Genomic DNA, 248,917 nt, shown 5'->3' with positions numbered 1-248,917 from the left:
AATCTCCTGCTTAGAAGACAAAGCGTGTGGGGGGGGGCAGCAGTGCAGCGGGTTAAGTGCACATGGCGCAGCTTTGAGCCCCGGCTCCTCACCTGAAGGGGGGTGGGTCGCTTCACAAGTGGTGAAGCAGGTCTGCAGGTGTCTATCTTCCTCTCCCCTCTCTATCTTCCCCTTCCCTCTCAAGTTTTCTCTGTCCTATCCAACAACAACGACAGCATTAACAACAAGAAACATCAAGGGCAACAAAAGGAAAAAGTAGTCTCTAGGAGCAGTGGCTTTGTAGTGCAGGCAATGAGCCCCAGCAATAACCCTGGAGACAAAAAAAAAAAAAAAGTAGTATCTGCTAGAACCTTCACACACGTCTGATGTCCCCTTCTCCCCACCTGTCTTTGTGCAGCTACGACGCGCTTACTGAGAATGTATACTTTGCAAATAGTTGAATCTGATCTATTTTTCTTGCTCCCCTTCGAGGGGACAGTGACCTGGCTTCTAAATGGCCTGAAAGTTAAACTGGAGACCAAAAGCAACATGGTTATTTTTAGAGTTCTACAGGCATAAAAATACAGCACTACACTGTGACCCGCAGCTACGCGCAGCCAGCCTCACATCATGCGACAGCCTTTGCCTTCACAGGGAGGGCGCCCGAGTCTCCAGAGGACTTGCTCGACACTCCACCCCAGAGACGTGTCTCAGTGCATGTCAAACGGAATCCGTAGCTGCTGGCATTTTCAAACAGACTGAGCTACAGTCAAGAGGTGGATCATTACATAATTTGTGAAGATTAAAGAGAAAGGTTATTCTCATCATTCCTTCAAGCTTACTTATGCGGTGAATCAATGATGTCCTGATGAAGACATCACAACCTCATTCCTAACACGGAAAGTTCTTTCTTTCAAGCACGGCTTCAGTGGGCAGAGGCGACAGCACGCTCCTTTGCGGGAGACACAGCCAGAGAACCTGACCCAGCAGCGTAGAGTACGACTTCCCTGCTAGCCGGCCCCAGACAGGTAAGGTAAACCTTTTCTGTACGAAACCAAGTCAAGCTGTGTTTCCACTGGCACTTTCCTATACATGGATGCGTTAAAAGCCTCGGAAGAACTTGTATAGCAAGTGTGAAGCTATTTTCAGAAACTGCTCACTGTTAGGTTATCTCTCACTCTGTGTATTTCTGCTTCGTGATACAGGAGTATTTTCAAAACCTGGTTCTGGGCATTGACCTAGATAGAAATTGTAAGACTTTAATCCGCATTTTAATCTTCCTTTGACCTATAGAGCTAACCAGCAAAAAATTCAGCCACTGTTTCTGGCAAACTGATTGTAAGGAAAGAAATATTTGTTCATAATAACTGTAACATTTTATGCAAATCAGCAAGTGAGACTATTTCCATAGGCTAAAAATGCCACTTTTTAGCTGGGTGAGATGGCCAAGATACGACGCCTACAAACCCAGCCGCTCCCCTGGCTCAGATGTGGTGACAAAGACTCTGCTTCGGGAGCTGAAATGGCATCTGAAGGAGCGAGAGAGATTGATACAAGAGATCGAGAATGAACAGAAAGTGAGGAAAACCGGTGTGGATTACAACTGGCTGAGAAACTACCAGAACCCCCACACGACCATCCCGGCTACGGAGCAAAGACAACTGGAAGCTCTTTGCTCACAAGTTCAGCCCTGCCAAACCGGAACCATCCTGAGCAGGTAAGACAGCAGTGCGGTGTTGCGCTCCTCCATGAAGTCTGTGGCCTGCAAATCCTGCTCCCTACTGTCATGCATGCCCTGCCCCTTTGCACCCAGCCCCGGCCCCCAGTCCCCAGCCCACAGCCCCACAGACAGGCAGCGCACACAGCTGCGCTCCCCTGGTACACCTGCAATCTGGGTACTAGCAACAAAGCTTTAAGGCAATGCACAATCTTCACAAAGTGGGCACTGCCCCGCAAGCACGGAATCCCAGCTGTGTCACGGGGAGAACAGGGCGTCCATCACAAGACAAGCTCTCTGAACTGAATGCTCACTGCTGTGAACTGAATGCTTACTGCTGCTTTTCCCTTAGGTTTCGAGAGGTCCTGGCGGAAAATGACGTGCTACCTTGGGAAATTGTCTACATCTTCAAGCAAGTTCTGAAGGACTTCCTGAGCAGCGCCGACAGGAGCAGCCAGACAGACACCTGCCCTGCCCTCCGTGGAGCCCCAAGGGAAGGTCCCCCAGGCCCCAGCAAAGATGAAATCCCCACCATTTCCAGCTATGTGGACCAGAATGCCAAAGGCAGGTTCCCTGTGTTCTCACACAGAATATGGAACCTCCCACACTACTACCCATCCAGCTAAGTTTCTTAGCACCAGAGAAGTTTTTATGACCGTCTTAGCAGTTAAATTATGAATCTTAATAGTAAGAAAAAGTGTGTAACCTCACGTTTCTCTTTGTTGCAAGGTCAGAAGTTTAAACTCCTGTAGATTTACTTAATCCATGTTTTAAACAGCGTTCCTTTTCAAACCACTACAAAAATTGAACATATGCTTTTAACTAAATGTCTCCTAAATATTTTGAAAAAAAGTCTGAAGTATTTTCTTTTTTTTTAATTTTTTAAATGTTATTTATTTTCCCTTTTGTTGTCCTTGTTGTCTTTTTATTGTTGTGGTGGTTATTGTTGTTATCCATGTCGTCGTTGTTAGATAGGACAGAGATATGGAGAGAGGAGGGGAAGATAGAGAGGGGGAAAGAAAGACAGACACCTGCAGACCTGCTTCACCGCCTGTGAAGCGACTCCCCTGCAGGTGGGTTACGCAGAAAGGCTGGGACGCAAGGTGCCAGGAGCAACAGGATGGTACCTGGTGCAGCACTGCGCCTTTCTCTGTTTTAGGGGCACCCCTCTGCTCCATCCCATCTCCCATGTGGACGCTGGGTTAGTGGAAAGGGCCACTGGGCCCTGTGTGCATGTCTGCAGCGTGCCAGTAGATGTCCTTCCGCCAGGGGAGGTGAGACCCACTGCCCAGGTGTGCAGCTGACTGGATAAAGACCCCAACATTCTGAGAGGTGATCTGACCTCCTCAAAAGCCACCACTTCAACACCTTCACAGAAATGTTGAGAACGTGTGACCAAGCGTGTGTGCATCACAGCCCAATCCAGTGGACGCACGCAAGCTGCTGTCACATGTGCTGCCAAGCTCTGTCTGACTCCCCACTACTGCCCCAGGTCCCTTCAAACCTGCTGCACGCAACCGGGACAGTTCTGCAGTCAGAAGCCGAACCACAGCACGGCTCAAACCCTCCAAAGGGCCCACCGACAGTCCTCTGGCAGGTGGGGACAAGGGACAGCACTAAGATTTAGGGGAGACCTCTAATGTTCACGTTCTGAAAGTTCATGTGTTTTAGAACTGTAAAAGCTGACTGGCAGAAGCTAGCAGACATTTAAATCTGTACACTGTCCCCACCTGCAGGGGGGTCTCTTCACAGGTGGTGAAGCAGGTCTGCAGGTGTCTTTCTCTCCCCCTCTCTGTCTTCCCCTCCTCTCTTGATTTCTCTGTCCTATCCAAGAACAATGACAGCAATAACAACAACAACAATAATAACAATGATGATAAACAACAAGGGCAACAAAAGGGAAAAAATTTTTTTTTAATTTTTTAAAATATGTACACTGAGCTTCTGACAAAGCTAACCATTCTCCTCTAATATCACAAGATGTTTAAAGCAATGCTGTCCTGCTTACTCAGTGAAGGGAGAACAGCAGGAAGCACAGGGGCTCAGGATGGTCCAGTATACCCACCCCACAGAGTGCACTAACAAGTGTGCAAATGCAGCAAAAAACCCTCTGAGCTACACCAGGCGCCAGGCCAGAGCACAGCTGTGTATGTACCAGACTCGCATCTTGAGGCTTGAAGACTCCAGGGGCAACCAGATACCACCATCAGCCAGAGCCAAGCCGGACTCTGGTCAAAACGAAATAAAAAAAAAAACAAAGCTTCACAAGGGTCTCTGTCCCTTCCCTGTCTCCATGAGACAAAGATCCAGAAATTGCATTTGGCCCTACAAGCACTCCAAACCACCCACAAAAGCCAGTGGTAGCTGTCTGAGCCCATCCACCGGAGCAGAAGCTGAAGCAGCTTACAGAAGCCAGACAGAAAAACTAGCCTGACTGGAGAGAGCATCAGGTGGTAGGGTGAGAAGTAGTGATGCAGACACTCCAAGTCAGGGGCAATGCCAAAGCAGGAAAGAGGTGTGTTTGCTCTTCTTGTCTTTTTTATTGTCACCAGGGTTATCGCTGGGGCTCGATGCTAGCACTGAGATTCACTGCTCCCAGTGGCCTTCTTTTTCTTTCGGTTTAATGTTTGTTTGTTTTGCCACCAGGATTATCACTGGGGCTGTGTCTGCACAACTCCACCACCATTCCCAGTGGCCATAAAGACTTTTTCTCCTTTTTTTTCTATATTAAATATTTTCTTTATATACTTTAGATAGAAACAGAAGTTGAAAGAAGGGAAGACAGAGGTGGAGAAAGGGAGACAGAGCTGTAGTCTTGTTTCATTGCTCATGATGCCCCCCCACAGCCCCAAAGGTGGGGACAGGGGTTTGAGCCCAGGCCCCTGCATATGGTAGTATGTACCCTGTACTGGGGAGGCCACCGCCTAGCCCCAGAGGCCGGTGTTTCTAGACAGCAGATCTAGGTAACCTAAAATCTGAGGCTATCTACCGGCCTTTTCCTTTAGTTCTTAAAGTAGAGCACTGCTCAGCTCTGGCTTGTGGTGGTACAGGGAATTGAACCAGGGACCTTGGAACTTCTGGCATGCAACTATTCTGCATCACCACCATACAAGCTCCCAAGTCTTCTACTTGCCTTTTAATTCTCATCAAACCCATGGAGCCTAAGAAGTGACCGCAGCCTTCGGCCAGGGGCTAGTGGAGAATACGTGTTAGTGAAACCGAGCTGAGACTCAGCCCCTGCGCGCCTTGGCATCTACCCCAAAAGCTGAAGGCACAAGCACAAACGTTTACACCAGCTTTATAACAACTGCCAGGGCTTGGGAGCCACCAAGGCATCTGGCCCTGGAGAGATGGCAGACTGCGGCCTAGCAAGACGACAGGACAGTATGAAGCCCTAAGGAGGAGACGTCCTCTCAGCTCATGGGACCGAGCCCACCTGGGGCCATTGTGGGGACAGGACAGAAGCAGCACGGGCAGCAGGTCCTGGGGCGGAGACCTTCCTCCGCAGGAGGCGACACATCAGGTGCACCAGGTGTGGAGGACGGTGGGAGGGAAATGAGCAGAATTTCTGTCCGGAAGCGGTGGGGAGGGGACCGCCACTCAAGCTCTCTGCAAACCTGAGCTGCACTGAAAAATCACTGGCAGAGCCTGGGCAGCTGGCCACAGCCGAGGGCCAGGCCCTGACCCCTGACCTCTGAACCCCGGCACCCAGACCCCAGTACCTGACCCCCAGGCCCCAGCCAACCGCCCCCGGCTCCCGGCCGGCCGGCAGAGACAGCAGGTCCAGGCCCACGGGTGCAGCCCTTGCTCAGTTCTGGGGTCTGTGCTCCCCGCCGCTGCCTGGGCCGTCCCACCCTGACCCCTGCCTCGCCCACCTCCGGAAGGCCGGCGGCGCCGGGGCCTGGACCGGGCCCGGGGCGGAGGCCGGAGCGGGGGCGGAGGCTGCATCCCTGCGCGGCGCCTCGCGCCTGGCGGCGCTGGCCGGGAAGGCGGGCGGCGCGCCCAGCAGCTCCACATCGGTCACGGTCTTGCCGATGGTGAACCAGTCGTTGATCTGGTCGAGCGTGAGCTTGCGCAGCATGCCGGCAGCGCTTCAACCGCCCGTCGCCGGCCGAGCGGAGATGCCAAGCAGAGGCCAAGCAGGACGTCGAGGAAGGGCGACGACGCGGAAACTTGACTCAGGTGGGCGTGCCACTCCAGCCCCCAACCACCAATCAGAGCGCTCCACTCAGCCCGATCCGCCAATCCAAACGAGCCAAACCCCAGCGGCCTGCTCACGCCCCTCCCCCCTCCCCGCAAAGGCTGCCGGGAGGGCCGCGTGCCGCTTTCTGGAGGCGTGGGAGCCGCCCTTGTGGCCTGGCGGGCTGCTTCCCCGAGCGTGTCTCTCGGTGCTCTCCGCTCGGCCCTTCCTCCAGGCCCGGTGCTTTGGGCCAACAAGGGGCACGACGGGTCTGCCTCTGGCCCATGCAGCTCCGGCTGCTGCGAGGACCCCGCCTGGGCACCAGGCGAGGGACCCGCCTGGTTGGGGCAGAGCAGCCAGAAGGCCAGGGCGGGCTTCTTGGAGAACACGGCCTGTCGGTGGCCATGGCGGGGCCCCGGGGGCAGGTGGCCAGGGGTGGCGCCCAGACCGCCTGGAAGAGCGTCTGTGGGGCCAGGGCACCGAGAATTCACCGGCTTCCTCCTAAACCTGCGCGTCTGAGCAGGGCCCTTCCCACAGTCGTACAGTGTCACCTGGACACAAACACAGATTTCAGGAAAGGCTTTTTTTTTTTTTTTTGTGGTTTTTGGTTTGTTTGTTTTATTTTTTTTTTAGAATCCAACTGAGGAGATAACTGAGAAACTGCTCCAAGTGTGTCTCCTGGTGTTGCTATTTTAAACATTGTGTGAATAAAAAGGAGGTTACCACTTGTGACTAGTGAGTTCAAGAACATGATAACAATTACATATGTGGGGGGAGTAGAAATACATAGAGAAAACCCAGCTCTGGCTGATCAGCGGTGCTGAGGGTTGAACCTGGGACCTCAGAGCCTCATGCAGGAAAGTCTTTTGCAGAACCATTTCATGCTCGCTCTGCAGCCTCAATTATGTCATTTAACCCTGTTATCTGTGCATTCGGGCAAGCAAACAGGGTCATCTTACTTTCTTTTCCTCTGCCTCTATCCCGGAAGCTGGCATCTGGCTGACCGCAGCTCCTCCGTCACTGTGTTAGAGGTGTCCGTGTCCTGTTTCCCCTTCACAAAGAGCAGGGAGGGTCCGAATGTGACCTCTTAGCAGGACCAGGCTGGTACTGCAGCTTGTTTATTTAGATTTAGTGATCAGGTGGCTCAAGATCCATTTATGACAAATCAGTTCATGACAATGTTCCTTTGTAATCGACCTTTGCTACAAGAGGTGATGGGGGGTAACAGCCAGTGTGGTTTTGGCTGAGGAGTCCCAGGTTCAGACCTCACACCAAGAACAGACGTAAAAAGTCTCGATTTCATATTCTGATGTCACTTTTGGCAACCTCCAAAGGGTGCCTGTCATAGATTGCGGGGTGGAGAGAGTTTGTTTATTTGTCTGTTTCGTCTTCTGGGTTTCTTAGCTCCTTCTCCACTGCAGTTCGAGGACACTGCCTTGGTGTTTGTTTGCTTTGGAAATTTGCTCTTTTAATTGCCATTTCCTTCATATAGTCTGACTGGCTCTGTCCTCACAGACAGGAGGGCTTTGAGCCCCCTTCATGGCTTCATTTTAATGCATGTTCACTGCGTGCAACTCATCTCTCCACAGTTCAGCATTCAAGGAGACAGCTCTACAGTGCTTTGCTGTTGCTTTGTTATGTTTTTAATGTTTCTTTTCTTGCTTTTTGTGCCTCTGGGGTCTTACATGTGCACAGTTTCACTGTTCCCAAGCCAGTGATTTCTTCCAAAAGAAAAAGCCACAGCATTGGAGCCTCCCCAGGTGCTGTAGGATCCCCATGTGATGCTATGGCTCAAACCTGGGCCTCACACAATAAATAGCAAGGCATGTGCCCTGCTTGTGAGGGACCACCCCAGTTCCTGCAGATTGACTGACTGATAATGAAAGCATCACGGAGGCATCTGAAATTCCAGGAATCAAACTTGGGGCTTCATGCACGCCACTCCTGTGCTGTGCTCTGCCCCCTGAGAGCCTCTGGCTGCCTGACTGCCCTTAAGAAGTTTCTCTGCATCTCAGCCAGAGCACTTAGGAGACTCGGAAGGTCTCCTGGGCCTTGGTGAAGGCTATTTTCTGGTTCACAGAGTTGCCTGAGCTGCAGACCAAAGGGAAACAGAGCAGTCCTCAACTCTACTGGCAGTGGCCAGCAGCCAGAAAGCCCACGGCAGCTTCCTGTCTTGGCCACAAAGTGGGTCCTGCCCTTTGAACACATTTACAAAAGTGAGGGTGGCCCTCACTTTTGGTCCTATGTTGTCGGCATTGTTTCTCTGAAGAGTTTTTTTCCTTAAGATACACTGGATTTTCAGCTGAAGACTCTACTAGCGCAAATGCTGCTGATATTAGTCCCAGTCAGAAGTTTGAAATCTTTGTCTGGGAACCTTCACAACGATGCCCTAAAGGTCCCCCAAATGCTTGTGGCCATCATTACTTTGCTATCTCTTTCTCGTCTAAAGCTTTCTTCTTCTGAGACAGTGCTTCTCACTCACACCCTCTCCTGGTTTCAGGGCCCCGTTGCACTCATCAAAGTCACTGAAGACAGCAGAACTCTGGCCGTGCAGTCATGCCTGTCTGAAACACAGCTGAAGTTGAGTCACAACTGGAAAATGTTTGACTTGTTAATTTATTTTGGCTTTTAATCTTTATTGGATAGAGACAGCCAGAAGTGGAGAGTGAAGGGGGAGATAGAGAGGGAGACACCTGTAGCCCTGTTTCACCACTTGAAAAGCTTTCCCCCTGCAGGTGGGGACTGGGGGCTCCAACCAGGGGCTTTGCACATTGTAACATGTGCATTCAACCAGGTAAGCCACCACCCAGCCCCTAATATTTTTTAATGAAAGAGAGATACAAGGAGAAAGACCAGAGTCCTGCTCAGCTCTGGCTTATGACGGTGGTAGGGATTGAATGAACCTGGCACCTCAGAGCCTCAAGCATGAAAGTCTTATAGATGGCTGTTACTCTGTTCCCACAGCCCTTTCTTTTCTTTTCTTTTTTTAATTTTTTTAATATTTTCCCTTTTGTTGCCCTTGTTGTTTTTCATTGTTGTTGTAGTTATTGTTATTGATGTCTTCATTGTATAGGACAGAGAAATGGGGAGAGAAGGGGAAGACAGAGAGGAGGAGAGAAAGACAGACACCTGCAGACCTGCTTCACCGCCTGTGAAGAGACTCCCCTGCGGGTAGGGGAGCCGGGGACTCGAACCGGGATCCTTATGCCGGCCCTTGTGCTTTGCGCCACCTGCGCTTAACCTGCTGCGCTACAGCCGGACTCCCCTTTTCTTTTCTTTTTAATATTTATTTATTTATTCCTTTTTGTTGCCCTTGTTGTTTTATTGTTGTTATAGATGTCGTTGTTAGATAGGACAGAGAAATGGAGAGAGGAGGGGAAGACAGAGAGGGGGAGAGAAAGATAGACACCTGCAGACCTGCTTCACCGCCTGTGAAGTGACCCCCCCCCCCCCGCAGGTTGGGAGCTGGGGGCTCGAACCGGGATCCTTACCACGGTCCTTGTGCTTTGTGCCACGTGCACTTAACCGCTGCGCTACCACCCCAGCCCTTTATTTTCAAACAACACTCGTTGTGTAGCCTGGGAAGCGGCTCTGTGCCTAGAGCATAGGACTTGCATGCGTAAAGTCCCAAATCCAGCCCCAAACACCACATATGCAAGACTTCTGTGCTTGTCCTTTCTTTCTCGGTTTCAATCAATATTTTCCAAAATACTTAAAAAAACAAAGGGGCCTGGCAGTGGCGGCACGCCCATTGAGCACACACACTGCCATTATCAAATACCCAGGTTCAAGACCCCAAGGCACCACTGTCAGGGAAGACGCATCCTGTTGGGTAGTATGCCACCTCCCCCTGGCTTCTGCTTAACCATATGCCTATATAGGGATTTACTGATCCAAAGCTTTGGTCTATTTACATAAATCACTTTTACATTTACATAAAGCACTCCCTCCAGGGCATTGGTGGTTCAGTGATAGGATTCTCGCCTGTTCCGCCCCCTCCTTGTCACACTCTGATTTTCACCAGTCACTTTTCTCTCCACCCTCTCTATATCACATCCTGTTTCCACCCTACTTGGGAGAGTATAAAAACAGCTGCTCTTCTGATTAAAGACACTTGGAAATTGCTTTCCGGCTCTGAGAGTTCCAGAGTGTATCTCCTGCAGAAGTTAGTGCGGCACGAGTTCCTGATCCCTCTCCCACGCAGCAGCCTAGATCGGCTCCAGTTGAGTTCTCTCCAAGCCAGAGCACGAGCTCGGGAAGAAGCCCCCTCAGGCCCTCCCAGCAGCGTCCCTGCTGGTGTAGCAGTGCTGCGAGACTTCTTTCTCTCTCCCTATTTTCCCCTTTATCTCTCAATTTCTCTGTCCTGTCAAATAAGTGAATTAATACATAAATAAGCCTTTAAACATAACGGTAATGAATCCATTTGATGTTAAAAGTTTTTTTTAATGAAAGCTCACTATATTTGCCAATCAAATTGTGTATGAAGTTAACACTTTCCATTTTCCTGTCCGCGTGCATCAAAGGCAGCTGTTTCTGTGTTCAATCTCTCTCTTTTTTAAAGATTTTATTATTTATTTATGTATGAGAAATGATAGGAGAGAGAGAAAGAACCAGACAGCACTTGTACAAAGTGGTACAAAGGGTCTGAACTCGGGACCTCATGCTTGAGAGTTCAATGCCTTACCCACTGCGCCACCTCCCTGACCACTCTATGTTCAATCTCTTGTGACATCATAGGTCAGGTAACCTCTGGAAACTCCACTGTACACTTATGAGAGAATTGTAGTGACTTGGATAGCTTACAATTATGATGCGAGACAATAGTTTGTCCCCTGCAGACCTTGGAAACCCCAAAATCACACTTGGAGAACTACTACCCTAAAAATGTAAACCTTTCAAGCTATACAGACTGACTTGATGTAAACATTTCCCTTCGAAGCAGGGCTAGCAGGGCTCCTGCCTCGCCGCCTTTCCATCTCAGCTCACTCGGCTGAAGAGCAAATTTGACTCTTACTGTGGCTCGGCTCCATCTTTGTTTGCCTGCGATTCATATACCTGTCTTTACTGAGTGTTGGTGTCCTATGCAAAGAAGTCAAGATAGGTGATTGCAGGGTGGGCGAGGGACAGGTGGTTTACGGAATCGAGTGCACATGTCAACAAGGCTGGAGGTTCACAGGTGGTGGAGCAGTACTGCAGAGTCTCCCCCTCCATCTAGAAGAAAGGAAAAAAACAACCACTGGAAGCTGTGGAGTTGTGCAGGCACCAAATCGAAGTGATAACCCTGATGGGGAAAAAGTAGACTTGGGGTGGGGGTGGGAGATGGCCTGGATTGTGGGTCTGCTCCATGTACACCACTTAGGTTCAGACCCAGCCCCCACGCCACACTGGGAGAAACTTCAATACTCTCCCTTTCTATTTCTTTTTTCTCTTTATTTTTTTTTCCTCGAGGGTTATTGTTGGGGTTTGGTGCCTGCACTATGAATCCACTGCTCCTCCTAAAGGCTGTTTTTTCGCTTTTGTTGTCCTTGTTGTTGTGCTCCCTTTTTGATTCTGTGTCTTTTCTTTTTAATATTTATTTATTCCCTTTTGTTTTATTGTTGTAGTTGTTGCTGTTATTGATGTCGTCATTGTTGGATAGGACAGAGAAATGGAGAGGGGAGGGGAAGACAGAGAGGAGGAGAGAAAGATAGACACCTGCAGGCCTGCTTCACCACTTGTGAAGAGACCCCACACACACACTGAGATGGGGAGCGGGGGCTCAAACCGGGATCCTTACACCAGTCCTTGTGCTTTGTGACACGTGCACTTCACCCACTGTGCTACCGCCTGACTCTCTATCTGTGTCTTTTTCTATGGAAAATAGCTTGGAATGGTAGAACATGATAGCAACAACAATAGAAAAGTTTTTTTTCCCCCCTAGGGTTATCGCTGGGGCTGTGTCTGCATTCTGAATCCACTGCTCCTGATGGCTATCTCTTTCCCATTGCTGTTGCTGTTGTTGTTGGATAGGACAGAGAGAAACTGAGAGAATAGAGGAATAGACAGAGGGGGAAAGGTAGACACCTACATACCTGCTTCACCTCCCACAAAGCGACCCCCCCCCCATCTGCAGTTGGGGAGCTGGTTGCTCGAATTGGGATCCTTGTGCTGATCCTAGCGCTTCACACTATGTGCACTTAACCCAGTGCACGACTGCCTGATCTCCCCAAAACTTTTTTTTTTTAGGATTTTTAAAAATATTTCATTGTCTGTGTTTTGTTATGCGATTTCAAGGAGTTGTTTTATTTTCCTTTTACTAGCCCACCTGTTTTCTACTAATATAAGACTTTTTGAAACTTTGGAATGATTTCCTTTTCATCATTTTTGGAGAATTCTCAGCCAGCCATCACCCCTTCCCTGTTTGTGCATCCTCCCTCTCAGTTCTTTATAAGATCAGTCGCTGGCTGTGGCCTTCCAATTTTTTCTTTTCTCATTTCCCATCAGAACAGCTGCTTCAGGGAGTCGGGCCATAGTGCAGCGGATTAAGCGCATGTGGCCCAAAGCGCAAGGACCAGCATAAGGATCCGGTGCAAGCCCCAGGCTCCCCACCTGCAGGGGAATTGTTTCACAAACGGTGAAGCAGGTCTGCAGGTGTCTATCTTTCTCTCCCCCTCTCTGTCTTCCCCTCCTCTCTCCATTTCTCTCTGTCCTATCCAACAACAACGACATCAGTAACAATTACAACAATAAAACAAGGGCAACAAAAGGGAATAAACAATAAAAATAAATATTAAAAAAAATAGGGTGTGGGTAGATAGCATAATGGTTATGCAAAGAGACTCTCATGCCTGAGACTCCGAAGTCCCCGGTTCAATCTCCCGCACCACAATAAGACAGAGCTGTGCAGTGCTCTGGTATTTGCCTCTGTATCTTTCTGTCTGCATCTATCTCAAAAATAAAGTAAATAACATTAAAACAAAACAAAACACAGCTGCTTCTAGCCTGCCTTCCACGTTGGTCATTCTTCAGCTGCGTGGCCTGCTGCTACACCCATCCACTCTTTTTTTTTTTTCTTTAAGATTTTATTTATTTATTAAGGAGAAACATAGGAGGAGAGAGAAAGCGCCAGACACCACTCTGGTACATGTGTAGCGGGGATTGAACTTAAGACTTCATGCTTGAGAGTCCATTGCTTTATCCACTGCACCACCTCCCAGACCACACTACTTTCTTTTTCTTTCTTTTATTTTTTAAAAATATTTTATTTGTTTATTAATGAGAATGATAGGCGGAGAAAGAGAAAGAACCAGACATCACTCTGGTACATATGCTGCCGGGGATTACCTCGTGCTTGGGAGTCCAATGTTTTATCCACGGTGCCACCTCCCATCCCGGACCACTCTACTTTCTATATATAAGACAAATTGAGAGGGAAGGAGGAGATCGGAGATCGGGAGGAAGAGAAAGACACCTGCAGCTCTGCTTCATCACTCCTGAAGCTTCCCTCCTGCCCGGTGGAGCGTGGGGGTTCGAACCCGGGGCCTTGCACACTGCAATGTGCGCGCTCTGCCAGGTGCGCCACCACCCGGCCCTTGCACGCATCCACTTTGCACACGAATCTACAAACTGGCCAAGTCCGCACTTCGGTTTCTTTTCTGGCGGTTTCCAGCTCCCTCCGCTGCCCGCAGTGCGCCCGCCCGCGCTGTCCGTCTGGCAGCGGGTTAGGACGCACAGACGGCCGCGTGCAACATACGTGGCGAGAGACCCCGCTGCAGAGGGGAGCGGCGCGCACGCTACGGGTAGGAGCCTCGGACGGGCTCGTCGTTCAGGCCGCGCCTCTGGCCGCGGTGCTCGAACCCCACTGCCACCGCCGCCGCCACCGCCACCGCCACCGCCGCGGTCCCCCGCGCGTCCAGGCGTCGCCGTCCTGCAGCCTCCGGGGCGGCCGCGGGGGGGCGCTGTGGTGCGCAGGCGCGGCCAGGCAGACGCTCTAGCTGCCGCGCCGCCTCTCCTTCCGCCCTCCCGGCGACTCCCGCGCGACGCGTGCGCACTCGGTGACCTTTCCGAGTCGTCGGCTGTGCGGCAACGGCGGCCTGAGCCCGGGTCCGGCGTCGAGGTGAGCGGCGGGCACGACTCGGGCGGCGGGGCGGCTCCTGGTCCCCGGCCGTGAGGGGCGGCCCGGGGTCTGGGCGGCGGGGCGGGGGCGCCATGACCGCTGTCCTTGACCCCGAGAGGCGCCCCGAGCCGGGTCCCCTCCAGGCTCCCCGTCCAGACCCGGGACCCCGCGGGCCGCAGCCTCGGGATGGTGCCCGCCCTCGGACCCCAAGCCAGGCGGAGCGCCGCCTCGCTCACAGCGCCGAGGAACTGGGGTACAGTGTCACTCCTGTGCGCAGGACGCTCCCCTCCAGCTCCGTCCACTTTGTCCCGAAAGCCAGCGGGCGCCCTTCCGCCCGTGGGGTCCCGCCACCCGCCTCGCAGGAGCGGGTCTGGGGCGCCGGCGCTGCGGTCTCCCCTGCAGCCGGGCCGAGGGGGGCGGCAGGCGGGCCCGGGAGGTCCTGCCAGACCCTGCTCAGCCCCGCAGGCCTCCCCTGCGCTCGCCCGGTCTGACCCCTCCGCACCCGGCGCTCCTCTCCGTCCCCGTCGCCTGCAGGCGTGCGGCCATTCCCCCCCCCCCCCCCCCCGCACCCGCGGCGCCCTGCTTCTCTGCTAGGCGCACCTCCGACATCCCGGTAGTGGGGTGCGAGTGCCGTCGGCCCGGTGAGGGGCTGGGGCTTGAGTGCAGGACTTCAGTCATATGAGACTTGGACCCTGCCGCTGAGCATCTTCCAGGCTGATGCCGTGGTTCCTTTTATTTTGCCCCCAGGGTTATCGCTGGGCCTCGGTGCCTGCACCTACTACGGATCCACGGCTCCTGGAGGCTATTTTTTTTTTTTCTCTCTTGTTGCCCCTGTTGTTTTGTCAGTATTATTGTTGTCATTGTGTCGTCGTGGTTGGCTAGGGCAGAGAGAAACGGAGAGAGGAGGGGAAGACGGGGAGAGAAGGACAGACACCTGCAGATCTGTTTCACCGCAGCGACTCCCCTACAGCTGGGGGGCTTGAACCCAGGTCCTTACTCCCGTCCTTGTGCTTCATGCCATATGCACTTAACCGGGTGCACTACCGCCTGACTCCTATCTTCTTGTTTTTAATTGATATGAGAGAGAAAGAGAGCAAAGCAGAGCATCACTCTGCTGCATGCGATGCTGGGAACCAAACTCGGGAACTCATGCTTCCAAGCCCTAGGTGAGCTATCTCACTAGCCTAGGCTTATTCTTTACATCTCGGGAGAGAGCACGAGCCACATGGGGCCAGGAGCTGGAGCACCAGGCAGGTGCACACTACCAGACCCGGGCTGGAGCACCGTCATGTGCTGCGGCGTGTCTCCTATCTCCTGTCCTAAATCTGCAAAGATGAAGAATCCACCAAAGCACTGGAATCAAGAACACACATACAACACAGACCATGTCATCATGTTAATATCTGCCGTGACTCATTTTCAGATGCTGCAAAGCTTTATGAAAAATGTTTGGACCCCCCTGCGGCCCTACTACACCCAGGTTTACCAGGAGATCTGGATAGGAATGGGCTTGATGGGCTTCATTGTTTATAAGATCAGGAGTGCAGGTAAGTGCCTCTGCTTAAAGGTTTGAAAGAGCATGATCCATATGGTGAAGAAACTGGTGTTTGGGGGGGGGGGGGACCTGGGTAAGACCTGACACGGGATTGGTCCATTTTTGTGGGTGTGGCAACGGTGTTGTGAGCGCATGCAACATTCTCATACAAAGAGATGCCAGCCTGGACCTAACTGTTTTAGTGTACCTTTCCCCCTGTTCTAAATGTTTAAGGTTTTTTTTTATTATTATTTATTATTGGATAGAGACAGAAATTGAGAAGGGAGGGGGTATAGTGGGGGAAAGAGACAGAGTAGCACTACTTCTCCACTCGTGATGCTTTCCCCCACAGGTGGGGACCAGGGGCTTGAACCAGTGTCCTTGCACACTGTAATATGTTTGCTTAACCAGGTGTGCCACTGCCTGCCGCCCCCTTTTTTTTTTTTTAAGTTTTATATTTTCCCTTTTTTGCCCTTGGTTCGTTTTTATTGTTGTTGTTATTGATGTCGTCATTGTTAGATAGGACAGAGAGAAATGGAGAGAGGAAGGGAAGACAGAGGGGGGAGAGAAAGATAGACACCTGCAGACCTGCTTCGCTACTTGTGAAACGACTCCCCTGCAGGTGGGGAGCCGGGGTCTCAAACTGGGATCCTTATGCAGGTCCTTGCGCTTTGCACCACCTCCACTTAACCCGCCGCGCTACCCTTTTTTTTTTTTTTTTTTTTTTTTTTTGCCACCGGGATTGTTATTGGAATTTCATGCCTGCGTGACAAATTCACTAATCCTAGCGGCCATTTTTCCCTATTACTTATATCATTATTATTTGACAGGACAAAAGGGAGAGGAGAGAGAGACGCTGTTCATGAAGCTTCTCTCCTGGAGCTAGAGAGTGGGTGCTTGAATCCCAGTCCTTGCACATGGGAACTAGTGCACTCAGGTGCACCACTGCACAGACCCCTCAAAAATCTGTCTCCTCTCCCTCTCCATTTTGTCCTATCAAATTATAATAATGATATAATAAAACCAAAGTTACTGGTTCTCAGTAGAACAGAGATGAGACCCAGTGGAGCATGAATGAACCGCTGACTTAAGAGTTTACTGTAGTTCATTTGCTGTTCCTCTGGGAGCAGCATATCCTTCCAGTGGCTTTAATGTCATTGTTGGTTTCAGCAGTGAGTTGACAAAAAGCGTTTTTGTGAGCCATTGATATAACCAATCTTTTCTTCTTTATTTTAGATAAGAAAAGTAAAGCTTTGAAAGGTAAGTTTTTTCTTGTGTTTTCCTCTTCAAAATGCATGGGGAGTGAAAAGCACTAGCTCTTCAGGACAGGAGGTGACATTCTGGTCAGGCCCCCGGGTCTCAGATTCAGTCCTTGGCACCACCACCATCAGCCAGAGCTGAGCAGTGCTTTGGCAGAAAGGCTAGGGCTTGGGGCTGGGAAGATAGCATAATGGTTATGCAAAAGACTCTCGTGCCTGAGGCATGAAAAGTCCCAAGTTCAATCCCCAGCACCACCATAAACCAGAGCTAAGCCTTGCTCTGATTTCTGTCTCTTTTATTAGAATAAAGTATTTTTGTGGGTTTTTTTTTTTTTTTCCATGCTTGATTCCATATTCATTTATTTTTGCTACCAAGGTTTTTGCTGAGTTTCAGTGCTATAGCTATTTCACTGCTCCTGGCAGATGTTTGTTTGTTCCTCCTCCTTTTCCTCCTCCTCTTCCTTATTTAGTAGGGCAGAGAAATTGAGAGGGAGGGGAAGAACGAGAGCAAGAGAAAGACACCTGCAGACCTGTGTCATGGCTCGCGAAGTATCTCCTATGCAGATGATTAAAAGAACTTTTTAAACGATGGACAGATGGCAGTAGCACAGCTGGTTAAGCGCATGTGGCACAAAGCTCAAGGACCATAAGGATCCCAGTTCAAGCCCCCGGCTCCCTATCTGCAGGGCAGTCACTTTACAGTGAAGCAGGTCTGCAGGTGTCTGTCTTTCTCTCCCCCTCTCTGTGTTCCCCTCCTCTCTCGATTTCTCTTTGTTCTATCTAACAACGACGACATCAATAAAAAACAAGGGCAACAAAAGGGAAAATAAATTTTAAAAAAGGAAGGACAGGGCAGTTCCTGTTGGACTTGACTTCAGTAGCTGTGTAAGCTGCAGTGGGAATCCTCCAGGACATGCCAAAAGATAGTTCTGAAGTTCTGCTGCTTGTAATCACAATGTTGTGATCCACCTTGCTCAACGCTTGGGCTGAGGAAACCTAGGAGTGACAGCGAGTGGGCTGATGAGAGAAACGGTTAGCACTCAAGCAGAAAACCCTAGTGACGGGCTCTGAACCTGCTTGGGACAGAAGCACCTAGTAATGTGTGCCTGGTGCCGGGTGCTGCTTCACTTGGCTACCCAAGTGACAGAGCGCTGCCCAACTGGGGCTGGCTCTGACCTGTGGGCAGTGGGCACCCTGCCCCACCTGATGCACCTTCATATCAGAACACCCTTGACTGCTGCATAGTGCTGGGCACTGTCAGCTTGACTCTGTGCATTGATGGCTAACTAGCCAGAGTCTGCCGGCTCGGGCTTATCTCTGACTGTCCTGCTCCTCTCTCCACAGCCTCTAAGCAGACTACGGGCCATGGCCATCACTAGCAGCTGCCCCGGGAGTGTGTGCAGATGGTGGGACGTCCGCCTGGCCGTGCCCTGCGGCACGCCGCGTTAGACGGGGGCCTGGGTATTGTACAAGAGTGAATAAAGGTTGTTGTGAGTCGCCCTTCCTGCTCGGGTCCTACTTTGAACAGCCTTCCTCCCATCCCCTCCGTGCGTAGACGGCCGTGGTAACAGCGGGTCCAGGTCTTCCTGAGCGTCCTAAGGATGCTGGGCTTCAGCCCCAGGCACTAACTTCTGAGGGTCGGTGAGCAGGTGCTGTCAGATGAGTCTGTTTTCTCGTCGGGAAACAGAATGACACCGACCTTCTAACTTAGCTGCTGCAAAGAGGCGGCGTTGCGAGGCAGTATGTATTTGGTCTCGGGTTTAGAGCTAAACCTTAATCGTGTGGCAGGTGACCTCAAGCTCCAGGTTTTATCAGGGTGTCACCTGTGGGGCAAGTAAGTGATTTCTTCTAATTAGGCTAATGGCAGGCGGGTGCCGCCTGTGCTTTCCTTCCTTTAAAGACCGTTGCCGCAGACCCTCTAGAGCAGTGGGCGTGGGAAGGCGGTCCAGTCTGAGTCAGGTGTTTCTCAGTGGGGGCTGGGGCAGCTGCAGCCCTGGGAGAGACCCCCCTGTGTTCAGGTCAGGCTTGGGGTCAGTTCTGTGGGTTCCCTGAGCCCCAGCTTAGGGATGAGTCGGCATGTGGTTCTGAAAGATCCAGTAATAACCATTGTTTCTCTGGGCCACCAGTTCTCAGATGTGACATGTCACAGTGCTGTTATCATGCTGGGCGTGGGGGAGTTTGAAAACTGCTATTTCAGACAGAGACTGGAACCCATCAGAACCCCCCCACACACACACCCCTGCATCAACCCAGCACATTCCCCTGGGTGGCCGGTAGCATGAGCTCACTTAGCACTTCAAGTCTAGGAACCAAATGGTGGAGCTAAAACCCATTTTACAGAAGAGGAAACTGAGTCTGCCTAGCCCACGCTAGGGCAGGACTTGGACTTAGGGCTCAGAGCAGTTGGAAGATCTGGTAAGCCCAGAGCGTTTCAGGGGGCTGAGTAGTTCCTCCTTTGTCTGGGGGTGGCACCCCTGGGGTTTGATTTGTGTAGAGATCACCCTGCTGATCCCCTGGAAGGTGGGACTATGGTTAGCTCAGAATGTGTCAAAGATAGGCCCCGCCCCACAGAGGTCCAGCCTGGTCTTGGGAAGTGGGGTGGGGCCAGAGAGATAGCTCAGCATCTGAGCACAGGACTTGCAACCACCAGAGACCAGAGCTGCACAGTGCTCTAGTTTCAAGTCTTCCACTACAACTACTAGTTTCTTCTCCTTGGAATTGAAGCAGAAATGAGTTTCCCCGCAGGAACAGATCAGCCTTTGTTGCTGGCCCCGAATCCACCTCTGAGTAACGGGCCTTTGGGACAGAGCAGGCCGTGTCCTGAGCTGACTGTGGGTGCCAGAGCAAGCTGCTCCACAGTTGTCACACACAGCTATGGCTTGGTGGGGGGCACAGGGGTGTGTGATGCCGAAGGGGCGGCTGTAGCTGGTCTCAGACCCTTGGGAGGAGACCGTATCTTCCTGTCACCAGCTGGCTCCTCCCCCTCTCCCTCAGGCTGTCTCTACAGCTGACAGGTCCTTAGTGTGCAGGAGCCACACCCCTCAGCTCCCCTGAGCCGTGCTCCCACCTCACCTCACCAGGGAGACAGGTTAGCTTGCATTTGGAGGGTCCCGTGACCTTCAGTTAACTGGTGTGGTCAAGTTGCAGAGTGTGCTTACTGAGTGCTCTGAGGGCAGGTGCCACATAAGCATAAGGAACCCAGCACAGGTACGCCAGTCACTTCTGCAGAAAAGTTGTGTGGTGGGGGCTGGGTGGTGGCACAGGGGGTTAAGTGCACATAGTACAAAGCGAAAGCAACTGTGCGGGGTCCCAGTTCGATCCCCTGGCTCCCCACCTGCAGGGGGTACCTCACAAATGGTGAAGCAGGTCTGCAGGTGTCTGCCTTTCTCCTTCTATCTCCCCCTTCTCTCTCAATTTCTCTCTGTCCTATCTCAAAAATGGCCACCAGGAGCAGTGGATTCATAGTGCAGACACTGAGCCCCGGCGATAACCCTGGAGACAAAAAAAAAAAAAGAGAGAGAGAGAAGGTAGGTGATTGTTTAACTGTGGGGGTTGTTGAAACTCTCACATGCATGAGCTCTCGGGGTCGGTCCCCTGCACCACCCTCAGCCAGAGCCGAGAATTCATCGGCTTTCCACACCGAAACTTCCTCCTGTTGAGTGGATGTGGTTTCATATCAACTGTTGAATTTAAAACAGTTCACTTGGGGCCAGGTGGTGGTGCACCTGGTTGAGTGCAAGTGTTACAATGTGCAAGGACCGGGGTTTGAGCCCCCTGTCTCCATCTGTAGGGGCAGTGCTGGAAGTGGTGAAGCAGTGTTGCAGGTGTTTTTCTGTCTCTCCCTCTCATCGCCCTCTTCCCTCTAGATTTCTGACTGTCTCTATCCAAGAAAGATAATTAAACAGTTCAGTTGGGGTTGACTTGAGAGCACAGTGCACTTGGAACATATCAGAAGGGTCTATAGCTGTCACATGAAATGGGGTTCTAAATCCATATTGTCTAGGAGATCCCCCCCATGCCAGGAGTCCCCCACAGGATGGGGTGGGGGGCTGTAGGGGTTGTGTCTTCTGTTGGAGATACTGGAAGGGCATGTTAGGCCACGGACAACCCCAAGTGTCCCTAATGTGTGGAACTTGCAGGCCCTGCTTTCCTGGCCAAGTCCTTTCATTTCTGGCCCAGGATGCCCCAGCTCCCCCTGAGCTCCCACCCTTGTCCCACAGCCCTGCCTCAGTGTCCCCTTATCAGGAAGAAGTTCACACACCCTTCTCTGACCCTGTGTGGGCCCCCCCAGGTTAGATCCCTGGCACCATGGGCAATGCCCAAGGAGCTCCTCGGACTGGGTGTTCACATACCATGTCCTTCCCAGCTGGGAGGACGCAGGGGGTGGTTCAGGTCACAGTGTTCTCATGACCCTTGGGAGGGACCCCCCCTCCCAACCCCTCAAACTTCCAAGGATGGCCAAGAACAGAGCCAGGAAAACTCAAGAGTTTATGTGCCCACCTGGACTTGGGAGCACCTAGTCGACTGAGCAGTGTCCAGGGAACTGGCCCCAACAATGGGACTCAGGGCCCATCTCTTCTGAAAGGGAATGGGGACAAACCTGCAGTGGCTGCCTCTCTGACGAGGCCAGCCCATCCCTTCCCCCAGTGACTCTGGGGGTGTCACCTTGTGTCTTTGAGCTGCCAGCCAGGGAGCCCTGCCAGCTGTTAGGCAGGGTCTTGGCCCCAGGCTCCTCATCCCTGCAGAGACCCCCTGACCACTGAAGAATCGAGGTGACCAAACTCCTTCCCTCTGGTAGGACAGAGGTGGCCCCTTGTGCCAGACCAAAGCTGAAAACATAACAGAAGTTAAAGTTTGGTCCCCACCTACCATCTGAGTACCAAGAGGCGGTGTTTTCTCTTATCTCCTCTCTCAGGAAAAAAATTGGCCTGGAGAGGCCACTCAGCACTAGTATCGCCTGCGCTCTGGACCAGGTCCACTCCCTGACACCACAGTCTTTATCCTTGAACTGTTGAGAAGTGTGAAAGGTTCACCCATCCTGGTCTACCCCTAAGGACCCTGCCCCAGACGCTGGATTCCAGGCCTCCCCTGGTGCTGGTGGCCTGGCCCTGAGCGTCTGCCCAGCATTGCAGGAACTTGTGCAAGGGAGGGGCAGAATGGACAGTGCCCAGGAGTGAACCTGCCCTCTCAGGAGGGCCAGGCTGCAGGTCTGCCATGGGTGCCTGGGGCTCTCGAGCGCGGTGCCAGTCAAGCCAGCTTGCCTTCTCCCTGTGGGGACGCGTTCCCTCTGGACTTGGTTCAGGACAGCTTGGTGACCAGATCAGGTGTCCCGTTAGAGAGTAACTGACACCCACATTACATCTGAGCCCAGGAGCTAGGATCCGGGGAAAGTGTGTATTTCACGGGGAACAAGGCTGCCTTTGTGGGGCCTCTGCGGTGCCTGCTCTTCATGGGGAAAGGCCGGCTGGGCCCCCTGGGAATGTGTGGCCTGGAGTGTCAGTAGCCACACTGAGGGGCGGAGGGGGGGGAGGGGCTCTGTATCTCTGTACTCGCAGGGTAAAGGATGAGGGGGGTTCTCACCCCTTGCTGTGGGCCTCTGCTCCCAGCCACCCAGAGGGTGTGGGTGGCATTTCCACTATTTATGGGTTCCCTCCCATCTGTACCCTGGCGGTGGGCTGTGAGGTGAACAGTCTGTGCCACTCTCTGGGGATCCCCCGTCCTCCTCACACATTGGGAATCTCCCTGCAGCCCCTCTGAGTCTACTCAGACAAGGTATGAAGGAGCAGGCAGTAGTGCACCCAGTTGAATGCATACAATGCCATGCACAAGGACCCAGGTTTGAGCCCCTGGTCCCCACATACCTGCAGAGGGAAAGCCTTATAAGTGGTGAAGCAGGGCTGTAGGTGTCTGTCCCCATCCCCTGTCAATTTCTCTCTACCCCACCGAAGAAAAAAGAGGGGCTGCTAGGAGTGCCGTGCACCAAGCCCCAGCAATAGCCCTGGTGGCAAAAAAATAAAAAACCTTTTTGAAAATGCTCCCCAGCCAGTCCCACTCTGCCAAATTGAGAAATCCAGGCAGGATGGGATGGGGGGGGGAGGGAGCTCAAACACGGAGTGGCCCAGAATGCACCCCAGTGACCAGCCACAGCCATGCTGCTCTGTCCTTATGAAGATGGGGTCACCAGGGCTGGGGGGCAGGCAGTGAGAACACCAGGGTCCTGGCTGCTTGGAACTGCAGACCTCAAGCCCAGGTATGCTGGAAGGTGGTCTGGGAGATGGCACAATGGATAAAGCACTAAACTCTCAAACACGAGGTCCTGAGTTCAGTCCAGGGGAGCACATGTACCAGAGTGATGTCTGGTTCTTTCCTATCTTAATTATTAATAACTAAAAAAAAATCTTAATGAAAAGAAATCAGGTGGTCCAGGAGGTGGCACAGTGGCTAAGGCACTAGACTGTCAAGCATGAAGTCCTGAGTTCAGTCCCCAGCAGCACATGGACCAGAGTGATGTCTGGTTCTTTCTCTCTCCTATCTTTCACATTAATAAATAAAATCTTTTTAAAAAATAGAAAGAGAGAGAGAGAGAGAAAGAAAGAAAGAAAGAAAAGAAAGAAAGAAAGAAAGAAAGAAATCAGGCATGCTGAGAGAACACCCCACCTGGGGCCCCTGCGTGAGCACTCCTGCTGACCAGAGGCAGAACATGGTGGCAGAGGGCACAGTGGCCTCCCAGGGCTTGGCCTCCCTCTCACTATGACCAGGAGGGGGCCCCTGAGCTCAGGCCAGGCCTGCCAGGATGGGGGAGGGGGCAGAGGGGACTTCCGGGTAGGAGGGCCAGGGTGAGTCAAGAAGAAGCAGAGGACAGAGTGGTCACTACCCTAGCTCAGAGCTGCCCTGACGAACAGGTCACACCCAACCATCCAAGTAGCCTTCCGGTCACCCCGTCCCCGACATTCCTGGGGCCTATTCACAGCTGGATATGGCGCTATCCCTGGGGGAGGCTAGGGGTGCCTGGACCTGGCCACGTGGTGCCCATGGAATAACAGTGTTACCGGATTCAGCCGGGCTCTACACACACCACCCTCAGGGCTGAGCCCCCTCACAGAGGTCCCCCAAGATGGCCACGAGAGAGATCTCTCCTCCCGGCACTGCTGGGTCTCTGCAGTTTCATCTGCTCCAGAGAAGCGATTCACAGGCCTCTCTCCATAGCATGGTGGCTGGAGCACCCCCATGCTTGAGTGTGGGAAGAGTGGGGGTGAAATCCTTCGAAACCTGCACCAGAGAGCGTGCTGGCCAGGTTGAGTTACTCAACCTGCAAGCCGAGCTTTGATTTTTCCCAAGGAGGTGCGTTTACAAATGACTGCTTCCTAAGTAGCACCCTTCTGCAGGTGTGGGGGCCCACCCTGACTCCCCACAACTCCCACGCCCTCCAAGCTGCCTATTCATTCAGCAAGCATGCCGCTGCCTCCCCAGCTGGCCCCAGTAGGCCATGGGGCCAGAAGCAGCCAGGCTAACCCAGAGAGTTACCATCACCTCATCCTGGGGAACAGCTCCCACAAGGGTCCCTTAAGGGCCTGGAGGCACTGAGAGTGTGAGTTCATGCCCTGCCTCCTGCCTGTTTGTCACTGGTTGGGGGGTGGGGGTGGAGAAGTACCAGCCCTGAAGGACAGGACACAGACTGAGCCTGCACCTCAGGGACCCCTCCAGGGCTGGGAGGCTCCCTGTAAGGATGGCACCAAGCCTGGGGAGAGGTGTGTGTGTGTTAGGCCCAGAGGAATGCAGTCCCCAGGAGGGCACCTGGATAAACCAGCTCCAGGGGCCTCCTCCCTGCTGACACCCCATGACCTCAGCCGTGGTGCATCCTGGGTAGCCTCACTCCCCCAGGCAGACAGCCTCCTGAGGCCATAGGCCTCTTGGAACCCCAGAGGCCTAACTCAGCTTTGCCATAGGGTCCTAGGCCCAGGAGGTGGTGCAGTGGGCACAGCACACACTGTCCGAGTGTGAGGCCCCTGGCACCCTAGACGCACCAAGGACAGCATTGGTGGAGTGCCACGGATGGTAGACCCTGGCGGTGGTGTCTCCTCTTTCCCTCTTTCTAAAACAATAAGCATGAGAGACACAGTGGGTAGAGTGCTGGATTTGTAGACATGAGGCCTGAATTCTGTCCCTGGCACCGCATGGCCAGAATGATGCTCTGCTTCTCTCTCTCTGAAAAAAAGTTCAAAATATTTTTTAAAGAAATATAAAGAAATACAGAATGGAAAATTGGGACAGTGGTATGTAGCCGGTACCACAGGAAAACTGTAAACATACCTGTGTTCCTACAGATGGGCCAGGGAAGGGGCCCAGGTGTGTTGCACATGTGTGAGACCTGGCTTCATCTCTAGCACAGCTGTAAAAAAAACAAGTGGGAAGTGGCGCACCCAGTAGAGGCTATACACATCACCGTGCTCAAGGCCCTGGGTTCAAGTCCCTGTCCGCACCACAGAAGGGAAGTAGTGGGACAGTGCTGCAGGTATTTTTCCTCCATCTCTCTCTCTCTCTCTCTCTCTCTCTCTCTCTCCCTTTTATCCTCAAAGAAATGAATATTATTTAATTTATTATTATTATAGGACTAGTTGGTGGCACACCTGGCTGAGTGCACATATTACAATGCACAAGGACCTGGGTTCAAATCCCTGGTCCCCACCTGTGCAGGGAGAAAGCTTTTCGAGTGGTGAAGCAGTGTTGCAGGCGTGTCTATGTCTCTCTTCCTCTCTATATTACACCCTCCCCTCTCAATTTCTGGCTGTCTCTGTCCAATAAATAAAGATAATAAAATTATTATTTTTTATTCCTTTTTGTTGCCCTTGTTTTATTGTTGTAGTTATTATTGCTGCTGCTATTGATGTCGTCATTGTTGGATAGGACAGAGAGAAATGGAGAGAGGAGGGGAAGACAGAGGGGGAGAGAAAGACACCTGTAGACCTGCTTCACCGCCTGTGAAGCGACTCCCCTGTAGGTGGAGAGCCAGGACTCGAACCGGGATCGAATGCCCAACCTCCTATTTATTTATTTTTAAAGATTTTGTTGGGAGTCCAGCGGTAGTGCAACAGGTTAAGGTCACATGGTGTGAAGCACAAGGACAGGCGTAAGGATCCCGGTTCGAATCCTGGCTACCCACCTGCAGGGGAGTCCCTTCATAGGCGGTGAAGCAAGTCTACAGGTGTCTTTCTCTCCGCCCCCTTCCCATCCTCTCTCCATTTCTTTCTGTCCTATCCAACAACAATGACAGCAAAAACAAAAACAATAATAACTACAACAACAAAAAAACAAGGGCAACAAAAGGGAAAATAAAATAAATTAAAATTTTTTTTTGTTTATTTATTAATGGGAAAGATAGGAAGAGAGAGAGAACCAGACATCTCATTCTGATACATGTGCTGCCAGGGATCGAACTCAGGACCTCATGGTTGAGAATCCAATACTTTATCCACTGTGCCACCTCCCAGACCACATGATAATAAAATTTTTTAAAGTTATTGTTATTATTATTTACCAGAACACTGCTCAGCTCTGGATTATGGTGGTGCTGGGAACTGAAACTAGGATGTCAGAACCTCAAGCACTAGTTTTTGTATCATTACTATGCATACAAAATAGTAATGATACTAAGCATAGTATCATTACTATGATACTAAGGAAGGAAGGAGGGGAGGAGAGAGGAAGGGAAGGGAGGAGAGATAAAAGGCGAGCATAGTCCCTGCAAGAGTTGGGGGGGGACACAGGTGACCCTCTGGTCACCTCTGTCCTCCCAGCCACTGGCCCCTGCCCACCTGTGCTGTGGCCTTCAAGGCAGTACTACTCCTGGAGCCCTGCTGCTGAACCAGTGTGACTGAGCTGAACTCCCACTGGCCTCCTGTCCTTGCCAACAGAAGGGCCGTGACACCCACTTCAGGGTGGGACTGTGGGTGACCCGAGTGTGGGCCCAGGGCCATCAGAACAGGTGGGAGTGGTGAACCCGAAGCTCAGGGCCATATGGTCACAGTGGGACTCCCACCACAGTGCTCCCCACCGAGCCTCTCTGAGCCCAGGCCTTTCAGAGTCTTCCCTGAAGGACCACCCCCTCCCCAGGAAGCACCAGGCATCAGTCCAGCCTTGTGCCCCCCACCCTCACTACACTCCCCCACCCCCAGAGACCGAGAGGAAGCAGCTGGAGAGGCCAGATAGGCAGTGAGCCAAGCCAGCCCTTCCTCACGGAACTCCTCCAGTGCTAGAGGGGCTGCCTGGTGGTGACTAAATCCTACTTGTCCTGCACTGACAGTGACAGACAGCAGGGAGGGTGTGTCATCCAGCTAATCCAGGCCCAAGAGTCTCCACTTGCTGGTGCATAAAGCCCCCCCACCCTTCCCACAAACGAGCACACGCACACGCACACGCACACACACACACACACTCACACGCATACACGTGCACCTAGCCTTCCACACTGGAGTGAGGAAGTGAGCCTGCAGGCTGCTGTGGGTGGGAGTCTATTTTTACGTGCAGACTTCCTGCTTACCCTCCTGCTGCAGGGTGGCCAGGCCCTCAAGTCGACCCTCCTCCTCCTCTGCCAGGAACACAGGGGCAGGGAGGGGAACACTGACCTGTGGGGGTGAAGGAAATGCCTCAGGCCACAACGTGGACGCAGTCCTTCTGAAGCCGGCACAGTTACAAATGGAATTTTATTATTTTTATATTTTATTATCTTTTAGTTTGTTTTTACCAGAGTACTGCTCAGCACTGATTGATGGTGGTACTGGGGAGTGAACCTGGAACTTCACAGCCTCAGGCAGCAAAACTTTTTGTATAATCACTATGCTTATCACCCTGACCCTATAAAAGGTCATTTTAAAGGTTTATTTATGTCTTTATTTGAGAGAAAAAGAGACAGAGACTGGAGTACTGCTCAGCTCTGGCATGAGGTGGTGCCAACATTCAACGTGGGACCTCTGGGGCCTTGGACATGCAAAGCCTGTGCTTTCCTGCTAAGCAGCTTCCCAGCTGCATTTATTTGTTTTTAAATAGTTTTATTTATTTTAACACATATATTTCTCTCTGCATATGTATGTATATATTCAGCAGGCTTTCATGCTTGAGGCTCTGAAGTCCCAGGTTCAATCTCCAGTGCCACAATAGTCAGAGCTGAGCAGCGCTCTGGTATAAATAGTTACTCATAGACGGTGACAGATAGTTATAGAATCAGCCCATATATGTGCTGCTGGGAGAACTACTGCAGTTTCCAGTGGGTGGACTGAGGACACAAAACTATGGCAGTGGGAACTATAACCTTATTATCTTACCATTTTTTAATTAATTTGAAAACAGTAATAAAAATAAATAAAATTTAAAAAATAAAATAAAGTGTTACTGAGATGATAACAGTTCCCAGACGGCAAGATAGCTCACTTGGATAGTGTGCCTGTTTAGTTATGGGCATGATGCAGGTTCAAGCCCAGGACCCACTGCACTGAGGGGAACTTCAGTGCCGTGTGTGTGTGTGTGTGTGTGTGTGCGTGTGTGTGCGTGTGTGCGCGCGCGCGTCTGCCTTGGTCTTTTTTTTTTATTTCTTTATTGGGGAATTAATGTTTTACATTCAATAGTTAATACAATAGTTTGTACATGCATAACTTTCCCCGGTTTCCCATATAACAATACAACCCCCACTAGGTCCTCTGTCATCTTTCTTGGACCTGTATTCTCCTCACCCACCCACCCCCCACCCCAGAGTCTTTTACTTTGGTGCGATACGCCAATTCCATTTCAGGTTCTACTTGTGTTGCCTTGGTCTTTATGTTTGAAAAAGTCAAGCTGTATCAGTGAAGCCCCAGTGACAAAGATCTAATTAATTAATTAGTTAATTAATTAATTTTAAAAATTTAATTCTCCAGGGAGCTGGCTGGTGGCCCACCTGGTAGAGAGGACCCAGATTTGAGCCTTGGGTTACCATAAGGGAGTGCCTGTGGTAGGGATGGGGCAGGCTTCCCAGGTAGTGAAGAGACAGAGAGGAGTCTTTATTATTATTATTATTTATTTATTTATTGGGGTGGTTAATGTTTGTACATGGACAGGAGTCTTTTTCTCTCTCTATCTCTTTCTGTCTCTCAACTTCCTTTTTTTTTTTTTTTTTAGGTATTTATTTAGCAATGAGAGAAAGAACCAGAGCATCACTCTGGTACATACAATGCCAGGAATGGAACTTGGAGCCTCACACTAGAGAGTTCACAGTTTACCCACTATGCCACCTTCCAGGCTGCTGCATCTCAGCTTCTGTCAAAAAGAAAGGAGGGTGACCAGGCGGTGGTGCACCTGGTTAAGTGCACACACTACCATGTACAAGGACCAGGGGTTCCAGCCCTTGCTCCCCGCCTGAGGGCAGGAAGCCTCACCAGGGGTATCTATTTCTCTTTCTCCCTGTCTTCCCTTCCCCACCTCAAAGTCTCTCTATTCTATCAAGTAAAAGGGAAATAAGTGGAAAAAATGGCATCAACTCCCACCCCCCGCAATGACCCTAACTGGAACAAAAGTTCTCAGCATCACATGCACCCACCCCTGCCCACCCCTGCCCTAGCCTCTTGGCTTGTGGTGTGGACACCATAGCATGACTCCACCATCCATGGAGCCCCAGAACCTGCCTAGAGAGACTCACGTGTGGAAACCTCTGCAGAGAAGCCTCCAGAGTCAAGTTTAATCTTTGTTCCACTCTTCAAAATTCCTTCTCAGCTCTGGCTTATGATGATGCACAGGTTGGCCTTAGACCTGGGAGCCTCAGGCACTGTGCTGTCTCCCCAGCCCTGCATGTTCATTTCATATGAACTAGAGAGTGACAGCCACTTCAGAACTGAATATCAAACAGGAGTTTCCGGCCTACAAGTCTTGTGCTCTGCCATTTTTATGTAGAGAGTTGAGAAGGAGAGAAAGAGGAAAGGAGGAGAGAAACCACGGCATGGCTCACCATCTGTGGAGCTCCCTGGGGCCATTCATGGCCCTCCCAAGTGGTGCTGGGGTTTGAACCCAGTACCTGCGTGTGGTTAGGCAAGGCTCGCGCTCTAAGGAAGGTCTGTTCCACCTCCTGACCCTGGGTGTGTCCCAGGCTCCTTGTGGGCACCCTGAGGCAGTGCCCTGGTTCTCGTGCCCGGTGTATGGAGGAGGACACGAGGCTGGAGGAACTGAGTCACTTGGCATCATCCACCAGGCTGAAGCAAATTTGTCCCTTATCACATAGCTTATCAAGAGCAGGCCTGTGGGAGCCCGGGCTAGGCGGACTGGCTCCCCACTCCCTGCTTGAAGGAAAGTCCCTCTGCCTGGCCTCCTGGCCCTGAGGCCCCTTGTGCTGGATGCAACTCAGCCCACCCTGTGGCAGGTCCCCAGCAGGGCTCGAGGGATGCTGGAGACCCACTCAGACCCGCCCCCTGCCCTGGGCCCTGCTGCCAGCGGCACCCACACAAGCCCTTGACAGGCAGGCACAGGCTGGGCAGGGTGGGGAATGCAATGTGCCGAGGCCCCGAGCCCCCATCCCCCGCACTGTGAGGGGGGCAAGCATTCACCAACAGCAACAGACAGGAGCCGGCATTGGGACACACAGGACCAGGGCCGGCAGGAGCATGGAGAATGTGTCTGGGGTGGGGGTGGGGGTGGGCGGCGGCAGTACTGGCTCCCTTCCGGGTAAGCACCCTTGCCCAGACCAGCTGTGCCCCACAGGCCCAGAGAGGGAGGGAGGGCTTCAGCGGTACTCCTGTGTTTGCTGCATTCCGGAAAGGCCAAGGTTGGGGGGCACTTCCCAAACCTGCAACCTGGGCCAGCCCTCCCCACACCAAGACTCACCCCCACAGTCCTCTGGGAGGGCCATCTAGAATTGTGGGGGACAGAGTCAGGGATCCCCACGGTGGAGCCTGAGAGCTTTGGGCTGACCTCCCAACTGAGCGGCGGCAGTGTCAGAGGCTTGCCTTCTGCAAGCCGACCACACAGCTGGTGGGCTGCTGGGAGTAGGGTCGGGGGCAGGCCCAGGATCTCCAGGGTCTGCAGCGTCTGGAGAGGAGGGTCAGACTTCATGAGGCAGAAATGGGGGGCAAGAAGGTTCTGGAAGCCCCCCTAGGGAGGGTTGGTAGGTTTCCCTTCTGCCTTTTACCCTGGCTGAGCCATGGGGTCCATATAAACTGAGATGTTAAGGGGGTGATGGGGTCTTAGGAGGCCAGAGAACCTTGACTGAAGCTGGGTGGACAGAGGGTCCTGCTGGAGCTGGGGGAGCACCCTTCCGTCCACAGTGGGCCTCTCCATTAGTACTGTCGTTGTTGCTGCTGTTACTACTACTGCTATTACTACCATTATTATTGTTGGCATACCTGGCACGTTGCACATGGGTGGTGTTACCACTCCCAGGACAGCTGCCTTTTTTTTTTTTTTTTCCAGAACACTGCTCAGCTCTGGTTTAGGGTTGTATAGGGGACTGAACCTGGGACTTTAGAGCCTCAGGTATGATAACAATTATGCTATCTACTCCAACTCAGGTCAGCTTTTTCTTTCTTTCTTCCTTTCTTTTTTTTTTTTTATTATTTTTTATATTTATTTTCCCTTTTTTAAAATTTTATATTTATTTATTTTCTCCCTTTTGTTGTCTTTGTTGTTTTATTGTTTTAGTTATTATTGATGTCATCGTTGTTGGATAGGACAGAGAGAAATGGAGAGAGGAGGGGAAGACAGAGAGGGGGAGAGAAAGACAGACACCTGCAGATCAGCTTCACTGCCTGTGAAGCGACTTCCCTGCAGGTGGGGAGCCGGGGGCTCGAACCAGAATCCTTACACTGGTCCTTGCACTTTACGCCACGTGCGCTTAACCCGCTGAGCTACCGACCGACGACTCCCTTATTTTCTCTTTTGTTGCCCTTGTTGTTTTTCATTGTTGTTGTAGTTATTGTTGTTGTTGTTGTTGATGTCGTCATTGTTAGATAGGACAGAGAGAAATGGAGAGAGGAGGGGGAGAGAAAGACAGACACCTGCAGACCTCCTTCACCACCTGTGAAGCGACTCCCCTGCAGGTGGGGAGCTGGGGGCTCGAACCGGGATCTTTATGTCAGTCCTTGCGCTTTGTGCCACATGTGCTTAACCCGCTGCGCTACAGCCCGACTCCCTCTTTCTTCCTTTCTTCTTCTTTTTTTTAATTTCTTATTAATATGTTACAAGATCATAAGATTACAATGTGTAGGGAGTTGGGCAGCAGCACCCGCAGCAGGTTAAGCGCACATGATGCGAAGTTCAAGGACCGGCATAAGGATCCTGATTCAGCCCCCGGCTCCCCACCTGCAGGGAGTCTCTTCACAGGCGATGAAGCAGGTCTGCAGGTGTCTGTCTTTCTCTCCCCCTCTCTGTCTTCCCCTCCTCTCTCCATTTCTCTGTCCTACCCAACAACAGCAATAACTACAACAATAATAACTACAACAACAATAAAAAACAAGGGAAATAAATAAATATATATTAAAATTAATCATACATTAAAAAATTACCATGTGAGTTCCACACCACACCACCATCAAGTGCTGTCCCCTCCCCTCCCGCCTCCCAAAGAGAACCACTATAGTTCTCAGCAAGTTTTAGAAACAGTTCTCTTGCTTCTGGTTTTGTTGTTTTTTGGCAAGTTCATGTGAATCAGATCTCTCTAGTTTTCATTCATGTCTAGATGAGTGAAACCATCTGGTAGTTGCCTTTTATCTCTTTACTTAGTTCACTAAACATAATCACCTCCAGTTCCATTCATTGCCCCAAAGGACACAAGATCATCTTTTTTATTGCAGAGTAGTATTCCATGGAATATATATATCCCATAACATCTTTAGCCAGTCATCTGTTGATGGGCATTTAGGCTATTCTACTCCTTGGCTGTTGTGAATAATGAAGCTATGAACATTGCAGTGCATATGTCCCTTCTCATTAGTATTGGAGTGTCTGTTAAAGAGTGGTATTGCTAGATCATAAGATACTTCTGTTTTGTGGCCTGGGAGGTGGTGCAGTGAGTAAGGTATTGGACTTCAAGCTGTGAGGTCCTGAGTTCAATCCCTGGCAGCACATGTACCAGAGTGATGTCTGGTTCTCTCTCTCCTCCTGTGTTTCTCATTAATAAATAAATAAATAAAATATTATAAAAAATAGAAAGATACTTCTGGGGGTGGGGGTATAGCATAATGGTTATGCAAAGAGACTTTCATGCCTGAGGCTCTCAAGTCCCAAGTTCAATCCCCCACACCATCATAAGCCAGAGCTGAGCAGTGCTCTGGTTAAAAATAAATAAATAAATAAATAAATAAATAAATAAATAAATAAAATACTTCTGTTTTCATTTGTTTAAGGACTGTCCAAAACAGCTTTTTCATGGGAGGGGGAGGGTACCAGTGCTGTGATCTGTGATACTGCCATAGAGTGCCAGAGCTCAAATCTCCCTGCTAGTTCTTCTGTGGGCATCTCATCAGTACCCCAACCAGTCAGCACCCTCAATGCCTTAGTGGCATAAATGGGGGCCGGGGCATTGGATGGGGCCCTGCACCGGGGAACAGTCCTCAAGGTGGGCAGACGTTCAGGTGGGTGTCAGGCCAGTTCGCTGGAGCTCGGGCCTCTGTGGTGAGTCACAGCAAGCTGGCTCCCTGAGCTGGAGCACACAGAAGCTCACCCCCCAGTAGCCTGTCCCCCAGGGGTGTCCCTCTGTGGTGCCCCCCATACACACACACACACACACACACACACACACACACACACACACACTCTGCCAAAGCCACAAGCACAGGGAGGGGTGCACAGGCTGCAGAGCCAGGCCATATTAAATTTCTGGCTGCTGTTTCATGTCCCCAACTGTCAGGTCCCCTGGTGGCCACGAAGGGGGCCCCACAGGACAGTGCCAGCCCCTTCCCCGCCCTGCTGGCTAATGGCCGCTAAAAAGTGATTTTACACAAAATAATGTGCGGGAGATAATTGCTCCTGGGCACAGCTCCCAGACTCCAACCTGCAGCCAAAGGCTGAACGTGCTGGTTAATGATTAAACCTCGAGGAGAGTGGGCACCCCACCCCTCAGGAACCGGTTTGCCTGCTGGGGGAGGGGCCCCTGCACCAAGGAGGACAGGAGGACGGGAAGCTGGGCTGTCCCCAGCAAACAGGCTTCCTATTGTCCCATTGTCTGTGGCAGTAGGTCATGGTCACGGTCAGGGGCTGCCTGCCTGGAGGGCCTGCAGGGCTCGGGGGCCCAGCCCTGCTGCCACTGCCCTCCTCAGCAGCTTGGGGTCCCACCTTTGGTCTCACTGAGAGCAGAAGGGAGAATAGACAACTGGATGCCCACATGGAGCCATGGCAGGACAGGGACTCACGCCGATGTCCCAGGTGGTCGATTCTGGTTCTACACCCAGAGAGCTGGGGCTCTCTGGTTGCCCCTCTGCTTGTCACAAGATGTCGCTAAGCCTTGGTCTCCCACCTGTAAAATGGGGACATAGTTTCTGCCCATTTTATTATTTTCATTAAAGACTTGGTGTATTTGTGTGTGAGAGAGAGAGAGAGGCTGAGTTTGGTGTCGGGAGTGGAACTCAGGACCTCGTGTGTAAATTCGCGTTGTACCCACCACTGGGTCCCCTCCTGGGTTTAGCTTTACCCTCGGGGCCTGCAAGAGGCTTAAGGCAACAAGCCTTGGCACTTAGGGATGTGCAGCAGGCAACAATGACTCTGGTTGCTTGGGTTTTCTTTGAAGTTCTTTTACTTATTTAATTTTTTCCCCTTTTGTTGCCCTTGTTATCAACATTGTTGTTACTGTTGTTGTTATCACTGTCATTGTTGTTGGATAGGACAGAGAGAAATGGAGAGAGGAGGGGAAGACAGAGAAGGGGGAGAGAAAGACAGACACCTGCGGACCTGCTTCACTGCTTGTGAAGCGACTCCCCTGCAGGTGGGGAGCCGGGGGCTCGAACTGGGATCCTAGTGGTCTCTGCACTTAACCCACTGCGCCACCGCCTGGCTCCCATGACTTTTTTAAAAAATATATTTATTTATTCCCTTTCATTGCCCTTTTTGTTTTATTGTTATAGTTATTATTGTTGTAGTCGTTGTTGGATTGGACAGAGAGAAATGGAGGGACAGAGGGGAGGGGAAGATAGAGAGGGGGAGAGAAAGAGAGACACCTGCAGACCTGCTTCACTGCTTGTGAAGTGACTCCTCTGCAGGTGGGGAGCCGGGGACTCGAACCCGGTTGCTTACGGTGGTCCTTGTGCTTTGCGTCACTTGCGCTTAACCCTTAACCCACTGCGCTATCACCCAGCTCCCGACTCTGTTTTCTTATGCAGTGGGTCAACCCCAGAGCCTGGGGCAGGTGTGATATAGCAAATCCACATTCCTGCCCTATTTATTTAATTATTTTCTTACTTACATATTTACCACCAGGGTTATTGCTGGGACTCAGTGCCTGCAGTGTGACTCCACCAGCCCAGTGGACTTCTTTTTTTTGCCTCCAGGGTTATCACTGGGACAGTATCGATGCTACAAATCCACTTCACCTGGAGACGGTTTTTTCCTTTTTTCCTTTTTTTTTTTAATAGGATAGTTCAGAGATAAATTGAGAGAGGAGGGAAAGATAGAGAGGGGGAGAGAAAAACACCTATAGACCTGCTTCATTGCTTGTGAAGCGACCCCCCCCCTCCGCAGGGGAGTAACTGGGCACTCACACTGGAATCCTTGTGTGAATCCTTGCGCTTCACACTAACCCAGTGCTCTAACACCCAGCTCCCTGGCCTTTTTTTTTCCTTATAGAGATAAAGATAATTAGAGAGGAAGAGGAAGAGAGACCTGTAGGGGTCCAGGTGATTGCACACCTGGTTACACGCACAGGTTGCCTGGGTTCAAGCCCCTACTTCCCACCTGCAAGAAGCTTCACCAGCTTTGAAGCAAATACTGCAGGTGTCTCTGTCTCCAGCCTTCTCTAGTTCCCCCCTCCCTCTCAATTTCTCTCTGTCTTATCAAATAAAGGGGGAAAAAAGAAAAAGGAAAAAATGGTGGTCTGCGTGGTGACACACCTGGTTGAGCGCACAATGCACAAAGACCCACGTTCAAATCCCTGGTTGAGTGCACATGTTGTAATGCACAAGGCCCCAGGTTCAAACTCCCAGTCCCCACCTGCAGGAGGAAAGCTTTGCAAGTGGTGAAGCAGGGCTGCAGGTGTCTCACTGTTTCTCTCTCTCCCTCTTGATTTCTGGCTTTCTCTATCCAATCAATAAAAATAAAAAATAAAAACTTAAGAAGCAACCCAGGTGTCCAACAACAGATGAGTGGCTGAGCAAGTTGTGGTATATATATATACAATGGAATACTACTCAGCTATAAAAAATGGTGACTTCACCGTTTTCAGCCGATCTTGGATGGACCTTGAAAAATTCATGTCAAGTGAAATAAATCAGAAAAAGAAGGATGAGTATGGGATGATCTCACTCTCAGGCAGAAGTTGAAAAACAAGATCAGAAAAGAAAACACGAGTAGAACCTGAACTGGAATTGGCATATCGCACCAAAGTAAAAGACTCTGGGGTGGGTGGGTGAGGAGAATACAGGTCCAAGAAGGATGACAGAGGACCTAGTGGGGATTGTATTGTTATATGGAAAACTGGGGAATGTTATGCTGTTCAAACTATTGTATTTACTGTTGAATGTAAAACATTAATTCCCCAATAAAGAAATTTAAAAAAACACACAGAACCATATAAAAATTATGTTTCCCCCCCAAAAAAAAAAATCAAGAAATGGCTGCAGAAGCAGTGGATTCATAGTGCAGGAACCGAGCCCCCAAGATAACTCTGGAGGCAAAAAAAAAAAATCATATGAGAGAGAGAGAGATGCACCAGAGCAGTACTCTGGCATTCCTGGCGCCAGGAGTTAACCCAGGAGCCTCTGGCAGGCAAGTCCTGTACTCTACCAGCTGAGCTGTTTCCAACCCCTGCATCCTGGGCCCCTCACAGGGATGGAGGCATATCCTGCAAGCACTGCAGCCAGAGGGGTTTCAGGGTGGTCTGTCCATCTGGGCTTTACTTGGGAACACTGTGCCAGGGACAGGAAGCCTGGTGACTGGCGCTGCTGGGGGATCCAGGAACCTAGGGCAGGCAGAGGGGCTCAGCCTGAAGTGCTAGTCTTAGGCACCCTCCCCTTGAGACCTGGGGAAGCCAGGACTATTTTCCCTACCCCCTGGGGTGCGGGCCCAGCCTCCTACAGGCAGACACTGAGCTTCAGGCAGCAGTGCAGGACTCCTGGCTGTGTCCCCAGGAAGCCCAGCCTGTGTCCCAGCCACCCTGCTCACAGGCTGGAAATGGACCAGAGCCACATCCCAGCCAGACTTCCGGAACCCAGATCACTGCACCATCAAGGCCAAGGCCTGGTTCCAGGCCCTCGGGCCCCTGGGGAATGCTCTCCCTGTTCCTTGTGTCCCTGGGCCCGTCTCTTGAAGCACTCCTCCCACCCCGAGGGGAGGAAGAGAGGGCCCTTCTGCCCTGTTACCTCCATGTCTGCCAGGATGCTGGGCTCAGAGGGGAAAGTGGGTATGAAAGGTGGAGAAGGTGACAACAGGGGCAGAAAAGAAAAAGGGGGCATCAGAGTCGCCCCAGCAAGACAGACTAAGCAGAGGAGGGAGGGGTAGGTGCACATCTCTGCCTCAGGAACAGTGGCCAGCACAGCTCCTGCCCATGATTTTGGCAGGTGAAGGGAATTTTAGCAGCAACTGGCAGGGAGTCTGACAGGTGCAAAGCAGTGTGACAAAGGCCAAACTCAATGTCACCTGGTCACACACCTGAGCCTTCAGTCAAGTCTCATCTCCTTTTGTCAAAGTGGCTGCGAGGCGTTCTGTCAGCTCAGTGAGCAGCCAGGAGGCAAGACCTGAATCCCAGTGGGGCAGGACTGCACCCTGGGGCCACCCATGGGAAGGGAGCTTCTCTCTTGGCCTGGCTCTGCAGGTGTCCAGCAGCTGGGGACATACGCCCTGAGGGCAGTGGGGTCTCCAAGTCCACCCCCACACCAGCGGCGGTGATATGGGTGTTTGAAAGATGACTCTGAGTGGTCAGAGTGGTGGGATGTTCCCAGCAAGAGGAGGGGGATGTGAAGCGAGGGCAGGCAGTCTGGGCACCTGCTCTGCCCAGACATCTGGATTTGTTCTCTCAGGGCCTGCGCTGGAAGCCTGAGGTCAGTGCCACCTGTCATCACACAAGTGACAAGGTGTCAGCTGTGTTGGCCCAGCAGATTTTTTTTTAAAAATAATTTATCTCTTTATTGGGGAATTAATGCTTTACATTCAACAGTAAATACAATAGTTTGTACATGCATAACATTCCCCAGATTCCCATTTAATAATACAACCCCCACTATGTCATTCATCATCTTTCATGGCCCAGCAGATTAAGCCCTGGCCTGTCCTTGGGTGACCACCCCTTCCTTCTGTCACTCCAAATGCCTGCTCTGTCACAGCCCTGCCCCTTCTCACCATCTTTTCCTCAGGCCCTTGTGATGGGGTGGGCCTTGGGGCCCAGGGAAGACTCATCATAAACCTGGGTTCAAGCCCCTACCCTCATGCCTGGCACCAGTGAATGGTAGAGCAGTGTTGTGGTGTCTTTCCTCTCTTTGTTTTTAACTGAAAGGGAAGCCCTTGATTTAAGCACACAGGAAGTTCATCAGCCACATCCAGCAACAGCTGCAGGTTCCAGGAGCAGTAGGTTTTTGTCTGCCAGGCTTTTCTTCAGTGGAGATCTCTCTGAGATATTCGGGAAGGGAGGTGGGTAGATAAAGCGAGCTAAAGGTGGGGAGGTCTGGGCAGGAACTCTCAGTTCTGGAATGTGTGAGTGACTTTTGAAGCTGTGTGGCACCTTGGGGCCATCCTTTCATCAAGTGGGAGGAGTCACTGAAGAGAAAAACAAAGAAGAGATAAAGAGATCAAGATTGAAAACAGGCAGTTCAACCTCTGAACCATAGGAACTCCACAAAGAAACCTGGGTGGAGAGACACCACAGACCTGCTCCACCATCATGGAGCTTCCCCCAGTGGTGTCCATGGTGCTCCCATGTGGCGCTGGGGCTCAGACCCAGGGCAAAGTGTGTTCTCTACTGGGTGAATTCTTGTTATTGTTAGAATGTTGACCCCAAAACTTCAAAATACAGATCCTCAGGAATGAGAGCCTTTTGCAGGCCACTATGCTGTCTCCCCACCCTTGAAACTGTCTCTGGCTGCCATTCTCTGAAAGCCAGGAGAGGGACAGACAGGCTGAGCACAGCCACACAGCAGTGAGCTTCAATCTTGATCTTCCTCCAGCCACAAATGCAGCCTGGTGACTGGACTGTAAGAAGCAACAGGAAGTGTGGAAGGGCCAAGTGGCATCACGAGGTTCTCAGCAGCCAGGAGCTGGTGCAGCCGGGAGGCACATGGCTGGCCTCTCTGGGGCCCAGCTTGGATCCCCAGCACCCAGTAGCCCAAGCGGTGCTCTGGCTTCTCTCCCTCTCTCAACTAAGACGTACACACATGCACACGCACACGAATGGATGACACAGAGAGGTAGACAGGCAAAGAGAACATGAAAGAGACCACAGCACTGAGGCTTGCTCCAATACATGGGGGCAAACTCAAACCCAGGTCCAGTATATGGCAAAGCAGTGAGCTATTTCTTGGGCCCTAAACCAAAAAAACAAACCAAAATAATTAAGGTTGTGAAATCTTCATCTGCGCTAGTAGAGAGCCAGTTGATACTGTTCGGAATTGAAAAAAAAAAAAATCAGTGGGGGTAGGTAGCATAGTGGTTATGCAAAGCGACTCTCACGCCTGAGGCTCCAAAGCCCCAGGTTCAATCTCCCACACCACCATCAACTAGAGCTGAGCAGTGCTCTGGTGGGTTAAGCCCATGTGGCGCGAAGTACAAGGACTGGCATAAAGACCCTGGTTCGAGCCCCTGGCTCGTCACCTGCAGGGGTGTCACTTCACAGGCAGTGAAGCAGGTCTGAGGGTGTCTATCTTTTTCTTCCCCCTCTGTCTTCCCCTCCTCTCTCCATTTCTCTCAAATAATGATGACATCAATAACAATAACAACAATAAAAAAACAATGGCAACAAATGGGAAAATAAATATACAAAAGAAAGAAGAAAAAAGAAAAGAAAAAGGAATTGAAAAAAAAATCAAGAAACAGGGGGCCAGGTGGTGGCATACCCAGTTAAGCGCACATATTACTAAGCATAAGGATCTGGGTTCAAGCCCCCCCACTTTCCACCTACAGGAGGGAGTGCTTCATGAATGGCAAAGCAGGTCTGCAGGTGTCTATCATTCCCTCACTTCTTTCTCCCTCTCTCTCTCTTTAAATATTTTATTTATTTACTAGAGAGATAGGAGAGAGAGAAAGAAAGAAAACCAGAGCGTCACTCTGGTACATGTGCTGCCAAGGACTGAACTCAGAACATTATGCTTATAAGTTCAATGTTTTATCCACTGTGCCACCTCCCAAACCACTCTCTATCTCCCCATCTCTCTCAATTTCTCTGTCCTATCAAATAAAAATGGAAAAAAAAAAAAAAAGGCCACCAGATAGGTGGATTTGTAGTGCAGGCACCAAGCCCCAGTGATAATCTTTGTGGCAAAAAAAATAAAGGGGGGGCGGCATGTGGTCATGCATCCCGGTTAAGCACACATGGTATGAAGCACAAGGATCTGGGTTCAAGCCCCCACTCCCCACCTGCAGGGCAACACTTAAAAAGCTGTGAGGCAGATTTCCCTATCTCCCCCTCCTTTCTCAAGTTCTTTCTGTCCTGTCCAATAAAATGGAAAAACTGACTGCTGGAAGCAGTGGATTCTTCATGCACCAATAACCCTGGAGGGAAAAAAAAATCAAGGAACAACGGTGTAAACATACTATTGTGAGATAACACACAAACAGGCCCTGAGGAATTGAAAGAAGCTGTCCGGGGTGGTGACTCACAGAGGAGCCCAGGCTGCAGGTTTTCACAAAGCCACTGCATGTTGTTTGTTTAAAAAGTAGGCCCAGAGGGAATAAATAAATAATTTTTTTTTAAAAGAAAAAGTAGGCCCAGCACTGGAAGGGAGCACAGTAGATACAACAACAGACTCACAAGCAGCTGGGCCTCCTCTCTCTCTCTCTCTCTCTCCCTTTCTCATAAATAAATATTAAAATAAAAATCAGCCTAGTGGCTTAGGAGGTGCTCAGCTGAGTAAAGCACAGGACTTGCTTACTCAAGGTCCCGAGTATTGGGTGGGAAAAACAGCATAATGGTTCTGCGAAAAAGATTTCCAGGCTTAAGACACGAACATTGTGGGTATAACTGATGCCACCACCATATGCCAGAGCTGAGAAGCCTATGGTTAAAAAAAAAAAAAAAAGTTCTAAGTTGATTCCTGCCACTTCCTATGTCAGCATGAACTCTACTGCCTCCCTCTTCCTCTTCCCCTTCCTTCTCCTCCTCCTCCTCCTCTTCTTCTCTCTCCCTCTCCCCCCTCTCTCTGTCTCTCTCTTGAATATATTTTTGAAAACCCCAGTCCTTGAGGGATCTGGAGGTGGTTTAGCAGGCAGAGTGCATGCCTTATTGTGACTGAGGCCCTAGATTCAATCCCTGCCCCCAGGGCAGGGAGTTCATTTTGCTCCTAAGGGCAGGGTTGGCAGGGGTGTTCAGGACAGGAGTGTCACTGCTAGAGAGCACCTGTTCCCCTTCCCTGCAGTCCTGGCGGTGGCAGCTGTGTCCCCATTGTAGCCCCCTTCAAAATAAAATGCTCCTGGAATTCCCCTGTGTCCTGTGGGATGGTGGGGGTGGCAGCTGTTTCCCCTGGCTCTGCTACTAAGAGCGCAGCTGGACACCTACAGGTGGGGAGGTGGGGGGCAGGGCTGGGGAGGTGCTGGGCATAACTGGGGGAAGAGGAGTGTGTGCAGAGATCCTCTGGACATCCCTGCAGGCAGCTGTGAGGATTCCTCAGGGGCAGGGGGGCTGAGGCAATGCAGGAAGGAGACTGGATGTAAATGGTCCTCTGCTTGGGCTCAACCCTGAGCAGTGGGTGGACAGTTCCGGGGTGTTCTGCAGACTCCTGGGAAACCCCTGCGGTGTGGGGGTTTCAGGCCAAGGCTTCCTGACTCAGAGGTTCTCTCTGCACCCTGTGGGCTGAGAGCATGGGGCCCATTTGTAAGAGACAACAGGACATTCTGGAGCCAACTCCCAGCAGCCTCTGCAGCCTGCACCCCTGTTCCCGGCCAGGTGCCAGCTGTGGAAGGACTCTAGGCCCCACTTTGCACCGATGACAAATGGGGATGAGAAGGGAGTCTGGGGGATAACTCAGTTGGCAGAGAGTGTGCTTTGCTATGTGGGAGGTCCTGTGTTCGGTCCTAGCACCATGTAGGAGCACCGTGGACAAACCAGGGGTCTCCATGGGTGGCAGAGTAATGTTGGGGTGTCTCTGCTCTCTCTCTACCTCCACCTTAGTCCTTATTCTCTCTAATAAATGTTAAAACTGGGCAGGGGGGAGTTGGACGGTAGCACAGCTGGTTAAGCACACCTGGCACGAGGCGCAAGGACAGGCTTAAGGATCCCGGTTCAAGCCCACGGCTCCCCACCTTGCAGGAGTGTCCTTCACAAGTGGTGAAACAGGTCTGCAGGTGTCTATCTTTCTCTCCCCCTCTCTGTCTTCCCCTCCTCTCTCCATTTCTCTCTGTCCTATCCAACACCAATAACAACAGTAACAAGGGCAACAAAAGTGTGAAAAGATGGCCTCCAGGAGCAGTGGATTCCTAGTGCAGGCACTGTGCCCCAGTGATAACTATGGAAGGAAAAAAAATCAATGATGACTCCCCTCAAAAGTAAAGAAAAATAAAAGAGATAAAAGAAAAACCTGGGCTGAGGGGGTCACCTAGCAGATCACAGCCCATGTATGAGCTATGGGTTCATTCCCTGGCTCCCCACTGAGACTCTGGGGGGAGGGGGCCCAGGATGGGTGGGTTGAGGTGGTCACACCCCATGAAATAAATATGGAAGTGAATGACAAATACTGGATGGTTTGCCTCACTCATGCATGCAATATAAACAACTAGAACACTGTAAACCATTAACCCCCAATAAAATAACAACCAACACGAATAAACTTTCAAAAATAATAATAACAACAAAATAATAATAACAGACTGGGATAGATAGCATAACAGTTATGCAAAAATACATTCATGCCTAAAGCCCTGAAGTCTCAGGTTCAAGGTTCAATCCCTGTCACTACCTTAAGCTAGAGTTGAGCAGTGCCCTGGTAAAAATAAACAAGTAAATAAAAATAAAAAATATTAATAATTGGGCAGGGGTAGATAGCATAATGGTTATTCAAAGAGACGCTCCTGCTTGAGGCTCCAAAGTCCCAGGTTCAGTCCTCCACATCACCATAACCCAGAGATGAATAGTACTCTGGTAAAAAAAAATTAAAATAACATAACACAAAATAATCATCATCATCACCAAGCCTGGCTCCTTGTGTGTTAATGTGTGCTCTCAACTGTGCTCACAGCCAGGTCCCCCTTTTCTCTCTGTCTCTCTCTCTTTCTACCTCTACTTCTGTCTCTGACTTTCTACCATTCTGTCTCTATCTGAAAAAAAATACATATATGTGTGTATATACTTAAATTAAGTTAAATTAAAATAAAAATAGCCATACAGCATAGTGGGTCATACAAAAGACTTCATGTCTAAGGCTTCAAGGTCCCAGGTTCAACCTCTGGCACAACCAAAAGCCAGAGTTAAACAGTGTTGTGGGAGAAAAATGATTAAAAATTTAAAATTAAGGTCCAAAAGTAATTCACTTGGACAGTGCACTGCTTTTCCATGTGTGTGATCCAGGTTTGAGACTGCCCCTGTGGAATTGGAGGAAGCTTTGGAACTATGGTTTCTCTCTCTCTCTCTCTCTCTCTCTGCCTCTTTTGGGGCAAAAGTCATCCTGGAGGACTGGGGATACAGCATAGTGTTTCTGCAAAAGCCTCTCATGCCTGAAACTCCAAAGTCCCAGGTTTAGTCCTCAGCATCATCATAGGCCAGAGCTGAGCAGCACGCCAGTCTTTCTGTCTTTCTCTCTGTATCTCTCTCATTAAAATAAAATAATTTATAAAAAAGAAAGAAAGAAAGAAAGAAATACATTGGGATATCTAGAGCCTCCAGCACTACCTGTGAAGATCCCTGGACTTCAGGGCATGATGGGGAGACAGTGGGCCTGTGTGTCTGTCTACCTGCTTGGGGGGTGGTGGTAGACTGGGCATGGGTGACGGGGAGACAGTGGGTCTGTCTGTCTGTCTGGGGCGTGGTGGTGGACTAGGTAGGCACGGGGTGGTGGGGAGGCAGAAAGCCTGTGGGCCTTTATGTATCTTGTGGAGGGGGCACTGTAATGGACCAAACACGGAGGTGGCCAGAATTAGCAGGGCCTACCCACTGGAGAGCCTTTGGGCTGGTCTCTGGCCAATGTCCGCCTGGAGGTCAGGTCAGAGAGACCCCTGAGAGACAACAAGTGGCCACTCTATACCCATAGCTCCACAGGCTGAAGGGGTCACCAGGAGCACCATTTGCATGTCAGAGCTGGCAGTCCATGGGAGGTTTTGGAATCTAATTCCTCTCTGGTGACTGGTGGGGAAACTGAGGTCCACAAACAAGTGCAGACTGCCTCTGTCACAGAGAATTGAAGCGGAGCTGGAGTCAAGTCAGGTCTCTGCCAGCCAGGGGTCTCCCAGTGCCTCATGGTCCTCTCCAGCCCTGCCCCTCAAAGTGTGTCTGGTGCCCAGCGTGGAGACTTTCAAACCTTCCTGGGGCTTCCTGCTCAGTAAGCCAGCATGCTGACACCCCTAAATAACCACAGGGAGCAGCCACCTCAGGCCAGAATGCATGAGGGAGCTTGTTCACTCCATGTGGCCTGCAGGCTAAGCTCTCCTAGTACAGGGACCCAGGGACCAGGAGCAAGGGGATGCCTGGGGTCACAGCAGGTGAGGCCAGATGGGACAAGCTGGGAAGTCTGTGCTCAACTCCAGCCCCTGGCCTCTGAGGAGGTGTGGCTCCCCATGGAGGTGAGGGTAGATACACCCTGGCCTCCTTCTTCTGCCCAGAGCCCTTGGCAGCAGACTGGAGTCCTCTGGAGGGGACCAGAGGGACCCACACTGACCCAGACCAGCACCTGCTGCTGCGTGTCACCTGTCCTGGCTGAGGCGTTGGCTCACAGTGGGCTGGGGTGCAGAATACTGGGAGCCTTTCCCCAGGGCCTGCCCTGCGGGCTCCACATGGACACTGGCCTGACCTCTGCCATTCAGTGTCCTCTGCCCTGATGCAGGGCCCTGGGGATGACCTGCCCCTGCGCCTCCTCTGGTGCGGGGCCCTGGGGATGACCTGCCCCTGCGCCTCCTCTGGTGCGGGGCCCTGGGGATGACCTGTCCCTGCGCCTCCTCTGGTGCGGGGCCCTGGGGATGACCTGTCCCTGCGCCTCCTCTGGTGCGGGGCCCTGGGGATGACCTGTCCCTGCGCCTCCTCTGGTGCGGGGCCCTGGGGATGACCTGTCCCTCCGTGTCCCCTGCCCTGGTGTAGGTCACTGGGGATGCACATCTGGCCTGGCCTGGGAGCAGGTGCTTGGGGAAAGATGGGGCCCTGAGACCAGAGCTGGGCATCCCAGTGGTCTGGCACCCTGGGGGCCCTGGGCAGAGTGTTCTTGGGGGAGGAGTCCCCGGAGAAGGGCTCGTGCCAGGCGGTGGGAAGAGGGGATTGGACACCAGCGGTCGAGGGTCATCCTCCCTTGGGGCGGTCACCGGGCAGTGTGGGACTTGCATCGCCGCGCGGGGTCAGGTGGCGGTCACACGCCTCGCCTGCTTCCTCCTAAATCCCTGGCCCCCGCTCGACCCCGAGCCGCCACGGGCGAGGCGTCCACACCGCCCCCTCACGGGGAGCGCGCACGCACGCGCACCGCACGCTCGCACCTGGCCGACGCCCCGCCCCGGGCACGCCCCCGCTGCTACGGACCAATGGGAGTGAGCGGTGGGCGCGTGCGGCGGGGGCGGGGCCTGCGCGGAGGGGAGCGCCCGCTCCCATTGGCCCGGCGCGTTGGGGGCGGAGCCTGCGCTGAAGCGAGCGCCGGCAGGCGGCGGCGGCGGCGGCTGCGCTCGGGCGGAGGCGGGCGGTCGGAGACGGAGTCGGAGACGGAGACGCAGACGCAGCGCCGCGGCCGCCTCAGGCCCGCCGGGGCTCCGCGGGGCGCCGCAGCCCGCCGCAGCCCGCGCCTCGCCGCGGCCCGGCCCCCGAGCGCGCGGCCTGTGCGCGCGGCCTGTGCGGACGGAGGGAGCGGCGGCACCTAGCGTCCTGTCAGGCGGCGGTGCGGCGGACCCACGCCACGATGATGCCGGTGGGTGCGGACGGCCGCGGTGGCGGTGGCGGTGGCGGTGGCGGTCGCGGCCGCGGGCGGGGGCGGCTGTCAGCGCCCGGGCCGCGCTGGGGTGCGGGCTCGGGCCGGGGCGGGAGCGGGCTCTGGGGCGGTGGGCGGGGTCCGCGTCTAGGCCGGGCGGCCGGTGTGGGACCCGGTGCAACGTCGCAGCCTGAGGCCGGAACCGAGCGCCGGGGCCCGGGATCCGGTGGCAGCCAGAAGCCGGAACCGAGCGCCGGGCCGGGTCGGAACCGGAGCGGGCGGGCGGCGGCGCCCGGGTGCGGGTGTCCCGGAGCCCCCGCGGGGTCCCCGCCGCAGCCCGCAGCGCGCCGTCCTGGCGGGGCTTTCCCGGGAGAGCGGGCAGAGCCATCTTGGGGGCCCCGCGTCGCCGCGTCGCCGCGCCCCGGGGCCGCAGGTCGCACGGGCCGCCTTTGTCCGCAGCGGGGCCGCCGGCCACCTGCCGCCGGGGTGCTCCCGGGACCCGCCGGTTTGGGGGCGCCCCCAGCACTCCCCCCCACCCCGGCGGGCAGGATCCTCTCTGGGGTGCCGCGGCGCGAGACGGTGGCGAGCCGAGTCTGACTAAATAAATAAATGAATGAGGTCCCTCCGAAGGGACCTGCCATCTTCCCCGCCCGGGGGTCCTGGCCGCTTCTTCCTGCCGGCCACCTCCTGCCCCTCAGGGGAGCCCCGCGTCGCGGTCGCGGTCCCGGTCCCGCCGTCCCCGCCTGTGTGGCCCGGGGGGAGGTCAGGCCCCCGCTGCGGCTGCTTTTCAGCGCCGTGACCTTGAAGCAGCCGAGGTCCGCGGGGGGTGATCGGGCCCCGTGGCCAGCGGCGCCGCACATGTGACAGAATGCAGCTCCCGGGGCTGCACCCCCGCCGCCAGGCCCCGACCGCGGGGTGTCATTCTCCGCAGCGCACAGGGACGCCGCTTCCGCCCCGTGGTGACAAGGATGCCCTGCTGGAAGGGCTCCGACGTGGTCCACACGGTTCCTTCCTTCCTTCCTTCCTTCCGACGCTTCACGCGCGTCGCAGGGTCGCCGCTCCCGCCCGACTCCGGTGGGTGTCCTCCTGCAGAAGCCAAAGTGATCAGAGACACTGTTCTTTAAAAGACGGGCAGCCCTGTTAAGTGTTTGGAAGCACACTGCCTTTGTCTTGCAATCTGGAAACCGGCGCTGTTGCTCTCACCCTCCGTTCCTGGCCTTTGCGAGTGAATCTCCTCCTGATCGTGAGAGATGCCAGCCAGCGACCAAGCCCTTGCCCGCTTCCCGCCGTTGGAGGTTGGAGTCGGTTGTGAATGCAAGAGGGCTTTCCAGAACACGCCGTTCTCCTGCTTCCCACTGCCCTTGTTATTTTCAGGGAAGCCCCTCGAGCACTTCTCGGCCTTTTCTGGTGTCCTGCGTTTGTGTTTTGCGGTGGGCACGGCTGTGCCAGGGGCCACCTTCCCCAGTCAGTTCTGTCCAGGTGTCACCAAGAGGTAGGCAGGTACTTCACTCAGCTGTGCCGGTCCCCTTCCATGTCTACAGGCAGTGGCCATTGTTTAGCCAAATTCTCTTTTTTCTGCCTTTCTTTGCCACCAGGTGTTTTGCTAGGCTTTCTTGCCTTCACCACTCTTAGTGGGCATTGTTTTTTTAAAGAGAGACCGTGAAGGGGAGAGACATCACAGCAGTGTTCAGCTGCTGGTGGAACTTCCCCCATGCAGGTGCTCCTAGGTGGTGGCTGGAAGTTCAAACCTGGGTCCTGGCGCATAGTAACATGTGCAGTCCGCCAGCTGAGCCATGTCCTGGCTCCCGCTTTTTCTCCTAAGTAAGAGATAGAAGTAAGAGCACTTTATTTTTGGTGTTCATCAGTTGGATGAATCATCAGAGGAAGACTGGATCAGATCCTCTTGCTTTGTATGAAGCAGCACTGTCCAGAGACAGACAGATGGGCCCAGCCTCAGCTCCTGCACGACTCCACTGCAACTGATGGCCTTTTCTTTATTTTTTTATAAAATATTTATTTGTTTATTTATTTATTTATTCCCTTTTTGTTGCCCTTGTTGTTTTATTGTTGTAGTTATTACTATTGTTGTTATTGATGTCATTGTTGTTGGATAGGACAGAGAGAAATGGAGAGAGGAGGGGAAGACAGGGGGAGAGAAGCGACTCCCCTACAGGTGGGGAGCTGGGGGCTCGAACCGGGATCCTTATGCCGGTCCTTGCGCTTTGCACCACCTGCACTTAACCTGCTATGCTACCGCCTGAGTCCCTTTTATTCCTTTTTTAATTATACTTTTTTTTATTTTCAATACCAGAACACCTGGGGCCTTGGAGCCTCAGGCATGGGAGTCTGTTTGCATAACCATTATGCTGTCTCCTCCAAATATATATATATATCTCTATATGTATATATATATATATATATGTATATATATATATATATATTTAATTTATTTGATGAGAGATACAGAGAGGAAAAACAGAGCCCTGCTCAACTCTGGCTTATGATGGTGTTGGAGATTGACTTGGGACTTTTGGTGCCTCAGCATTAAAGTCTTTTGCTTAAGCACTTTGCTATCTCCCCAAACCAATCTTTCTTTTTCTTTCCTCTAGATGGAGGGAGGAAGAGAGGGAGGGGAAGGAAGGAGGAGCAGGAGAGACACTATAGCACCTCAGTTATGTGGATGGTGGTGGCCTGGGTCACACTACAGGGTGAGCCACCTGCTAGTCCATTGCAAGTTAGACTTTTTTGGTAAATATATGACAATACTGTTAACTCAATATCAAATATAATTTTACCAGCAATACGAAAATTGCTGTTTTGTTTTTATTTATTAAGTCTTTGAAGTCTTGTGTGAGTCCAGTGAAATTTTGCATCTGTCTCCACTCCAGTCAAGGCAATCTCACTTCCGGCTGGGGAAGCACCTTGTGTGCATGAGGCGGGCCCCGAGTTTGGCGCCTGGCACCACATGAGAGAGCAAGGAAGCCAAAACAAGGGTTACTTCTTGGAACAGTGCTTTGGTGTTTCCAGTCATAAAAGGAAAAAAGACGGGCACGCTTTCCGTCTCCTGGAGCCTCTTGGGGTTGGTGGCTGCCGGGCTAGACAACACAGGTCTAGGGTCTGTTTTCTTTTCCTGACTTCAGAATTAGCTGCTAGTGGGTAGGGTTCACGGTGACCGGATGGATTGGTGTGCTGTTGAGAATACCTGGGTATCTGAATGTGTTCTCACCTGACAGAATAAAGTCTTTTTTAAAAAATATGTATTTATTCCCTTTTGTTGCCCTTGTTTTACTGTTGTAGTTATTATTGTTGTTATTGATGTTGTTCATTGTTGTTGGATAGGACAGAGCAATGGAGAGTGGAGGGGATACAGAGGGGGAGAGAAAGACAGACACCTGCAGACCTGCTTCACCACTTGTGAAGAGACTCCCCTGCAGGTCGGGAGCCAGGGGCTAGAACCGGGATCCTTATGCTGGTCCTTGTGGTTTGCGCTACCTGCATTTAACCCACTGCACTACCGCCCGACTCCCAGAATAAAGTCTTTTTAAAATTATTTATTTATTTATTATTGAATAGAGACAGAGAGAAATTGAGAGGGGAGGAGATAGTTAGAGAGACAGAGATAACCTGCAGCCCTACTTCACTACTCCTGAAGCTTTTCTCTGCATGTGGGGACCGGGGGCTCGAACCTGGGTCCTTGCGCACTGTAACGTGCGCTCAACCAGGTGCACCACCACCCGACACCCTGCAATTTTTGTTTGTATTTTGCCCAGCTCAGTTATCACTGGGACTTGGTGCTTGCACAACTCCACCATATTCTCTCTCTCTCTTTCTAGTCGAGGGTGAGAGAGATACAGAATAAGAGAGACAGACACCTGCAATACTACTTGACTGTTTGTGAAGCTTCCCTCCTGCAGGTGGGAACCAGGGACTTGAACCCAGGTCCTCTTCCATGGTAGTATGTGTGCTTTATCAGATGAGCCACTTCCTGGGCTGGGCTTTCTGCTTTTTAAATAAAGCTGTATTTTAGATATTGCCTTACTATTAATAAAATTCTCTTGCAGTCTAGTATCTGAATCATTTTTCCCCCCTTGGAGAGGTATCAATAGATAACATTTAAAAACTACTTTCCCAGAAAAGCATGGTTGTCCATTAAGGGTGATTTATTGACTTGTCCCTAACAAGTGGACTTAAGAAATTTAGTTCTCACCTAAACAACTTGAGCCAAAAGAAGAATTAAAAAAAAAGTAAATAGCCTGGCTCAGAGCTTGGAAAGGACGGAACTTCCTGAACATCAATCAGCATGGCTTTGGAAAGACAGTGACCATTTTGAGTCTGGTCGGACTTGCCACCCACACACAGGTGAAATTAAGTGAGCGAAGCAAACACAAGCCTTCCCTCCCCAGAGGAATGCTGACTAGTTTGAGTAAAGGACGTTCTTGGGCTCTGAAGTGTGCTGTTTTCTTAGGGTAGGCACTCTGGTGACAGCATTTGATTATGTGCTCAGTGGACACCGCACACTGTGATTAACCAAGTCCTCTCATTTCTGTCCTCTGAGTCCTTCTAGCATGTTTATTATAGGCCCTGGGTTACATTCAGTTGTGCTCACTACTTAGCTCATTACACAACACTCACTTATCATAGGATCCCCTTCCCAACAATCTGGAAACAGGAACTGGAAGAAACTCTTCGCTGCTTCAACTACCAGCCGGCGTGTAGTTGACAACCAAAGAGCTCCAAGTCGGGAGACTGAGGTTCTTGCCTGTATTTATTAGTAACTGTGACTTCAGACGTGATCTGTTTGGGCCTCTATTTCTCATTTTGAAATGAGTTGGACCTGGTGGCTTCCTAGTATTTATGGTTGGTCCAGTAGCTGATATTAACATATGTGTGTATGTATGTATATGCATGCGGAGAGGAGAAGTATCAGAAGGAGTCATCAGAGTTTGGGACAGATTGTGTGTGTGTGTGTGGGGGGGTGACATCCTGGGAGAAGTGGCCTGATACTTGTTTGGGCAGTCTTTTAGTAAAGTCTGTAAACGCACTACCCAAGTGGCTTTGTGTGATGGAATGGACACGAGAGCTCAGTAGATGTTCATTGTGAAGTAATAGCTAAGTCAATGACAGATTTGAATTTACAGCCTAATTTAGTAAACAAAATGCTAAAGCCCAAGAAGGTGAAAACAAACAACAAAAGCCCTCTAGTTTGCTTCTTTCGTGCAATTCTCTTTCTCTTTCAGTCTTTCTGTTCTATCTAAAGCTAGAGAAAAAGAAGAAAGAAAGAAAAAAAACAGGCCAACAGGAGCAGTGGATTTGTGGTGCAGGCACTGAGCTCCAGCAGTAACCCTGGCAATTAAAAAGTCTGTGTGGGGGCCAGGTGATGGCACACCTGGTTGAGTGCATGTGTTACAGTGCCCTAAGACCCGTGTTCAAGCCCTCAGTCCCCATTTGCAGGGGGAAAGCTTCACGAGTGGTGAAGCAGTATTGCAGGTGTCTCTCTGTCCCCCTCTCTTTCTACTTCCCCCTTCCCCTCAATTTCTGGTTGTCTCTATCCAATAAATAAAGATAAAAAAATATTTTTTAAAGTCTATGACTTTTCTAAAAGTGACAGTATTATGTATAACCATGAAGTCTGGCAGCAGCCATTCAGCTTCTTATGACGCATATGTAGTGAACACTCAGTGACTGAGTGGTGTTTGTCTTTCTGTGCTAAGACAGTGTGTCATGGGTATAGTGGAGGTATCGTTGTTTTTATGGAGAACTGAAGCATAAGAGGTAAAGAAAGCCGGCTAAGGTTCCCCATCTAGTAGGCAGTAAAACATGGTTTGAGAGCAAGCTGATTCAAGAGCCTCTGACCTTAGTGTTTGTGCCAGTCATGCAGGACAGTTAGCTATATGCAGTCAGGGTGTTTTGTTGGAAGCACTGGTAAGTTGAATTTGACTACGTTTTTTCCCCCCTAAAGCTCAGATCAAATGGAGCTCAGTACTTAAAAGAATCCCAGAGTGAGAGTCTTTTGAATAGTGACATTTTTGGAACTGGGTACTCAGTGGCAGGTCATACGCTTTGTATGTGTGAGCCATGTGTCAATCCTCAGCACCCTCCAAAGTGTGACGGTTTTTTCCATATTGAATTTGGAGACATGTCAGTTTTAAATGTAAATTTGTTTAAAAAATATCTTTCCTTTCTCAGTATTCAATTTGAGTCTATGCAGTTCACCTCTTAACCATTACTGAGGATTTCTTCTATTGTTTGTTTGTTTGTTTGTTTTCCTCCAGGGTCATTGCTGGGGCTCAGTGCCTGCACCATGAATTCACTGCTCCTGGAGGCCATTTCCCCCCTTTGTTGCCCTTGTTGTTGTAGCCTTATTGTGGTTATTATTGTTGTTGTTGATGTCGTTCATTGTTGGATAGGACAGAGAGAAATGGAGAGAGGAGGGGAAGACAGAGAGGGAGAGAAAGACAGACACCTGCAGACCTGCTTCACCACCTGTGAAGTGAGTCCCCTGCAGGTGGGGAGCCGAGGGCTTGAACCGGGATCCTTACTCCGGTCCTTGTTCTGTGCCACGTGTGCTCAACCCGCTGCACCGACCCCTCTATTTTTATTTTTACTTATTTATTATTGGATAGAGAGAATTTGAGAGAGAACAAGGGATAGAGAGGGCAAAGAGACAGAGAGACACCTGCAGCCCTGCTTCACCACTTGTGAAGCTTTCCGTCTGCAGGTGGGGACCAGGGGCTTGAACCTGGGTCCTTGTGCACTGTAATGCGTGCGCTTAACCAGTTGTGCCACCACCTGGCCCCCATTACTGAGGATTTCTAGCTTGGGAGCTAAAATCTCACCAGGTAATTACAGAGTTATTTAATTGGTTGTCCGCATGTTTGTGTGTGTGCACCTGCATTTGGTGGCCTACAGTTTCTCAGTGAGAATTTGGGATTTCAGTGCCTGAAATGTTGTTGCTATAGTTACTTCAGGAGCTGTGGTTCTGGGGCAGCGTGGAGGGGCCGAGTGGTGGTGATCAGGTTGTTTTGAGGCCCTGGGCTGGCTTGATTGCTTGGTTTTATTTCACTGCAACGATCCTGTGTCACACTGTTCATACTAATAAGAGCATATGCTGCCATCACTGGGTTATTTACTTATTTTTACCAGAGCCCTGGTACAGGTGGTGCAGGGGTTGAGCCTAGGACCTTTGAGCCTCAGATTTGAGTCTGTTTGCATAGCTATTTTTTAAAAGAGTTTATTTATTTATTCATGAAGATAGAAGGAGAGAGAGAAAGAACCAGACATCACTCTGGTACATGTGCTGCCGGGGATTGAACTCTGGACCTTGTGCTTGAGAATCCAATGCTTTATCCACTGCGCCACCTCCCGGACCACTGTTTGCATAACTATTATGCTATCTCCTTTACCCATTATTTTAAAGATTTTTTTTTTTTTTTAAATCTTTCTAGGGCTACTCCAGGTTGGCTTTTCAAATAGAGACAGAAGCAGAGAGGGATGGGAGAGAAAGAGACCACAGCACCAAAGTGACCTACAGTGTGGTGAGGGCCAGGCTCAAACTTGGTCACATACATGACAAAGCTGTGAGCTATCCAAGTGAGCTATTTTGGCTGACTTGCCACCAGGGTTATTGCTGAGGTTCTGAACCTGTATGACTCTATATCACTCGGACTGTTTTATTCTTATCTTTTTTTTAAAAAAAATTATTTATTCGATAGAGTCAGAAATCAAGAGGACAGAGTACAATAGAGGGGGGAGAGAGAGAGAGAGAACGGAAGAGACCAACCTGCAGCACTGCTTCCCAACTTGTGACCCCCCCCCCCCCGGCAGGTGAACCTGGATCCTTGTGCATTGTAACTTGTGCTTAACCTGGTGCACCAACACCTTGCTCCTTGTTATTCTTACTAAGAGAGAGAGAGAGAGAGAGAGAGAAAAGAATGTCATTCTGGCATATGAGATACCAGGGATTGAATTTAGGACCTCATGCTTCCAAATTCAGCATCATGCTCACTGTTCTACCTTCTGGGTCCTCTCTTTTTCCCTTATTTATTTTGAAGAGGGTGAGAGATAAGGAGAGATACTACAGTACTGCTCCGCCACTCATGAAGCTTCCCATGTGCAGATGCTGCCACATGGTCTCTGGGACTCAAACCCAGGTCTTTGTATGTGGTAAGGTATGTGCATCTCACGGCCCTCAGAGATCAGATATTTTTTCAAGTGTAATGATACACTTAGATTTATATGCTAGGTTACTCTTAGAGCATTGGGTAACTGTATCAAGAGAAAATTGTTTGCCCAATGTTGAGTGGTTTTTAGTGGTTTTTTTTTTTTTTGCTGCTTGAACTTCCATGACACGCCGCTAGAGTCACGCTGTGTCCTTGCTCATTGTGTTGACCCACCCGTGTGAAACCCCTGGGGAGCTTCCTGGGGCACAGCTGGCCCGGGCCTCCTCTTTCTGTGTGTTCCCGTACCCAGCAGAGCTCATGGGCACCTCTTTTACAGCAGCAGGATCCATGGCTCTCAATGGCAGCCCGTGTTCTACTGCTTCTCTGATGGCTTGTTTACATTTCTGTATGAAGGCATCCTTGAAAAATAATACCCAAAAATAACAGTTAAATAATCAAAGTAGAGCCAGAGATTTCTGTGGTAGAATTACATAATGAAAAATGAAGCTTTGTGAAAACGTGAAGAGAGATGAAACATAATTTGACAACTTTAGGATTAATGGGAAAAACAAACAACCACCAATAGGAACAAAGAGTTTCTTGTGACAGGAAATGGAGGTGAAACCACATAGCAGAGCAGTCATCAGCACAGGCTGTGGAGCGGGACTGTTTGTCTCAAACCCTAGCTGAGCCACTTACTCATGTGGTGGCCTTGGACACATTATTCACTTCTTGGTGCCAGACTTTCATCTTTAAAATGGGTTTGGTAACAGTACATTTGTACTGCTTCAGAAGACTGCTGTACGGATTGCCAAGTGTTAGATCATTTTACCAGGACCGAAGAGTGAAAACTTGCTCTTGCATTTTAATCTCAGCACCTGTGATGCTTCACGGTGGGCAGCAGTCAGCCGGAAAAGGCTCATTAAGTGCACTTGATCACACCAGCGAGGAATGCTTCCGTTCTTCATGCTGAGAAACAGGGTGGTGACTTCAAAATCAGTCCAGTTGAAAGAACAGAGAAGGAGTGATTCGCTCTTCAAGAAATTAAAGTTCATCTGCTCTTTTCAGTCCCTTCTGTTAGATCCAGCTGACAGATAGAACTAGTCAGATGGACTCAGTCGATGTGGTCTCTGACTTGAGAAGCTCCCCAGTCTTTCTGGTCTCTACTAGAAGGCACTTTCCAGACTGTGGTATACAAGGCTCCTCCCCTGCACTTGCTGCGTTTTGTTTGTGGAAGCGTCAGGAAAGCAGGCCTAGTTTTCTTTTCCCAGTGCAGTGTCCCCTGTGCCTAGGGCATTGCTCACTCTGGGAGGTACCCAATACATCCTGTTCATTGCTTGAATTCCACCCCATCACTTATGTGTGGGGTGTGTGCCAGGGCTGGGCACAGCTCCTGTTCTCAGTGACCTCACAGTGTGAATCGCAGAAGCAAAATGCCATCCCAAAAGATAAGTGTCGCAGGGCAGAATTGGGAGAAGTCTTCTTGGCCTTTAGGTGTCAGGGGAGTTGTCATACAGGCAGTGGCATTCGGGTGGAGTTTAGAAGGAAGGGGGTGGGGGGCAGAGGTGACAGGGAAGGTCTTCTGGGTGGAGGGTGGAAGTGTGCAGGGCACTGAGATCTGAATCTGCTGGCATGTTGAGGTAGCCAGGAGCTGTGAAGTAAGAGGCAGGCAGGAAAGGCAGGCAGAGGTCAGATTCTGGGGGCAGTGTGATCTGCAGAAGAGCTTAAATGTGGTGGTGGGACACACACACACACACACTCTTTAGTTGTTTCATAGCTTTCTCAGGGTCACACTCAAACTCCCCCCCACCCCCCATGGTGATGTGGAGGATTGAACTTCAGACCTCAGAGCCTCAGGCATGAGAGGCTTTTTGTTTGTTTGCATACCCATTATGCTATATCCCCTGCCCTGACAATTGTGTATGTGTGTGTGTTTTAGAATATACACAATGTGGGAGTCAGGCGGTAGTGCATCGGGTTAAGCACACGTGGCGCAAAGCACAAGGATGGGCATAAGGATCCTGGTTTGAGCCCCCGGCTCCCCACCTGCAGGGGAGTTGCTTCACAGGTGGTGAAGCAGGTCTGCAGGTGTCGATCTTTTTCTCCCCTCTCTCTGTCTTTCCCTCCTCTCTCCATTTTTCTCTGTCCTATCCAACTACAATGACATCAGTAACAACAATAATAATTACAACAATAAAACAACAAGGGCAACAAAAGGGAAAATAAATAAATATAAAAAAAAGAATATACACAATGCAACATTTGCCATTTTAGCCATATTTAAGTTCTGTGATGTTAAGGACATTTGCCTGGCTCAGCAGCTGCCGCCACCACCATCCATCTCCAGAGCCTTTTCATCTTCTCAGACTGAGACTGCTGTTGCAAGCTGAAGAGATACAGGGAGGCGAGGGGGCCAGGTGGTGGTACACCTGGTTGAGCGCACATGTGCAGTGTCCCAGGTTCGAGCTGGGGTGGTGAAGCAGTGCTGCAGGTGTCTCTTTATCTCCCCTTCCCTCTCAGTTTGACTGTCTCTATCCAATAAATAACTAAAGATAACATAAGGAAAAAAATTAAAAAAAAAAAGGCAAGAAAGAGGCTGGACAAGCACTCGGCACATGTGTGGTGGGGTCAGAGCTGTCCAGCCTGCACTGTCTCCCCCAGCTACGTTGCTGCAAGGCTTTAAGCTGCGCTGTCAAGTGTGCCACTATGTGTTAAAGTTGGCGCCGCTTGTCTGGAGTCAGTGAAGGGTCTGTCAGGGTGGTTGAGGTGGTGGCTGAGGTTTCTCAGTGGCCAGCAGAGCCAGATGTGGGTGTCAGGAAGCCCTGCCCAGCCTTCACTCACCCCTGCAGCCTTCACTCTCCCCATTACAGCGCGCTTTATCTTCCCTTCCACCCAACCTCCTTTTTTTTTTTGATTTATTTATTTTGCCTCTAGGGTTTTTTACTCATGTTCTTTTTTTTTTTTTTTTAATACTTTATTTGATAGGACAGAGGGAAATTTAGAGGGAAGAGGGAGACAGGGAAGGAGAAAGACAAACAGGCATCTACAGACCTACTTCACCGCTTGTGAAGCTTTCCCCCTTTAAGTGGGGAGCGGGGGCTTGAACCCGGGTCCTTGCATACTGTAGTGTGTGCGCTTAACCAGGTGCGCCACCACGCAGCCCCAGGTTGTTGTTTTTAAGCCTCATGTTCCATGCGTGCATGATTCTTTCCTCATTCCTTTCTTTTCAGGAAGAGGGTGAGAGACAGAAAGACACTGTAGTGCTTTTCTGCTCAGGTGAAGCTTCCCCAGTGCAGGTGCTCCTGTGTGGTGGCTTGGGGCTTGAACCCAGGTCCTCATGCATGGTAAAACGTGCTGTCCCGGGGGAGCCATCCCAGGGAGCCCATATCCCACAGTTCCAATGGTCCAGGCACCACTTGTGAGGCTGTCGAGGGCTGCAGGCCGGCTGCTGGGAACCAGAGAGCCAGGGCTTCAGCGTGGCCCAAGGCCCTGTGTTCTTGGCGCTGAGGCTCATAATTACAGTCCACAGGTTGGCACAGGGTGGTTGTTAACAGTTCCTCACGAAGACTGAGTCATCGGAAGTGAGGAAATAACACAGACCCGTAGACTGAGACTGGACACATTTGAAGCGCTCCGGCAAGTGGCTGGCTGCTGTGAGGAGCCAGCTAGAAATTTCAGGTAGCCACGTCAGATGTGAAATTCACCTTAATAATGTATCTAACCCACCCTACCCAAAATATTATTTAAACACATAGTTACTATTAGATGTCCTTAATGAGATAATTTAGACTTGTAAAAATTCCATGAAGGCCGGGGAAGTAACTCAGCTGGCAGTGTCCAGGACTTGTACTCCTGAGGCTCCTGGTTCAATCCCCAGGGTCACATGGACCCATGCAATACTTGGGCTTCTCTTTCTCTCATATGAAGCTCCCATAAAATGAATTAAATATTAATCAGACTTTTAAAAAAGTATTTTATTTATATATTTTTTTATTTTTGAGAGCGATGCAGAGAGAAAAAGACACAGAGAGAAACCTCAGAGCACCGCACAGCTCTGGCTTATGGTGGTGCGGGGGATTGAACCTGGGACTTTGGAGCTTCAGGCATGAGTCTCTTTGTATAACCATTATGCTATCTATCCCCACCCTTAATCAGACTTTAAAAAATTTTTTTAAGTATTTTATTTATTTTTTATTTTTGAGTGAGATGAAGAGAGAAAGACACAGAGAGAAACACCAGAGCACTGTTCAGGTGGTGTGGGGGATTGAACCCAGGACTTGAGAGCCTCAAGCCTGAGAGTCTGTTTGCATAACCATTATGCTATTTACCCCCACTCCTTAATCAGATTTTTTTTTTTGTTCCTCCAGGGTTATTGCTGGGCTCGGTGCCTGCACCATGAATCCACCGCTCTTGGAGGCCATTTTTCCCCCTTTTTGTTGCCCTAGTTGTTGCAGTCTCGTTGCGGTTATTATTGCCATTGTTGACGTTGCTTTGTTGTTGGATAGGACAGAGAGAAATGGAGAGAGGAGGGGAAGACAGAGAGAGAGGGGGAGAGAAAAATAGACACCTGCAGACCTGCTTCACCGCCTGTGAAGCGACTCCCCTGCAGGTGGGGAGCCGGGGGCTCGAACCAGGATCCTTACGCCGGTCCCTGCGCTTTGCGCCACGTGCGCTAAACCCACTGCACCACCACCCGACCCCCAATCAGATTTTTTAATATGTTATACTAAGCCTGTCCAGTTCCAGAGCAGCCCATGCATCATGCACACATCCCTGTGGTGGGCCCCGTGGCCCAGTCTCAGTAGCTGGAGTGGCTGTAGATCATGGATGGACAGCAGTGCCAGCCTTTGACTTCTTGAAGTTAAGCCTCCAGAGAGTGCTGTCATTCCTGAGAGAGTCCATCAAGGAGGTTGGCGGATATAGAGGTTTCCACTTACTGTGTTGCTGTGTTTGAAAATCCATTTCGAGGCATTTAACACAGTAGTTTAAGAGCATGGCCTTGGGGACAGACTGTGGGTTTGTACCTCTCTGTACTCTGTCACTTCCCAGCCATGTCTTCTTGGGCGAGTTACTTCATCTCTGTTTCAACTTTCTTATCTGCTCAGGAGGTCACGGTAGGCTCATTGGGCTAAGGGAGCTGGAATAAGCTGTTCTCACAGAGCCAGTGCCTGGCACAGAATAAGCACTGTTTATCATCTCCAAAATGAGAAATGATTTTTTTCAGTCAGCAAACGTGAAGGCATTCTTGTTCTGGGGCTTGCTTGAGCTCAGATAGGCATGCAACAAGTTTTCACAGGCGAAGAGGAAAATGTTAAATTGCAATTTTGTGGGGATACTTTCTAATTGATATCTTTGGGTAACTAATTTTCTTGTTTACTTCAGCAGTGAGGCTGCTTCACAACCACAGAAATAGTGTAATTAATAATTAAAATATTTAGGATTATAATTAAAATTTGGAAAAGTTTGAAAGGGTGATTTTTATCAACACTTAATCACTGGTACTGTTATTAAAACTACTCTCTGTATCTGAGAGACTTTATCTGTTCTACTGTGTCTGGAAAGACCTGGCTCTAACTTTTTGTTGCTGTTGTTGTTGCTGGTATATTCTTTCTTTCTTTCTTTCTTTCTTTCTTTCTTTCTTTCTTTCTTTTTTCCCCTTTTGTTGCCCTTGTTGTTTTATTGTTGTAGTTATTATTGTTGTTGTTGTTGGAGAGGACAGAGAGAAATGGAGAGAGGAGGGGAAGACAAAGAGGGAGAGAGAAAGACAGACACCTGCAGACCTGCTTCACCGCCTGTGAAGCGACTCCCCTGCAGGTGGGGAGCCGGGGGCTCAAACCGGGATCCTTATGCCCATCCTTGTGCTTTGTGCCACATGCACTTAACCCGCTGTGCTCCCACCTGACCCCGTTGGTATATTCTAATACATTGGATGACTTTGGATCGCTTCTCGGCCTTTTGACTAAGATCAAGTGCATTGGATGACTTTGGGGTTTAGAGTTTACTTTTGCTAGTTTTTCTTTCTTATAGAACATTGTTAAGCAATTGGAAGACAATTAAAAGGGAGGTCTTGTCACCTTTTGGAGTAAAATATAACCACCTGGAACCTGCCCAAATGACACTTAAGGTTATTTGTTTGTTTATTTATTTAATATTTATTTATTCCCTTTTGTTGCCCTTGTTGTTTATTGTTTAGTTACTAATGTTGTTATTGATGTCGTCGTTGCTGGATAGGATAGAGAGAAATGGAGAGAGGAGCGGAAGACAGAGAGGGGGAGAGAAAGACAGACACCTGCAGACCTGCTTCACCGCCTGTGAAGTGACTCCCCTGCAGGTGGGGATCCGGGAGCTCGAACCGGGATCCTTACTCCGGTCCTTGTGCTTTGCGCCACGTGCGCTTAACCCGCTGCGCCACCGCCCGACTCCCTTCTTAAGGTTATTTAAATAGGAAATCTTGGTTTTTCACTATGAGCTTCTTGTCCCTGGTTTTTCTTTAACATTTAAAAAATATTTATTTATTATTGGATAGAGACAGAAATTGAGAGGGGAGAGGGAGCTAGAAAAGGGGGAAAACTGGGTCCCTGCTCCCAGAGGGCTAGAGATGGGAAAGCTACTGGGGAGGGGTGGGATATGGAGATTGGGCGGTGGGAATTGTGTGGAGTTGTACCCCTCCTACCCTATGGTTTTGTTAATTAATCCTTTCTTAAATAAAAAAAATAATAAATTTAAAAAAAAAAGAAAAGAAAAGGGGGAAAAAAGAGAGAGACACTTGCAGCCCTGTTTCACCACTTGTAAAGCTTTCCCCCAGCAGGTGGGGACCAGGGGCTTGAACCTGCGTCCTTGCACACTGTAATATGAGTGCTTAATCACGTGGACCACCACCTGGCCCCCAACTGTTGTGCCTGTTATTCTGTAGTGTCTTGCCATAAAACCAACCCACCCACCCTGGAGCTAATTTTAATCTCTTTATGTGGTTATTTGTCTCTAGAATTGAATAAATTCTCAAATGTCTCTTAACAGAAGATACCTAATGGTTCATTAATTTCCTTTTGGAGCGTTGCTAGTAATTAGATACTAAGGCTACACAGGGTAGCTAGGAGGCAAAAATTGATTTTTAAAAAATATATAGTAGCAATCACTATGGTTTTGATGATAAAGTAGGCAAGTTGTGTGGCTAAATGTACTGGAAAATGAACGTTTGTAGGGTTTTTTTTGGTCAGCTTTTTGTTATATGACAGCAAAGTTTCTTAAGCTTCATGACTGATACAATAGAAGAGGCTTTTCCTAGCAGTTTATGGTGTACTGACTTCAGAGCAGTCTGGCACTAGAGATTACTAGGTCACCCTAGATTACCCGAGAGATTGCCCTGGATTGGCCAGGGCCGGGCAGTAAACATGGGCCAGTCAGATTCCTGGAGACTCAAATAGACATTTAAATCTTTGCACAACCTCACTGCTGTCGTGTACTCCTTCCTACCTAGCACTATCTACATTTAAATAGCTTAGACTTTTGTTTAGAACTTTTCAACACTTTTGTGACTTGAAGTCTTACTAGTTTGTCATGAAACTGTGGTCTACAGTCTTTCTGTCACACAAAGAACCCAGACGGATGGGTACTCAGACCCTCTCTAATGAGCTGCTGTGGTGCTGCATGAGACTGAGTAGAGGGGTCACCAGAAGACCCCGTCTTGGGGAAGCTTCTGGAGCACCAGATGGGCTCAGAGCACAAGAATTCTGAGACGAAGGTAGGCCAGTACCCTAGCCTGAGAGTCATTGGCGCTGTGCTGCCACATGCTGCAACTCGCACAGATGTTTGTGCCCACCCTGTCTGCCAGGGCACGGTGAACAGCAGTGAAGATAAAAATCGTGCAGAGAAGTGATACTCAGCAGACATCTGCACAATGAATACTGATGAACTCTTACTGTGTGCTAACAGCTCAGACTTAGCATTACGGACACTGGGGCAGGCGTGCTGGGTCACTGACTGGTGTCACCAAGGCCTGTTTTCATCCCTGGCTCTGCCGTTTACTGCCTCATGACCTTAGGCAATTTACATGATCTGCTGGAGCTTATTTCCTCACCCCAAATGCAAATAGCCATGGTGCAGCTAGAGAAGTAATATATATCCTGAAAAGGAATGAGAGCAAACTGGATCCTCATGGGAAAATGTCGAAAACACAGTGTTGGCTAGAAAATAACATTCAAGAAGCAGGGGCCTTGTGGTATATAGAAACAGATCTGAGAGGCTGCATGCTAGTCGCCACTCGGTGGACTTTCTATCCTGGATTTCCTCTTTTGTTTGCCTCTTTAAACATGGCTCCCCTGATTGAAAGCGACTACAAGGAGAATGCCCGCACGGACTGGCACGCAGTGAGGTCTGCGATGGGTGCCATATCCATGTCTCAGAAGATGGGTGAGATGCAGAGTCCTTGAAGGTCACAGCTAGGTTTTCTTCTGGGAACCAGGGTCTTTGGTGTCTGGGAGCCTTTTCTGACGTTGGTGAAAGAATCGGGGTGAGACCACAGCAGGGCAGGGTGCCAGGAACATTTGAGCACCTTTCTAGCCTTGCCGCTGGCTCCCCCGCTCAACCAAGACGTTACTGTGATTGAACCTGGGACTTTGGAACTTCAGGCATGGAAGTCTTTCTGCATAACCATACTGCTTGCTATCTCTGGAAACCCCCCCCCCCTTTTTTTTGTCTCCAGTGTTTGTTGCTGGGGCTTGGTGCTTGCACTATGAATCCTTGGTGCCTGAACTGCTCCCGGAGGATATTTTCCCCCTTTTGTTGTTGCCCTTGTTGTTGTTGCCATTATTGCTGTCGTTGTTGGATAGGACAGAGAAATCGAGAGAGGAGGGGAAGACAGAGAGGGGGAGAGAAAGATAGACACCTCCAGATACCTGCAGACCTACTTCACTGCTTATGAAGCGATCCCCCTGTAGATAATCCCCGTGCAGGTGGGGAGTCGGGGGCTTGAACCGGGATCCTTACTCCAGTCTGTGTGCTTTGCACCACGTGCACTTAACCCACTGCACTACCGCCTGGCCCCCTCTCCGGAACCCCCTTTTTCATAAATAAAAACATTGTCTGAGGGAGTCGGGCAGGTAGTGCAGCAGGTTAAGCACAAGGACCTGCGTTAATGTTCTTGGTTCGAGCCCCCAGCTCCCCACCTGCAGGGGCAGTCGCTTCACAGGCGGTGAAGCAGGTCTGCAGGTGTCTGTCTTTCTCTCCCATCTCTGTCTTCCCCTCCTCTCTCCATTTCTCTCTGTCCTATCCAACAACTATAACAATAAAACAATAAGGGCAACAAAAGGGAATAAATAAATATTTAAAAAAAAAACAAGGGCAACAAAAGGGAAAATAAATAAATATAATTTAAAAAAAAACTGTCTGAATCACCTTGAATGGAGGGGGAGAGCTGGCTGCCACACTGTGAGGCTTGTCCCAGGAGAGACCTGAAGCCTGGGGGCCAGTGTGGGGAGGAGCTAAGAGGGGGCCCTTGAGCAAAGCTCGCTCTAGTTCTTGCCACAGGCAGGGCTCTTTCCCAGCTCACTTTGGATAAAGGATTAGATTGGCCGGGTGGTGGTGCACCAGTATGCGCACATAGTATGAAGCACAAGGATCCCGGTTCGAGCCCCCAGCTCCCCACCTGCAGGCGGTCTCTTCACAAGCAGTGAAGCAGGTCTGCAGGTGTCTGTCTTTCTCATTACCTTTCTATCTTCCCCTCCTCTCAATTCCTCTCTGTCCTATCAAAAAATATATATATATATATATATATATATAAAATGGCCGCAGGAGCAGTGGATTCGTAGTACAGGCACCAAGCCCCAGTGATAACCCTGGAGGCAATAAAATAAAATAAAATAAAATAAAATAAAATAGATTATACAAAGGCAGTTTATAAGGTTTATCTTTCCTTTTAAAAAATATTGATTCCCTTTTGTTGCCCTTTTTATTGTTATAATTATTGATGTCATCATTGTTGGATAGGACAGAGAGAAATGGAGAGAGGAGAGGAAGACAGAGAGGGGGAGGGAAAGACAGACACCTGAAACAGACCTGTTTCACGGCCTGTGAAGCGACTCACCTGCAGGTGGGGAGCTGGGGACTTGAACTGGGATCCTTACGCTGGTCGAACCGGGATCCTTACACCGGTCCTTGTGCTTTGTACCATGTGCACTTAACCCGCTGCTCTACTGCCTGACTCCCAAGGTTTATCTTTCACTTCCTGGTGAAGTAGGTAGTTGGAATGAATCTTCATGAAAAAGATGCTTTTGCTTTCTTTTAAAACCTACTTTTAAAAACTATGTGTTACTTGTGATATTCCTCTCCTGGGGTGGTTTTGAGGAGATCTTGGTTCTTGCCTTCTATTCTGCTTTCCCATTTGTTACTTAGTGTGTGTGTGTGTGTGTGTGTGTGTGTGTGTGTGTGTGTGTGTGTGTGTGTGTGTGTGTGTGTTATTAATAGTATGTTACAAGATTATAAGATTATGGTTTATAGTTGCATACCACACCCACCAAAAGTTCTGTTGCCTGCCTCTCAAGGATAACCATTATAATTCTCACAAGTTTTAGAAACAATTTGCTTGCTTTTGTTCTTCCCAAGATTCCATATAGGTTTTTTTTTTTTTGCCTCTAGGGTTATAGCTGGGGCTCAGTGCCTACAGTAGGAATCCACTGCTCCTGGAGGCCATCTTTTTCCATTTTGTTGTTATTGTTGCATAGGACAGAGAGAAATCAAGAGAGGAGGGGAAGACAGAGAGGGGGAGAGAAAGACACCTGCAGACCTGCTACTACACCACGTGTGAAGTGACTCCCCGTTGCAGGTGGGGAGCCGGGGACTCTAACCGGGATCCTTGCTTGGGTCCTTGTAATTTGCGCCAGGTGCGCTTAACCCACCACACTACCCCCTGCCCCCATAACTTTTTTAGCCGGTCATCTGTTGATGGCTATTTAGGCTGCCTCCACTCTTTGGCTGTTGTGAATAATGCAGCTGTGAACATAGTGGGGTGCATACGTCCCTTCCAATTAGCTTCTTTTCTCATTTAAAGTGGCCGTATTTTGCCTTTTTTTTTTTTTTTTTAATAGAGACAAATTGAGAAGGAAAGGGTAGGGGAGGTAGGGAGGGAGAAAGCTAGCCTGCAGCACTGTGTCACTGCTTGTGTGAGGTGCTGAGCCTCTGGGTGCTGTGGGGTGGGGATGGGGGTGGTCTTCAGTCTCCATACAGAACACCTTCTCACACCTGGCTCATGCAGCCAGTCTGGAGGCGGAGGACTAGCTGGGCCAAAGAGGCGTGGGGTAGCTGCAGATGCGGCCAGCATGTCTCATTGAATGAGTATGGGAAGACTAAGAAGCAAATGGCCACTTAGTTTAAAATAACTCAGACAACAACAACAACAACAAGTTCATTTTGGTTGCAAGTGGCCGAATGGGTTTTCTCTTTTCTGACATCATAGAAGAGGGGGTTTGCTGGAAGGACACTGGAGGGAGAGCTGGACACAGCCCTCAGGCGGGTCAGGAAATGGTCAGCTCTGGGGACCTTGGTGGCAGGCGTGGGGCTGCTCTCTGGCCTCTTTGTCAGAAGCGCTTCCTTTGAGGTGCTGTGTGCCGGCTTTTAAAACCAGACACGACTTCCTGTGTTTGCACTCACCCTCAGTTTTTCCTCAGCCTAGCAGTCAGAATGAATCTGGAAACCACTGTGGTGAGTCATTGCACTTCTGCACAGTGGCTAGAGCACAGGACTTCATATTCCTGGCACTGCATATTCCTGAGTGTAATTCTGGTGTTTCTGTCTGTCTGTCTCTCTCACAACACACACACACATTGAATAAATAGGTTTTTGTGTGTGTGTGTGTGTGATATTTATTCCCTTTTGTTGCCCTTGTTTTATTGTTGTAGTTGTTGTTATTGATATCGTCATTGTTGGATAGGACAGAGAGAAATGGAGAGAGGAGGGGAAGACAGAGAGGGGGAGAGAAGGACAGACACCTGCAGACCTGCTTCATTGCTTGTGAAGCGACTGCCCTGCAGGTGGGGAGCCGGGGGCTCGAACTGGGATCTTTAAGCCGGTCCTTGTGCTTTGCACCACGTGCGCTTTACCCGCTGCCAGACTCCCAGTAAGTTGTCTTTTAAACCACTTTTTAGTTCAAAACTTCAAAGGGCTTCCAGTCTCCCTCTTAGCCCATACACTAATGTCAAGTTCCTTGGTCCCCCTTGACTTCTCTTCTAGCAGGTCCAGCCTCTGCACTGTTCTCCCTGCCTGAATGCTCTTCCTCTAAGCTGTCTCTCACCTCCTACAGTGAGACCTTTTCTAGCCATCTGATTTAAAACCAAGATTGCCCACTTCCCAGTCTCCTTGCCCTACTTTCTCTCCACCCACTTTACTACAGGCACTACCTACTAATTTAGATTCTTTCCCCAAACTGTAGCACAAACCTACAAAGCCAAGAACCCTGTCTACTTTAGCAGTGTTCAGTCTCCATAGCCTGGAGCTGAGTAGATGCTGAGTAAACCTTGTGGGGTAGAGGACAGTCCTCAACATGGGACTTCCTTAGCTGAATCAGCTTACCTTGCTGACCTCAGGAAACTCACCCAAGTGAGTTCCCAAGATGAGGGGAGAGAATTGTCAGCCGGAAAGCAGCCTAGCTGGGGTCCCTGAGACTGCCAGTAGCTCTAGGTCATTAGGTGTTGAGGAAATGTTTGTTCTGTTTCCATTCTGAAAATGTGTAACTTTCAGATCTATGTTGGAGTCTCCATAATAGACGTGATTATTTGGAAATGTGAGAAGTATGGTCTTGTAATAAGAAATCTCAGATGCAATTTACTTTTTTTAAATCTTTTAAAAAATATTTATTTGTTCCCTTTTGTTGCCCTTGTTGTTTTATTGTTGTAGTTGTTGTTGCCTCCACCTAACTTTTATCTTCATACTTCCAGTGTTTTACCTTTCAAAGGCACATGTCATATGTATGAAGTAAGTTATTCCATTAAAGACAGTTTGACTTTATATTCCTGTCTGATAACTTTGGGTAAAGATTGCTTTATTACAACAAAAAGCTTTAAATTTTGTGATTTAAATTTTTGATTGATTGATTAGGATCATCTGTGGGGCTTCACTGCTCCATGCTGACTTTCCTTTTTCCAAATGGAGACAGAGAAGAAAAGGGAGAGAAACCACAGCACAGGGAGTCGGGCGGCGGCGCGGCGGTTAAGCGCATGTGATGCGATGCGAAGCGCAGGACCGGCGTGACAGTCCGGTTCGAGCCCCCGGCTCCTCACCTGCAGGGGAGTCGCTTCCCAGGCGGTGAAGCAGGTCTGCAGGTGTCTGTCTTTCTCTCCCCCTCTCTGTCTTCCCCTCCTCTCTCCATTTCTCTCTGTCCTATCCAACAACGATGATATCAATAGCAACAGCATTAACTACAACAATAAAACAACAAGGGCAATAAAAGGGAATAAATAAATATTAAAAATGTTAAAAATTAAATGGGGTAGGGGGAGTTTGGGGTCAGCAGAATGAGATGCTTAGACAGTAGGCTGCTGCGCCATGCGCACCATCCAAGTTGAGCCTAGCCCGCCTCTCGCTGAAGGGAATCTTAGTGCTGTGGTTGCTTTCTTTTTTTTTTTTTTTTTTTTTAAATTTTTTATATTTATTTATTTTCACCACCTGTGCTTAACTCACTGCACTACCGCCCGACTCCCAGCCATTTAACTTTTATATTTATTTATTTGAGAGAGTGAGAGAACATAATACCATTTAGCTCTGGCTTATTTAGTGCTCAGCTCGGTCACTGTTTGGTAGCTGAGTAGCCTCCCTGGCCCAGTTGTATTTTTTCCTAAGTGTCCATAAATATTAGCATTGTATTATTCCTGAGACATTTGAGTAGAAGCTTAAATTTTGGAGTCAGACGCTCTTGTGTTAGATTTTTGTGGCTGGTGCATTTTTTTCTTCTTTTTAAAAAATGTTTTATTTCCCTTTTTTGTTGCTCTTGTTGTTTTTATCATTCTTGTGGTTATTATTATTGTTATTATTGATGTTGTTGCCGCCAGATAGGATAGAGAGAAAGGAAAGGAAAACAAAGATGGGGAGAAAAAAGATAGACACCTGCAGACCCACTTCACCACTTGTAAACCGGGGGCTCGAACCGGGATTCTTACGCCGGTCCTCAAGTTTTGCACCGTGTACGCTTAACCTGCTGCACTACAGCCCGACCCCCGGCTGGTGTATTTTCTCAAGTGATCTGTGACAGTCTTTCTTCAGGGAAACCACCGGTTGGTAGGAGAGTTCAGCACTGTGTTTTCCAGCATAGTAAGTACTAAACTAATAGCTATTTTCTAGCTAACTACTAAATTGTGAAAGAGGGCTGTGTGGCAGCACACTCGACTGAGTGCACATGTTGCCAAGCACAAGGACCTGAGTTCAAGCCCCCAGCCCCACCTGTAGGGGAAACTTCACAAGTGGTGAAACAGGGCTGCAGATTTCTCTCTCTCCCCCTTTCTTCCTCTCTCAATTCCTCTCTGTCTTATCAAGTAAGGAGTAGATGTGAAAGTCCTTTAATGTTAAGTATCTGCTTTTAAACTTAATTCTGATTTTACCCACATAAAGAAGGCCGGTCTTAGCAGAATCTAAAAAAACAGTTTTGTTCCCCTATTTCCAGCAAGTGAATAAATCTCTGCGCATAAAATATGAAGGCATTTATTGTGAACTCTCTCAAGTTTGAGTTCTTTAAAGTTGACAAGGTTTTTTTAAAAATTTTTTTTTAATAATGGGTTTTGTGTGGAGATTAGTAAATTAGTGTTTAGTTTTTCTTTTCATAGTAAATTCTAGAACCTGGCTCGTTACTGAACAAAGCTAGCACTGAACTGTCTCTTCTATGGGACTCACCTGATTAGGTGAAACTTGATCCACCACACCACTCTGCTGTAACAATGGTGGTCTGTTTTGTTTCTTTAGTAACTCTTATCATGGCTCTTGTCATTAATGCCTGAATTTAGATTCCACCAGGCCTAAGAGACATCTGTTTAAGTATTTCTCCTTTGTAAATGGCATAGATAATCTTCAGGTACGGGGACTTTCGTCTCCACTTTTGCTTAGCTTGCTTCTAAATATAAATATTCTGAGAATGGTAACTCAGCTTTTTAACAAATTAAAAGTAGCAGGGGATCAGGTGGTAGGTAGTGCACTCAGTTGGGTGCATATGTTACCAAGTGCAGGGATCTGGGTTCAAGCCTTCAGACCCACCTGCAAAGGGAAAGCATCATAAGCAGTGAAGTAATGCTGCAGGTATCGCTCTGTCTCTCACTCTTTCTGTCTCCTCTCAATTTCTTTCTATCCAGTAAATAAGTAAAATAAAAATAAAGCTAGATTCATATGGTTTAATGAATGAATTCTAAGCAAACAATAAGCGAAAACACATCATGTCTTCAAGAGCTGGCTCTAATCTAAATGAGAAAGTGACAGTGTCATTTGTAAAAAGATAGGAGTGCTCTTGGGCAACCTTTTTCTTTGTAAGTTGTATTCTCATTTGACTCTCCAAATAATAGTATTTACTCTGATGTATCTGCGTTACAGTATTCTTCAGAGACACTATTTTGCTAATCGTCTTTGCTTTTTCCCTGCAGACAAAGGATTAGTACTCAACTGTTGGTATTAGCATACATATAAGTGAAGGATTTGCACAACTGTGTTTACTACTGAAAGAAAGGAAAATATATATAAGGAATCAACTTCATTTAAAGTGGGAAATATTTTATCCATTGGAAAAACATTTTACTGATTGTATAGGTTGAATAATTGATATAGCTAGATTAAAAAAAAAAAAGGCTTATCTGGTAGTCTGGAAGTGGCTCAGTGGATAAAGCATTGAGCTTTCAAGCATGAGGTCCTGAGTTCAATCCCCAGCAGCACATGTACCAGAGAAATATCTGGTTCTTTCTCTCTCTCCTCCTATCCCTCTCATTAAATCTTTTAAAAAGATATTTTATTTATTATCTATTTTATATGAAAGACCACCACTGTACTTTCCAAATGGCACTGGAAAAGCCCCAGGCAACCAAGTCCTCCACTCTACCAGCTGATCTAGCACCCTGGCCAAGCTTTTTTTTTTTTTTTTTTTTTTTCTTTTTCTGCCTCCAGGGTTATCACTGGCTCGGGGCTCAGTGCCTACACTGCTAATCCACTGCTCCTGGAGGCCATTTTCTCCGTTTTTGTTACCCTTGTTATTGTTGCTGTTATTGTTGCCATTGTTGGTGTTGGATAGGACAGAGAAAAATCTAGAGGGGGGAGACAGAGATGAGAGAAAGACAGACACCTGCAGACCTGCTTCACCGCTTGTAACGCGACCCCCCTGAAGGTGGAGAATCAGGGGCTTGAACTGGAATCCTTAATGCCTGTCCTTGTGCTTTGTGCCATGTGTGCTTAACCTGGAGCACCACCACCCGTCCCCTCCCAACCCCAGCTGTGTCTTTTTAATTCCAGTTTATTGATAGAAAATGACACACCGGGGTCCGGGCGGTAGCACAGCGGGTTAAGCGCAGGGACCAGTGTGAGGATCCTGGTTCGAGCCCCCAGCTCCCCACCTGCAAGGGGAGTCGCTTCACAAGTGGAGAAGCAGGTCTGCAGGTGTCTGTCTTTGTCTTCCCCTCCTCTCTCCATTTCTCTCTGTCCTGTCCAACAATGACGACATCAACAACAACAACAACAATTACAAAATAAAAAAATCAAGGGCAACAAAAGGTAATAAATATTTATAGAAATATATTCTTAATTTCTTGGGTATGTATACCCAGGTGTTGATGGATGTTTTTTTTTATTTTTTCCATTTTTCTTGGCCTTGTTGTTGTTATTGCTGTTGTTGAATAGGACAGAGAGGAGGGGAGAGAAAGACAGACACCTGCAGACTTGCTTCACCGCCTGTGAAGTGACTTCCCTGCAGGTGAGGAGCCGGGGCCTCGAACAGGGATCCTTAAGCCGGTCCTTGCGCTTTGTGCCATGTGCGCTTACCCCACTGCGCTACCGCCCAGCCCCCCGCCCCCCATGGATGTGTTTTTATGAAATATATAGGGAGAGGTATTTTTCTTGACTGTTAGAGAAAAACATAGGGGAAGCCCTAATCTCAGAATTGCTGGTAAACCTAATTAAAATTTTTGTAAGGTCAAGAAATTTTAATTAAAACATTTATGTAGTTTTAATCAGGTAATTTTCTTTTTATTCTTTTTTATAGAGACAGGGGGTTAAATAGCATATTAGTTATGCAAAGAGACTCTCATGCCTGAGGCTCTGAAGTCTCAGGTTCAATCCCCCGTACCACCATAAACCAGTGCTGATCAGGGCTCTAGTAAAAAAAAAAAAAAAAAAAAGAGACAGAGAGAAATTGAGACAGGACTAGATAGCATAATGGTTATGCAAAGAATCTCATGCCTGGGAGTCGGGCTGTAGCGTAGCGGGTTAAGCGCAGGTGGCGCTAAGCACAAGGACCGGCATAAGGATCCCGGTTCGAACCCCGGCTTCCCACCTGCAGGGGAGTTGCTTCACATGCGGTGAAGCAGGTGTCTATCTTTCTCTCCTCCTCTCTGTCTTCCCCTCCTCTCTCCATTTCTCTCTGTCCTATCCAACAACGACAACAACAATAATAACTACAACAATAAAACAACAAGGGCAACAAAAGGGAATAAATAAATAAATCTTTTTAAAAAAAGAAAAGAAAAGAATCTCATGCCTGAGGCTCCAAAGTCCTAGGTTCAATCCCATGGATCACCATAAACCAGAGCTGCTCAGTGCTCTGGAGAAAGAAAAACAGAAAAACAGAGAAATTAAGAGGTAAGGGAGGGGGTGGAAGTGAGAGAGACACTTGGCAGCACTGCTTCACCACTCATGAACCTTTCCTCCTGCAGGTGTGGGCCAGGGGCTTGAATCCAAGCCCTTGCACATAGTATCATATGTACTCTACCAACCAGGTGCACTGCTGCCCAGCTCCCCCTAAGGTAATTTTTTTTAAAAAAAAAATTTATTTATTAGTGAAAGAGAAACAGACAGAAAACCAGAGCATTACTTTAGCATATGATTTGCTGGGGATTGAACTCAGGACCTCATGCATGAGGGAGAGTCCAACATTTTATCCCCAGGCTAGAGTCAAGACAGTTTTATGGTTGATTAATTAGGGGGGAAATGGCACTAATTAATATTCCATTGTTGGAATGTGCCAGTTTGTGCCATTCACCACTGAAAGACATCTTATAAAAGAGATTGGGGACTGGGAAGTTATTCACGTAGTAGCGCTGTCACCATGTGCAAAGATCCAGGTTCAAACCAGTACGGCAGTCTTCTTCTTCTTCTAGCGTTTGCCAGTACGGCAGTACTGTGGTGTCTCTCTCTCTTGTCTCTTTCTCTTCTGATCTCTATCTTTCTCGCTTTTCTTAAAAAAAAAAAAATCCAGGGCACGGTAAACCAGTGGCTATGCAAAGAGACTCTTATGCCTGAAGGCTCCAAAATCACAAGTTCAATTCTCAGCAACACCATAAGCCAGAGCTGGACAGTGCTCTGGTTAAAAAAAATATTAAAAAAAAGTTGTTGGGTTTGGTGGAATAGTGCAGGTGCAGTCTCAGTGCTAACCCTGGTAGGTAGACATTGCACGCATGCACGCACGCAATGTCTGTTCACTTATTGGTTAAGGGGGAGCAGATGTCCACTCCAGCATAAACAGTGCTGAGGCTAGAACCTGGAGCCTCAGGCATGTAAGTCCTACACTCTACCTGCCAAGCCATCTCCCTAGCTGCTAAAAGAGATGCTAGTGGTTTCCAAGTTTTGACAGTTACGAATAAAGCTACTAAAAACATTTCTGTGTAGGTTTTATGTGGATATGTTTTCAGCTCATTTGGGTAAATGCCAGGGAGGTCGATTGCTGAATCATATGGTAAGAGTATGTTTAGTTTTGTAGGGAACTGCCAGTGTCTTTCAAAGCGGCTGTTTCTTTTTCCATTCCCACCAGTGAAGCCCGTTACTCCATAGCCTCACAGCATTTGCCAGCAGTGTTCTCACTCGGCCCATTCTAGCAGAATTGTAGTGGTAGGTCATTGTTTTTACGTGGGGCCTCTGGAATGACCTAGATGTTGAGCATCTTGTATTTAATTGCCATCTGTACATTTTCTTTGGTGACGTGTCTGTATTTTTCCCCCCACCAATGTTATCACTAGCTCTGTGCCTGCATCGTTCCTTTACTCCTAGGGGATACCCTTCCTCCTCCTACCCTTAAATGTTTTTGAGGGAGACACACACTTAGCATTGCTCCATTGCTTGTGAGGCTTCCTCCATTGTGTGCTCCCATATGGTGTCGGGGGCTCAAACCCAGGTGCTTATGCATGCTAAGATGTGCACTCTACCCCTGGGCCCATCCATTTCTTAATTGGCTTCTTTGTTTTCCTGCTACTGAGTTTTATTTATTTATTTATTTATTTATGGATAGAGGCAGAAATTGAGAGGGGGAGGTAGAGATAGAGAGGGAGAAAGACAGACACCTGCAGTCCTGCTTCACTTCTCATGAAGCTTTCCCCCTGCAAGTGGGGACCAGAGGCTTTAACCCAGGTCCTTGCACACTGTAGTGGGTGCGCTTACAGGTATGGCACCGCCTGGCCCCCCTGCTACTGAGTTTTAAGAATTATGTGTGGGTGGGCGGTAGCGCAGTGGGTTAGGCGCACATGGTGCGAAGCGCAAAGACCAGTGTGAAGATCCCAGTTTGAGCACCCAGCTCCCCACCTGCAGGGTGGTCGCTTCACAAGCACTAAAGTAGGTCTGCAGGTGTCTATCTCCCTCTCCCCCTCCCCTCTCCATTTCTCTCTGTCCTATCCAACAACAATGACATCAACAACAGTAATAATAATGACCACAACAATGATAAAACAACAAGGGCAACCAAAGGGGAAAAAAATGGCCTCCAGGAGAAGTGGATTCGGCACCGAGCCCCAGCAACATCTTCTCCTAATCCATGATTTCTTCCTTCTGTTCACAGCACTAAGTATTGCTCATTCCGTTAAAGAGACACTGGTCCTAAGATGCTAATTGTGAGATGCCTTTCCAGGCAGTGGTCTGTGCAGCCCTGATCCTCACAAGGATGAAGCAGCCGTCATTCCAGGCAGGGGTTTCTCTCATGATCAGTGGGGTGTCAGAGCTGAGACAGCCTTGCAGTTGCTGTTAGTCTGCTGGGGCTTCCCCACTGCAGGTCAGCTTTATCCAGATGGGGAAAGACGGGGGGGGGGGGGGGGGGGCGGGCGGGGATGGTGGTGGTGCTACACTTGCAGGTGGGGCCAGGATGGACCTGGGCCGTATGTATGGCTGGGCAGGCTTCCATCCAGAGGAGCTATATTTCCTTTTTTGCTGTTCCAGGGGATTCTTTAGATTTGAGTGAGCAGCTTAAACTGCTGCATGGTGGAGACACTTCATACACTCTGCATCTCCACAAAGCTTCAGACAGATTCCCTCAGAATGCACAGGCCTGTAGTCCTTTTTTTTTTTTTTTTTTAATATTTATTCCCTTTTGTTGCCCTTGTTTTTTATTGTAGTTATTACTGTTGTTATTGATGTCGTCGTCATTGGATAGGACAGAGAGAAATGGAGAGAGGAGGGGAAGACAGAGAGGGGGAGAGAAAGATAGACACCTGCAGACCTGCTTCACTACCTGTGAAGTGATTCCCCTGCAGGTGGGGAGCTGGGGGCTCGAACCGGGATGCTTACGCCAGTCCTTGCGCTTTGTGCCACCTGCGCTTAACCTGCTGCACTACCACCTGACTCCACCCCTTTTTTAAATGTAAATACATTAATATTTATTTCAAATGATTGAAGATAAGTATTTTTATATTTATTCATTTTTCCTTTTGTTGCCCTTGTTTTTATTGTTGTAGTTATTGTTATTGATGTCGTCGTCGTCATTGGATAGGACAGAGAGAAATGGAGAGAGGAGGGGAAGACAGAGGAGGAGAGAAGGAGACACACCTGCAGACCTGCTTCACCACTTGTGAAGCGACTCCCTTGCAGGTGGGGAGCTGGGGGGCTCGAACTGGGATCCTTCCTCCGGTCCTTGCACTTTGCGCCACCTCAGCTTAATCCACTGCTCTACTGCCAGACTCCCTATATCCTATTGTTAAAGTAAACTTTTTTTTTAAAAAATTATTTTCCCTTTTGTTGCCCTTGTTTTTTATTGTTGTAGTTGTTATTGATGTCGTTGTTGGATAGGACAGAGAAATGGAGAGAGGAGGGGAAGACACAGAGGGGGAGAGAAAGACAGACACCTGCAGACCTGCTTCACCACCTGTGAAGCGACGCCCCTGCAGGTGGGGAGCCGGGGGCTGGAACTGGGATCCTTACACTGGTCCTTGTGCTTTGTGCCACCTGCGCTTAACCCACTGCTCTACAGCCTGACTCCCTAAAGTAAACTTTTTTAAAACACAATCAAATTTATTTTTATTTCGTTATTGGAGAATTAATGTTTTACATTCAACAGTAAATACTATAGTTTGTACATTCATAACATTCCCCAGTTTCCCATATAACAATACAAGCCCCACTAGGTCCTCTGTCATCCTTCTTGGACCTGTATTCTCCCCACAAAGTAAACTTTTTTAATATTTTATTTTATTTTTTTATTTTTCCCTTTTGTTGTTTTTCATTGTTGTAGTTATTATTGTTGTTGTTGTTGTTGGATAGGACAGAGAGAAATGGAGAGAGGAGGGGAAGACAGAGAGGGGGAGAGAAAGATAGACACCTGCAGACCTGCTTCACCGCATGTGAAGCGACTCCCCTGCAGGTGGGGAGCCGGGGTTCGAACCGGGATCCTTATGCCGGTCTTTGTGCTTTGCGCCACCTGCGCTTAGCCCGCTGTAATACAGCCCGACTCCCACAAAGTAAACTTTTAACATTATTTGTTGAGGGAGCAGAGTACTGCTCCTAGCATGTGTGAGCAGGGGGATTGAACTAGGGACTTCAAGATGCAAGTCTTGTACTCCACCAGCTGAACTGCCTCCATAATCGCAGTGTATGAGATCTAACTTAGTGAACTTTAAGTAGATGCTACTCAGGTGTTTAGGGTTTGTTGTTGTTGTTGTTGTTGTTAGCATTGTATAAATTTAGGGCATAGGAGGTGTTGATTTGATACATTTTTACATTGCGGTATAATTAGCTAAAATCTCTATCATCACATAGTTATTACTTTTTTTTTTTGCTCAAAACAGTGTCTCTCAGCAGGTTTATACTACAGTGACTAACTAGTTGGCTCCCCATGGCCCCCATTGAGCTCCTGCCCTGAAACAGCATACCCACCACACTGCTGAGCACCAGCCTAGTCTGTTTCTGTGGCTCAGCTTTTTAAAGATTCCACTTGTGAGTGATGTCACACAATGTTTGTCTTTCGCTAGCTGACTTATCTCACTGAGCATAAAGCCCTTGTGGTCCATTCTGGTTGTCCCAAATGACAGGATTTCCTTTTCTCTTGGCTGAATAAAAGTTCCATTGTGTACACGGAGTCACATGCCCAATGCATTCTGGTCAAGGAGGGGGTACAGTGCAGTGGCGTGTGTTGAACCACCCCAGCCAGGCTGTGTGCCGACACATCCACACAGCAGCCAAGTCACAGTGTGTCCCCATCAGGTGATACACGGGTCAGACTGTACTTCGTCTGTCTCCCCACTGACTGGTACCTCAGTAGTTTCCACCTCTTGACAGTTGTGGAGAAATCACTCTTGGAATGTGTTGTCAAGAGGGTTCAGTCTTATTTATTTATTTTTATTTATTTTTTATTTAAGAAAGGATTAATTAACAAAACCATAGGGTAGGAGGGGTACAACTCCACACAATTCCCACCGCCCAATCTCCATATCCCACCCCCTCCCCCTGATAGCTTTCCCATTCTCTAGCCCTCTGGGAGCATGGACCCAGGGTCGTTGTGGGTTGCAGAAGGTGGAAGGTCTGGCTTCTGTAATTGCTTCCCCGCTGAACATGGGCGTTGACTGGTCGGTCCATACTCCCAGTCTGCCTCTCTCTTTCCCTAGTAGGGTGGGTCTCTGGGGAAGCTGAGCTCCAGGACACATTGGTGGGGTCTTCAATCCAGGGAAGCCTGGCCGGCATCCTGATGACACGTGGAACCTGGTGACTGAAAAGAGAGTTAACATACAAAGCCAAACAAATTGTTGAGCAATCATGGACCCAAAGCTAGGTTCAGTCTTCTTGCTTAGGGGAAAGAACATCACTTTCTAAAGGCTGCCTCTACTTACCTTCCCAATAATGCAAATCCCAGTTGTGGAAAGCAAATTTAATGTGCTCGTCCAAAACTATTCTTTTCTTTGTTGCTAACTCTTCTCCAAAAATGTGTGGAGGGGATGAGAGTCTCTTTGCATAACCATTACGCCATCTACCCCCGCCCAGTTTCTCACTTTCTATATGTCGTGCTCCAGACAAGTTTTCAATTTTAGCTTCTGCTATCCGTTCTTCCTATTCTTTGGTAAACTTTCTCATTGTCTTATCTCTCAGTTATTTTGGTCATCTTGAGCTCCTTTTCCATTAGGAAGTGAGTTGTTTGGGGCAGGAGTAGATACCATAATGTTCTGCAAAAAGATTCTTATGCCTGAGGCTCCAAAGTCCCAGGTTCAATCCCCTCCACCACCACAAGCCAGAAGTGAGCCATGCTCTAGTAAAAAAGAGTGGTTTGCACTTTTTGACTATTACGATTAATGCTGCTGTATTTGTCTGCATTCAAGACTTCGTGTGGAAGCGGCTGGATAATGGCGCAGCTGGTTAAGCTTACACGCTGCAGTGTTCAAAGACTAGGGGTTCAAGTCCACCACCTGCAGGGAAACTTCACAAGCAGTGAAGCAGGGTTGCAGGTCTCTGTCTTCTCCCTCCTTCTCTCCCCTCTCCCTTCCCTCTCAATTTCTATCAAAAATTAAACTATTAAAATAATAATAACAACAACAATAATAATGAAAGACTTCACAGAGGGGACTGAATAGTGGTACACCAGGTTCAGCACACGCGTTACCATGCACGAAGTCCGGGGTTTGAGCCCTTGGTCTCCACCTGCAGTGAGGGAAGCTTCCCAAGCAGTTCATCGGGAACTCGGGCTTTCTCAGGAAATGCTGAGCTTCCCCAGAGCATGGCAGCAGTTAAGTCCTGCGGAAGAAGCCGGCTTCCTGTTTGCTTCCCAGAAGCAGCAATGGGGGAGGCTGCTGGAGGCAGTGCCGAGCCCCACTTAAGGTGGGAATGGCCCCACCTGACTGGCATTTAGAAAGTGATCTGGCGATGGGGGATGGCCAGCAGTGCACCCAGTTAAGCTCACATGGTACTAGGTGCAAGGACCTGTGCTAGGATTTGGGTTCGAGCCACTACTCTCGCCTGCAGGGGGGATGGGACACTTCACAAGCAGTGAAGCAGGTCTGCTGGTGTATACCCCTCCCCCCAATTTCTCTCTGTCTTATCAAATAAAAAAGGAGGGGGAAGGCCACTGGGAGCAGTGGATTAGCAGTGCGTGTACCAAGCCCAGCTGACCCTGGAGGCAAAAAAATAAAAAAAGAAAGTGACCTGGAGCTGAGGCCAGTTGGTGCTGGTGAGCATACAGATTACAATGCTCAAGGGCCTGTGTTCAAGTCCCCGGCCCCCACTTGCAGGGGAAAAGCTTTACAAGTCGTGAAGCAGTGCTGCAGGTGTCTGTCTTTCTCCCTCTCTCCCCCTTCCTCCCAGTTTCTGGTTGTCTATCAAATAAATGAAGATTATAATAATTTTAAAAAACCCTTAAAAAAAGAAGGAAAAGAAAGTGACCTGGGCACGAGGAGGGTGACTGGAGTAGGGAGATGTGTGGCAGTGACTCCCAATTCTGAGCAATTTTCAATTTGGGCTACATAAAGTCGAATGATCAATATAAAAATATTTAATCGGGGCCAGGCGGTAACACACCAGGTTAAGCGTATACAGTGTGAAGCAGAAGGACCGGTGCAAGGATCCTGGTTTGAGCCCCTGGCTCCCCACCTGCAGTGGGAGATGGGGTCAGTTCACAAGCGGCAAAACAGGTCTGCAGGTGTCTTATCTTTCCCTCACTCTGCCCCCCCCCCAATTTCTCTCTGTCCTATCCAACAACAACAATAAAAACAACAATGGTGGTGGTGGGGGAATGGCCTCTAGGAGCAGTGGATTCGTAGTGCAGGCACCAAGCCCCAGCAATAACCCTGGAGGCAAAAATAAATTAACCTCAAAACTTGAGTTTAGAGTACTTTGGGTTTTTTTTTTTAACTATTTATTCATTCATTTTCCCTTTTTGTTGTCCTTATTGTTTTATTGTTGTAGTTATTATTGTTGTCATTGATGTCGCTGCTGTTGGACAAGACAGAGAGAAATGGAGAGAGGAGGGGAAGATGGGGAGAGAAAGACACCTGCAGACGTGCTTCACCGCTTGTGAAGCGAATCTCCTGCAGGTGGGGAGCCGGGGGCTTGAACCAGGATCCTTATGCTAGTCCTTGTGCTTTGTACCACCTGTGCTTAATCACTGCGCTACTGCCAGACTCCTGAGTTTAGAGTACTCTGAAGAAAAGTACTTCACCGGCAGTGAAGCAGGCCCGTGGGGGGTAAAAAAAAAGAAAAAAACAGAAATGCCTGTAACATTGCCCCACTACTCATGAAGCTCTCCCCCTGCAGGTGGGAACCAGGGCATTGAACCTGTGTGACTGCAGGACATGTCACCACACAGCCCCGAAACAGGAAAACTTTAGGATACTCTCTGACTTTGGCTTAAATCGTATTTTAGGCATAATGTGGTTTTTTTTTTGTTTTTTTTTTTTGTTTTTTTGCCTCCAGGGTTATTGCTGGTGCTCGGTGCCAGTCTCTTCAGATATTAAAGTGTTTTTTTTTTTTTTTTTTTTTTTGGCCTCCAGGGTTATTGCTGGGGCTCGGTGCCTGCACCATGGCTCCTGGAGGCCATTTCCCCCCATTTTTGTTGCCCTCGTTGTTATTGTTGTTGTTGGATAGGACAGAAATTGAGAGAGATGGAGAAGACAGAGGGGGAGAGGAAGACACCTGCAGACCTGCTTCACCGCTTGTGAAGTGACTCCCTGCAGGTGGGGAGCCGGGGGCTCAAACCGGGATCTTTATGCTGGTCCTTGCGCTTTGTGTATGTGCACTTAACCCGTTGCATTACCACCCGGCCCCTGCATTTTTTTTTTTTATTTATTCCCTTTTGTTGCCCTTTTTGTTTTTTTTTAACCAAGACATCAACATTCAGCTCTGACTGTTGGTGGTGCTGGGGCTCAAACCTGGGACCCCACAGCCTTCTGATTCTGTGCACACTCATCACATTGTTTTCCCAGCAGGTTTTTACTTTTTAAAGTTAGAAATGGCTTTATACTTCAAGGTTATAAAAGAGAATTTTTAAAACTTAGTAAGGAAATAAAAGTTTATCTAGTTTTATCATACTTTTCTTTTTTGCCTCCAGGGTTATTGCTGGGGCTCAGTGCCTGCACCATGAATCCACTGCTCCTGGAGACCATTCCCCCCCCACTTTTTGTTGTTGCTCTTGTCACTGATGTTGTTGCCGTTGTTGGATAGAACAAAGAAAAATCGAGAAAGGAGGGGAGACGGGGGGGGGAGAAAGATAGACCCCTGCAGACCTGCTTCACTGCTTGTGAGGTGACCCCCCTGCAGCTGGGGAGCCAGGGGCTCAAACCGGGATCCTTACACTGGTCCTTGCGCTTCACGCCATGTGCACTTAACCCATCGCGCTACCGCCTGACCTTCTGTCCTATTACTTTTATAATCTTATGAGTTGTATGTAACTGTCTTGATCTGATGTGAACTTAACATATTGCTTCATGTGTAGTATGAATCCAGTGTATTGTTTTTCCAGATGGGTAACTTTATTGGTCAAATCTTGTCCATTGTGTAGTACTTTCCATCTTGATTTAGAGATGCTACCTTCATCTTTGCACGTTTTCTGTTTTTTGACTTCAGACTTTTTCCCATTGACCTCTTTAGTGCCACTATTGTTTTGAGGCTCCAGAATATCTGGGAGTGTGAGATTTCTCTTCATTTGGAATTTTCCTGACTTACTTTGCATCTTACTTTTTCATTATGTGGTTTACAATCACATCTATTTCTTTTTTTAAAAAAAAAATATTTATTTCCTTTTGTTGCCCTTGCTGTTTTGTTGTTGTAGTTATTATTGTTGTTGCTATTGATGTCATCGTTGTTGGATAGGACAGAGAGAATTGGAGAGAGGAGGGGAAGACAGAGAGGGGGGAGAGAAAGAGAGACACCTGCAGACATGCTTTACTGCCTGTGAAGCGACTCCCCTGCAGGTGGGGATCCGGGGGCTCAAACCAGGATCCTTACACAGGTCCTTGAGCTTTGCGCCACGTGCGCTTAACCTACTGCGCTACCACCCAACTCCCAGTCACTTCTATTTCTTTTTTTTTTAATATTTATTTATTATTTATTCCCTTTTGTTGCCCTTGTTTTTTATTGTTGTAGTTATGATTTATGTCATCATTGATGGATAGGACAGAGAGAACTGGAGAGAGGAGGGGAAGACAGAGGGGAGAGAAAGATAGATACCTGCAGACCTGCTTCACTGCTTGTGAAGCAATTCCCCTGCAAGTGGGGAGCTGGGGGCTCGAACTGGGATCCTTATGCTGGTCCTTATGCTTTGCGCCACATGCACTTAACCCGCTGTGCTACCACCCGACTCCCTATTTCTTTTTTTTTTTTTTTTTCAAAGATTTTATTTATTTATTAATGAGAAACACAGGAAGAGAGAGAAAGAACCAGGCATCACCCCCTGGTACATGTACTGCCCGGGATTGGACTCAGGATCTCATGCTTTATCCACTGCACCACCTCCCCGCCCACAGTCACTTCTATTTCTAAAAACAAGCATTTTGACTGGGTTGGGGTGGAGAGCCAAAAGATCAGTCTGGATTTATAGGCTAACTTCTATCTGGTGATGACTATAAGATGTAACTCTAATCTTTCTTCTTACAGATGATTTTAACCGTGTTCTTGAGCAACAATGAACAGATTTTAACAGAAGTTCCTATAACACCAGAAACAACTTGTCGAGACATTGTAGAATTCTGTAAGGAACCTGGGGAAGGCAGTTGCCATTTAGCTGAAGTGTGGAGGGGAAATGGTAAGTATTAGGATCTACAAGTATTACAAAGTACATTAAATTTATGGTTATTTAATGTAGACTATTGTTTCACCAGTTAATGTAGACTTGTTTCACCAGTAGTAATAAAGAACTGATTGATTAAAATGTATTACACTTGGGGTTGGGTGGGGATCGGATGGTAGCGCAGCAGGTTAAGCGCACAAGGTGTGAAGCATAAGGACCAGTGTAAGGATCCCGGTTGGAGCCCCTGGCTCCCCACCTGCAGGGGGTCGCTTCATAAGCGGTGAAGCAGGTCTACAAGTGTCTATCTTTCTCTCCTCTTCTCTGTCTTTCCCTCCTCTCTCCATTTCTCTCTCTGTCCTATCCAACAACGACAGCAGTAACAACAATAATAATAATCACAACAATGCTAAAACAAGGCCAACAAAAAGGGGGAGGAGGGAAGCCTCCGGGAGCAGTGGATTCCTGTTGCAGGCACTGAGCCCCAGCAATAACCCTGGAGGCAAGAAAAAAAATGTATTACACTGGGGTTAGGGTCTACAAATGTGTTTTGTAAGAAAATGGTAGGTGGGGGTTCGGGCGGTAGCGCAGTGGGTTGAGCGCACATGGTGTGAAGTGCAAGGACCGGCAGGAGGATCCCAGTTCAAGCCCCCAGCTCCCCACCTGCAAGGGGGGCCGCTTCACGGGCGGTGAAGCGGGTCTTCAGGTATCTGTCTTTCTCTCCCCCTCTCGGTCTCCCCTCCTCTCTCGATTTCTCTCTGTCCATCCAACAACAACACCAATGGTAATATAACAACGGTAATGATGACAGCAAGGGCAACAGAGTGGGGAAAACAAAGGTGGCCTCCAGGAGCGGTGGATTCGTCATGCAGGCAGGCACCGAGCCCCAGCAGTAACCCTGGAGGTTAAAAAAAAAAAAGAAAAGAAAAGAAAATGGTAGGTGATCTAACCCTTATGGTAGCCATCTGAAATAAGGAGGTTTTGCTCTGCGCGATCTCTTTCTTACTGTAACTACTAATCAATCAGATGAGAGTTCTTCATCCTCTGAGGCCTTATGGTGTTTGATACTGGTTGAGTTTGATACCTCCTTTTCTTCTCTCTTCTGATAATTTCATGAAGCTTTAGTTTATTCCACCTATAGTCAAAATCCTTTAATAAGTTCTTCATAAATATTAAACTGAAAATAATAAAATACTGATTTTTTTTTTAGTTTTAATTATTAGCATGAGAGGGGAAGGGAGATCACATAATGGTTACATAAAAGGATTTTCATGCCTGAGTCTCCAGAGTCCCAGGCTCAGTCCCCTACACCACCTTAAGCCAGAGCTGAGCAGTACTCTGGCATGAAGGGGGGGAGGGAGGAGGGAACCAACCACAGCATCATGCTGGCATGTGGATTGCTAGAGATTGGCCTTGGGACCTCTTGCTTCCTAGTGCCCTATTCACGCCACCACCTCCTGGGCCTCCTTGTTCTCACATTTTATGACCTTGTCAGATCAGTGTAAGTGATAAAATGACTGATGACTGAAAATTCTGCAAAAGCACTTGAACTCATAACAGAAGCGTTAAAACCATAGGGAGCGGGAGAAACAGTCAAAGGGAGGTAAAGAGAATGTGAACAGTGAGCTCTGAGGACAGCTCAGGGTCTGGTGCTGAGGGACAGAGGGCAGCAGGATGCATGAGAGGGGCTCACCTGCAGAGGAGGGTCCTGGACCCGCCTGCAGGAAGAGCTACCTGGGATGGAGGTGTCTGCTGGAACATGTTGAGCTGAGGTGGCAGTAAAATGGATTTCCAGATGGGAGTGTTTGAAGAGCACTTAGGGATAATTGTTAGTCTTAAAAGATTTTTCTTTAATGAGGAGTAAGCCCAGGGTTTCACACATGTGTAATACCACATTTAAGTGACCCCAGTTTTTAAATTTCCTTTTTGAGAGGGAGAGACACCACTCCTCTATCTATGGTGTTCCCCATAGTGTCATCTCTAGGGCGCTCTTGTGTGATGCCAGGGCTTGAATGTATAGTTAGATAGCCCTCGGGAGACTAAAAATCCAGCAGAGCAGTCCTGGAGGTAGTGCAGCAGATGAAACCATGGACTTTTCAAGCATGAGGTCTTAAGTTCGACCCCCAGCATTGCATGGTCAGAATGAAGCTCTGGTTCCTTCTCCTTCCCCTCACTCCATTTATTAATACAGTCTTAAAAGTCAAATTAAACAGAGGACCTAGTGGGGGTTGTATTGTTATATGGAAAACTGGGAAATGTTATGCATGTGCAAACTATTGTACTTACTGTTGAATGTAAAACATTAATTCCCCAACAAAGAAATTTTTAAAAAGGTCAAATTAATAGAAATTGTAAAAACCTTAAGCACAGGTGGCGCAAAGCGCAAGGACTAGCCTAAAGATCCTGGTTTGAGCCCCGAGCTCCCCACCTGCAGGGGAGTCGCTTCACAGGCAGTGAAGCAGGTCTGCAGGTGTCTGTCTTTCTCTCCCCTCTGTCTTCCCCTCCTCTCTCCATTTCTCTCTGTCCTATCCAACAACAACATCAATAACAACAACAATAAACATAACAAAAGCAACAAAAGGTAAAATAAATTTTTAAAAAATTGTAAAAACCAGTAAAATTCTAAAATATTTAGGACTTAAAGTACTACCTACCAAAATGAAAGTGTTTGCACACAAATGAGAAGCATTATGTGCCTGTCAGGGCCAAGCAAGGGTCAGGCTTGCTGGCTGAAATGAGGTTCAGGGAGCTGAGGGAAGCCCTTAGTACTCGGAGCCAGAATGAGGGGGAGAGAGCCCTCAGGAGCCTTAGACATTTCATCAGTCAGTATCAGGCAGAAAGGTTAACATCATATCAATCAACGAAACACCAGCTTTGAGCTAACGCTATCACGTGCTTTGAGTCAGAGTGTAATGCTGCCCTAACACTGCCCCAGAATGTGGTGCCAGGTGGTAGTGAGCCTTTTTTCTGCCTATAACTACAAATAAAGAGATTAAAATTTAGAGGCCAGGTGGTGGTACACTTGGTGAAGCACACACATTACAGTGTGCAGGGACCCAGGTTCAAACCCTACCCTGGTCCCTACCTGCAGGAGGAAAGTTTCACGCATAGTGAAGTGGTGCTGCCGTTGTCTCTCTCTGTCCTTCTATCTATCTTCCCTCTTCCCTCTTGATTTTTTTGTCTCTAGCCAATAAATAAGTTATTTATTTTAAAACAGAGTCTGTATCTGTTCAAGTCCCAAAGGTTCCCCACCAAGTTGGGTTTACAAGCAAGCCTGAATTTTATAGGCCTTCAAAGAAGAGATAATACCAAGTTTATATAAAAAAAATGTCAGAACAGAGTTGACCACTCAGTTCATTTTGAGGACAACAAGACTTTGATATCCAAACTGAACAAGATTATAAGAAAAGTACTAGACCAGACTCACTTTGAACACAGACGCAGAAATCCCACATAAAATACCAGCAGATCCATTTCTGAGTATATTAAAAAGTCATGAGTAAGTGGGATCCTGGAGCACAGTGCTGGAGGGGCAAGCTCATGCCTATTAACAGGCAGTGTTATGGGGTGAAGAGCAGCACGACCAGTCAGCAGCACCACTGAACACCTTTTCAAGATAGCAGAGAGCTTCCTTCAGTCAGTAAAGCCCTCGGAGCGCTCACGTGGTTTTGAAATTGTGAACGCAAATCCACTAGAGCCAGAAAGGAGAAAAGAAACTCACATACTATGAAGTTCTTTTCAACATTTTGCTTACGGGTTCTAGCCAAATAGTAAAATAAGGATGAGGAAAAGAGATTTGAAAATTGAAGGGCAGTAGTGCACCAGCTTAAGTGCACATAGTACAAAACACAAAGATCCTGGTTCCAGCCCCCATTCCCTACCTATGGGGGGTTTAAGTTGGGGGGGGGAGTCCGGCGGTAGCGCAGCAGGTTAAACGCAGGTGGCGGCGCAAGGACCGGCGTAAGGATCCTGGTTCAAGCTCCCGGCTCTCCACCTGCAAGGGAGTCGCTTCACAAGCGGTGAAGCAGGTCTGCAGGTGTCTTATCTTTTCTCTCTCCCTCTCTGACTCCCTTCTTCTCTCCATTTCTCTGTCCTATCCAACAACAGTGACATCAATAACAACAATAATAACCACAAGAATAAAGCACAAGGGCAACAAAAGGAAACAAATATTTTTTTAAAGTATACTTGAAGTTGATGAATATATTTAGTTCCACAGAGTTTGATTGTTACTAATTTGGAAATTTTTGGCCAGCACTAGTGAACAGTCAGTGATACTGTCTGAATTGCTAACAGGTGTCCTGCTCAGTTGTGGTGGTTCATCTGATCGCTGCCTATGACATTTTAAAGAATAATAAGGCATGACTGGGGAGCCAGTATAATGGTTCTGCAGATGGATTCGTGCCTGAGGCTCTGAGGTTCAGGTTCAGTGCTCAGCACCACCATCAGCCAGAGCTGAGCAGTGCTCTGGTCCCTCGGTGTGTAGATTTCTCTCTTTCATTGAAAAATAATGAAATATTTTTAGAAGAAGAATGCTCATGGATGTGCTTTGAATAATGGGAGGCACACTGTTTCTTGATACATTTCAAAGGGTATGTGTCAATATTGTTTAAATTTCTTAATGTATATAACTCTTGTGTCTGTGTCAGATTTTTCATAGTCACAGGTCTGCTTTTTATTTCATTAGAGCTATAATTCAGTGTGTGTAATCCTCTCTTTCTTCCTGTCTTTTCCAGAGCACTGCTCAGGTCTGTTTTATGGTGATGCAGGGATTGAATCTTGGGCTTCAGAGCCTCAGGCATAGAATTGTTTTGCATACCCATTATGCTGTCTCCTCAGTCTGGCCCTACATTTATTTATTAATATTTTAGAGGTCAGAGATACAGTTTGGTGGCAAAGCACATGCTTCACAAATATGAGGTCCTGGGTCTGATCTCTGGCACCCCCTACCTCCCCCCAAAAATAATGAACAGTTCTTACATTTGATAGCATTCCTCTTGCTTGCTTCTGAGTTAATAAGATGTGGGACTTTTTTTTTTTTTTCAGAGCGTCCTATACCCTTCGAACATATGATGTATGAACACCTTCAGAAGTGGGGGCCACGAAGAGAAGAAGTGAAGTTTTTCCTTCGACATGAAGATTCCCCAGCTGAGAGCAGTGAACAAGGTATACAAGTGCTCGAGTGTTTCCCTGTTTGCTTTTTTGTCATAAAAGGTAATCTAGTGGTCCGGGAGGTGGCACAGTGGATAAAGCAATGGACTCTCAGGCATGAGGACTTGAGTTCAATCCCTGGCAGCACATCTACCAAAGTGATGTCTGGTTCTCCCTCTTCCCTCCCTCCTCCCCCCTCCCCTCCCCTCCCTCTCTCCTTCTACCTCTCTCATTAATAAATAAATAAAATATGTTTTTTAAAAAAGTTAATCTAAGAAACTTTTTCTCTTTTGGGGCTCATTTTCCAGCAATCATCCCCCTCTATTTTGGGGTGGGGGTATGGGGGCTGTACTGGTTCCCAAATTTTTTTCCTACTTTTATTATTTTTCATCTGTGATTAATAGTGGGTTATAAGATTGTGAGATTACAGGGCCTAGTTCCACAGCACCCCCGCCACCAGAGTTCTTTCCCTTCCCTCCCACCCCCGCCAAAGATAACGACCATAGTTCTCACAAGTCTTAGAAACAATTTTTCACTTCCTTTCTTCTTCTTCTTCATTTTTCGAATTCATGTGTATCAATTCTCTAGATTTCACATTCATTAATTTTCATTCATCTCTTTACCTATTTTACTAAGCATTATCACCTCCAGTTCTCTTTTTTTTTTATTTTTTATTTTTTTTCTTTTTTATTTAAGAAAGGATTAATTAACAAAACCATAGGGTAGGAGGGGTACAACCCCACACAATTCCCACCGCCCAATCTCCATATATCCAGTTCTCTTTTGTCCCAAAGAACATATCATCTTTTTGATTGCAGAGTAGTATTCCATGGAGAATATATCCCATTGTGTATCCCATCATGTATCCCATCATGTGTTGATGGGCATTTTGAGTGTTTCTGCTCTTTGGTTATTGTGAAAAATGCAGCTGTGAATGCAGGGTTTGAAAAATGTCTCTTTCAATTAGTGATTTGGTGGTATTGCAGGATCATAAGTTACTTCCATTTTTATTAAAGGATTCTCCTTATAGTCTTCCAAAGGGGCTGTGTCAGTTTACATTCCCGCCAGTAGTGGGGCAGAGTTCCTTTTTCGCTACAACCTCAACACCTGTCCTTTCCTGTTTTGTTGATGTAAGCCATTGTCACAGGTGTGAGATGGAATCTCCATGTAGTTTTAATTTGCATTTCTCTAATGATAAATGAAGTACAGCATTTCTTCATTTATCTGTGGGCCATGTGTAAACTCCTCTTTAAAAAATTGTTTAGGGCGGAGGTAGATAGCATAATGGCTATGCAAACAGACTGTTTTTTTATTTAAGATTTTATTTATTTATTCATGAGAAAGAAAGGAGAGAGAGAGAAAGAACCAGACATCATTCTGGTACGAAAGAACCAGACATCATTCTGGTACATGTGCTGCCAGGGATTGAACTCAGAACCTCATGCTTGAGAGTCCACTGCTTTAGTCACTGCACCACCTCCCAGACCACGCAAACAGACTCTTATGCCGGAGGCTCTAGTGTCTCAAATTCAGTCTCCCGCACCACTATAAAACAGAGCTGAGCAGTGAATGCTCTGGTTAAAACAAAAAAATTACTGTGTTTTAGTTCATTTTTTTCTTTTTTTTTTTTTTCTTTTGTAGAGCTTTACCAATTCTGTATAGATGTTTGATATCAGTCACTTGTTGGATTGTGATGTGCAAATATTTCTTCCCACTTAATGGTTTGCCTGGTTATCCTTGTCTCCCTCCCTCCCTGGGTCCTTGTGCATTGTAGCATGTGCACTCAACCAGGTGCGCCACCACCTGGCCCCAGAAAAAAACCTATTTCTAAGATTCTTGGGAGGAATGAATACCTCAACAAGACTTGTCTGCTGACAGCACAGCTCACTGCAGCCCCAAGATTACAGTGCTCCTTGGATGAAAGACAGAGACATCATATATGCAGGTTAACTCAGGCTGGATTGAAGACTTCATATTACACTTATAATAATAAAACACATGAAAGAAAACATAGGTGAAACATTTCAGTACATTGACATCAAAGATACATTTGGAGACTCAACTCTCCAGGGGAAACTAAAGAAAGAATAAGTGGGGGTCGGGCGGTAGCACAGCGGGTTAAGCGCCATTGGCACGAAGCTAAAGGACCGGCGTAAGGATCCCAATTTGTCCCCGGCTCCCCACCTGCAGGGGGGTCACTTCACAAGCAGTGAAACAGGTCTACAGGTGTCTATCTTTCGCTCCCCCTCTCTGTCTTCCCCTCCTCTCTCCATTTCTCTCTGTCCTATCCAACAACAATGATAAATAACAAGGGCAACAAGAGGGAAACAATGGCCTCCAGGAGCAGTGGATTCGTGCTGGCACCGACCTAAAGATGACATTCAGATGTCCACAGACACAGGAGAAAATGCTCCACATCACTGATCATTAGGGAAATTACAATTAAGACCAGAATGAGATACCGCCCCATACCTGGGAGGTTGGCCTCAGGTGTGACACAAACCAAGGTGTGACAGATATTGAAGATGTGGTCCCCACTTCATTGAAGGTAGCTTCAGTGTTGTGGTCACTTTCTCTCTCCCTCCCTCCTTCCCTACCTCCCTGCCCCCCCCTTTCTGTTTCTGAGAGAAAAAAGGGAATATATGTATTCCTCCAATGGCATACTACTATCAGTCAAAGAAGATGAAGTTGTATCATTTAGAACAAAATGGATAGAACTTAAGGCAATTATGCTGAGTGAAAGAAACAAAGGGGTGAAAAAAAGCTGCTTGATGATTCAGCTCACACGTGGAATGTAGATGACTAAGCAAATGAACTTGGGGGATGAAAAAGATCATCAAACTGTCTCTAGGCCTGTGAGAACCATGATTGTGTGGAGGTGGGGAGGACATGGTGGAAGGTAAGAGTACTTAAACCAAGTGTGTGATTCTACCCGAAAAGTCCTCTTAAGTTGTATTTATTTATTATGGAGACAGATAGGAGAGAGAAGAATCAGGTATCACTCTGGTACATGTGCTGCCAGGGATTGAACTCGAGACCCTTGTCTCTCTCCCTCTCTATCCCTCCTTCCCTCTCAATTTCTCTATCAAATAATAAATAAAAATTTTTTAAAAGAGGGGGGATGGGGAAGATAGAGAAAGAAAGACACCAGCGACATTGCTTCACTACACATGAAGCTTCCCTGCAGATGGGGACCAGGGACTCAGCCCGGGTCCTTTTTCCTGATAATGTGTGTGCTCAACCAGATGCGCCACGACTCAGCCCCCCAAGGGATATTCTTTTGTCTGAAAAAGGCTCATTCCTCAATTGCAGGTCATTCTTCATATTTGTATTTTATATTTAAACGGACTGCAGAACTTGTGCAGTGTTAGGGCATAGGGCTTGCATGCTTGAGAGCTTGGATTTGACTCAGGCTGTGCTCATCTCTCTCTCTCTCTCTCTCACACACACACACACACACACACACACACACACACACATTTTCATTCAACAAGAGAGAAATTGAGAGGGGAGCAGGAGATACAGAGAAAGATAAGACACCTGCAGACCTTTCTCACCATTCGTGAAGTGTTCCCCCTGCAGGTGGGGAGCGGGGACTCTGACCCAAGTCCTTGCGCCTTGTATGTGTGTGCTTAACCGCATTTCCCCCTAGCACACACCTTTGATCCTTCTTGTGAACTTTTAGCCCAGTCCCTTCCTCACTGTGAAACACTCAGCTCAGATCTGATGCCTTCAGCTCATGCCAAGGCCTGTCTCTCTCCCTGTCACAGCCTCTCTTGCCCTAAGTCAGAATTCCATCCCTGCCAGTGTCAAAGTCAGCCCTCTACCTCTTTCCCCTAGGCCTGTGCACACTGCACCTGCTCTCTGAGCTCCCAGAGAGAGAGGGCGCATAAAGCAACCCCCGGGGGCACTGTTTCCTCTGCTGGTGTTCATTAGCCAGAGTTCAGTACCCGAGACTCATGTTTCCTTGGTCCTTTCACAGAGCTGAAGACAAAGCATTTGTCATTGCTTAACATCACTGAAAAGGGAATACAGTTGAGTGTTATGTGTATACCTAAGATAGTATAATAAGTAGTAAAAGAAGCTCCTCACCTAAGAATGAAGTTCTTTCTTGGGACGCGAGAGGAAGGAAAGAGAATTTGTACTCCGGTCTCATTTTTCACTCTGGGAGACAAGGCAGGTCCTGTGCAGAGGGAGCGTGGTGAGAGCCCGGAGCCGTGTACTGGTTGGAGGGAGGGTGCCTGAATTCAGTCCTCTGCTCACTCGGTGTGGGCTTTGGGACAGGGACTTCACCTCCTGTGCCTCAGTTTCTTTCTTTGCACTGAGCTGATGAAGCACTTAGTGCACATGAATAGCTCACTGAAAGCTGGTAGCTCCTTTTAGTCTTACTTTTACTCTGAATATGTTCTGTATTTACCACCAAAGACTAAGTGGCACCTACAGTATAATTCCAGAGTTGTGAGGTTTATAGTATTTATTCTAATGTCTTAGTGGTTTGTTGTTTGGATGAGGTAGCAATTACAGAATATTAAATTAACCTGAATACCTTATCCTTTTTTTAATATTTATTTTTCCCTTTTGTTGCCCTTGTTTTGTTGTTGTAGTTATTATTGTTGTTGTGATTGATGCCATCATTGTTAGATAGGAGAGAAATAGAGAGAGGAGGGGAAGACAGAGAGGTGGGGAGAAAGATAGACATCTGCAGACCTGCTTCACCACCTGTGAAGCAACTCCCCTGCGGGTGGGGAGCCGGGGGCTCGAACCGGGATCCTTACACCAGTCCTTGCGCTTTGCACCATCTTTGCACCACTTAACCCGCTGCGCCACCGCCCGACTCCCCCCGAATACCTTATCCTTAAAAATACCAAGAAAGAAAATACCGAGACTTGCTAAGGTTTTAATGAACTCTGACTGACAGCTGCCATGGCGTGTATGTAATTTCTTTTCAAAGGAGACAGCACAGGGTTTCACGGAGCAGCAGTGGTCGCACCATGGCTGCACTTGCTTTGAAGCTGGTCACCAGTTGTGTTAAAGCAATGCTTCATAATCTTGTTCTTCCTTGTAGTGGTTTTTCTTTGTTTTCAGCAGGGATATCACTGGGTCTTGGTGGCTGCACAACTCTGCTGTTCCCAGTGGCTATTTTTTTTCCCTTTCTGTTAATAGAGGGCAAGAGAGAGGGGGAGAGAGACTTGTAAAGGTTCCCTCCCTACTAGTGTCGGCACGGCAATGAGCCCAGTTCCTTACACCTGGTACTGTGTGCACTCTGCCATCTGCTAACCCCAGCCCAATGGCCATTTTTAAGTGTTAAATAAAATCAGAAGATTCTAAAATTAGAGTAGATATTTTCAAATTTATATGAAAAACAATTTTTAAAATTTTCGTTCTAGGGTGGGGAGAAAACATAGTAGTTTTGCAAAAGTCTTTCATATTTGAGAATCTGAGGTCCCAAGTTTTACCCAGGCATCACCATAAGCCAGAGCTGAATAGTGCTAAGAAATTGAAAAGTAAAAAAATTTATTCATTTGCCTCCAGGGTTATCACTGGGGCTCAGTGAATCTACTGCTCTTGGAGGCCATTTTTCCCATTTTTTTTGCATTTGTTGTTGCCCTTGTTGTTGCCATTGCTGTTGTTAGATAGGAAAGAGAGAAATCAAAAGAGGGGAGGAGAAAGGACCTGCAGACCTGCTTCACCAACCGTGGAGTGACCCCACTGCAGGTGTGGAGCCAGGATCCCTATGCTGGTCCTTGTACTTTGCATCATGTGCGCTTAACCCTGGCCCCCTAAACTTACTTTTAACCAGAGCCCGGTGGCTTATGCTGGCGCTAGGGATTGAACCTGGGAAGTATAAGCCTTGGGCGTGAAAGTCTTTTGCAGAATGATCACGCTGTCTCCCTGGTTCCAGAAATCTTGTTTATACAGAATGAGAGAGAGAAGCCACGAGGCAGTTGCATCTTGCCATGTGTGTGCCCTAGCACATGGGAGTTCCATGGCCCCAAAGATGCTCTAGTGTTAATAATGTGCCTCTCCCCTCTCTGAATAAACAGATAACCTGAAATCATCAATGTGCAGCACCCCAATTCTAAAAAAGAAAAAGAAAAACGGGTCGGGCGGTAGTGCAGCGGATTAAGTGCAGGTGGCACAAGGACCAGCATAAGGATCCCGGTTCGAGCCTCCGGCTCCCAACCTGCAGTGGAGTCGCTTCACAAGCGGTGAAGCAGGTCTGCAGGTGTCTGTCTTTCTCTCCTCCTCTCTGTCTTCCCCATCTCTCTCCATTTCTCTCTGCCCTACCCAACAATGATGATATCAATCACAACAACAGTAATAACTACAACAACAATAAAACAAGGGCAACAAGAGGGGGGAAAAAGCAAAATTAAAAAAAAAAATTAATGAAAAAAAAGGGGCTGAGAGATAATTCACTTGCTAGAGTGTACACTTTGCCACAGATAGTGGCCTGGGTTCAAACCCCAGGATGCCACACGGGAGCAGCTGCATTGGGTGGAGAGGTGCCTCTCTGTCCCTTCATTTTTCTCTGCCTACCTGTCATCCTCTGAATAAAATTTTTTTTTAATATTTATTCATTTTCCCTTTTTGTTGCCCTTGTTTTATTATTGTAGTTATTGTTGTTGTTATTGATATCTTTGTTGTTGGATAGGACAGAGAGAAATGGGGGAGAGGAGGGAGAAAGATGGACACCTGCAGAACTGCTTCACCACCTATGAAGCGACTCCCCTGCAGGTGGGGAGCCAGGGGCTCGAACCGGGATATTTACGCTGGTCCTCAAGCTTTGCGCCACCTATGCTTAACCCGCTGTGCTACCGCCCAACTCCCCCCCAAATTTTTTTTTTAATAAAATCGAGGGGTTCATCCAGAGTAGGAGAATTGTGCAGGTGCAGAATACCAGTGATAACTCAGGTGGCAAAATAAATATGAAAAACTTTATGAACTAAGATTAATCATAAAATGTTGTTCCAGCTGTACTGTTTTGAGTTGTTTATCCTGAAATTTTGTCCCTGTGTTTGATAGGTGTCTGAATAATTATTAAAGATGTGGGGGAATAACGTTTTTCTGGCATGTCTTTTAGTAAGTGCGGTCTTCTTATTTCTTTAGGTGGCCGGCAGACCCAAGATCAAAGAAGTCAGAGAAATGTAGTTAGTGTACCTGGTGAAAAGCACTCTGAGAATGGGGTATGTAATAATGACCTAAGCTGAATTCTTAACATTTCTCTTCATCAGGTATTGAGTTTGGATTACAATCTTTTTTGAAGAATTGTTTTTATTTTTATTTTTTTAAATATTATTTTATTTCCTTTTGTTGCCCTTGTTTTATTGTTGTAGTTGTTATTGATGTCATCGTTATTAGATAGGACAGAGAGAAATGGAGAGAGGAGGGGAAGACAGAGGGGGAGAGAAAGACACCTGCAGACCTGCTTCACCACTTGTGAAGCGTCTCCCCTGCAAGTGGAGTGCCGGGGGCTCAAACCAGGATCCTTAACGCCAGTCCTTGTGCTTTGCGCCACCTGCGCTTAACCTGCTGCGCTACCGCCTGACTCCCTGAAGAATTGTTTTTAGATAGACCTAGTCATTTCTGTTGAATATTTCAAAACTTTCTAAAATGTTCAAGGGGCTATCACTGCGTGATCCTCCCAGTTCACACCGGGGTTCTAGCCTGGTGGTCTTGGGTGGGTAGCGCTATCTGGTGCCTCCCCTGTGCCTCTGTATGTTTGACAGACCATGATGAAGAGGTCAATTTGCTTTGTATCTTCATTGCTGATCTCAGGTTCGGAAAGACTAAAAGGCAGTGGGTCTGCCTCACAGTGCCAGGCTGGGGAAGTGCCAGGCAGCACAGTGGCTCTGCAGAAGACTGTCATGCCTCAGGTTCTGAGGTTCCTTCCAGTTTCAACCCCCCATGCCACCGCAAGTCATAGCTGAGTAGTACTCTGCCATCTCTGTCTCTTTGTGTATATCTCATTAAATAAGTAACATTTATTTATTTATTTATTTAACCAGAGCACTGTTCAGCTCTGGCTTATGGTGGTGCGGGGGCTTGAACCTGGAACTTTAGAGCCTCAGGCAAGAGAGTCTGTTTGCGTAACCATTATGCTATCTACCCCTGCCCATAAGTAAAATATTTTTAAAAGATTTTTATTTATTTATTAATGAGAAAGATAGGAGGAGAGAGAGAAAGAACCAGACATCACTCTGGTACATGTGCTGCCGGGGACTGACTGAGTTTGATCCCTGGTAGCACATGTACCATCCTCCTATATTTCTCATAAATAAAATCTTTTAAAAAAGAGAGAGAGAGAGAATGATTATATCACTTTAAATTTTTTTTTAATTGCGGGGCTGGGTGGTGTGACACCTGGTTAAGCACACATGTTACAGTGCGCAAGGACTTGGGTTCAAGCCCCCAGTCCCCACCTGCAGGAGAGAGCTTCACAAGTGGTGAAGCAGGGCTGCAGGTGTCTCTCTGTCTCTCTCTATCACCCCTTTCCCTCTCAGTTTCTGGCTGTCTCTATCCAATAAATAAAGATAATAATTTTTTTAAATTTAAATTACCTCCAAGAGATTGTATCATTTGGAACAAAATGGTTGGTACTGGAGGTGATCATGCTGAGAGAAGTAAGTGAAGAGCAACTACCAGAAGATTTTGCTCTTACGTAGAATATAGATGACTAAAGCAAATAAACTTGGAAAATGTATACTTAACAGGGCCGGGTGGTGGCACACCTGGTTGAGTAAGTGCACGTTATAGTGTTCAAGGACCTGGGTTCGAGCCCCCGGTTCCCACCTACAGGGGGAAAGCTTTACGAGTGGTGAAGCGGGGCTGTGGTTGTTTGTCTGTTTCCCCCCCTCTCTTTTTCCCTTCCTGATCTCAATTTCTGGCTGCCTCTATCCAATAAATAAGGATAATTAAAAAAAATTAAAGAAAAGAAAAATGTCTACATACATACAAGACTGTCTTTTGGACTTCGTAAGAACTAAATCGCTTGGGGGGAGGGTGGTTGGAGGGGCACAGATGGGTGTTAACTTCCATACATCATATGTGGGGGTGAATAAAAAACTTGCTTTCAGGGCTGGGGAGATAGCATAATGGTTATGCACACTGACTCTTAATCCTGAGGCACTGAAGATCCCAGGTTCAATCCCCAGCACCGCCATAAACCAGAGCTGAGCAGTGCTCTGGCCCCCCCAGAAAAAAGAACTTGCTTTCAGTGGAGAGAGATCATCTCACTGTAGAACAGAGACGGAGAATAGACTGATACTGGTTGGGGTGAGGCACATGGCGAATCAGAATTGGCTCTCTTCTTCTTCTTCCTTCTTTTCTTTCTCTACCAGGGCACTGCTCCGCTCTGGCTTACAGTGGTGCCGGGAATTGAACCTGAGATCTCAGAGCCTCAGGCATTGATAGTCTTTTTTTTCTTTATAACCATTATATTATGTTATCTTCCCAGCCTGGGGCTTTTTTAAATTTTTTATTTTATCTTTTTTATCTTTATTTTTATTTATTAGATAGAGACAGCCAGAAATTGCGAGGGAAGGGGTGATAGAGAGGGAGAGATATAGTCACCTGCAACACTGCTTCACCACTTGTGAAGCCTCTCCCCTGCAGGTGGGGACCAGAGGCTTGAACCCTGGTCCTTGCACACCATAACACATGTGCTTAACTAGGTGTGCAACCACCCGGCCCCTATTTTATCTAAGATTTGTTTACTAAGAGAAAAATTGTGGGGTGGGGGTAGATAGCATTATAGTTATGCAAAGAAACTCTCATGCCTGAGGATCCAAAGTCCTAGATTCAATCCCCTGCACCACCATAAGCCAGAGTTGAGCAGTGCTCTGGGAAAAAGGCAAAAAAGAAAAAATGGAGAAGCAATGCATCATTCTAGCACATGTGCCACAGATTGACCTCAGTCCAGTGCTTTATCTACCTCCCAGGATGCAGCAGAGTTTGTGCAGAAATAAAAAATTAGAATGAGGGAGTCAGGTGGTAGCGCAGCAGGTTAAGCGCAGGTGGCACAAAGTGCAAGAACCGGCTGGCTTAAGGATCCCAGTTTGAGCCCCCAGCTCCCCACCTGCAGGGGAGTCGCTTCACAGGTGGTGAAGCAGGTCTGCAGGTGTCTGTCTTTTTCTCCCCCTCTGTCTCCCCCCCTCCTCTCTCCATTTCTCTCTGTCCTAACAATGATGACATCAGTAACAAGGGCAACAAAAGGGAAAATAAATAAAATATTTTTTAAAAATCAGGAGTCGGGCTGTAGCACAGCAGGTTAAGCGCACGTGGCGCAAAGCACAAGGACTGGCTTAAGGATCCCGGTTCAAGCCCCGGCTCCTCACCTGCAGGGGAGTCACTTCACAAGCAATGAAGCTGGTCTGCAGGTGTCTGTCTTTCTCTCTGTCTTCCCCTCCTCTCTCCATTTCTCTCTGTCCTATCCAGCAACAACGACAACAATAATAACTACAACAATAAAACAACAAGGGCAACAAAAGGGAATAAATAAATATAAAAAAATATATATAAAATCGCCCTGTGACTCGGCTGCCCTGCAGATGTGGAAAGCTGTGGGTTACATGTACAGATGTGTACAGCAGAATTCTGAAGGCCCCTTGCACCTGAGCTTCAGTGAAGGTGAGGTAGACGCACCAAGGAGACTGTGCCCTGTGTGGTGTGGGGAAGGAAAGGGGCCCAGTGGCGGGTTGGGATAGGTCTGTGACCTTGTTAGCCCTGAACGTGAAATCCAACTTTGTGTTTGTAGTGTAATTAGAGGACGGAAGAGCTCAGGTTAAGGGACACCTTTGTGCTGGGAGCGCCATCAGATACCTCTGTGGTTGTGCCTTTTAAGCCTCATGATCTGTGACCTTTGCACAGCACTTTATTGTCCACAAAGCACCTGTGTGCACATTTTTAAAGCTCTCAAGATGTTAAACAGTGTTTTCCGTGTCACCTGGGTGGGAAAAGTTGGCACAGTGCACCTCCTACCTGTGGATCACACCTCCAAGGACAGGTGGAGAGCAGGTAAGGGGAGGCCATACTCTGGAGCGACCCATACCCGCTGACGCTCCTGTGGCTCAGCAAGTCAGGCTGAGATCCAGTGGCAGAACTTGTGCTCAAGCAGCTCGTGTGGGCACGGCAAGTTGCCCACTTGCCCCTGTTCCACAGCTGGTGCGGGGACCTCCAGCTTCATGCATGCACTCTCATGAGCTTGCTTTCTTTCTCTTAATTTTAATTTTTATTTATTATTGGATAGAGACAGAGAAATTGAGAGGGATGGGGAAGATAAGAGAGGAAGGGAACTGGAGAGACACCTGCAGCCCTGTTTACTTGTGAAGCTTTCTCCTTACAGGTGGGGACCAGGGGCTTGAACCTGTGTCCTTGTACACTATAAATGTGTGAGCTTAACTAGGTGTGCTACTGCTTGGCCCCTTCTCACGAGCTCTCCGAATCTACTTGTCCAGTAGAATTCTGAAGATCTGGTTGGACTTTATGTCCTGAAGCCTCATCCTCACTGTATCTGCCTGGGGGAGGGTTGGGGCTCCAACCCCAATAAATGACTGCTCTCCTACTGTCAGGACATAGCGAGGTCTGCAGAGGGCTCGCCCTTCAGAGCCCCTCCCAGTGGGTCACTCAGACAAAGTTCCTCCAGACCAAATGGACAGCCTACGTGGAGCATTTCCCAGGGAAACTTGTGGGAGCCCTGTGGCTTACTGAGAGCTTACTGAGTCTTACTGAGAGGAGCTCCCCCTAGGTGGGTGGCCTTGACTGTCCTGCTGTCAGCTCAGTGGTGCTTTCAGATTTAGGCTTGTATGCTTCATCTTGCCTTTCAGCTGCCTGCTGGGTCGTGCCATTGGTGACACTCAGTGTGTCCGCTTGTCCTAGCTAAGCAAGCTGTTTTGCCAGCCTAGAATTTTGTAACAGTAGAGCATTAAATGTGGGAATAAGAAAGGGGGAGCATTGCTGAAGTGGGAGGAGACCTGGGCTGCTGGCCGGGGAGGGCTAGGTCTCCCCTGTGCTGAGCCTGACTTACTCTTCCTGGCTTTTAACAGCTGCATTTCAGAAAGCATCTGCGCAGCATGCAAGGGCACTGTCAGCTGGCGATGGGACTGAGCCTAGGGACAGGCACCTGGATTTGTCACTCGCTGTGCTTTCCTACAGAGCTATAGTGTTGTGGATCCACATTTTCAAAGAAAATTTTTAAATGCCAAGATCACAGGGCTGGTGAGATAGGTCACCTGGGAAACTGTATACAACCTGAGTTCAAGCTCCTGCCCCCGCCTCACAGAAAGAGCTTTGGTGCTGTGGTGTCTTCTCCCCTCTCCCTCTATCTATCTATCTATCTATCTCTCTCTCTCTCTCTCTCTCTCTCTCTCTCTCAAAGTCAGCCTTGTGGTCCAGGAAGTGGCACAGTGATAAAGCTTTGGACTCTGAAGCAGGAGGTCCTGAGTTCGATTTCTGGCAGCACATTTGCCAGAATGATGTCTGGTTCTTTCTCTCTCCTTCTATCGTTCTCATTAATAAATAAATATAATTTTTTTAAAAAAAGAAAAAAAGCATCTTACCTATTAAAAAAAAAAAAGTCAGCCTCAAGCCCTGAAGCCCCAGTGACATCAACCAAAAAAGGTAAAGATTGTGAATCTATAAATTCAGAAAGCACATCCCGTTTTTTTTATAAGCTACAATTTAGAAGTAATGTCTGGGCAGATGACCCCACCAGTGTGTCCTGGAGCCCCACTTCCCCAGAGCTCTGCCCCACTAGGGAAAGAGAGAGACAGGCTGGGAGTATGGATCAACCTGTCAACACCCATGTTCATCAGGGAAGCAATTACAGAAGCCAGACCTCCCACCTTCTACACCACATAATGACCCTGGGTCCATACTTCCAGAGGGTTAAAGAATAGGAAAGCTATCGGGAGGAGATAGGATCCAAGGTTTGGGTGGTGGGAACTGTGTGGAATTGTGCCCCTCTTATCCTATGGTCATTGTTTCCATTGTATAAATAAACATTTTTAAAAATTAAAATAAAAAAAATTTAAAAAGAAGTAATGTCACTTCTAGAGATAGAATAGCATAATAAAAGAATAAATAGAATAGCATAATAAAGAAAAGTTATTTGGGCTGGGTGGTGGCGCACCTGGTTGAGTGCACATGTCACAGTGCACAAGGACCTGGGTTCAAGCCCCTGGTCCCCCACCTTTGGAGCAGGGGGGAGGGAAGCTTTGCGAGTAGTGAAGCAGGGCTGCAGGTGTCTTTCTGTTTTTCTATGCTCTCTTGGATTTCTGGATTTCTGTCTCTATGTAATAAATAAATAATAAAAATTTGTTTTAAAAAATAAGAAAAGTTATTAATAGCAAGGAATTCCATCTTTAAAGAAGACACAAATATTTTATTTGTATGAGAACAGGAACCTAAGGCTTTGGAGCCTCAGGCATGTACAAAGTATTTTGCATAGGGGCTGGGTGGAGGGGCACCTGGTTGAGCGCACGCACATGTTACAATTCGCAAGGACCCAGGTTTGAACCCTTGGTCCCCATCTGCAGGAGGGAAGCTTTGCGAGTGTTGAAGCAGGTCTGTAAGTGTCTCTCTGTCTCTCTCCCTCTCTCCTCCCCTTCCTCTCGATTTCTGGTGTCTCTACCCAATAAATAATGATAATAAAATATTTTTAAAGTATTTTGCATAAGCATTATGCTACCTCCTCCACCACAAAATATCATTTCATTTTCCCCCCTACCAGAGCACTGCTCAACTCTGGCTTATGGTAGTGCGGGGGATTGAACCTGGGACTGTGGAGTTTCAGGCATGAGAGTCTCTTCTGCAGAACCATTATGCTATCTACCCCTGCCCAAAATCATTTCTTTTAAAGCTATTTTTTAGTGAATTTGGGAATTATACAGTGTGTTTTGGGGTGGAAGAGTTGTTACGTCAAAAGAAAAAGTTGTCAAAAAAGTGGCATCACTTCTCAGTAACTGAAGAGTACTTGACAACTGTTATGCAAAGTGATTTTTACTTTCACAGAATTGCACTTTTGACACAAATTGAAAAGACATAATGGATACATTTTAGCAGAATGTTTCATTAATACCTAGATGGGAGATAGACTGAGTCTTACAAATACTTGGAAAGACTGTCACACAGAAGCAGCATTAGTGACCTTTGATGGGTGGCCTGTGTTTACAGTGCGTCACTGCCTGTCCTGGTTGGTTTTGGGAAACTTGACTGCATATTCTAATACCTAATTGCTGTAACGCCAGTGTCAATGCTTTCTTTAAAACAAACACGACCTGAGGAAGCATAAGATACATTTGATTAAAGCCCTGTTAACATGGCGGTGATCTAAAACTTTCAACTGCAATTATCGAGTAGTTGTTATTTCTTACATCTTCAAAACCTAGTCCTGATGGTTTGTTTTCCAAATGCACTTATTTTTTATAGCTTTACACGTTATGGCTCATGCACGTAATTAGCGCCTGGAAAACAACCCCCTTTGGAGCTTAACTTTTGGCCAGTCATAGAGTAGCTATTTATTGGCAATCTGATCAAAGGGTTTTTGGGCTTAATAGCTTAATTATGGACATTTTTGGTATTCAGTTATTTTTCCTTATTGGGGGAATTAATGGTTTATAGTAGACAAGTATGGACATTTTTATGCTTTTTGTCATACTTATCATAATATCACTTACTTGGATTTTTTTTTTTGCCAAGAGGTTAATATTTTATTTAAAAGAGATAATTAAAATATGAATATTACAGCACTGTGCTGCTAGTGGAGTGTATTGTGGTGCTTCACTCTGAGAAGCAGGCTGGCAGTTTCTGTCAGGCAAGCTTACCATCCAGCCCACTTGGCCCACTTCTAGATGTTGATTACCCCAAAGAGATCAGGCGTTTGCCTACACAAATATCCCTGCATGAATGTTCAAGACAACTGTACCCTATAGCAAACTGAGCACAACTCAAATATTCATCTGCCAGTGAAAACAGAAAAAAATGAGTCACCAACACTGTAGCCACATGGAAGGCTGACCTTCTGTCTACTGTGTAAATGTACCAGGTTCCTTCTGGTCACAGACCTTTGTCTTTGTTGTACCTCCTGCTCCCCCCACCCCAATTCATTTTCCCTCCAGAGCGCTGCTCAACTTAGTGCTAGGGATTGAACCTAGGACCTTAGGAGCATCAGGCATGAAAGCAGTGTGTATAACCATTATGCTGTCTCCCCAGCCCCATGCTTTTCTTCTATATTGTCTACACTGTGGGATTCTGTCTGGCATAGAGAAGTGAATGAATCATGGTGTGTTGATGCAGAGCTCAGGCAACATGCTTGGTGCCTTGCCTTTGCAATAGAGGGAGACCCAGTGCTGGTCTCCTACTGTGACTCCCTCTGGACTCTGCAGCATGTGGGCCAGTTTCTGCTGCTTGTTGCTTTTGGGGAGACAGGAATGAGACTAGGTTAGAAGGGAGGTGATGGGCTAGGGGAAATTGGGGTGAGGGAAGTTTTGGGAGCAATCTGGAACAGCAGAGGAGGTTGGTGACTTCTGTAGGAAGACAGGATAGAGAAGACCGGGCTCAGGTTCGCAGAGACCCCAGATCTGGTCGGGGTGTGACTGAGGCACAGAGAAGACCGGGCTCAGGTTCGCAGAGACCCCAGATCTGGTCGGGGTGTGACTGAGGCGCAGAGAAGACCGGGCTCAGGTTCGCAGAGACCCCAGATCTGGTCGGGGTGTGACTGAGGCGCAGTGGGAGCAGCAGAGAATGGCGAGTCACCCATAGATTGATTCATTCAGCACACCTCGTTGGTGGTGGTTGCTGCCGCGTCCTCCTCCTCTTCCTCCTTCTTCCTTCTTCCTTCCTCCTCCTCCTTTTTCTTCTCAGTGGTGCCTGAGATTGAAGCCAGGACCTCAGCTTTCCACTGCTGAGCTGTACACTCAGTGTTCACACACTGATGCTTTGCTCCATGCTGTGGTCAGGTACTAGGCTGAGGCTCTGGCTGGGCTTGGGCCTTGACTGCTGAAGCCTCAAGTCTCCAAGCCGCCCTCAACCACAGAATCCCTATAAACGTTCTCCAGAAGGCGTTTTGTATATAAAAGTGTATGTGTGGGAGTCTGGCAGTAGCTCAACAGGTTAAGCGCAGGTGAGGCAAAGCACAAGGACCGGCGTAAGGATCCTGGTTCAAACCCCCGGCTCCCTACCTGCAGGGGAGTCACTCCACAAGTGGTGAAGCATGACTGCAGGTGTCTGTCTTTCTCTCCCCCTCTCTGTCTTCCCCTTCTCTCTCCATTTCTCTCTGTCCTATCCAACAACAATAACTATAACAATAAAATAACAAGGGCAACAAGAGGGAATAAGTAAATATTAAAAAAAAACTTTCTCTTTAAACAAAAGGTGTATGTTAGCAGAATCAAGCCTCTGTTCTGACAGACTTATACAGGTTTTGAGAAAGAGGATGGCACGACCAGAGAAGTGATCCTAGAGGCTGGCAGTGACATCTTGCACTTCCTCTTGTGGGGAAATGGAGAGCTAGTTATGACCTGGAGCTTGTGGGCAAGGAGTGGTGTAAGGTGAAGTCCTGGAATGCAAAGCTCTGAGGTTGGAGGAGAGCGGCTGGAGCTTGACTAAGTGTCTGCTTCTCTGGGCTGCTGTTGAAAATTTTCCCGCAGATTTCCCAAGTGCTGAAGTGGCTTGTCCTCTCTGACCTGCAGCTGAGCTTATTGGGCCTCCGTGATCCCAAGGGGACAGGATTTGATTTCCTCTTATAAGATGCAATAAAAGGAAATAAGCAAGGAATTAGGTCATAGGTTTGCTTGAACAAATCTCATATGGAGAACTTAGAATTGTAAATGGAGTTTGTAATATGTGCACTTAACCAGGTGTGCCAACACCTGGCCCCGGTAAATGGAGTTTGATTTACATGGAAAGAGTACAGAGTGATAGATCCTGAGAGGAACCAGTTCACACCAAAAGTTTTTGTTTTCCAAAAAAAGTCTAGAAAGTTGCATATTCACTTGGAATAATTAATTCCCTTAAAATACAACTAATACAGACAATGGTTATGCAAACAGACTCTCATGCCTCAGGCGCCGAAGTCCCAGGTTCAATCCCCCACACCACCATAAGCCAGAGCTGAGCAGTGCTCAGCTGAGCGGTGCTCAGTTCTGTGTCTCTGTCTATATCTCTCTCAAAAATAAAATAAATAAAATATTTTTTAAAAATGAAGTCCATTTGGAATAATTCATTGAGGTGTACACTATTAGTTAGATAATTTTCCATCTGTGAGACCTAACTGCAGTTTTACAAAAGTACAGCACAGTTAGTATTCATTTATTTATTAAGATTTTATTAATTGTGGTCTGGGAGGTGGTGCAGTGGTAAAGCTTTGGACTCTCAAGCATGAGGTCCTGAGTTTGATCCCCGGCAGCACATGTACCAGAGTGATGTCTGGTTCTTTCTCTCTCCTCCTGTCTTTCTCATAAATAAATAAAATCTTTTTTAAAAAAAATTTTTATTTATTTATTAATGAGAAAGGTAATGCTGGTAGTTGAACTCAGGACCTCATGTTTGAGAGTCTAACACTTTATCCACTGCACCACCTCCCAGACCACACGAGTATGCATTTAAATATAATGCCTGAACCACTTTTTTTTAATTTGGGGATTAATGGTTGACAGTAAATACAGCTGTTGATTCATGTGTAAAATTTTCTGCAGAACACTCTCACCCCCGCCTGGTCCTCCCTCACCGTCAGGCACCAGGACCTGAACTTCCTCACACCAGAGTCCTTATACTTTGGTGCAATACACCAGCCCCAGTCCAAGTTCTGCTTTGTGTTCCCCCTTTCTGTTACTATTTTTCAATTTCCGTCTGTGAGTGAGATCATCCCATATTCACCCTTCTCTTTCTGGCTGATCTCACTTCACATGATTCCTTCAAGCTCCATTCAAGATGAGGTGAAGAAGGTAAATTCATCATTTCTTTTAAAATTTATTTGTTCCCTTTTGTTGCCCTTGTTTTTCATTGTTGTATTGTTGTTGTTATTGATGTCATCATTGTTAGATAGGACAGAGAGAAATGGAGAGAGGAGGGGAAGACAGAGAGGGGGAGAGAAAGATAGACACCCACAGACCTGCTTCACTGCCCCTGCAGGTGGGGTTCCGGGGGCTTGAACCGGGATCCTTACGCTAGTCCTTGTGCTTTGCGCCACCTGTGCTTAACCCGCTGTGCTACTGCCTGACTCCTGAATTCATCATTCTTAGCTGAATAATATTCCATTGTGTATATAGACCATAATTTTCTTAGCCACCCACTTGTTGTCAGATACCTGGATTGCTCCCAAGTTTTGTATCCTAAGGAATCACACTCATCCAAAAAGACCTGTGTCTTTCTATGTTCATAGCAGCACTTTTTTTTTAAATATTTTATTCATTAATGAGAAAGTAGGAGGAGAGAAAGAACCAGACTGGTACATGTGCTGTTGGAGACTGAACTCAGGACCTTATGCTTGAGAGTCCAATGCTTTATCCACTGTGCCACCCCCTGGACCACGCACTTTTTTTTTTTAAAGTTCAAACCCTTAGTCCCTACCTGCAGGGCGACAACTTCACAAGCAATGAAGTAGTGCTGTAGGTATCTCTCTATCTCCCCTTCTTTCTTAATTTTTCATTTTCCCTTTTGTTGCTTTTTTTTATTGTTGTTGTAGTTGTTGTTGTTATTGATGTCATCATTGTTGGATAGGACAGAGAGAAATGGAGAGAGGAGGGAAAGACAGACGGGGAGAGAAAGACAGACACCTGCAGACCTGCTTCACCACCTGTGAAGCGACCTCACTGCAGGTGGGGAGCCAGGGGCTCAAACCAAGATCCTTCAGCGGGTCCTTGTGCTTTGTGCGTTTAACCTGCTGCGCTACTGCTCGACTCCCTCAGGAATAAGTCTTTTTGCATAACCATTATGCTATCTACCCTGCCCAATTTCTCTATCCAAAAAGAAAGAAAAAACAAAATAACACTGAAGCAGTGGATGTGGCATGCAGGCACTGAGGCCCAGTGATAGCCCTGCTGGGAAGGGAGTGTGGGGCTGGCGAACATGGGTAGGGGGCTGGTAAAGTAGCTCATTTGGCCAGTATGCTGCTTTGCCACGTGCAGGCCCCTGGTCTGAGCCCAGTCTCCGCCACACTGCAGCCAGAGCATCTGGGAGATGGGACAGTGGTGGAGTGAGGTCCTGAGTTTAATCTTTGCCACTGTTTGTGTCACTGTTTCTCTGGCTTTTCTCTCTCTTGTGAAATAGTGTTTTTTAGAGGCCTTGTACACATTATAGTGTACAAGGACCCGGGTTCAAGCCCATAGTCCCCCCTGTAGGGGGAAAGCTTCACAAGTGAAGCAGGGTTGCAGGTGTCTGTCTCCCCCTCCCCTCTCAATTCTCTGTCTCTATTCAATAATAAATAATATCTTTAAAAAATTTTAAGGAACTGAGAGATGGCTCACACAGTGACATGTATCCCGTCACATATGAGGCCTTGGTTCTGAGCCCAGTACCACAGGGGAGCGACAACTAGTGGGAAAAGCACCTATGAAGAAACAAACATGTTTATACTTCCCTGTTTCTAGAGAGTCTGTAGAATCCTGAGGTGTGCGCATTCTGACACCAGAAGAGAATGGGCGTGCAGGTAAACGCGTTCGAGTGGCCGTATGTGTTGTGTCTGTAGGTTGGGAACCCGCGTGTGGAGCTCACCCTCTCGGAACTTCAAGACATGGCGGCGCGGCAACAGCAGCAAATTGAAAGCCAGCAGCAGATGTTGGTCGCCAAGGTAAGGTCTGAACGCAGAGCTGAGGGAGCATCACAAAGTGTGTTTTGCAGCCAGTACTGAGGTGTAGGGTGATGCGCTTCTGGGTAGCACTTGTATGTCAGGCCACAACACAGAAGTGCTGAGCACAGTGCTCTCCATCTCTCACCTCTCCTGTGGAGGCAGACGCCTGCTTTAGCTTCTTGACATTGTCAGAGTGTCAGAGCGAAAGCATCTGACCACAGGCAAGAGCCCCAGAACAGGAAATGACTGACCCTGCCCAAACCGTAGGTGGCATTTGGGAAGAAAAGACCCTGTTGTGCCCTCTCCGTCTCCTTCTCCCTCTGGTCTCTTCTCGGCCGTTGTTAGTAGCAGGGAGAACGGCCATCCGCAGCACACGCTGCTCTTTGGTGGCTCTGAGAACAGTGGCACTTCAAGGGACTTGTTAGCTTGATTGGAGCAAGTCGCATAGTTAATACTCCTCTGTCCTGAGCTCTACTTTTGTTATTGAAACTCTCTGGCGGGATTTGAAGTTTTTCTGTGTCATGGTGTTGTTAAGAAACCAGACCTATCACCCATGCCTGTTGGGGATGATTCATACTATATGGTCTCCAGCATCGGGAACTGCTTGAAAGATGACCCGCCAACATCCTGCCCCTGATTCTACTGCTTTCTCTACAGGTTTTCAGAAGAACCAGATGTTCAGTCCCATGGTCTTCATCTGTGGAGTGACAGTGTCATTCACTGTACTTTCCACTTTTGTGTAAATAATGGTTTATGTTGGACCTGTTTTAAAATGTCCTATAGAGTCTGTTGGATTACCCACCTGCAGGGGGAAGCTTCATGAGTGGTGAAGCAGTGCTGCAGGTCTCTCTCTCTCTCTCCCCCCATCTCTCTATCCCCTCCCAATTTCTCTCTGTCTTATCAAGATAAAATAATTAAAAAATAAAGTGTTGGATTTATAAGAACACAATAAAGGGTTAAGTAAATATGAAAGCATTTCATTCCATTAATAAGATTTTTAAGATTAAATGTGCATAGAATATGTAATTACAAAATTTTCTAATTCTACTTTTTATTTCCTTTGAAGATGTTGATCTAAGAATATTGCTATTAAAAATACTTAGACAGCTGGGAGCCAATGTAATGGTTATGCAAAAGACTCTCATGCCTAAGGCTCTGAAGTCCAGGTTCATAAGCCAGAACTGAGCAGGGCTGTGGTTTAAAAAAAAGGGGGGAGTCAGGCGGTAGCACAGTGGGTTAAGCACATGTAGCGCAAAGCACAAAGACCTGCGTAAGGATCCCAGTTCGAGCCCCCACCTCCCCACCTGCAGGGGAGTCACTTAATAGGCGGTGAAGCAGGTCTGCAGGTGCCTAGCTTTCTCTCCCCCTCCCTGTCTTCCCCTCCTCTCTCCATTTCTCTCTGTCCTATCTAACAACGACAACAACAATAAGAACAACAATAAAAAGACAAGGGCAACAAAAATGGAAAATAAATAGATTTAAAAAATTAAAAAACTTAAAAAAAAGAATCTTTAGGTATTTTTCAGCAATATTAATTACAAATTATTGCCAGTTTTACAGACTTGAGCACATATTTCCTTAGTTCTGACTGTAGTAAATAATGCCCACGGTTACGCTCAAACCTCTCCTTATTTTTTAAAAAAAAATTTTACATTTGTTTTCCCTTTTGTTGCCTTTGTTTTTGTTGTTGTAGTTATTATTGTTGTTATTGACGTCGTTGTTGTTAGGACAGAGAGAAATGAAGAGAGAAGGGGAAGACAGAGAGGGAGAGAAAGACACCTGCAGACCTGCTTCACCGCCTGTAAAGCGACTCCCCTACAAGGGGGGAGCCGGGGGTGCAAACCGGGATCCTCACGCCGGTCCTTGCACTTTGCACCACGTGCGTTTAACCCGCTGCGCTACCACTCAGCTCCCAAACCTCTCCTTATTATGCATACCAATGGGACTATGTATTGATTCAAAGTAGGTATCCTGTGAAGGGTATTGTCTATTTTTTTACTTAGGATTGTCCTGTTCTTATTTTTAAATTCACTCAATTTTTGGGGGGGGTGCAAAAGTAATTGTGTGCTTCCATTTTTTAACTGGAATATGTCCCTTCTTGTTAGGAACAGCGCTTACATTTTCTGAAGCAACAGGAGCGTCGTCAACAGCAGTCTCTTTCTGAAAATGAAAAGCTCCAGAAGTTGAAAGAACGAGTTGAAGCCCAGGAAAATAAGCTTAAGAAGATCCGTGCCATGAGGGGACAAGTGGACTACAGCAAAATCATGAACGGCAACCTGTGTGCGTGCCTGCCCGCCCCACCCCGCCCCGCCCTCATCAGGCATGGGGGGTGATAGAGGGAGTGACAGTGTCAGTCAGGACCACGGGCCTTGCTCTCAGAAGGGCTCTGAGGCTTTGTTACCTGCACTGAAAGGCGTGGAGGTGGCCTAATTAGCGTTCGTGGTGACTGCGCATGTCAGGTTGCCCTAGCAGTGTTGTAGAAAGACCCTTTCGTTCTTCTGGCAGCAGCAGCCCTTTAGATCTGAGCTAGGATCCTCCAGGACTGACTCATTATTATGAGAGTCCGCTTTAACAGAGCAAAATACAGTGTATCTGTACAATAAAGAGAAACTACATAGGGCCTGAGAGTAAATTACTGGTTATGGGATGTGCCAGTCAGCTTCAAAGCCCAGCACCATGTAGGAGGCGCTGTGCAACAGAGGACGCTCCTATGCTATCATGTCTGTATCTGAAAGAAAGAATGGCCTGGAGCAGTGAAGTTATTGTTTTATTGCTGTCGTTGTTGTTGGATAGGACAGAAATGGAGAGAGGAGGGGAAGACGGAGGCGAGAAAGATAGACACCTGCAGACCTGCTTCATCGCTTGTGAAGCGACTCCCCTGTAGGTGGGGAGTTGGGGGCTCAAACTGGGATCCTTACGCCGGTCCTTGAGCTTTGTGCCACGTGAGCTTAAACCTGGCTGTGCTTCCGCCCGACTCCCCAGTGTTTTAGGTTTTTTTTTGGTAATTTATTTATTTATCTTCCCTTTTGTTGCCCTTGTTGTCTTTTTATTGTTGTTGTAGTTGATGTCGTCGTTGTTGGATAGGACAGAGAGAAATGGAGAGAGGAGGGGAAGACAGAAGACAGAGAGGGGGAGAGAAAGACAGACACCTGCAGATCTGCTTCACCGCCTGAGAAGCGACTCCCCTGCAGGTGGGGAGCCGGGGGCTCGAACTGGGATCCTCATGCCGGTCCTTGTGCTTTGCGCCACCTGTGCTTAACCCGCTGCGCCACCGCCCAGCTCCCTGTTTTAGGTTTTAAATGTCACAATTTCTCTCCCAAGTCCTGGCACTAGTGATGTTGCAATTGAGAAGCAACCACAAAACAAAAACATCAAAAGGCCATGAAACAGATGCTCAACTCACTGATTTTTCTCTGTGTTGCTGGGGAAATGACAGCTGCTGAAATAGAAAGGTTCAGCGCCATGTTCCAGGAGAAGAAGCAGGAGGTGCAGACTGCAATCCTCAGAGTCGACCAGCTCAGCCAGCAGCTGGAAGACTTAAAGAAAGGAAAACTGAATGGTTTCCAGTCGCACAACGGCAAGCTGATGGGGCCGGCCGCCGTGGAACTAAAAAGACTGTACCAGGAGCTGCAGGTGACAGCCTGGGCCTAGGGCACAGTGACGGGAAGTCAGCCCAGTTTGGGGCTTTTTTCTTGGGGAGCCAGAAAGCTTTGCAACTAGAAACAAATAAATGGGTTCTAATTTCATAGTAGACACACATACACATGAGGTAGTACAAAAGGATTCCTTTTTTCTTTTTTACCAGAGCACTGATCAGCTCTGGTTTATGGTGGTTCAGGGAATTGAACCTAGGACTTTGGAGTCTCAGGCTTGACAGCCTGTTTGCATAACCATTATGCTGTCTACCCCTGCCCACAAAAGAATTTTACAGGGGGCCAGGCAGTAGCTCACCAGGTTAAGCATACATGGTGTGAAGTACAGGTACCACATAAGGATCCCAGTTTGAGCCTCTAGCTCCCCACCTGCGGGGGATGAAGCAGGTCTGCAGGTGTCTGTCTTTCTCTTCCCTTCTCTGTTTTCCCCTCCTCTCCTGGTTTCTCGCTCTGTCCTATCCAACAACAGTAGCAGCAGCAACAATAACAGCAACAAGGGGGGGGAATGGCCTCCAGGAGCAGTGGATTCTAGTGCAGGCACCAAGCCCCAGCAATAACCCTGACGGGGGGGGGGTTACATAGATTTTTAATATAATTTATGTACATACAATTTACTGATTTCAAGTGCACAAATAAGTGTTCTTAGTAACTTTATAGAATTCCGCGTGCCACCACCACAATCATTTTAAAATCTTTAAAATTCATCCCTACCAGAAATCCCATATTTATCCCCTTCCTTATCGCTGGGACTTAGTACCTACATGGTAAATCACTCCTCCTCCCCCTCCTTCCTTTCTTTTCTTTTTTTAAATATATTTATTCCCTTTTGTTGCTGCCCTTGTTTTATTGTTGTAGTTATTTTTGTTATTGATGTTGTCGTTGTTGGATAGGATGGAGAGAGGAGGGAAAGACAGAGAGGGGCAGAGAAAGATAGATATATGCAGACCTGCTTCACCACTTGTGAAGCGATGCCCCTGCAGGTGGGGAGCCAGAGGCTCGAACCGGGATCCTTATATTGGTCCTTGAGCTTTGTGCCATGTGTGTTTAACCCGCTGTGCTACCGCCCGACTCCCCTCCTTCCTTTCTTTTGAGAGGAGGGAAATTGAGAGGGGTAGTAGAGACAGATGTGCAGCACTGCTTCACCACTCATGAAGCTTCTCCCTGTAGGTGGAGACCAGGAACTTGAGCCAAGCCAAGCCCTTGCACTTGGTGACATAATACTCAGCCTGCTGCCTCCTGCTTCCAGCCACATACTTAGCTGTCACCTCTTACTCTACAAGAGCTCCCTGGGCCTAACTAAGCAAACTAAGTAAAGTTTGCTTCTGACTCTGCTGATGTAACTATTCTGGAAACGTCTCAAGTGGAACTTTTTTTTTTGGCCTCCAGGGTTGTTGCTGGGGCTCAGTGCCTGCACTATGAGTCCACTGCTCCTGGAGGCCATTTTTTTCCCCTTTTGTTGCCCTTGTTTTATCATTGTTGTTAATATTATTATTGTCGTCGTTGTTGGATAGGACAGAGAGAAATGGAGAGAGGAGGGGAAGACAGAGAGGGGGAGAGAGAGGATAGACACCTGCAGACCTGCTTTCACTGCCTGTGAATCGACTCCCCTGCAGGTGGGGAGCCAGGGGCTTGAACCGGGGTCCTCACGTTGGTCCCTGCGCTTTGTACCATGTGCACTTATCCCACTGCACTACCCCCTCAAGTGGAACATTTAAGATGCGGTTCAGTCGCTGTGTTATTAGCATGTATTCGACCAGAGCTCATTGGCAGTCTGCTGAAGTGGCAGGGAACTCGGCTGTAGATGCTTTTTTTTTTCCTCCAGGGTTATTGCTGGGCTCGGTGCCTGCACCATGAATCCACCGCTACTGGAGGCCATTTCCCCCCCTTTTTGTTGCCCTAGTTGTTGCAGCCTTGTTGCGGTTATTACTGCCATTGTTGACGTTGCTTTGTTGTTGGATAGGACAGAGAGAAATGGAGAGAAGAGGGGAAGACAGAGAGAGAGGGGAGAAAGACAGACACCTGCAGACCTGCCTCACCGCCCGTGAAGCGACTCCCCTGCAGGTGGGGAGCCGGGGTTCGAACCGGGATCCTTATGCCGGTCCTTGTGCTTTGCGCCAGCTGTGCTTAACCCGCTGCGCTACAGCCCGACTCCCGGGAAATAAATTAAAAAAAAAAAAATTAAAGCTGCTTAGATGCTGTGTGGAGGTGAGACTCACCTGTTCTTGATGCTCAGCTTAGCTCAGGCTGCGCTAACGAGACACCCTCAGCCTGGGCAGGCTGAGCAGGAGACACTGATTTCTCATCAATCTGGAGCCTTCAAATTTAGGTGATAGCAGAGTCATGTGGTGAGGGTCTAGCTGCTAGCCTGCAGGCCTCAGGCCTCATGACCCTCTCACAGGTCACCTCTTTGGCTGTCAAGGTGGATATTTGGGGAAGACACGAATATTTACTGTATAGCAACTGAAAAGATCTCCCTACCGCAAAGTTACCATTTGGAGGTAATTTTTCAAGCCAGAAAGGACTTTTATAATTAATAGTTGTTCAAAAAAAAAAAAAAACTAATGTTGTAGTAAAATACTACTTTATGAAATGAGACTAGAGAGAGTAAAATCTGGGCTGGGTGCACCGGGTTAAGCGCACAGTGAAAAATGCAAAGACCCATGCAAGGATCCTGGTTTGAGCCCCCAGCTCCACACCTGCAGGGGATTTTCTTCACAAGCAGGTGAAGCAGGTCTGCAGGTGTCTTACCTTTCTCTCATTCTGTCTTCCCCTTTCCCCCTCCTCTCTAAATTTCTCTGTCCTATCCAAAAAAAAAATGCTCCCCAGGAGCAGTGGATTCCTAGTGTTGACACCAAGTCCCAGCTATAACCCTGGAGGCAAGAAAAATAACATCACTTGCTTCTAAATTTTTAAAAGATAAATGCACAGAAATAACATATTACACTTGATGACTAAGTTTAAAGCAGTTGTTCAAAGTGTAAGATTTTTGGGAGTTGGGCAGTAGTGCAGCAGGTTAAGCGCAGGTGGCTCGAAGTGCAAGGACCAGCGTAAGGATCGCGGTTCGAGCCCCCTGCTTCACCTGCAGGGGAGTCGCTTCACAAGCAGTGAAGCAGGCCTGCAGGTGTCTGTCTTTCTCTCCCCCTCTCTGTCTTCCCCTCCTCTCTCCATTTCTCTCTGTCCTATCCAACAACGATAACAACAGTAATAACTACAACAATAAAAAGGGAATAAATAAGTAAATAAAATCTTTAGGAAAAGTGTAGGGTTTTAAGGATTTTTTTTCTCAGTGGGGTAAGATGATGTATGAGCAGCTCAACATTTCAGGTTTTTGCTGCGATCTGGACTTGTTATGTCGGGTGTTGGAGGGGTGTCTCTGACTGTCACTGAACAGCCTATGTGTGCCATGCGTGCACTTTGGTGTTTTCTTTCTCTCGTAATATTTTATTTATTTTATTTTAACAAGGAGAAGGCTACAGAATGACCAGAGCCCTGCTCAGCTGTTGCTGATAGTGATACTGGGGATTGAACCTGGGACCATGGAGCCTCAGGCAGGAGGATCTTTTACAGAGAACTGTTGAGCTCTACCCCTAGCTCCTTTTTCTTTCTCTTCTCCAGTTTTCTCCTTTCTTTTCTAATCCCCTTCTCCCAGGGCTCTACTATTCCAGGCTGAGTTTTTCAGACAGAAAGAGATACAGGAGAAAGAAAAGAAACCCTAACACTGAAGCTTCTTTCAGTGACCAGGCTAGCTCTGATCTTTCTTTCTTTCTTTCGTGCCTCCAGGGTTCTTGCTGGGGCTGGGTGCCTGCACTAGGAATCCACTGCTCCTGGAGGCCGTTTTTTCCCTTTTGTTGCCATTGTTGTTTATCGTTGTTATTATTGTTGTTGTTATTGCTGTCATGTTGTGGATAGGACAGAGAGAAATGGAGAGAGGAGGGGAAGACAGAGAGGGGGAGAGAAATCCAGACACCTGCAGACCTGCTTCACTGCTTGTGAAGCGACTCCCCTGCAGGTGGGGAGCCGGGGGCTCAAACCGGGATCCTTATGCCGGTCCCTGCGCTTTGTGCCACCTGTGCTTAACCACCGGACTCCCATTTCTTCTTCTTCTTTTTTTTTTTTTTTTAAGAATTCAGTCATGAGGAAGAACCAGACATAACACTGTTTTGTGAGTTGCCAGGGATTGAATTCATAACCTCATTGTTGAGAGTCCAAATCTTTATCTACTGCGCCATCTCCCAGACCTCTGACAGCTCGTTTCTTTTTTATTTATTTATTTATTAATTTTTTTAACCAGAGCCCTGCTTAGCTCTGGCTTATGGTGGTATGGGGGATTGAACCTGGGACTTTGGAGCCTCAGGCAAGAGAGTATGTTTGCATAACCATTATGCTACCTATCCCTGCCTGAAAGCTCTTGTTTACTTTTTTCTTACTCTTCTTAGCAATGAGAATTTAATACACATCATAAAAGTCGAGTTTTCTATTCCACAGATTCGCAACCAGCTTAACCAGGAGCAGAATTCAAAGCTGCAGCAACAGAAGGAGCTCTTGAACAAGCGTAACATGGAGGTGGCCATGATGGACAAGCGGATCAGCGAGCTCCGGGAGCGCCTGTATGGGAAGAAAATCCAGGCACGTGACAAAGGTTTCTGGGGGAAGAGGTCACGCAGCAGGTTGAGTGTGCGTGGCGGGAAGTGCAAGGACAGGCTTAAATACCCCAGTTCGAGCCCCCGGCTCCCCACTTACAGGGGGGTCGCTTCACAAGTGGTGAAGCAGGTTTGCAGGTGTCTTTCTCTGTCTTCCCCTCCTCTCTCAATTTTTCTGTCCTATCCAACAACGACAACAATAACAATCAACAATGATAAACAAGGGCAAAAAGGGGGAAAATAGCCTCCAGGAGCAGTGGGTTTTGGTGTTGGCACCGAGCCCCAGCGCTAACCCTGGAGGCAAAAGAAAGAAAAGGTTTCTGGTAACAAATGGCTGGAACTGGCTCCTCCCCAGGTGGCATCCGATCCCCTACTGGCTAGCTAGTGAAACAGCAATTAGCCACAAATCACAAAAGCGGCGGAAGGTTCTTTTTCTCAAAAGTGCATCTGTTTCCTGTTGTGTAATCAGAACCACTCCTGCCTGTAGCCACGGGCACCCCCTCCGAGTAAGCTGTGCTGCAGGCAAGACCTTATGTGGCCTTGAGTTCTCACAGTGGACTGACAGGCCTGTCTGCTTCGGAACTGTAAGGATTTTTAAAAGAATGCATGCTGAAAGTTTTGTGAACTCTTCATCCTGCTATGTAAGGCATTTTGCTTTTGAAAAGTCAGCTATCACTGAGAACAGTACAGAAACATTTTCTAAGATGTTTTAAAGTAATTAGTGAATGAGGGAGAGAATCATGCAGTGCTGGGGGTTGAACTCAGAACTCTGTGTTAGAGAGTTCAAACGCTTTATTTGCAGCACCACCATCTAGGCCACCAGAAACATTTTCAAAGGAGTTTGTAAAGACCCCTTTATCCCGTTCTCACATTCCGGAAAGGGTAGCTCTGTCTTTGGCACAATATAGGGAATTTTTCTAATTGAAAATGGAATTGCAGGAATTGTCCCTGTCACTGTGGTGCTATACTATCACCATCCATCCCATGTTCCCTTTGTGTGATGCAGGCCAGGCCTGCGGCTCCAGCCAGTAGATGGAGCAGCTGCAGGCAGTTTCCCTGGGAATCAGGGAGGCCCTCGGCCCTGGAGACCTTCAACTGACAGAACCAGGCCCACCTGTATTGCAGAGGGCAATCAGGTTTATTCAGTTACACGCTAATGTGATTATTAACTGGAAAATGCCTTCACAGCATCTTAAGTATGTAGCCAAATGTCTGTTTCATGGATTAGCTAAGCTGATACACAGGAAAAACAATAGTGAGAATTGGATGCTTCAAAACAGGTAGCTAGGGGGTCAGGCAGTAGCGCAGCTGGTTAAGCACACATGGTGGGAAGCACAAGGACCGGCGTAAGGATCCTGGTTCCAGCCCCCAGCTCCCCACCTGCAGGGGGGTCGCTTCACAGTGAAGCAGGTCTGCAGGTGTCTGTCTCTCCCCCTCTGTAATCCCTTCCTCTCTCCATTTCTCTGTCCTGTCCAACAACGACAGCATCAGTAACAACACTAATACCCACAAGGGCAACAGAAGGAGAAAAAAAAAGCCTCCGGGAGCAGTGGATTCGTGGTGCAGGCACTGAGCCCCAGCAATAACCCTGGAGGCAAAAAAGAAAAGAAACCAGCTAGTTAGATGTTAGTAGATGCTAGATGTCACCTTGGAGCTGGTGCTGCTGCTGTCCTCCCCTCCCTCCAGCCCCTGCAGCCTCTGAGCCTGTCGCCTGAGACCCACCGCCCCCTTGAGGTTCTAGATCTGTCTCCTGGAGCCAGCAGAGGACCCTCTGCTTGGCTAGCTGGATAGACCTAGGCTGTGTCCTGGCCTTATGAGGAGTGGGCCTATGGACAGTGAGCAGTCTCTGGTTCTAGGCTTTACAGCATGGGCAGAAGTCCAGAAAGGTCAGGTCACTTGCCCAAGGCCGCACAGTTAAGTGGCAGAGCAAGATTTGAAGCCATGCCCAGGATGGTGCTGGTATGTCCAGCCAGAGTGCTCCCAGGTCAGGGGTCTCAGCAGTTACCCAGGAAGCTGTCCCATTGCTTCACCAACTTCTTGTTTTATTTGCTCAGTGCCCGCTCACACAAAGAGGGCCAAGCTGTCCTAGGCACTGGTCTTGGGGTGCCAGAGCTCCTAGAGCACTGAGTCTGGGCTTGGGGTCCAACCAGAACAGTCTGTACCCTTAGCTGCCTACTGATTGTGCTCCAGGAACCTGACCGTTTCTGCCTCTTCCGTAGCTGAGCCGTGTAAATGGCACATCGTCACCACAGTCACCGTTGAGCACGCCGGGCAGGGTGGCTGCTGTGGGGCCATATATCCAGGTTCCCAGCACTGGCAGCTACCCCATCCCAGGGGACCCTGTAAAGCCCCAGTCCCTCACCATCACCTCAGGTGCTTCCCACGGAAGATCCAAGTCAGGTGAGTGGTGCTGGGGGGGGGGGGGGGCAGCATAGCAGGCAAGAGGCCCCATGCTCAGTTCTGTCCCGCGCAGGGGGGGCACTCAGGAGGAAGCCTAGCTACTGTGCTCTGTGGGTGGAGTGTCTGCTCTCTTCTGTCCCAGGGCAGTAACTGCGCCCACAGGGGTGGCCTTCCTGGCCTGGGAAATGTGTCCTTCTACCACCCCCCAGGAAGACTGAGAGCCCATGTCAAACTTGCAGCAGCCAGTCAGTCACAAATCTTCCCTCCACCTTCTTCTCTGTGGCTGTATTTTTAAAAAATGTTCTATTCCCTTTTGTTGCCCTTGTTTTATTGTTGTAGTTATTACTGTCGTTGTTGGTTAAGACAGAGATTGAGAGAGGAGGAAAGACCTACAGACCTGCTTCACTGCTTGTGAAGTGACTCCCCTTCAAGTGGAGAGCTGGGGGCTCAAACTGGGATCCTTAAGCGGGTCCTTGCACTTTGTGCCACCTCCATTTAACCTGCTGCGCTACCACCCGACTCCCCCTCAACTTCAAATATTTTTCCCCAAGGCAAAGTTCACTAACAGGATAGCTTTTTACCAGTTACTTGAAAAATTAACACAGATGCAGCATTGTAAATTTACTACATCAAAGTCTGCAAGTTTCTATTTTCCTTTTAACTGCTGCATTACTATGTCGACGGCCCGACTCCCAGTGGCTATATTTTTAAGGAGTGTTTGGCAAGTAAGAGCCAACACAAGCTTCTTCATTGGTGTTGCTGTAGTGGACATTCCCCTACTGGAATGGGGGTCCGAGAGTGTGGGCGTTGTGTGGGCAGAGGCTGCTGCAGCTGACTGGTACCAGCCAGGGTGGGCTGTGTGCTGGGAGGTAGGTCCCTCAGAAAGTGGGTTCTGTTGCTGGTAGTTGCTCTTCTTGGCTCAATGTACTTAAACGCTCTTTCCTTCCACGCTGTGTTGTAGTTAGTGACGGGAACTGGCCGACACTGAAGCAGAATCCGAGTTCTGCCGTGAAGCCAGCCCAGCTGGGCAGTGCGGAGTGGAAGGATGCGGGGGTGGACGGGCCTGTCAAGCCGGGGACTGTGTCTAGCCAGCCTGTGCCCCTGTCGGCGCTGGGAGCCTCGGAGAAGCTGGTAGGTGATGAATTCTCCTCCCCCTCCACTGGGAACAGCTTGGACTGTTCTCTGTGCCCTGTGGCCTACACAGAAGCTAAAATCCTCAGAGTGTGACTGTTTCTCTTAACGTCTCAATTTAGGGCCACGAGACGGGCAAAGCACCACCCCCCGTGCCTGGGCTGGGCAAGCCGCCGCCCCCGAGCTACGGCACGTACCCGAGTGCTGCGCCTATGGGCCCAGGGGCCACCAACTCTCTGGAGAGGAGGAAGGAGGGCAGCCTGCCCAGGCCTGGCACAGGGCCCTCTGGTCGGCAGAAACCTGCTCCCCCGCCGCCCGCGCCCCCACCCGGCTCTTCGCAGCAGATCCAGCAGAGGATCTCCGTGCCTCCAAGTCCCACGTATCCGCCAGCCGGGCCGCCGGCCTTCCCAGCTGGGGATGGCAAGCCTGAGCCGCCCCTGACAGTGGCCATCCGGCCCTTCCTGGCTGAGAAGGGGTCCAGGCCGCAGTCCCCCCGGAAAGGGCCCCAGACCGTGAATTCAAGCTCCATCTACTCTGTGTACCTGCAGCAAGCCGCACCGCCCCGCAGCTACCAGCCCCCGGCGCACAGCGCCAAGTCCGTCAAAGCAGGTATGGCGGCGCCAGGAGCCACCCCCCTGAACCCCTGCAGGGGGCAAGGCGAGGGGAGGGATGCCATGAGGAGCAGGAGAGAGGCGCTCGCTCTTGGGCACACGCTGGCTGGGACTCACACCCCAGTCTGCTGCGCCTACAGAGATGGGGTCTGAGTGGGTGGCCCAGGCTCCGGGTGCTGACCCCCCGGCCGGCCTCTGTCCCCCCCAGTGTACGGCAAGCCCGTGCTCCCGTCCGGCTCTGCGTCCCCGTCCCCGCTGCCGTTCCTGCAGGCCGCCGTCTGTGCGCAGCCGCCCCCAGAGGGCTCGGAGAGAGAGCCCGAGCCTGATGGTCCAGCTCTGCCCGGCGAGGGCGGCTCAGGACCCGTGGAGAGCCTGGCGCGGCCGCTCAGCCCCACCAAGCTCACCCCCATGGTGCACTCGCCCCTGCGCTACCAGAGCGATGCTGACCTGGAGGCCCTGCGCCGCAAGCTGGCCAACGCGCCGCGGCCTCTCAAGAAGCGGGGCTCCATCACCGAGCCCGAGGGCCCCGGCGGGCCCCACATCCAGAAGTTGCTGTACCAGCGCTTCAACACACTGGTGGGCGGCATGGAGGGCGCCCCGTTCTACCAGCCCGGCCCCGCTCAGGACCTCATGGGAGCCCTGGCCGACATGGACAATGGCAACCTGGGGGAGGCTGGCCCGAGGCCCCCGGAGCCCGCCCCCGCCTCTGATGCCAACGACAACCAGCTGCCCTCCCCAGCGTCTGCCCCGCCTGGCTGTCCCCCCACTGTGCCCCCCACGGCTGAGCCCGAAGAGGATGACAACAACAACGTGGCCGCCGCTGCCTCCCCTGCCGAGCAGGCACCCAGCCCTGCGGGCGACGCCCCTGCCCCCGCCGAGGACCCACTCCCTCTCGAGGCTCCCCCTGAGACGCCAGCACCCACGGCCTCTACGGTAGGTGTTGTCAGGAGGGGAGCCAGAGTCCTCAGGGAAGGCAGGGCCACCGGCGGGCCTCGCCACACACCTGTCCCCCACAGGGCAAGAGGACCAACCTGAAGAAGCCCAACTCGGAGCGCACGGGGCATGGGCTGCGGGTGCGCTTCAACCCGCTGGCCCTGCTGCTGGACGCCTCTCTGGAGGGCGAGTTCGACCTGGTGCAGAGGATCATCTACGAGGTGAGCGGGTGGGGCGGGGAGCGGAGCTGGGCCGAGGGGCTGCAGGGGCCCTGACCGAGGCCGTGCCCCAGGTGGAAGACCCCAGCAAGCCCAACGACGAGGGCATCACCCCGCTGCACAACGCCGTGTGCGCCGGCCACCACCACATCGTCAAGTTCCTGCTGGACTTCGGGGTCAATGTGAACGCCGCCGACAGTGACGGCTGGTGAGCCGTGAGGGTCTCCCGGGCTCCCCATCCCACTGCCGTGGGGCCGGGGCCGGGACCCTCACTCCCTCCTCCCTTGCAGGACGCCTCTGCACTGCGCCGCCTCCTGCAACAGCGTGCACCTCTGCAAGCAGCTGGTGGAGAGCGGCGCCGCCATCTTCGCCTCCACCATCAGCGACATCGAGACGGCGGCCGACAAGTGTGAGGAGATGGAGGAGGGCTACCTGCAGTGCTCCCAGTTCCTCTACGGTAGGCGGCCCGGCGGCCCACCGCGGGGGAGGCGGGAGCGGTGCGTGCCCCTGTCCCCAGACGGGTGGGAGGGCCTCTCCACCTTGCGTTTTCCTGCCAGGGGTGCAGGAGAAGCTGGGTGTCATGAACAAGGGCCTGGTGTACGCCCTGTGGGCCTACGAGGCCCAGAACAGTGACGAGCTGTCCTTCCACGAGGGTGACGCCCTCACCATCCTGAGGCGCAAGGACGAGAGCGAGACGGAGTGGTGGTGGGCGCGGCTTGGGGAGCGTGAGGGCTACGTGCCCAAGAACCTGCTAGGGGTGAGTGTCTCCCCGCCCACCGCTTCATCCTATCCAGAACCATCGTCCCCGGGACACAGACCATACTGCACTCTGGGGCAGGGTCTCGGGAGGCATCGCGGTTAGTGACACAGGCCCTTGCTCCCCAGCTGTTCCCTCGGATCAAACCCCGCCAGCGCACGCTTGCCTGAGTGGCCCTGAGCTGCGGGACGAGAGCTGGCGGAGCTCCCAGAGGACAGGTCTGGCCAGTTACCGTGACTCAAATAAACACCCAGCTTTCCAAACCAGCGCCCTGGCCTGAATCCCTACGGGTCTCCAGCGCCTCAGCAGAGCTGGTGGGGTGGGGCTGTGATCCCCAGAATCCACCAGCTGCCCGCACGCCCCCATTACCAGAGGATCCCGGGTGGCAACTTCAGGCAGCGGTCCGGGGCCCACGCCCAGGTATGCAAGGGCAGTCGGTCCTGTTCCTCCGGGCCAGAGGGAGGGCAGAGCTGTAGTTTGAAAATAGGTTTAATCGTGAGCTTTATATACAAATTATTGTACAGTTCTCTTAATAAAGTGAAGTTGTGAGTGAGAATACAAAACAGAGCTCCTGTGCCATAAATGCCGAAGCGCCCCACCGTCAGTTCCCGGGGCGCTGGGTCACTGGTCCCGCGATTCGTACAGGAGCTTGGTGGCCTGCAAAGGGGAGGCAGTTAGTGGGGTGGGGGTGTTGGGGGGGACCGCCCCCGGGGGCTAGCCGGTACCTTGTGCATGGCCACCAACCAGGCGGTCGCCTGCCGCCTGTTAGAGCTGCTGTCCTCCCCGGCGGTCAGCTGCAGCCTCGTCCCCTCGGCCCCGCACTGCAGAGTCATGCCTGTGGCCCGCGCATTGCCGCCTGTGGGGGGAGACAGGCCGGCTGTCAACAGAGGACCACCTGGCACCGTGCGGCCCACACTGGCTGACCGGGCAGACCAGACTCGCCACCCCCCCAGCCTGGAGCCCCTTGGCAGCCCTGCACCGCAGAGGCCTCTGGGAGAGCCGTGACCCCACCCCGGGGTGGGGCCACTCACCGCCAGGCGGGAAGCCCTCCGTGAGGACCTGCACGGCGGAGATGTGGGCCACCTCCACCTCATGGTGGCTGTCCCCGTCCAGGAGCAGGAACCTGCGGGCGGGTCTCTGTGAGGCGGGGCCCCGGGCCGGCCGGCAGCACCCACCGCCCTCAGCTCACCGTTGGTTGGGGGAGAGTCGGCAGACCATGGCCTCTGACTTGCCCGAGTCTCCAAAGGTGACCAAGAAGGTGGCTCCTTGGGGGACACAAACCCAGGTGAGCGACGCTCGCTCCACCTCCCAGACAGGCCTCCCAAAGCGCCCGGTGCCGCCCGCCCCGGCTCACCCGCGAGCAGCACGCGGAGCTGCCGGTCGAAGAACTCGGCCTCGCGGAGGGACACCAGCGCGCAGCGGCCGCACTGCCGCACCGGGTCCACGAAGCACATGCGCCGCAGCGCCACCTTCTGGCTGCAGCACTTGTCACAGAAGCACTTCCCGCAGCGGCGACAGTGGTGCTGGGGGCGGAGGGCCGGCGGAGGGCCAGTGAGCCGGCGGGGCGCCCCAGATGTGCCCCGGCGCCCACCCACCCCCGGGCGGGCTCGGCTCACCTTGCGCGTGAGGAAGTCGAACTTGGCGTCGCAGTGCATGCAGCGGGGGCACTAGGAGAGAGGCCACAGTCACCGCCCAGGGCCGGCACCCTGCAAGGCGGAACAGGCTCTGCCGGGGGGTCTGGGCCGCAGCGGGACCCCCAACGGGGCCTCGCACGGCTGCTCCCGGCCGGCCGCGCCCATAAACCGCCCCCCGCCCCCAGCCGAGCTGGGTGGGTGTGTGCTCGGCCCCAGGCCTGGGGGCGCTCTCTGGTGCTGCGGGGCCTGTCTCTGTCTGTCTGTCTGTCTGTCTGTCTCGGTCTCTCTGTCCCGAGTCCGCTGGGAGGGCGAGGCCCCAGAATAATCCCAAACCAGACCCACTCCCGCAACAGGGGGGGCAAATCTGGGTTCAGCTTAGCTGTGTCCTGGCCCCGCTCCCTGCCTCTCGGGAAAATAAACGCAAATTAAAAAAAAAAACAAAAGCAGGAAGACGGCCTAATGGTTCTGCAAAGGATTTTCATGCCTGAGGCTTCAAAGTCCCAGGTTCAATTCCCGGCACCACCACGAGCCAGAGTTGAGCCAGTGCTCTGGCAAAAAATAGGATGAACTAATGTAAAAACATAAAATGGAGTGTCCGGGAGGTGGCGCAGGGGACAGGGCATCGGACTCTCAAGCGTGAGGTCCCGAGGTCAGTCCCCGGCAGCACATGTACCAGAGTGACGACGTCTGGTTCTTTCTCTCTCTCTCCTTCTTTCTCATTAATAAACCTTCCAAAATAAAATAAAATAAAGTGGAATAAAGTCAAAAAGCAAATGCTGATAGCACAGGGCTCTGTCTGCCGGGCTGCGCTTGGGCCGGGCAGGCCTGGGAGTCCGGGCGGGGAGCTGCGGGGGCCGACCGGGGCTGCCAGGCTCCTGGCCGAGGTCTGGGGGGCCTCGCAGTGCCGGGCGCGGGGACCCGGTGCCCCGAAACGCCGGCCGGGGGTGCGCGCCCCAGAACCCCTGCCCCGCCCGGGGGTGGGACGGGGCGCCCCGACGGCGAGCTCCCGTCCCCCAGAACTCGCCCGGGCCCCCGACCCGACCCTCCGCCGGGCGGGGCAGCAGGCGCCCGGGTTCGCCGTCCCTCCGCGTCCAGAGTCCAGGCGGGGCGGGGCGGGGCGGGGCCGGAGCTGGGGAGCCGGGGACGCTGGGGCCCCCGGGGGCTGCCCGTCCCGACTCGGAGGCCGCCCGCTTCCCCGCTTTGCTCCGGGCGGGAGGGGAGCGGGCTCGGAAAGCGGAGACGCCCCGCGAGCGCGACGGGCTCCGGGCTCCGGGCTGAGCGCGCGCACGCCGGCGACCCACCTCCTTGTCGGGGACCCACTGCGGCTCCTCCAGGCCGAACGGGCTGCCGAAGGCGCGGTGCTCGGGCACCATGCGCAGGCCGCTGGGCGAGCGCACCAGCTTCTTGGCGTCCCGACGCGCCGCCACCTCAGAGGCCATGACGCCGCCCCAGCGCCAGCTGCCTCTCGCTCGGCCCAGGCCCCGCCGGAGCCCCGCCCCCTGCGCCGACTGACGGAACTTTCACCCAATCGCCGCGACCGGACTTCGAGCTCGGGCCAATCGGCACCGAGGCTCCGCCCCACAGAGGTCCTGCCCAATCGGAACGCTGGCACCGCCCTGCGTCTGCCTACCAATCGGCGTTAAGGAGCAGCCCGGGTCCGCCCCGCCCCTCTCGGGGACCACGGTGACTTTGGATTGGCCAGCTGTTCCGCTACGTGGCACCACCTCCCCTCTGATTGGCGTAGGCTGCGCAGGACGCCCGGCGTTCACTGGCCGACGAGGTTGCGAGGGGCGGGCCGGAACGCAAAGGCCAGCAGAGCGCGAAGGCCCGGGCTGGGGCGCCCGGAGGTGAGATCGGGGCTTGCGGGACAGGGGGGTGGGAGGGGTGAAGAGGCGGTGGGGAACGGCGAGCCCCGGGGTAGAAATTGGGGGAGGAGGGGTCCCGGAGAAGGGATGGGAAATTGGGAGACCTGAAGCAGGGATAGGGAGTTGGGGGCCCCCGGAGCGGGAGTGGAGTTGGGAGGGGCAGAAAGGGCCCAGAGGCGGCTTGGGAGTTGGGGGCCCTGGGAAGGGCCCACTCCTGTTGCGGCAGTGGGTCTGGTTTGGGATTATTCTGAGAGAGAGAGAGAGAGAGACACCCCGCAGCACCAGAGAGCTTCCCCCAGGCCTGGGGCAGAGCAGGCAGGCAGGCAGGCATCCACCCACCGAGCTCTCTCCCAGGCCAGCTCGGCCCCGGGTGCGGGGAGGCGCGGTTTATGGGCACCAAGGGAGGACGGAGAGTTGCGGGAGGACCGGGCGGCCTCTGGCCGAATGGGTCCCCGGCAGGGGCGGTGGGCAGAGGTCGTGGCCACCCGAGCAGCGGGAAGGAGGCCCTGGGGCCGGTGGCGGTGGCCACAGCAGAGGGGAGCGGGGACGGCCTTGCTCCCAGAACACCCAGGTTCCGGGGAACCGCTGGCTGCGGGCCTGAAGGGGCAGGTCCCCAAGGGGGCGCCCTGAGAGGGGGGCTGCGAGAGGCCGGCCCGTGGGGATGCACACGTGGCAGGCCAGCCTGGGGGTGACACGCTGGCAGAGGGGTCTGCACAAACCTGGACCCACTGGGGGGCGGGGCACTAGCAGCTGACCCTCCCTGTGCGCGGCTGGTGCTCCCCGGCCCTGCCCCGTGCGCCCCTCTGCTGACAGGCGCCTTGCTGAGTTCAGCCTGCAGTTCTGGGGGCCACTGCTGCACCTGACCCGGTGCCAGCAGCACCTGACCCTGTGGCTCGGGGCCTCCTGGTGACAGGTGTCCCCAGAGTGGAGCCTGAGCCTGGCCACTGGGAGGGACTTGGGGTGCACAGCCGGCTGGTGGCTCATGGTGAGCCCGGCCAGGTGCAGGGCAGTCATCTGGGAGGGTGACTCCACTGGGGACAGAGCTGCTTGCAGGTTCCCTGCCCCCCCCCCCCCGGCCTCTCAGGGAGCCTCTGCTGCAGCTGAACAGTAAGCCCAGCTGGGGTGGGGTGGGGTGGGGTGCAGGCAGGGGCTCCCCTGGTGCTTAGAGGCCACTTACGACTCCAGGGGACCCTGTGAGCACTGTCGCTGCTCCCCCTGGGGTCCATTGGTTCTTGTGGGTGACCGGATCAAGAGATGGATTTGGAGCAGCTGGACCTGAACCCCAGAATCATTGCTGCCCTCAAGAAAGGTATGAAGGTGTGTGGGCTCTGGACCTGCCAGAGATCGGCCCCTCCACCCACATCCTTGGGGCCAGGGCTCACCACGGCCACCTCTGCACTTTCTGCCCCGAATCTCTGTTCTCCTCTCAGGCCAGCAGCACCCCTTTTTCCTGTGTGCTGCCCCCCTCCACACACACAGACACACACACGGCTCCTTTCTGAATGTGGACACTCAGGCTCACTTCACCTTTAGCCCCACTCTGAAACTGATGCTTCTCAAGGCCAGGCCTCCCCGCTTCCCTCCCTCCGGGTAGCAAGTGGTCAGACAGCTCGGCCGTCACCCTCCACCTGGCCTGGGGATACCCCCCAAAAGGCTGCCCAGCTGACCTCGCCTGGTTCTCTCCTTCCAGCCCGGCTGATGTCGGTGAGGCAGCTGCTGCATTTCTCCGGCCCCGACCTGCAGAGACTGACCGGCCTCTCGGACCCTGACATCCGGCACCTGCTGAGGGCAGCCGCCTCCCAGCTGCGGGGCAGCAGCGGCTTCACAGGTGGGGCCTTGCTCCGGTCAGTGCTTACGGCTGGGTTGCGGTGCCTGGCCGGGGCTGAGTCCTCCTGCCTCCCCCAGCGCTGCAGCTGTTCCAGCAGAGAGAGCGCTTCCCTGCGCAGCACCGGCGCCTGAGCCTGGGCTGCCCCGTGCTGGACGCCGTCTTGGGCGGTGGGCTGCCCCTCGAGGGTGTCACCGAGCTGGCAGGCATCAGCTCTGCCGGGAAGACCCAGCTGGCGCTGCAGCTCTGCCTGGCCGTGCAGTTCCCACTGCGGCACGGTGGCCTCGAAGCTGGTGAGTGGCCGGGGTGCCATCCTGCCTGTGCCTAGGGGGTGGGGAGCCTGAGAGTTGGGGGTGACTTGCAGCCCAGGGGAACCTTTTGGGGGGACCCTGTTGGGGTCTCTGTAGGTTAAAAGCCCAGTTGTTTCACTGACTGCTGTGCGCTCTGTGTCACAGCTAAGAAGCCACCGTGAGAGCCCAGGTGGGTTGGGCTCTGACACGTGATCCACTTGACCTGTGGACGGCCAGTGCCCTGCATCATCCTTCCGTCCCTGCTCTGCCCTCCTAGCTAGACAGCTAACTGCCATGAGCACCGGGAAGCCCTGGGGGTGCCTGCTGGGTGAGGCCTGCCCCCTGCCCTCAGGCTCCGTCTACATCTGCACGGAGGATGCCTTCCCCAGCCGGCGGCTGCAGCAGCTCATCAGACAGCAACGACAGCTGAGAACAGATGTGCCGGGAGACGTGGTGGACGGGATCAGGTTTGGGGACCAGATCTTTATCGAGCACGTTGCCGACGTGGTGAGTGTCCCCTGTTCAGCCCCAGGCCCTGACGGGCAGGTGGCACACGCAACCCCAGAGGATCACGGGTGCCAGCCAGCAGCACATCAGTTCTAAAAGCTTCTAAAGGACCCTAATGACACCACACTTGTGTGTGTCAGCCTCACCTACAGGGAAAGTGCCCCCCCCACCTGTCACCAGAACCCTGACACCTCGCCCTCCATCCCTTTGAAGCGAGTGCCCCCAAGCTGAGCCTGCAGCCTGTGGTGTCTTTCATGCCTGCTGGTCTCTGGCAGGTGGGCACCACCTGGATAAGGTTCCCTGGACCCAGGCACTCCCCCAGGCAACTGTTCTGAGGGAATTCTGAATAAGACCTCTAAGTGTTTAATTTTTTTTAAGATTTACAATAAAATACATTATCACACAGGCAGGGGGCAGACAGACGAGAAATGGCACGAGGCTTCAAGGCTCAGGTCACACCGCGGGGAGGGGGGACGGGGGGGTGCGGTCCCCAGAATGGCAGACCCAGGAGGCTGCACTACCCCCACTCCTACTTTTGGAGGGACACTCACAATGGTCCGAGTCACGCAGTTAGTGTGGCAGCGTCCCCAGGCCTGGCCGGGGACACTGGAAGGTGAGTTAATGCTCAGCTCCGGGCCCTCCGCCCCTGGCGCCCCGACTGTCCGAGGCCGTCCCCGGCAGCTCCAGCTGGGCAGCAGCGTCACTGTGGAAAAAGGGGGGGTGAGGGGGGAAGTATCCTCTGGGCCCCACCTCCAGTACAGGGGCACTCACGTTCACGCCAGCGTCCTCCAGGCCACTGCTGCTGCTGTCATTGTCGGCGAACAGGGGCTCTGATGCGGACAGCCTGAGATTGAAGCAGAGCGACTCGCCTGGGGCCGAGGGACCAAGCACTTGGCAGCTCTCAGACTCAAGGAGGACGGCCAAGCGTTTGGCCACCAGCCCTGGGGGACCCACCCAGCCTGGCCAGGACCCCGGAGCCAGCTCAGGCTTCTGGGGACGGATGGGGTTGCCTGCCACCCGCCAGCCTGGGGTCCTGGTCAGCTAGGTGGTACGAGGGGTGGGGGGGGGGTTGTCCACTGACTGCTCCTTGGGCCCCCAGGACGCCCTGCTGGCCTGCGTGGGCAGGAAGGTGCCGCTGCTGCTGTCCCGTGGGCTGGCCCGCCTGGTGGTGCTAGACTCAGTGGCCGCCCCTTTCCGCTGTGAGTTTGCCAGCGAGGCTGCGGCGACCCGGGCCCAGCACCTGCGGTCTCTGGGAGCTGCGCTGCGCAGGCTGAGCTGTGCCTTCAGGAGCCCGGTGCTGTGTGTGAATCAGGTGCGTGTCCCTGTCCCCCCGACCCCGGTGCTGGGGGGCCGCGGCAGGGTGCAGCCAGCCAGCTCATCCTACTGGAACCTTCCAGGTCACAGAGGCTGTGGAGGGCCAGGGTGCGATGCCGGGGGCAGCAGGGTGAGTGGGACCTCCTGGGCTGGATGCGGGAGATGTGGGGCTGGCCTCCCCCTACCCCCTTTGACTCTGTTTCCTGCCAGCCCCAGGGACGAGCGGCTCTGCCCAGCCCTAGGGCTCGCCTGGGCGGACCAGCTCCTCATGCGGCTGATGGTGCACCGGCGCCCTGAGGGGGAGGCTGGCCCTGGACCTCCGGGCCGCACCCTGAGGGTGGTCTTCGCCCCCCACCTGCCCCCCTCGTCCTGCTCCTACACCATCAGTGCTGAGGGCGTGCGCGGGACACCGGGGACAGAGGCCCACTGACCCGTGGCCGAAGCCCACCCCCTCCGGTTGGGGGCTGAGAGAAGCTTGGAGGAAATCACATTTCTCTCCGTCCCCAGCACAGACTCCACCAGACCAGGCGGCGTGGCTGTGGCTACCGTGGGCTGCCCACCCGGAGACTATGCCGGCAGCTGGTTTTGAAAGGAAAGGAAGCAAATCCCACATCTGCCCGTCACACGCGCCGCAAGCCTGCCTACGGCCTCTGGCCCCAAGGCCTGTGCTGAGGTGGAGAAACAGGCACAGGGCAGCTGACAGGCCCTGCAAATGCCAAGAAGGTCAGACCTCTGTCACCAGTAACTGATGACATTTTTTGGACTCTGTGACCCCCACATGGATTATTTTTTTTTTAAGATTTTATTTACTCAGTGAGAAAAATAGGAGATGTATAAAGAGTCAGACATCACACTGGTACATGTGCTGCCAGGATAGAACTTGGGACTTTACGCTTGAGAGTCGAATGCTTTATCCACTGTGCCACCTCCTGGACCACCCCCACATGGATTAACAGCACCTGGTGTAAAACTAGAAGATAATTCTTTTAAAGTTTTTATAAAATGTCCTCTCTATGAAAGTGCACATTACAACAGGAAATAAGACATTTTATTCTTGCAATTAAATACCAACTGGTCCAAGTCATTTTCTAGGCAAGTCACACCAACAGTGAGAAAATAAAACCGAGATAGGACGTGTGTTTTAAGGGCTGACTCACCTGCCTGGGGGAGCAAACTTCATGCCACACACCAGCACCCCCAGGTGGTGCTACCCACAGGGGGACCCGTACAGCCCCTTGGGCCGGGGTGCTCCGGAAGTAGAACACCTCCGCTCCTCACCACCCTCGGACCCCAGGAGTCCTGTGCCACTGGACAGAGCATGATCCTCCCGGGACGTGGGGGACTGGCCCTGAGGACACCGGCCTAACCCACGTAAACGTCCCCTCTATGGTCACCCTCTGACAGCTCAGTACAAATTTGAACCTTTTGAAAGTGAGCTTCCTGTCACGTGCCTTCCAGAATACTTTGTACAGATATGACCGAGTTGGTCTAAACTGTCTTAGTTTTTGCTGTTAACACTGAACTACTTACTCGGTAGTGGTAGCAGCTGCCCAAATGGGTGATGGGAAATAACTGAGTCCCTCCGAGAGGGACTCCTGACCTTGCAGCCTAGGAGGCCCAAACACTAACCCTCCGACCCCACGACAGCAGCGGAAGCAGCCAAGGTCACCACAGAGGCAGTGGGTCTGCCTGTCCTGTCCAGATGCATTGCCTGCCACCCTCCCTCCTTCCCTCTAGTGTCTCGTACCCCTAAGCTGCATCGCCAGACTGGGCTGGGGGGGGACGGGGCACCTCTGCAGTCCCCTGCAGGCTCCTGCATGCCTAGGGCCTCGCAGCAGCGCAGCAGCGAGCCCAGGCTGTGCCTGGCTGGGCAGCCTGGCTGAGGTCCGGCAGCTGGAAGCGCACGGCCCCTGCTGAGCAGCCTCAGACGAGGGAGGCCCCGTCAGGGTGGGCGGTGGCCGTGCAGTCTGTGGCTGTCCTGCCCTCACCCGCTGCCGACACCTGCCTGGCTGACACCTCTTCAGACATGACGCCGAGGGGTGGGGGCTGGCTACTAAGTCTACAAAGAGAAGCGGTTTGAAAGTGGAGCGTCTAGGCCTGTAGAGAAAGGCCTCCAGAATGCCGGCTGAGCGAAGTGGGGCACTCCTGAGGAGGGGCCGGGCCGGGGGTCCAGGTCTGACTGCCACGGGCTGTCAGCTGCTCGTCCTAAGCTTCCAGCTCAGCTTCCCAATGAGCAGCCTCAACACAACAGAAGCGTGGAAGGAGACTGGCGTCATGGCAGAAAGCACAGTGTGTGGGCGGGGGGCTGCCTCCCACCCACCACCTCAGTCTCAGGGCAGAGCTGAATGGAACCGGGGAGCCCCTGGGGTTCACTATCTAGGCTGGCAGCCCAGCCCTGCCCCTGCCCGGTGGTGGCCTCAGGCCCGGCTCTGCCCTCAGTGGGCCAGGTCAGAGTGGCTGGCACTCAGAGCGCGAGAGTCTGCGAGACAATGGGCTCGTTCCTGCGAGAGAGAGCACAGGGGAAGGTTACGCTGACGTGGGCAGGTGGCGCCAGCTGCGAGTGTCCTAGGCACATGCAAACAGTGCCGGCGGGGCAGGGCCAGGTCCGCCCGCCGCCTCCATCCCAAGCCACGTACGCGCGCACCTTGCGGCCACCACCAGCACGGGCGGGGCGAGGGTCAGCGTCCACACCCTGTGACTCACTGCCACTCCCCAGCCACTGCTATGACAGAAAGCTCTCGGGGACCCAAAGCACCTGAGGAAGGTTCTGAGGGACCGGGATGGCCACACCCTGACAGTCACGCCAGACAGTTCCAAGAAAGGGGACACATTAAGGCCGCTTTTAGTGGACAAAAAGGAGGCCAACAGTTTGCAACGTGAAGATAAAACAAAACGTGTGATTGGGACAGTTTGACAAAGTGCCAGTGATTCTGGTGTCACAGTGAGTGCATCACTTTAGCTGAACAGTTTTAGAACAGAACAGCAATGTAACTACAGTAAGCAAGTCGTGAACCCCCAAAGGGCTGAAATTGCCCTCAAGGACACTGCCAGCCCCCACTGGCCATGTTCTGTCATCACTTGATCAGGATACTGCACTTAGCTATGAACTGGCCCAGCAAACTGTTCCGAGGCTGTTGACGGTCAGCACGGGAGGCCGCCAGTGATGCGAGCGTCCCCCAGTCCACACTGGGGCCTTAATGCAGGACAGGAGGCATCTGTCCAGGAAGCAGAGAGGCTTGCTGGTCCCTAAGGGGGCTCAGGGGCTCCGGGGGCCTGTGTGGGCGGGCTCCTTACTTGGATGTGGTCTTCTGCTGCCCTGCCAGTCACGTTCAGGACATTCAGAGACCTGGCGCGCTTCATGCTGCAGCCGGGACAGTGACATGCAAGGATAAGCGGGCACACACCGGTCAGCCAGGTCAGCCAGGAGCAGGAGACACTCGTCTCCCTAGAGACCTGTACCCTTGGGGGCTGGCATCCATCTTTCTTGGCCAAGTCTGTTTTTTGTTTGTTTGTTTGTTTTTTTAACCAGAGCACTGCTCAGCTCTGGCTTCTGGTGGTGTGGGGAATTGAACCTGGAACTTTGGAGCCTCAGACATGGGAGTCTCTTTGCATAAACATGCTGTCTACCCTCCACCCAGAGCCCTGCAGCACTACTTCACCACTTGTGAAGCTTTCCTCCTGCAGGTGGGGACTGCAGGCTCGAACGGGTCCTCACACACTGTGTAACGTGTGCTCAACCAGGTGCACCACCACCCAGCCTCCCCAAGTCTGTTTTCAAGGAGAATGTACACAGCAGGTGCGAGGCCGTTTCATTTCCTGAGCCTCAGCAAGCCCAGACACTCTGCCATGTGACCTGGGAGCTGGGGGTAGCGGGGGGTACAGCTCCCTGTGAAGGTGAGACGCATGCCAACCCTCTGAATCCTCGTATCTCTGTATGGAAAGTAGAAAGAAATCCAATGTTTTTTCTCCCCTTGGTAATGGCTGCACCTAACACTTCTCTGCCTAGAAATGTGGATTTCAAACAGATGTGTTGGGCTGGGGAGCCTGTGAGAGCACAGGACTTGCAAGTCTGAGACCCCGGAGGCCACAGGTTCAACGCCCAGCATCAGCTTATGCCAGAGCTGAGTCACGCTCAGGTCTCTCTCCCTCTCGTAATAAATGAATAAATCGGGAGTCGGGCTGTAGCACAGCGGGTTAAGCGCAGGTGGCGCAAAGCACAAGGACCGGCATAAGGATCCCGGTTCGAACCCCGGCTCCCCACCTGCAGGGGAGTCGCTTCACAGGCGGTGAAGCAGGTCTGCAGGTGTCTGTCTTTCTCTCCTCCTCTGTCTTCCCCTCCTCTCTCCGTTTCTCTCTGTCCTATCCAACAACGATAACAACAATAACTACAACAATAAAACAACAAGGGCAACAAAAGGGAATAAATAAATAAAATAAATATTAAAAAAAAGAAAAAAGAAAATTAAAAAAAAATTAAAAAAAAATGAATAAATCTTCACGAGTTTCCCTGGCTGTACATTTAAAGGAATATGCCGATGAATACGTTTACTTTCTCATCCCACCGATGCCTTTCCAATACTCGCTGACGTATCCTTGGTATTTACCACAGATGTCCTCAGTGCAGGAAGCTAAAGAAACCCATCTGACAGACTGACTGAAGGTCTGCCCAGTGAGCCTGTGTGTGTGCCGCCTGCTGCAGGCACGGAGCAGTTATTCTGTGCTGAGGCCGGGGCTGAGGGACACGGGTGTGAGGGTGGCACAGGCAGGCGCATACACAAGGCACACAGAGATGGGTGGGGGTCACGGGGCAAGGCCACCAGCACTGTGAGCACAGCACAAGCCACTGAATCGGCTACTCAGAAACAAACACCTTGGGTTTCATCCCAGCTTGTGACCTAAATGTCCCAAGCAAGACAAGATAGAGCACTCGACGAATGCACACAAGTGTCGTCTAACCAGTTTCCCTCCCATCACTCAAGATGGGCAAAATCGAACCAAGTCAGGAATAGGTTCTATTCTAGCTTGTTACTGATTGAAGTCACTTAAATATTGCCCAAGGAATTTTCTTTAAGAAAGCTACAACAGGGAGTCGGGCGGTGGCGCAGTGGGTTAAGCGCACGTGGCGCAAAGCGCAGGGACCGGCGTAAGGATCCCGGTTCGAGCCCCCGGCTCCCCACCTGCAGGGGAGTCGCTTCACGGGCGGTGAAGCAGGTCTGCAGGTGTCTATCTTTCTCTCCCCTCTCTCACTGTCTTCCCCTCCTCTCTCCATTTCTCTCTGTCCTATCCAACAACAAAACAATGTCAACAATGGCAATAATAACCGCAATGAGGCTGCAACAACTGGGGCAACAAAACGGGGGGAAAATGGCCTCCAGGAGCGGTGGATTCATGGTGCAGGCACCGAGCCCAGCAATAACCCTGGAGGAAAAAAAGAAAAAGAAAGCTACAACACCTTGGCCTCGATTCCCTTTCCTTTCAAGACCAAAGAGCCCGCTGACTCCTGCTGCAGGCGGTGGTCTCCCAGACACTCTGCTGGGCCCAGGACCACAAGCCTTGCTCAGTGGTCCAGGACACGGTCCCCAGCTGCTGTCCCAGCACTGCTGGAACCTGCAAGAAAGACCACTGAAGCTGAGGGGTGTGGCCAGCTGCTGTCCCAGCACTGCTGGAACCTGCAAGAAAGACCACTGAAGCTGAGGGGTGTGGCCAGCAGGCTGGTCTATGCACCCCCAGGAAGTGCTGAGGTCGAGGTCTGAGAAGCCCAGCTCAGTCAGCAAAAATGAGTCTGGCCCAAGAGGGTCACTCAGCTTTAAGCTCTCTGAGCTCAGGAAACCTGTGAGTACTTCCTTCCAAACTGCTCTAGGGCACTTTCTGGTGTGCAGGGCTTCTAGGAGCCTAGAAGGGCATCAGCACTGACACCCCCAGCCATTCACGATGGCCACCAGGGGCCCAGAGTCCCTCTGCTTAGGGCAGGGCCTCAGCCACTGAGGAAACTGAATGAATGCACGTCACCCACTTCCAAAAACATTCAGCTGTGTGGGGTGTGGGGCTGGGGACCTGGGGTGTGAGACAAGAAGAACAAGACCAGGGAGGTTCTCCTCCAGAGCACAGAGTGAACTCCCTCCTAAAATAGTTTTGCTAAGAATAGACCTTTATAAGGTAGATACCATTTAAGAAGCTCAAGAGTTTGTGGTCCGGGAGGTGGTGCAGTGGATAAAGAACTGGACTCTCAAGCATGAGGTCCCGAGTTCAATCCCCGGCAGCACATGGACCAGAGTGATGGCTGGTTCTCTCTCTCTCCTATCTTGCTCATTAATAAATAAAATCTTAAAAAAAAAAAAAAAAGAGCTTGGCAGAATAGTTGGCAAAACAGTGGCAGCTACGAAACACAAGACCACTTACACCAGAAATGACCCAGAAGCCCGAGCAAGTCATTCACACAGTAAGAGACACAAAGGGAAGCCAAGCCCTATGGGGAAGAAGAGAAAGCTTAGGGAAACCTGACTCTTTTTGACAATTCCAGTGTCACTGTTGAAGAAATTCTGAGATGCATAAAAGCCTAAAGTTTCTCTAAATCATTTCAACTGGGGGCCAGATGGCGGGACACCTGGCTGCACACACACATTACAATGTGCAGACTCAGATTTGAGCCCCTGCTCCCCACCTGCAGGAAGGAGGCTTCATGAGTGGTGGAGCAGGGTTGCAGGTGTCTCTGTCTATCTCCCTACATCACTATCTTACCTTTCCCCCTCCCTCTCAATTTCTCTGTCCTAAATGAAAAACAAAAGAGGAAAAGTTAGCTGCTGGGAGCAGTGGGTTTGTTATACAAGCATCAAGCCCCAGTGATAACCCTAACGGGGGGAAAAAAAAACATGTGAACAAAAAAATTTTAATTTCCTGAGGAGTCTGCTTACAGCTGCTAAGGAAGCAACTCAGTGTTATGGCTCACGACTTATGAGCTTTGAGAGCCAAAATTTGACCCCCAGAACTACATATGCCAGAGAGATGATCTAGATACTTTATCTCAATAAATACATCTTTAAAAAAAATGCTTTTGGGAGTCGGGCAGTAGTACAGCAGGTTAAGTGCAGGTGGCGCAAAATGCTAGGACTGACGTAAGGATCCCGGTTCGAGCCCCCCGCTTACAGAGGAGTCACTTTACAAGTAGTGAAGCAGGTCTGCAGGTGTCTGTATCTTTCCCCCTCCGTCTTCCCCTCCTCTCTCTCTCCATTTCTCTCTGTCATATACAACAATATCCATAACAACAACTACCACAATTTTTTTAAAGAGGCAACAAAAGGGAATATTTAAAAACTTTTTAAAAAAGACTTTCTAGTCTCAAAATTGTGAACCTTCTATTTCAAACAACTTTTATCTCAATCTTAATACAGTCACAGCTGGCATTTGATTTTAAAGTATTAAAACTACCTCTGCAGGATTTAAAGTGGTAGTTTTTTTCTTGTTTTTTTTTTTTTTTTTTGCCAGAACGATGATCAGTTCTGGCTTATGGTAGTACGGGAGATTGAACCTGGGACTTCAGAGCCTCAGGAAAGAGTCTGTTTGCATAGATTATGCTATCTACCCCCGCCCATGATGATTTTGAAAAAGAAAAAGACTGGGTTGACAAGATCGCTTGATGGGCTGAAGAGTCTCCACTGCTGTGCTAGCTTTCCCTGACCGCTGTCAATCTCTGTGACTATCTGAACAAGTCGCTGCAGATCAAGAAGATCTGAGAGAGAGAGAGGCCAAGATGAGAGGGAGGAAAGGAAGAAGGAAACAGGTTAATATTCTCAGTATCATAACACTAAAGTCCTCCTTCCCCACAAAGCCTTCTCTAAGCATGGACAGTCAAGGAAGCTCACACGTTTCCTTCAAAGGCCAATGCACCTGCCCTCTCGCCTCCAGAGGGGCAGTTGCTCAAGTCTGTGGACTCCTCTGGGAGGAACCGGTCAAGCTGCCAGGGTTTCTTTCCATGGCTAACACAGGGTCGTTGGCTGGCATGTGCCTTCTGTGGCTGTGTGGGGTGGGAACACTGCTTGGGAGAGAAAGGATGTTAGAGCACGGCAGCAGGACAGGACAGGGTCAGCGGGCTTGGGGATAATTACCCAGGGTTCTTTGGGTCACTGTCCCGTGAACTTCCTCCCTTCAGCTTCCTAACCAGCTTCTCACTGCTGCGTCTAATGGAAGCCCGGAGTTTGCTAAAGGAACCACTGCGTTTTAAAGATCCAGTGCCGTCCTGCAAGAAACGTGAACACATGTGAAGCTGCGCTGGCTCTCCCGCCCAAACCCCAACAGGGTGTCAAAACCAAGAGTCAGCATCGTGCTAGCGTGGGTGTCGGGGCCTGGCTGGTACAAGATTCCTATGGGAACAATCAAGTTGACAGAAATCTGTCTGCTTTATTTTCAATCACGACAGTCCAAGATCATGACAACCTTGAAGAAGACATAAATTCAGTTAAACAAATACGTGACAATAGTCTCCAAAGGAAAGTAACTCCAGTGCTGTTTTGAAACAAAAGATATCACACACCAAAAATCTTGAGAGATTAAGGCAGCTTCTAGGAGCACCACTCAAATCAAACCTCACTTTAATAAAAATGTCAGCACCATCTAGAGCTTCTGGGCAGTTGCTTTCACCATTTCATCTAAATGTTTGCTTGTTTAATTTCTATTTATTTATCTTACCAGAGCACTACTCAGCTCCGGTTTGTGGTGGTACAGGGGACTGAACCTGGGACTTTGGAGCCTCAGGCATGAGAGTCTTTTTACATAACCATTATGCTATCTGCCCCTGCCCTAAATGTCTAGTTTACATGTGCTGTTTCTTCAGTGCCTTCTAAAGAATGGTCATGAAATGTCGGTTCTAAGGACAAGTAGTAAAATGCCGGTTCTGAATAAATAACCAAGACCCCTTGCAGAGTAGTGCCTGGCCTTCATCAGCAACAACTCGACATTAACAAGTCAGAGAGCTGGGTATGAAAATCAACAACACAGAGTGAGGAGGTGTACATGGTGACTTTTATTCTTGGGGTCAATCAGTAAGATTAACAGTGCTGCATTCCAGCTAGAGTGAGGAGCTCTACTCAGCAGACAGACACCAGGACACAGGTCAGTTGGAGTGAGTTTATTAGAAGTTAGAAAGACACAGATACACGAGTCACAGAACACTTAGGGATTAGTAGAGAAGAGCAGGATCGCCAAAATGTCGCAGGACGACTACACAGCAGGTGCTCCTGAGCCGGACTCAGGGCCGGCCGGAGCCGGACTCAGGGCCGGCCGAAGCCGGGCTCCCGGGGGCGTCTGAGCACAGCGGGCAGCATAGGCCGGCTCGGAAGGCCTGCTCCCGGTCCCCGCCACCGTCATGCCACTGCAGCCACACCTGGGGACCTAACTAGCACTTACAGAGTGAGCAGCTACCGCTCCTAGGGGGACTCGCGAGTTACAGTCAGTGGGCTCTACTGGTACAGGCGCATCACTAAGTACATGTCTGGCAAAGCTACGAGTATACAGAGAAAAGGAGGCCCCGAGAGGACAGCAGCACCGAAAGGAATGGCCAGTCCCAGAGGTGGAGCTCTGACGGGAATCCTAGGGGATTGCTAAACACGCAGGCAGCACTGGAGAGAGAGGAAAGCTGAAGAAGGAGCCGCCTCATGCAGGAGACAGTGCGAGAGTCACGGGCAGCTAGGCCTGTCGGACAGAAACGAGAGAAAGCCCAGGTGAAACCATGGCAACGAGCCCCTGCCCCCGCGCGCAGCTTGGCCCGCAGAACTGCCAGGTCGCGAACTCGCAGGGCCACCTCCACCACGTAGCCTAGACGCCAGCCCTGCTCCCAGCAGGCCATGTGGGCAGAGCAGGCGCTAAGGCCTGTGGGTATTGCTCCAGGACGAGCGAGAGGACATGGGTGATGACACGGAGGAGGGCGCGTTCATGTTAGCATTATGGTCTCACTGGGCCTCCTGACACCTCAACTGTAAATGTTCTCCCAGAGCTTAGGGTGGACTTTCCCTTAAAAACACCAACATTTGAGACGTTGTGAAACTTTCCAAAACCACTGATTTTAAAAGTCCACAGCACATGTTAAACATGCAGTTGACAGTCCGAAATCAAAGTGGTCGCAGAAGATGGGTTTCCCGGGCCCTGGCTGGGCACAGCCCAGCGGGGGTGGGGCACGGACCACACACAGTGGGACCGCCGCGCTGACTCACCGAGCGACGCTGAGCAAGTCATTTAACCAGCCCGAGCTTCATCTTTCTCATCTTTAAAATGGAAAAATAAAACTTGTTACCAACTCCCCAGGAATGGTGGGGGTTAAGAAGACCTATATTCTCGCTGGGGTTCAGAAAAAGGATGCTACGTGTCCCCATAATGCCTTGGACCGCACTGCTCCTACAGGCCATTCTGTGTCAGAGCTCGGCAGCAGTAGCCTTCTGTGGGGCTTCCCTCAACTAGAACAGCAGAAGGCACAGGGCACACATACACATACTCAGCTGCACCCCCCACTCATGCTCACTTCCCACCCATGGGTTCCGGGGAAGACCAGCTGTAATCCCACCACAGGCCCAGGGAGCCTTGGGCCAACCAGGGCCTGTGGATTTGGAAGCCTTCACAACCTTCTAATACCTTCAGAAACAGGCTGCTTCCCATCCCCACAAAACAAAACATCATTACCTTAAAATCGGGTTTCTAAACAACTGAAGAGCACACTGTGTGGGCCAGCTGAGACAGACACAGTGGAGAGACTCCAAAGAGATCCGCGGCGAGGAGGCGCGGCGGTCTCTCCCCCACCCCATGCCTAACTTGAGTATATTCTTCCTATAATTTTTCAAATATAAAAATTATTCTGTTTCTAGTTAAGTTTATTCCTTTATCCAGTAATTTGGGGCAGAAGTTCAGTGGATTACAAGCTCTTGGTATTAATCACAGAGGGAATAAATGTGAGGAAAATGGTGTAGTGGTGCAGAGCTACTGCCCACGGACTCAGCAGAGAACTGAGGAGTCGGAAGCAAAAGGAAGCAGAGCTGGAAACTGAGCTCTGACCCCTGGGCTGTGAGGTGTCTCCTCGGGGCCTCAGGAGACCAGTGGGAATGCAGCCAACAGGCACCCTTATGTCCTGTGGACACCAAGGTGCCAAGGACTCACACACGTGGTCTCATAGTGAAGTGACCACAGTCCACATGTGTCTTTAATCCACAACATCTGCCTACAGAAGCAGGGCGAGGGCAGAGAACAAAGACTGAATATGGCAACAAATGGCATCTGCAGAGTTTTGAGTCTTTACAAAAGGCTCAAGAACAAAGCTCCTTTTATGTAAGAATGTGTCCAGATACCTCAGAGGAGCCACCAGAATGTCTAGGAAGCTCATGTTGCTAGGTCACATCTGTCACCACGGAGCTGGCCTTAGCTTTGACAGCACTGCCCTTTGCTCCGAGAGTGACCTCTGAATACCAACAACAGTGAAGTGAAAATCTGTGATAGCGAGTCAACAACTGACCTACCCGCCAGGCCACCATCCCTGCCATAAGTGTGCCTGCCAATCAAGGGACACAAAGCTGGGCCCTCTGCTCAGTGCTCAAACTTACAAACGAAACCCCTTCTCAAAAGACTGAAATGTGGGCAGCCAGGAAGTGGCTTGCCCAGGAGAGCGCAAAGACTCAAGTTCCAGTCTCACCACCACATGGGAGACCTGCGGGTGAGACACTTCACCAGGGCGAAACAGAAACGTGCTCTCTCTCCTCCTTTCTTTCTGTCCCTCTATAAAAAGTAATAAAATAAAAGGCTGCGAAGTGATGGAGTCACATAGATGCTAAGCCCCAGCAGTAAACCCTAGTGGGAAAAAAATGTTTATAAATCCTACAAAATAAAAGACTTGGGAAAAGAAAGAAGAAGAAGAAGAGGAAGAGGAAAAAAAAAAAAAAAAACCTTATGTCTATTGTGTTGTTCCAACTGAATACTTCACTCTGTCATTCATGACTGAGTAACTGACCAGCAAAGGAGAAGGTAACAATCCCACCCTATACCCCCCCACACACAAAAAAAAATCGAATGCAGAATCTCCAAAGTAAAAATCCATATGGCAGGCTGAGGAGATATGACACAGGAACACTTACAGCCTCTCATGTCTGAGGCTCTGAAGCCCAGGACCAATTCCATAAGCCAGAACTGAGCAAAAGCACAATGTACGTACTACCTCACTGCAAATGTGAAACTAGTCCGTCTTAGAAAATGCAGCCAACACCCACCCTCCTCCTGAACTGTGACAATTCTAGTGTCGCCATCCTCTCAGCTCCTGGGAAAGGGGCTGCAGGTGGTGGCCAAGCTCTCTGGGAGCCCACCCCTACTGAGCAGACCTCCCCGGGCAACGCAGCTAGCTCCTTCACGCCACCCAGACTCAGAGAATAGAACGCACACAGCTTTCATCACCTCTTACAGGTCACTGCTGGCACTTTCTCAACACATTGGAGCAGTCACAAGGTCTAGGACAAAAGTGTCCCGAGCCCAACGTGAGTCTCTTAAATGGGGTGACATCCTGATGAGGGAGAGAATGTCAGAGGAAGTGAGAGCAGACGTGGAGCTCACTCAGCACGAGTCTGTCTATTGTAAGAACAAGGAGGGAGCTCTGCGCCGCCAAAGATCCCATCCAGGGACCGAGTAGGAAGTACTGACTCAGAAGCGAGATCCTCCAGAGCTTCAGCCTCTGCAGACTGGACAGCCAGGCCCCCCAGGCATACACTGCACGCAGTGAGTGGGTGGTGAGAGCAGATGCTGCGCTGTGGGGTTTGCGATCGAGAATGGCAGCCCTAGGGAGGGTTGCAACCATCTAAAATTCCCCCAAATCAACAGACACCAAAAGGGGAATTCTAGGAAGGTCCAAAACTACAATTTGGCAAAACAATGCACACTGACAACTCATCAAACTGCACCACTACAACTTCAAAAGGCTGGCCAGGGCACCGGGATGAGTGACAGCTAGTCCAGTGTCCCGACCTCCGTGGGCAGAAGCATAGTGCCAGCTCTCTGTACAATAACACACAGCCTCTCCATTTGCAAACCTACTAGAAAGAAAACGCCAGAAGGTCACATGCTCTGCAAGTACAGGGGGAGGGGAAACTCCAGAGGCAAAGCAGCAAAGGGCAGAGGTTTTCCTGCCAGGAGCTGAGGCACTCCGGCGGACCCGTGCTCCAGCCGAGACCTCTGCAACACTGAAGATCAGGGAATGAGAGGGCCCCCTGCACAGGAAGCAGATTCTGGACTAAGGGGACAAAAGGTGTGGCTGACCTAACCATCTTGCTCTTGACCTGCCCTTTTCCGAAAGCAAATTTCCATTCAAACACTTACTTCACTCTCACAAAACCTACTGCAGCTGGTTCAGTGAAAGCAGGAGCACAGGAGTTAGCGATGAAAACGGGCAGGTTAAAAAAGCAGTTAGTTATCTGCCGACTAATCCTAGAGTCAATGAAACCGTGCCGACGCCATGCTGTTAACAAGCGGGACTCGGGTGCGCTAAGTGCAACCTACACAGGGCAGGTCGCCACTTTGGACAAGCAGCAGGTCTCAGGGCTAGCAGATGACCAAAGCCCTCCGTTTAATCTGAGAGAGGCAGAAGAAAAGGTAGGAAGGCCCCACACGGCCAAGACAGACAGACGGACGGACAGATGACAGAGGAGAGGCGCTGGGCGGGCGGCGCTGGGCACTGTACTTACCCCGTTCCACTCTACGCTCATACTCACTTCCTCCCCTCCGTCTGGGCCGCTCTCGTACTTGACCACGTCCAGGCTCTCCCGGCTTCGCCCCTTCTCCATGTGCTCAGGGTCATTCAGCACTTCCGCCACCCTCTGTTTGTGAACATTGTCAAGACCCTGTGAGCCAAGGGCGGATCTGTTAGCACTGAAGCTGCGGCAGGAGTTTCTCACAAGCTAAGCTGCACTAAAACAAATGGCCCTAATCACTGGCAGGAGACAAGTCAGAACAGAGATTCTCGGCAACACCACGCTTCCGATGGGCACGGCCTGGGAGCGCGAAGGTCATGCAAGAGACTTTCATGCCCAAGGCTCTAGGTGAAGGGGGAAGTGAAAGGCAGAAGGCCCAGGACGTCCCCGCACCACTCTTAGTCCGAGCCAACCAGTGCTCGGGTTTAAAAAAAAAAAAGGGAAGAGGGAGTCGGGCGGTAGCGCGGTGGGCTAAGTGCAGGTGGCACAAAGTTCAAGGACCAGCCTAAGGATCCGGGTTCGAGCCCCGGCTCCCCACCTGCAGGAGCGTCGCTTCACAAGCGGTGAAGCAGGTATGCAGGTGTTTATCTTTCTCTCCCCGTCTTCCCCTCCTCTCTCCATTTCTCTCTGTCCTATCCAACAATGACATCAATAACAACAACAACAATAATAACTGCAACAATAAAACAACAAGGGCAACAAAAGGGAATAAATAAATAAATATTTTTTTAAATGGGAAGGAAGCAAAGATTGGTGTATTCTGAGGGAGGGGTATGGTGGGTAAAGCAGTGGGCATGAGGTCCTGAGTCAGACCCCTGGCATCACAAATGCTAGAGTAACGCCTGGGTTCTCCTCTCTCTAATTAATGAAAGGTGTTTGTTTGTTTTAATTTTAATAGCAGGTATCACGGTGGTGCAACTCCGAGGACAATGATGATGAGCAGCTTTCTCCTTTCACAACTTCTGCATTCCTGTACCTGCCGGGAGTCTCCAGTCTAACCATCCTGAGAGCAGCTGAGGCCCCCTGGGGGCTGAAACACAGAGTCCCACCCACACTCCTGGGACACACCCATACAGTGTTTTGGTCTGGCAACCCGGGCAGTAACCCGGGCTCAGTGCTGACACTGAATCCACCACTCCTGGTGGCTTGGAAGCCTCAGGAATGAAAGTCCATTTACATAACCATTACACTATTTCCCTGCTCCTAACTTCTCCCCCTCTATTTTATTTGATAGGACAGAGGGAAAGTGAGAGAGGACAGGGAGATGGGGAGAGAGACACACCTGCAGACTTGCTTCACCACTCGTGAAGCCTCCCCCCTGCAGGTGGAGATGTCGGGCTTGAATCGGGGTGTTTGTACAGAGAGATGTGCGCTATCAGCTGGTCGCGCCACCCCGCCTCCCCGTAAGGGCTTTTAAGTAACATTCTCGTTGTTTGTACGAACTAGAGTAGCACAGATTTTCCCGCGTCCGTGCTAAGCTTTCAGGAGTCTCACAGAAGAGAACTGTGAAGCAGAAGCGCAGACGGACCTGTTTACGTGACCGCATGGCCGCTTCCTCCAGCGTTTCAGCAGCTTCGAATTTGCCTTGACGCCTGTACAGCGCGCCGAGGTTCTTCAAAGTAGTCGTGACCGTTGGGCTGTGGACACACAGAGCTTTTAAGTCACAGTCTTAGAGCCCGGCACACAGGGCTTTAAGTCACAGTCTTAGAGCCCGGCACACAGGGCTTTAAGTCACAGTCTTAGAGCCCGGCACACAGGGCTTTAAGTCACAGTCTTAGAGCCCGGCACACAGGGCTTTAAGTCACAGTCTTAGAGCCCGGCACACAGGGCTTTAAGTCACAGTCTTAGAGCCCGGCACACAGGGCTTTAAGTCACAGTCTTAGAGCCCGGCACACAGGGCTTTAAGTCACAGTCTTAGAGCCCGGCACACAGGGCTTTAAGTCACAGTCTTAGAGCCCGGCACACAGGGCTTTAAGTCACAGTCTTAGAGCACGGCACACAGGGCTTTAAGTCACAGTCTTAGAGCACGGCACACAGGGCTTTAAGTCACAGTCTTAGAGCACGGCACACAGGGCTTTAAGTCACAGTCTTAGAGCACTCGGCACATAATCGAAAGGACTGGCTAATGCTGGAAAACACAGTATTTGCTACATTTCTCTGTTTTTTTCCATTTTTATTTATTTTATCATTGGATAGACAGAGAGAGAAATTGAGAAGGAAGGGGGAGACAGAGAGGGAGAGAGACAGAGACTCCTGCAGCCCTGCTTCATCACTTGTGAAGCTGTCCCCTTCTCGGTGGGGGACGAGGGGCTGGAACCTGAGTTCCTGTGCACCGCGTGGCCGCTCTGCTACATCTCTGACGTTAAGTTCTATCAGGCTCTTTTATCTCAAGTCTCCTCTGCCCATGCCCACTCATGCTACAGGGAATGCTGCCTGGACCCGGCGTTTCCTGTCACACCTCTGCACGAAGTCCTGGTCGGTGGCACTCATTGTGTTCTTTGCAGAACGAAGGCTCAGGCCCTGGTCCCCCTGCCCGTTGGGGCAGTCTGTCTAGGGGCTATGGGCCCACCTCAGCGGTCGGGCAGACTCTGTGCCAAGCAGGCCACTCTGCTGTGCTCACAGGCAGCACTGACACTTGACCGATCCACAAGAGTGAGCGGTGTGATCCTAAGTTAGGTCATGGGTGATCTGGGGCTTGGGGAGCATGGCACTGCGCAGACACACCAGAGTGCATGTGGACACCTCCAGGCTGCCCTCCAGGGAAACACACCTACCTGTCAACCTTACAGGCCTTGTACCAGCCACCATACTCGCCAAAAGAGGTCCCATCCTTTTGCTTTCCCTAAATTGTGAGGAAGAGTGTCAAATGTATTATCTATAACCATGGAGAAAACCTCTCCAAGGAACACATTCTAACTTCACGTCTTTTTTAAAATATGTTTTGTTATCTTTATTTACTGGATAGAGACAGCCAGAAATTGATAGGGAAGGGGAAAATAGAAAGGGAGAGACGGAGAAACACCTGCAGCCCTGCTTAAACACCTGCAGCCCTGCTTTACCACTCATGAAGCTTCCCCCCTGCAGGTGGGGACCAGGGGCTCAAACCGGGTCCTTGCGCACTGTAACATGCTCAAGCAGGTGCGCCACCATCTGGCTCCCCTGTACTCTTTACTTATTTGGATAGAACAGAAAGAAATTGAAAGGGAAGGGGGTATATGTATACAGAAAGAGAGAGAGACCTGCAGCACTGCTTCACCACTTATGAAGCTTTCCCCTTGCAGGTGGGGACCAGGGGCTTGAACTTGGGTCCTTGCAAATGGTAAAATGTGCACTCAACCCGGTGTGCCAAGCCCAGCCCCTTACTTTGCATTCTTCTCTTTCTTCCGCGTGCATCCAAATGGGTTTATTTTCATCTGTGGAAGAAAAAAATAACATGTGAACTGAAGCAAAAGAGAGCTCTCTGGGTGGAAGCTGTCAGATTGCAGTGATCACCAGCTGTTTGCTGGTTTCCTGTCAATCTCCTCAGAATGACACTTCTTGAAAGCTGGGCAGAGTTCATGAGGGAGCGGCCTCAGAACGAAAGGAAGTAGGGGTCTTCCACGTGTAGGACCCTGAGCAGAAAGGGGCACAACCAGTCGTAACAACACTGGGAAGGCAACAGCCGAGAGCTCTGACAAGTGCCACCGCTCCCGGTATAAGGCCTTTCCAGTGCTCACACTCTCACCCAAGGTCTACTCACTCTGGACTATCTGAGTCTGGGACAAGCCCCAGGGAGCTCCCCCGCCCCGCCCCGATCCCCACCCCAGCCACTGACCTCTGAAGTCCTTTGAGAACCACTGAATTAAGAGAACTACTCTGGAAAGTCTCAAAGTCTCTAGGAGCTAGTGCTATGCTATGTCTGAAACAAGCGTGGACTCTGAAGAAAGCTTTGCGGAAAGACAAGAGGCAGAGTCCATCACCCCTCACCTTTCAGCCCACAGCCCACGGGCTCATCCACAGGCCCAGGTGTCCTCTGTGCTCACGGAGGGAATGAGCCCATTAGTCAGAGGCATGCAGACCGTGCTGCTTTCTCTCTGAGAACTACTTGGAAAACTGTCTCTAAAATGTAAAATTAAGTTCCATGTTGAAAAAAACTGATGATTTGGGTATCATTCAAGTTCAAGCAGTGGTGTTTTTGGTGGTGTTTACTATTTTTACTTATTCATTTATTTTGGATAGGCAGAGAGAGAAATTGAGAGGTAAGTGGAAGACAGGGTAGAGAGAGAGACCTACAGCGTATCTCGTGAAGTTTCCCCCTTACAAGTAGTGACGGGACTTGAACCCACCCCTTGTACACATAGTGCGTGTGTGTTCAACCATGAGCCCCTTGTCTTCTCAAAGATTTATTATTATTTATTTATGAGAGAGAGAGAGAGAGAGAAGAGAACTATAGCATCACTCTGGTCCATGAGATGTCAGGAATTGAACCCAGGACCCCGTACTGAAAAATTCAACACATGGGGGAAAGTGCAGATGGCACGAATGGCAAGGACTGGTGTAAGGATCCCGGTTCAAGCCCCTGGCTCCCCAACTGCAGGCAAGTCACTTCCCAAGCAGTGAAGCAGGTCTACAGGTGTCTATCTTTCTCTTCCCGTCTTCCCGTCTTCCCCTCCTCTCTCAATTTTTCTGTCCTATCCAGTAACAACAGCAATAAAAACAGCAAGGGAACAAAATGGGAAAAATGGCCTCCAGGAGCAGTGGATTTATAGTGCAGGCCCTGAGCCCCAGCAATAAAGCTGGAGGTCAAAAAAAATTTTTTTTCAATACATTATCCACTGTACCACCTCCTGGGCTGTCCTGTGTGGGGTGTTTTCAACATGAACTGTCCACAAACTCGCTGCTAATACAAATATCGTAACACCGATTTCATCGATAGCTCTTCATCTTTAAGCTTTAATAGGCTTATGAAGTAGAAGTGCACGCTGAAGCTGGGTAGTGGCACACCAGTAAAGCACACGTCCCAGTGCCTAAGGATCCGGGCTGAAGATCCCAGTCCCACCTATGGGGGGAAGCGGAGTTGCAGTTGTCTCTCTTCCTCCCTCCCTACTTCTGTCTCTATTAGACAGAAAGGAAAGATTAAAAAATAAGTGTGGGGGCGGAGGGGAGACAGCACGATGGTTCTGCAAACAGACTCTCACGCCTGAGGCTCCAAAGTCCCAGGTTCAATCCCCCGCACCACCATAAGCCAAAGCTGAACAGTGCTCTGGTTAAAAAATAAATAAGTGTGGGGCATAAGTATGGGGCTGGGGGGGTGGGGGGGTACAGCTGCCTTTCCGAACCTCCACCTTCATCTCCTGCAGTGCTGAGGAATGAGCCAGAATCTCCAGCATCAATAATACCGCTACTATTTTTTTTTTTTTAAGATTTATTTTCTTATTTCATGAAAGAAGAAAAGGCCAGATCACTATGGCACATGCTATGGGATACAGCAAACGTGGGACTCCTTGCTTTTGAGCTTCGTACCTGACCCATTGTGCCACCTCCTGAGTCACTCCAGCTTATTTTAAATGGATCTCCTTGAGGAGGAAACAGAAGGAGAAACCGCGAAGCACTGCCCCACTGTACCTGGAGCTGTGCCGCTGCCACCCACAGTGCTGCTCCACGCATGCTAAGGCCTACACTCTACCGGCTACCCTTCCTAGTCTCTGCATATGCAGCTTATCTGCTGAGGAAAAGGGAAGCATGCCTTACCGTCAACAGAACCAAACTCCCTTTCATGCGCACGAGTGAGAATCTCTTTGTATAGTGTCTCAGCTTGCTTGAACTTTCCTTGCTTCAGATAGCAGGATGCCTTCAAAGAACAGAAAGCCTTAAATGGAGAGGGAACACACACTGGGCCGGACCTATGGGTCAGGCCACCAAGCAGGCTGACTGCGGAGAAAGCTGGCCCTTAGCCACATACCAGGTTATTTTTCGTCTTGGCCACATTGGGGTCATCAGGCCCCAGTTTTGTCTGGTAGATCTCCAGGGCTCTCTGATAGTAATATTCCACTTCCTCATACTTGCCCTGGTTCTGGCACAGCAGGGCCAAATTATTTAACTGCTTCGCAACATCAGGGTGATCCTTTCCCAGAACCTAGGAGCAAAAGAAGACAGGAAAAAAAAAAAAAAACATAAACACTATGTGGTGGTCCAGGAGATAGCACAGGGGGGCAGCGTTGGGCCCTCAGGCATGAAATTCTTAAGTGAGACCCCTAGCAACACAAGTGTCAGAGGGTTCTCTCTGTCCTTTTTCATTCTAATAAATACACCTTTAAAAATAGGGTGGGAGAGATAGCATAATGGTTATGCAAAGAGACTCTCTTCCCTGAGGCTCCAAAGTCCCAGGTTCAAACCCCCTGCACACCACATAAGCCAGACCTGAGCAGTGGTGTTTCTCTCCCTCTCTATCTCTCTCAAAAATAAAATAAAATATTTTTAAGAAGTAATAAATAAGAGACAGTGGGTGGTTAATATACACAATGACCTGGGTCAGAGACCCCGCTCCCCCCTTGCAGGGGGCATGCATCACAAGCAATGAAACAAATACTGCTGGTGTCTCTTATCTCCCCCTGGGTCAGAGACCCCGCTCCCCACTTGCAGGGGGCATGCATCACAAGCAATGAAACAAATACTGCTAGTGTCTCTTATCTCCCCCTGGGTCAGAGGCCCCGCTCCCCCCTTGCAGGGGGCATGCATCACAAGCAATGAAACAAATACTGCTGGTGTCTCTTATCTCCCCCATGCTCTCAACTTCTCTGTTTTATCAAAAAGAAAAAAAGTAACTGGTAAGAGCTGGGAAATAGCAAAATGATTAGGGAAAAAAAGGCTTTCATTCTTGAGGGTCTGAAACTACAAGTTCAGTCCGCAGCAGCACTATAATCCAGAGCTGAGCAATGCTCTGATAAAATAAATAAATAAATAAATAAATAAAGGGGCCAGGTGGTAGCGCAGAGGGTTAAGCGCACACGGCTTAAGTGCGAGGACCGGCGCACGGATTCTGGTTCAAGTCCCCGGCTCCCCACCTACAGGTGGGTTGCCTCACAAGCGGTGAAGCAGGTCTACAGGTGTCTATCTTTCTCTCCCCCTCTCTGCCTTCCCCTCTTTCTCTTGATTTCTCTCTGTCCTATCCAACAACAACAGCAATGGCAACAATAACAAGGGAAAAACAACAAAACGGGAAAAACAACAAAGTGGGAAAAAATGGCCTCCAGGAGCAGTGGATTTGTAGTGTAGGCACGGAGCCCCAGCAATAACCCTGGAGGCAAAAAATAAAACAATACACACACACACACACACACACACGTAAAACAAACAAAAAAAAATTAAGGGGCCGGGTATTGACACACCTGGCTGAGCGCACATATTACAATGCGAAAAGACCCGGATTCGAGTCCCCAGCCCCCACCTGCAGGGGGAAAGCTTTGCAAGTGGTGAAACAGTGCAGCAGGTGTCTCTCTGTCTCTCTCCCTCTCTATCTCCCCCCTCCCTCTTGGTTTCTGGCTGTCTCTATCCAATAAATAAATAAAGATAATAAAAAATATTTTCTAGTGGTCTGGGAGGTGGCGCAGTGGTAAAGTTTTGGATTCTCAAGCGTGAGGTCACGAGTTCAATACCCGGCAGCACATGTGCCAAAGTGATGTCTGGTTCTTTCTCTCTCCTCCTATCTTTCTCATAAATAAATAAAATCTTTAAATATATTTTTTTTTCTAAATATTTACTCCGTTTTGTTGCCCTTGTTCTATTGTAGTTATTGTTGTTACTGATGTCGTTATTGTTAGAAAGGACAGAGAGAAATAGAGAGAGGAGGGGAAGAGAAAGATAGACACCTGCAGACCTGCTTCACCGCTTGTGAAGCGACTCCCCTGCAGGTGGGGAGCCGGGGGCTTGAACTGGGATCCTTACGCTGGTCCTTGCGCTTTGTGCCACCTGAATAAAAAAAGTATTTTTAAAAGTAAAATAAAATAAAAATAAATTAAAATAAAAAGAACACAATATTTGCTTCACTGCTATCTACACCAATCTTTCTCGCAGCCCTAGCCAAGCCTCACAGTCCAGGAGGAAGCAATGAAGTACTGAACACTCAGTATGAGGTTAACTGTTTGAGCCCTGACATCACATGCCAGAGTGATGCTCTGTTTCTATCACTAATGAATATTTTATTGTTACTGTTATTTACTTATTTATTTTTACCAGAGCACTGCTCAGCTCTGGTTTATGGTGGTGTGGAGGATTGACCCTGGGACTTCAGAGCCTCGGGCATGAGAGTTTCTTTGCATAACCACTATGCTATCTAACCCCGCTCCTCCTGAATAAATAAATATTTAAAAGAAACAAGAAAGGGAAATAGCATAGTGGTTATGTAAAAGGCTTTCATGTCTGAGGATGTGAAGATGCAGCTTCGCCGCCTCAAATCACCGTAAGCCAGAGCTGAGTGGCACTTTGGTAAAGCAAAAATGAAAGGAAGGAGGGATGGAGAGAGGGGGAAAGATGGACTAGGACTCACTTCCAAGACAGCAGTCTTTAATGCATTCGCCAAGCCCCGGCACCTCATCAAAGAACAGGAATAAATAAAGGATCCTTGTCTTAAGATCACAGGTACCGTCCCAAAGAGGACCTACACAAGACATCCATCCCATGGGCACATGCGCCCAGACGGGAGCCCACGTGTCTGTGACAGCTGTCACACAGTCACACTGGGAGCCGCTACGTGTTTATCTTTCTCCCCGCTCAGCTCTGGCATATGCTGGTGCCAGTATTGAAGCTGGGTCCTCAGGCGTGAAAGTCTGCCGTACTACTAACGGTGCAGCCTCCCCGGCGTAGCTCGTCACCCAGAACCTCAAGACCATGTAGTGCGCCGCAGGGACAGAGACCAGTGACACTGACCTCACCAGCGTCCTCAGCTAGGCCATAGCCCTGGCAGTCATTTGATGTCTTCGGCATGATAACATACTCTTAGAGACAGAAAGGTAAAGAGAAAGAAGCCACACACCAAGGCTTCCTAAAGTGCCATGGGGGCGGGCTTGAACCAGGGTCACACACGTGGCGAAATGCACCAAGACCATAGAAACCCCCTGGTCCCCACAGGCGAGGCCAGACCGGGGGCATCCGTGTCTCCACCTGGTTCTAGTGAGTCAGAAGCAAACTCTGTCCAGCAAACAGCTGACCATAACCCAGTACAGCACACCCGCACCTGTGAGCAGAGGCCCCGGGCCCACCTTTTCTCTGATCTCCAGCGCCCGTTTGCACAGTGGCTCCGCTTCCTTGTACTTCCCTCTCTTGCCGTAAAGCACTGCAAGGTTGTTCAGAGTGGCAGCCACCTGCCAACACAGAGGGAACCGTCAACAGAAAAGGAGGGTGGCAGAGACCTGGACACCAGGCACCAGGCAGGACACCCACAGGGACACAAGTGCTCTGGGTAAGGAGGAGGGTGCGGCTCAGATAAAAGCGAGGAACAATTGACCAGAATAGAGACGGATTGTATGACGCGGCATTGCAGAGAACTGAAATGGAACAAATCAACGCCAACAACGGATCTTGGTTTTCTCAAATTTGAATGGAAGCGGCAAGTCACCGAAACAGAACTGTATGCAAATCCGACCAGATTTCGGTAAAAAGACAACACAAATTGTGAGGAAGCAATTTACAGGAGAACATGCGATTTGATTCTCATCAAATGATGCAGCGTGTGACCCCTTGGGGGCGGGGAGAGGCGCCCAGGGCACGGCGCCGTGCTGACCTGGCCCAGCTCCAGTGTGTGTGTGGCTGCGTGCAGTGCCTACCTGCACCATGAGCAGAAGGCAGCTCTTGGCCTCCCTGTTGAGTGAGTTTAATGTTAAAGTGAGTCGGTAGGATCACATGCGAGGGGCACAGGCAGAAGCAGAGAAAGAGCCGGTCTACGAACCGCAGGGTGGTCCTTGCCCAGTGTCTTCTCGCGGATGGCCAGAGCATCATTCAGCAGATTAGCTGCGTCTTTGTATTTGTTCTGGTCTCTAAATGGAAAACAGTCACTCAGTGTCCCAGCTGCAGCTTACCATGTCGTTTGAAAAATACAGTCCTGGAACTCCAGGAATAAAAAGCCAAGTACCCCTCTATGCAAAGAATGAAGCTCTAAGACTTTTAAAGGCAGTACTGTAGCAACTAGAAACACCCCGAGAACAGAGCTCTGCACCAGGAGCTACAATGAACATGGGGGCAAAGGGACCTGGTTCCGAGCTGCTCAGCGCTTGACCCTGCAACAAGCCTGCAGAGGTGGACCATTACCACATCGAGCGGGAGGACTCGCACTGTGGGCAGGGGCTTCACGTGGAGTCAGACAGAAGAGTCCAGGATCTGAGCTTGGGTCTTAGTGGCTGGATGGTTTGGAGACATAGGCCTCTCCTGGGGCTCCAGCCAGCCGCAAAGCCTGTTTATTCCCCACCCAACAGAGCTGCCACAGAATTAAAGAAGATACTGATACTCTGTCTGGATGCTGAAAAAGCCTTATTAAGAACAAATACAGGACCAGTGCAACAGCTCACTTGGACAGTGCACCACCCAAGCCCTGTTTGAGCTGATATAGCCTCTCACTCTCTGCCACTCGACCTCTGTCCCTATCTGCAAAGACTCAATCTCTCTGTGTGTATGTGTGTGTCTGTCTGTCTGTCTCTCTCAACCCAGAAGGTGGTACGGTAGATGAAATGTTCGACTGGCCGGCCTGAGGTCCCGAGTTCAATCTCTGGCAGCACAGGTACCAAAGTGCTACTCCTTGTCCTTGCTCTAGTTTTTACTATACTCCTTGCCTGGAGGGAAGTGAACGGTGGCTAGCAAGGTGTCTCCAACACACCTCCAAAACGTCTGAAGTAACGGCAGGAGGCTCAGCTCTGGAGCTCACAGAACCTGCAGGGAAGAGCCCAACACTCCAGACGCCACAGTGGTGCACATGGTCAGGTGTGTACTCTATCAGCTGAGCTATCTCCCAACCCTCTAACTAAATCTCGTTAAAGTCGCTGGCTGTCTGAAGAGGAGTGAGAAAGCTGGCCAGGTGGCTGAAGAAGATTTACAACAGCACGTTTTTAGGAGACGGCCTATTAAGAAGCAAGGTAGTCACCAGGCTGAAGTATGAGCCCTCACCTGTACACCAGCGCCAGGATGTTGAGCATGGTGGCCACGTCGGGGTGGTCGTGGCCGGACGTCTTCTCCAGGTCCTCGAGCGCCTGCTTGCAGAGTGGCACGGCCACCTCGTAGCGGCCCTGTGAGGCGTACTGGATGACCAGGTTGTGCAGCGTGCGCAGGCGCGCCGGGATCTCGTAGCCCCCCTGCTGCGCTGCAGCTGCCGCACTGCTCTGCTGCTGCTGGACTGCAGAGAGAGCCCCGTCAGCACACGGGCTCCGGGGACACCACGCAAGTCTGACACTCCCAAGACCAGCTGGGTTTCACCAGTTCCTTGGAAGGGGCAGTGCAAGCTCCCCCAGAGGGCAGAGAGCACGCTGGGACCAGGAACACCGACGAGGAGAAGTGGCCCTGCCCTTTCCGCACCAAGAACATGGATGGCATCTGGACATAGACGGCACACAAGAATGTTCCCTAGGGGCTGCTCCAGCTGTGTGCCAACAAGCCCAACTGTCCGCAATTCTCTGAGGAAGCACCAGGCAATCTGGCCTGGCCTGGGAGGCCGGCTCTGGGGGTAGCCCATCAGGACCCTCCACCCGGGGTACATGCCATGCCCAGGCCCCACAGCCACTTACTTCCTTGGCCAGGGTCGTCATCGTCATTCGGGAAAAGGTCATCCAGAGGCTCTTTGGAAGAATCAGAGTCTTTGTCCTCCTAGAAAAGTGACCCACGACAGTCTCAGGCTCGCCAGTGCTGTGAGTCCTACACCGGCAGCCAGATATGAATTTCACCTTAAATAAAGATCTTCAAAAATGTGCTGTTTTAAAGACTGACTGTAAGACTGTCTACAATCGGATCTTTCCACCATTTTAGCAAATACTAAAAATATGAAAATAAAACAAAGAGAAAAGAAAACTTGCTAGACTATTAACTCTGGGGTCTCGGCATGGAAATCTTGTGTAACAAGCACGCAATCTCCCCCTCGACTAGAATGCAAATGCAGAACTCGGTCAAGGAGACAACCCAGTGACCGTGTATAGGAACTGCATGTGCAAGTCCTGGTACCACATACTCCCAAGCTGAGTCACGCTCTGGTCTCTCTCAATTATGTAAATAGATAAATCTGTTTAAAATTAGAAACGGAAAAGAAATGAACACCAAAAGGGCATCTGTCCACTTGTGTTCTCAGGAAACTGAAGGAGGGTGGCAGAACCTAAAAGTGCTTTGGAAAACAAGTCTGTAGAAACAGACAAAACTAGCAGCTCTGAAAGCATGAAAGTGGAAGGTTAAGTCCCTCTGCCCCAGCCCTGGGTTGGCCGCAGGAGCCCCTAGGGCCAAGAGAAAGCTCCCAGCTCCCAACACCTGTGGCTCCTGTCTCCCCAGGGATGGGGAAGAAGGCAGAACTTGACCAAGAGAAAACAAGCAGCATCGCCCTGGGACAGAGAACTGTCTGCCTCTGGAAGGGACGGTGTGAGCAGCACACGGCCGGCGTCACTGCTACCCATTCCTGTCTGGTGCCTCGTCCAGACACGCCCGTGAGGAAGCCACAGAGACAATGAGCACAGGGGCGCGTGGCCTTCAGGGCTGATGGAGTCCAGGGTGCCCCTAGCCCTGGGTTTCAGAGCAGACCCTCACACTGAGCCCTGTGCCCAGCAGCAGCAGGGAGAGGGACCAGAGCTATGCCCTGACTCTCAAACATGCTTCAGAGGAAACACCCAGCAAGAAGAGGGCACTGTGAACTCACCTGACCCTTACTATAAGTTGGACAAAATGCTTACAACGCTCAAAGTTTGGGGGTGAGTAGCACTGGCAAAGCAGAGGCAGAAGGAGCGGCAGCACAGCACCAGAGGCCCCGGCACCACAGCACCGCCACGTAGCACCAGCTCAAGCCTGGCCACAAGCACGACCATGCAGGCACCCTACCCGGTGAGCTCTCTCTACAGGCCAGCAACACTGATGTCCTGGTCTGGCAGATATGCTGCTGTGGACGACTGAATCACCCTCCTCACCCACCCTCAAAAAGGCCTATGCTAAAGCTCTAAGCACCAGATAAGCCAGCAGTGAGCACTGCTCTCATAAAAACAAAGCAAAGAATATTTTTTAAAATGTTAATGATTCTTAAAAGAAAAGAAAGAAAAAAAAATCAAGATCTTTGAGTCCACTAATATTTGAGGGGCCAGAAGACAAGCTGGGAAGAAGACAAGGAGGAAGGGGCGGTGGCGGCAGCGGCCAGCCAGGGAGGTGGTGGGAGAGCTGAGCTGTGCTGGGCCAGAAGCAGAAGAGGGAGCTTGAGGTTTCTGCACATTACAGTGCACAAGAACCTGGGTTCAAACCCCTGGTCTCCAAAACCCCTGGTCTCCATCTGCAGTGGAAGATTCGTAAGTGGTGAAGCAGTGCTGCAAGTGGCTCTCCCTCCCCCTCTATCTCCCTTGCCCCATAAATTTCTCTGGGTCTCTATCCAAAATAATAATAATAAAAAAAAGGGAGTTGGGTGTTGCACAGCGGGTTAAGCACAGGTGGCGCGAAGCGCAAGGACCTGCGTAAGAATCCCGGTTCGTGCCCCCTGCTCCCCACCTGCAGGGGAGTCACTTCAAAGGCGAAGCAGGTCTGCAGGTGTCTCTCTTTCTCTCCCCGTCTTCCCTTCCTCTCTCCATTTCTCTCTGTCCTATCCAACAACAACAACATCAATAACAACAATAATAACTACAACAATAAAACAACAAGGGCAACAAAAGGGAATACATATTTTAAAAAATAATTTTAAAAAAAGACTGAATTTTTTTTAAAAAAAATAAAAGCGTTAGAAAAAAAAAAAAAAGCTACAGCACTTAGCTTATAGAGCCCGAGCTGCAAGCCAGGATGGCAGCACTGACCCAAAGGAAGACTGCAGTGACAGCAACAGCAAGGCTCGGTGCACAGGAGACCTTCAACTGCACGGCGCCTTAGACTTACTGAGCCCAAGTCCTAACAAGCACAGGTGAAAAGAAAGCGGAAGGCCTGTGACTGGCCCACAGACCTGGGTTCCTGCCCCTCATCCTGGTTTTGGTCTTTCTCAGTGCAGCCACTAGTGGGGAGAGGACAACAGGAAGCAGCCACTGACCAGAGGGCTCTGTCAATGCTGCAGACCCTCGAATGACTTACAGATGGAGAAATGTCGTCGTCATATTTTTTGAGCTGGTTCATGAACTCCAGATGCTTCTTTTCTTCCTCCAGCTGTGCCACTGACTGCTCGCTCTTCTGGAGCTTCTGCTGCGTGTTGGCCAGTTCATCCCGCAGCCACTGGTTCTCCTGGCATAGCCGGCGCACCTGTGCTCGCAGCTTCTGCTTCTCAGACTCCACGGCGTTCAGGTGATTAGACAGAGCCATCATCACCTAGGGAGAGGCAGGCTCAGAGCCCGTGGTGTTCACCCAGTGGGCCCCAGGCCCCAACAGTTTCACACCTACAGCTAAGTTCTCCAGGACACATCAGAACAGGCTGCTGCTTATTCAGAAAGATGCATCTACTTATGAGAGAGAGAGGGAGAGAAAGCCAGAGCACCGCTCTACACAGGTGTGCCAAGAACTGAATGCAGGACCTAGTCTGACACTTCATGTGCCACCCCCAGGCCCTGGATTTCTATTCCACCTGTCAGTCACCAGCTATACGGAGAGTGATAAATCACAGCCAGAAAATACCTACTTTTTCTTTCTGTTTAAGAGCATCTCCAATGGCCTAGGAATGGAAAAACTATATTGCTGACCAGACTGAGCTTGGTACCGGTCTGGACTGCACCCACATTACTTCCCATGTGTAAGGGTTTGTACGCAAGTGTGCGCATGTCCAGAGCACGACGGTAAGGGGCTGGCAGAAGAGCAAGGAAAGGGGAGACAGACAAATGCTCAAGGCCAGGGAGGAAAGAAAGCTGAGGCTAGCACCAAGGGTCAGGACGCAGGGACGCACTGACAGGCCTGTCCACAATGCAGAATTCAGTGGTGCCCACCATCGCTTTCAGGAGCAGGCCTGCCCAGGCCACAGCGCGCTCCTCAAGGTACAGGAGCAGAAAGAGTGTGTGCGTGGGGGTGTGTGTGTGGGGGGGTGGCTTCTGTTAGATCACACAATTAATTTACCCTTTTTTTGTAAAGAATTCATTGGCGGGGAGGGAGACAGCTTACTGGGCAAAGCAAGAAAAGAACCCAGGATCAAATTCTGGCACCACACGAGAAGCGCCACGGCACTGGACACCGCTACCGTAGCATCCCTACCTGTCTCTGTCTCTCCACCTGTATGAAAAAGCCGTCTGGATCAGCAAATCCATGCATGCAGGAAATCCCAGCTCCACAAAAATGTGTCAATAAATCAGACAGCCAGCAAAATAGCTCACTCGAATAGTGTGGGCCTTGCCATATGCATAGTACACAAGGCTTACAAGCAAAGGCTTGGCCCCCGGCACCACAACTGCCAGAGTTGAGCGATGTTCTGATCCAAAAACAAATAAACAGGCCAGAAGAGCTCACCCAGTAGGGCACACACGTTACTGGGTTCAAACCCTGTCACCACAGGGAGCACCTGCCCAGGGCAGCTACAAAAGTGGTGGAGCAGTGCTGTGGTGTCTCCTCTCTCTGCCTCTCTCCCTCTCTCCCTCTCACCTCTCTCTGGGATTAAAATGGAAAAACAAGAGACCATGGAAGCAGCTGAATCATGCAGGTGCAAAGCCCTGTGAAGCCCCAGTGGCAAAGCAAGTAACAGCAGCTGGGGAAATACTACAGCATGTCAGCACAGGCTTGTATTCATGAGACTCTGAGTTCAGTCCCTGCAGTCCCAGGCTTGGTCTCTGGGCTGCATATACTGGAACTGAGCAGTGCTCTGCTAAAAAGCTCACAAATCACTATGAAAAGGAAAGACAGGGGGCCAGGTGGTAGCGCAGCGGGATAAGCGCACGTGGAGCAAAGCTCAAGGACCAGCATAAGGATCCCGGTTCTAGCCCCTGGCTTCCCTTCCCACCTGCAGGGGAGTCACTTCACAGGCGGTGAAGCAGGTCTGCAGGTGTCTTTCTCTCCCCCTGTCTTTCCCTCCTCTCTCGATTTCTCTCTGTCCTATCCAACAATGACATAAATAACAACAATAATAACTACTACAATAAAACAACAAAAGGGAATAAATATATTAAAATGTTTTAAAAATTTTTTTAATAAAATAAAAAGCAGGCCTAGTTCCTACCCACCGTTCCTTTCTCAGTGGTGTATAACCTTTTTTTTTTAAAAAAAAAAAAGATTTTATTTATTTATACATAAAGAATAATAGGCAGAGAGAGAGAGAGAGAGAAGGAACCATCACTCTGGTACATGTGCTGCCGGGGATTGAACTCTGGACCTCACTTTTGAGAGTCCAACATTTTATCCACTGTGCCACCTCCCGGACCACCATAACCTTTTCTTTACTCTTCTATTTTACAGAAAGAGAGTCAGGGAGCCAGGCGGTGGCACACTGGGTGAAGCGAACATAGTACAAAGCACAAGAGCCCACGTGAGGATCCCAGTTCAAGCCCCTGAATCCCTACCTGTAGGGGGGCTGCTTCACAAGCGGTGAAGCAGGTCTGCAGGTGTCTGTCTTTTTGCCTGTTTCCCTCTCTCCTCTCAATTTCTCTGTCCTATCCAATAAAATAGAAAAATGGCCTCCTCCAGGAGCACTAGATTTGTAGTGCTGGCACTGAGTCCCAGTGATAACTCTAGAGGCGAGAGAGAGAGAGAGAGAGAGAGAGAGAGAGAGAGAGCCAAAGTATCACACGCAGTGTCAAAGGTAGAACTCAGCACCTCATGCCTTCAAGTCCAAGATTTATCCACTGTGCCACTTCCAGAACCCAGGGTATGCATACTTCAATTACCTTTCTACTCCAAACCAATTTGGTCCGTTTTTCTCACTGAGTCCATTTCTGCCTAGAATGTACATTTTCTATTAAGGATTTATTTATGAGACAAAGAGGAGGAGGATAGAAGAGGAAGCCAGAGCATCACTCTGGCATAGGCAGCGCCAGGACGGAGCTCAGGGTCTCAAGCCTGACAGTCCAATGCTTTATCCACTCACACGCGACCTCCCAGACCACTGGAATGCGAACCTTTTTGCCTACAAAGCTATCCTTAGGATTCGGTACCTGAACAACTCCACCATTCCTAGCAGTCCTTTAGTTTTCTCTATGATCAAAGGTAAGAGACAGAGGGGAGAAGGGAGTGGGGAGAGAGAAAGGGGGGGGAGAGATGGAGGAGAGACACCTACAGCACTGTTCCAGCACTTGTGAAGTTTCCCTCCTGCAGGTGGGGACCAAGACGAGGCTGAAGCAGGTCCCAAGTGTAACAGCATGCACGCTCTACTAGGTCAGCTGCCACCCGGCCCTTTTTCCTTTCCTTAAAGAAACACATGTTCGACTCTTCCTGAAGCTTGGAGACAGGCTTCTGTCATTTCTCGAGATCAAGCCCACACTTTTTTCCTAATAAAGCTAGTCTTTGCTTGGAGGAAAAGGAAGAAGAAAGAGAAGGAAAAGGAAATTGGCCTATCAACACACACACACACACACACCCGATTTTTTCCCTCCGGGGTTATTGCTGGGGATTGGTGCTGGGACGATGAACACTGTTCCTGGCAGCCATTTTTTTCCATTTTATTGGCTAGGACAGAGAGAAGTTTAGAGGGGAGGGGGAGATAAAGAGGGAGACAGACAGAAACACCTGCAGACCTGCTACACTGCTTGTGAAGCGACCCTCCTGCAGGTGGGGAGCCGGGGTCTCAAACCAGGATCCTTACTTGGGTCCTTGTGCTTTGTACTATGTGCACTTAAGTCAGGGTGCCACCGCCTGAAACTCCCCTCCCCCCATTTTTCTTTAGGAAGCTACTTCTTCCTGCATATAAGGGAAGGAGGCCAGCACCTCGGTGCTCCAGCTACTGCATCTTGGCAGCATGACAAAAACGAGCCTCAGCAAGTGCCCACTGCAGTCTCGTCTGGGCTGGGGCAGAAGCCAGTCTCTCTTCATCCTGAGTCTGAAGTCTGACAGCATTCCCCAGGCTCCGGCACAGCTAGGTGTGGCTACTGTTGTAGGTGATGACAGCTAAGCATTCTGTACAAGCTCAGGAAGTAAAGAGAAGAGGCACACCCTTCCTGTCCTTCCCCATCCTGGAATGGGGTCACATGACTCCAACTGGCGTCCATGAGGCTGGCTGCAGGGTAGGTACAGTGGCAAAGGTGCCAGGGGCCCCTGTCCACCAAACAGCTGTCTGGAACAGCTCCCCTCCACCTGTCACACATGGTCACCATTTTCTGTGTGTATGTTTTTAAGCATTGTTTTTGTTCTCTGCGCTATGCTGCCAAACTAAAGCCTAAATGACAGGTCACTTCCGCTGGCTGTTTTTTGCTAATTCCCCATCACTTCTGTAACACACAGAACCCAAACCTATGCTGAGACCCCAAAGTCTCCGTGACGCCCACGGTCCCTCCTCATACCTGTGCTTCACTCAGGCCAAGTTCCAGCATCTCCAAGGACTTCCGGATCATGTTGGACTTCTCTTCCACCAGATTACTCTCGTCATCTTTCTTCAAGCACTTCAGAGTCTCCAGCAGGCTTTGTAAGATGGAGTTGTGCTCATTCTTCAGGGCTTCCAGGCCCTGAATTACTTGCTTTGTCTTAGAAATAATTTCATCCTGTGTGAGCTTTTCCGACTTCTCTTCCTTTATGTACACCATTGTGGACATGTTGTCATACATTCTGGAGTGGAAAAAGGAGACAGCCTCATTGCATGCACGATTTGTCCCAGCCTCAACAGTGCATGCACACACACAGACTTAACATTCCTAGGCCGATTAGAATAATAAATATGCATGTGTGACTTCTCACCTTGAAACACCCTACTATGTACCGTTTTCTCTTTCAGATCCATTTAATCACTTTTCTGGCTCATAGCAGAATTGTTATTTTATGGAAGAAACGACAGCTATGGAAATTAATGCCAAAAACTGGTTAGTAAACATCCAAATGGCTTTTTTAAAATTCCAAAACACAAAATAAAGCCTTAGTGAACAAAATTTTCTTTTTTTTTTTTACCAGAGCAAGCACTGCTCAGCTCTGGCTTATGGTGGTAAAGGGGATTGAACCTGGGACTTTGGAGCCTCGGGCATGAGAATCTCTTTGCATAACCATTATGCTATCTACCTCCCACCCACAAAATTTTATCTGAATGTTTTTGGGGTTTTCCCCTTAGTGAAATGCAAAAGGAGTGTCAAATTCTCAAACGAGCTCTAAATTCACCAGACAAAGCCTTGAGATGTGGTGACATCTGGAGAAGCCAGAGGCAACTGGGAGCAATGCAAGTACTGGAGCAGGCACCGCAAGCGAGTGGCCACGTGGGCCGGGACACGGGGTGGTAAGCCCGGTAGTGTGCTCTACGAGATGTCCACCACCTGCCCCCATTAGAACTTTTGTTCTGAAATTTCAGAACCAAAAAAGATACATAATATTGCCATTGGCTACTTTCTTTTTTAGACACAAATAAGTATTACCTATTTGGAATTTTTGAAGATGGCTTGAGGTTTTTGTTTGCCAAGAGTCATACTATGAAAAGATTGTAAATTAGCTTCCTGAGGCTCCTTTACAAAGCTGAAACAATGGTCCAAGAGATGGTGCAGTGGATAAAGCATTAGACTCTTAAGCATGAGATCCTGAGTTCAATCCCCAGCAGCACAGGTACCAGAGTGATCTCCAGTTCATTCTGTCTCTCCTCCTATCTCTCATTAATAAATAACTAAGTCCCAGATTCTAATCCCCCGCACCACCATCAGCCAGAACTGGGCAGTGATCTGGTATAATAATAAATAGATCAGGCTCCAAAATATGTGTCTTTATCACTGAACTTTTTCTTATTTATTTATTTATTTTGCAGAGCACTGATCAGCTCTAGCTGATGGTAGTGGGGGGGACTGAACCTGAGACTTCAGAGTCTAAGGCATGAGAGTTTCTCTGCGTAACTATTATGTTATCTACCCCCAATTAGTTTAATTTTTTAAGGGAGTTGCTCCAGAACTTGATGCCTTTTTACTCCACCACTCTGTGGATTCTTTTCCATTTTAAATGTGCGTGGTTTTATGCAGTGTGTGGCTTTGTGTGTCTGTCATTGCTCAGTCAGCACTGTATTATTCATGTGGGCAATGTCTCAGTATTTTGTTGCTTATGACCAAATAATAGTCCATGACAGAGCTGTGTGATGTTTTGTTTATCCTGTCCTCAGATGATAAGCATTTTGGGCTGCTCCCACACTTGGGTTTGATTAATAAAACCAAAACACTGATATTCAAGTGTTGTATTTGTCTAGTGTTCTAATTTTGAGTCATCATATGCAAGTTATCACATAAGTGTTTTCAATTTTCTGATCATGCATCTTGGGATGGAATTACTAGGTCATTCTTTAAATTTTGACACTTATGTGATTGAATTCACACCACACTCTAATTTTGAGTTCCAAGGGGTGGAGGGCAGATAGCATAATGTTTATGCAAATAGACTCTCATGCCTGAGGCTCTAAAGTCCCAGGTTCAAACCCCCCCCATCCCCCATACCACCATAAGCCAGAGCTGAACAGTGCTCTGGTTAAAAATAAAAAACAAACTGAATTCCAAGAAAATTCATCTCTTGTCCTTTGGGCAAGTATGGCTTACAATCAGTAAGAATTTCAATATATTTAACTTAATTAATTTTTACTACAGCATGGCTCACCCCTGGTTTCTGGTGTTGTAAAGGACTGAACCTGCGACCTTGGAGCCTCAGACATGAGAATTTCTTTGCAGAGCCATTATGCTGTCTCCTCACACTGCATGAAGGCCCCATATCAAGAATCTGGTCTCCATCTGCAGGGGAGGAAGCTTCACTTCTCTCCCCCTACCCCATCTCTGTCCCTCACCTCTGTTACAAAAAAGGAAACTATGGCCGCAAGGAGCTGTGGATTAGCCATGTAGGCAGCAAGCCCCAGCAACAGCCCTGGTGAATCCCCTGGAAGATTCTGCTCTGCTCTCTGAGAAAGCCAAGGAAGTACTTGAACTCTACACAAATCAGCTTTAATAACAAATAAAGTGCTCTGATGTAATTCTCTCCCCATGTGATTCTCTCTCATATGTAACAAGTAAAATAACATTTAAAAAAGAAGAGTCTGATATGAAAACATAGGAGAACACATTTTCTCCCGTGCCTGAGTGAGTAAGCCTGTGATGCCAAACCTCTAAGAGTAGCCACCCTTGGCTGAACTAACAGGAAGGGGCAACAGCTTTGTGGACATTGTGACAAGAGAGTACACAGCGGGGTGCTAACAGAAGTCGGAGGTAGGAGGATACACAGACTCTGTTCTATGATAGAAAAGGTATCTTCGGGGGTCGGGCGGTGGCGCAATGGGTTAAGCGCACGTGTGCAACACACGTGGTGCAAAGCGCAAGGACCGGCAGAAAGGTCCCGGTTCCAGCCCCGGCTGCCCACCTGCAGGGCAGTCGCTTCACAAGTAGTGAAGCAGGTCTGCAAGGTGTCTCTCTTTCTCTCCCTGTCTTCCTCTCCTCTCTCCATTTCTCTCCGTCCTATCCAACAACGAAGGAACGACATCAACAATAACAATAATAACCACAAGGCTACAACAACAAAGGCAACAAAAGGGGGGGAATGGCCTCTAGGAGCAGTGGATTCATGATGCAGGCACTGAGCACCAGCAATAACCCTGGAGGCAAAAAAAAAGAAGAAGAAAGAAAGAAAAGGTATCTTCAATTCAGACTGAGCTACAAGGGAGAGTAGTGTATGGGGCAGGATAACAGCACTGCTCTGCTTCCTGGAGAGATGGGTGCTGTCCATGGTGCTCCCCTGTGCGATCTACTCACTGAACCACTTCCTGGCCTTGTGTTCACATCTTTAAATCACTTTAGAGAAAACCAGACAGAAAGATGTAAAAGTGTAAAGGTATGAGTTGCTCCATTTCCCACTTCCCAAGAGAACCGATTTTTTGACCTGTTGCCTTTAGTTGCCTTTGGTTAAGAGAACCATCCCAGGTAGAGCCAGCAAGGCGACTCAGCCAGGAGGGCGCCTGCTTTGCCGCCACGTACACGAGCCAGGTACACACACACACACACACACACACACACACACACACACACACACCCGCACTGGGGAGCTTGGATGAGGCAGTGTCTCCCTCTCCCCCTCTTACTGTACAGTTTTCTCTGAAGTCAGGAGGCATTTTTGCACAAAAAAAAAAACATAGAAAAAAGAAAAATATAGAAAAAGGGGGCCGGGTGGTGGCGCACCTGGTTGAGCACACACATTACAGTGGGCAAGGACGCAGGTTCAAACCTCCAAGCTCCCCACCTGCAGGAGTAAAACTTCAAGCAGGGATGTAGATGTCTGTCTCTCTCTCTCTCTCTCCTTATTTCCCCTTTCCCTCTTGATTTGTTTCTATCCAATAAATAAATAAAACAGAAAAACGTATGACTTTTCCAACAGCCCAATAAATAAATCACACATGACCAGGAAGGTGGTTCAGCCAGTCAAGTTCATGCTATACAAAACATACGACACTCATGGCCCAGGAGGCAAAAACTACACTCTCAAGAGTAAGATCTTGTCAGCATTTCCATTTTATAAATAAATACATTAAATAAAATTTAAAAAAAAAGAATAAGGTCTTGGGGGCAGGGGGAATAGCATAATGGTTACGCCAGGTGATTCATGCTTGAGGCTCCAAAATCATAGGTTCATTCCCACACACCACCGTAAGCCAGAGCTGAGCAGTGCTCTGGTGAAAAATAAATAGGGAGTCGGGTGGTAGCACAGCGGGTTAAGCGCACATGGTGTGAAGCGCAAGGACCAGTGTAAGGATCCCGGTTGGAGCCCCCTTCTACCCACCTGCAGGGGAGTTGCTTCACAAGTGGTGAAACAGGTCTGCAGGTGTCTTTCTCTCGCCCTCTCTGTCTTCCCCTCCTCTCTCCATTTCTCTATTCTATCCAACAACAATGACATTAGTAACAACAGTAATAACTACAACAATAAAAAAACAAGGGCAACAAAAGGGGAAATAAATATTAAAAAAAAAGAAAAAGAAATAAATAATGAGGTCTTCGGCTGGGGAGACAGCATAGTGGTTCTGCAAAGACAGGCACGAAAGATCCCAGTTTCAAGCACCAGCACCACCATATACCAGAGCGCTCTGGTAAAAGAAATTAAAAAAAGAAAAAGAAAGAAATCACAGTGAAAATAGTATGAGGTCCTGAATTCAATCCCTGGTATCGCATATGCCACTGTGATGCTGATTTTCTTTTTCCCATTATTCAGTCAAGCACTAATCAAGGCACCGCTGTACACGGAGTCTACAGAGATGATTAAGGCCCATAAGACAAGGAGATGATCCAGGAGAGCTGGTCTAATCCAGAGTCCTTCAAACCTGGGTCAAGGGGCTGGAGAGACAGCTTACCATGTAGGGAGCCTTGTACTAGCCCCAGCACCACATGGGGGGGCCACTATGGCACCAAGGGGAGCTCTGGTACGTGGACTCTAGCTTTAGAAAAGGCCAGCCTGGGAGTCGGGCTGTAGCGCAGCGGGTTAAGCGCAGGTGGCGCAAAGCACAAGGACCGGCATAAGGATCCCGGTTCGAACCCCGGCTCCCCACCTGCAGGGGAATCGCTTCACAGGCGGTGAAGCAGGTCTGCAGGTGTCTGTCTTTCTCTCCCCCTTTCTGTCTTCCCCTCCTCTCTCCATTTCTCTCTGTCCTATCCAACAACGACAACAACAATAATAACTACAACAATAAAACAACAAGGGCAACAAAAGGAAATAAATAAAATATATTTTTTTTAAATTAAAAAAAAAAAGGCCAGCCTGACACACAGTGAAATCATATGTAAGAGGCCCTGACCCTGAAGTAAAATTATAATAATAACAAAAATAAACCTGGGTCAAAAAGTCAGAGAAAGAGGAAGTCAGACTCAAAGTGTGAGAGAATTTGAGATGGAGGAGGGGGTGACCACGCTTCTCTGGAAGATGGAGGCTGCCCCATGACAAGAAATGCAGGTCCCTGGGGAACTGAGAACAGACCAGGGAGGTCACAGGCCAACGGCACAGAGATGCCACGGAGAAGCAGTGCAGACCAGATGGCGGTGTCGGAGCTCAACACCCGTGTGGCCAGCCCAGCCTAACCTCTCGGCCCCAAGTGTGGCTGGCTCTTGGGCAGGCAGGCAGGTCCAGCTGTGTGGCCGCTGCCACTGGCTTCAGGTCCTGTTCTCCCGCCTGAATCCTTGTCTGCAACTCCAGCGGGTTGCCCCAGACTCCTCGAAACCAGAAGCAGCGTCTAGCTCCTCCTTTCCCAAACTCAGTGGGTGTCACCACCAGTCACTGAGTCACCCAGTCAAAGAGGAAGTCATTCCAGAAACACCCTGCAGTAAGTACTTATGAGTCAAAACACTGACACCACTGAGGAAGGCATCGATCCTGCCCTCAGAGATGGGGGGGGGGAACAGTGTGAGCATAAGCAACTAAGCAAGGAGCTCACACCCAGTTTTGCACACGGTGCTGGGGGTGGGTGTGAGGGCACAGGACACCCCCCCACCCACCCAGATGTGCTGTACCTAGTGGAGCCAGAGAGGAAGAGGACAAGGGGTGCGCCTGGACACGGGCAGACACCAGGCTTCACTGGGGCTGGGGACATGGCCACCTCCTCAGCCCTCTCTGCCCATCTGTCCTGCCCACCCCACCCTAATCTAGCTCCGCCCTCACTTGGCGGGCCAGTGGCTTCTTGGCCAGTGTCACTCTGGTTCACAGCTTCTGCCCTCACGTCCTAGGATCCTGGCAGCCGTCCTTCTCCCCCCACCCCAACCCCCCCCCCCACTACACTCCACCACTCCCTACCTCGCTGGGCCGATTCACACCTTTTCTATTTGTCGTTTCATCTGACAGGACAGAGAGAAATGGGGAAGGGTGGGGGGAGAGAGAAACACCTGTAGCACTGCTTCACCTTTCCTGAAGCTTCCTGCCTGCAGGTGGGGTCCAGGGGGCTTGAACCCAGGTTCTTGCAGATGCTGATGTGTGGTCAACTGGGGGTACCACTGCCCAGCACCCCCCAGCCAGCTCACCTTTCAAGCCTCACCTCTTCAGGATACTCACCACAGGGTTTCACCTCACCTCACCTGTGGAATCTCCCACCCAGTGAGAGCATCTAGCTCAGGTCTCCTATCTCTAGATCCCAACTACTTAGCACCAGCACCCCCCCATCCACTAACCTATAACAAGTACAACTACAATGTTAATTTTTTTTTAATTTTATTTATTTATAAGAAAGATAGGAGAGAGAAAGAACCAGACATCACTCTGGTACATGTGCTGCCAGGGATTGAACTCAGGACCTCATGCTTGAGAGTCCAAAGCTTTATCACTGCGCCACCTCCCGGACCACACAATGTTTAATTTTTTAAAAAATATATTTATTCCTTTTTTGTTGCCTTGTTGTTTGTTATAGTTATTACTGTTGTTGTTATTGATGTTGTCGCTGTTGGATAGGACAGAGAGAAATGGAGAGAGGAGGGGAAGACAGAGAGGGGGAGAGAAAGACAGACACCTGCAGACCTGCTTCACCACCTGTGAAGCGACTCCCCTGCAGGTGGTGAGCCGGGGGCTCGAACCAGGATCTTTACATCCGTCCTTGCACTTAACCCGTTGCGCTACCGCCCAACTCCTAATTTAAAATTTTTTTTTAATTTATTTACTCCCTTTTGTTGCCCTTGTTGTTTTATTGTTGTAGTTACTATTGTTGTTAATGTTGTCGTTGTTGGATAGGACAGAGAGAAATGGAGAGAGGAGGGGAAGACAGAGAGGGGGAGAGAAAGACAGACACCTGTAGACCTGCTTCACTGCTTATGAAGTGACTCCCCTGCAGGTGGGGAGCCGGGGGCTCGAACCGGGATCCTTGAGCCGGTCCTTGCGCTTTGCGCCACCTGTGCTTAACCTGCTGCACTACCACCTGACTCCTGATGTTAACATTTTAATCGTTCATCAGTCTTGGCAGAGCGGGAGACAGTGCTAGACTCACAGGCATGGGGTCCGAGTCGGGTCCCAACACTATGTGTACCAGAAAGATTAGCTGAGCTGCCGGACTCTCCCTCCCTCCTTCTCTCAAATAAATAAATTTTTAAAAAGTTTTTTTTTTGGTGGGGCAGGTAATGGTGCACCCGGTTGAGCGCACATGTTACAGTGAGCAAGGACCGGAGTTTGAGCCCCGGGCCCCCACCTGCAGGGGGAAAGCTTCACAAGTGGTGAAGCAGGGCTGCAGGTGTCTCTCTGTCTCTCTCCCTCTCTATCACCCCCTCCCCTCTCAATTTCTGGCTGTCTCTATCCAAATAATTCAATATAAATAAAAATCTTGTCCGTACTTTTGTCTGGGATATTACTATAGCTCTTCTGCTGAAGTACTGGTTTCTTATCAGACCCCAGTGGTTTCCAGGTATACAAGTTCTAGATTTCATTCAACTTCTGATTTTCCTATTTCTAGTTTTCTTTGTACACAACTATATTTTAAGACTTTATAATCCTGGGGGACCAGGCCAGGTGGTGATACACCTGGTTGAGCACATGTGCTACAATGTGCAAAGATCTGAGTTCAAGCCCCTGGCCCCTGCCTGCAGGGGAAGAAGCTTCATGAGCAGCAGCTGAAACAGTGCTACAGGTGTCTCTCCCTCTCTGCTCTCTATTTCTCTCTGTCTCTATGCAAAATAAATGAGTTTAAAAGAGAGAGAAAAATTTTATAGTCCTGTATGGAAAACTACATACTGATCTATTTTTCAACAGAAAGCATGATGCAGTTTGGAAGAGGGAAAAAAAAAAAAAAAAAAAAAAAAAAAGGTGTTTTTTAAATAGCAGCAGTTGTGGGGCCCAGTGGTGACTCACACCCTAGAGCGCAAGTGGTTGTCACCAAGCACCTGCAGGGAGGGAAGGCTCAGGAGCAGTGGAGCAGGGCTGCAGGTGTCTTTCTCTCTCCCTCTCACTGTGTCTCTGTCTCTCTTATACAAAAAGAGGAGGAGGAGGAGGAGGAGATGGCTACTGGGAGCAGTAGAGTCTTAATGCAGGCATGATTAGCTCCACTGGTCACCCTGGTGACAGTAAATAAATAAATAAATAAATAAATAAATGGCTGTTGCTTCTATTTTCTATGAAATATCTAGACATTGTGCCCGCCCCAGGCCTCTCCTGCTTCTTTCCTGGGGGTCTGCAGGACACTGTCACACACACGGGAGGTTCCCACTGGGGTCCCCCGCACCCCAACATCACAGCACCGCAGGCTGCCAGGCTCCCACGGTGTCTTCCTGCAGAGCCTGAACCCTGCCTGGTGTTGACTATCGCAAACAGAACACGGGGTGAGTCTCTGGCCCCGGTCTAAAGCTAGTCCCCAGTCGCTGCAAGAGGGCCACAGCGAGAGGGATAGACAGACAAGACAGACAGACGGAGGGAGGGACGGAGACAGGGAGAGAGACACTCCTCGCCGCCGCCCTGGCGCAACCCTGGCGGGTCCCGAGCACAGTCACGGCACCGCCACCGGACATCAAAGAACCGGCCACCTGCCTCCCGGCAGCTCGGGCTCTTGCCCCCGGAGACATTTCCGCAGCTGGCGCAGCCCCGACCGTCAGGACCGACCGTGAGCAGCGGCCCTAAGCCCACGGGCCGGCCCACGGGCTTGAGACCAGCCGCCGGCCGGCGGGGCGTCAGGGGCAGCCGGGCGCTCAGCAGGGCGGTGCCCGGCAGAGGGCGGGGCGGGCGGGACGAAGCCGCGGACAAAGCCGGCCGCCGCCTCCCTCCCGCAGCAGCTGCGCCCGGAGCGTGGGCACCGCGGGCCCCGAGGACCCGGCCTGCGGGGGCGCGGGGGCGCGGGGCGCGGGGCGGGCGGCCGGATGAGGGCGCGGGGCCGGCGATGGCCGAGCACCGGGAGCGGGGCCGGATGGAGACTGAGCACTGGGCGCGGACTGAGCACCCACAGAGGCCGGGGTGACAAGCGGGCCCGGGTGAGCACCGAGCACCGGCAGAGACCCGCCAGGAAGGCGGACAGGGAGGAGGACGCGGGGCCGAGCACCGGGAGGGGCCCGGGGACGGGGAGCGGACCCGGACGGAGCCTGAGCACCGGGCGGGACCCGGGGACGGGGACGGGGACGGGGACGGGGACGGGGAGCGGGCACCCGGGGAGCTCCCGGAAGGCGAGGGCGGCGGCGGGGGGCCGGGCCGCGGGCGCCCACTCACCGTGCTGCTGGGCCGCTGTCAGCCGCCGGGCCGGGCCGCGGAGAGGGCCGCCGCCTCAGGGCTCGCGCCGCCTCACGAGCCGGGCGCCCCGCAGCACGCCCGGCCGCCCGCTGTCCCCGCGCTCCGCTCGCAGCCGCCGCCCGTCAGCGCCGCCGCGGAAGATGGCGCTTCGCGTTCCTCCCCCGGCCCACAAGGCCCCGCGCGTGACGTCACCAGGGCGGGGCGGGGCCAGCGGAGGGGCGGGGCCTCCGGCTCGGCTGCTGCGCCGGGGGTCCTGCAGGCGCCGCGTCCAACCAGGGCGGGACGCGGGCTCCCCCGGGCCTGAAACTCTCAGTCCGGATCCGCGCTACCCGGCCCCTGGACGCCAGAATCAGCGCCCCGGGGTTTTCCCGGCGAAGACCTCGCCCCAGCGGCGTCTTGCGGGGACAGTGGGCGGGCCCAGGGGAGAGGTCACCGGACACCCCCTGCAGGGCAGCACCCCGGGGTGGGGGCCCTCCTGCGGCCTGACTCAGCAGCCGGCCCCGAGTCGCTGCTGACTCAGTGCGCAGGGCACGGCTTCCGGGCCGCCGACCAGCCCCCAGGGCCTCACCCCCTCCCGTCCCGACCCGTCCCGACCCGTCCCGTCCCGTCCCGTCCCGTCCCGTCCAGAGCCCTCACGGTGGGCGGCAGCCCCTCTTCCCAGCAGCGACAGGGGGAAAGAGAGACAGATAGGCACCTGCAAACCTGCTTCAACCGCTTGTGAAGCGACCCCCCCCCCCGCAGGTGGGGAGCCGGGGCTCAAACCGGGATCCTTAGGCTGGTCCTTGTGCTTTGTGCCACCTGCACTTAACCCACTGCGCTACCGCCCGACTCCCAATTTTTTTTTTGAGACAGACAATAACTAAAGCTTCTTTCAGTGTGGTGAGGGGCCTGGGTTTTGTGGGTGGCAAAGCAGCAAAGTTTCCAAGTGAGCTATTGTGCTAGCCCCAGAATGTTCTGATTCTCTCTCTCTCTAATGAATACATTATATATATATATATATATATATATATATATATATATATATATATATATATATATATATATATATATATATATATATATATATATGTAGTTGGCCCAGGAGTCGTGGAGTCGTGCGTACTGTCCGGAGGCCTAGACAGGGTGTTGACCTGACACTGGCCCCTGCCGCAGTCCCTGCTGGGCCCTGGCAGTGCTGAGTCTCAGGGTGAGAGCCTTGAGGAAGACTGACTCTACTCACTGCCCTGGTGGTGGTGGATGTGGAGTGAAGGGGAGTGCACCCGAGCATAGGGGTTCACTCTAGAGTGGGGGTGCACTGGAGTAAGTGTGAATCGGGGACTGTGATGCTACAGTGAGAGGGTGCCCGGCAGTGTGTCCAGTAGGAAGGGGGGGGCAGGATGCTGAGATTGGCACCTACTCTCCCCAGAATGCAGACTCATCTCCCCAGAACTCTGCGCGGCTGGCTCCTCCCACCATCTGGGGAGGGAGGGGCTCAGTTCACTCTTTAAATATTTTATTATCTTTTTTTTTTTTAAGATTTTTTATTTATTTATGAGAAAGATAGGAGGAGAGAGAAAGAACCAGACATCACTCTGGCACATGTGCTACCGGGGATCGAACTCAGGACCTCATGCTTGAGAGTCCGAAGCTTTATCACTGAGCCACCTCGCGGACCACAATATTTTATTATCTTTTAAAACTTTTTTTTAATTATATTTATTTATTTATTGAATAGAGAGTCAGAAATCGAGAGGGACGGGAGGGATAGAGAGGGTGAGAGACAGAGACACCTGCAGCACTGCTTCACCACTTGTGAAGCTTTCTCCCTGCAGGTAGGAACTGGGGGCCTGAACCTGGGTCCTTGAGCACTATAATTTGCGCTCAACCAGGTGTGCCACTCTTGCACACGCAGTACTAGGGACATTTTTTTGGCAGGGGGTGGAGCGGACCTCATATACTTTAAGTCAAAAGCTCTAGTCACTGCACCACCTCCTAGATCATGTGACTTTTTCATTCTTTGAAGATAAAAAAAAAAAGGGGGTCTGGGTGGTGGTGCAGTGGATAAAGCATTGGATTATCAAGTGTGAAGTCCTGAGTTCAATCCCCGGCGGCAGCACATGTATCAGAGTGATGTCTGGTTCTTTCTCTTCTTTCTCATGAATAAATAAAATCTAAAAAAAAAAAGGTTTCTACCTTTAAAAAAAAAAAAAGTGGCCTAGAAAGTGGCATAGTGGGGCTGGGCGGTGGCGCACCTGGTTGAGTGCACATGTTACAGTGCACAAGGACCTAGGTTCGACCCCTAGCCTCCACCTGCAGGGGGAAAACTTTGCAAGTGGTGAAGCACTATTGTAGGTGTCTCTCTGTCTTTCACCCTCTCTATCCTCCCCTTCCCTCTCGATTTCTGACTCTATCCAATAAATAAATAATTTTAAAAAATTTAAAAAAAAAAAAAAGTGCCATAGTGACTACAGTCCTAGACTTGCAAGCATGAGGTCCTAGTTCTAGCTCCAGCATCACTTGTGCCTGTGCCGGAGTGACACTCCGGTTCTCTTCCTTCCCTGCCCCTCAATATAGAATAAGGTTTCAGAATAAGGCATCAGGAGGGGGTAGAAAGCATAATGGTTATGCAGAGAGACTCTTATGCCTGAGGCATAAATCCCAGGTTCAACTCTCCCACACCACCATAAAACAGAGCTGAGCAGTGTGCTGGTAAAAAAAAAAAAAAAGGCATCAGAGAGCGCTGTTCTGTCATCCATGAGGCCTCCCACCAGGTGCTACGCTCTTCGTTAAGCTGCCAGCACCCTGGGTCTGTATCGTGGCCTCACCACCTGGGAGGCTCGGCTGGCCACAGGCATAGGAACATCTGCACTGTGGTCCAGGAGGTGGCGCAGTGGCTATGGCACTGGACTCTCAAGTATGGGGTCCTGAGTTCAATCCCCGGCAGCACATGTACTGGAGTGATGTCTGGTTCTTTCTCTCTCTCCTGTCTTTCTCATTAATAAATAAATACAATCTTTAAAATAAAAAGAAAGAAACAGCTGCACCAGCTTGCTGAGTGAGCACCAGAACCCACTCTGAGAAACAGCAAGCCTAAGCAGAAACGGAGAGAACAGCTAGGATTCCAGACAACTACAGCTTAGAGCGGGTCCTGCTCCTCTCTCCCACCCCTGCCCCTGCCCCTGCCCCTGTCGCTTGCGGGGCGGGGGGGGGGGGGAGATGCCATGGAGCTGGGGAGTGGGACTGGCTTCCTTCCAGGGCGGCCTCTGAAAGCTGTGCTATCAATTCCTTCCCAAAGCTGCTGATGCGGCAGACATGAGCCTTACTTAGCCTCCCACGCAGGCTCAGGTTAGCTCCAAGTTAGATCTGATGATGGGGACTCCCAGGGGTCACCCCCAAAAATGGACCCAAGCAGAAACCCTTAGGGGAGGCTGGAAATGGGGGACAGGTGTGGGCAGGGTTGAGCCCTCGCTTGGAAGTGTCACTGCAGTCTGGTCCTCCAGCGTGGCCTGGCCTCCTGCTTGTCACCCTGGAACCTCCCTCTCTGCTAACGGGGTCAGGATCACAGGCAGTTAGGGGCCAGGAAGGGCACAGCCCCTGGAGACCAGCCCACACTTGGTCTTCCCACAGACCTTGGCCACCCGCTGGCCACAGGGGAGGCTGGTCTGCCATCCACGCACCTCAGGGCCCCCTGTGGGCTAAGACCCCCTCCCCGCCCCCCACTTTCAGAGCAGGTATCAGGAATCTCTGGGGGTGGCTGATGCTGCAGTGCTGCGCAGTGGACACTGGCATGAGCTGCAGAAACTTCAAAATGAGGACTCACAGGCCTGTGAGCCACAGGGCACCTTCCCACCCCCCGGGGGGAAACTAAGCCAGGCAGACAGTAACTAGAGGACCCAGCTGGAGAAATCTGAGGTGGATCCTGACTAAACGCGGTCAGAGCAACACAAAATCCCTTCAACAGGGCTCAGGAAGTAGCTGAGCAGCACAGCACTGGACTAGCAGACCTGTGGCCTCGGGCTTATTCCCAGCACTGCTTGTTCCAGAATGCCACACTGCTCTCTCCCCCTCCTAAAAAGAAATTAACTGGGGGTCGGGCGGTGGTGCAGTGGGTTAAGTGCATGTGGTGCAAAGCGCAGAGACTCCTGTAAGGATCCCGGTTCCAGCCCCTGGCTCCTCACCTGCAGGGGAGTCGCTTCACAGGCGGTGAAGCAGGTCTGCAGGTGTCTTTCTCTCCCCTTCTTTTTTTTTTTTAAATATTTATTTTATTTATTTATTCCCTTTTGTTGCCCTTGTTGTTTTATTGTTGTAGTTATTATTGTTGTTGTCGTCGTCGTTGTTGGGTAGGACATAGAGAAATGGAGAGAGGAGGGGAAGACAGAGAGGGGGAGAGAAAGACAGACACCTGCAGACCTGCTTCACCGCCTGTGAAGCGACTCCCCTGCAGGTGGGGAGCCGGGGTTCGAACCGGGATCCTTATGCCAGTCCTTGTGCTTTGCGCCACGTGCACGCAACCTGCTGTGCTACAGCCCGACTCCCTTTCTCTCCCCCTCTGTCTTCCCCTTCTCTCTCCATTTCTCTCTGTCCTATCCAACAACAAACAACATCAACAATGGCAATAATAATAACCACAGTGAGGCTACAACAAGGACAACAAAAAGGGGGGAAAAATGGCCTCCAGGAGCCCTGGATTCATGGTGCAGGCACAGAATCCAGCAATAACCCTGGAGGAAAAAAAAAAGAGAGAGAGAGAGAGAGAGAGATTAACTTTAAATCGGGTGGAGCACAGAGCAGCTGAGACAGGCTGAAGCCTCATGCTCCTGCTCTGCGCGAGGGAGGACAGAGAGTAGCTACCCCACCCGCCCACAGTGCCTGTCACCCACCAGGCTGCTCTGCCTTGGGGGGGGGGCATGGCCGAGGGTCCAGAGGGCTGAGCTGCACAGCGCCACAGGACCATGTCCAGCAGGACCTTTCTCCTCAGGGGACGTGCTTCGCAATCCAGCGGGTTAAGCGCACATGGCGCGAAGCGCAAGGACCGGCATAAGGATCCCGGTTCGAGCCCCCGGCTCCCCACCTGCAGGGGAGTCGCTTCACAGGCAGTGAAGCAGGTCTGCAGGTGTCTTTCTTTCTCTCCCCCTCCTCTCTCCACTTCTCTCTGTCCTATCCAACAACGACATCAGTCATAACTACAACAATAAAACAACAAGGGCAACAAAAGGGAATAAATAATATATATATGGCGGGGGAGTTGGGTGGTAACACAGTGGGTCAAGTGCAGGTGGTGCAAGGACGGGCGGAAGGATCCTAGTTCGAGCCCCCCCAGTCCCCAACTGCAGGGGAATTTCTTCACAGGCAGTAAAGCACAGTCGCTTCACAGGTGGTGAAGCAGGTCTGCAGGTGTCTGTCTTTCTCTCCCCGTCTTCCCCTCCCTCTCTCCATTTTTCTCTATCCTATCCAATAATGACATCGATAACAACAACAATAATAACTACAATAATATTTTTTTAAAAGGGCAAAAAAAGGGAATAAATATTTTTAAATTTTTTAAATATGTAACTAAAATAGTAAAATTAAAAAATAATAATCATTAAAATATAGCAGAGGAAAAGCATCACAAGTGAAGCATCACGAGTGGTGAAGTAGGGCTGCAGGTGTCTGTCACTTTCCCTCTCTATCTCCCCGTCCTTATCCAATAATAAGTTAAATAAAAAGATGTTTAGAAAAAAAAAAAGACTAATCCAGGAGTAAATAGTTTAAAAACCAAATCAGCAGTGGTCCAGGAGGTGGTGCAGTGGCTAAAGCATTGGATTCTCAACCATGAGGTCTTGAGTTCAACCCCTGGCAGCACATGTACCAGGGTGATGTCTGGTTCTTTCTCTCTCTCCACCTGTCTTTCTCATGCATAAATAAATAAATGATTTTTAAAAAATCAAGTCAATAATCAGGTCTTCCCAAGAACAAAGGCCCAGGTTCAGATGTCTTCGCTAATGAATTCTACACTTTCAAAGAAGAAATAACACCCGTCCTGCTCAACTACCCCCAATATGGAAGGAGTCACTCCCAGACATATTCCACAAGACCAGGGTCATTCTGACACCCACCCCCCCAAGAAAAAACAGGAAATGACAATGCAAAAATGGCAATCCCACTCCCTAGCCACATCAGAGTGGCATCTCTGTAGAAATCCTCAAAAAAAAATCGGCAAATAGAACCCAACAACATAAGAACAAATGAGATCATCCTATAGTTGTAGGAATGGTTCAATATAAGCAGATGAGTGCATGTACTATACCACATTAATATAACATATATGCAAATAAGTTCATGTACTATACCACATTAATATAACATATATACAAATAAGTTCATGTACTATACCACATTAATATAACATATATGCAAATAAGTTCATGTACTATACCACATTAATATAACATATATGCAAATAAATTCATGTACTATACATTAATATATACATATTTACTTATTTTTTAATGAGAGGGAGAGATAAAGAACCAGACATCACTGTGGTACAAGTGCTGCTGGGGATCAGACTCAAGACCTGATGCGTAAGAGTCCCAACACTTTATCTCACACTGAGCCACCTCCCGGACCATTATGTTTATATTTTTCATTTTATTATTTTTCTATTTCTTTACCAGAGCACTGTTCAGCTCTGGTTTGTGGTGGTGCAGGGGGTTGAACCCCCTGGGAGAAAGAGGAAGAAACATACCTGCAGACCTGCTTCACTGCTCCTGAAGCCTCCCTCTGCAGATGGGGACCAGGGTCCTTATGCATAGTGGTCTGTGCACTCAGCCAGGGGCATCTCCAGACGAACTCAAACTAGGTTATTGTTTTATTATATTATTTATTTTCCCTTTTGTTGCCCTTGTTTTTATTATTGTTGTAGTTGTTGATGTCGTCGTTAGGACAGAGAAATGGAGAGAGGAGGGGAAGACAGAGAGGGGGAGAGAAAGAGAGACACCTGCAGACCTGCTTCACTACCTGTGAAGTGACTCCCCTGCAGGTGGGGAGCTGGGGACTCGAACTGGAATCTTTAGACCGGTCCTTGTGCTTCATGCCAGGTTCACTTAGCCTGCTTCGCTACCAGGTTATTTATTTATTGTTGTTGATGATGTTGTCATTGTTGGATAGGACAGAGAGAAATGGAGAGAGGAGGGGAAGACGGAGGGGGAGAGAAAGACAAACACCTGCAGACCTGCTTCACCGCCTGTGAAGCGACTCCCCTGCAGGTGGGGAGCCGGGGGCTCAAACCGGGATCCTTACTCTGGTCCTTGCGCTTTGCGCCACGTGCTGTGAACTTAATCTACTGCACTATCGCCCAACTCCCAAATTACGTCATTTTAAAAGAAGCATGTGGGTGGACATGGGTAGATACCATAATGGTTATGCAAAGAGACTCTCATGCTCAAGGCTCCAAAGTCCCAGGTTCAGTCCCCTGCACCGCCACAAACCAGAGCTGAGCAGCGCTCTGGTAATAAGTAAATGAATTAGAACAAAAGGGCCACGGGCTGGAGAGTGATTTCAGCAGCAGAGTCTAGGGCCTGCGTGCCACGTTCGGTCCCTGAGACCATACATGCTGGGGGAAGAGGTACTCTGGTCTCCCTCACAGAGAGATGGAAAGAGGGACATAGCAGGCGGTGAAGCAGGCCTGCAGGTGTCTGTCTTTTTTGCCCCGTCTTCCCCTCCTCTCTCCATTTCTCTCTGTCCTATCTAACAATGACGACATCAATAACAACAATAAAAAGCAAGGGCAACAAAAGGGAAACTAAATGATTTTTAAAAAGACGAACATGATTCACGCACATGATTCACACTGCAGAGGCAAAGGCTGAGAAGTGTGGCTTTATCACCCTGGAGGAGGTTAAGATAATTCTCCACCAGGGCCCTCTGCTTTCAGGAGCTGTGCTGGCCCTCAGTGCATCCAGGCTCGGACCCAGTGCCTCCCACTAAACCCACTCACTGCTCCCGTGAGGCAGTGCAGGCAGCCCCTAGGTCATCCCACCAGTGAGTCCGGGTGTGATTATTTAAGATGTATTTATGAGGGAACCAGAGCCTCACTAGGAATCAAACTCAAGACCTCATGCCTGAAAGCATAGTATTTTATACCCATTGCATCACCTCCCAGGCCGCAAAACTTCATTATTTAAACATTTTATTTTAACCTTCTTTTACATTTTTTTATTATCTTTATTTATTGGATAGAGACAGTCGTAAATCAAGAGGGATGGGGGTGGGAGAGAGAGAGACAGACACCTGCAGCCCTGCTTCACCACTTGCAAAGCTTTCCCCCTGCAGGTGCGGACCAGGGGCTCAAACCTGGGTCCTTGCACATTGTAACATGTGCACTCAACTGGGTGCGCCACCACCCGGCCCCAATATTTTATTTTAATGAGAGAGATACAAAGACCAGAGCACTACTCATCTCTGGCTTCTGATGGTGCTAGGGGCACTGCTCATCTCTGGCTTCTGATGGTGCTGGGGACTGAACCTGGGAGTTTAGAGCCTCAGGCATGAAAGTCTTTTGCAGAACCATTATGCTGTCTCCCCAGCCAAAACCTTCATACTTTATATTGCTTTGTTTCAAGGTGGCGTAATAAATGGAGACACAGTGCTTGGGCCCCTTTCAGTGTCACTCCATGGCCAAGAGCCAGCTTGGAATCTGCTCAGGACAGTCACAGGGCCACTGCACTGACATGCTACCAAGGGCCCCTTGAGGGATGGGTCTCGGGTATCACAGATTTGAGCCCTGGGGCCTGGCCACATTCTGGTCTCGGCACCATGGAAGGGAGGCGGAGAAGACACTCCTAGTTGCCGGTCTTCCTTGGCTTAGGTCGAAGCTTGTTCCATATCCTTTCCAGAGCCACTTTCCCCATGAAGAAGGTGATGGCAAAATTGCGCTTGTACCAGTCTCTGCAGAGGAACAGGACAACATGGGTGACGGTCCCAGCAGCGAGCCAGCCCTCCACCCCCAGGAGCTCCCAGGTCTGCGCCACCTCCTGCTCTCCCCTGCTCTGCTCTCATCACACAAACTATCTGTTAATACCAAGTCCACCCAATAGCCTCCGGCTTTCAGTCGGTACACCCAACCTCACTCCACCCTGTTCCCGGGGCGCTTTTGCAAGCCTTCTCTCATTTTTGCTAGAAAACTTCAAACTTCTGTTAGAAGCCAGAGCCCCCCGAGTCCCATGGCATTCTTGGGGAGACAAGAACTAAGTTGAGCGCTGGGGCGTGAACACTCGGCAAATCGAATCTGGCAGGCTCTGCGGGAACGTGGCTTGCACGGGAAGCACAGGACCGAGGTATCCAGAGAAAGCAGCCCATTCAACACGAGCGCCAAGGCCAGTCTCCACGCCCTGATTTTCTAAGCGAGCTGTGTTTTGTGATCTGCCTCGAGAGATGAGCCCACAACTTCTTGCACAAATTGGGAATGAACTCAGTCACGGGCAAGGAAGGCCGCAACTGCTCTACGGAACACGCCAGGCCCGCAGAGCACGGCTGGCACAGCCGGGACCAATGAGCGAGCGGGTGGCTTCCACATCAAACTGGACTGGGATGAAGGGAGGAGGAGAGCCGAGTGAGAGGGAGACGCTAGGGCTCTGCAGGCTGACAGCCGGCCTCTCCACAGAAGTGAGGCCAACAGAGGGAGCAGTGCCCTCAGTAAACGAGAAAGGCTTCCCGAGGAAGGCAGGGCCAGCGCAGCAGGCTAAGGCCTTACGGTAAGGAAAAGCCAGATCCCACACCACCAACTAGCACCTTGATTTGACCGCCTGTGAGGAGGCAGGTGAGCTAAGCATCTGTTTCGCACAGGGGAAGCAGGTGTGAGGTGTGTGTGTGTGTGGGGGGGGGGTGTTCAGGCGGCACTGCTGATTCCGGGAGTGGCAGACACCAAGGCTGCTCCTGCCCCAGGCTCCTCAGCGGAATGACAGCCACCCATAGTGTCAGTACAGGGCGTGCCAGTTAGGGGCCTGCCCACCCAAAGAACTCAAAGCCCTCAGTGGTAAATGTCTACTGTAGGTATGTATGTATTGGATAGAGACAAAGAGAAATGGAGAGGAAGGGGAGACAGCAAGGGAGAGACAGAGACACACCTGCAGCCCCTGTAGGTGGGACCAAAGGCTTGGCCCAGTTCTTTCTGCATGGTAGCAGGTGTGCGCCACCACCCACCACCCACCACCCACCACCCAACCCCTGAGCTCTCTCAATTTAATTTTTTTAAATGTTTTATTTAGTCCCTTTTGTTGCCCTTGCTGTTTTATTGTTGTAGTTATTATTGATGTCGTTGTTGCTGGACAGGACAGAGAGAAATGGAGAGAGGAGGGGAAGACAGAGAGGGGGAGAGAAAGACAGACACCTGCAGACCTGCTTCACTGCCTGTGAAGCGACTCCCCTGCAGATGTGGAGCTGGGGGCTCGAACCGGGATCCTTAGGCCGGTGTTTGCACTTTGCGCCACCTGCGTTTAACCCGCTGCGCTACCGCCCGACTCCCTCAATTTAATTTTTTAACCAGCGCACTACACAGCTCTGGCTTATGGTGGTGACTGAACCTAGAACTTCAGAACCTCAGACATAAAAATCTTCTACCTTTAGTGTAAACAAGAATGTTGTTAACTTCAGGTAAGAAAATAATACTACCAGGAGTTGGGCAGTAGTGCAGCAGGTTAAGCTCAGGTGGCGCGAAGTGCAAACACCGGCCTAAGGATCCCAGTTCGAGCCCCTGGCTCCCCACCTGCAGGGGAGTCGCTTCACAAGCGGTGAAACAGGTCTGCAGGTGTCTGTCTTTCTCTCCCGTCTTCCCTTCCTCTCCATTTCTCTCTGTCCTATCTAACAACAATGGCATCAATTACCACAACAACAATAAAACGAGGGCAATAAATAAATTAAATAAATAAATAAATAAATAAATAAATAAATAAGAAAATAATACTACCAGGGATTTTAAAATTTTTTATACTTATTTTCTCTTTTGTTGTTCTTGTTTTATTTATTGTAGTTATTACTGTTGTTACTGATGTCATCATTGTTGGATAGGACAGAGAGAAAAGGAGAGAGGGGGAGAGAAAGACAGACACCTGCAGACCTGCTTCACCACTTGTGAAACAACTCCCCTGCAGGTGGGGAGCCGGGGCCTCGAACAAGGATCCTTACGCCGGTCCTTGCGCTTTGCGCCACCTGTGCTTAGCCTGCTGCGCCACCGCCTGACTGCCCTACAAGAAACACCTACCTGTTATAATACATGTGCTTCTGAAAATTTTTACTTAGAAATTCCTTGTAAAAGTCAGCCATTTCGTCCGCACTCAGTGTTGCTTTTTGACCTGAAAATTAATTCCAGTTCAGACATAAAGACTAAAAGGAAGGGATTCACAACCACGAGAGGTGATGTGGGGGTCCTGCGGCTGGGAGACGGCTCAGCTGGCACAGATCATACTTTACCGTGCCAGTGGACCCGGGTTCGAGCCCTGGACACCACATGGGAGCAACACACGAGGGCAGCTTCTCGAGCAGTGAAGCAGTGCTGTGGTGTCCTCTCCCCCAAACCCTGCTATCAGAAGGGGGGGGGGGGCAATGGGAGTGATGGAGTCACGCCAGCAGGACACTTCCCAGTGACTCAGTCCACAGTAGCCACCACTGCCCCTGCTGCCCACCTCAGGGAGACTGAGAAGGCCGGGCTGGGTCAGAGAAACAGCTCGTTGGGCAGGGCGGCTGCACAACCTGTGCTCCACTCCACCCAGCACACGGGGGTCCCGACGCCCTGGGGGCAGCCGTGGCAGCATGACGTGCATCTCTGTCTCTCTCTCTCTGAAGGAGCATCACTCATCCACGGACCAGCGCCTGGTGCCTCATAAATACAGCGATCTAGTTGTTCATTTCAACAGCAGATGTTCCCTGGCTGACGGCTGAGGTTTAAGTCTGATGTGGGCAGCGGCAGAGCTGAAGGCACAGTTTCACTTGCTGCACTTGCAGTCAAATTATTATTATTTTTAATTTTTATTACCTTTATTTATTTATTGGAGACAGTCAGAAATCGAGAGGGAAGGGGGTGATAGGGAGAGACAGAGACACCTGCAACACTGATTCACCACTCACAAAGCTTTCCCCCTGCAGGTGGGGACTGGGGGCTCGAACCTGGATCCTTGCTCACTGTAACATGTGCGCTCAAACAAGTGCACCACCACCTGGCCCCACTTGCAGTCAAATGAAGGCAGCGACTTTTCTTCACTGCTGCAGTGGTCCGTGCACATCGAAGGGCCACTGTGGCTGACTTGGCCTGTGACAAGCTGGGACTGTGGAGGCTCAGAGCTCCCATTCGCTTTGCTATGGGCAGGCCGCAAGGAGACACAGCGACCTCTGCTGTCTCGAAAGAACACTTGAGACACTGTGGCCCTGTCACCTGTGACACCCTCAGCTCGCACATCCGCACATCCGTAGTGCTGAGCTAGTGAGCTCCGGGCCCTGGTGGCCAGTGGCTGTTCCAGCTCACACTGTCAGGTGTGGAGACTCAGCAATCCGCCTCCCAGCTCCACCCTTCATCTGCTCGCCCCGCCCCGTCCCCCACCCCACTGTGCGGAACCAGCTCCAAGGCCTTTGTCTGCAGGGGCCTCTGTGGCTGGCACCGCCCCCACGCGTTTCCGTGGCAGCAGCCAGCTGCGCTCATCACTCAGCACAGCCCACCCTGTCTCTGCCAGAGGAGCAGTGGGCAGAGGGAGTTCAAACAAGAGGAGGACAGGAAGAGTCTCCTCAGGCTCCGGGGGTCCCCCAGGCCAAGTCTGAGCTCTACTCTGACCTGAGCCTCCCATCCCGGCAACTCTTATGTCCTTGATGAGAAGTCAACAGACCCCTTAACAACCTGGGGTCCAGGAACCACTCAGGGGGCCATGCAGTGAAGGCAGCCAGGTGGAGACCTAAGCAGGCCCTGCCCAGGGCCCGGGGTACTCAGCAGGTGGAGGGCACACCTTCCATTCTGTGACCCCAGTGCAGGCTACATCCAGCTCCTTGCTGGGACTGCTGAGCTGTTCTCCCTCAGTAAGAACATCAGAAAATACTTCTTTTGAGGAAACCACAGGGTAGAGTACATGAGCACAGTTCAGGTCTGAACCCCGGCAACACATCGGAAGTGCCACAGCACCGGGGGAAACTCTCAAGTCTGTGGTGTGAGAAATGAACAAATGAGTAAATACAGCCAAGGAGTGGTGGCAGGTCTGAGAAATGCTGAGGGGCGAGCCTGGAGCAGACGCTGGGCCAATGAAAGAGCTCGCCTGGACAGTGCACTGCTTTGCCCTGTGCATGACCCTGGCTTAAGCCTGGCCCCCACTACACGGAAGAAGCTCTGATGCAGTAGCCTCTTTCATTTTATTCTCTCTCTCTCTCTCTGATTCTATCTTAACAACAGCAAGAGCAAAAGTCCCCAGTTCCAGTTCCTGTGAGCAGGTGGGACCAGAGACTAGGGTAGGAACTCCAGGAAGAAGGACAGGGAGAGAAATCGTGGACAACTCTACAATCAGAGAGAGAGAGGGGCAGAAGTGAAAAGGACTGTCCATTAGAAGGACCTCCGATCCTGATGGTGTGAGAAGAGGGTTTCAGTTGCCAGTGCCCAAAGAACTTGTCCTCCTTTACATTGATTTTTTTAAATACTTTATTTATTGTAGTAATTTATTTGTTTTCCCTTTTGTTGCCCTTGTTTTTTACTGTTGTTGTAATTATTGTTGTTGTTATTGATGTTGTTGCTGTTAGATAGGACAGAGAGAAATGAAGAGAGGAGGGGAAGGCAGAGAGGGGGAGAGAAAGACAGACACCTGCAGACCTGCTTCACTGCCTGTGAAGTGACTCCCCTGCAGGTGGGGAGCCGGGGGCTCGAGCCGGGATCCTTAGGCCGGTCCTTGCTCTCTGCGCCACCTGCACTTAACCTGCTGCGCTACTGCCCGACTTCCCTTAGCATCATGTGGGCACGTGGGATTAAACTTGGGACTTCCAAGTGCAGCGCCACACTCATTTAGGCATTTCCCAGGCCCCTGAATAGTGTTTCTTTTCATCTTCAGTGTAGTTACTCACACAAAAATGTCAGTAGAATAAGAACAGACTGACCTGATTCAGCTCTTAGTCCCAGGCCTTTAGCTTTTAGTCTTGAGTGAATAAATTCTTCTTTTTCCTAAAAAGAAGACAACTGTGAGAACCCTCTTCAGGGCCAGGTGGTGGCGCACCTGGTTGACTGCACGTTACAATGCACAAGGACCTGGGTTTGAGGCCCCTGTCCCCACCTGATGGGGGAAAGCTTTTCAAGTGGTGAAGCAGCGTTGCAGGTGTCTTGTCTTACTTCCTCTCTATGATCCCCTTCCCTCTGGGTTTTTGGCTATCTCCATCCAATAAATAAAGATAAAGAAAAAAAAAACAAAAACACTTCCTTCTTGGGGATTTTGACTTATTTGGCCCAAAAGATAAAACACTGTCTATATACCACAACTTGCTCAGCCACTCGTCTGTTGTTGGACACCTGGGTTGCTTCCAGGTTTTGGCTATTACAAATTGTGCTGCCAAGAACATTTGTGTACATAGATCTTCTTGGATGGATATGTTGGGTTCCCTAGGATATATCCCCAGGAGAGGAATTGCAGGGTCATAGGGTAGGTCCATTTCTAGCCTTCTGAGAGTTCTCCAGACTGTTCTCCACAGAGGTTGGACCAATTGACATTCCCACCAGCAGTGCAGGAGGGTTCCTTTGACCCCACACCCTCTCCAGCATTTGCTGCTGTTACTTTTTCTGATGTATGACATTCTCATAGGAGTGAAGTGGTATCTCATTGTTGTCTTTATTTGCATTTCTCTGATAATCAGAGACTTGGAGCATTTTTTCATGTGTTTCTTGGCCTTTTGGATCTCTTCTGTGGTGAATATTCTGTCCATGTCCTCTCCCCATTTTTTTTTTAAATATTTTATTTATTTATTCCCTTTGTTGCCCTTGTTGACCTCTCCCCATTTTTGGATGGGGTTATTTGTTGTCTTGTTGTTGAGTCTGGCAAGCTCTTTATATATGTTGGTTATTAAACTCTTGTCTGATGTATGGCATGTAAAGATCTCCCATTCTGTGAGGGGTCTCTTGGTTTGTGTAGTGGTTTCTTTTGCTGTAAAGAAGCTTTTTAATTTGATGTAGTCCCACAGGTTTATACTTGCCTTAGTCTTCTTTGTAATTGGATTCGTTTCATTGAAGATGTCTTTAAAATTTATATGGAAAAGAGTTCTGCCAATATTTTCTTCTAAGTATCTGATAGTTTATGGTCTAACATCCAAGTCCTTGATCCACTTGGAATTTACTTTTGTATTTGGTGAAATACAGTGGTTCAGTTTCATTCTTCTGCATGTTTCAACCCATTGTTTCCAACACCATTTGTTGAAGAGACTCTGCTTTCCCCATGTAATAGTCTGGGCCCCTTTGTCAAAGATTAGATGTCCGTAGGTGTGGGGCTCAATTGTTGTAGTTATTGTTGTTGTTGTTGGATAGGACAGAGAGAAATGGAGAGAGGAGGGGGAGACAGAAAAGGGGAGAGAAAGACAGACACCTGCAGACCTGCTTCACTGCCTATGAAGCGACTCCCCTGCAGGTGGGGAGCCGGGGATGGAACCGGGATCCTTATGCTGGTCCCTGTGCTTTGCGCCACCTGCGTGTAACATGCTGCGCTACCGCCCAACTCCCCATTTGTTTCTTTTTTTAAAAAATTTTTTGTGTGTTTCTTTTTTATTAATAATTTAACATTGATTTGTAAGACTGTAAGATAATAGAGGTGAACATTTTTTTTAAATATTTATTTATTTTACCAGAGCACTGCTCAGTTCTGGCTTATGGTGGTGCAGGGGATTGAACCTGGGACTTTGGAGCCTCATCAGCCTAAGAGCTGGTGCAATAGAGAAAGTATGGATTCTTAAGCATGAAGTCCTGAGTTTGACCGCCAGCATGACAGGTCCCTGAGTGATCCTCTGGTTCTCTCTCTCTCATCCTCTCTCTCTCTTAAACAAATCTTTAAAAAAAATAATAAAAGAAGAAGACACTGCGTATGGTGTAATTATAGTAGAGGCACCAAGCCCCAGTGGTGAGCCTGGTTGGAACAAAAAAAAGAACAGAACAGAACAGAACAGATGACACATATACACTCCATGTATCTGCACGAGGCAGAGCAGAAACTGAGCACTTAGCACCCTCCAGTGGCCCGCTGTGTTACTGCTCATTCTGAGGGAGAATCTGTCTACTCACCTTACTAAAAGTCAAATTTTGGTTCTCCCAGAACCGTTGGTTCCATTCTTGTGTTTCTTGTCTCAACTGTCTTAGCTTTTGTTCCAGTGGTGACTCATTTTCAGGAATATAAAAGTGAACTGGACGGAGGTTTGAATACTTATCTGGAGGGCCTATCCAGTCATGGCAAGATTTTCTCGGGGGACAGAATCTTGAGACCTTTATAAAGAGATACAGAGGGTTAGCCAGCAATCATACAAATCTCTAAGATTATAAAGTGAACAGTCTAGATTTATTAAAGCCCCTCATTACCTTCCTCACGTTAAGACTGCGTATCAAGGGACATCCAAATTGAAGCAACCACAGTTAAGTGTTAGTAACACTGGTCAGTAGCTGCGAAGCATGTTCAACGGCTGTGGTACAGTGACTGTTTTTACTATGTGTGCTTAACCCAGAGCACCACCAGCCGGTCCCCAATGACTGTTTAAAACCACAGAACTGCTCAGCTCTGGCTTATGGTGGCGTCGGGGACTGGAGCTGGATCGCTGACCCAGAAGTCTACGACAGAACCACTGCACTGTTTCCTCAGCCTGTACTTTAGAATGACTAACACCCTGGCTGGCGAGAAGCACAGAAGAACACAGGGCTGCCTGCCTGCAGTCCCAGGCTTGGTCTCTGGGCTGCATATGCTGGAACTGAGCAGTGCTATGCTAAAAAGCTCACAAATCACTATGAAACGGAAAGACGGGGCCAGGTGGTAGCACAGCGGGATAAGCGCACGTGGAGCAAAGCTCAAGGACCAGCATAAGGATCCCGGTTCGAGCCCCCAGCTCCTCACCTGCAGGGGGCTTGCTTCACGGGCGGTGAAGCAGGTCTGCAGGTGTCTTTCTCTCCCCCTGTCTCCCCTCCTCTCTCCATTTCTCTCTGTCCTATCCAGTAACGACAACAATAACAACAGTAACAACGATAAACAACGAGGGCAACAAAAGGGAAAAAAATAGCCTCCAGGAGCAGTGGATTCGTAGCTTAGGATCCAAGCCCCAGCAATGACCCTGGAGGAGGGAAAAAAAAGGAAAGGCAGGATGTTCAAGCCTGGCTCCAGCCCACCCCCCAGGCTTCCCTAAAATCTCTTCTCAGCTTCTGCATGAGAATCTGCTTCACTGGCCAAAGGTCCAATTGACATGAACTGTCTGGCAAAGGCACAGCTACGTCCAACTAGATATGGTGATCATTTATGAACTACTGTCAAAATGAACATTCAGAAATTCTAGTGGGAGGAGTCGGGCAGTAGCACAGCAGGTTAAACGCACATGGCACAAAGCGCAAGGACCGGCGTAAGGATCCGGGTTCGAGCCCCTGGCTCCCCACCTGCAGGGGAGTCGATTCACAGGCGGTGAAGCAGGTCTGCAGGTGTCTGTCTTTCTCTCCCCGTCTTCCCCTCCTCTCTCCATTTCTTTGTCCTATCCAACAATGACGACATCAACAATAATAACTACAACAGCAATAAAAAAAAAGGACAACAAAAGGGAAAATAAATAAATATTAAAAAAAAAAATTCCAGTGGGAAAGGGACAGCATAAAGCTCATGCAAAAAGATGTTTATGCCCAAAGCTCAATGAGCAGTGAAGCAGAGCTTCAGGTATCTCTCATTCTCTCTCCCTAGCTCCTCTCCTCTCAAGCTTCTCTGTCCTATCAAATAAATATAGTTCATTAATAAGTACATTTCTGAAAAAAGACTCAAAAAAAGACACAGTGAGACCATAAAATACCCATCTTTACATTCTCTCCAACTCTAAAAACAACAATCACTTTCTTTAAGTCCCCCAAAGCCTTCATAGCTGGGGCACTTGGCTATTCTTAGCCGCTAAAGGCAATCAGACAAGAGGCTGTAACCACCCCTCAGAGCACAGGACGGCGCCCCTCCTTCCAGGCAGATGTCAGCACCTGGGACAGGAGCCCCCCTCCGCGAGTGGTGACATACTTCACCAGTTTCTTTCCTCTCATAGGTGCCCTGTGAGGGAGCCGTCCCAACATGCAATGAGCCGCCCTTGGAGGGGCTGAATGGACGGCCCTCGTCTCTCTGCCTTCACCTGCATAACTGCATTCAGAGTGACTTTGGCAGGGTAGTTCCTGTCTCCCCAGGAAGAGATACTCCGTCTGCTCCCCCAAAACTGCTATTTAAAAGGGAGGTGGGCGGAGCAGGGCTTGGAAGAGAAAGAAGTTCTGCTGAAGAAGGAAAAATGCCTTTGAAGATAGCTAATTACAGTAATTTGGGGTTCTTACAGTGTGAACACATAATGCTGGGCTTCCTGAGATCTGCTTCCGGCAGAGGCAGCCCCCAGCTCTTCCCCTCCGTCTCGCGTGCTCTTACTTGTCAGACCAACTGTCATTACAGCGTCTGCAGGGAGCCAAACCTCTGGTGTGGCCAGAACCTTTCCTATAACTGCAGGCGGCCAGGCTGGGCAGCCCCACGCCAGGCTCCTCCTGGCCCAGCTCTGCAGGCCATACTTGGCCTGCCAGCCTTCTGCTTCACCACAGAGGTCTCCCAACACACGCCCACTGGGGTCCCCCTGCTACAAGCCAGGGTTTAGTGTGGGTCTCCCTGGCAGCCGCTGAGGAAGCCAAGGGCAAAAGAACAAGTGTTTCCGACTACCCGGTAGCCCTGGTGCTCCTGAAGGCACCCAGAAACCTGTCCTCGGAGACCCCACCCCCAGGGTGTGAGATGCCAGAGCAGTCAGCACAGCAGCACAGCCAGGCAAAGGTCCAGGCGGGGCTTCCACCAGGAGCACAAGGCCCAACAGGACACGCCAGCACCAAGCACCTCTAGAAAATGTGTCCAGTGCGTCAACAGCTGCACTGTAAACCATTAACCCTGCAATAAAGTGGGGGAAAAGGAAAGGGAAAAAAAGAGGGTGGGGAGACAACATAAAGGTTATGCAAAGAGACTGTCATGTCTGACTGAGGCTGCAAAGTCCTGGGTTTAGTCTCCTGCACCACCAGAAGCCAGAGCTGAGCAGTGCTCTGGTTAAAAAGAAAGATAAAAGGAAAAAGGAAAAGAAAAGAAAACAAAATAGCTGATTTTGTACAGGACCCAGGCTTGCACTCAGCCTTCACAGCACTGGAGGAAGCTTTGATACTGTGGACTATGGTCTCTTTTACACTCTCTGGCTGTCTCTGTCAAGCAGATAAGTAAGTAAAGCTAAGAGAAAAGAAAGCACCTCCCCTCTGCATGGGGCTAAGGTACTAGACTGCAGCTGTCAGGGGCAGGAGAAACACATGGCAAGGGAAGCTGGAAAAGGGTTTGGTTTGGGAGTCACGCGGTAGCGCAGCGGGTTGAGCACAGGTGGTGCAAAAGCACAAGGACCGGCATAAGGATCCCGGTTTGAGCCCCCGGCTCCCCACCTGCAGGGGAGCCGCTTCACAGGCGGTGAAGCAGGTCTGCAGGTGTCTGTCTTTCTCTCCCCCTCTCTGTCTTCCCCTCCTCTCTCCATTTCTCTCTGTCCTATCCAACGACGACGACAACAACTACAACAATGAAAAACGAGGGCAAAAAAAGGGAAAATAAATGAATGTTTATAAAAGACAAGGACAACAAAAGGGAAAATAAATAAATATTAATTTAAAAAAGGGTTTTTGTTTTTTTTTGTCACCAGGGTTATTGCTGGGGCTTGGTGCCTGCACAATGAATCCACTGCTTCAGATGGCCATATTTCTTTCTTTCTTTTAAAAATATTTTTTAGGGAGTCAGGCGGTAGCACAGCAAAGTGCAAGGACCAGCATAAGGTTCCCGGTTCAAGCCCCCGGCTCCCCACCTGCAGGGGAGTCGCTTCACAGGCGGTGAAGCAGGTCTGCAGGTGTCTGTCTTTCTCTCCCCCTCTGTCTCCCCTCCTCTCTCCATTTCTCTCTGTCCTATCCAACAACAACATCAATAATAACTACAACAGTAAAACAACAAGGGCAACAAAAGGGAATAAATAAAATAAATATTAAAAAATCTTTTTAATTTTTTTTATTATTAAATATTTTTATTATTAATTAATTTATTTATGTTTGTACTTCCAGGGTTATTGCTGGGGCTCGGTGCCTACACTACAAATCCACTGCTCCTGTAGGCTGTTTTTTTCCCTTTTTGTTGCTCTTATTGTTTATCATTGTTGTTGTTCTTCTTATTGTTGTTATTGCTGTCATTGTTGTTGGATAGGACAGAGAGAAATCAAGAGAGGCGGAGAACACAGAGGGGGAGAGAAAGACACTTGCAAACCTGCTTCACCACCCGTGAAGCAACCCCCCTGCAGGTGGAGAGCCGGGGGGCTCAAACCGGGATCCTGATGCCTGTACTTGCGCTTTGTGCCATGTGTGCTTAACCCGCTGGGCTATCGTCCGGCCCCCTATTATTTATTTATTATAGGACAGAGACAGAGAAAAATTGAAAGGAGACAGAGAGACACCTGCAGCCCTCCTTCACCACTCATGAAGCTTTCCCCCTGTAGTTGGGAACCGGAGGGCTTGAACTTGGGTCCTTGTGCACTGTAACATGTGCGCTCAACCAGGTGCGCCACTACTTGGCCCCTAAGTGACATACTTTATATCCAAAACATCAATAACAAGACATCAATAACAACAACTACAACAACAATAAAAAAAACAAGGGCAACAAAAAAGGGAAAATAAATAACTAAAACGAAAAAAATCTTTAAGAAAAGAGAGGTTAAAAAATAAAATTCTGGGGAGTCGGGCTGTAGCACAGCGGGTTAAGCGCAGGTGGCGCAAAGCACAAGGACTGGCATAAGGATCCCGGTTCGAACCCCGGCTCCCCACCTGCAGGGGAGTCGCTTCACAGGCGGTGAAGCAGGTCTGCAGGTGTCTATCTTTCTCTCCTCCTCTCTGTCTTCCCCTCCTCTCTCCATTTCTCTCTGTCCTATCCAACAATGACAACAATAATAATAACTACAACAATAAAAAACAACAAGGGCAACAAAAGGGAATAAATAAATAAAATAAATATTAAAAAAAAAAAAAAAAGAGTCCAACACTTTGTCCACTGTGACACCTCCTGGACCACGGAAAAAATAAATTCTGGTGGTCCCGGAGGTGGTGCAGTGGTAAAGCTTTGGAATCTTAAGCACGAGGTCCCAAGTTCAATCCCTGGCAGCACGTGTGCTAGAGTGATGTCTGGTTCTTTCTCTCTCCTCCTTTCTCATAAATAAAATCTTAAAAAAAAAAAAAATTCTGACAGTAAGGCCAGGAAGGCAGCTTGGCAATGGAGCACATGCCTGGCACATGAGAGGCTCTGCCCTCGCTCTCTGGCACCACAGAGACAAAACAAAAAGGCAAAACAAGTGAAGCATCACAAATGACAGATTGATGCTTTGGTCTCTAAAAAAAAATAAAAATTCTGATATTAATCTCAGTAAAGCTTGGGGAGGGTTGGGAGGGTGAACGGGCTGAGCCCCAGGCCAGCAATCACATCAGGTTCCGGGCGGCCCTGGATCTTCTCTAAAGTCTTCATATGACTGTGCGTGGCAGGCACTGAGGCGAACTAATGACATAAACAGCAGGTAAGAATAGTTTAGGAACGCTCAAGAGCTATTCTTTTGTCATAGCATGGGCTTCACTGGTCCAGGCTGACTTGTTCAGACAGACAGAAAGCCAGAGGAACAGAGGGACAGACACTACAGCACCAAAGCTTCCCTTGTGCTGGGGGCTGCGCTTCAACCAAATTCTTGTGCAGGCAAACCACACACCCTTTTCCAGGTGAACTATCTTGCCAGCCCAATAACTGTTTTTTTCCCAAAGGACTTTTTAAATATTTATTTATTTATTCCCTTTTGTTGCCCTTGTTTTATTGATGTCATTACTGTTGGATAGGACAGAGAGAAATGGAGAGAGGAGGGGAGACAGAGAAGGGGAGAGAAAGACAGACACCTGCAGACCTGCTTCACCGCCTGGGAAGCGACTCCCCTGCAGGTGGGGAGCCGGGACCTCAAACCAGGATCCTTATGCCAATCCTTGCACTTTGTGCCACGTGCACTTAACCCTCTGCGCTACCGCCCAACTCCTAATAACTATATTTTTAAGTTGAATTTGGAAAGAAGTGGACCCAACCCTTCAGCTTGATATTTTCCTATTGAAAAACTGAGAGAGCCGGGCAGTGGAGCAGCGGGTTAAGCGCACAGGCGGTGAAGCAGGTCTGCAGGTGTCTGTCTTACTCTCCCCCTCTCCGTCTCCCCCTCTTCTCTCCATTTCTCTGTCCTATCCAACAATGACAACAACAATAACAACTACAACAATGGCAACAAAAGGGAATTTAAAAAGCCCCTAAATGCAGGTCTTAACTTGCAGGGCAAGCCAGATACATAGACCCAAGATCTAAGACCTATTTGGACAACCTGTTACTTTTAAAGATCTAACATTTAGAAATCAAAGCCTGTTAGACAACAATCTCTCAGTGTTGCAGGAACTTAATTACAGAAAGATAGGATGCCTGACACAGGAAAGCAGAAACTGCCCAGAGAAGCTCTGTTCTTTCATGTTCTACCCGCCTCCCTTACACCCCAAAACCCAGCAGGCTCACAGTGCCCAGCCAGGCAAGGCCTGACTCTGGGGCAGCCGCTCCACCGCTCAGCATCCTCCCAGCGACCCCTTGGCAGGTGGCTCCCATCACTAGGCCACCAGGGGTAGAGTGGCCTCAGCTGAGGGTCAGGGCACAGCCTGGCAGCACAGGGTCAGGTAAGGGCTGCCCGACAGCAGTGTGGTCTGGGAGAGGTGGTCCCTCCAGCCAGGGGGTAACTGGGGGTCCTTCAGCCAGGGGTCACTGGGGGGTCCTTCAGCCAGGGAGTAACTGGGGGGTCCTTCAACCAGGGGGTAACTGGGGGGGTCCATCTCCAGCCAGGGGGTCACTGGGGGGTCCTTCTCCAGCCAGGGGTCACTGGGGGGGGGTCCTTCAGCCAGGGGGTAACTGAGGGAGTGTCCTTCTCCAGCCAGGGGGTCACTGGGGGTCCTTCTCCAGCCAGGGGGTAACTGGGGGTCCTTCAGCCAGGGGTCACTGGGGGGTCCTTCAGCCAGGGAGTAACTGGGGGGGTCCTTCAACCAGGGGGTAACTGGGGGGGTCCATCTCCAGCCAGGGGGTCACTGGGGGGGTCCTTCTCCAGCCAGGGGGTCACTGGGGGGTCCTTCTCCAGCCAGGGGTCACTGGGGGTCCTTCTCCAGCCAGGGGGTAACTGGGGGGGTCCTTCAGCCAGGGGTCACTGGGGGGGGTCCTTCTCCATCCAGGGGGTAACTGGGGGATCCTTCAGCCAGGGGTCACTGGGGGGTCCTTCAGCCAGGGGGTAACTGGGGGGGTCCATCTCCAGCCAGGGGGTCACTGGGGGGTCCTTCTCCAGCCAGGGGGTCACTGGGAGGTCCTTCTCCAGCCAGGGGGTCACTGGGGGGTCCTTCTCCAGCCAGGGGTCACTGGGGGTCCTTCAGCCAGGGGTCACTGGGGGGTCCATCTCCAGCCAGGGGTCACTGGGGGGTCCTTCTCCAGCCAGGGGGTCACTGGGGGGTCCTTCTCCAGCCAGGGGTCACTGGGGGTCCTTCAGCCAGGGGTCACTGGGGGGTCCATCTCCAGCCAGGGGTCACTGGGGGTCCTTCTCCAGCCAGGGGGTCACTGGGGGGTCCTTCTCCAGCCAGGGGATAACTGGGGGGTCCTTCTCCAGCCAGGGGGTCACTGGGGGGTCCTTCAGCCAGGGGTAACTGGGGGGGTCCTTCTCCAGCCGGGGGGAGCCGGTGCTGGCGCCTCGGGTCCCGCTGAGAGTCCCCCGGGCTGGGCCGCGGTGCAGGGGGCTGAGGCCCGGAACCCGGGGGGCGGTTGCCCCGGTGACCCCGGTCTGAGCCGGAGGCTGGCGACGACGTCAGGCCGCCCCACCAGGCTCTCGGCAGCCTCCCCGCGCCGCAGGCTGTCGGCCAGTGGCCCGAGGAGAGGTGACTCAGACGCCCCTCTGCTCGCCACCACCCGCCCCCGCCCGCCGGGGGGAAGGCCCGCGGCTCCGCGGCGCCCCCGACTGGCCAGCACGCGGCCCCCGAGCAGGAAAAGCGAGCCGGCGAGAGGCCCCCCGGGACGCGGAGCTAACGCGCCGACGGCGCCCTCGGCGGGCACAGCCGGCTGCCAGGTGGGTGCCCGCCCCCGCTTACCGGGCCGGAAGCCGCGTCCCCGCGCTCGGGGGCCCGCCGACAGCCGCGAGCGGAGAGGGCGCGGCCGACAGGCCGGAGCAGCGCCCTCCCTGGGGGTCTCCAGGACGCCATAGCCGCCTCTCGCCGGACCGCCGGGCCGCGCGACGGCCACTTTACGGCAGGCCACCAAGCGGAGCGCAGGGCACGCGGCACATCGCGACGGCGCGGGGCCGCTTTACGGCAGGCGCACGGGCCCCGCGCACGCGCGACGCGGCCGACCGCGCACTTGCCCTGCGTGCGGCGGGCGGGGCGCGGGACCGCGGTCTCCGGGCGGGGACCGCTCGGCCCGGGGCGGGGACGGCGGCGGAGCGCGGGGCGCCATGGCGCGGGCGGCACAGGTGAGCGCGGGGCCCCTGCGGGCCTCCCCGGGCGGCGCCGACCCCCGCGCGGGCCATTGTGAGGTCAGGCGGGGCGTCGCGGCGCCGGCCAGACCCCGGAGCGGCCGCTGCGGCCAGTAGTGCCGCCGCCCCGCCGGCCCCTTCACCGGCCGCCGCGTTCGGACCCGCGGGGAGAGGGGAGAGAGATGCCGCTGGGGGCCCAGCTGCGGCGCCGCACCCCGTGAAGGGCTGACCTTCCACCCGGCCTCCTCCCCGACGGGCTGCCAAGACCGGGCCCGCCCCCACCAGCTCCGGGGTAACGGGGCGCGGGGACCCCGGGACGCCACAGCCGGGCCAGGGCCGGGCACCCGCCTGCCGGGGACTCGCCTCTGCGGGATGGGCTCCGTGGACGTGCACGAGGGGGCGGGACGGGGGCGGCGGGAAGCTCTGGCCGAGTGGGTTTTGCTCGGATGGTTCTGGAAAGTGGGCAGGGCGGTTCGGCCCCAGGCCTGGCCGGGCGCCGCTGTCGCCCTTCGCACGGCGGGGGGAGCCGCCTGTCTCACCCCGTCCCGCCTGCCGCTGCCACACAGACCCCGGACCCAGGATTCTGGCCCCGTTTCCAAGCTGGCAGAGTCACGTTCATGACCTTCCCTCAACTCACTCAAGGCCCAGAAAATCTGAGAGTCCAGTCCCCCCACTTGCCCACCGCAGCGTTCGGGGTGCGTTCAGGAGGCTCGCTGCTCAGGCCTTTTGAGTGGCAGTGATGATGACAAGCCCGGCTCTGAAGTCTGTCCTCTTAGAATGAGACGTGTGGGTGGATTATTAAGCGATTCTGAATCTGAAGAGACGTTGCGGTGTAATAAACTCTCATTCTTGTCACCTTGCAGTGTTTGTGAAACTGAACACAACAGAAGTATGGATATGGGAAACCAACACCCTGCCATCACTAGGCTTCAGGAGATCCAAAAGGAAGTGAAAAGCATAGAGCAGCAAGTGATGGGTTTCAGTGGTCTCTCCGACGACAAGAATTATAAGAAACTGGAGAGGATCCTGACTAAACAGCTCTTTGAAATAGATTCCGTAGATACGGAAGGAAAGGGAGATATTCAGCAGGCCCGGAAGAGGGCAGCCCAAGAGACGGAGCGACTGCTCAAAGAGCTGGAGCAGAATGCCAACCACCCGCACCGGATCGAAATCCAGAACATCTTCAAGGAGGCCCAGGCCCTGGTCAAAGAGAAGATCGTGCCCTTCTACAGCGGGGGCAACTGCGTGACTGACGAGTTTGAGGAAGGCATCCAGGACATTATCCTGAGGCTGACACACGTTAAGACTGGAGGGAAGGTCTCTCTGCGAAAAGCCCGCTACCACACACTGACCAAGATCTGTGTGGTGCAAGAGATCATCGAGAACTGTGTGAAAAAGCAGCCCTCCCTGCCGCTCTCTGAAGACGCCCACCCTTCAGTGGCCAAGATCAACTCTGTGATGTGTGAGGTGAACAGGGCCCGGGGCACCCTGATCGCCCTGCTGATGGGTGTGGAGCAGAGCGAGACCTGCAGGCACTTATCCTGCGTGCTCTCGGGGCTGATCGCGGACCTGGACGCCCTGGATGTATGTGGCCGGACAGAGATCCGGAACTACCGCAGGGAGGTGGTGGAAGACATCAACCAGCTGCTGAAATACCTGGACTTAGAGGAAGAAGCAGACACCACGCACGCATTCGACCTGGGGCAGAACCAGTCCATCCTCAAAATCGAGAAGGTCCTCAAGAGGATGAGAGAGATCAAGAACGAGCTGCTCCAAGCCCAGAACCCCCCTGAGTTGTACCTGAGCTCCAAGACGGAGCTGCAGGGCCTGATCGGGCAGCTGGATGAGGTCAGCGTGGAGAAGAACCCCTGCATCCGGGAGGCCAGGAGAAGGGCAGTGATCGAAGTGCAGACACTCATCACCTACGTCGACTTGAAGGAGGCCCTGGAGAAGAGGAAGCTGTTCGTCTCGGAGGAGCACCCCTCCCATAAGGCCGTCTGGAATGTCCTGGGCAACCTGTCGGAGATCCAGGGAGAAGTTCTTTCCTTCGACGGGAATCGGACTGACAAGAACTACATCCGGCTGGAAGAGCTGCTCACCAAGCAGCTGCTGGCCCTGGATGCAGTGGACCCGCAGGGAGAGGAGAAGTGCAAGGCTGCCCGGAAGCAGGCCGTCAGGCTCGCCCAGAACATTCTCAGCTATCTTGACATGAAGTCTGACGAGTGGGAGTACTAAAGTGAGCACCGGCAGCTGCCACAGCTGATGTTTCTCATTTTGCACTTTATATATACTTGTATGTATTTATAGAGAGCTTCCAGTTCACTGAGTCTAAATGTGATATATACACGCATATTTCAATCTCAGTATTTATGATTGAAGCAAATTATATTCAGTATCTGCTGCTTTTGATGTTGCAAAACAAATATCATTACAGCACATTAACTTTTCCAATTGGATTGTTATCTGTTGTGGTGTGGTTTTATTATCTTACTTCTGGGTGTTTTTTTTTAAAAGCAGAAAATAGACAAGGGGCAGCTCTGGTCATTTTTAAATGGTTGTGTAAGCATTTAGATGGCAGCTATTTCAGACTCTAGAAATAGGGCCTTCCGTGAGTTTAGAACAATTATGAGTAACAGAGACACTTGTGATTCAATAGAAAGTACAGATGAGGGGCAATAAATGATGTTTTATTACAATAAGTAAAGCAGAAGGATTTTCTAATGTCAAAAGCCTAGTTGGTCCCACCCCACTAGTAGAGTGGGGATTTTTTATTTGTTTTTTCATAAACTCTTTGAGAAACGGTGTATTTTCTCCATGCTCTGCACTGAAAGGGAAATGCCTTTGTGTGTGTGTGGTATACATAAGGAAATTATGAGAAAAATAACAAAAGACAAAAAGCCCTTGGATGGAGACTGCATTGAAGAAGGGATAAATACCACCTCCTACTTCAAGCTGTTTTGGTTTGGAAACTCCAAACTACAATCCTCCTTGGGACTTAGTCCTGATGGAGACATTTGAACACAGTGAATGGACCTTTAATGAAAGAAAAAAGAAAGCTTCCACGCCTGTGCAGGATAATGAGCGGTGGAGACAACAGCCACATCGGGTCAGACCGGAGGCGGCAGAGATGACAATACAGCCTGCAGGGGGCTTCTGTGGACACCTGGGGCCATGTGACGGTCAGGCTCCTGACGTAACATGCTGTCTGTGAACGCCCCAGGTCTGCACAGCTGTCACATGTGAGCACCTGCTGGTTCCTTAGTGTGGGACTGGTTCTGGGTGTGTCTCCACACAAAAGAGCCATTAGAAGCAGCCAGTGTATAAAATCCACTTTGCCCTTTCTGCCAAAGGGATACCTGTTTCTGTAAACACTTGTGAGGAGCCAGCTTCACTGCTGCCCCACTGAGACAGGAGTGTCCCCCGTTCTGCAGGCCCGATGACAGAGAGCACAGTGTCTACTCATTCACAGAGCAGTCACAGTAGAGTACATCTCTGGGACTCTTTAATCTGTTATTGCAAAGACATTAATTTCCTGACTTTATTTAGGGAAATTATCACTTTAAAGAGCTAAAAATATGACAGACCAGAGGCCAGACCCAACTGCCTACAAGATGATTAAAGTGTAAACTAAACACACTTCTGCTTTGTCCCATCAATAGTATTGCCCAATAATTAAAAACCTTTGATTTGCCTTTCCCACCGGAACTGATCCAGAATCCCTGGACAGTGGGGTCATCCAGCAGAATCATTTTAAAGCTGGGCCCTGGAGCGTAGTAACACTGGCTCCCTAAGATTGTCACCGGGCCCTGAGACACTTCTTGCTCTGGCCCCAGGGCTCCCTACTCTGTCCCTCCTCTCAGGCTGAAGGTAGCCATCAGCATTTTTTGTACAAGCATCCTCTGTCCTTTGAAAGCAGATCTTTGCTGGCCCCTCGTACTGCTCACAGCTAAGCTTTCCACTCTGGGGCTGCTAAACTGTCCCAGCCTGTCTTGAGTTTCTCACATGGGTTATTTCGGTCTTCAGGAAGATCAGTGCACCTAGTGTGACTGGCTGTGGTGTTTCCTGTCTGCTCTGGGTCCTTGTACCTGATCATTCCAGGTTTCTGCTTTGGAGCTGTGGCAGTAAGGGCTTCTGCATGTAACTCCTGAAGGGGCTTGTCACATTGTGTTGTATGTATGTGCTCTCACATGAAGACTTAACGAGTGAAACCTACCGGAAAAGCGTGTGGTCTTGGGTTCCCATTAAACGGTATAATCCATGTCTGTACGAGACTGGCTGGGCACGTTTGCTTTCTTTACCTGACAGTCAGCTGGGCTTTCAGATCATTCTTCATCCCGGGAGATCTGAAGTCAAGGACCCTGTAATAAAGGAGGTACAAACATTGATGTTAAGACTGTTTCCCTAGTATTTTAATGCTTTCTTCTGCTAAAATGCCTTAGTATGCTTGATCTAGTATGTCTGAGCAGTTTAACCAGTTTTTCTGGTTTGTGATTCTTTTTTATCTACTGTTTTGGAGGATCTAAGCTTATGTACCTGCAGACATTTTTTTTTCTCTCAAAGCTTCTCAGCTCTTAACTTGCCTGGTTTTTTTCTCTGAATAACTGGAGACGTATTTGCAATTATTTTGATGTAGAGGGATATGATCCTACATGTTGGCTTCTGTCCAGTAACTATTGTGACTTGTAATAGTGTGTTTCAAATAATTCAGTATTAGTTTGACAGATATTTATCAGCAGACGCTTAATTATCTGTGAAATAAAGGACTGGTAGCTTGCCTTGCCGTGGAGAAAGAATGTGGTTCTGTAGTGTGAGTTCTGTTCTGTCAGCACTTGTCAAGGTGAGGGTGGTCTTCAGCCCCAGCTGGGGGCAGTGACGTGAAGCACTGAGCAGGGACCCCCTCCTGTATCCGAGGAAGGGATAACTGCCTGTCTAAAAGCACTCAGGGCCAAGGGACAGTGACCCAGATGAGGATACCTCTGGCCAGACCACTCAGGACTTGGCCCAAGAAGAGGGGAAACTGAGGCCGGTGGCCTCCGAGAACAGGTGTGCACCTAAACTCATCTAAACAAAGCCTTTGTGGAGGTGTGGGCGCTTCTGACATTAGATGTTTTCGCTATTTCCTGAATGCTCTCAGCAGGGAGGACGCGGCACTCAGGTGCAGCTTCACCTGCTTTGGAGAGGCCTCCCAGGCAGGTTGGTTCTGTCTCATCCTCGGCCCCTCTGCCTGCTCCACCGCCCAGGGGATGTTTTCCACGGCGCCTGCTCAACAGGCCCAGCGACAGGACTAATCTGTGCGGGGCAAGAAAGCACTTTGGGGGGCCGGGTGGTAGCGCACCTGGTTGAGCACACGTGATGGAATGCTCAAGGACCCAGGTTCGAGCCCCCCGTCCCCACCTGCAGGGGGAAAGCTTTATGAGTGGTGAAACAGGGCTGCAGGTGTCTTTCTGTCTCCTCTGTCTCTCCCTTTCGATTTCTGACTGTCTCTAGCCAATAAATAAAGATAAAAAAGTTAAAAAGAAAGCGCTTTGGGAGGCCAGGTGGTGGCGTACCTAGTTGAGTGCATATGTTACAATGCATAAAGACCTGGCTTTGAGCCCTCCAGTCTCCACCTGCAGGGGGAAAGCTTTTAGATTGGTGAAGCAGGGCTGCAGGTGTCTGTCTCTTTATCACCCCTTCCCCTTTCGATTTCTGGCATACAACAGGCTGTCTCTATCCAATAAATAAAGATAATAAAAAAAATTAGAGGGGGAGATAGCACAATGGTTATGCAAACAGACTCTCATTCCTGAGGCTCCTAAATCCCAGGTTCAATTCCCCGCACCACCATAAGCCAGAGCTGAGCAGTGCTCTGGTGTTTCTGCATCTCTCTCCCTCTCTCTCTGCATTTCTCTCAAAAATAAATATTAAAAAAAAATTAGGCGGTAGCGCAGCGGGTTAAGCACACATGGTGCAAGGCACAAGGACCGGCATAAGGATCCCAGTTGGAGCCCCCAGCTCCCTGCCTGCAAGGGGGTCACTTCACAAGCGGGGAAGCAGGTCTGCAGGTGTCTCCCCCTCTCTGTCTTCCCCCCCTCCATTTCTCTGTCCTATTCAACAATGATGACAGCAGTAGTAACAACAGCGATAAAAACAAGGGTAACAAAAGGGGGAAGAAATGGCCTCCAGGAGCAGTGGATTCATAGTGCAGGCACCGAGCCCCGGAGATAACCCTGGACCAGGCCAAACAAATTAGAAAAAGAAAGCATCTTGGGCAACAGGTTTTTAGAAAATCCTCTGCCATGCCAGGAGATGCTGCACCTTGGAGCTTCTCATGACTTGGAACGTGCGAGCTCTTGGGGTGGTAGACCCCCTCCGCCCCATCCCTACCCACCCCCAGCCAAAGAACCACTTGGGTGTGCCTCTGGCCAGTACTGAGTACACTGGGGAATCCGAGTGCCCCCAGCCTGGGTGACTGAGGGACTGGGCAGGAGAAACCCAGAGGGGCGGAGGCAAGGTGGACCAAACTGCTGGGGTGCCTCAGATGGTGATGCCAGCCAGGCCAGCTGTGCTCTTCAGTCACCGTTAGGAAACAAAGGCCTCATGTGAACCAGGGGGGATCTTACCTTCTGTCCGTAAACTCCAAGGACAGAAGCCCAAGAAGAGACAGCACTGTCAAAGTCTGGGGACCACACAAAGCCCTGCAAAACAGAGAGCTGGGGAGAAGTCATGCTCAGCCCTAAGCTTGGGTCCAGCAGGAACAGTACGTGTGCCTCAGGGGTGACAGAGGAGTCCTCAGGGTTCACCACTGCAGTCCGGGGGAAGGGTCCTCAGAGCAAGAGGAGTCTGGGAAGGCAGCACTGGCTGCAGAGGCCCAGAACCTGCCACCAAGCATGCCTGAGGGTCTGGGAAAACACTTGCTGGGAGAAGGGATGCCAGGGACCTGATGGGGGGTGGGGGGCCTGGGGGCCTATGTGACAATAGGCAGGGCTGGTGGTGCTGGGCACGTTCGCTCCCGGGAGCAGGTGCAAGGGCAAAGGAGCCCCATTAAGCAAGGGCCTTTCTTCCCCCAGAAGACCTGCTCCCTCCTGCCCCAAAAGACCTCCCCAGCCTCAGCCCTGCACCCAGCATGGAAGGACTGGAGTAGGAGCCAGTATGGCTCTCTGGGAGTGGCCCTGTGGCATCAGAGGGAGCTCAGGCATGTGGGGAGGGCACAGAACCCCATGGTGAGAGCCTGGTCAGAGGCCAGAAGGAAGTGCAAGACTGGAACTCATGGGAGGACCACGGTGGTAGTGGGGGGGTTAGTCTGGACCAGAGGCTCCCTGAAAAAGCTGGTACAGGTGACCTCCCGGCTCGGTGACTCCAGTCTGCCTAGGAAGACCTGAGACTGTGCAGGGGCCCTGGGGTCTCATGGGTGCGTCTTCGCGAAGTGGTCAGTGGGCGGGGCAGCCAGGCCAGGATGGCTGTTGAGTCTCATGACCTTGGAGGGCAGCCGCCCACTTGGACCTCCCCCGCTGGCCACCAGGGGGCGTGCGCAGCCCAACTTCACCAAGGGCTTGGGTTGAGGGGCAGGGAGCATCTGCCCAGCCAGGTGGGAGGCTGGGCTCCGGCTACAGGGCTGTCCAGGGCTCCTGCTGGCAACCGACCCGTCGTCACACAGCCACCTCGCCAGGCCTAGGGTCTCTGCAGCCTCCAAGTCCCGGGGGGGGGGGGGAACTGGAGAGCCTCCCCCATGGCAGACATCAGAGGGGACCCCAGGGCCTGACATCTGGGCCACTCTGCCCCATGCTCCCATGTTGACCCAGCAGGCCTTGTACCTCTGGGTCCCCCTGGGTACCCTGGGCTCTGGTCAGGGTCTTGAGGCCAAAAGAGGAGGAAGCCAGGGACCCTAGACATGGAGCTGGGGGTCCAATCTCAACAGATTGTCCTGAACTCCTGGCCTCCCACCAGACCTGGAAGTGGCACTGGCCTCTCTTCAAGGGGGGGGGGGTTTCCTTTCTCCCTGGTGACCCCAATCATTGCCCCCAGCCCTGCCTCACACACTATGTGTCTAGCTGGCCCCCACACAGGGAAGGAGTGGGGCCTCTCAGCACCCATCCATGGTCTGCCCTGGGCTGAGCTGAGGCCTCTGTTAAAGGGAGCCTCGGGTTCCAACAAAAACAACATATTCCCGAGTACAAAGGAAGTTTGGGGACCCAGCGCCTCCATAGGAATCTGTGGGTTAGGCATCTCCCACCCCCACCCTGACCCCTGGAGTCAGCCTCTGCAGTTTTGGGGGGGCCTCCCCCGGCCACCACCCCACTCAAGCCTTTCCCCTTGGTGGGGTGCTAGCTGAAGTCTCTTGGGGCCTAGAGTCACCTTGATCCCCGGGTGCCCAAAGCTGCTCTTCTGACATCAGCAGGCTGGTCCCAGAGGCCTCCGGGCCTTGTGTGCCCACTGAGCTTCTGGGACTGGATGTGTCTGGGGAGGCAGCGCGTGTGGGATGGAGTCTAGCTAGGAGCCTGTTCCCTGCCTCCAGCCTGCTGGCTCCCATGCCCAGCCAGTGGGGTCACCAGGGCAGGACGCACAACAGCCCCGTGAGGCTGGACCCGGGCGCCCTCAGCTCCTCCTCGTTGCAGCTGCCTCCCCCTCCACGTGCTGCAGTGCGCAGCCCCCGCCCACAGCCGCAAGTGGGGTGAGCACGTGTGACATGTGAGCCTTCTGTGCCGGCTGCATGAGTGCAGCTCGCCGCTGCCGTCCCTGGTTCAGTCTGGCGCTGCCGCCCAGGCACAAGGCTGATGGGGGGAGAGGGACACAACCCGAGCAGGGCTGCTCGAGGTGTCCTGGGAACTGAGCCCGGAAGGAGGCCTGCCTAGCCCTCGTCGCCATGGCAACGCCGCACAAAGCCTGGCCTACTTACACCACCCCCGCCCGCCCCGTACTCCGTGGGCACAGAGCCCCCCCCCCCACACACACACACACACACACACACACGGGGGGGGGGGGGAGGATACGGTCCCCTTCGTAAATGTGGGGCGGAGGGAGGGGGCACAGGGGCTAGGCCCTCCAGCCTTAGCCCAGGCCCCAGAAGCCTGTGGATGCGTTGTTGGGAGGTTTTATTTTAGGCCGGCAAACCCAGGCTCTCAAACCACAAGTCTCTGTGAACCCCAAGCCCAGACCAAGGCGCAAGCCAGGACAGCAAATGGGCGGGGATCGCCACACCCACAGTGTCCCCCCACACCACCCAACTCCGCAGTGCCCCTTGACACACCCTTGTTTGCAGTCTGGGGAGGGGCTGCCTCCTGGGCCAGACATTAAGCCCTACAGGAGGGAGCTCTGCCCTTCAAGGAGAGCTCTGCACCTCCTGCAGGAAGCCCACCTAGCTTGGCTAGGCCCAGCACTGCAGGACATGAGGGGGTGGAGTGGATAGAGCCGGCACAAGGAGGCCTGGGCCCTGAAGGGCTCTGGCTATTCTGACCTATGTCGGTACCCTGTGCCCATGGGCCCCTGGCAGGGTCTCAAGGGTGGCACAGTGAGGGGCCCTGGCCGGGCTAGCAGGGCTGTGGGGACATTGTGAGCAGGAGCCCAGGGGGAAAGGAAGCCCCAGCCTGCAGGGTGATGTGACTCGATACCCCACACCCACACGGGAAACCGCATCCATCCTCCTGACCTCCCTGAGTGCCTCAGTCCCCCAGCCCTGCCCCCACTGACCCAAGTCTGCAGGTCAGCGCTGCTGGGCTCCCTCCTCCAGCCAACATCTCTTACCACCCAGGAATGAATGAAGGAGCTGGGGAAAGAAAGATCAAGGCTGGGAGGGAGAGGCCTGGGAGTGGGGGCCCCTTCCAGGCACCAGCTGCAGCTGCCTGCCCCTCCCCCATCCCCCTAATTTATTCCGGGAGGGGGGGCTGCTGGCTGGTCCCCTCCTGGCAGTGGCTTTGTCCCCTCGGATTCCCGCCGCCTTGGGGAAGAAAGGGCCCTTCTCTGCGCTGAGGTCACAGGGAGGCTGCACACAAAGGGGCCCGCCCGCGCGCGCACAGATGCCCCAGACCCCGGGGGCCCCGCCCAGGAGACAGGCTGAGGTCCTCCCCTGGGAAGCTGGGAAGGGGAGAGTCGTGGAGTAGGCACCCAGGCTGTGCTCCTGATAAGCTGTAGCACCTGTTGGGGCACAGTCAGGTGTGTGTGGGGGGTCTCGGCCCCTGGTCCAGCTGTCTGGGAGCTGGGACAGGTGGACAGATTTGGAGGCTGCTTGGGAGGGGCAGGCAGCTGGCAGGGGCCTCCTCTCTGGGCTCTCCTTGGACTCCTTGCGACTGTGTGTGGAGGGTGAGGGGCAGGTCTGGGCTCCCTGTGTTCCTACGTGGCTCTCCGACAAGCCAGGGACTCGTGGGCACCCTACTTGTCTGTGGAGACCCCATTTGTGTCCTCCCCTTCCAGCAGAGCGATGTTTTGAGCCCAGGGGACAATGTCAAGAGGGCAACTAGGCTACAGGGGACACCAGGAGGACGTGGGGCTCTGGGTGCCCGTTGGGAGTGCCCTGGCCCCACTGAAGGCGGCACACTGGCAGCCGGCCAGCATGGACGGCGGCGCTGTTTAGCAGTCTCCCCGCGGAGAGAGGAAGTGAAGCTGGAGCCACAAGATCAAAGTCCCAGTCTTGTCCCAATGAGCAGAGGCTGAGCTGGACACTGAAGACCTGCCTGCCTGGGACGCCAGCAAAGCTCTGCCCTTCGGATGTGGCCGGCAGGGAAGGCCCCTTGGGAGTGCCAGCCACCCCTGACCTACAGGGGGTGGGGGGGAGACAGTGTTCCCTCCGCTGAGAATCAGCTTCTGCCGTTGCCAGGAGCCCAGAATGTCCACTGTGCCTGTAGCTTAGCAACCAGCCTCTGTCCCTCCGCCCTTGTTCCTGGGCCCCTGCAGACCCTCTGTGGGCACCCCACTGCAGTGAGTAGCCTGCTGGGACAGCCACAGTCCCTGAGATCCTGGGACAGCAGAACGCATTTGGGGACACCAGGCAAATCCAGGTCTGTCAGAGGTGGGCAGACTGGGGGGGGGGGGGGCAGGTACGGCCCCCTAACTCCCTGCTCCTCTCCAGACCCAAATGCAGGCTCCTGAGTTCGTGAGCATTGGTAGGTGAGGGAAGGGACCCCACTGCCCACAGCATATGGCCAGCTGCTGCCACTCCACACTGGGAAAGGCCAGAAACTCAGGGCCCCCTGTCTGAGGGCTCCTGGTGACCACACAGAAAAGGCTGACAGAAGTAAGGGCCCCCCACCCCACCCCCCATTTCCAGCTGACTTCTTTGGTTGTCCAGGAGCTCAGAATAAACAGCACAAGAGGCCGTGCCACGCCTTGCCTTTCTAGACCACACGTTTCATGGCGCTAAGGTCAAAGGAAAGCAGGCGCCTAGAGTCACGAGTAGCGTCAAGAGCTGGGTGGGGTGCAACTCCACCCCTGACCTTACTGGGTCTCATCTCCCCAAGCTGTCCTTCCAGAACCCCAGGACACACAGTGACTCAGCCATCAGAGGTCCCAGCAGTCATCCCATGAATGAAACACTGAGTTCCTTCAAGTGACAGCCTTAGAGTGGGACACCAAGGCGACTAGGAGCAGAGCCACTGGCCCCAACCAGATGGGCACAGCTAGGACCTGGCTGGCTGCTGCGATTTCACCTCAGGCTGTGACTGCTGAGGAAACCAGCATAGTTTTATTGGTTTTAAGAAATAGGGCCGGTGTCAACGCCCATATTCAGCGGGGAAGCAATTACAGAAGCCAGACCTTCTACCTTCTGCAACCCACAATGACCCTGGGTCCATGCTCCCAGAGGGATAGAGAATGGGAAAGCTATCGGGGGAGGGGGTGGGATATGGAAATTGGGCGGTGGGAATTGTGTGGAGTTGTACCCCTCCTACCCTATGGTTTTGTTAATTAATCCTTTCTTAAATAAAAAAATAATAAAAAAAAAAAAAGAAAAAGAAATAGGGCCGGTTGCCAGCCCGGCTAGCTCAGTCAGTAGAGCATGAGACTCTTAATCTCAGGGTCGTAGGTTCGAGTCCCATGTTGGGCAGGTAGTTACTTTACAGAAGCCAGATCTTCCACCTTCTGCATCCCACAATGACCCTGGGTCCATACTCCCAGAGGGACAGAGAATGGGAAAGCTATCAGGAGAGGGGAGGGGATATGGAGATCGGGTGGTGGGAATTGTGTGAAGCTATACCCCTCTTATCCTACGATTTTGTTAATGTCTCCTTTCTGAAAGGAAGGAAGGAAGGAAGGAAGGAAGGAAGGAAGGAAGGAAGGAAGGAAGAAAGAAAGAAAGAAAGAAAGAAAGAAAGAAAGAAAGAAAGAAATAGGGCCGGCAAGATAGCATAATGGTTCTGCAAGACGAAACTGCCTGAGCTTCAAGGTCCCAGTTTCAATCCCCAACTCCACCATAAGCCAGAACTGAGCAGGGCTCTGCTATTTCTCTCTCTCTCTCTCTCTCTCTCATTAAAATAAAATAAATAAGGGCCAGGCAGTGGCACACCTGGCCATTGTATACATATTATCATGCTCCAGGAGCCTGGTTCAAGACCCTGACCCCCACCCGCAGGGGGAAAGCTTTACAAGTGGTGAAGCAGTGTTGCAGGTGTCTGTCATTGTTTTTTAAGGATTTACTTATTGGGTAGAAGTAGATAGCATAAGGGCTATGCAAAGAGACTCATGTTTGAAGCTCCAAAATCACAGGTTCAATCCCCCACACCACTGTAAGTCAGAACTGAGCAGTGCTCTGGTATTAAAAAAAAAAAAAAAAAAAAGATTCGTTCATTCACTTTTCTGTTATTTATTAGACAGACAGACACAGCCAGAAATCAAGTGGGGTAGGGGTGATCGAAAAGGAGACAGGAAGACACCTGCAGCCCTGCTTCACCACTCGAAAAGCTTTCTCCCTGCAGGTGGGGACTGGGGGCTTGAACCCAGATCCTTGGACACTGTAACGTGTGCGCTCAACCAGGTGTGCCACCATTCAGCCACCCCCCCACCCCACCCCCGCACTTTTTTTTTTTTTAACCAGAGCACTGCTCAGCTCTGGCTTGTGGTGGTGCGGGGGATTGAACCTGGGACTTCAAAGTCTCAAGCATGCGAGTCTCTTTGCATAACTATTGTGCTATCTACCTGATGCCGGCTCTTCTCTATTCACCTCCCTCATCAATTTCTCTGTCTTCATTTAAACTAAATGAAGTTTAAAAAAAACAGTGGTCTGGAAGGAAGGTGGCGCAGTGGATAAAGCATCAGACTCTCAAGCATGAGGTCCTGAGTTCAATCTCTGGCAGCACATGTACCAGAGTGATGTCTGGTTCTCTCTCTCCTCCTTCCTTCCTCATTAACAAATAAATATTTTTTTAAAAAAGGCTTAAAAATTAAAATCTGAAATAAAATAATAAATATAAGAGATGAGGGCCAGGGAGTTAGCACAGCAGTGGCGCACAGGACATGCAGAAGCCCCGAGTGCAAACTCTTGCCCCCAGCACCGCTGATAACCAGAACTGACCAGGCCTGGCCACACTGCACTGAAAGCAGCACTGCTGCTGCTACTGTTTTCTCTCTGCCTGTCTCTAAGAGGGCAGGGTAGACAGCATAATGATTATGCAAAGAGACTTTCATGCCTGAAGCTACAAAGTCCCAGGTTCAATCCCCTGTACCACTATAAGCCAGAACTGAGCAGTGCTCTGGTTAAGAAAAAAAGATAGCCAGATGATCCCAGGGACCTGCCCTGACTGGGGGGGGGGGGGGGAGGATGGGATGGGGTGGAGGCTGCTGAGGGACCCTTAGGCAAATATTGCCCCCTAAAAGTGAGCTGCCCACCCCGGCTCTGAGGGGACAGATGTCAGCAGGCTGATAGCTACACGGAGGAAGCTGCAGGCTGTGACCCAATTCTGGGCTATTCTCAGCCTGGTGGAGCTGCTAGCCACGCCCCCCACCCCCACCCCACAGAGCCAGGCTCTGAGCACTGTCCTCTGGGACCCAGGACTGTGGATGGATGGGGTCTTTCTGGAGGGAGCTGCCCCCCCCCCCCAGGACAGTCCCAGAGGCGCCTGTGAGCACTGGGGGGCAGAGTGGGGTGACACTGGGGTCTACCCCAGCCCCCACTGTGGCAGTCTGTGGAAGGAGGCTTGTCACTGCAGTGGGGGGAGGGGGAGCAGGCAGCCACGGCCTATGCCCTCAGGTGCCCTGTGCCAGCTGGCCCTGGATCAAGGCCAGATTCCTTGTCTCTACAGGATGGCAGGGCCATCCTGGGTGAGGCTTTCTGACTGTGGCCATGCCGGGCTTCCTCAGGGCCCAGCAGCTATGCTGGCTATGGTGGGACCTGCCCTCCATCACTTCCTCCTGGGAGCCCAGAGACCCAGATAACCCTTCTCCCTCTGCTCCCACACTACCCCCCTACCCCAGGCTCTCAGGTACACGGTTCAGGTCCTCAGAGGCCCAACACATAGTGCTGACAGCAGCCCTGAAGATGTCCTGGGGGAGGTGGTGAGAGCTGAGTCCAGTAGCTGACCTTTCCGGACAGTTAAGATGACCCAGACTCAGGGTGGGGGTTCAAGGCAGGACATATCCAGGGCAACAGTGAGCCGCTGGGGCTTCCCAGTGAGTCCTGGCCCTGTGACCAGCCCCGTGTGGCTGACTGTCACTGACTGGCCCTGGGTTCTGCCCCGGGGCCCCTGGCAGTCTGGGGGAGCAGGGGACAGGAAACATCCTTGCTGGGGGTGTGAGTGCCAACAAAGGGATCTGTGGGGGTAGGGGACAGCAAACAACTCTGCTGCCTGAGACTCTGAGGTGCCTGGCTCAATCCCCAGCACTACTGTCAGCCAGAATTGAGCAGGGCTCTGGTTTAAGACAAAAAAAAAAATTAAGGGGCGAGTGAGTAGGGCCTTGAAGAGTGCATAGGAGTTTGCTGCTGGCGAGTGAGTAGGGCCTTGAAGAGTGCATAGGAGTTTGCTGCTGGCTCCAGGTGGGGGTGCACTGAGCCTGGATGACTACATGGAGTGTGTGTGGGGGGGCTCCCCATTTAGGCCTCCCTCAGCCATATGCCCAGACTGGAGGTCCCCCTGTCCAGAGGGGCTCCCTCCAGCTCAGTGGACTTGTGTTCAGGCAGCTGAGCTTTGGGGAAAGGGGGTCATGACACCCCAGGCTCTTCCCCTCCCTCCACTGCCTGGGCACAGAGAGGCCAGGAAGGGAAATGAGACCCTCAGAGCCAGACCCAGTCACAGGGACCCTGGGCACAGGCCATCACAGGCCCACCCCTCTGGGGACCAACTAGACCTGGGTGGCGTCTCAGTGGTCATGGGAGGGCTCCTTGGCTAGGACAGATGGACACACTCCCCACCTCCCCCACCCCTGGTAAGTGGCCCTTTTGGCCACACTGGCCCTTTGTCTACCGGCCTGTGCTGCTATGCACAGCATATGGTGGTCCTGGGGAGAGGGCAGCTGGGACAGCAATCGGCACAGACGGGACAGCAGCTTTTATTCCTCTCAGGTACCCAGGGCCCTGCCACCCCCAGCCTACATTCCTCCAGATGTGTCTGCAGACCTGGGAGTGGGCCTATAGGCAGCCCTAGACCAGGACTGTCAGCCCTCAGTGACACTGTGGCCACATGCTTGAGGCCCCAGCCCTCCTCCTATGACCCTGAGTCCTCTACTTCCTTCTGTGGGGTCCAGTGTTCCCCTTGGATTCACACCCAGGGTCCGAGGCTCTGGGAACTGGACTCAGTGCTCAGCAGGGGCGGGGAGTTCCCCCAGAGTCCAGCCCGGTGGGTCTGGGGAGGTTGTCCTGCCCAGGGGCCTGCAGGCGTCCACGACCGTGGGAAGCACCTCACCCAGATGCCCCTGCGGCCACTAGCCAGGGGTCTTGGTGGCGAAGGTCAGGTAGCCGGTGTGGCCTACGGTCTCCTTCATAGGGGTGCCGCTGCGGAAGCGGGCATCGGGGGAGGCGTCCGAGCCGGCCCCCAGGTCCGGGGCAGGCAGACTTACGGTGCGCACGTGGTAGACCTGGGGCAGCACCTCCAGGGTACTCAGCTCCGAGAAGCCACGGGCTGCCAGCGCCTGACATGTACGCTGCACCTGCTCAATGCAGGGCGAGAAGGAGCAGAAGCGGCCACCTGTGGGAGAGCAGGGCTCAGGGAGGGCACGGTCCACCCCAGTGCCCCCCGTGGGTGGAGAGGGAGTGGCTGTTGGGCCCCCACCCTGGGGCCCGAGGGGGGCTGGGGGCAGTGTGCTGGCCAGCCAGAGAGAACAGCTCTAGACATGCAGCTGCTCAGGTGGGGGCAGCTGCTGTCACAGGAAATCAGAGGCTGTCGCAGCTCCTTAGGAACAGGAAGTGCCCACTTTGAGTAGAGCCCCGTGGGAGTGGGAGTGACAGCCTCTTCCTGCCACCCCACTACCAGGGCCTGCCTTCAGGTCCCTCTGGGGGCCCAGGGCCCTCCCAGCCTGCCGCCCCCCATTCCTGGAGCAGGAGGGGCTGCAGGGGTGCAGCTGGTGGGGGTAAAGGAGTAAGGAAGCCAGCCTTGCTGCCAGAACCATAGCCGTGGGGGCTCGTCTGCTCCATGCCTTCCCTCCTGCACCTTGTAGGCAGGGGAGGGAGCCCCGCCTGAGCAGCTCTTCTCCAGAAAAGGGAAAAACCCAGTGCCTTCCTGGCTCTGGGCCCATCTGCCGCCTCAGCGCCCAGCAGCTTCCCTAAAAGGGGCTGGCCGCCAGGCTGGGAAGTGGAGGCGGGGAGGCCTGCAGGGAGTGCAGGCCAACCTGCTCACACACACACACACACACACACACACACACACACACACACACACGGGAGCAGAAAGGGCCCCTGATTCCCTGGGGCTACAGCTACTGCCCTCCCCGGGGTGGAAGCAAGGCAGTACCCTGTTTCTGGGGGAAGTCCTCCCCGACTGACTCCTCCTAGCCTGTGACCAGCACCCCCAGTGTCTGACTTCTCCCACTCTACAGCCCAGCCTGGAGCCTGCACTCCCTGCCCCCTGAGGCCCACACACCTTCCACCTTGAGGGCCTCCCAGGCATGGCCCACGGCCTCCCAGGGCGACGGGATGTCCAAGAAGACCGCGTCGGCCACGCGGCTCACACCGAAGCCACTGCGGCACACGTCCTGGTTGCGCACGGTCACCCAGCGGCCCACGCGGTGCTCCTGGAACTCCTCTCGCACCTTCTCAGCGCGCTGCTGATGGAACTCCACCGTGTGCAGGTGGCCGGTGGGTGCGATGGAGCGGATGATGGCGTGCGACACAGAGCCACTGCCGGTACCTGGTCAGAGGGCACAGGGTGAAGCTGGACCTGGATGCTGGTCTCGTGGACAGAGACGCACCGAGGGCTGAGCCCAGCTGCTGCCAGGTCAAGGCAGCCCCCCACAAGCTCCCTGTGGGCCCACTGTCCTGGGTTTGGGACTGGGTCTCTGCACAGAGAGGATCCAGGAGAAGAACACCCTGGCCCCAGCAGGGCAGAACCTCAGGCTCTGACTGGGTCAAGGAGTTTTTGCCCAGCCACCCCGTGGCGGCTAGTCCTGAGCTTGGTCTGGTCAGGTTGCCCATGTTCCTGCCCCAACCCGCTCCACCCCACCAGATGCTGGACCTCACGGCGACAGTGAGTGACACACCCCACTGTGCCAAAGGCCCCATCTCTGCACCAGCCACTCCTTCCACCTACCTGCCTCTGGAGGCGGCCCTCTGCTTCACATACTTTTTTATATACATTTACAAAAAACGGGAGTCGGGTGGTAGCGCAGTGGGTTAAGCACAGGTGGCACAAAGCGCAAGGACCAGCATAAGGATCCCGGTTTGAGCCCCCGATTCCTCACCTGCAGGGGGGTCGCTTCACAGGTGGTGAAGCAGGTCTGCAGGTGTCTCTCTCTCCCCCTGTCTTCCCTTCTTCTCTCCATTTCTCTCTGTCCTATCTAACAATGACAACAACAACTACTACAACAACTACTACTACAATAACAGTAAACAAGGGCAACAAAAGGGAAAATAAATATAATAAAAATATATTTCAATTTATTATTAGATAGAGACAAACTGAGAGGGGAGGTGAAGATAGAGAGGAAAGACACCTGCAGCTCTGCTTCACCACTCCTGAAGCTTTCCCTCTGCAAGTGGGGGCCAGGGACTTGAACTCACATCTTTGTGCAATGTGACCTGTGTGCTTAACCAGGTGTGCCACTGCCTGCCCTCCCCCGCTTCACTTTCTTTCTATTTATTTATTCCCTTTTGTTGCCCTTGTTTTATGGTTGTTGTCGTTATTATCGTTGTTAGTGATGTCATTGTTGTATTGGACAGAGAGAAATGGAGAGAGGAGGGGAAGACAGAGAGGGGGAGAGAAAGAGAGACACCTGCAGACCTGCTTCACCGCCTGTGAAGTGACTCCTCCTGCAGGTGGGGTGCCAGGGGCTCGAATCGGGATCCTTAAACTGATCCTTGCACTTTGTGCCACTGCGCTACCACCCAACTCCCCCAGCTTCACTTTTTAAGCTTTCTGGGCCCATAGTTGCCTAGCCAAGCCTAGGACAGGGACCATACTCCCCCTCCCCTTAAACCTTCAGTCCTCACTCATTCCCACCTCGGATTCTGCACAGTCCTCCTCCTCCATCCTCTCTGCCCCATCCCTACACCCCCACCAGAGGGCTCTTGACACGTGGCAGCTTGTCATTATTCCTGACTGGCAGCTCCAGCTAGGGGGAGCCCCACCCATTCTAGATGCACCCCAACCTCAGCATCCAGGCAGTTCCAGCATCCAAGGGTCCCCAGAGAACCTGAAGCCCACAGAGGGATGGTGTGGTCGATGCCCTGGGCAGCTGGCAGCAGCAGTGACAGCAAACATTCCAGCTGCTCAGTCCAGCACACACAAACCAAGCCCTTCCTGCATCTCTGCCTGGTGTTCAGCCACTGCACTAGCAGGGTCCTGGGCTCAGGGACAGCAGTGTTTGCATTTGTTGGCTGTGTGTGAACCTGGGGTCACTCCCCACCTGCAGTGAGCACCTGGACAGCACGGGCCTCCCACCAGGCCCAGGCAACTCACCCAGGCTTGGTTGGTTACAAGAGCCACTTCCTGCAGTCAGCCCCCTCAGCCCTGTTTACATGGAGGTGCTTGCCTTCAGGAAGGGTAGTCAGGAGGCTGTCTGGCTGTCTGGCCACTGCGTCGGCCCCCCAGCTGACTGCCCCATCTAAGTCAGCCTCTCAGGCAGGGCGGGAAGCCTCACCAGACTCGCAGACCACGGAGCCCGGCCGTAACTCCAGCATCATGGTGATGAGCGCGATGTCGGTGGAGTAGAGGATCTGGGTGCGGTGTGGCAGGTTCAGCGTCCAGAGCTCGGGCGTGGGGTGCAGCACGTAGACCCAGCCGCCACGGCCGCAGGTCACCTTGGAGCCAAAAGGCCGGCCGATGAGGTCCACTGAGTGCCGCAGGACGCCGTGCCGGGTCTGGGTCTGCGCGCCTCGCTGTACTCGCACCGCAACCATGGCTCCGTGGCCCAATGACAGGATGGCCGTGTCACCCTCCTTGATCAGCTCCTCGTAGGCCACGAAGCTCATGGTGCTGGCGTGCGGAGAGACCTGGGGGGAGGCGTGCAGGCGTGAAGAGAGACCTGGGGGGAGTCCCGGGGCTGACCCGGGGCCCCGGAGGGCTGGCTCAAGCCACTCCCGGCAGGGCTGTAGCTAGCCCGACGGCGGGTCAGTGTGGCGCGGGGCACAGGGGCCGGTGGCCGGACCCCAGCTGAACAGGCTGGAGTGGCGGGAGACGTGCGGGGGGGGTGGCGGCGGGCCGTCATCACCCTCCCCAAGGAACGGGGTCTGGGAGCGACAAGAGGGCGCGGCCGAGCGTGGAGGAGCGAGCCCGGGGGTCTCCCCGGCGCTGGGTGAGCAGGGTCCAGGCCGGGGCCGCAGCTGGGGGGGCGCAAGGCTAGAGAGGCGCCCGGCCCGCGGAAGGGACCGCAACCCCCACCCGCACCCGCGGAGCCTCACCCCGGACCCGGCGTCTCCAGTCTCCCAGCTGCGGGTCCCAAGACCCCACACGTGTCTCCGCCACGGCGCCGCCGCACTTCCGGCTTCGCGCCCGCAGATGACGTCAGGAGGCCCGCGCCGGCCAATGACGTCGGGTTCGACCGGCGGTGGGGCCCTAAGCGCCGCCCCGGGGACCAGGGCCGCGGCGAGGAGTCCGGGAAGTGGCTTGTGGGTTGTGGGGTTCCCTGGGATGCGGACAGTGGGCGGCGCCAGCTTCTCCTTGGAGAGTGGGCGGTCACCTGGCCGGGAGGGGACAAGGGCCAGCTGTCACTGCCAGCCCAGCCCGGGGCCTGGGGAGGGAGGGACAGGCCCCACAGTGGCCCAGTCTGCTGCCCTGGGCCGATTCTGGAGTCCGAGGCTGACCAGCCCACGAGGAGCCCAGGTCCTCAGCCCTGCCAGCCTGCGGGTGCCCTGGACGCCTCTCTTTTGAGGCCAGGCCTGGACACAGCCCCCAGCCTCAGCCCCTCCATGCCCTGACCACCGACGAGCCCAGGGTGAGCCCAGCTCTGCAAGCTCATGTCCCTGTGCAGCCCCAGCCCTGACCACCAGTGTGGCCACATCCTGAGCTCCCTTGCCAGCAGCTCTCAACCCTTCCCCTCCCTCCAGTCTGTCTGCGTCTGCTCCAGAGAGGCAGCCTCACCCCGTGAGGATGTGCTCCTGAGTCACCCCTAATTGCTCCTCTAGGGTGTCTCAACTTTCCACTTCTCCTTCAGCTCCTGTTCCGTAGTGGTGTGGAGCGGCTGAGGCTGGGCGCCTAAGAGCCCAAATTAAGACTCTTGTGACTCCAAGGTGGTTTCCTGTGGTCTTCACTTCCCACCCGCCTCTTCCAGGCTTGGCTGGCCAGCGTCTGCACTGCCAGCGTCCCTGGGCAGCCTGACCCAGCACTCAGCAGGGACGCAAGCGTAGTGGCCCTTGCACAGACCACAGCTGACCACCCCCAGGTGGGTGCCCTGCCCTGGACAGTTTGTAGACTTCGGCTCCTCTATGGAGAACAGAAACTAAACAAACTTGCATACATGAGGGCGCAGACAGCATCAGCCCAACTCCCAAAACCACTCAGTGCCAGATCTGAGTAGTATTCTAGTCTCCTTCAAAAATAAATTAGTCACGCTAGGGAGACAGCATAATGGTTCTGCAAAAGACTGTCATGCCTGAGGCTCAGAGGTTCCAGGTTTAATTCCCAGCACCACCACAGACCAGACCTAAACAGTGCCCTGGTCTATATCTTTAAAATAATATAAATTGGGAGTTGGGCGGTAGCACAGCAGGTTACGCGTACATGGCACAAAGCGCAAGGATCTGCTTAAGGATCCCGGTTCGAGCCCCCGGCTCCCTACCTGCAGGGGAGTCACTTCACAGGCGGTGAAGCAGGTCTGCAGGTGTCTGTCTCTCTCTCCCCCTCTCTGTCTTCCCCTCCTCTCTCCATTTCTCTCTGTCCTATCTAGCAACAATGACATCAACAACGACAATAACTACAACAACAAAAAACAAGAGCAACAAAAGGGAAAATAAACATTAAAAATTAAAAAGATAAATAAATTAAATAGAATATTAATTTTAAAAAATAAATGTGTCTTGGGAAGTGGCAGAGTGGATAAAGCATTGGACTCTCAAGAATGAGGTCCTGAGTTCAATCCCCAGCAGCACATGTACCAGAGTGATGTTTTTTCTCTCTCTCTCTCCTATCTTTCTCATTAATAAAACCTTAAAAACTAAAATAAGAATGAGGCATGGTCCGGAGGTGGCGCAGTGGATAAAGCATTGACTCTTAAGCATGAGGTCCTGAGTTCGATCCCCAGCAGCACATGTATAAGACTGATGTCTGATTCTTCCTGTCTCCTATCTTTCTCATTAATAAATAAAATCTGGGGAGTTGGGCAGTAGCGCAGTGGGTTAAGCACACATGGTGCGAAGCGCAAGGACCAGCTTAAGGATCCCGGTTCAAGCCCCCAGCTCCCCACCTGTAGGGGAGTCGCTTCACAGGTGGTGAAGCAGGTCTGCAGGTGTTTGTCTTTCTCTCCCCCTCTGTCTTCCCCTCCTCTCTCCATTTCTCTCTGTCCTATCCAACAACGATGACATCAATAACAACAACAGTAACAACTACAAGGGCAACAAAAGAGAAGAAATAAATATTTTAAAATAAACAAATAAAATCTTTTTTTAAAAGAAGAATGAGGTCACATAAGTTATTTCATGGAATCTTCCCAAAGAACCCATGAGACAAGGAACTGCACTCAGAGAGGTGAAGTCACTTTCCTGAGGACACACAGACAGCATGACCACAGTGGGGCTGGGATTTCATGTCAGCAAGCCTGGCGTTAGACAGCGGTGGCAGATTTGAAGCGAGTGGGGGAACAGGCAGGAGGAGACAGGATCAGATGGCCCAAGGTCCCCTCCTCTTAGTCCTGCCAACAGTCTCCCACCCTACTGCTGTGTGGCCCCAGGCAGCCTCCGGCCCTGTCCTGACCCCAGCCCACTTCCCCTCTAGGTTCTGCAGAGCTGGGGGGGGGGGGGCTGGTGGTGGCGGGGGAGATAACCCGCCTTGCCTGGGCTGCATTTTGAACACAGTTCCTAAGGATCACCCCAGTGCCTGCCTAGAACCTGGCACCGCCACTGCCTGGCCCAGCTCTGCCTGCCTGAGTGACACCTTGTTCTATGAGGAGAGGCTCAGCATGGCCAGAGGGAGGCAACATAGAAGAGAAAGGGTTGAGCCCTCAAGAACAAGGTCCTGAGTTCAATCCCCGGCATTGCGTGTGCCAGAGTGATGCTACGGTTCTTTTATTCTCATTAATAATGTAATGAGTGGTCCTGGAGGTGGCGCAGTGGATAAAGCACTGGATTCTCAACTATGAGGTTCTGAGTTCAGTCCCCGGCATTGCGTGTGCCAGAGTGATGCTACGGTTCTTTTATTCTCATTAATAATGTAATGAGTGGTCCCGGAGGTGGCGCAGTGGATAAAGCACTGGATTCTCAACTATGAGGTCCTGAGTTCAATCCCCGGCATTGCGTGTGCCAGAGTGATGCTACGGTTCTTTTATTCTCATTAATAATGTAATGAGTGGTCCCGGAGGTGGCGCAGTGGATAAAGCACTGGATTCTCAACTATGAGGTTCTGAGTTCAGTCCCCGGCATTGCGTGTGCCAGAGTGATGCTACGGTTCTTTTATTCTCATTAATAATGTAATGAGTGGTCCCGGAGGTGGCGCAGTGGATAAAGCACTGGATTCTCAACTATGAGGTTCTGAGTTCAGTCCCCGGCAGCACGTCATGTACCAGAGTGATATCTGGTTCTTTCTCTCTCTGCCTTTCTCATGAATAGATAAATTCTTTAAAAAATAAATAACAATAAGTAAATAAATAAATGGGAGGTGGTGCACCTGGTTGAGCACACACATTAAAATATGCAAGGACCAGGGCTCAAGCTCCTCCCCACCTGCAAGTGGGAAGCTTCACAAACAGTGAAGGAGGTCTGCAGGTGTCTCTTTTCTCTCTCTCTCTCTGTCTCACCCTCCCCTCTCAATTTAACTCTGTCCTATAAAAAAATTAACAAAAGAAGAAATAAAAACGTTAGAAGTAGTGGTCCGGGAGGTGGCGCAATGGTTAAGGCACTAGATTCTCAAGCATGAGGTCCTGAGTTCAATCCCCGGCAGCACATGTACCAGAGTGATGGCTGGTTCTTTCTCTCCTCCTATCTTTCTCACGAATAAATAAATAAATTCTTTAAAAAAAAATGTTAGAAGTAGGACTGGCAGGAAGCCAGGTGGTAGCACAGTGGGTTAAGCACACGTGATGCAAAGTGCAAGGTGACGTCACCTGCTTCTGGGTGACGGTGACGCTGCCAAACAGGCTTCTGTAGCCCCAGGGGTTCAAAGGCCCAGAGAAGAGGGCTTGGTCTGCTGGGAGCTCAGCATTCTTGGCTGGGGGTGGCCCTCTGAAGCCCTCTAGTATTCTTCCCTTGCACAGGGCCATCCAGGCTCCCCAGCAGCCCCTCTTGGTGGGGCTCTCACCCATGGGTTAGGATCCTTTCCTCATCTCAGCTGCTAATATACCAGCACCCTCAGCTCCAGCAGGGGGTTCCCAGGGTGGGCCTGGGTTACTACAGCATAGCCCAGCTTCTGACCTGGCACCCCTTCTGGCATCTCCCCCTTGCTTCTGCAAAGTGGGGCCAGAGAAAGCCCTATCTGGGCAGGCACAGTTGCCAGAACCCCAGCAGAAGCCTGAGCATTCCTGAACCTGGCCTGCCACTCTGACCACCCCACCTGGCTGGACCCTGCTAGTGGAAGGGGGAGAGTTGAGTTGCTCCCCCTCTCCCCAGCCCAGTGGGTCTGGGTCAGGCCCTGGTCAACATGGGAAGGTTGGAGACAAAGAGGAACAAAACAAAAAGAGGAAAAAAAAAAAAAAAGACAAAGAGGAAGCCACAATGCCCCCACCTCCTGGGGTCTGGCTGCCTGGAGGCCTGGGCTCTGGTTACCAGAAACAGAAACAGAAACTGGAGCCACCAGGGGGCCTGGCAGGAGGGCAGCTGGGCTTTTCTAGACAGGGAAGGGGCTGCAGGGCAGGAGCACGCAGGGCCCAGGCTGGGGGGCACCTGCTGCTGCCTCTCCCCACCATTTGCCTTTGGCCTTGCTTGTTTCACTGGGAGCAAGTTCACTGCCCAAGCGGAGGAGTGAGGAGAGGAACTGACATCCTGCTGAGGGCCCCAGACCAGCTGGCTGGCTGTTTCTGGGTCTCTGTGCAGTGCCCAGTGCTCAGGGACACCACCTGGCTCTGCCCCTCCCTCCAGTAGCGCCCTGGGGCAGCTTCCCTGCGGTGGGGGTGGGGTCCTCAGCTCCCTGCCCAGAGCGCAGGATCTTTCCCTCCTTTTAGCTCAGAAGGGACATCTGAAGGACACTAGGCGCAAAGCCGAGGGGGTCACTAACATCGCTCAGCACCAGGCATCTTGCAGCCTCGCCTACCCCCCTAGGCGTGCCGGCTGCGACGACATTTTGTGTTGTCCAGGACAGATGCACTTCGGTCCGTCTGCAGAGAGCAAGGACAGTGTCCTCATGGGCTGGATTCCTAGAAGCGGGACTGCTAGGTCGTGGTTTATGGATTCCTGATCTTCATAAGCACTGCCAAATGACTTTCCAAAAAGGATGATGATGCAGCGACCAGGCCCGTGTGAAGTCCCGTGTCCGGGTCCTCCCGGAGGGCACAGCTCTCAGCATGGGGGGGGGGGGGTCCCAGTGGGTCTTTTCTCTCACACGTGCTAATTGTTGGCGGTGGATAAGCCCGTTCGACACAGAAGGGGTTCAGGCCTAGGGGAGGCCCCTCCCCAGGGTGCCTGCATCTCCGCATCTCCAGGAGAGCTCGGACCCCCAGTCCAGGAACCTGCCCAAGGTCACGGCCCCGCCGTGCGGGCTGGACCGCAGCCACACTGCGCCTCCGCCTCGCTGCGGCAGGCCAGCCCGGGAGATGCCCGGGCACCTTGGGGCAGGTCTGCCGGCGGCGGGCGGGAGGGGTGGCCAGTGCTGGTCATTACCGCGGGGACTGGGGACGAAGCATCCTCCAGTGCAGCTCTGAGGTCTCAGTCTCCTGCCCGACCCCGTGTGTGTGTGTGTGTGTGGGGTAGGTGCGGGTTGCTGGGCTGGCGGGCTGCGTGGGTGCGGGCGGGGGTCGCCAGGGCGGGCGGCGGGGGCTGCGGGCGAGGACAAAGCGGGCACCTCCCCGCCGCGCCGGCCAATGGAATGAATGGTCTATAAATAGCGGCCAATGGGCGGCCCGCACCGCGGCCCTTAAGAGCCCCGAGCGCCCAGCAGCGACAGCCTGCGAGCTCGGAGCTGCCGCCTGAGCACCCTGCCCGCCCAAAGCCCGGTGAGTGGGCCTAGGGCGGGGGGTGGGGAGACGGGGAGCAGCTGCGGGGGTCAGGGCCCAGGCCTGGCGGGGGCATCTGCGGGGGAAGGGGGCTCAGGGCTGGCTGCGGGGACCAAGGCCCAGGACAGTGACGCGGGGCCAGCTGAGGGAGCCAGGGGCCCCCAGCAAGGAGGAGCCTGGGGCTGGGGGGGGCAGCCCCGAGGGTCCCAGGCGCCCCTCCCCCGCTGACCTTGCGATGACGGGGTAGCAGGCAGCTGGCCCCCAGCCCCACTGACCCCCGGCCCCCGGCCCCGCAGCCCGCAGCCGCCATGCCTTTCTCCAACAGCCACAACGCGTTCAAGCTGCGCTTCCCGGCGGAGGACGAGTTCCCCGACCTGAGCGGCCACAATAACCACATGGCCAAGGTGCTGACCCCCGAGCTGTACGCCGAGCTGCGCGCCAAGTCCACGCCGAGCGGCTTTACGCTGGACGATGTCATCCAGACGGGCGTGGACAACCCGGGTAGGCGCCCCCCACCCACCCCGAGGCCTCCTGCGCCCCACCCGCCCGCCTGACGCCCCTGCCCTCCGCCCAGGCCACCCCTTCATCATGACCGTGGGCTCCGTGGCCGGCGACGAGGAGTCCTACGAGGTGTTCAAGGACCTCTTTGACCCCATCATCGAGGACCGCCACGGCGGCTACAAGCCCAGCGACGAGCACAAGACCGACCTGAACCCCGACAACCTGCAGGTGCGGGGGGAGACAGGGCCGGGGGGGGTCTCTGAGGAGGGCCGGGGGCTCAGCCTCGGCGCATGACCCGCAGGGCGGCGACGACCTGGACCCCAACTACGTGCTGAGTTCGCGGGTGCGCACCGGCCGCAGCATCCGCGGCTTCTGCCTCCCCCCGCACTGCAGCCGCGGGGAGCGCCGCGCCATCGAGAAGCTGGCTGTGGAAGGTGGGGTCCCCGGCTCCCCGAGCCCTGGTCACCGTCCCCATCCCGTCCCTGGCCCCGCCGGCTTGTTTACCAGTCACCCGAGCCGAGCCGCCGCCCTGCCCTGCGCTTCTTTGCGCGCGGGGCTCTGGTTTCCCGGAGCCCGAGCCCCTGGGGGTCTGGAACCGCGGCCCGCTGACCGCCCCCCGCCCCCGCCCCCGCCCCCCAGCCCTGTCCAGCCTGGACGGCGACCTGGCCGGCAGGTACTACGCTCTCAAGAACATGACGGAGGCCGAGCAGCAGCAGCTCATCGACGACCACTTCCTCTTCGACAAGCCCGTGTCCCCGCTGCTGCTGGCCTCAGGCATGGCCCGCGACTGGCCCGACGCGCGCGGCATCTGGTGCGTGGACACAGCCCCCGCCCGCCGGGCTGCGGTGAGGGCCGGGCTCCCATGACCTTGGCCGCGGTGCGGGGCTGACAGAGCCCCCACATCTGGGTGGGGGCGGAGGCCGGGCCTCACTTCCCCCTCGGGAAGCCGGCGGGAAGCCGGCGCTGCCTGTTTCTCACCTGCCTCCCCCACCCTCCAGGACTCAGCCAGGTGCCAGATGACGCAAGCGATTCCTGGGGGGAGGGAGGCGGCTTTTCCCCATTGGGGCAGCAGGTGCTCTCCCCCTTGTGGGCCTCGACCCCCCCTGCGCTGCCCACTAGACCACACAGCACCAGACAGGGGCACGTGCTCCACGGGGGTGGGGTGCTTGGCGGTACCCAAGCCTCAGTCTACCGGGCGACTGTGGTCCTGACAGTGTCCGCCCCCCACCTCTGCACCAGGCACAATGACAACAAGACCTTCCTGGTGTGGATCAACGAGGAGGATCACCTGCGGGTCATCTCCATGCAGAAGGGAGGCAACATGAAGGAGGTGTTCACCCGCTTCTGCACTGGGCTAAACCAGGTCAGGCGGGCACCCTAGGGGGCATGAGGGGCCAGCCCGGGGTCCCCTGGAAAGGGGCACACTCGGACCCCTCCTTCCTCCAGCGGAGCCCTGGCTAGGCCTCTGCGCTCACATGGGCTTCTCCCCCAGATTGAGACACTCTTCAAGGCCAAGAACTACGAGTTCATGTGGAACCCTCACCTGGGCTACATCCTCACCTGCCCATCCAACCTGGGCACCGGGCTGCGGGCCGGCGTGCACATCAAGCTGCCCCACCTGGGCAAGCACGAGAAGTTTGGCGAGGTGCTCAAGAGGCTGCGGCTTCAGAAGAGGGGCACAGGTGAGGCCCGCATCCTCTCCCCTGGGCCTGGCCGACCCTCTCCTGGCCCCCCTGCTGACCTGGCCTCCCCGCAGGTGGCGTGGACACTGCAGCCGTGGGTGGTGTCTTCGACGTGTCCAACGCTGACCGCCTAGGCTTCTCAGAGGTGGAGCTGGTGCAGATGGTGGTGGACGGCGTGAAGCTGCTCATCGAGATGGAGCAGCGGCTGGAGCAGGGCCAGGCCATCGATGACCTGGTGCCCGCCCAGAAGTGAGACCCATGCCCACTGCCTCTCTAGTCCTGCGCTTCCTTATTGTCTGGATAGCGCCTGCCACGCACCCGCACCCCGCCGCTCGCCGCCCCCCCGTGGCTGAGTCCCAGCCTCGCCTAGAGACTTCTTCTGTCACCCCGTCACCTCAGTAGAGTTTATTTTTGTGATGGCTAAGATGCTGCAAATGCTGAAATAAACCAGGGCTTGGGCCTGCCCCTTGTCTGCGTGTTGCCTCTCCTTGCGGGGTCAGAGAGCTGGGAAGCCTAGGCCTGCCCTTTCACTTGCAACGCTGGCTCTAAGGTGGGCTGCTGGCTAGAACGTGGTCACCTTCTGTGGTGTGGCCCCTGCAGGGAGGCCCAGCTTCTCCCCAGGAGAGGGGAGTGGCAGTGCTGACTCCCAGGTGCAGGGCCCAGAGGGCCTTGAGGGTGGAGCCTGGTGCTGTGCCAACCTGCCTCCTGTGGGGTGGGGAAGCAAAGGGGGCGGCAACCCAGAAACCTGATGCCTTTGCAGGCCCGGCGCCCTGCCCCAGCCCTGTGCCCCCTCATCTTCCTGGCACCCGTTTGTCTACTGCATAATCTCTCCCTCTGCTGCTCCCTCCCAGCCTCCACTTGGGCTGAACTGTCCCCTCATTGGCTCCTGTTCCGGCTCTCCAGTCCCCTCCAGGAAGGTCTGGGTATCCCTGCCTTGCAGCCTGCTCTCCACCCCTTCCCCAAAGCTCTTCTGCCAGGTCTTCCTCTGGGGTCCCTGTCAAGGTGGGCACCCTGAGGGGCTAAAAGAGGTAGGTGGTCTCCTTCCCCAGTCCCTCAGCTCTGTAGTCTGTGCTGCCACCTGCTGGCCAGGCCCTCTGTCCTCTCTGCCGACCTCCACCAGGGGCTGTGCCACCTGGTTCCCTCAAACATACCATTTCAGCTTTTTTTTTTTTTTTTGTACTGCACCAAAGGACTCTGGAGAGGGAGGGAGGGCAGGAGTAAAACTTTGGAGCCTAATACATAATAAAATTGTATGCATGTCAATGACTGCACCATAAAGCACGACCTCCCATATCGATACATGTATATCATTTTAGATTCAGAAGACAGCAGAGTGGTTCGTACACCAAGCTTTTTTTTTTTTTTTTTTTTTGCCTCCAGGGTTATTGCCAGGGCTCGGTGCCTGCACCACAAATCCACTGCTCCTGGAGACTATTTTTCCCCTTCTGTTGCCCTGTTGTTTTATCATTGCTGTGGTTATTATTATTGTTGTTGCTGTTGTTGGATAGGACAGAGAGAAATGGAGAGAGGAGGGGAAGACAGACAGAGGGAGAGAAAGACAGACACCTGCAGACCTGCTTCACCGCCTGTGAAGCGACTCCCCTGCAGGTGGGGAGCCGGGGCTCAAACCCGGGATCCTTACACCAGTCCTTGTGCTTTGTGCCACGTGTGCTTAACCCGCTGCACTACCGCCCGACTCCCTATACATCAAGCTTTTATACGTAAGGTCACAGGTTTTCTGTATCATAGTAAACACTAAAAACACAGGGGCCAGGAGGCAGAGCACCCGGTTGAGCACACGTCACAACATAAAAGGGCCTGGGTTCAAGCCCCAAGTCCCTACTGGCAAGGGGGAAGCTTCGAGAGCCAAAAAAAAGTGCTGCAGGTGTTTTATCTCTATATCCCCTGCACCTCTCAATTTCTCTTTTTTTTCCTCATTTAAAAAATTTTTATTATCTTTATTTACTGGATAGCGACATCCAGAAATACAGAGGGTAGGGGAGATAAAGAGGGAGAGAGAAAAAGAGACACCTGTAGCCCCGCTTCACCAAAGCTTTCCCTCTACAGGTGGGGACCGAGGGCTCGAACCCAGCTACTTGAGTACTGTAACATGTGCTCTCAACCACCTGGTCCTGTCTCTCTCAATTTCTTTTAAAATATTTATTTATCTATCTTTTTGTTGCCCTTGTTTTTTATCATTGTTATGGTTATTACTACTGTTATTGATGTCGTTGTTGCTGGATAGGACAGAGAGAAATGGAGAGAGGAGGGGAAGACAGAGAGGGGGAGAGAAAGACAGACACCTGCAGACCTGCTTCACTGCTTGTGAAGCGACTCCCCTGCAGGTGGGGAGCCGGGGGCTCGAACTAGGATCCTTGCGCTTTGCACTGTGTACTCGCTGCGTTACCATCCAACCTCCCCTCAATTTCTACCTCTATCAAATAAGTCATGAAATATGAAAAGATTTGAATAAAAATGCCAGGGGGCTGGGTGATGACACTAGTTAAATACACATAGTGTGAAGCGTAAGGATCCCAGTTCGAGCCCCCGGCTCCCCACCTGCAGGAGGATCACTTCACAAGCGGTTGAGTAGGTCTGCAGGTGTCTGTCTTTCTCTCTCCTCTCTAAATTTCTGTCCTATCCAATAAAATTAAAAAATATATAATAAAGTAAATGGCCTCCAGGAGCAGTGGATTCACTGTGTATGCACCGAGCCCCAGAGATAACACTGGAGGCAAAAACAAACAAACAAAAACAAAACAAAACAAAACTGTGGTCCAGGAGGTGGTGCAGTTGTACCAGAGTGATGTCTGGTCCTCTATCTCCTATCTTTCTCATTAATAAATAAAATAATAACATCTTAAAAAACTTTAAATATTTTCCCTTTTGTTGCCCTTGTTTTTTTTAAAGTATTTATTTTTTTTAAATTTTATTTATTTTCCCTTTTGTTGCCTTGTTTTATTTTATTGTTGTAGTAATTGTTGTTGTTATTGATGTCATCATTGTTGGATAGGACAGAGAGAAATGGAGAGAGGAAGGGAAGACGGGGAGAGAAAGATAAGACACCTGTAGACCTGCTTCACTGCCTATGAAGTGACTCTCCTGCATGTGGGGAGCTGGGGGCTCGAACTGGGATCATTACGTCATTCCTTGAGCTTTGCGCCACGTGTACTTAACCCTCTATGCTACCGCCCAACTCCCTTAAAAATTTTATTATCTTTATTTATTGAATAGAGACAACCAGAAATTGGGAGGAGGGGAGAGAGAGAGAGAGAGAGAGAGAGAGAGAGAGAGAGACACCTGCATCACTGTTTCACCACTCACAAAGCTCTCCCCCTACAGGTGGGGACTGGGGGCTCGAACCTGGGTCCTTGTGCACTGTAATATGTGTGCTCAACCAGGTGCACCACCACCCAGCCCCGTTACCCTTGTTTTATTGTTGCAGTTATTATTGTTCTTACTGATGTTGTCGTTGTTGGATAGGACAGAGAGAAATGGAGAGAGGAGAGGAAAACAGAGAGGGAAAGAGAAAGACAGACACCTGCAGACCTGCTTCACTACCTGTGAAGCGACTCCCCTGCAGGTGGGGAGCCGGGGCTCGAACCAGGATCCTTATACCGGTCCTTGTGCTTTGCGCCACCTGCGCTTAACCCGCTGCGCTACAGCCCGACTCCCAGAATAAATATTTTAAAAAAACAAAGAAAAGAAAATCAAGTGTCTGTGGTCCTGGAGGTTGCACAGTGGATAAAGCAGTGGACTCTCAAGTAGGAGGTCCTGAGTTCAATCCCCAGCAGCACACGTGCCTATCTTTCTCAATAAATAAAATATTTTTTATTCTTTTTAAAAATATTTACTCCTTTTTGTTGCCCTTGTTTTATTGTTGTTGATGTCGTTGTTGTTGGATAGGACAGAGAGAAATGGAGAGAGGAGGGGAAGACAGAGGGGGGAAAGATAGACACCTGCAGATCTGCTTCATCCCTCGTGAAGAGACCCCCACCCCACAGGTGGGGAGCCAGAGGCTGGAATTGGGGTCCTTATGCATCGTGCCATGTGCACTTAACCCGCCGTGCTACCACCCGACCCCCTTTCTTCTTTTTCTTTCCCAGAGCACTACTCAGCTCTGGCTTATGGTGGAGCAGGGGGACTGAACCTGGGACTTCAGAGCCTGAGGCATGAGAGTCTCTTTGCATAGCCATTATGCTATCTACCCCCATCCCATTCTTTTTTCTTCTGACCAGAGATCCACTTGGCTCTGGCTATTGGTGGCAACAGGGATCAAACCTGGGGTGAGCTGTTGGACTGTACTCCCCTCAGTAGGGCGCCTCTAATTACTATTCCCAAACTCCACCCCACCCAACCCCCATTTCCCTGCAGCCCAGGGTGGCTTCAGTCTTCCTTAAGATTACGCTTGCTTGGTCAAGCATGGGGATGCCCAAACACCCCAACCCAGGGCAGGCTAGAAGCAGCACCCCTTTCTATGCTATGTCCATGAGTTGCTGGGTGTACACCTCGGACCCTGCCTGCAGCACTGGTAAGGGGTGGGGACGCTTAAAGGGGTTGAGCAGTGGCCCCAGTCTCCCTCTGCATGCCAGGGAATGTTCCCCACCGCTGTGACACTGACAGGTTAGCCTCTGGGGACTTCAATTGCATTCCCCCAACCCCGCACCACCCCGCTCGCTCCCGCACACACACCTGAACAGTTGCTTGCAGGAAATGCACTGCAGGGAAGCAGCAGCCAAGGGTGGGTGGCCCTAAAATCAGGGGCCCCACCTACAGGCTGTGGGGAATGGAGCCGGCGGCAGCCTCAGAGAAAAAGCTCAAGAGTGCATGTAGCTCAGGAGACAGCTTGTCCTGAGAGCCCACACAGAACACGTATGGAAAAACCCCAGAACAGTCTTCAGCTGTGGGTGGTGGGTAACAGGTGACTTCCTCTTTACACTTCGTTTCCCATTACACTTCACCTCTCAACTTTTCTACAGTGAGCATGGATTACTTACATAAGCTGAAGAAGCGAGTTCTTTGAAATGCTTTTTAAAAATGCCCCAAGGGAGGAGCATGTGCTGCTATGCACACAAAGTGTTCAAGTTAAAAGGCTCTATGGCCAAGGAACCTGCTTGTTTGCTGGTCAGTGGTGCCCGGGGTTGAGCACACACGTGACAGGGTGCTAGGATGCAGGTTCAAGCCTCTGGCCTCCACCTGCAGGGAGAAAGTTGAAGATGAAAGATGTAGTGCTGGGGAGTCGGGCGGTACCGCAGCGGGTTAAGTGCATGTGGCACAAAGCGCAGGGACCGGCGTAAGAATCCCGGTTCGAGCCCCCGCCTCCCCAGCTGCAGAGGGTTTGCGTCACAGGCGTTGAAGCAGGTCTGCAGGTGTCTATCTTTCTCTGCCCCTCTCTGTCTTCCCCTCATCTCTCCATTTCTCTATGTCCTGTCCAACAATGACAACAATATTAATAACTACAATAATAAAACGAGGGCAGTAAAATTGAATAAATAAAAATAAATATTAAAAAAAATTATGTTAAAAAAAAGGACAGGAGCTAGTGTAGCTAGTGTATTGCACCAAAGTAAAAGACTGGGGGGGGGGAGGGGCTCAGGTCCTGGAACATGACGGCAGAGAACCTAGAAGGGGTTGAATTGTTATGCATAAAACTAGTAAATGTTATACATGCACACACTACTATATATATATATATGTATTTTTTTTTGCCTCCAGGGTTGTTGCTGGGGCTAGGTGCCTACACCATGAATCCACTGCTCCTGTAGGCTTTTTTTATCCCCTCTTTTGTTGTCATTGTTTTATCGTTGTTGTGGTTATTATTATTGTTGTTGATGTCGTTGTTGGATAGGACAGAGAGAAATGGAGAGAGGAAGGGAAGACAGAGGGGAAGAGAAAGATAGACACCTGCAGACTTGCTTCACTGCTTGTTAAGTGACTCCCCTGTAGGTGGGGAGCCGGGGCTCAAACCAGGATTCTTACGCTGGTCCTTGTGCTTTGCGCCACCTGCGCTTAACCCGCTGCGCTACTGCCTGATCCCCCACACTACCGTATTTTACTGTCGACTGTAACCCATTAATCCCTCCAATAAAGAAAAAATATTGGGAGACGGGTGGTAGCACACCTGGTTGAGTGCACGTTACAATGCGTGAGGACCCAGGTTCAAGCCCCTAGTTCCCACCTGTAGGGGTAAAGCTTCACAAGTGGTCAAGCAGTGTTGCAGGTGTCTGTCTGTCTGTCTGTCTCTCTCTCTACCATCCCCTTTCCTCTCAATTTCTGGCTTTCTCTATCCAATAAATAAATAGATAATTAAACATATTAAAAAAGAAAAATATTTAAAATAAAAAGGCAAAGAAAGTTCATAAATGACCAAAAATAATAATAATAAAGATGAGTGAAACTGCATGCCCAACTCCTGCTTGAGGTCACTCTGCCTTCAGGAATTCCACCCGGGAGGACAACCTTATACCTATTTAGCCTACAGTGACTCCAGTCATTCTAATAGGTTCGTGTGTGTGTGTTCTTTTCTTTTTTTTAAAAAAATTTTATTTATTATTGGATAGAGGCAGAAATTGAGAAGGGAGGAGGGGATAAAGAAACAGAGAGATACCTGCAGCCCTGCTTTACCACTTGTGAAGCTTTCCCCAGCAAGTGGGGACCAGGGGCTTGAACACTGTAATGTGTGTGCTTAACCAGGTTATTTTATTTTTAATTTTTTAAATCTTTATTTATTGGATAGAGATATCCAGAAATTGAGAGGGAAGGGGGTGAAAGAGAAAGAGAGAGAGAGAGAGAGAGAGAGACAGACAGACAGACACCTGCAGCTCTGCTTCACCACTGACAAAACTTTTCCCATGCAGGTGGGGTCTAGGGGCTTGAACCCAGGTCCCTATGCATTTTGACATGTGTGCTCAACCAGGTGTGTCACCACCCAGCCCCACCAAGTTTTTTTTATAATTAAAATGGGAGGAAAAGAAGAGAGGCAGACGTCGCTGTGAAGCTTTTCCCCTGGATGTGGGGGCCACAGGCTTGAACCAGGATTCTTTCACCGGTCCCTGAGCTTTGCACCACCTGCGCTTAACCCGCTGTGCTACCGCCCGACTCCCACAGGCCCACTTTTTAACAACAACAACTAATAATAATATCTCTAATGTGCTACAGTTCCTGGAAGACAGTGAGGCAGCTTGAGAACCTCACCACCACCACGTCCCTGGCTCCTATGATCCACTCACTATTCTCCCCCGAGGAGACACAGGCTGAGAGAGAATTGACTCAAGGTCGGCTGGTTCTTTGTCCTTTGCTTTCGCTGCTCTGATGTTTTAGAGCATTTTAAATTTCCGTGTGTGGAAGGAATACGCTTCTCTCGGCGGTAGCTGACCCATTGGCAGTTGCCTGCAAGGACCCTTGTTGTGCATTTCTACCTGAGTCACGTGTGCACAAGTAACAAATGGAAAGGGCTCCTGACTGGCAAGGAGTCACCCTCTTGGCCCCATGGTTTTTACCGAGTTGGAGATTTGAGCTTCGTCATAAGAGCTGGATGACAAACGCCTTGTCCCCAGGGGCCAGGAGGTGGCACACCCAGTAGAGTGCGTGCCACTTATTACATACAAGGACCTGGACTCAAGCCCCTGGTTCCCACCTGAATGGAAACTTCACAATCAGTGGAACAGTCCTGCAGGTGTCTTTCTCTCTTCCTGTCACCCCTTTCCCTTTCACTTAGTGTCTCTAATTAAAGAGAAAGGAAGAGAAAAGATAAAATATGGCTGCAGGGATTGGTAGGTTCATAGCTGTGCAGGCACAGAGCCCCTGGGATAACGCTGGTGGCTATAATAACAAACAAAAACCTCCCTGGCTCCCACAGTGACTACACGCTCTGTGGGGACCCAGCCAGTGCCTGGGCTCTGCCCACCTTTCTCTCCGTGTCTCCGTGCGACTGGTCTTGCTTTGCTCAAGACACTGAGAAGTGTTGGGCAGTGAGTAGGGCACTTAACTTGGAAACATGAGATCCTGAGTTCAATCCCTGGCATCCTACGTGTCAGAATGATGCTGTTTCTCCTACTTGTTAATGGATAGAAAGACATGGAGGAGTGAAGTCACTTTCACCCTCTTCTTGGAGGCTTATCAAAATTTAAGGCTCAACTTAAATAATTAACCCGAAGACCGGGAGGCCTGCTGCCAGCGCCTCATGTTTCTGATGGACCTGTGTCTGCCAGCAGTCACTCTCCTGCTTCTGAAACCAAACCTGTTTCTGAGCCTAGAGCTCACAGGACAGCTGTGGCTGGAGGATGACACGTCTGGGAGGCCCAGGACCACTCCAGCCTACCATGCAGGAAGCCTCCCACTCCCACTCCCTCCCCCAGTCAGAACCCCTCCTACCTTGGCAGTGGGGACCTGACTGGGGCCTGCAGGTCTATCTAGCTGCAACAGAGAGCAGTGACTTGCAGAAAGAGCGTGGCTTGGAGCCACACTCACTCTCCCCATCAACATGCACTGCAAGACCAGACACGGGGTGGTTTCCACTGGCGACACTAAGGAAAATCGGGGCTCCTTCTGCTCTCAAAGCTTTTCTCTGCTTACCTACAGCCCAGGGTGACCCAGGGCTCACACACTCTCCAGAGCGACTTCCCTGACTACCCAGAGGTTCTTCTGGGATAAAAAGGGGAGTCGGGCAGTAGCTCAGTGGATTAAACTGGTTAAGCACAGGTGGCACAAAGCGCAAGGACCAGCATAAGGATCCCGGTTCGAGCTCCCAGCTCCCCACCTGCAGGGGAGTCACTTCACAGGCAGTGAAGCAGGTCTGCTGGTGTCTTATCTTTCTTTCCCTGTCTTCCCCTCCTCTCTCCATTTCTCTGTCCTATCCAACGACAACGACAACAGTAACTGTAACGGAGTTGGGTGGTAGTGCAGTGGATTAAGTGCAGGTGGCGCAAAACGCAAGGACCCTCCTCTCTCCATTTTCTCTCTGTCCTATCCAACAACGACATCAATAACAATAATAACAACAAAACAACAAGGGCAACAAAAGGGGAATAAATAAAATTTTTTTTAAAAGTAACTATAACAATAAAAAGAAACAAGGGCAAAAGGGAATAAATAATATTTTTAAAAAAATTTTTAAAAAGGACCCCAGGTCTCAACCCCCAATTCTTTTTTTTTTTTTTTTCCCTCCAGGGTCATTGCTGGGCTCGGTGCCTGCACCATGAATCCACCGCTCCTGGAGGCCATCTTTTCCCCACTTTGTTGCCCTTGTTGTTGTAGCCTCGTTGTGGTTACTATTATTGCCATCATTGATGTTGTTCATTGTTGGATAGGACAGAGAGAAATGGAGAGAGGAGGGGAAGACAGAGAGGAGGAGAGAAAGACAGACACCTGCAGACCTGCTTCACCGCCCGTGAAGCGACTCCCCTGCAGGCTGGGAGCCGAGGGCTCGAACCGGGATACTCATGCTGATCCTTGAGCTTCGCGCCACGTGCGCTCAACCCATTGCGCCACCGCCCGACCCCCCCAAATTTATTTATAAATTATTTATTTATTCATGAGACAGACAGGAGAGAGAAAAAGAATCAGACATCACTATTTTTTTTTCACTTTTTTTTTTTAGAAATTAAGTTTCTTTTTTTTTTTTAAAAGAATTTATTTATTCATGAGAAAGGAGGAGAGAGAAAGAACCAGTCATCACTCTGGTACATGTGCTGCCAGGGATCGAACTCAGGACCTCATGCTTGAGAGTCTAGTGCCTTAGCCACTGCGCCACCTCCCGGACCACCAGACATCACTCTTATACATGTGCTGCCAGGGATTGAACTCAGGACCTCATGCTTCAGAGTCCAATGGTTTATGCACTATGCCACCTCCTGGACCACGACCCCCAATTCTTAAGCTTTCCACAGTTATTTGCCTGTTACATGTTTTTTTTTTTTTCATTTTCCCTTTTGTTGCCCTTGTTTTGTAATTGTTGTTGTAGTTATTATTGATGTCATCATTGTTAGATAGGACAGAGAGAAATGGGGTTGGGCTGTAGTGCAGCGGGTTAAGCACACATGGTGCAAAGCGCAAAGACTGGCGTTAAGGATCCCAGTTCAAGACCCCGGCTTGTGAAGCGACCCACCTGCAAGGGGGTCGCTTCACAAGCTGTGAAGCAGGTCTGCAGGTGTCTGTCTTTCTCTCCCCATCTGCCTTCCCCTCCTCTCTCCATTCCTCTCTGTCCTGTCCAACAATGATGACATCAACAATAAAAACTAAAACAAGGGCAACAAAAGGGAGTAAGTAAATAAACATTATAATAAATAAATAAAGTTAAAAAAAAAAGAGGGGATGGGGCCTGGGTGGTGACACACCTGGTTGAGTGCACATCTTACAATGCACAAGGACCAGAGTTCAAGGCCCAGATCCCCACCTATAGGGTATAAGCTTTTTGAGTAGTGAAGCAGTGCTGAATCGATCTCTCTTTCCCATTCCCTCTCAGTTTCTGTCTCTATTTAAAAAATAAAGACAAATAAAAGAATAAAAAAATTTTCAAGAGAGTAGACTTAAAAAAAATGAAAAAGGCTAGGTAGTGATACACCTGGTTCAGGGCACACATTACCATGTGTTAAGGACCTGGGTTCAAGCCCCACCTGAGGGGAAGCTTTACTGGTGGTGAAGCAGGTACTTCCTGTGTGTCTCTTTAATTTCCCCTTCAGTTTCTGCCTCTAGATCCTCTCAATAGATAATGAAAAATAAAAGAAAAAAAGATATGGTGGCTATGAGGGGGACACAGAGTTCTGGTGGTGGATGTGAAACTATGACCTTGTAATGGTATAATCTTGTGAACCTCTTTAAAACTTATTTATTGAGGGTCGGGCGGTAGCGCAGCGGGTTAAGTGCACGTGGCGCAAAGCAGAAGGACCAGCATAAGGATCCCGGTTCGAGGCCCCGGCTCCCCACCTGCAGGGGAGTCGCTTCTCAGGCGGTGAAGCAGGTCTGCAGGTGTCTATCTTTCTCTCCCCTTCTCTGTCTTCCCCTCCTCTCTCCATTTCTCTCTGTCCTATCCAGCAACTAACGACATCAACAATAACAATAAGAACCACAATAAGGCTACAACAACAAGGGCAACAAAAGGGGAAAAAATGGCCTCCAGGAGCGGTGCATTCATGGTGTAGGCACTGAGCCCCAGCAATAACCCTGGAGGCAAAAAAAAAAAACAACGTATTTATTGTCCATTTTTTTGATTATTTATTTTTCCCTTTTGCTGCCCTTGTTGTTTTATTGTTGTAGTTATTGTTGTTCTTGATGTCACTGTTATTGGATAGGACAGAGAGAAATGGAGAGAGGAGGGGAAGACAGGGGGAGAGAAAGATACCTGCAGACCTGCTTCACTGCTTATGAAGCGACTCCCCTGCAGGAGCTGAGGGCTTGAACCAGAATCCTTTCGCCAGTCCTTTTGCTTTGCACCACGTGTGCTTAACCTGCTGCACTACCGCCCGACTCCCATTTATTGCCCATTTTATAAATAAAAATTAAAAAACATTTATGGGGGCAGGTGGTAACGCACCTGGTTGAGTGCACGTTACAATGCGCAATGATCCAGGTTCAAGCCCCTGGTCCCTACCTGCAGAGGGAAACCTTTAGGAGTGGTGAAACAGGTTTGCAGGTGTCTCTATCTCCCTCTATTCTTTCAACTTCTGGCTGTCTATATCCAATAAATAGAATAATAAAAAAATAAAAAAATTTATTGAGTAGAGGGAAGTTGAGGGAAGGGGAAGACAGAGGAGAAACAAAGAGAGACACTGCTTTACCACTTGTGAAGCTTTCTCCCTGCAGGTGAGGACCGGGGGATTCAAGCTGGGTCCTTGTGCATGGGTACACTTAATCAGGTGCACCACTGCCTGCCCCCATGCCATTTTTTTTCCCCAGAGCACTGCTCAGCTCTGGCTTATGGTGGTGCAAGAGATTGAACCTGGATTTTGGAGCCTTGGGCAAGAAAGTCTCTTTGCATAACCATTATGCTATCTACCCTTGGCCCCTCCTCCCAATTTTTTTTAAATTAAAGTCTAAACTGGTCATTAGAAAACATTTACTGGGGGAGTCGGGCAGTAGTGCAGCGGGTTAAGCACACATAGTGCAAAGTGTAAGGACCAAAGCACAAGGATCCCAGTTTGGGCCCCTGATTCCCCACCTGCAGGGGGGTTGCTTCGCAAGCAGTGAAGCAGGTCTGCATATATGTCTCTCTCCCCCTTCTCTCAATTTCTCTCTGTCCTATCCAACAACAATAGCAACAGTGGAAAAAGATGACTTCCAGAAGCAGTGGATTCGTAGTGCAGGCACTGAGTCCCAGTGATAACCCTAAAGGCAAAAAAATATTTTTTTTGAAGCGCAAGGACTTGCACAAGGATCCCGGTTCAAGCCTCCGGCTCCCCACCTGTAAAGGGGTTGCTTCACAAACGGTGAAGCAGGTTTACAGGTGTGTATCCTTCTCTCCCCCTTTATCTTCCCCTTTTCTCTCAACTTCTCTCTGTCCTAGCCAGTAAAATGGAAATAACAGGCCCCAGGAGCAGTGGATTCTATACTGCTAGCTATAGTGATAACGCTGGAGGCAAAAAAAAAAAAAAGAAAAAGAAAAAAGTGACGAAAGACTGCAGCTTTGCTTCACCACTGGTAAAGCTTCCCCTACAGGTGGGGACCGAGAGCTTGAACCTGTGTGTGGTAATGTGCACTAAACCAGGTGTGCCACTGTCTGGGTCCAGTCATTTTTTTTGTCCTGACCTGTGGTCTCACACAGGTTTGATTTCACTGCTCCAGAACCAGTTTACTTTTTCATTGGGTGGGGCAAGCAGGCAGGCAGGCAGGCAGGCAAGTAAGCAGGCAGGCAGGAGAGACAGAGGGCTTAGCACTGGACTTCTGCCTGGTGTTCTGTGGCCTGTTTCACCAGGGTATGAAGCAGAGATGTGTGAATGGCTAAACATGTGCCCTACCAGGTGAGCAAGCTTTCTGACTTTAGTTTATAACTCTTTATTTATTTATTAATGACCGCCAGGGTTATCGCTGGGGCTCAGTGCCTGCATAAGGAATCCACTGCTCCTAACAGCTATTTTTTCTATTTTACTGGATAGGACAGAGGGGCATTGTGTCCGTGTGGGGGGTAAGCAGGTGGTGGCACACCTGGCTAAGCGCACATAGCACTAAGCACAAAGACCCGTACAAGGATCTGGGTTCAATCCCCCTGTACCCCACCTGCAGGCAGGAAGTTTCACAAAGGCAAAGCAGGTCTGCAAGTGTCTTTCTTCTGTCTCCCTCTCCTCTCTCAAGTTCTCTGTCCTATCCAATAAAATGGGGGAAAAAATGGCTATCAGAAGCAGTGCACTCATAGTGCTGGCAATCACCCTGGAGGCTAAAAATGGGGAGAAACACCTGAAGACCTGCTTCACTGCTTTAAACTGTCAGGAAACAGGACACATGGCCTTGTTATTCTAGGTATCAGCAACCCTGTCTACTACGGGCCGGCTGAGTTGAAGCTTGAGGGTCCAAACAATAAGCTTGCAGGGATTCTCCAGGGCAGAGAATGTGTCGGAGGCCCAAGGACTCGAGCTCTGGGGCAGCAGAGGGCAGCCCAGGCTGGCTGGGGCAGTGCAAAGCCCCGGGATGGTGGCCGCAGGTGACAGCTGGGTGGACACTGACTTGAGGACACGAGTGCAGGGTCCAGGGCAGCAGCAGCAGCAGCGCTGGCGACATGTGATGCCAGCTGCACTTGGGCTGGAGACTCGGCTGCTGGGGCTGGCACTGTGCGCCTCCTGATGCCACATCAGCCAACATGACTGCGCTCCCTCCTACTGCAGATCGTGCCTTTGAGGAAGCACTCACACCTACCCATGCCAGCTGGCAGCTGCTGGGACAGACAGGCAAATCAGTGCGGAGCTCACTCCGGAAGGAATAGGGGAACAGCGTCAGGTGGCCCTGCCAGGATGCTTCCTCTCGGGGTGCCAGCACCTGGCTGCCCAGGGGGGAGTGGGCTCTGCCTGGCCACAGCAGCACAAACCAGAGAGAGGCCTGCCAGGGCACTCCCTGAGGAGGTGTGGCCCACAGCTCCCTTGAGCACACAGAGGAGCATTGTTTGAGCTGCACCCTGACAGTTTGCCACTGTCCCTGGCCGCCCCAGCACCACCTCTGCACACAGCACTGACAGCCACACTTGGGTTTGGGATGGTGTCTCCCCTCAAAGATCCAGCTTCAAGAGGAAATGGTTCCTCGTTTACCTGGCATCCCAGAGGCCAGCGCAGAGCCTGTCAAGCACCCTCCTAAGAACCTGAGGTAGAGACAAGCTCCTTATCCAATATGCATGCTGGTAAAGCCTTTTAACTTAATTTTACTTTTAATTACTTTTCTTTCTTTTTTTTTTTGCCTCCAAGGTTATCACTGGGGCTCAATGTTGGCACTATGAAGCCACTACTTCTGATGGCCACCCCACCACCATTTTATTCGACAGGATAGAGAAATTAAGAGGGGAGGGGGAAATATAGAGGGAGAAAGATAGACACCTGTTGACCTGCTTTACTGCTTGTGAAGCGTCCCCACTGCAGGTGGGGAGCGGGGGCTCAAACCTGATTCCGTGAGCTGGTCCTTGTGCTTAGTACTATGTGTGCTTAACCAGGTGCACCACCACCCGGCCTATTACCTTCCTTTTTTTCAGAGCACTGCTCAGTTCTGGCTTAGGACAGTGAAGGGAGATGGAACCTGGGATCTTGGAGCCTCAGGCATGAAAGGTCTTTTGCAGAATCACTATGCTATGTACTCTGCCCAGTGGTAAAGCCTTCATTTTACCCAGAAGAAAGCTGAAAAAGAGAGCAATTTAGCTCACACAACAAATCCCAAGAGGGAGGCACAACTGTGAATCGTTCAAGTCCGTGAGCCTTGAGTCGCTGAAGGGCCCCTGGGCAGTTGGCATCATTAGAGTGCGCAACAGTTAGAAATCAGGAAAATGGGGGGCCAGGCGGTGGCACACTTGGTTAAGCGCACACATCACAGTGAGCTAGGATCCAGGTTTAAGACCCTGGTCCCTACCTACAGGGAGAAAGCTTCACGAGAGGTGAAGCAGGGCTGCAGGTGTCTCTCTGTCTTTCTCCCTCTCTATCTTTCCCTCTCAATTTCTCTCTGTCTCTATACAATAATAAATAAATAAAGCATTAAAATAAAAAATATATACCAAAAAAAAAAAAAGAAAGAAATCAGGAAAACACAGCCTCCACCAGAGCACTGCCCGACTGCTGGCCCTGGGTCTGTGTCCTGGCACTGGAGGGGCCCCACATGATCTGAACAGAGCTTTCATGAGCAGCTGCAGACAGCCCTCCTGTTTGAGGGAGAAGTTCTAGAACGCTGGATTAAAATAACACTTAGAGGTGGGAAAGTGGGTGGCATGTAGTGGAGCAGGAAATTGCAAAAAGACACAGGCTGGGAGAGGAGCTCATGGGTTGTCTCTTAGTCAATGACGCCCTGTGAGGGGCCAGTCAGCCCACTCCTAAGCTGTTCCACACAGCTAGCTGACTATCTAGGGGGCTGGAGAGAGAATCCACACCCAACACACAGAACAAACCAAACCAGAATCACCCAAGCCAATGTCCACAGCAACCGAAAGTGTGGAAGTGGCTGGTCACACCCTGTGACCCCCAGAAGCCTTCCTGTCTCTAGCCCTCCATGAACTAGAGATGCTGCTTGGTGGGGCTGACCCAAATTTGGCCTTTTTTTTACACCGTAGTTACTGCTAAGGTTCTTCAAATCCATTGCTCCCAATGGCCATCTTTTTTCCTTGATAGGACAGAAACTGAGACAGATGAGGGAATAGAGTATGTGAAGCGTCCCCACTACAGGTGGAGAGCAGGGGCTCGAGCCCAGGTCCTTCCACACAGTACTATGTGACTATGCGGCTTTAACCAGTGTGCCACCCACCACCCAGCTCTTCAGCTACTATATATAGTAGCTGAAAATAAAATTAAAAAAAATATATAGTATACAAATATAAATGTACTATATAGTAAATAATATAATAGCTGAAAATAAAAGTAAATATATATATATATTTTTTTTCTGCCTCCAGCGTTATCACTGGGGCTCGGTGCCAGCACAATGAATCCACTGCTCCTGGAGGCCATTTCCTCCATTTTTGTTACCCTTGTTGTGGTTGCCATTGCTGTCGTTGTTGAATAGGACAGAAAGAAATCGAGAGAGGATGGGAAGACAGAGAGGGGGAGAGAAAGATAAGACAACTGAAGATCTGCTTCAATGCCTGTGAAGCAAACCCCCTGCAGGTAGGGAGCTAGAGGCTCGAACTGGGATCCTTATGTCGGTCCAGTGCTTGGCACTATGTGCGTTTAATCTGCTGCAATACTACCTAGCCCCCAATTAATTTCTTTCTTTCTTTCTTTCTTTCTTTCTTTCTTTCTTTCTTTCTTTCTTTCTTTCTTTTTTTTTGCCTCCAGGGTTATTGCTGGGGCTCAGTGTCTGCACCATAAATCCACTGATCCTAGAAGCCTTTCTTTTTTTCCCTTTTGTTGCCCTTGTTGTTGTAGTTATTGTTGTTGATGTTGTTTGTTGTTGGATAGGACAGAGAGAAATGGAGAGAGGAGGGGAAGACAGAGAAAGAGGGAGAAAGACACCTGCAGACCTGCTTCACTGCTTATGAAGCGACTACCTGCAGGTGGGGAGCTGGGGGCTCGAACTGCGATCCTTAGGCCAGTCCTTGTGCTTTGCGTCACGTGCGCTTAACCCACTGTGCCACTGCCTGACCCCCATTTTAAAAATATTTATATTCCCTTTTGTTGCCCTTTTTTATTGTTGTAGTTATTATTGTTGTTATTGATGTCACTGTCGTTAGGACAGAGAGAAATGGAGAGAGGAGGGGAAGACAAGGAGGGAGAGAAAGACAGACATCTGCAGACCTGCTTCACCGCCTATGAAGCAACTCCCCTGCAGGTGGGAAGCCAGGGTCTCAAACCGGGATCCTTATGCCAGTCCTTGTGCTTCACACCACGTGCACTTAACCTGCTGCGCTACCACCTGACTCCCTCTTTTTTTTTTTTTTGAGAGGGATAGGAAAAAGAACCAGGCATCATTCTGGTACACGTGCTGCTGGGAATCAAACTCAGTACCTCATGCTTGGGAGTCCAGTGTTTTATCCACTGCACACCTCTTGGACCACTGAGTTACATTTTCATTTCTTTGTTTATTTATTAGAAAGGAGGAAGAACCAGATACCACTCTGGTACATGTGCTGCTAGGGATTAAACTCAGGACCTCATGCTTGAGAGCTTTATCCACTGCACCACCTTCCAGACCACAGCTGTTTTCTAATTATTTATGTATCAGAGCCTGGCTCAGCTCTGGCTTATAATGGTGCTAGGGATTGAAATTTGGGATGTCAGAACCTTAGGCATGAATGTATTTACTGCATTTACTTACTTATTATTATTATTTTTTGCCTCCAGGGTTATTGTTGGGGCTCAGTGCCTGTGCTATGAATCCACTGCTCCTGGAGGCTATCTTTTCCTTTTTGTTGCCCTTATTGTTGTTATTACTATTGTCATTGTTGGATAGGACAGAGAGAAATGACAAAGAGGGGGAGGGAAAGATAGACACCTGCAGACCTGCCTCACTACTTGTGAAGCGACCCTGGGGAGCTGTGGGCTCGAACTGGGATCCTTATGCCGGTCCTTGCATTTGTGCCATGTGCACTTAACCCATTGCACTACTGCCCAGTCCCCACTTATTATTTTTATTATTATCTCTATTAGACAGGCAGTAAGTTGGGAGGAGATAAGAGGGGAAGGGGGGGCCTGGTGGTGGCGCACCCGGTTGAGTGCACGTTACAATGTGCAAGGACCCAGGTTCATGCCCCCAGTCCCCACCTGCAAGGGGAAAGCTTTGTGAGTGGTTAAGCAGGGATGCGTCTCTGTCTCTCTCCCTATCACCCCTATCCCTCTCAATTTCTGGCTGTCTCTATCCAATAAAGACATTTAAAAAAAATAAAGAAAAGAGGAAGAGAGACACATCTGCAGACGTGCTTCTCCACTAGCAAAGTTTTCCCCCTGCAGGTGGGGACCAGTTGCACCACTACCCAGCCCTGCTGCATTTATTTTTTTATAGCTGTATTTATCCGAGAGGAGAAGGAAAGAGAACCAGAACATTACCTGGCACATGTGATACTGGAAACTGAATTCAGGACGTCACGCTTGAGACTCCAGCACCACCTCCTGCCACACCCTCAGCTACTGCAACTGCCTGAATGACCTGCCTAACCTGACTCGTCCTCAGCTCACTCTCATGTTGCTATTTTTTAAATATTTATTTATTTTCCCCTCTGTTGCCCTTTTTTAATATTCTTGTCGTTATTATTGTTGTTGTTATTGATGTCGTTGTCATTAGGAGAGAAATGGAGAGAGAAGGGGAAGACAGAGGGGAGAGAAAGACAGACACCTGCAGACCTGCTTCACTGCCTGTGAGGCGACTCCCCTGCAGGTGGTGAGCGCCTCGGACTGGAACCGGGATCCTTATGCTGGTCCTTACACTTTGCGCCACGAGCACTTAACCCGCTGTACTACCACCTGACTCCCTGGTTGCTGATTTTTTTTTTTTTGCCTCCAGGGTCATTTCTGGGGCTCGGTGCCTGCACTATGAATCCACCGCTCCTGGAGGCCATTTTTCCCCTTTTATTGCCCTTGTGGTTATTATTATTATTGTTATTGCTGTCACTGTTGTCAGATAGGACAGAGAGAAATCAAGAGAGGAGGGGGAGGAGAGGGGGAGAGGAAGAGACACCTGCAGACCTGCTTCACCACTCGTGAATCAACCCACAGGTGGGTAGCTAGGGGCTCAAACTGGGATCCTATGTGGTCCTTGCGCTTCACACCACGTGTGCTTAACCCGTTTTTTTTTTTTTTTTAATGTTTCCTTCTTAATATTTAATTTTGGATAGAGACAGACATTGAGAGGAGAGGGTGAGGTGGAGGAAAACTCCTTCACCACCTGTGAAGCTCCCACCATACCGTGGAGGCTAGGGGCTTGAACCCGGATCCTGGTATCCTGTAACATGTATGCTCTCTACAGGCTCTGCTACTGCCTGGCTGTTCTTTTAAGGGATTAAAATTCAAACGCTGCAGCAGCAGCTGGGGAAGTGGCACTCTGCCTTCTCTCTCTCTCATGTGATGCATGCATACATTAAAAAAAAGTGCATGCATACATGCATACATCTAAGAAAAAGTATTTATTATTGGCTAGAGACAGAGAGAGATTGAAAGGGGAGGAGGAGGCAGAGAGGGAGACAGAGAGATACCTGAGTCTTCAAAGTCCCAGGTTCAATTCCACACACCACCGTCAACCTTTGATGAAACTTTGCTCCTATAGGTGGAGACCAGGGGCTTGAAGCTGAGTTCCTGTGCACTGTGCTATGTGTGCACCACCTCCTGGGCCCTAAATACTCTTTAAAAAAAATTTTTTTTTTAATATTTATTTTATTTATTTATTCCCTTTTGTTGCCCTTGTTTTTTTTAAATTTTTTATTGTTGTAGTTATTATTGTTGTTGTCGTTGTTGGACAGGACAGAGAGAAATGGAGAGAGGAGGGGAAGACAGAGAGGGGGAGAGAAAGATAGACACCTGCAGAAAAGGGGACGCCCTCATGGCCACCTGGGAGCCTGGTCTGTCAGCAGGCAGGGTTTCAGGGCTGCTGGAGAACAAACAGGATGGACCACAAGCCCCAGCACGGGTCTCTGAGCCGCTGCCAGTGTCCTTCCTGGGTTCAGGAATAGGGATGGCTCTGGGGGAACCTCTGGAATAGCGCTGATAGAAGCTGCTAAGCTGCCTCACATTGCTGGGATGTCTGTGCCCCAACTCCATCACCGTCACAGTGACAAGTGGAAAAGATGGCCACCAGGAGCAGTGGACTCACAGTGCAGGCACCGAGCCCCAGCAATAACCCTGGAGGCAGAACAAATAATAATAATAATAATAAAAACCTTCATCATTGGCACCATTCCAGGTACTTGGGATGCAGAACAGAAAGGACCAAGAAACTCTGCGAATGATGTTTTCTAGCAGGTGTCAGAAGCAGCAGAGGCTGCGAGGTCAGTGGTGACAAAGACCCTTGGGACAGCCAAGCCTCGTGGGAAGGAGACACAGGCACAGACTAGAGACTGGGAGGGCACACCACCTCCTATGCTGTGTTTCTACGCCAGGCTCACGAGATTCCTGCCCTGTGAGGGTCAGGAGCCAGGAAGGTGGTAGCACAGGCTTAGAGACCAAGGCTGGACACTAGCAATTTCCTTGTCTCAGGTCAGGAAACTGGGTGCATGGGTCAAAAGCATTCCCCTTGCCTCTGACATCTAGGTGAAGCGCGAATCTTCAGACCCTGCTTCAGAATGAAGTTAGGAGCACACTCAGTGGCCCACACAGTGGGGCTCACTTTGAGTCTGCACAGAATTCTCTTTACAATGTCCACTTCTGCTTCCTCAAGCATGCTACCGGGCTGGCTTCCTCCTCTACAACTTACTTCCCCAAACGAACCCTGGCCCCTATGTATGCTGCCCCAGAGGCCCGGGTTCTCTCCACTGGGAAGCCACCACAGCACACACTAACCATCACCTCTACTGGGTTCTGCCCTTTAAGTGGCAAACAAAAGATCAGTGCTCCTTAGGAGGTAAGGACAACAGGTCCTAGTCCCAGGGACATTCAGACCTAGACAAGGCATAGCTAGGACATAAAAAGCAATACGCCATACTCTCCCTTCCTTCCCTGAGCAATCACTTCCTGAACTTAAGTGAGGAAAGGGCTGGGGAGACAGCATAATGGTCATGCACAGAGAACTTTCATGCCTGAAGCACCAAAGGCCACAAGTTCAACCCCCAACACCAAAGCCAGAGTTGAGCAGTGCTGCATTTAAAACAAACAAAAAACCCCAAACCACAGGGCCTGCCTGTAAGAGGGACAAGGTATTAAGTAATGCTGTCTTGGTGTCTGTGATTTGCCTGATCTGGACAAGATCGAGAGTATTAGCCTCATTTCAGGATTAGGACAACACTCTTCAGGCAAATAAAACCAGCGGCACCATCTTGCCAGGTCCTTCATCTTCTTTCTGAAAGGCCCAGGGGACGAGATAAAGAAAAAAACACGGGAGTCAGGCGGTAGCGCAGTGGGTTAAGCGCAGGTAGCACAAAGCGCAAGGACCGGCATAAGGATCCCGGTTCAAGCCCCCGGCTCCCCACCTGCAGGTCTGCAGGTGTCTCTCTTTCTCTCCCCGTCTTCCCCATCTCTCTCCATTTATCTCTGTCCTATCCAACAATGATGATAACAACAATAATTATAACAACAATAAAAAGGGCAACAAAAAGGAATAATTTTAAAAAATCTAGTTTAAAAAAAAGAAAAAAAACATTAACTTTACTGTGTCTCCAGTGGTCTTCAAGTAATCTAAACCATTCTCAAAAATTCAGTGCATGCAGAATACAAGCCCATGTCCCACAATGAAGACTGTCAGGAGGCCCCTCAGCAGCGGATGAGGCATCCCACTTGGACTGCAGATACGGCAGTGTTACGTCACCACAAAAAGCAAATTCACGCATGTGAATGCTGGTCTTCGCCATCAGTAACAGATTAAAATGCAGACGCCGCTCAGGATAAGCAGGCAAAGGAGAGCTGGGCATTTGTGCCTGCAGTGAAGAGTGGACGTTCACGGCAAACCACTTTCTGTCACAGGAGTCTGAATGCTGTTTGTCTGAATATAAGGGAGCAGATTACAGACACACCTTTGCTCCACTGTATCTGCAGGAAGGTCAAGTGCTGAGCCTGAAGGAGGGAGGAGGCTTCTTCCTGAAGAAGAGCGAGGGGCCGGGCAGATATGCAGGTGCTGATGGCTTGTTCTGGGTTGTCACAGAGGCTTGGCCACTCGAGGATGACTTTTGCAGATAAAGAAATCACAGCATTGTGGTCCGGGCAGTGGCGCAGTAGATAAAGCGTGGACTCTCGAGCATGAGGTCCTGAGTTCAATCCCTGGCAGCACATGTACCAGAGTGATGTCTGGTTCTATCTTCGTGAATAAATAAAATCTTAAAAACAAAAAAACACTGCACTGAAACTCCCTCTAGTAATGTGGGGGCTAGGCTTGAACCTGGACCACAGACATGGCAAAGCAGCGCACTAGCCAGGTAAACTGTATTTCTGACTTAGTTACCATTTTTTGATTTAAAAAAATGGGGGTGGGGTTTGAGCATTACAATGCTCCCAGTCTGAGCCCCGGGTCCCCACCTGCAGGGGAAAAGCTTTGCAAATGAAGCAGTGTTGCAGGTATCTTTTTTTTTTTTTTTTTTTAAACCAGCCCTCTTTCTACTCAGCTCTGCTTGACGGTGGTGCGGGAAATTGAACCTGGGACTTTGAAGCCTCAGGCATGAGTCTCTTTATTTAAAAAAAAATTTTTTTTAAATCTTTTCTTTTTTTTTTAAATTGTTGCTATTGATGCCATCGTTGTTAGATAGGACAGAGAGAAATGGAGAGAGGAGGGGAAGACAGAGAAGGGGAGAGAAAGACAGACACCTGCAGACCTGCTTCACCGCCTGTGAAGCGACTCCCCTGTAGGTGGGGAGCCAGGGGCTCGAACCGGGATCTTCACGCCGGTCTTTGCGCTTGGTGCCACCTGCGCTTAAAATGCTGCGCTACTGCCCGACTCCCAAAAAATTTAAAAAAAATTTATTCCCTTTTGTTACCCTTGTTGTTTTATTGTTGTAATTATTGTTGATGTTATTGATGTCATCGTTGTTGAATAGGACAGAGAAAAATGGAGAGGAAGGGAAGACAGAGGGGGAGAAAAAGACGCCTGCAGACCTGCTTCACACTTGTGAAACGACTCCCCATGCAGTGGGAGGCTGGGGCTTGAACTGGGATCCTTGTGCAGGTCATTGGCATTTTGCACCACCTGCGCTTAACCTGCTGTGCTACCGTCCAACTCCCTCTTTTATTATTAATTTTTTCCCCTTCTGTTGCCCTTGTTTTATTTTTGTTGTCATCGTTAGATAGGACAGAGAAATGGAGAGAGAAGAGGAAGACAGAGAGGAGGAGAGAAAGACACCTGCAGACCTGCTTTACTGCCTGTGAAGTGACTCCCCTGCAGGTGGGGAGCCTGGGGCTCGAACCGGTACCCTTACACCGGTCCTTGCGCTTGACGCCATGTGCACTTAACCCACTGTGCTACCGCCTGACCCCCAGGTTACCTTTTCTTTTTTATTGGATAGGACAAGTGGTCCGGGAGGTGGCACAGTGGATAAGGCATTGGACTCTCAAGCATGAGATCCTAAATTCAATCCCTGGCAGCACATGTACCAGAGTGATGTCTGGTTCTTTCTCCTATCACTTCTCATGAATAAATAAATAAAATCTTATAAAAAAATTGGATAGGACAGAGAGAAATTGAGAGAAGGGGGAGATAGAGAGACACCTCTTGTGAAACAACTTCCCTGCAGGTGGGGAGCCAGAGGCTTGAACCAGGATCCTTGCGTGGGTACCCGCATTTTGTACTATGTGTGCTTAACCTATTGTGCCACTGACCAGCCCTCCTCGCAGGTCTCTTTCTCTCTCTCCCCCTCTCTTACCTCTTGATTTCTGGCTGTGTCTATCTAATAAAGATAATAAAAAATGATTTGGGTGGTTAACATAGCAAAAGTCATTTTTGTCTTGGCCTCCAGTGTTATCGCTGGTGTTCAGTGCCTGCACTATGAATCCACTGCTCCTGGAGGCCATTTTCCCCATTTTGTTGTTATTGTTGCCACTACTGTTATTATTGTTGGATAGGACAGAGAAAAATGGAGAGAGGAAGGGAAGACCGGGGGTGGGGTGGGGGGGAAAGACACCCGCAGACCTGCTTCATTGCCTGTGAAGTGACCCCTCTGCGGGTGGGGGGCCGGGGGCTCGAACCAGGATCCTGACACTGGTCTTTGTACTTGGTGCCACGTGCACTTAACGTGCTGTGCGACCACCCGGCTCCCAGCAAAACTTTCAAGCCTGAGGCCTGCAGGCTCTGGTTCAACTCCTTGCACATGATAAGCCGGAACTGACCAGTGCGCTGGGGGGTGAGAAGGGCTGAGGAGACAGCACAGTGGCTCTGAGGTCCCAGGAGCCCTAAGCCTGAGAGTCTCGTATAACCATCTGCTATCTATTCCTGCCTCCCCCCAACCCTTTTTTTTTAACCTCTGGTCTCTTTGTATCTCATTAAAAAAAAAAAAAGAAAGAAAATTCCAGTGAAGTGGAAATGATCTGCTCTTCCGGTGTCACATCACAGGGCTCTTGCCCCCAGCATCTGTTCACTGTTCCCTGTCTGCTCTTCTCTCTCCCAGATTCAAAGCAGGATCACTGGAGGGGGAGAAGGGGGGGTCTGTCTCTAGTTCCTGCTGGGGAATCATGGGGCCTCCAATGCAAACTCCCCATAACTGTCCCCTCTGTTTCTGAAGCTAAAAAGTTGCATCATTTTTGACAATTGTAAAAACTTTTATTCTACTTATTCCATGTAGAGATGAACAGAGAAAGATGCCAGAGCACCACCGTGGCACAAGCAGCGACAGGGTCGAACCTGGGACTGGGACAATCCAAGACGCTGTCTCACCAGTCAGCTTAAGAACAAATGAGGCTGAGGCTGATGTCTACAGCAAAATGCATTCAGCATGCAAGCCCACCTCACCGGGCGGGCCGGCCAGCACCACCTGTGCCTCCCCCGCCAGCCTCCACAGTTCGCAAAACTCTGAAAACCTCCTGCTGTGCTGCCTCCCTTGGGAGCCACTGGAGGAGCTCCCATATAAGAGAAAAGGACACACATTTTCAGTGGCCTTTAAGGGCCAGCTGGCCATCCCAACGGCACACACCACAGCCCTGCTTCACTGGCATCAACTCTCT

General features: G+C 51.0%; 10 protein-coding genes across 42 annotated transcripts in view; 6 read left to right on the top strand and 4 right to left on the bottom strand.

Moving 5' to 3' along the window:
* The window catches only part of TDRD9 (tudor domain containing 9), a 60,407-nt gene extending 54,552 nt beyond the window's left edge, over nucleotides 1-5,855 (bottom strand). Inside the window, exon 1 of the mRNA XM_060181085.1 lies at nucleotides 5,572-5,855. Within this exon, the coding sequence (XP_060037068.1) occupies nucleotides 5,572-5,777 (206 nt within the window). The 5' untranslated portion in view covers nucleotides 5,778-5,855. The remainder of the gene's footprint in view (nucleotides 1-5,571) is intronic.
* Nucleotides 649-2,542, top strand: RD3L (RD3 like). Its single transcript, XM_007518360.2, has 2 exons — nucleotides 649-1,696; nucleotides 2,049-2,542. The coding sequence occupies exons 1-2, from the start codon at nucleotides 1,398-1,400 to the stop codon at nucleotides 2,320-2,322; spliced, it is 573 nt and encodes a 190-aa protein (XP_007518422.1). The 5' UTR covers nucleotides 649-1,397; the 3' UTR covers nucleotides 2,323-2,542.
* Nucleotides 5,856-13,049: 7,194 nt separating the features above from the next.
* ATP5MJ (ATP synthase membrane subunit j) lies at nucleotides 13,050-18,289 on the top strand. Of its 4 annotated transcripts, none has more exons than XR_009547233.1 (4): nucleotides 13,050-13,971; nucleotides 15,395-15,518; nucleotides 16,336-16,765; nucleotides 18,109-18,289. XR_009547233.1 is itself a non-coding variant. In XM_060181099.1 (4 exons), the coding sequence occupies exons 1-4, from the start codon at nucleotides 13,183-13,185 to the stop codon at nucleotides 18,141-18,143; spliced, it is 972 nt and encodes a 323-aa protein (XP_060037082.1). In that variant the 5' UTR covers nucleotides 13,072-13,182; the 3' UTR covers nucleotides 18,144-18,289. The 4 variants fall into 4 exon arrangements, 3 of the variants coding, with proteins under 3 accessions (XP_060037082.1, XP_060037083.1, XP_060037084.1); XM_060181099.1 differs by having other exon boundaries at nucleotides 13,072-13,971; nucleotides 16,742-16,765; XM_060181100.1 differs by lacking the exon at nucleotides 16,336-16,765 and having other exon boundaries at nucleotides 13,074-13,971.
* Nucleotides 18,290-45,936: 27,647 nt separating this feature from the next.
* On the top strand, nucleotides 45,937-122,273 carry PPP1R13B (protein phosphatase 1 regulatory subunit 13B). Of its 3 annotated transcripts, XM_060181108.1 has the most exons (17): nucleotides 45,937-46,151; nucleotides 82,301-82,448; nucleotides 87,477-87,596; nucleotides 94,692-94,768; nucleotides 107,266-107,367; nucleotides 109,473-109,647; nucleotides 110,804-111,000; nucleotides 115,506-115,646; nucleotides 117,880-118,060; nucleotides 119,022-119,191; nucleotides 119,314-119,800; nucleotides 120,011-120,735; nucleotides 120,819-120,956; nucleotides 121,028-121,161; nucleotides 121,244-121,410; nucleotides 121,511-121,710; nucleotides 121,839-122,273. In XM_060181108.1, exons 1-17 carry the CDS (start codon nucleotides 46,143-46,145, stop codon nucleotides 121,878-121,880), a joined length of 3,213 nt encoding a protein of 1,070 aa, XP_060037091.1. In that variant the 5' UTR covers nucleotides 45,937-46,142; the 3' UTR covers nucleotides 121,881-122,273. The 3 variants fall into 3 exon arrangements, with proteins under 3 accessions (XP_060037091.1, XP_060037092.1, XP_060037093.1); XM_060181109.1 differs by lacking the exon at nucleotides 107,266-107,367; XM_060181110.1 differs by lacking the exons at nucleotides 45,937-46,151; nucleotides 94,692-94,768 and having other exon boundaries at nucleotides 82,320-82,448.
* Nucleotides 122,182-124,864, bottom strand: ZFYVE21 (zinc finger FYVE-type containing 21). Its single transcript, XM_007518358.3, has 7 exons — nucleotides 124,646-124,864; nucleotides 123,327-123,377; nucleotides 123,065-123,233; nucleotides 122,900-122,975; nucleotides 122,742-122,833; nucleotides 122,436-122,566; nucleotides 122,182-122,367 (listed from the first exon to the last, which is right to left on the bottom strand). Exons 1-7 carry the CDS (start codon nucleotides 124,781-124,783, stop codon nucleotides 122,332-122,334), a joined length of 693 nt encoding a protein of 230 aa, XP_007518420.1. The 5' UTR covers nucleotides 124,784-124,864; the 3' UTR covers nucleotides 122,182-122,331.
* A 232-nt stretch (nucleotides 124,865-125,096) lies between these two features.
* Nucleotides 125,097-130,643, top strand: XRCC3 (X-ray repair cross complementing 3). Of its 6 annotated transcripts, none has more exons than XM_007518349.3 (7): nucleotides 126,381-126,518; nucleotides 126,900-127,037; nucleotides 127,115-127,327; nucleotides 127,677-127,831; nucleotides 128,931-129,143; nucleotides 129,229-129,275; nucleotides 129,356-130,643. In XM_007518349.3, the coding sequence occupies exons 1-7, from the start codon at nucleotides 126,464-126,466 to the stop codon at nucleotides 129,573-129,575; spliced, it is 1,041 nt and encodes a 346-aa protein (XP_007518411.2). In that variant the 5' UTR covers nucleotides 126,381-126,463; the 3' UTR covers nucleotides 129,576-130,643. The 6 variants fall into 6 exon arrangements, with proteins under 6 accessions (XP_060037140.1, XP_007518411.2, XP_060037141.1 ...); XM_060181158.1 differs by having other exon boundaries at nucleotides 127,602-127,831; XM_060181157.1 differs by adding an exon at nucleotides 125,097-125,191 and having other exon boundaries at nucleotides 126,395-126,518; nucleotides 127,602-127,831; nucleotides 128,931-130,643.
* On the bottom strand, nucleotides 128,176-195,841 carry LOC103109307 (kinesin light chain 1). Of its 22 annotated transcripts, none has more exons than XR_009547236.1 (18): nucleotides 171,217-171,431; nucleotides 161,427-161,688; nucleotides 157,099-157,329; nucleotides 154,593-154,671; nucleotides 153,979-154,204; nucleotides 152,771-152,858; nucleotides 152,085-152,186; nucleotides 148,790-148,963; nucleotides 148,579-148,678; nucleotides 146,212-146,261; nucleotides 145,623-145,690; nucleotides 144,377-144,485; nucleotides 142,843-142,998; nucleotides 137,248-137,378; nucleotides 132,440-132,506; nucleotides 130,676-131,646; nucleotides 128,603-128,675; nucleotides 128,176-128,534 (listed from the first exon to the last, which is right to left on the bottom strand). XR_009547236.1 is itself a non-coding variant. In XM_007518353.3 (18 exons), exons 1-17 carry the CDS (start codon nucleotides 195,734-195,736, stop codon nucleotides 139,366-139,368), a joined length of 2,142 nt encoding a protein of 713 aa, XP_007518415.2. In that variant the 5' UTR covers nucleotides 195,737-195,841; the 3' UTR covers nucleotides 138,146-138,829; nucleotides 139,348-139,365. The 22 variants fall into 22 exon arrangements, 21 of the variants coding, with proteins under 21 accessions (XP_060037117.1, XP_060037120.1, XP_060037122.1 ...); XM_007518353.3 differs by lacking the exons at nucleotides 128,176-128,534; nucleotides 128,603-128,675; nucleotides 130,676-131,646; ... (1 more) ...; nucleotides 137,248-137,378; nucleotides 171,217-171,431 and adding exons at nucleotides 138,146-138,829; nucleotides 139,348-139,398; nucleotides 182,459-182,549; ... (1 more) ...; nucleotides 187,475-187,672; nucleotides 195,626-195,841; XM_060181134.1 differs by lacking the exon at nucleotides 130,676-131,646.
* A 48-nt stretch (nucleotides 195,842-195,889) lies between these two features.
* BAG5 (BAG cochaperone 5) lies at nucleotides 195,890-198,461 on the top strand. Of its 2 annotated transcripts, none has more exons than XM_060181156.1 (2): nucleotides 195,890-196,002; nucleotides 196,869-198,461. In XM_060181156.1, exon 2 carries the CDS (start codon nucleotides 196,897-196,899, stop codon nucleotides 198,238-198,240), a length of 1,344 nt encoding a protein of 447 aa, XP_060037139.1. In that variant the 5' UTR covers nucleotides 195,890-196,002; nucleotides 196,869-196,896; the 3' UTR covers nucleotides 198,241-198,461. The 2 variants fall into 2 exon arrangements, with proteins under 2 accessions (XP_060037139.1, XP_007518410.2); XM_007518348.3 differs by lacking the exon at nucleotides 195,890-196,002 and adding an exon at nucleotides 196,171-196,297.
* A 12,975-nt stretch (nucleotides 198,462-211,436) lies between these two features.
* On the bottom strand, nucleotides 211,437-216,081 carry TRMT61A (tRNA methyltransferase 61A). The gene is made up of 4 exons (XM_007518347.3): nucleotides 215,954-216,081; nucleotides 215,194-215,545; nucleotides 212,979-213,245; nucleotides 211,437-212,087 (listed from the first exon to the last, which is right to left on the bottom strand). Exons 2-4 carry the CDS (start codon nucleotides 215,522-215,524, stop codon nucleotides 211,825-211,827), a joined length of 861 nt encoding a protein of 286 aa, XP_007518409.1. The 5' UTR covers nucleotides 215,525-215,545; nucleotides 215,954-216,081; the 3' UTR covers nucleotides 211,437-211,824.
* Nucleotides 216,082-221,895: 5,814 nt separating this feature from the next.
* On the top strand, nucleotides 221,896-224,491 carry CKB (creatine kinase B). Its single transcript, XM_007518346.3, has 7 exons — nucleotides 221,896-222,345; nucleotides 222,419-222,573; nucleotides 222,647-222,779; nucleotides 222,985-223,156; nucleotides 223,585-223,708; nucleotides 223,838-224,027; nucleotides 224,102-224,491. The coding sequence occupies exons 1-7, from the start codon at nucleotides 222,153-222,155 to the stop codon at nucleotides 224,278-224,280; spliced, it is 1,146 nt and encodes a 381-aa protein (XP_007518408.1). The 5' UTR covers nucleotides 221,896-222,152; the 3' UTR covers nucleotides 224,281-224,491.
* Nucleotides 224,492-248,917: the final 24,426 nt, after the last annotated feature.

Source organism: Erinaceus europaeus, chromosome 22 (assembly GCF_950295315.1).
Source record: "Erinaceus europaeus chromosome 22, mEriEur2.1, whole genome shotgun sequence".
Classification (NCBI taxonomy): domain Eukaryota; kingdom Metazoa; phylum Chordata; class Mammalia; order Eulipotyphla; family Erinaceidae; genus Erinaceus; species Erinaceus europaeus.
The sequence above is the reverse complement of the archived record's forward strand: the minus strand, read 5'-3'. Positions and strand labels throughout refer to the sequence as shown.

Coding starts and splice junctions, on each gene's coding strand:
- TRMT61A (XM_007518347.3), bottom strand. CDS start 215,524: ATGAGCTTCGTGGCCTACGAGGAGCTGATCAAGGAGGGTGACACGGCC. Junction 213,246..215,193: donor CTCCGTGGTCTGCGAGTCTG/GTGAGGCTTCCC, acceptor CCCTCTGACCAG/GTACCGGCAGTGGCTCTGTG. Junction 212,088..212,978: donor GGAGGCCCTCAAGGTGGAAG/GTGTGTGGGCCT, acceptor GCTCTCCCACAG/GTGGCCGCTTCTGCTCCTTC.
- CKB (XM_007518346.3), top strand. CDS start 222,153: ATGCCTTTCTCCAACAGCCACAACGCGTTCAAGCTGCGCTTCCCGGCG. Junction 223,157..223,584: donor CCCGACGCGCGCGGCATCTG/GTGCGTGGACAC, acceptor CCTCTGCACCAG/GCACAATGACAACAAGACCT. Junction 223,709..223,837: donor TCTGCACTGGGCTAAACCAG/GTCAGGCGGGCA, acceptor CTTCTCCCCCAG/ATTGAGACACTCTTCAAGGC.
- ZFYVE21 (XM_007518358.3), bottom strand. CDS start 124,783: ATGGCCTCTGAGGTGGCGGCGCGTCGGGACGCCAAGAAGCTGGTGCGC. Junction 123,378..124,645: donor AGTGGGTCCCCGACAAGGAG/GTGGGTCGCCGG, acceptor CCTCTCTCCTAG/TGCCCCCGCTGCATGCACTG. Junction 122,976..123,064: donor GCTCCGCGTGCTGCTCGCGG/GTGAGCCGGGGC, acceptor GTGTCCCCCAAG/GAGCCACCTTCTTGGTCACC.
- RD3L (XM_007518360.2), top strand. CDS start 1,398: ATGCCACTTTTTAGCTGGGTGAGATGGCCAAGATACGACGCCTACAAA. Junction 1,697..2,048: donor ACCGGAACCATCCTGAGCAG/GTAAGACAGCAG, acceptor CTTTTCCCTTAG/GTTTCGAGAGGTCCTGGCGG.
- BAG5 (XM_060181156.1), top strand. CDS start 196,897: ATGGATATGGGAAACCAACACCCTGCCATCACTAGGCTTCAGGAGATC.
- ATP5MJ (XM_060181099.1), top strand. CDS start 13,183: ATGCTGCCGGGGATTACCTCGTGCTTGGGAGTCCAATGTTTTATCCAC. Junction 15,519..16,741: donor TTATAAGATCAGGAGTGCAG/GTAAGTGCCTCT, acceptor TCTTTATTTTAG/ATAAGAAAAGTAAAGCTTTG. Junction 16,766..18,108: donor GAAAAGTAAAGCTTTGAAAG/GTAAGTTTTTTC, acceptor CTCTCTCCACAG/CCTCTAAGCAGACTACGGGC.
- XRCC3 (XM_060181157.1), top strand. CDS start 126,464: ATGGATTTGGAGCAGCTGGACCTGAACCCCAGAATCATTGCTGCCCTC. Junction 126,519..126,899: donor CATTGCTGCCCTCAAGAAAG/GTATGAAGGTGT, acceptor CTCTCCTTCCAG/CCCGGCTGATGTCGGTGAGG. Junction 127,038..127,114: donor GGGCAGCAGCGGCTTCACAG/GTGGGGCCTTGC, acceptor TGCCTCCCCCAG/CGCTGCAGCTGTTCCAGCAG.
- LOC103109307 (XM_007518353.3), bottom strand. CDS start 195,736: ATGGCGTCCTGGAGACCCCCAGGGAGGGCGCTGCTCCGGCCTGTCGGC. Junction 148,964..152,084: donor CGCTGGAGATCAGAGAAAAG/GTGGGCCCGGGG, acceptor TTTTGCTCCTAG/GTTCTGGGAAAGGATCACCC. Junction 146,262..148,578: donor GGAGTTTGGTTCTGTTGACG/GTAAGGCATGCT, acceptor TTTCTTCCACAG/ATGAAAATAAACCCATTTGG.
- PPP1R13B (XM_060181108.1), top strand. Junction 118,061..119,021: donor CCACGGAAGATCCAAGTCAG/GTGAGTGGTGCT, acceptor GCTGTGTTGTAG/TTAGTGACGGGAACTGGCCG. Junction 120,957..121,027: donor TGCAGAGGATCATCTACGAG/GTGAGCGGGTGG, acceptor GCCGTGCCCCAG/GTGGAAGACCCCAGCAAGCC.